General features: G+C 34.7%; 14 protein-coding genes, 7 long non-coding RNA genes, 68 other non-coding genes and 1 pseudogene across 95 annotated transcripts; 79 read left to right on the top strand and 11 right to left on the bottom strand.

Annotated features, from left to right (window-relative positions):
* Positions 1-2,045: 2,045 nt before the first annotated feature.
* On the top strand, positions 2,046-7,539 carry LOC109185908 (tobamovirus multiplication protein 3). The gene is made up of 11 exons (XM_019335887.1): positions 2,046-2,383; positions 3,104-3,194; positions 3,386-3,438; positions 3,527-3,619; positions 3,697-3,768; positions 4,652-4,724; positions 4,800-4,845; positions 5,404-5,467; positions 5,846-5,899; positions 6,716-6,793; positions 7,098-7,539. Exons 1-11 carry the CDS (start codon positions 2,222-2,224, stop codon positions 7,188-7,190), a joined length of 879 nt encoding a protein of 292 aa, XP_019191432.1. The 5' UTR covers positions 2,046-2,221; the 3' UTR covers positions 7,191-7,539.
* LOC109185909 lies at positions 5,492-5,678 on the bottom strand. The gene is made up of 2 exons (XR_002055067.1): positions 5,619-5,678; positions 5,492-5,538 (listed from the first exon to the last, which is right to left on the bottom strand). It is a non-coding gene; the product is annotated as an uncharacterized LOC109185909 (long non-coding RNA).
* Positions 7,540-29,638: 22,099 nt separating the features above from the next.
* On the top strand, positions 29,639-33,448 carry LOC109185737. 3 transcript variants are annotated; one of them, XM_019335690.1, is made up of 7 exons: positions 29,639-30,130; positions 30,709-31,264; positions 31,850-32,005; positions 32,179-32,244; positions 32,371-32,436; positions 32,525-32,563; positions 33,041-33,448. In XM_019335690.1, exons 1-7 carry the CDS (start codon positions 29,769-29,771, stop codon positions 33,221-33,223), a joined length of 1,428 nt encoding a protein of 475 aa, XP_019191235.1. In that variant the 5' UTR covers positions 29,639-29,768; the 3' UTR covers positions 33,224-33,448. The 3 variants fall into 3 exon arrangements, with proteins under 3 accessions (XP_019191235.1, XP_019191234.1, XP_019191233.1); XM_019335689.1 differs by having other exon boundaries at positions 29,640-30,130; positions 31,856-32,005; positions 32,173-32,244; XM_019335688.1 differs by having other exon boundaries at positions 29,640-30,130; positions 32,173-32,244.
* Positions 33,449-35,255: 1,807 nt separating this feature from the next.
* On the top strand, positions 35,256-35,329 carry TRNAI-AAU. Its single transcript has one exon. It is a non-coding gene; the product is annotated as a tRNA-Ile (tRNA).
* Positions 35,330-35,980: 651 nt separating this feature from the next.
* On the top strand, positions 35,981-36,054 carry TRNAI-AAU. The gene has a single exon. It is a non-coding gene; the product is annotated as a tRNA-Ile (tRNA).
* Positions 36,055-43,747: 7,693 nt separating this feature from the next.
* On the top strand, positions 43,748-43,821 carry TRNAI-AAU. Its single transcript has one exon. It is a non-coding gene; the product is annotated as a tRNA-Ile (tRNA).
* Positions 43,822-44,471: 650 nt separating this feature from the next.
* TRNAI-AAU lies at positions 44,472-44,545 on the top strand. Its single transcript has one exon. It is a non-coding gene; the product is annotated as a tRNA-Ile (tRNA).
* Positions 44,546-45,917: 1,372 nt separating this feature from the next.
* Positions 45,918-45,991, top strand: TRNAI-AAU. Its single transcript has one exon. It is a non-coding gene; the product is annotated as a tRNA-Ile (tRNA).
* Positions 45,992-46,640: 649 nt separating this feature from the next.
* TRNAI-AAU lies at positions 46,641-46,714 on the top strand. Its single transcript has one exon. It is a non-coding gene; the product is annotated as a tRNA-Ile (tRNA).
* Positions 46,715-47,365: 651 nt separating this feature from the next.
* Positions 47,366-47,439, top strand: TRNAI-AAU. The gene has a single exon. It is a non-coding gene; the product is annotated as a tRNA-Ile (tRNA).
* Positions 47,440-48,089: 650 nt separating this feature from the next.
* Positions 48,090-48,163, top strand: TRNAI-AAU. The gene has a single exon. It is a non-coding gene; the product is annotated as a tRNA-Ile (tRNA).
* Positions 48,164-48,815: 652 nt separating this feature from the next.
* On the top strand, positions 48,816-48,889 carry TRNAI-AAU. Its single transcript has one exon. It is a non-coding gene; the product is annotated as a tRNA-Ile (tRNA).
* A 651-nt stretch (positions 48,890-49,540) lies between these two features.
* TRNAI-AAU lies at positions 49,541-49,614 on the top strand. Its single transcript has one exon. It is a non-coding gene; the product is annotated as a tRNA-Ile (tRNA).
* A 650-nt stretch (positions 49,615-50,264) lies between these two features.
* On the top strand, positions 50,265-50,338 carry TRNAI-AAU. The gene has a single exon. It is a non-coding gene; the product is annotated as a tRNA-Ile (tRNA).
* Positions 50,339-50,989: 651 nt separating this feature from the next.
* TRNAI-AAU lies at positions 50,990-51,063 on the top strand. The gene has a single exon. It is a non-coding gene; the product is annotated as a tRNA-Ile (tRNA).
* A 651-nt stretch (positions 51,064-51,714) lies between these two features.
* TRNAI-AAU lies at positions 51,715-51,788 on the top strand. Its single transcript has one exon. It is a non-coding gene; the product is annotated as a tRNA-Ile (tRNA).
* Positions 51,789-52,440: 652 nt separating this feature from the next.
* Positions 52,441-52,514, top strand: TRNAI-AAU. The gene has a single exon. It is a non-coding gene; the product is annotated as a tRNA-Ile (tRNA).
* Positions 52,515-53,164: 650 nt separating this feature from the next.
* Positions 53,165-53,238, top strand: TRNAI-AAU. Its single transcript has one exon. It is a non-coding gene; the product is annotated as a tRNA-Ile (tRNA).
* Positions 53,239-53,889: 651 nt separating this feature from the next.
* Positions 53,890-53,963, top strand: TRNAI-AAU. Its single transcript has one exon. It is a non-coding gene; the product is annotated as a tRNA-Ile (tRNA).
* A 650-nt stretch (positions 53,964-54,613) lies between these two features.
* Positions 54,614-54,687, top strand: TRNAI-AAU. The gene has a single exon. It is a non-coding gene; the product is annotated as a tRNA-Ile (tRNA).
* Positions 54,688-55,338: 651 nt separating this feature from the next.
* TRNAI-AAU lies at positions 55,339-55,412 on the top strand. The gene has a single exon. It is a non-coding gene; the product is annotated as a tRNA-Ile (tRNA).
* A 649-nt stretch (positions 55,413-56,061) lies between these two features.
* On the top strand, positions 56,062-56,135 carry TRNAI-AAU. The gene has a single exon. It is a non-coding gene; the product is annotated as a tRNA-Ile (tRNA).
* A 650-nt stretch (positions 56,136-56,785) lies between these two features.
* On the top strand, positions 56,786-56,859 carry TRNAI-AAU. Its single transcript has one exon. It is a non-coding gene; the product is annotated as a tRNA-Ile (tRNA).
* A 650-nt stretch (positions 56,860-57,509) lies between these two features.
* Positions 57,510-57,583, top strand: TRNAI-AAU. The gene has a single exon. It is a non-coding gene; the product is annotated as a tRNA-Ile (tRNA).
* Positions 57,584-58,234: 651 nt separating this feature from the next.
* TRNAI-AAU lies at positions 58,235-58,308 on the top strand. Its single transcript has one exon. It is a non-coding gene; the product is annotated as a tRNA-Ile (tRNA).
* Positions 58,309-58,958: 650 nt separating this feature from the next.
* TRNAI-AAU lies at positions 58,959-59,032 on the top strand. Its single transcript has one exon. It is a non-coding gene; the product is annotated as a tRNA-Ile (tRNA).
* A 651-nt stretch (positions 59,033-59,683) lies between these two features.
* Positions 59,684-59,757, top strand: TRNAI-AAU. The gene has a single exon. It is a non-coding gene; the product is annotated as a tRNA-Ile (tRNA).
* A 651-nt stretch (positions 59,758-60,408) lies between these two features.
* Positions 60,409-60,482, top strand: TRNAI-AAU. The gene has a single exon. It is a non-coding gene; the product is annotated as a tRNA-Ile (tRNA).
* A 651-nt stretch (positions 60,483-61,133) lies between these two features.
* On the top strand, positions 61,134-61,207 carry TRNAI-AAU. Its single transcript has one exon. It is a non-coding gene; the product is annotated as a tRNA-Ile (tRNA).
* A 1,375-nt stretch (positions 61,208-62,582) lies between these two features.
* Positions 62,583-62,656, top strand: TRNAI-AAU. The gene has a single exon. It is a non-coding gene; the product is annotated as a tRNA-Ile (tRNA).
* A 650-nt stretch (positions 62,657-63,306) lies between these two features.
* Positions 63,307-63,379, top strand: TRNAI-AAU. Its single transcript has one exon. It is a non-coding gene; the product is annotated as a tRNA-Ile (tRNA).
* Positions 63,380-64,025: 646 nt separating this feature from the next.
* TRNAI-AAU lies at positions 64,026-64,099 on the top strand. Its single transcript has one exon. It is a non-coding gene; the product is annotated as a tRNA-Ile (tRNA).
* A 1,354-nt stretch (positions 64,100-65,453) lies between these two features.
* On the top strand, positions 65,454-65,527 carry TRNAI-AAU. The gene has a single exon. It is a non-coding gene; the product is annotated as a tRNA-Ile (tRNA).
* Positions 65,528-66,174: 647 nt separating this feature from the next.
* On the top strand, positions 66,175-66,248 carry TRNAI-AAU. Its single transcript has one exon. It is a non-coding gene; the product is annotated as a tRNA-Ile (tRNA).
* Positions 66,249-66,918: 670 nt separating this feature from the next.
* Positions 66,919-66,992, top strand: TRNAI-AAU. The gene has a single exon. It is a non-coding gene; the product is annotated as a tRNA-Ile (tRNA).
* A 650-nt stretch (positions 66,993-67,642) lies between these two features.
* On the top strand, positions 67,643-67,716 carry TRNAI-AAU. The gene has a single exon. It is a non-coding gene; the product is annotated as a tRNA-Ile (tRNA).
* Positions 67,717-68,363: 647 nt separating this feature from the next.
* TRNAI-AAU lies at positions 68,364-68,437 on the top strand. The gene has a single exon. It is a non-coding gene; the product is annotated as a tRNA-Ile (tRNA).
* Positions 68,438-69,345: 908 nt separating this feature from the next.
* TRNAI-AAU lies at positions 69,346-69,419 on the top strand. The gene has a single exon. It is a non-coding gene; the product is annotated as a tRNA-Ile (tRNA).
* A 649-nt stretch (positions 69,420-70,068) lies between these two features.
* On the top strand, positions 70,069-70,142 carry TRNAI-AAU. Its single transcript has one exon. It is a non-coding gene; the product is annotated as a tRNA-Ile (tRNA).
* Positions 70,143-70,792: 650 nt separating this feature from the next.
* On the top strand, positions 70,793-70,866 carry TRNAI-AAU. The gene has a single exon. It is a non-coding gene; the product is annotated as a tRNA-Ile (tRNA).
* Positions 70,867-71,515: 649 nt separating this feature from the next.
* On the top strand, positions 71,516-71,589 carry TRNAI-AAU. Its single transcript has one exon. It is a non-coding gene; the product is annotated as a tRNA-Ile (tRNA).
* Positions 71,590-72,239: 650 nt separating this feature from the next.
* Positions 72,240-72,313, top strand: TRNAI-AAU. The gene has a single exon. It is a non-coding gene; the product is annotated as a tRNA-Ile (tRNA).
* A 651-nt stretch (positions 72,314-72,964) lies between these two features.
* On the top strand, positions 72,965-73,038 carry TRNAI-AAU. The gene has a single exon. It is a non-coding gene; the product is annotated as a tRNA-Ile (tRNA).
* Positions 73,039-73,688: 650 nt separating this feature from the next.
* On the top strand, positions 73,689-73,762 carry TRNAI-AAU. The gene has a single exon. It is a non-coding gene; the product is annotated as a tRNA-Ile (tRNA).
* Positions 73,763-74,413: 651 nt separating this feature from the next.
* On the top strand, positions 74,414-74,487 carry TRNAI-AAU. The gene has a single exon. It is a non-coding gene; the product is annotated as a tRNA-Ile (tRNA).
* Positions 74,488-75,137: 650 nt separating this feature from the next.
* TRNAI-AAU lies at positions 75,138-75,211 on the top strand. The gene has a single exon. It is a non-coding gene; the product is annotated as a tRNA-Ile (tRNA).
* Positions 75,212-75,861: 650 nt separating this feature from the next.
* TRNAI-AAU lies at positions 75,862-75,935 on the top strand. Its single transcript has one exon. It is a non-coding gene; the product is annotated as a tRNA-Ile (tRNA).
* Positions 75,936-76,587: 652 nt separating this feature from the next.
* TRNAI-AAU lies at positions 76,588-76,661 on the top strand. The gene has a single exon. It is a non-coding gene; the product is annotated as a tRNA-Ile (tRNA).
* A 650-nt stretch (positions 76,662-77,311) lies between these two features.
* On the top strand, positions 77,312-77,385 carry TRNAI-AAU. Its single transcript has one exon. It is a non-coding gene; the product is annotated as a tRNA-Ile (tRNA).
* Positions 77,386-78,036: 651 nt separating this feature from the next.
* TRNAI-AAU lies at positions 78,037-78,110 on the top strand. Its single transcript has one exon. It is a non-coding gene; the product is annotated as a tRNA-Ile (tRNA).
* Positions 78,111-78,761: 651 nt separating this feature from the next.
* Positions 78,762-78,835, top strand: TRNAI-AAU. Its single transcript has one exon. It is a non-coding gene; the product is annotated as a tRNA-Ile (tRNA).
* Positions 78,836-79,485: 650 nt separating this feature from the next.
* Positions 79,486-79,559, top strand: TRNAI-AAU. The gene has a single exon. It is a non-coding gene; the product is annotated as a tRNA-Ile (tRNA).
* Positions 79,560-80,211: 652 nt separating this feature from the next.
* On the top strand, positions 80,212-80,285 carry TRNAI-AAU. The gene has a single exon. It is a non-coding gene; the product is annotated as a tRNA-Ile (tRNA).
* Positions 80,286-80,938: 653 nt separating this feature from the next.
* On the top strand, positions 80,939-81,012 carry TRNAI-AAU. The gene has a single exon. It is a non-coding gene; the product is annotated as a tRNA-Ile (tRNA).
* A 651-nt stretch (positions 81,013-81,663) lies between these two features.
* Positions 81,664-81,737, top strand: TRNAI-AAU. Its single transcript has one exon. It is a non-coding gene; the product is annotated as a tRNA-Ile (tRNA).
* Positions 81,738-82,388: 651 nt separating this feature from the next.
* Positions 82,389-82,462, top strand: TRNAI-AAU. Its single transcript has one exon. It is a non-coding gene; the product is annotated as a tRNA-Ile (tRNA).
* A 653-nt stretch (positions 82,463-83,115) lies between these two features.
* On the top strand, positions 83,116-83,189 carry TRNAI-AAU. Its single transcript has one exon. It is a non-coding gene; the product is annotated as a tRNA-Ile (tRNA).
* Positions 83,190-83,840: 651 nt separating this feature from the next.
* Positions 83,841-83,913, top strand: TRNAI-AAU. The gene has a single exon. It is a non-coding gene; the product is annotated as a tRNA-Ile (tRNA).
* A 651-nt stretch (positions 83,914-84,564) lies between these two features.
* Positions 84,565-84,638, top strand: TRNAI-AAU. Its single transcript has one exon. It is a non-coding gene; the product is annotated as a tRNA-Ile (tRNA).
* A 651-nt stretch (positions 84,639-85,289) lies between these two features.
* TRNAI-AAU lies at positions 85,290-85,363 on the top strand. Its single transcript has one exon. It is a non-coding gene; the product is annotated as a tRNA-Ile (tRNA).
* A 651-nt stretch (positions 85,364-86,014) lies between these two features.
* Positions 86,015-86,088, top strand: TRNAI-AAU. The gene has a single exon. It is a non-coding gene; the product is annotated as a tRNA-Ile (tRNA).
* A 651-nt stretch (positions 86,089-86,739) lies between these two features.
* TRNAI-AAU lies at positions 86,740-86,813 on the top strand. Its single transcript has one exon. It is a non-coding gene; the product is annotated as a tRNA-Ile (tRNA).
* A 651-nt stretch (positions 86,814-87,464) lies between these two features.
* Positions 87,465-87,538, top strand: TRNAI-AAU. Its single transcript has one exon. It is a non-coding gene; the product is annotated as a tRNA-Ile (tRNA).
* Positions 87,539-88,188: 650 nt separating this feature from the next.
* Positions 88,189-88,262, top strand: TRNAI-AAU. The gene has a single exon. It is a non-coding gene; the product is annotated as a tRNA-Ile (tRNA).
* Positions 88,263-88,912: 650 nt separating this feature from the next.
* Positions 88,913-88,986, top strand: TRNAI-AAU. Its single transcript has one exon. It is a non-coding gene; the product is annotated as a tRNA-Ile (tRNA).
* Positions 88,987-89,637: 651 nt separating this feature from the next.
* Positions 89,638-89,711, top strand: TRNAI-AAU. The gene has a single exon. It is a non-coding gene; the product is annotated as a tRNA-Ile (tRNA).
* A 1,375-nt stretch (positions 89,712-91,086) lies between these two features.
* TRNAI-AAU lies at positions 91,087-91,160 on the top strand. Its single transcript has one exon. It is a non-coding gene; the product is annotated as a tRNA-Ile (tRNA).
* Positions 91,161-91,811: 651 nt separating this feature from the next.
* Positions 91,812-91,885, top strand: TRNAI-AAU. Its single transcript has one exon. It is a non-coding gene; the product is annotated as a tRNA-Ile (tRNA).
* A 650-nt stretch (positions 91,886-92,535) lies between these two features.
* On the top strand, positions 92,536-92,609 carry TRNAI-AAU. The gene has a single exon. It is a non-coding gene; the product is annotated as a tRNA-Ile (tRNA).
* Positions 92,610-93,260: 651 nt separating this feature from the next.
* TRNAI-AAU lies at positions 93,261-93,334 on the top strand. The gene has a single exon. It is a non-coding gene; the product is annotated as a tRNA-Ile (tRNA).
* A 648-nt stretch (positions 93,335-93,982) lies between these two features.
* TRNAI-AAU lies at positions 93,983-94,056 on the top strand. The gene has a single exon. It is a non-coding gene; the product is annotated as a tRNA-Ile (tRNA).
* Positions 94,057-95,800: 1,744 nt separating this feature from the next.
* Positions 95,801-101,312, top strand: LOC109185913 (outer envelope pore protein 37, chloroplastic). The gene is made up of 6 exons (XM_019335893.1): positions 95,801-96,355; positions 96,730-96,819; positions 97,636-97,812; positions 98,247-98,341; positions 100,008-100,128; positions 100,885-101,312. The coding sequence occupies exons 1-6, from the start codon at positions 95,915-95,917 to the stop codon at positions 101,014-101,016; spliced, it is 1,056 nt and encodes a 351-aa protein (XP_019191438.1). The 5' UTR covers positions 95,801-95,914; the 3' UTR covers positions 101,017-101,312.
* Positions 101,313-106,210: 4,898 nt separating this feature from the next.
* Positions 106,211-113,604, top strand: LOC109185903 (plant UBX domain-containing protein 7). 2 transcript variants are annotated; one of them, XM_019335878.1, is made up of 11 exons: positions 106,211-106,353; positions 106,464-106,575; positions 107,005-107,129; positions 107,215-107,337; positions 108,978-109,158; positions 110,094-110,171; positions 110,586-110,654; positions 111,964-112,107; positions 112,268-112,364; positions 112,833-113,095; positions 113,288-113,604. In XM_019335878.1, the coding sequence occupies exons 2-11, from the start codon at positions 106,474-106,476 to the stop codon at positions 113,450-113,452; spliced, it is 1,347 nt and encodes a 448-aa protein (XP_019191423.1). In that variant the 5' UTR covers positions 106,211-106,353; positions 106,464-106,473; the 3' UTR covers positions 113,453-113,604. The 2 variants fall into 2 exon arrangements, with proteins under 2 accessions (XP_019191423.1, XP_019191424.1); XM_019335879.1 differs by having other exon boundaries at positions 106,212-106,353; positions 107,224-107,337.
* A 9,924-nt stretch (positions 113,605-123,528) lies between these two features.
* Positions 123,529-125,384, top strand: LOC109185756. The gene is made up of 2 exons (XR_002055037.1): positions 123,529-123,779; positions 124,976-125,384. It is a non-coding gene; the product is annotated as an uncharacterized LOC109185756 (long non-coding RNA).
* Positions 125,385-138,245: 12,861 nt separating this feature from the next.
* On the top strand, positions 138,246-141,458 carry LOC109185898 (ATP sulfurylase 1, chloroplastic-like). Its single transcript, XM_019335872.1, has 5 exons — positions 138,246-138,826; positions 139,599-140,004; positions 140,338-140,598; positions 140,687-140,773; positions 140,984-141,458. The coding sequence occupies exons 1-5, from the start codon at positions 138,321-138,323 to the stop codon at positions 141,119-141,121; spliced, it is 1,398 nt and encodes a 465-aa protein (XP_019191417.1). The 5' UTR covers positions 138,246-138,320; the 3' UTR covers positions 141,122-141,458.
* Positions 141,459-143,642: 2,184 nt separating this feature from the next.
* On the bottom strand, positions 143,643-146,747 carry LOC109185778 (putative calcium-transporting ATPase 13, plasma membrane-type). Its single transcript, XM_019335727.1, has one exon. The coding sequence runs from the start codon at positions 146,745-146,747 to the stop codon at positions 143,724-143,726; it is 3,024 nt and encodes a 1,007-aa protein (XP_019191272.1). The 3' UTR covers positions 143,643-143,723.
* A 4,053-nt stretch (positions 146,748-150,800) lies between these two features.
* LOC109185826 (calcium-transporting ATPase 12, plasma membrane-type-like) lies at positions 150,801-154,562 on the bottom strand. Its single transcript, XM_019335774.1, has 2 exons — positions 153,309-154,562; positions 150,801-152,834 (listed from the first exon to the last, which is right to left on the bottom strand). Exons 1-2 carry the CDS (start codon positions 154,476-154,478, stop codon positions 151,122-151,124), a joined length of 2,883 nt encoding a protein of 960 aa, XP_019191319.1. The 5' UTR covers positions 154,479-154,562; the 3' UTR covers positions 150,801-151,121.
* An 11-nt stretch (positions 154,563-154,573) lies between these two features.
* LOC109185834 lies at positions 154,574-155,342 on the top strand. The gene is made up of 3 exons (XR_002055044.1): positions 154,574-154,667; positions 154,815-154,952; positions 155,157-155,342. It is a non-coding gene; the product is annotated as an uncharacterized LOC109185834 (long non-coding RNA).
* An 11,254-nt stretch (positions 155,343-166,596) lies between these two features.
* LOC109185836 lies at positions 166,597-168,030 on the top strand. The gene is made up of 3 exons (XR_002055046.1): positions 166,597-166,835; positions 167,571-167,745; positions 167,782-168,030. It is a non-coding gene; the product is annotated as an uncharacterized LOC109185836 (long non-coding RNA).
* A 6,102-nt stretch (positions 168,031-174,132) lies between these two features.
* Positions 174,133-175,853, top strand: LOC109185833. Its single transcript, XR_002055043.1, has 3 exons — positions 174,133-174,707; positions 175,356-175,672; positions 175,761-175,853. It is a non-coding gene; the product is annotated as an uncharacterized LOC109185833 (long non-coding RNA).
* LOC109185825 (putative calcium-transporting ATPase 13, plasma membrane-type) lies at positions 175,154-181,640 on the bottom strand. The gene is made up of 2 exons (XM_019335772.1): positions 181,489-181,640; positions 175,154-178,404 (listed from the first exon to the last, which is right to left on the bottom strand). The coding sequence occupies exon 2, from the start codon at positions 178,402-178,404 to the stop codon at positions 175,297-175,299; it is 3,108 nt and encodes a 1,035-aa protein (XP_019191317.1). The 5' UTR covers positions 181,489-181,640; the 3' UTR covers positions 175,154-175,296.
* Positions 181,641-202,238: 20,598 nt separating this feature from the next.
* On the bottom strand, positions 202,239-203,486 carry LOC109185830 (lignin-forming anionic peroxidase-like). Its single transcript, XM_019335780.1, has one exon. The coding sequence runs from the start codon at positions 203,355-203,357 to the stop codon at positions 202,380-202,382; it is 978 nt and encodes a 325-aa protein (XP_019191325.1). The 5' UTR covers positions 203,358-203,486; the 3' UTR covers positions 202,239-202,379.
* Positions 203,487-204,911: 1,425 nt separating this feature from the next.
* LOC109185829 (lignin-forming anionic peroxidase-like) lies at positions 204,912-207,724 on the bottom strand. 2 transcript variants are annotated; one of them, XM_019335779.1, is made up of 3 exons: positions 207,365-207,724; positions 205,090-205,985; positions 204,912-204,998 (listed from the first exon to the last, which is right to left on the bottom strand). In XM_019335779.1, exons 1-3 carry the CDS (start codon positions 207,508-207,510, stop codon positions 204,955-204,957), a joined length of 1,086 nt encoding a protein of 361 aa, XP_019191324.1. In that variant the 5' UTR covers positions 207,511-207,724; the 3' UTR covers positions 204,912-204,954. The 2 variants fall into 2 exon arrangements, with proteins under 2 accessions (XP_019191324.1, XP_019191323.1); XM_019335778.1 differs by lacking the exon at positions 204,912-204,998 and having other exon boundaries at positions 205,009-205,985.
* A 7,323-nt stretch (positions 207,725-215,047) lies between these two features.
* On the bottom strand, positions 215,048-218,756 carry LOC109185824 (putative calcium-transporting ATPase 13, plasma membrane-type). Of its 2 annotated transcripts, XM_019335771.1 has the most exons (3): positions 218,591-218,756; positions 218,070-218,419; positions 215,048-218,033 (listed from the first exon to the last, which is right to left on the bottom strand). In XM_019335771.1, the coding sequence occupies exons 2-3, from the start codon at positions 218,311-218,313 to the stop codon at positions 215,191-215,193; spliced, it is 3,087 nt and encodes a 1,028-aa protein (XP_019191316.1). In that variant the 5' UTR covers positions 218,314-218,419; positions 218,591-218,756; the 3' UTR covers positions 215,048-215,190. The 2 variants fall into 2 exon arrangements, with proteins under 2 accessions (XP_019191316.1, XP_019191315.1); XM_019335770.1 differs by having other exon boundaries at positions 215,048-218,419.
* A 10,996-nt stretch (positions 218,757-229,752) lies between these two features.
* LOC109185837 lies at positions 229,753-230,815 on the bottom strand. Its single transcript, XR_002055047.1, has 2 exons — positions 230,730-230,815; positions 229,753-230,280 (listed from the first exon to the last, which is right to left on the bottom strand). It is a non-coding gene; the product is annotated as an uncharacterized LOC109185837 (long non-coding RNA).
* LOC109185828 lies at positions 229,875-232,409 on the top strand. 2 transcript variants are annotated; one of them, XM_019335777.1, is made up of 5 exons: positions 229,875-229,966; positions 230,061-230,120; positions 230,206-230,307; positions 230,403-230,594; positions 230,766-232,409. In XM_019335777.1, the coding sequence occupies exons 2-5, from the start codon at positions 230,078-230,080 to the stop codon at positions 232,136-232,138; spliced, it is 1,710 nt and encodes a 569-aa protein (XP_019191322.1). In that variant the 5' UTR covers positions 229,875-229,966; positions 230,061-230,077; the 3' UTR covers positions 232,139-232,409. The 2 variants fall into 2 exon arrangements, with proteins under 2 accessions (XP_019191322.1, XP_019191321.1); XM_019335776.1 differs by having other exon boundaries at positions 230,203-230,307.
* On the bottom strand, positions 232,154-234,234 carry LOC109185777 (annotated as a pseudogene).
* A 3,270-nt stretch (positions 234,235-237,504) lies between these two features.
* On the bottom strand, positions 237,505-240,517 carry LOC109185827. Its single transcript, XM_019335775.1, has 4 exons — positions 239,806-240,517; positions 238,873-239,513; positions 238,396-238,586; positions 237,505-238,114 (listed from the first exon to the last, which is right to left on the bottom strand). The coding sequence occupies exons 1-4, from the start codon at positions 240,338-240,340 to the stop codon at positions 237,739-237,741; spliced, it is 1,743 nt and encodes a 580-aa protein (XP_019191320.1). The 5' UTR covers positions 240,341-240,517; the 3' UTR covers positions 237,505-237,738.
* A 690-nt stretch (positions 240,518-241,207) lies between these two features.
* LOC109185832 (major allergen Pru ar 1-like) lies at positions 241,208-242,222 on the bottom strand. The gene is made up of 2 exons (XM_019335781.1): positions 241,935-242,222; positions 241,208-241,772 (listed from the first exon to the last, which is right to left on the bottom strand). The coding sequence occupies exons 1-2, from the start codon at positions 242,116-242,118 to the stop codon at positions 241,474-241,476; spliced, it is 483 nt and encodes a 160-aa protein (XP_019191326.1). The 5' UTR covers positions 242,119-242,222; the 3' UTR covers positions 241,208-241,473.
* A 2,237-nt stretch (positions 242,223-244,459) lies between these two features.
* On the top strand, positions 244,460-249,579 carry LOC109185835. The gene is made up of 8 exons (XR_002055045.1): positions 244,460-244,876; positions 245,093-245,237; positions 245,336-245,432; positions 245,810-245,915; positions 247,318-247,659; positions 247,740-247,801; positions 248,928-249,022; positions 249,105-249,579. It is a non-coding gene; the product is annotated as an uncharacterized LOC109185835 (long non-coding RNA).
* The last annotated feature ends 15,922 nt before the right edge of the window (positions 249,580-265,501 follow it).

Below are 265,501 nucleotides of genomic sequence, written 5' to 3'. Positions count from 1 at the left end.
ATTTTTTAGGTATAATTTGTAGATAAATTTTGGACAATCATTATTACATGGACCATTTGTTTTCAAAAAAAAAAAAAAAAAATTTATATGGACCATGGTCCATACGATTGTGTGGACCATAAAGAAAAAATACATCTTTAATATATAAAATACATTATTTAAGTACTAAAAGTATATAATTTTATATATATACTATTAAATAATGTACATTCAGCCTAACTCCAAATGACTATACTTCTAATGATAGTCTAACTCCAAAATGTCACCAGACAAATTCTAAAACTACCCACTAGCCCATTAGTGCATTATAACTACCCATGATTTCCCTATACACTAATAATAATAATAGCTTATTTAATAATAATAATAATAATAATAATAATAATAATAATAATAATAACTACTACAGTAACAGCCTGAGTGTATCATGTAGAGTAGGCCAATAAAGTTTCCCAATATATTGGAAATCATATGAAGAATTAAATATAATTAATTATTCAAAAAGAAATATGGTTAATTTTATTTGAGGTTTACAATTATAAAAAAAAAAAAAAGAATTTTTAGACAAGGTAACCGACTTTGCATTATCACATATTCACATGACTCCAACATGTCTTATAACACGCTTCATCTAGCTAGCTCCTATTTTCTCCCCTTTTGAGCTTCATTTTCTTTAGGAAGAAATGATTCCAAGACTCAACCGTGTACATATAACATCTCAAAAGAAATAGTAGAACCTTTTAACTTGTAACATTGAAAAAGGATTGTAGTTTTTTTTTTTTTTTTTTCCTTTATGCCATCCATGAAGGAATTCTCACATTCTTTTATTTATTTAAGATTTACCGCATATTATCTAAACAAACGAGTATTTAATCATAATATCTTGAATTGACTAAACTTGCCAATAATAAGTACTGAAACTATCATTGTTTTATTAAAAAATTGACCAAGTCTATTGCATTTAATGATATTTTGAATTAAAATTAAATATTTTTAAGAGTTAATACCCAAAAATGCAAGCTAATGATCAAAAGTAAATAATTTTAAAATCTTGATAAACTTATTTTAATTTAAAGGAAAAATGTCCAATAGGTCCCTGAACATGACTCGTCAACTAGGTTCTTAAATTTTTAAATGTTGCAATTAAGCCCTTAAACATATTATTTGAGAGCATTGGGAAACAAAAATCGACTGGTGACCTATAATTTCAGGTCACTAGGTCTCCGGCGGGTTATCCAACGAGATTCCGACCGACGAAACGGTCATCGGTATAGTTTGGTTGCCTTCTCCGACAACCCAGGCCACTCTTCTCCTTTGTCGGAGAAGGCGAACAGATCCGGCGAAAGAGAAGAGTCGCTTTCTCCTCTGTGGGAGGAGGTGACCTGGGTCGCCTTCGCCTTCTCCTTCGCCGGAGAGGACAACCAAACGACACCAGCGACCGTTTCGCTAATGTTTTTTGTCGGAATATGGTTGAAATCTCGACGAAACTCTAGTGACCTGTAATGGTTACTATCCGGTTTTTGAATTTCAATAGTCTAAAATTATATATTTAAGAGCTTAATTGTAACCTTTTGAAAATTTAATGATCTAATTAACTTCTTAAGTAATATTCGTAAGTTTATTTGATCTTTTTTCAATTTTAAATAAATTACTTGTCAAATGATTAAAAGGGAAAATTATATTATATTTGTTTATAGATATGAAACAAAAAAAAATTATTTTAAAATAGAAAATAGTGATTTGGACTTGGACTCACCAAGAAGAAAAGAATTTGATCGAACATTCTCCGTAATGTTCAATCTTAATCCAAAGAGGAGACGGGAAGCTACTCACGTGACGTAACTGAAATACAGGGATGACTCACCGCCCAGAGCTGAGAACAGGGCCCCACCTCATCCTCAGCCCACGTGTAGCATAATCCTCAGTGCACGCGCATCTTGTCCCTACATGTTATGCCAGCTGTACTTTTAGGACATTTTTACCCCTGCATCTCGGCGTACAACATCGTTTAATGCACAAACTCCAGGCAGTTGCGGTGTTCCGAGGAGCAGGGGATCATAGTTCCCTATATAGTAAACCGCCGAGCCTTAAAAACCACCAAAATTCAATACGGGCTTTCTCGCCGGCCGTTTTAAAGGGACCGAAAAAGTTGAAAAGAGGGAAGAAAAATAAGAAATAAAGAGGAAATAAATCTGATCGTGATCGGAGGTTGCAGACGGCGATGGGGCGGGCAGGAATGGCGTTGAGCCCGTCGGCGGTGGTAGCGCTCGACCTCACCGATGCCAGAAGCTGGTGGGACCACGTCAATGACTCTCCTCTCTGGCAAGACCGTATCTTCCACGTCCTCGCTATTCTCTACGGATTCGTCGCCGCCGTTGCGCTCGTATGTAATTCGTTAATCCATTTCGGTATTGTTTGGGAATCGTTTCCGGTGTAAAAAATGTTGTAATTTTTGTTAATCTCGTAGCATTTCTTTTCTTATTATATTCAGATTGGCTAGGGTTTTATATGTCTGTCATGGAATTGGATGTGTGACGTGTTGTTGAAATGTCGAAATGGATAATCCTATTGAATCCTGAAGGGGGATTGAAATTTAATAAACAATTTGGATTGCTTAAAGGTTCTGAGAAAACTAGAAAATTCAGAACAAATTCGTTACCTAATCGATGTTGACAAGAGAACATTGACGTTGTTGGCTATTTATTATTTATTATTACTACTAGTAATAGTAATGATTTCTTGGTTTATGCCTCTAAGGAAATTCTTCATTTCTTAAATTAATAATCACGTTACGGAGTTTTTTCATTTTTTTTTTATTAAATTTCATTGAATTGTTATGAAGAAAATCTATTTTTCTTTGGATTTATTGTTTTACTAGAATGCTTTTGGTTGTGAAATCATTTTGTAAATCCTGTAGTTGTGCTTTTTTATTTTTTTTATTTTTATTTATACCAATAAATGTAGTATGTGGGTAATTGTTATACATGTGCCACTAACATTGTTTGTGTCATTGTTGAATATTGACATTCTTCAACATTTTGTGTATGTGTGTGTTTCTATGCTATGAATATGCCTTCTAATACTTGTAGTTTGACAATTTTAGGTACAACTTATTCGCATTCAAATGAGAGTGCCAGAGTATGGTTGGACCACTCAGAAAGTTTTCCATTTTCTTAATTTTGTGGTGAATGGAGGTTTGTATCTCCTTTTTTCCACTGTTAATTTCATTTCACAATTGACTATTTTTAGGCAACTGACTGCACTCTTGTATTGCCAGAGGTTCTACATTGCTGTCTTACTTCACAATTATTTCATATCATTGGCTTTTGTATTGACTGAGTTCGAATGTAACTTTTGTTTGACAAGTATAAATGTACTTTTGCAGTTCGTTCTTTGGTATTTGCTTTTCGTCGGGACATCCAAAAGTTGCACCCTGAGGTTAGACATACTCAATTTGCAAAATCATTAGTTGCTAAAGATTTGAATTTTCCATGCAGTTTGTAACTTGCTTTTCCATCTTTGGTAGATTATGCAACATGTTTTGCTTGATATGCCAAGTCTTGCGTTCTTCACAACCTATGCATTGTTAGTGTTGTTCTGGGCTGAAATATACTATCAGGTTTGTTTGATATTCGTATCTTCTTTCTGGGTATTATTCTTTTCCGGAGGATATTCTGATTTGTTTCATCTTTGCAGGCACGAGCTGTATCTACTGATGGGCTCAGGCCTACTTTCTTCACAATTAATGGTGTTGTTTATGCTATCCAGGTGATGATTCTGTACCGCCACTACACATTTAGAATTTTTTTGTTGATTGTAGAAACAAATACCAGCGTCCATATCCCCAACCAAAAAAAGTAAAAAGAAAATGCATCCAGCAAAATGAAGATTCATTTTAGACTGATAACCTTATATTATTTTTGAAGTTGTAATTAGGAGTGCACTTTTTCATAAAGTGCATGAATGACACCTATGCCCTTTGATATTGATGTTGCTTTCATACCATACTGTAGGGAAATAGAAAGAAATGGGAAGTTATGGATTTAGAAATCATTGTGGAAAGGACAAACGAATAAGCATGTGCCAAAGATGGAAAATAGTGTGTAATTTTTAGGCAACAGCATAACCGTTCAGAATGGTATTCTAGATAGGATCTAACTCTGGGTGTGGTAAGATATCTACAACATATGTTCAGGCTTTTACCCTCTATCATCAGGTCTTTTATAAAAAAAAAACTGAAGATAATATATATATATATATATATATATATATATATATATATATATATATATATATTTCAAATGAGAGCCATAATTGCTAATATATTCCTAATAAAGAACTATATTGTATACCTCAATTGAACTTTATAATGAAAACCTGGCAATCTTCACTGATGATACATTGGCACAGTTCTCCTAAAGCTTTATAATAACAACTTGGCAATATTTATTGCTTTTTATATTCATTTCTTGCTTACATGGTAGTTAACAATTTAACATAAGAGAACACCTTACTTAAATAGCTTATTGGATGAAAAAATACACATTTGCGTATACTGATATACATATGTTTATTTTTATTAATTTATTCACCACTAGATACGTAACAGGTATATGTTGGCTGATGAACTCCTCTTTTCAATGTCTTGCAGATACTTTTGTGGTTGGTTTTATGGTGGAAGCCTATGCCAGTTTTGGTCATATTGTCTAAAATGTTCTTTGCAGGTTTCTATGATACCTTGTGACATAACTGTTAAGTGTAAAGCTATACTACAATGCACTAATACATCTCAATTGCAGGTGTTTCCTTATTTGCGGCCCTGGGCTTTTTACTTTATGGTGGAAGGTATAGTCCTATTCTTTTCCTGTCATTGATCTGAATTTCCAAACTTATCTGGCCCCCACCCCCAACACACACACCCAAAAAAAGAAGAAAAAAAAATGAACTTTTGTAGGTGTCCATACAATTAAACAGTAATTTACTTTTACTAACCTTGGGTTCTTGTCTTTTGTGAAAGTTACCTTTTTCAATCTTTTCTGTGTCCCAAGAAAATTTTCCGGGAGTGAAGGGTATTCCCTTTGTGAAATGAATGATGTTATCTTCCAATAGCTGTTTCCAGAAACTTTTGACTTCACCTTTTCCTGAGAACTTCCTATTTCTGTAACATGCCAAATCTTCAAAGATTATACAATGCAACTAGCATCTTAAAGTTGTGTGAAGACAAAATATCCACAAGGAAAGCAATTTTTATCTTATAAGCCTTGATTGCAAGAATTCATGATTGTCAGGCTGATGATTCAGTATGAGACATGCAACAACTAGTGTAATTTATCTTCATGTACATACATGTCCACATGTTTGCTTCCTATGCAACTCATCTTTACCAATTTTACCTTCTTCCAGGCTTTTCCTGATGCTGCAGCGGTTTCCTGTTGAATCAAAAGGAAGACAAAAGAAGCTACAGGAGGTATTATGTCCCTTCTCCTTTTTATTGTACCTTTTTGGGTATTTCATAGAAAATTACCCCATACAGTATGCCTTTGGCAAAAATTGAAGATATGGAAACCATCTCCTAGATGATGCAATGAATAACATATACCAAAGAAAGAGAAGCATACAGCATGATTTGCTTACAGATTAAGATGTTTGGTCATTCGGCATTCTGATCTTGCCACTAAACAGTTAACATTTTCATGGCTGATCAGCCTGATGCAATCCATATTTGTTAATGTACTTGCCATGTATTTACTTATGGGCTTATGGCAGCTTACTATAAATTCCCACCTCAAAGTCTCTTGATTGCAAGATTCCTTATTATTGCTTCCTTACATTTTGACTGCTACAGGTTGGCTATGTCACAACAATTTGCTTTTCGTGCTTCCTCATCAGATGCATAATGGTGAGTTTATGTTACATTAAATATTGGCTAAATCAGGACATTATACTCCTATATTTATGCATTTGCATCACCATTCTTTTCTAATATTCTGATAAAGCCAGAGTTTTTATATGAACTGTATACAAATGAGGGTATTGTTGTGCACTGTAATTAAAGCAGTTTTTATTTTTATTTTTAATGGTGTAGCATAATGTAGTTGATAATATTAATTACTAAAATGATGCTCAAGCTACTTTATACAAAGCGCTTAATCTACTTATATACAACTGATGGGTGGATAGGAGATCTTACAGTAACAGAGTGCATGCAATACCGATTTGTTACCTGCCATTGTCTAAAACTCGTAAACATTTTCTGAGCAAACCTTGCTGCAGCACCAGCAGGAAATTGTTTTGGGCTATAATTAGCACAGCTAATTGCAGATAAGAAGTCAAGAAATGAAAGTTCATTTAAATTTTTATGTTTTTTCTTTGTTGGATGCCAAACTCTTCATGAACTTGTCCCTGTACTCTCATAAATTTCGCCAGTAATCATGAGTTTGTCTTGCCATGAGAGTATGAGACAACTTCATTAGTTCTTGTCTGATGTCACTTCTCTGATTTTATCCAGTGATTGTTAATCACAATACCTAAGCTCTTGACTTTGGAATGAAAGAGAGCTCTTAATGTGTTTGTAATATAATGATGAGAGTTTAGTCTTCGAACTCAATAGTTGAGTATACTAGCTAATATATTGTTATTTAAGGTAAAATGCTGTTTATTGCTTGGAATTTTTTGTATCCCTAATTGTAGTTGTACTGTTCTATCTTTGCCACAGATGTGCTTCGATGCATTTGATGAAGCAGCGGATCTAGAGGTTTTAGAGCATCCTATTTTAAATTTAGTGTATTACTTGGTAAGTTTACTGGCGTATGACCTTTTAATTGACTTTTTCTGTTTAATGAGAATTAGAAATGAGAAATTATTGCATTCTGCATTTTGTCTATGTGAAGAGTTTTGTGTTATGGCATTAAGTTTAGTGAGTTGTCTACATTTGGTTCTTTTTTTGGCATTAAGTTTTAAGTGTCTCGCTTTCTATCTTCCCTCTTTTAAATGTCTGAAATCTTGAAGCCTGAAAACATGGGCCAATGTTGTTGTTTAAGAAGGAAATGTTACTTGTATGTTTTGTTGGGTAATGAAATCGTTGAAACTGTTTGCAGTTGGTGGAGATATTGCCGTCTTCCCTTGTCCTTTTCATATTGAGGAAGTTGCCTCCAAAGCGCGGAATCACCCAGTACCACCCTATTCGCTGACAGGTTGGACGGTGATTAACGATGAAACGGGGTGAGTGAGATAATGGACTGGAGTTGGCCTTTTATGATGCCTATCTTACTTGGAATGGATTTAAGCGCAATCGACCCAACGCGATGCTCTCTAAGCTGCTGCCAATTTGTACATCCATTTCAAGTTATGTTCATTTTTGTATGTTTGACTTGTTTAATATTCTCCCCACGTGAGAAAAAAACCCAAAAAGAAGATAAAGAAGGAAGATAATTGCTCCTGTTGCTTTAGCTGCTGTATCGTTCATTGTTCTCTGCTGTCTTTTATCTACTCAATCAAAGTTTGTATAGTGGATTTATATTCTTTTCATCAAGGATGTCACTTTCCTTATTGTGCACTTGCTATCACAGGATCATTTCCTAATTGTTTTACCTTGAATGAAGTAGACAACTTGGATTACTGACATACGGTATATTACAGTATATTGTAAGTTTTTAATTTACTCTAAAAATGAATTTGTGATGTATTAAAAATGAATATGTATATGTGACTCACCTTGTGTAACATAGAGGTATAATAATTTGGTTATGAAAACTTTAGCTTGATAATGTCTTCCACTTACGGGAATGAACAAATTCCCGTACGTCTATACTCGTTCTGTTTTATTTGGTCTCCCATCTTGTAGAATGGACGATATTTTTTTTTATTGGGTGATGTGAACATTTGAACTTATGATACTAAATTTAAACATGTGTTCTGTCTCAATTAAAAAGTTAAGTTTATAGTTGGATTCATAATTATATTTCTAGTCTAAAGACATAATAAGTCTTAATTAAGGTTATACTTCTAATTTATGTCGGTTTTTCTGTTAATTTTGTATACATTATGATATAGAAGTATTTTATATAATTTTATTTTTAACAAAAATATCTCTATTGTTATAACTTATGTAATTTTTTTTCATTATTATTACCATATATGTACATCTTTTTATACATTCTTCAATATAGTAATAATGTAGATTAACATTATATATTGAAGTAATATAAGAAATAGTTTTAATTTAATCTAGATTTTAATAAAATGTAACCATAATTATATTTATTAATTTATCATATTTAAAATTTTATTTTAATAATGTGAATTATACCATAATTATTATCCAAATTATCAACTATATTTTAAATATAATATGAATTTTATAATTATGAATTAAAATAAAATTATATACTATTATTTTTTTAAAAATTATTTAAATATAATTAACGTTGAGTGTTAATATTGTACATATAATTTTATACATCGCGCATATAAAATACTAGTGTATATTACATGCTCTAACATGATTAACATATGACAAACGGTGACAAGACGCATGTGTTATCTGCAATGGGGATTTGTCTTGAAGCAATGAAACAACAAGAATCAGATGGGATCGATCGCAACAGAAAGAAGGTTGCGTTATGCATGTTCTTAACCAAGAAATTCAATTTTCTGAAGGACAACAAGGACAATAATACTTGCATGTTCGCCCACAACGGTGCAACGTATTTTAATTTTATTTGTTTCCGTTCAGTTGGTGATAAGATAACGAGATATTTTAACAGGTTCAATAATAGACTCGTGCGTTTAACGAGACTACTCAACGGGTCTATTGAATCCGCTGGAAAGCTTGTGCTCACTAGATAATTGTGTAACCCGTTGTTGTGTGTAGGTCCGGATTTTGGGCTGTGCAAGCTGGGCTACCGCACAGGGCCCCAAATTTTAGAGGGGCCCCAAATTTTAGAAGCTCAATATTTTATTTTTACCTAGTTAGTTTAGAAATAAAAATTAAAAGTTTTTAATTAAATTTAAAAGGCTTTATAAAGAAAATGGTAGGAACATGTATTTATTGTATTTTAACTTTGAGGTCTAAGGTTCAAAACTTGTGCACACTATTATTATTATTCCATAATATGTCTATTTTTACATGTGCGTTGCACGGAAAAGATTTGTTATAATCTTTAAATTATAACAACGAATATTATATAGTACAATTGATGAAATGGGTTGTATCGATTATGTTTTTTTTTTTTTTATGTTATCCTTGCTTGAATTCGAGCAAATAATTGTCCAATTATCCGTGCAGTGCGCGTGCAATGTGCGTGCGATGCATGGATATATATATATATTTTTTGGTTATATTTTTAGATAATAAAATTACGGTATTAGTTTTAAAGATTTTAATTTTGGTAGGGCCTTAGTTATTTACCCGAATAGGGCCACAAAAATCTAAAAACCGACCCTGCCAAAACATAACATCGTCATTCATACACCTCAACTCAGAAATCACAACTTTTCAATTGATATTCATTCATTCATAATAAAAATATTCTTACAAATTCGTTTATCCTAATCTATCTTACAACAAGCCAAGAGAATACGACATATACTAATGCCAGAATACATACTAGGCTATGAATTATGGGAATCAACATCATAAGAACAAATTGACTACAAATGTACTCCATACTACGTCCTACTCTCGCCACCTCCAAAGGATATGCGCGAGCACTCCAACCATGAGGACCTCCTACTATAGCAAGAGAGACATAGCTGAGTATTATAACAAAAACTATTATTTTGTATGTATGCTTCAATATGCCGGTCTCAGCATTACCGGCAAGTCTCAAAACTATAGTCAACCCCAGCTGTAATACAAGAAATTACATATATATATATATATATATATATATATATATATATATATATATATATATATATTACAGTTTCACACGTTCTTAAATTAATTAAATATAATAAGCAACATAGAATAATATTTAAAATAATGAAAAATCTGACAAACTGACAAAGTCAGGCAAGATAGAGCGACGATCATCCTTCTCCCAAAACACGGGATAAGATAAAAAGTACAAATAATAGTAGTAACAAGTACAACTATGCCCCCTACTAGAAAAGAAAGAAATGGCAAGGAGAATGGCAGGGAGCCTGACCCTATAGATTCAAAGGAAAAGGGGATTAAGACTAGTGGCCCTAACCCTAGAAACTGGGGAAACATAGAGGAACCAATCCTATGTAGGGAGACAGACTGATGTGAGTGCATCAACACCATGAAAGGTCGATACGACTCAGTAGTGTGTCTAGCAAGCTCGGATTTTGGGCTGTGCAAGCTGGGCTACCGCACAGGGCCCCAAATTTTAGAAGCTCAATATTTTATTTTTACCTAGTTAGTTTAGAAATAAAAATTAAAAGTTTTTAATTAAATTTAAAAGGCTCTATAAAGAAATGGTAGGAACATGTATTTATTGTATTGTAATTGTAACTTTGAGGTCTAAGGTTCCAAACTTGTGCACACTATTATTATTATTCCATAATATGTTTATTTTTACACGTGCGTTACACGGAAAAGATTTGTTATAATCTTTAAATTATAACGAATATTATATATTGCAATTGATGAAATGTGTTGTATCGATTATGTTTTTTATGTTATCCTTGCTTGAATTCGAGCAAATAATTGTCCAACTATCTGTGCAGTGCGCGTGCGATGCACGGATATATATATATATATATATATATATATATATATATATATATATTTGTTATATATTTAGATAATAAAATTACGGTATTAGTTTTAAAGATTTTAATTTTGATAGGACCTTATTTATTTACCTTAACAGGGCCACAAAAATCTAAAAATCGACCCTGATTGTGTGTTGTGTGTTATGCAACGTATTTCTGGGATTAGTTGTTGGGTTCCTAATTTACTGATTTGCTCTTAGTTATTAAATTATCCGTATGCGCTTGAAATTTTGGAAATTAGTCACAAATCTGGGATCAACATCTGGCCACTGATTTTGCAAAATCTATGTTCAGATAAATATAATTTATTTGGAAGAGACTAAGTTAAAAAGAAAAATCTCACTGCGAAATGGAATAATAGAATGGTTGACTTTCACATTTTCCCCGGGGTTGGGTTCCAAAAATTATAAAATAATGAGACAAATTAAAATAGCATTGTATATTTGTATCAACAATTACTGTCTTTATTTACCAATATGACACCAGTATACCACGACACTATTTATTAAAAATCTCATACAATAAAATATTGTCCATACTTATAAGCCAATATCATTTTACTTAATTGACATTACCAGTTTATCTATACTTTGATATTAAATTAATATATTGTTGGCAAGAAAATAGGGAAGGCTACGGGAAGTTACATACCCCGGGGGTCAATAATCTCCCTAAGAAAGGATGATTGCAGGGAATCAATAAATAAGAAATAAATAGGCATGACACAAGATATTTAACGTGGAAACCAATACGGTGAAAACCATGGCCTTTTAGGCTAAGTCAAGCCGTAATCCACTAAGTTGTAGGTGTAGTACATGTACATAGGTAAGTCCATAGCCATGAAATATATGGAAGAAGAAAGAATATGTATGTAGAAGAGAGATTTTATGTTTGAGACTGGCGTGAGCTTCCTCTGTCTTCCTGAGCCTTTATATAATATCACCTTTCTGAAGTTGCAATCTCCCCTAATATTAAGGCCACGTAATGTTTCTATTTTCTTGGCCTGACTCTTTCTTCTCTGACTGCATCTTCCCTCATAAATAATTATAATTAATATAGCAATATTATATTATTCCATCAGTTGGTGTTAATATGATGTTACAATCCCAACATTCAATCGTAGGTGCAATATAACGAGATTGGGGGTGAGTTTGGCTGAGCGCTTCAGTCGATCTCTTCCTTTAGCCAATCTGGTTCAACTCGCTAATACAATCTGATCCGCTATATTCGTTAACACAATCCGCTAGCCGTAAAATGCTGATTGCCAAACAAGCCCATAAAACCATCCATTGTTTTCATTGTTGTGGTTGTAATCATCATCATTTAATTTGCTTAATATGATCAATATGTAAAATTACACTAAATCAATCAATATAGTTATAACCATTTGTGTATTAACATCAATCAAATATCAAATATGACTTAATTACAATAACTTTTAAATAAACAAAAACTAGATATAAAACAACAAAAATGAAAAAAAATAATATACTCTGATCTCAGCAAAACTCAAACTCGATCTTAAGCTGATATGTTTTACCACTATTGATTAGGAAGCTAGGCTAAGGAGGAAACTAGCCATCATATTCGAGTATAGGGACCACAAATCTTAGTGGAGCAAGACAAATGAACAACTAATTCTAATTAATTAATTATGAAATTTGACACCAATTAACATATAATAATATATATGTACTCTCCTATACAAAATGGGTACAAGTCCAATTCATTCCCACTACTAATTAACAAAGGGATCACAACACAATGACAAGATGTATTAATTCAATAATTAATTAAACAATTAATTAATAATGTTAATAAGAGGTGATTGGGGGAGATAAAACAAGCAAATACAACTTTGAGAACAACTTTCCACGGCAAACACATCATAGTATAATGACAAAGAATGGTCGTGTGGCCATTGTTTTGTCTTTACATATTTTAATGTATATGTTTATTGTTAATTATATTAATGAAAAATTAAAGCATTGATTGATTGCAGAATTTTGGACAGATGTCTGTCTGCTGATTAATCCAACTTTTCCCAAACAATTAATTTTAAAAGCCAACTATGGATACGATTAGACCTTCCACTACGTACGTTAATGGAGAGATTAAAAATTTTCATATTGGGTTTTGGGTTGTGATGATGTATGTCTAATTCAATCACCTAATTTTCACTTCATTTTTATTTTATTGAACTTAATTAATTAAACATAATTATATTCTTTAATTTCATTTCCTTTCGTGGGGTTTTATCTTGGTCTAGATAGGGCAATCTTTATGTTTGAATATATTAGAATTGATTTTTTATTTTATTTTATTTATTTTTGGTTTTGTTTTGTTTTTGATACGTCAAAACAAGAATCATGCTCTGGTCGACTGGCCATGGTAAATTATATTGTGTATTACGGGGTCTATTTTATATGTTTATATGGCGGACCATTATACGTGTTTATTTTTAATATATTATATCTTCATTTTTAGTAGATTTATTATACTTTCAACCGAAGGAGGCTGAAGCGATGGGTGTGAGAGAAATTCTAAGTTGGCTGAAGGTGATGGGTGTGGACTGTGTCGACGTTGAGATGGATGCCCATCAGGTTGTCATGGTCGTTCGAGCTGAACCTTAGAGTTCTTCATTTGTCCTTCGTGCCGCTAATATTGTTGCTCGGGAGGCCGTTTTCTTGTCAGGTTGCGGCGAGTAGCTTATCACTATGACTACATTTATTGCCGATGTCTTAAGTTCTAAGTTAATTAATTGATCAATTTTTTTACTTAAAGTAAATCTTAATACATGTTCATTTTTAATGTATTGCAAATCAAAATAATTATATATTAGCGATTTATCTTATTTTGTGAACCTTAATCCATGATATATAACTATATAAGCATTACTCAAGCTACAACACCATAAACAGCAGACAAAATAGGCTTAATGGCATGTAAAACGTGACATCATGACGGATAAAAAAACATTTATTGCCAAATGCCAAGTAGTCTACTTAGTTATTTGATTAGCTTAGCTCAATGGTTCAGTAGACAGTATTTGAGAAAAGATATTCGGTTCTCTTAAGAGTATGAGTTATGGAAATAGTATTTGAATTTGAGAGTCTGAAAGATTTTAGGAAAACAAAAGATCCTTAGCTAGCAAATATCCATGTAGAGTTGAATATTTTGTGGATAACAATTGGTTTAATTTGGTCACAAATTAGCACGCGGTTGCAACGTTTTGACTAAAAACGCGTGTCCCATTTAAAAAAAAAAATTTCAGGTTCGATTCCCGCCAATAGCATTTTTTGTGCATAATTTGAATTATATATCCACAATTTCATAACTATATATCCACAGTGAATGAAAAACACAAAATCCAGAATGAATGAACTAAATATCCATAAATTGATAACTATATATCTACAAATTCATAACTATATATCCACAATAATGCTGTTGAGGGGAATTGAAACTGAATATTTTTTTTAAATGAGACGCGCGTTTTTAGTCAAAACGACGTCGTTTTTGCAACCGTGTGCACCATGCATAGTGCACACGGTTGCACAACATAACTATTGTAATTTGGTGGTGTATATATAAATGGTAAAAGAATATATTGTAAATCTTTTCACTAATATAATAATTCGCGAGTACAATTAAAGGCTTTTTCTATTGGTATGTCAGGAAGGAATTAGGAGGGTGTTTGATAGCCAAAATATAAAAGGAATATGTTTATTATCTTTTAAATTTTTCATTTATACTGGATCTAAACTAATATTGATGGACTTAAAATAGATTTATTAAGGGAATAGTGGAGATTTATTTTATCAATATTGCAAGTCCATTAAAAAATAGTTAAGACGAAAATAGAAATTAAAGCAAACTAATTTCTAAGTAATCACTTATTAAACATATAATCATAAATCAAGATTACATATTCATTATGTCGCTATGTACTATAACTTCATCACACGATTATAGAAAAATATACTAAAAAATATATTAATATGGGTATCATTTAAAAGATCTAAATGAGATATTTCTAATAATTTATTTTGTAACAGTGATTTTATTTATTAAAAAATAGATTGAGAATATTATGTTTAAGTAATAATGACAAATTAATGTCATTTTAATGAACCTATTGTATTGTTAAAATGAATATGCACTCATATTTAATAAATCTAAATTTTTAATAAACATTCGTCAATGTTATAATAATGAATCTATCATGGTCAAAATAAATTTACATTATTATAATAATGAACCATATATATGGGCTATATTGCATCATGGGCTATATATGGTCACATGGTAAGAGAAAAAAGTTATAAAATAGTAACACATCCTCCAAAAAACAAAAGAAAACAAACAAAAAATAAAGGGAAAATGACACTTCTTCCCCTGAGTTATATACTTATAGTACTTTTCTCCCTCAATTATTTAAGTAAACACATTAGCCCCCTCAATTATTCTAAAAGTGGTGCTTTTTCCCTCTGATATATTAAATTGACATTTCTATCCTTAAAGTAAACATTTTATTTATTTTACCTCTCCAACAAATTGTTGCGTATACGTAGGGATGACCACGGTTCGGTTTGAACTGAACCGGACACTAAAGCAATCGAATTAAAAGTATCCGGTTATGATTCAAATCTAAAACCCAATATTTAGATGTCAATTTATTAAAATTATGTATAAAAAATTTGAATCTTGAACCGTAAACCGGCGATTCCGGATCGGGTTCGCGATTTTGAACTGTCTTTATTTTAAAATTTTAGTTTTTATTTTAAAATAGTCTAAATTCAACAATAAATGTATTTTATTTTTTTTTAGTTCGGAACATGAACAGTCCGTTCCGATTCACGATTTTAATAAACTCTAAATATCGGGTTTCGATTCAAAATTGTAATTGGAATATTTCGGTTTGGTTGCTATAGTGTTTGTTTGGTTTGAACCAAATTATGGTCATAATTTGTTGGAGAAAAAAAATAAATGAATTATTTATTTTAAGGGTAAATATGTCCATTTAACATTTCAGGGGGAAAAATAGCCACTTCAATAATTCAGGAAAAAAAATGCTATAGGTATATAACTCGGGGGAAAAAGTGTCATTTTCCCAAAAATCAATTCACAACGCAAACACGAGTGAATAGTGCTAGCATTTTCTATCTTATTTTTCAAATGAAAAATTATTTCAAAACTACTTTGACTAGAAAAGTTAGGAAAAAATATAATGGAAAGATGGTTTCTATTTTAATTTCCAAATGAAAAACAATCCACTCAAATATAATAATGGAGTATTTAGTAAATAGCTGTAGCTGATTGGATTAATGAGTTTAACTAGTTTGATAGCATTAGCTGATTGTAGACAGATATTTGGTAAATTAGCTGTTAGCTGATAGTTGATTATTTGCAAAATGACTTTCTAAAAAATCTGATTAAAAAAGCTATTTTGAGCAGCTTTTTGAATTTGAGTATTTTGGAGCAATAAGCTGTTACAAAAAAAACTAATTAATCAAACACTTATATTGATTGTTTAACCAAATCAAATAGTTAATAGTGGTCAAATAAGTCAAAATTGACTGATAAACTAACTATGTTACCAAACATGGTCTATATTTAATTTTAAATCTTTTAAAATTTAAAGTTTTTACATTCACTAAATATGCGCAATTGTTTTATTTTCTCATTTAAAAATATTTAATGTTGAACAAAAAAAAAAAGGTTTTTATTATTTATGTTTCTAGAAACATACTTTCAAAAAAAAAATGTTTCTAGAAAACAAGCCCTCGGTGCTTGTACTATTATTAGCAAATACTCAACGTGCATTACACCATGCCGGCAAGTTGAGTCCAGGCCTAGTGGAATTTAATTTCAACAAATGTACATTTTATGAGTGAACAATTTTACATTTTTACTAAAAGTTATTATATTTTCATTAATGCTTTTTAATGAACACATAATATTTTTATAATACTTGTTGACTCATAAATACTTTTTGTGAAAATGTATAGAGTATTACATATTTAAAATCTATTTTATGTGAGACGATTTTATACGAGTTTTTGTATTTAGGAAATACATACTTAAATTCTTTTTTATTTATGAAAATAACCATGAAACGTCTTATGAAATTTTCGTATAGTTCTTATAAGGATATCTGTCCAAAACGTAGAAACACTCTACCTTGAAAGTTTTCCCATCCAAAACTTAGAAACACTTACATGGCGTTTGGTTGAAGGGAATTTAAATTCCTTTCCCACTTAATTCCCACCTAATTCCAAAGGCCACAAAATTTCCTTGTTTGGTTGAAACTTGAAAGGAATTGTAATTCCTCCATTTTCATGGAATTAAAATCCCATGCCCCCCCTGATTTTAGGAAGAACAAAAAGATAATGATGAGTTAAAATTATCCCTTCCTTTTTTTAACCTAAAATTAATGTCTAACAACAACAATGGTCATTTTTGACTTTATACTACTTATTCCCTTTCAATTCCCATGTATACCAAACATTGGAATTGAAATTTCCAGTAATTTCTATTCCTGTAAACCAAACACTGGAATTTAACTTCCCACTTTATTCTCAGTAATTCATCTCTCATGAAATTGCAATTCCTTTCCCACGTAATTCCCCCTCTCCAACCAAATGACCTGTTAGCCTTGAAACTTAAGTTGAATGGCTTTCAAATTAGCAAATCCGAGACTCTCGGACATCAAGTAAAACCATTACTTGAGGGTGTGCAAGAGAAGTAAATTAAATCGCATTAGAAAAACCATGTATAACAGACTCAATCGAGATGATGTTGGCAGGAATCGAATTTATGACCTTTTGGTATAAGTTAGTATCATGTTCTGGCGCTTTCACCGTACCCTTTCAGGTCTTATAAAATACCATTAATACTATGGTAAAAAGTAGGATAACATATAAATTTGTAATTTACCATTACTTGAGGGTGTGCAAGAGAAGTAAATTAAATCGCATTAGAAAAACCATGTATAACAGACTCAATCGAGATGATGTTGGCAGGAATCGAATTTATGACCTTTTGGTATAAGTTAGTATCATGTTCTGGCGCTTTCACCGTACCCTTTCAGGTCTTATAAAATACCATTAATACTATGGTAAAAAGTAGGATAACATATAAATTTGTAATTTACCATTACTTGAGGGTGTGCAAGAGAAGTAAATTAAATCGCATTAGAAAAACCATGTATAACAGACTCAATCGAGATGATGTTGGCAGGAATCGAATTTATGACCTTTTGGTATAAGTTAGTATCATGTTCTGGCGCTTTCACCGTACCCTTTCAGGTCTTATAAAATACCATTAATACTATGGTAAAAAGTAGGATAACATATAAATTTGTAATTTACCATTACTTGAGGGTGTGCAAGAGAAGTAAATTAAATCGCATTAGAAAAACCATGTATAACAGACTCAATCGAGATGATGTTGGCAGGAATCGAATTTATGACCTTTTGGTATAAGTTAGTATCATGTTCTGGCGCTTTCACCGTACCCTTTCAGGTCTTATAAAATACCATTAATACTATGGTAAAAAGTAGGATAACATATAAATTTGTAATTTACCATTACTTGAGGGTGTGCAAGAGAAGTAAATTAAATCGCATTAGAAAAACCATGTATAACAGACTCAATCGAGATGATGTTGGCAGGAATCGAATTTATGACCTTTTGGTATAAGTTAGTATCATGTTCTGGCGCTTTCACCGTACCCTTTCAGGTCTTATAAAATACCATTAATACTATGGTAAAAAGTAGGATAACATATAAATTTGTTTCAAATTACATATGATACCACATAAATGTGTGGACTAAGGATAAATGGGTGTCACAATCAAGTGTATTTAAGGTTAATTGATTGGATAATGCTGTAAAAAAGTAAAAAGTAAAAAAAAAAAGAAGTTAATATTTGTGTATTGTTGTCTTCCTGCACCCTCTCATTTTGATCCAGAACAATTAAAGCAGTCCACTCACCACTTTAGTGTATTTCTTGTGGCTGCAATTCATTAGTCTATACCTAATAGATTGCGTATGAATATATTTTCCATTTTTTAAAATTATTTTCCTTCTAAAAAAGTTTTAACCATTTTGAGGGTGACACCTTTGTTTGTTAAAGACCCTAAAAGCTTTTTCTTTGTTGATACATTATAAAATTTAAGAGACGCGTTTGGTCCGTTTTAAAGTTAGGGTGTATATATTATCAACTTCAAGAATTATAAAGTTGGTTGTATGTTGTTTATTAATAAAAGATTGTTGTCAATGTCCATTGAATTGTATTTTTTAATTTTATGATAAAATACATGAACTTACCAATGAACTTAGTCCACTTTGACATGCTCCAAAAGAGTTTGATTAAATTAAAGCCACCTAACTTATCATTTTTTTTTGTTCAATATGATAAGAAATGTAATTAAATTAAGATCAGAGTTAATTCTAATTTTCGTCGTAGATTTATATGTGATCGTCCACATTTAGTCATTCTTTTTAAAGATTTTTATCTTTGGTCATAGTATTATTGTAGCATGACCATTTTTGTCATCCGTCAACAAAATTGTTGAAATGTCGTTAAATACAAAGATATTTTGTATATTTTTTTAAATACAAAATGGGTTGACCCGCTAATATATACATATATACATACATACATACATACATATATATATATATATATATATATATATATTAAAAATTTATAATTGAAGACCTAAATGCCATTGTATTTTACGAAATTTAAATGATTTCAGTAATGGAGGACAAAAAAATAGTCATACCATAATAATATTAGGACTAAAGATAGATGTTCTAAAAAAAAAAAGATTAAAAGTGTATTACCATTTACCACCCATAAATGTAGGACAAAAAATGAAATTAACTTTTAAATTAATTACAACTATAATTATTTTGGTTGATGTGATTAATAAAGTGTCAAATATAATTGCAATAATCAATAATAGTACTCATTAACAAAGAATGAAGAATAAGCCACCTTCTATAGAGATGGTAGTAAAAGATACAAATTAAAGTAATACTACATTTTGATATGAAATTATTTGACTGGTTCCATTGAGTATGTTTGATATAAGGAATGGAGCAGAGCGGGGTGGTTCGGGCCCAAGAATGTTTTTGTACATATAAATGTACATGTCATAAATATGTTATTTATATTTTAAGTGTTTGATCACCATCACAATTAATACAAGAATAACTCTGCTCGCCTGCTCGGGGAAGCTAATAACCTAATCTCACGTCGGAAGTCTCAAACTTAACAAAAGTAACAACAGCTTTCACCTAGTTGCCTAACCTATCATTGATGGCTGACTTTGTGTACATAATGGAGCATGTACAACCTTATCTTATGTTATAAGAAGTAATTAATAAACATGGAGTTACATATATATAATGTGTACGTTTGTTTGTTGTCGGGATAAAAAGCTAAAAGAGATAAAGGAATTGAATACAAAATAGTAGCCTTAGTTTAAGCAATCTGATAATACACACAAGTCACTTGCAGACCAATGATATTTTTTTTTTTTTTTTTAAAGGTCATCATAACTGCAAGTTTAATTTGCAACTTTATTGTGTTGTACATGTTATTAGGATATATAACAAGACTGCTACTTGGCAGCTACTACATAGACATGGGGTCTTTTTAATACGCTTTATTCTTTTTGTATGACTTGTGGTCCTGTGACTATTGGAGTGTTGAAAAGGGTATGAGGTAAGAGACAATGAAGAGAGAATAAGTAAAAAAGATAAATTTGCCCTCGTCATTTTAGCCATTAAAAAATTCTGACTATTTCTCGCAGGTAATTTGGCCGGAGGGACTGAAATTGAGAAAAATTGAATAATAACATTATTAAATTGACAGTTTTGAAACTCGTGGATGTAATTAACAACAACCCAATAGTCATAAGATCAAAAGTGAAATTTTCTTCTATTAATCTATTATGCAGGAATAAAGTTTACCCAATGCATACCATCAGGTAATTGCTGCAAAAAACAAAAAATTCTAACTATGCTCATATACCCATACTATGTATGAAATAGAACTATTTTATTTAGGTAATAAAAGATTCAAACATCAATTTAACCACATGATATCTAAAAATTGGTTTTAATTGTTCTAATTAGTCCTACGCAAACTATGTTGATTGTCGTTTAGTGCATAGGATTTAAAGAAAATGATGGTGGTAAAAGATGAGGATCGAAAATGATGATAGAAATGAGTTGGACAGCTACTCAACTAGTTTCCTTTTGGCATTTTAATTGTATTGACATATGAATGGAAGTCCATACCGTATGAATGTATAATGAATATTTGAGTATAATGGACTAATGTTTTAATTAAAGGTAAATACGGGATAAACCCTAATCGAATTGATCAGATAGTTAGTTTGGTAATTACAAGATTTCAATTTTGATTTTTATGAGAGTTGCTTATTGGCTTTCTTGGTTTGAGTCGGTAACTATGCGCAACTTAAGTTGATTTAACTCCTTATGGTACGGTCCTTTGTCGATTAGAATTACAAGACTGATTTCATTCAAAGTATACCTTTGGATAGCAACCGTAAATTTTACTGTAAATCAAATTAGTTAAAGGTATATAACATTAATTATGCAAATTATATTACTTTGATTATATATTTGTTCCTCTACAATGGATTCACACAAGGCCTTGAGGAGGTAGCATACCGCATGCAATGCCAGTTTCTTTGTCTTTTCAAATGCATTTTGACTTTGGGATAACCAAATTGTCCCATCTAATCGGACTATACATTTTGTAGAACGTGCAGTGAATGTACCATTTCGATCATTTCATTTGAATATTTGATTTAAATAATAGAGTATTGAAACTATTTTATTGCATTTAATTTATCATCATTTATATAATTAATTAATTAATAATTAAACCATATTGACGAAGTATTAGTAATTACTAATTAGTCTAATCTAAGTGGTCCAGTCTAATAAATATTGTTAGATCTAATTGAGTGTTCAAGATCCAAAAGTCCATCAGAGGCCACACCATGCCTCTGATCAGTCATTATTGTATTTACACTAGAGCTACATAGACTAGAAGTCACTTTAGTTTCTATTGTCTAATTTTTGTATGATATAAATAATAGTTCAATACATTATACAATAACCGAAATTTTAACATTTTAAGTTATTACTCTACCACATTACCTATATTTAATTACCTTATTATTCAATTATCTTCGATCAATATTATACATAGTATTTTCAAAGGAAAATGAGACTTTTAGTGCTTCAATTATAAGGGTATAGTACAACGGACTCAATCCTCCAAGTATAAGTTCCCATAGTTTTAGTTACCTTATATATTTACCTATATTTAATTACCTTATTATTCAGTTATCTTCGATCAATATTATACAGAGTATTTTCAAAAGAAAATGAGACTTTTACTATTTTTTTTTGTCTTAAAACCTAATTTCTCAAGGTTAAACTTGTAAGCTGATCTCAGTTATACTTCTCTTCCCATATTTTCATCATATCCAATAGACAGACTATATATTGAGATTTTTTTTTTAAAAAAACATAATTTTCTTTCGAATCAATGGTTGCAACCCAAATAACTAGAATGTATAATTTGCTGCCCTCGATGGGGAGAGAAGGGAAATATGTGTGGGGAGGGGGGGGGGGGAGGGGGGGGGGCGAAGGAGGCGAGAAGATTAAGGTGAATTTAAAAATTTAGCCATGAGAAATTATATTTTAAAATTAAAATTAATTGTCACGGTTGGTTATGTTTCAATATAGGGGGAAGAACATCACTATACTAATAATTGGAGGACTAAAATTATTAGCGCGCACTTATAGTTAATGGAGAGTTTACTATATTCCTATAATTGAGGGACGAAAATCTTATCTACATACACTAAATACTAGTACCTTGTCACATATAATATTCAATTTCATAATATCATTTTTTATGCTTGCTACTTTTCTTCTTCAATTCTTAATCACTATATCATAAACAAATTTTTCTTTATTAGCCCACTAATTGATTGTCATATGCAAATTATTCTTCAATTGGCTGCCATGCAAATTATTAAGATGATATATCTTTGTTTGTTAACTAGAATGTATAATTTGTCGCCCTCGATGTAGAGAGAAGGGAAATATGTGAGGGGGTGGGGGCGGGAGGAGAATATTAAGGTGAGGATTTACAAATTTGGCCATGAGAAATTATATTTTCAAACTAAAATTAATTGTCACTAATGTTTCAATATAGGGGGAAGAACATCATTATATTGATAATTGGGGGACTAAAATTATTAGCGAATTTAATTTCATTTTTGGTCCCATGAAATTTGAAGCCTGATCACTTTTGGTGTATAACTTTAATTTTTTTCAATTTTGGTGTCTAACTTTGTTATTTTTATCGATTTTGGTCCTTCCAGCTAAATTGACGACGAAATGTTGCCGGATTTTATATTTCAGGGGTAAAATTGTCATCCCAAGGAAAGATCTTCAATATCTAAACAAAAGAAAAACCATATTAAGAGAAAAAGAATTGTTTGTTAATCGTTGTTGCTATAAATCTCATAGATCTGTGTCTAGTTTCTACCCGTCTTAACTATTATTCTCATCGATCAAACACCTATAGATATTGTTTTACAGTGGTTTTGTTTAGATATTGAAGACATTTCCTTGAAATGATGATTTTACCCCTAAAAATATAAAATTCAGTAACATTTCGTAATCAATTTGGCGAAAGGACCAAAATTGATAAAAGTTACAAAGTTAGACACAAAAATTGAAAAATTTTAAAGTTGTACACCAAAAGTAATAGAATCTCAAAAGTCGTGAAATTAATTCAATTATTAGTGCTCACTTATAATTAATGGAGACTCGACTATATTTCTATAATTGAGGGACAAAAATCTTATCTAGATACTAAATATTAGTGCCTTGTCACATATAATATTCAATTTTATAATATCATTTTTTATGCTTTCTTAATCACTATATCATAAACACATTTTTCTTTATTAGCCATGGCTGCCATGCAAATTATTAAGATGATATCTTTGTTTGATTTTCTGAAAATTGTTTATTATTAGACCACTAATTGATTGTCATATATATATGCAAATTAATTAAAGAAAATAATTAAAATTATTTGATGAACCACCTGCAGGCCTACACTTAGTAGATCAAGCACTAACATGTATGTGATCAAATTAGGATATGTATTTTCTATGTGAGCAAGATATATAGCTCAAGTTGAAATTGGGAAACCTTATATTATAAGCAATATTGTTACAATGAAAGTATTGTTACAAGGACCACAATCATTTGGTATCTAATAGATAGAGTTAATTTCATCTTTGATCCTAGTGGCGTAATTGTTGCCCCTCAATTTTCCTCCCGTACGGTACGAGAGATGCAATATATGTACCGTTTTAAAAATTACGAGGCAACATTTACACCACTAATAATTCAAGAGTGACATTGATAATTGTCATATTATGGAAGAACATAAATTACAATTTTTCTTAAAATTTAATATTTGATCCTTGAGCCAACTCATAAATTCTCAGATAGCTATTACTTCGGCTTCTTGTGGGGAGTAGACCCCTAACAAGGAGATACATTATTTAGCAGCAATGAAGATATTGTTCTCATCTTTAGGATGCAGCCAAATCCGACCCATTCTTCTTTCATGACTGAGCGGAGTTGTCTATTTTCAGACCTTAGCTTGTAGTGCAATATAAGTTCAAGAAAATTATGAGATATTTTTCAAATTTTTTCTCCCCTAACCTTATCTTGTTGAATCTCGTTGCAATTCAAATAATTTGTTAACTTCTTGTATAGTTGTATCGTACAAGTTTATTTGAAATCCATGTTACTCATACAACATGATTAAAATCTTATAAGGAGTAAGAAAGTGTATTTATACATAGCTGAAGTTCTTGATTCTTTGTTTTCCTATTTTCCCCAACATATATGGGAGACTCCATCATACTCCCTCCGTCCCGAATTGGATGTCTCATTTACTTTTTGCACGCTTTTTAATGAATTAAAGTAAATGTTATGCACTTTCCAATTATGCCCCTCACTTTTTCACTTTTGAAAATAAAAACAATAAAGAAAGCAAAAGCTAGAAGGGTAATTTGAAAAAAGTAGAATGATGGTGATGTTCAATTTTAGAAAGTGGACAACATTTTGGGACAGACTAAAAAGGAAAGTAAGACACATAAAATGGGACAGAGGGAGTATTATATTCGGCTTACTTTGACCACTAGTATTAATGATGTAATGTTGCGGTATTTCAATTAATTATTTTGTATTCTTCTGCTGTATTAAAAAGAAGAAAAAGTAACAGTTGACATGAATGAGTTGAATGAGAGTCAGAAAATAATGATTTGAACGTGCAAATGATGAATGGAAAATCATTAATATCATCATTCATTATGTTGAAAAATACATACACATGTGTGTGTGTGTATATATATATATATATATATATATATATATATATATATATATATATATATATATATATATATATATATATATAATTAGGTTCTGGTGCGGGTAGGTTACTCAGGTGCTGTTGTGCGGTTTAATCTGGGCCATTCATCTCGCTTAAATCAACGTCTAGGATTACCAAAATTTAAAAAAAAACGTGGTGGCAATTTTGTAATTTTTGTATTTAGGTCAACATTAATGTGAGTGGTTCTGTGATTAATGTGCGTAAGTTTTGTATATAATATGCGTGAGTCTTGTGCGTAAGGTGCGTGAGTTTGTGCTTAATGTGCGTAAGGTTGTGCTTAATGTGAGTAGTTAGTAAAACTTAAAGTGTGGGCTTTTGTGTTTAAGGTGCGTGAGATTTGTTCTTAATGTGAGTGGAGTTTGAACTTAATTTGCGTAGGGTTTGTGCTTAATGTGTGTGAGGGTAGTGATTAATACCAGTAATTGTTGAAACTTAAAGTTTGTGAGTTAATACTTAAAGTGCATGGGTTTATGCTTAATGTGTGTGAGATTGTGCTTAATGTGTGTTGGATGAAGAAGCATGCAGCACGTCTAAATGACCAAAAGCGTCTACCAAAACCAAAAGCGTCTACCAAAACCAAAAGCCGTGTACCAAAAGCGCGTCTTCTTGTCCAACAATGTGCGTGGATTTTGTACTTAATGTGCGTGAGTTTGTACTTAATGTGCGTGGATTTTGTACTTAATGTGCGTGAGTTTGTGCTTAAGATCTAACACTTAAGGTGCGTGGCTTTCTTCCAAACACGCGGTTTTTTTTTTTTTTTTTTTAATTTTCATTGATTTGAGCTGTTGATTTAGATTTGGTCAACGGCTCAGATCTAACCGCACAACCGCACGGGAAGCTATATCCGCACATGAACCCTTCCATATATATATATATATATATATATATATATATATATATATATATATATATATATATATATATATATATATATATATATATATATATGGGAATGCTCAGATGAGAACTGTTATGTAAGAAAGAACTAATAATCAATCGCAGTCGTCTACGTGTCCAGATTTAACGAATCAAATATAATTTTAAAAAATGACGCAGTGACATTTTCGTAAATAAATTGAACTTTGGTGAAAGTAATTGGTGCAAGTGTGCCAGTAAAAAAAATGCAAGTAAAATCACTTAAAAGTGCAACTATTTTCACTAAATAGTGCAAGTAATTTACCATTTTAGCATTGGTGCACTTAATGATTAATTAAGTCTTTCATATTAGTGCACTTAATAGTCTTAATGATAACGTTAGGTGCACTTAATATTGATACTTAGTGTACATTATTTGTTGTACTTTTAATACATTTTACTTGCACTATATAAAACTGTTACTTGCACTTTTAACACAATTTACTTGCACTTCAAAGTGCAATTATTTATGAAAATGCCACCGCGTGATTTTTTTTTTTTTTTTTTAAACAGCGTTTCTAATTCGTTAGATCCGGACACCAGTCCCCCCACCCCACCCCTTTATATATATGTATGTATATGTATGTTATGTATATGTATACATATATAGCATGAAAAATATTATATAAAATCTATATTTATGTTGAAAATATTAATAGTTTGAATAGCTTAGTTGGTTGAACTCAAAATTGTATCTTATAAATAACTTATGTCATGGGTTCAAATCTCATTAGCAACACACGCTTTTAATTATATTCTCTATTTCATTTCTTCACAAGATAAATTAAATAATTTTAGTCTACTTTTTATGAATCATTTAATTAACAAATTAAATGATCTTTTAGTCTAGTTTTTATAAATCATTTAATTAATATAGTATACAAGTTTATAATATACTTTATTGTATTGGAATTAATTTAAAAAAATCGATCTAACTAAAAGAAATTAAAATTTAAAAGTATTTATGAATATATTGTTATTCAAATTATTTTATCTAATTGATTATGTTTCATATATTCTCAAAAATATGTTGTAATTTATAATGTATTTTGTATTTTAACCTTATTATGGTTGTTTGATATTTTGTCATTGACATTTCTAACGTCATTTAATATTCGCCCCACTCAGATGATTTTTTGGATCTGTCACTGGACACGTACGTGGACGACTGTGATTGGTTCTTAGTTCTCTCCTGGACACTTGGTTCTCACTTGATCAGTCTCATATATATATTATATATATGGATCAGTTTACGTGCGAAAACTCTCCCAAGTGAAAGATGAGGTGAAATATGAGCTGTTGATCTATAATCTAGATCAATGGCTCAAATCAAGAAAAATTATTTTTTTAAAAAAAACGTGCTTCTGCCAACATGCATGCAAATGATCAACTGTCTCAAACTAATGCAGCTTAAGATATAAAACTACGCACCTTAACTTATAAAACAACACACCTTAAGTTTAAACTGATGCACCTTAAATTAGAAAAATGACGCACCTTAAGAATTAAAGATGCACCTAAAGCTTTAGACTGATGCACCTTAAACTAGCAAAGTGACACACCTTAAATTATAAATATACGCACCATAAGAAGGAAAACGACGCACCTTAAGCTATGAAAAGACGCACCTAAAGCTTTAGACTGACGCACTTTAAAGTTTTAACGAAAAACGTACCTTAAATTCTCAACTAAAGAACTGATAGTATAGAAACCACGCACCTTAAGAAGGAGAACGATGCACCTTAAGTTTATCCAATATGCAAAAACACCAAATTGCCACCGAATTTTTTTTTAAAAGTTTTCTTCAATCTAGATTGTTGATTTCGATTAGATCAAGGGCTAAGATTAAACCTCATCTTTTACCTGAAGCCTAGCTATTACAGCATTCGATCTCTATTATATATATATATATATATATATATATATATATATATATATAGGTGTTCAACAACACCAAGGCACTAGTGCCATTTTCATGCCTCTGATAATTCATTTTCGTCTCTTGCGGAGGATTTGGGTCACATAATCCGATCCCCAACATGGAGTAATAGTAGTATGAACGGTTGGAAGTGGAGAAGTAGATCGATAATACTGCTACCTCATTGGTCATTACACCTGCAATTTGGGTTTCAACAATAATACAACTACACTCCAAATCTCCATTTTTTAAACATATACTTATAAATTAATTAAGCTAGCTAATAAAGTAGGATTTGCCCTCTAATAATTAGATGGTTGTTATAAATTTCTATTTTGTTTTCTTGACTTATAAGTTTATGTCTCTCTCTCTCTCTCGCTCTCTCTTTTTGTTTGTTTTTTTTTTGTTTGTTTTTGTTTTTTTTTTTTGTTTTTTTTTTTTTTTGTTTTTTTTTGTTTTTTTTTTACATCAAAATCTCCTAGCTAATGCTTTAATTTTCAAAGGATGATATATACATTTGGTACTATTTTTTCCTAGACCTGATCCAGATCGAGATTAGCTAAATGATTCATACACTTGTTACGTTATTTAAAAGTACATATGAATTGTCATAGGTACCGATCCGAATTGAATAGCCTTCCACCAACAATGTAATTTGTATATATATATAATCAAACAACAAAGGGGACTTTCCCTCGAGCAATTGTTTGAATATATAATTACTTTTGGTCGCGCTCTGTATCATTCTTTCTTGTTTTGCTTTTCCACAACACTAATTTGTGAATAAAATAACAAATTAAATTTTTATCTTCCTTGTTAAATATTTTGTAATCTAGTGAGATAACTAGTTTTGCAATTCGAAATAAAATGTCATAACTCAACCTCTCATCCTCTTATTAGATGTACAAAAATATTTCATCATCATGATGAGTAATTGAGTACTTTAAGTCTCCAATACAAATGAAATATATATACATTTCAATAACTATTAAACTTTCCTTTGGGTAAAATAATGTTGAAGGTAGTAAGGAAATTTTAGTGGGGAGAAGAGAAGCTAAGTGAGAATTGGAAACTTCTCTTGTGGAAGAACTTGAGCAAAAGGAATTAAACCAACCTCCAAACTCCTTTTAATCATATCATAATCACAAGTCCATCTTATAATTTCTTGCTAATAGATTTAAGTCTATCTATTGGTACATGCATATATACAACACATGTCTGCCCATGGGCAGCTCAGTTGGTCACAATGGTAAAGTTTAGGAACAATATACTGACCCGAGATCAAGTCTTATCAGTGATAGTGTCAATTTCTGAAATGCAGCCAATTGGAAATTGAAAAACCCTAATTAAACTACAGAAAACCAAACTGCTGGTAGTGGCCCAGCCCCATGTATAATAATTGCGCACAAACTCAAGTGGGAATGCTCATGTGCATTGTTTATTGTCTGCCCTAAAATTGTTCTAACCTACTATATTACGTCACAGCACAATCCTTTGTCCTTAAATTCCAACCCTCCACCACCATTTCCGAACGAAAGAAATGCAAAATCTCTAATTCAACAAACCACACATCAAATTTCCGCCATTACAGACAACTCTCGAGCTCGCTAGCTAGCTTAGCAGGCTGCAATTTGGTTAGTAATAATGGCGGCAGAATGCACTGAAACCTCTGTTGTAAACCCTAACCCTAATTCCTCCGCACAGAACTGGTGGCATGAAATCATGCACGCAAACTCCCTGTGCTCGTGGACCACCTCCGGTAACGGCGGCGGCGGCGACGGAGACGGCGGCCTTGTTGCTTCTTCCAATAACTTCCCGCCGTGGCAGCACTCCAGCAATCACTCCTCGGAGTCGTCCGGCGAGGACGACGTCTCCATTTCGAATCAGTCCGTGCTCACCGCCGAGTCCTCCCGGCAGCTGGTGGACGGCGGCGCCGGGGCCTTAGCCGGCGAGTTGATCGGCGAAACTACCTCCGATCAAAACCATCTATGGAGTCACTTTCTCTTGTAAGTTGAATATTAATTGGAAATGGAGTACAAAAGGTTTTCTTTAATTTTGCTAGTTCAAAGTTTATATTATAGTTTGATTATTGTTTTTACAAAATATTTAATTCTAACTTGTCTAAAATCTAGTCTAAGAAATTGGTAATCATGACTCACTATGATTCCGAAAATCAACACTTGATACCTTTAACATAGCGTGGATGCCGAAAATGTCATAATTAAAGGAGTCTAACCTAGCTAGCAAAAACATAGGTTCCTATTTGTAATACAGTCAATTTTGACTTATTTGATCGTTATTAGCTGATTGACTTGGTTAAACATTCAATATAAGTGTTTGATTATATAATTTTTTGTAACAACTTATTATTCCGAAATGTTAAAATTCAAAAAGCTGATCAAAGTAGTTTTTTCAATAAACTTTTTTGACAAAATATTATTTTACATGTGAGTAGTTTTTTCGATAAACTTTTTTGACAAAATATTATTTTACATGTGATCAGTTATAAGCTAATAGCCTAGTAACCCAATTACTATTGATATAATTAATTGAATCCAAATTAAAAATTGATGGCATGTATAAGTGGAGGGAGCACTAGAGGAGGCATGGAGTACAAAAGTCATCCACAACAAGTAGTAGGAGAGGGCATGCTCAACCTATCATCATCATCATCAACCAACTTGGATATTATGTCAAACTGCGATGACTACTTGAAGAAAATGGGCAGCACCGCCGCCGCCTACGAATTCAACCTCGTCAACACCACCACGGCGGCGCTCAAAGACCCCGGCGGCTTCATCAACCACCCATTTGGCGGCGGCGGCCATGAAACCCAAAGACCGCCCGCCGGGATGCTTGATCATCACCAGCCGCCGCCCATGTTCGCCGCTGGACACCCTTGCGGCCAGCAGCTGCATGATGTTTCATGCATTTGCAGTGACACCAACCATAATAATAATAATCCTTCTAGAGAGTTGAATGATTTCAGTGCATCTTTCCAGAGCTATTTAAGCAAGCCACTTTTGGATATAAATCATGAGTATAAACCCACTCTCAAAACCTTGCAATACTTGTCTTCTTCTTCTTCTGCTGGTTATGTTACTAAGAAAAACACCGCCGCCGGCCTCCGCCCTTCTCCGGTAAGCTCCCTCCCACCTACCCACCTACCTAAATAATTAAATTTGTGATATATTGAAGGTGTTTGGTAAATAACTGTTAACTTATTGGGTTCGTTGGTTTGATTAGTTAATAGCATTAGTTGATTGTAGAAATATGTTTTGACAAATTAGGGGATTAGATTCAAAATAACTTTCTTGAAAAGTTGATAAAAAAGCTACTTTGAGTAACTTTTTAATAAGCTGAAAGCCAAAATTGGTTGATAAGATCACAAGGGAGTAAACTACACAGTTTTGATCTGACTCTTATACCACTTGTTAGAATCAAGTGTTTACAACTATGCCACAAGCTATAGCTCAGAACAACTTTATTTCCTTATTTACAGTCACCCAGAGGCAGGGTATTGAACTTCAGCCTCTGCCTAATAATCCTTAGCCCCGAATTGGTTAGATTTGACCTTTTATTGATCTCCGTCCAACAAAACTTTTGATTATTAAGGCAACAGTTTGACCGACTTGGTTGGGGTGAAATCCTATTTAAAATCATAAATTTATGTTCTGATCTGATCTACTGATTTATATTATAATTAACCATAATTGTACGTTAAGGTGCAGTCTAGGGCATCAACATGCAGCACAGTGAGCAGAAGCCATGGAAGGGGCCAAGGGATTCATGGCAACGAAGGGAGGAAGAAGAAAACTGATCAAGACAACACAGAAAAAATGAACTCAAAAAGGCCCAAGAATGATAACCCGGCTTCCAAGGTACTATAATATAATCATTATTTTCACTATAAATCCCTTCGCCTAATAGCTAAGAAAAAGTGGAGTTTATTTAGTCACGGTCGATTTAGCAGTGTTTATATTATTACGTGTATATAAAACCCAGATCAGATGAGAGCTTATTTTGATTGGGATTGAATAAAATGTAGATGCAGGTGCCAAAAGTGAAGGTTGCGGATAAGATCGCGGCACTCCAACAAATTGTGTCGCCATTCGGAAAGGTGAGCACCAAAAAGAGAAAAGTGAAAAGGTGTCCGATTATTAAACAACGTTAATAATATTATAATAAGCCTGTTGTGGTGATCCATATGTTAACGATAATATTGGGATTGATTTAATGTGTGTAGACCGATACAGCGTCTGTGCTGTGGGAAGCAATAGGCCATATCAGATTCTTGCAAGAGCAAATACAGGTGACAACAACATACTCAGTTTGTTATATATAATAATGCAACTTTGTAACGTAAGTAACGTTTGTGTTGCTACTTTTTTAATTTGCAGCTTCTCACCAACGCCTATGCCAAGAGTAACGCAAGAAAGGTAACAAAATTACTAACAATTGTACGTGTTAATTCCAGCATATTTTGAAAAATTACGAAGTATATATTGATTAGGTCAGGTAACCCCAACCAAGTTAATCGGGCTTTTGGCTGGATAATCATAAGATTCCAATTTTAACTCTTTTGGTTTGAGCCGGTCAGTTATGGGTAACCTAGGCTGGTTGACCTCATTGTGGTTCTTTGCCGGCTAGGGTCATAAGCTAAGGTCGGATAATGGTTGTGAGTTTTCTTAAAAATCCGTGAACATTATTATGTCATTGATTCTGACCTTTTACAAAGTCAATTGTCCAGCCTCGTTCTGGACTTTGGAGGGTTGAGTCTAGTATCCTGCCATCAAAATGCGACGATAACTGTTCCGCAAGTATAAGGAAATTAAATAAATTAAATTGGGGCATTTGAGGTAGTGGTAAGCATTAATTGATCTAACAATTTATTATATGTTATGGATGTGATGCAGGATGTGGCATGGGGAGGGTTACTAGTGGATGGTAGAAAAGATGGAGGAGGAGATGCAAAGGTGGTTGATCTAAGGAGTAGAGGGCTATGCTTGGTTCCCATATCATACACTCCTCAAATCTATCGAGAGAGCAACGCATCTGATTACTTGATTCCTACGTACAGAGGCTGCTTGTACGGATGAGTATATTATATTGTTGTATGTATCCATTCATCCAACACAAACAAATTAAAGTAGCTTAGCTAGCTAGCTGCCTAGTGAAGCAGGAGCAGAAGAAGAAGAAGAAGCATTTCCTTTCTTTATATATACAGTGTATCAGAGTTGATTATGATATGATTATGCATATATGCATGATTAGAGTTTAAGTGTTAATTCAACATGCAATATATGGATTTGTTTACATATTAATTAATTGATATCGACAGGGACGGAGCCAGAAATTCGGTTGGGGGGGGGGCGAAAAAGTACAGACAAATTCAGAAATTTTTTCCAGTAAAAACGAAACATTAGAGCAAAAGAGATAGTTTAAAAATAAGTAAATAAATTAGATAAGACATATAGTTGTAAATATTGTTGGATATGGACGAAAATTAAAACACAACAAAACTTTATAAAAATATGAAACATATATATGTGTTAACTAAGTTGATAGTAAGATTTGAACCCTTAACCTTTACTAATACAAAACAAATGCTCTACCAATTATTCCAATTCACTTTTTGTTAATATTTAGTAATTTATTTTATACTAATACTAAAATCTGTAGTATCGACATCAATTTTGATACACTTTAAATACTCGAGTTTTGTTAATAAAAATAAGAAATAGATTATATATATAAGTTTGAAAGGACTATTATATATGATCTATATATGCGAGTGCAAGGACATAATGATACTCGTATATAAATTAGTGTGCTGCCAATAATAAAATTTGAAGGAGAGTAATCCCTCAAGTAGTAAAATAAATATAATTTTTTTAATGGGCGATTTAAATTTTCTGGATTATTTTACTTCATCTACGATGGAATAATGGTGCTTTAATTTGCCCAATTGTTTAGAAGACTCAAACAAATCTACACGTTCAAGAAGAACAACACACCAAACTGAAACTTGATCGTATAAAAGGAAGAAGTCAAACAAAGGGAAGACTCTGGACAAGCCAATCCCTCTCCTTTCTCCACAAGGCAACCACATCTATGCTTTTCTTATATATGCGTGATTCCAAAATCTCGCCACGCACCGTACGTTGTCTAGCTGCAAAAACATGTAGCTCCTCCACCCCCACCCCCACCCCCTTTTCTCCATTCTTGAGTGCCATCTCTTCTTCATGAAATTAAACGATCTCCATTAGCGGTCTCTAAGAAGGGCTCTCTCAACCACATGCTGATATGCATGTAAGATCTCAACAAAATATATAGTAAAACCATTTGACTTTACTTAGCTTAAAAAGTTTGAGATTTGTCTTTTGAGTTATATATAAGCAAGATTATGCCATTTTTTAAAAAAAATTTTGTTATATATAAGTGCGATTGCTCCGGAGGCATATTAGCTCAGTTGGTTAGATCGTCGTGCTAATAACGCGAAGGTCACATGTTTGAGACTTGTATGGACCATTTTTAAAAATTCTTAAGTGGGATTGGATCTCCTACCGCCATCACTGCCGAACCTAACTCCACCTTGTTTGTTACCAAAACACTTGCACTAACACAACCACCAACTCTAGTAGATTTTGACTTCCACACCACACCCCTCTTCTCCCGTCTTGAGTGTCATATATCTTCTTCATGAAACGACCCCTGTTAATAGTCTCTAAGAAGGGCTCTCTCAACCACTTGCATGCAGCATCACAACAGAATATATAGTAATATCATTTGGCGGCTTTACTTAGCCTAAAAAGTCTGATATTTTTGTCTTTTGAGTTATCATGAAAAAAAAGATTGCATTCTTATCATTTTATTTAAATTATTATATGCTCCTTATATGAACAAATGAGTATCAAATGCGCCTAATCATAGCACGCTTAGCCAAAAGCCTAACAAACCGTAACAAACACAATTTGATAAGTACTTCCAATTGCTTTTCAATTCCATTTTCTCTTGCCAATAAATAAATAAATAATTGTTAGTTTAAGTATTTGATCAAAGATCTTAATATAAATGGTCATATTTAACCATTATACATTATATTGCGGTTATTGAAAAATATATTGACGAGGCCTATTAGCTCAGTTGGTTAGAGCGTCGTGCTAATAACGCGAAGGTCACAGGTTCGAGACCTGTATGGGCCATTATTAAAAATTCGTTATACATAAGCAAGATTAGGCCATTTTTTAAAAAAATTTGTTACAAAATATAAGTGGGATTGGATCTCCTACCGCCATCACTGCCGAACCTAACTCCACCTTGTTTCTTATCAAAACACTTGCACTCACACAACAACCAACTCTAGCAGATTTTGATTTCCACCCCACCCCCCTCTTCTCCCTTCTTGAGTGTCATATATCTTCTTCATGAAACGACCCCCATTAATAGTCTCTAAGAAGGGCTCTCTCAACCACTTGCATGAAGCATCGCAACATAATATATAGTAATATCATTTGGCGGCTTTACTTAGCCTAAAAAGTCTGATATTTTTGTCGTTTGAGTTATCGTGAAAAAAAAGATTGCATTCTTATCATTTTATTTAAATTATTATATGCTCCTTTTATGAACAAATGAGTATCAAATGCGCCTAATCTTAGCACGCATAGCCAAAAGCCTAACAAACCGTAAGAAAAACAATTTAATAAGTACTTCCAATTGCTTTTCAATTCCATTTTCTCTTGCCAATAAATAAATAAATAATTGTGTGTTTAAGTATTTGATCAAAGATCTTAGTATAAATGGTCATATTTAACCATTATACGTTATATTGGGGTTATTGAAAAATATATTGACGAGGCCTATTAGCTTAGTTGGTTTGAGCGTCGTGTTAATAATGCGAAGGTCACAGGTTCAAGACTTGTATGGGCCATTTTTAAAAATTCGTTATATATAAGCAAGATTAGGCCATTTTTTAAAAAATTTTGTTACAAAATATAAGTGGGATTGGATCTCCTACCGCCATCACTGCCGAACCTAACTCCACCTTGTTTTTTTATCAAAACACTTGCACTCACACAACCACCAACTCTAGCAGATTTTGATTTCCACCCCACCCCCATCTTCTCCCTTCTTGAGTGTCATATATCTTCTTCATGAAACGACCCCCATTAATAGTCTCTAAGAAGGGCTCTCTCAACCACTTGCATGCAGCATCGCAGCAGAATATATAGTAATATCATTTGGCGGCTTTACTTAGCCTAAAAAGTCTGATATTTTTGTCTTTTGAGTTATCATGAAAAAAAAGATTGCATTCTTATTATTTTATTTAAATTATTATATGCTCCTTATATGAACAAATGAGTATCAAATGCGCCTAATCTTAGCACGCTGATGTTATCACATCTGTGCTTGTTTTTATAGTTATTTTGAATCATCTCAGTAATTAAGTTCTTTAATTTCGCTTATTTAATACATATTTTCCTTGCTATTATCATTTAATTATGGTTCACACTTGTTTTGAATGTTTTACGGTGTTTGTTAGTGTTTTTGAACCATTGTAGGTCAATTCTATGAGCAAGGGGAGTTTAAGGATGAGTTTGGAGCAATTTTGGACAAGTTCGGGGCCCAGAGGACTCGACGCGTCGAGCCAAAGGCTCGACACGTCGAAAATTTCCCGTAGCATCACAAAATTGAGCCAAAGAGGCTCGACGCGTCGAGAAAGACGCGAGCAAATTCCGCGCGAAACATAATGGCGCTGAAAGTTGGCATTCTCCTTTCTAAATCAAGAAGCAATAAATTGAGGCGCAAACTTCAAGTTTCCAAATCCAAAATTCAATTTCAATTTCCAAAGCTTCATCTTCCAAAATCAAATGTTAACAAATATTGAAGAATTCGGCAATTTGCTAATTAATTTAGAAGATTCCTATTTCATCTCAACTTTGTACCCACTATAAAATCCCTCCTTCCTCAACCCTAATAAGACACCGAGAGATTTTTAGAGTTCTTTGTAGACAAGAAAGAGAGAAATCAAGAGGCTCACGTTGTCTTTGGAAGCAAGGAGGAAGCCAAGGAGATTTGGGAGAATCGCTTGGTTAATTCTTGTACTCTTTTGAAGATTTGTAATCCTTTATTCATAATTGCTATGTATAATTTAGCCATGCTCGGCTAAATTCTTTAAGGATTTTTGGGTGAATTTGTTTATGAACCTATGTGCCTAGTTCGTTAATTTCTTAATATATTTATGTTTGGTTTTATGATTTGTGTTGCAATCTTGTTTTAATCTGTTGTTGTTGGTAGTTAAAGGCCTAAATTACTAGCTTCACAGTCATGTTTGTGTCACCAATGGGAGTTGGGGCATAAATTAGGGCACACACGATTGCACCTAATGGTTGGTCCTTGGGAAAGGGGAACTTATTAGGGGAAGTTTATTCTAGATTATTGCTCATCGGGAGATGGTAGTAATTAGGAATAATTGAATGCTGATCTTTGATCTTATTGGGTGTTTAAGCCATGGGAGTGGAAATTCACTAGGAATAGAGATTACGGGAGTAATTCGATTCCACTTTGCATTCCCATACAAATCTTAATTCCAAACCAAATATTACAAACGTTAATTGGCACTAGGTGATTAAACATTGTGACCCCAAGAATCCTATTTTGCTCTATTGTCTACAAAACCTTGCTACTTATTTTATTCTGCTTGTTATTTTATGCAATCAATCCACCTTCAAGTTTTGTTCGGACTAGTTTCATATGAGTAACCTAGTAGCTAGTGATTAGTACCCCACCTCTCTATGGTTCGACAACCCGAATACTCCGGGTATTATTTGTTTGCCCCAAATTACAACAATCAAATTGGCGCCGTTGCCGGGGAGGTGGCGTTACGTACTGACATTAGTGAAAGTCTTACTTTAGGAGTCTAGTCCATTTTATTTATTTATTTATTTATTTATTTATTTATTTATTTTATTTGCTAATCCATAACAAGTTCCTTGTTCTTGAGTGTGATTTTGCTTTGAATCTAAGAACTTGGCTTTTTATGCATACACGATCTCTTGGGAAAGAAGGATTATTACCTTTGAATCTTGAGATTGAGAAAAGAGCCAAGTTTCTTAGGAAACAAACTAGGATGGCACAGGTACAAGAAAACCAAGCTGAAGGGAGATCAATGTCTGACTACCTTGCTCCGGATGTTGAGGAGCATGGTAGCATCAATATTCCAAATGTGGAGGCCAATAACTTTGCGATCAATCCGGCCATACTCAGCATGGCTGCGGCAGATCGATTTGGAGGGATGCCCACGGAAGATCCCAATACTCACGCCACCAAGTTCCTACGACTTTGTGGCACTTTCAAGATAAATGGAGTCACTCAAGATGCTGTCAGACTTAGGCTTTTTCCCTTTACACTGAAGGACAGGGCTGAAGATTGGTTATCCTCACATCCAGATAACCATTTTGACACTTGGGACAAATTACATGGAGAATTTTTGAAGAAGTTCTATCCTATCTCCAAAACTCAAAGGATGAGAAGGGCAATTCAAAACTTTAAGCAACTGGCAACTGAGTCCCTCACTGAGTCTTGGGAGAGATTTAAGGAATTGAAGAGGCAATGTCCACACCATGGATTTCAAAGTTGGGATTTGATGATGTCTTTCTATGAAGGATTGCTTGATAATTCTAGGATTTTGGTGGATGCTTCTTCGGGTGGTTCGTTCACGATTCTAGAGCCAACACAAGCCGGGGAACTATTGGAGAAAATTGCTATGAATGGATCTACTTGGTACACAGAGAGGTCTCCACAAAAGCTTGTAGGAGGAATTCATGATGCGGGGCAATTAGCGGATTTGTCAACAAAGTTGGATAATGTGGTCTCCATGGTTCAAAAACTTGCCCAAATCACCATCCAAAATCACAATGTGAGTCATGTTTCTAACCCTCCTACTCTTGGTCGAGTTTTGATGTGTGAACTTTGTGGTGGTGGACACAAGTCAGGGGATTGTATCGACGAGTTAAATTCCCAAACCTCTATGGAGCAAGTAAATATGTTGGGATATAATAGGCCTCATCAACAGTCTTTCCAACCTCAAGGGACCTACCATCCTAATAATTCAAGGAACCATCCCGGCTTTTCATGGAGCAACCCAATGGGAGCTGCCAACCCTCAACACTTTGTTAATAGAGGTCCTCTGGGTTTTCAAGGTACTCAAGTTCAATCTAAATTTCCCGTTTTAGAGGCCCCACCACAATCGAATACGGAAGTATTGTTGGAAAAATTGATTAAAGGTCAGTTAGAGATTACAGAAAGGATGGATAAAATGGATGCTCGCCAAAATATGGTTGAAAAGCAATTAGCAAATCAACCTTCTATATCAAGTACTAAAGTCACAGGGAAGTTGCCAGCTATGCCTGAAAATCCAAGGGAGCATGTAAATGCAATTGTTACAAGGAGTGGCAAAGTACTTGAAGAGCCACCTTTTCCAATCAAAGTATCAATTCCTAAAAAGACAGTTGAGGAGAAAATTGAAGAGATACTTGATGGTATAGAAGATGAGCCAATTGCTGTGCAAAATAATCCACAAGTTCAAAAGGAAGTAGAGAAACCTGTGAGAAGGTATGTACCCCCATTGCCTTTTCCTCAAAATCTAGAAACAACAAAAGAAAGTAGGTGGAAAAATTTTTTGGAGATTGTTGAGAGTTTGAAAGTTTCAGTTCCCTTACTTGATTTGCTTTCACAAGTTCCCTCTTATGGAAAATTTTTGAAAGAGATTCTAGCTAAGAAAAAGAAATATGGGGAACGAGAGATGGTAGCTGTGGCACAAGAGTATCAAGCGTTGACCCCGGGAATTGGGAGGAATATACCTAAGCATAGAGATCCGGGGAAGTTCACAATTCCTTGTGTGATTGGAGGCCGACCTTTAAAGGGATCCCTTTGTGATTTAGGAGCCAGTGTGAGTGTTATGCCTCTTGCTCTTTGTCAAGGGTTAGGGTTGGGAGAACCAAAACCAATCCAATTCACCTTAGAAATGGCGGATAGATCCATCGTAAAGCCTATTGGAATTCTTGAAGATGTCCCAATTCGTGTGGACAAGTATTTTGTGCCTTGTGATTTTATTGTGATAGATGTCCGAAGGAACCTAGACGTTCCACTCATTTTGGGGAGGCCCTTCCTAGCCACTATTGGAGCAATGATTGATGCAAGGAAGGGGTCCATGATTTTTGACTTTGGGGAGGAAAAGGTGGAATTTAATGTTCTTGATGAGCCAAAAATCATTGATTGCAAGTCAATTTTGCACATCGACCCTACTCTCAAGGTGACACATGATGAGTATTTGCATTTGAAGAGTCTATGGGGTGATGAGATCAAACTCGCGGATCAACCAGGATGAGCACTTCATAACCAGGTTAGGTCGAGCTAGCGACGTTAAACTTAGCGCTTCATGGGAGGCACCCCATGTTATCTTTTATTTCTTTCATATTTATTGCTTTCTAGTTTAATTTTATTGCTTTCTAGATTCGTTTTTTGCTTTCTAAGTTCGTGATTATTTTATTGCTTTTTAGTTTTCTCTTTTCTCTTGTTCTACTTTTCTTTTATTTTGCATCAGGGATGATGCAAAGTTTTAAGTGTGAGGGGGAGGAATCATTAATTTGGGGATATTTCTAAAATTTTAAAATTTTTGCTTTTGCTTGGATGACTCATATGCTATTTTTGGTGAATAAGTTACTTGTCTTAGCATGCAGTTACAATTACTCTCTCTTGTTGGTTTGTGGTTTGTTTTAGTGGTGCTTGCTGCATCTCAATTTGTGATGGATGATTCAAGGTGTAACACATATTTGATCTATTCCCTTGCCAATAGCTTTGTTAACCACTTAATAATTGGATTAATTCTTGATCTTGTGTTTTGCATTGCTAGTGAAGGCTTATGTGAGATTCCGGTCATGGATGTTTTGCTAGAACTTGCCTCATTACTCCCTAAGTGATGTCTAAATTTTGCATGTTTTGAAGTGATTTAGGCCATTTTTGTTTAGCCATACCCTTTAAACCTGTCCATATATATATATTTTTATCCTTCGTGTCCCCATTGTGCCTTTTGTTTGTTCAAATAAGTGCTAAGCACTTATCCCCTCTTTGTGATTGTTTTTCTTTGATTTACCCCATTATTATAACCCTTAGCCCGTGGCCAAATATTTCCCTTCCACCCTTGAGAGAATGAAACTTTTATCTTTATCTTTTCCGTAAGAAGAGTTTTATGGAGTTGTGCTACGAAAAAAAAAAAAAAGCAGCTAGTGTTACAAATGTTCAAGTGTGGAGGTCATGAAAGTTTGGATTAAAATTATCTTGCTATATCCAAAAGAAGTCCAAAGACAAAGAAAAGAATGAGAAAAAAAAAAAAGAAAGAGAAAATTTGAAAGTTTTTGAGTTTGGATCCCCACTTTACCAAAAAGTTGCTAAGTTCTTAAAAGAAATTTGCTCCTTGAAATTATGATTATCTCATCTCTTCCAAATTTTGAAAAGTTTAGATAAATTGTGACATTCTCTCTTTTTGATTAATTTTTCCATACCACTTCTTTGTTAGCCATCACCCGTAGCCCCATTATAAGCTAAATAAAGTCCTATTTGATCTTAGCATGAATTCTTAGATTTGATCTAGGGGAGTATGAAGGGCAAGCCTATGGGATCTCATTCATGAGCCGTGTCTTGCATAATCTCAACTGAGTACTTGTACACACTTGATCCTCACACACTTTAAATTCTTGGTGCTCGGTTATTGGCTTGAAAATGGGTCTCTTATGTGCCAAACTAATTTGATTCTTGAAGCTTGTTGTTTTGTAGCAAGTGGGTTGGTGGTTTGAAAGGTTGTGCAAGAGAGAGCATGAGTAATTTGTATGTTTTGACTTGTGATTTTATTCCTTAGTTTTGCTTGAGGACAAGCAAAGGCTTAAGTGTGAGGGGGTGATGTTATCACATCTGTGCTTGTTTTTATAGTTATTTTGAATCATCTCAGTAATTAAGTTCTTTAATTTCGCTTATTTAATACATATATTCCTTGCTATTATCATTTAATTATGGTTCACACTTGTTTTGAATGTTTTACGGTGTTTGTTAGTGTTTTTGAACCATTGTAGGTCAATTCTATGAGCAAGGGGAGTTTAAGGATGAGTTTGGAGCAATTTTGGACAAGTTCGGGGCCCAGAGGACTCGACGCGTCGAGCCAAAGGCTCGACACGTCGAAAATTTCCAGTAGCATCACAAAACTGAGCCAAAGAGGCTCGACGCGACGCGTCGAGAAAGACGCGAGCAAATTCCGCGCGAAACATAATGGCGCTGAAAGTTGGCATTCTCCTTTCTAAATCAAGAAGCAATAAATTGAGGCGCAAACTTCAAGTTTCCAAATCCAAAATTCAATTTCAATTTCCAAAGCTTCATCTTCCAAAATCAAATGTTAACAAATATTGAAGAATTCGGCAATTTGCTAATTAATTTAGAAGATTCCTATTTCATTTCAACATTGTACCCACTATAAAATCCCTCCTTCCTCAACCCTAATAAGACACCGAGAGATTTTTAGAGTTCTTTGTAGACAAGAAAGAGAGAAATCAAGAGGCTCAAGTTGTCTTTGGAAGCAAGGAGGAAGCCGAGGAGATTTGGGAGAATCGTTTGGTTAATTCTTGTACTCTTTTGAAGATTTGTAATCCTTTATTCATATTTACTATGTATAATTTAGCCATGCTCGGCTAAATTCTTTAAGGATTTTTGGGTGAATTTGTTTATGAACCTATGTGCCTAGTTCGTTAATTTCTTAATATATTTATGTTTGGTTTTATGATTTGTGTTGCAATCTTGTTTTAATCTGTTGTTGTTGGTAGTTAAAGGCCTAAATTACTAGCTTCACAGTCATGTTTGTGTCACCAATGGGAGTTGGGGCATAAATTAGGGCACACACGATTGCACCTAATGGTTGGTCCTTTGGAAAGGGGAACTTATTAGGGGAAGTTTATTCTAGATTATTGCTCATCGGGAGATGGTAGTAATTAGGAATAATTGAATGCTGATCTTTGATCTTATTGGGTGTTTAAGCCATGGGAGTGGAAATTCACTAGGAATAGAGATTACGGGAGTAATTCGATTCCACTTTGCACTCCCATACAAATCTTAATTCCAAACCAAATATTACAAACGTTAATTGGCACTAGGTGATTAAACATTGTGACCCCAAGAATCCTATTTTGCTCTATAGTCTACAAAACCTTGCTACTTATTTTATTTTGCTTGTTATTTTATGCAATCAATCCACCTTCAAGTTTTGTTCGGACTAGTTTCATATGAGTAACCTAGTAGCTAGTGATTAGTACCTCACCTCTCTGTGGTTCGACAACCCGAATACTCCGGGTATTATTTGTTTGCCCCAATTTACAGCAATCACACGCTTAGCCAAAAGCCTAACAAACCCTAACAAAAACAATTAAATAAGTACTTCCAATTGCTTTTCAATTCCATTTTCTCTTGCCAATAAATAAATAAATAATTGTTTGTTTATAAGTATTTAATCAAAGATCTTAGTATAAATTGTCATATTTAACCATTATACGTTATATTGGGGTTATTGAAAAATATATTGATCAGGCCTATTAGCTCAGTTGGTTAGAGCGTCGTGCTAATAACGCGAAGGTCACAGGTTCGAGACTTGTATGGGCCATTTTTAAAAATTCGTTATATATAAGCAAGATTAGGCCATTTTTTAAAAATTTTGTTACAAAATATAAGTGGGATTGGATCTCCTACCGCCATCACTGCCGAACCTAACTCCACCTTGTTTCTTATCAAAACACTTGCACTCACACAACCACCAACTCTAGCAGGTTTTGATTTCCACCCCACCCCCCTCTTCTCCTTTCTTGAGTGTCATATATCTTCTTCATGAAACGACCCCCATTAATATTCTCTAAGAAGGGCTATCTCAACCACTTGCATGAAGCATCGCAACATAATATATAGTAATATCATTTGGCGGGTTTACTTAGCCTAAAAAGTTTGATATTTTTGTCTTTTGAGTTATCATGAAAAAAAAGATTGCATTCTTATCATTTTATTTAAATTATTATATGCTCCTTATATGAACAAATGAGTATCAAATGCGCCTAATCTTAGCACGCTTAGTCAAAAGCCTAACAAACCGTAACAAAAACAATTTAATAAGTATTTCCAATTGCTTTTCAATTCCATTTTCTCTTGCCAATAAATAAATAAATAATTGTTTGTTTAAGTATTTGATCAAAGATCTTAGTATAAATGGTCATATTTAACCATTATACGTTATATTGGGGTTATTGAAAAATATATTGATTAGGCCTATTAGCTCAGTTGGTTAGAGCGTCGTGCTAATAACGCAAAGGTCACAGGTTCGAGACTTGTATGGGCCATTTTTAAAAATTCGTTATATATAAGCAAGATTAGGCCATTTTTTAAAAATTTTGTTACAAAATATAAGTGGGATTGGATCTCCTACCGCCATCACTGCCGAACCTAACTCCACCTTGTTTCTTATCAAAACACTTGCACTCACACAACCACCAACTCTAGGAGGTTTTGATTTCCACCCCACCCCTCTCTTCTCCCTTCTTGAGTGTCATATATCTTCTTCATGAAACGACCCCCATTAATAGTCTCTAAGAAGGGCTCTCTCAACCACTTGCATGCAGCATCGCAACATAATATATAGTAATATTATTTGGCGGCTTTACTTAGCCTAAAAAGTTTGATATTTTTGTCTTTTGAGTTATCATGAAAAAAAAGATTGCATTCTTATCATTTTATTTAAATTATTATATGCTCCTTATATGAACAAATGAGTATCAAATGCGCCTAATCTTAGCACGCTTAGCCAAAAGCCTAACAAACCGTAACAAAAACAATTTAATAAGTATTTCCAATTGCTTTTCAATTCCATTTTCTCTTGCCAATAAATAAATAAATAATTGTTTGTGTAAGTATTTGATCAAAGATCTTAGTATAAATGGTCATATTTAACCATTATACGTTATATTGGGGTTATTGAAAAATATATTGACTAGGCCTATTAGCAGTTGGTTAGAGCGTCGTGCTAATAACGCGAAGGTCACAGGTTCGAGACCTGTACGGGCCATTTTTAAAAATTCGTTATATATAAGCAAGATTAGGGCATTTTTTAAAAAATTTTGTTACAAAATATAAGTGGGATTGGATCTCGTACCGCCATCACTGCCGAACCTAACTCCACCTTGTTTCTTATCAAAACACTTGCACTCACACAACCACCAACTCTAGCAGATTTTGATTTCCACCCCACCCCCCTCTTCTCCCTTCTTGAGTGTCATATATCTTCTTCATGAAACGACCCCCATTAATAGTCTCTAAGAAGGGCTCTCTCAACCACTTGCATGCATCATCGCAACATAATATATAGTAATATCATTTGGCGGCTTTACTTAGCCTAAAAAGTCTGATATTTTTGTCTTTTGAGTTATCATGAAAAAAAGATTGCATTCTTATCATTTTATTTAAATTATTATATGCTCCTTATATGAACAAATGAGTATCAAATGCGCCTAATCTTAGCACGCTTAGCCAAAAGCCTAACAAACCGTAACAAAAACAATTTAATAAGTACTTCCAATTGCTTTTCAATTCCATTTTCTCTTGCCAATAAATAAATAAATAATTGTTTGTGTAAGTATTTGATCAAAGATCTTAGTATAAATGGTCGTATTTAACCATTATACGTTATATTGGGGTTATTGAAAAATATATTGACGAGGCCTATTAGCTCAGTTGATTAGAGCGTCGTGCTAATAACGCGAAGGTCACAGGTTCGAGACCTGTACGGGCCATTTTTAAAAATTCGTTATATTATGCAAGATTAGGCCATTTTTTAAAAAATTTTGTTACAAAATATAAGTGGGATTGGATCTCGTACCGCCATCACTGCCGAACCTAACTCCACCTTGTTTCTTATCAAAACACATGCATTCACACAACCACCAACTCTATCAGGTTTTGATTTCCACCCCACCCCCTCTTCTCCCTTCTTGAGTGTCATATATCTTCTTCTTGAAACGACCCCCATTAATAGTCTCTAAGAAGGGCTCTCTCAACCACTTGCATGCAGCATCGCTACATAATATATAGTAATATCATTTGGCGGCTTTACTTAGCCTAAAAAGTTTGATATTTTTGTCTTTTGAGTTATCATGAAAAAAAAGATTGCATTCTTATCATTTTCTTTAAATTATTATATGCTCCTTATATGAACAAATGAGTATCAAATGCGCCTAATCTTAGCACGCTTAGTCAAAAGCCTAACAAACCGTAACAAAAACAATTTAATAAGTATTTCCAATTGCTTTTCAATTCCATTTTCTCTTGCCAATAAATATATAAATAATTGTTTGTGTAAGTATTTGATCAAAGATCTTAGTATAAATGGTCATATTTAACCATTATACGTTATATTGGGGTTATTGAAAAATATATTGACGAGGCCTATTAGCTCAGTTGGTTAGAGCGTCGTGCTAATAGCGCGAAGGTCACAGGTTCGAGACCTGTATGGGCCATTTTTAAAAATTCGTTATATATAAGCAAGATTAGGCCATTGTTTAAAAAATTTTGTTATAAAATATAAGTGGGATTGAATCTCCTACCGCCATCACTGCCGAACCTAACTCCACCTTGTTTCTTATCAAAACACTTGCACTCACACAACCACCAACTCTAGCAGATTTTGATTTCCACCCCACCCCCCTCTTCTCCCTTCTTGAGTGTCATATATCTTCTTCATGAAACGACCCCCATTAATAGTCTCTAAGAAGGGCTCTCTCAACCACTTGCATGCAGCATCGCAACATAATATATAGTAATATCATTTGGCGGCTTTACTTAGCCTAAAAAGTTTGATATTTTAGTCTTTTGAGTTATCATGAAAAAAAAGATTGCATTCTTATCATTTTATTTAAATTATTATATGCTCCTTATATGAACAAATGAGTATCAAATGCGCCTAATCTTAGCACACTTAGCCAAAAGCCTAACAAACCGTAACAAAAACAATTTAATAAGTATTTCCAATTGCTTTTTAATTCCATTTTCTCTTGCCAATAAATAAATAAATAATTGTTTGTGTAAGTATTTGATCAAAGATCTTAGTATAAATGGTCATATTTAACCATTATACGTTATATTGGGGTTATTGAAAAATATATTGACGAGGCCTATTAGCCCAGTTGGTTAGAGCGTCGTGCTAATAACGCGAAGGTCACAGGTTCGAGACCTGTACGGGCTATTTTTAAAAATTCGTTATATATAAGCAAGATTAGGGCATTTTTTAAAAAATTTTGTTACAAAATATAAGTGGGATTGGATCTCGTACCGCCATCACTGCCGAACCTAACTCCACCTTGTTTCTTATCAAAACACTTGCACTCACACAACCACCAACTCTATCAGGTTTTGATTTCCACCCCACCCTCTCTTCTCCCTTCTTGAGTGTCATATATCTTCTTCATGAAACGACCCCCATTAATAGTCTCTATGAAGGGCTCTCTCAACCACTTGCATGCAGCATCGCAACATAATATATAGTAATATCATTTGGCGGCTTTACTTAGCCTAAAAAGTCTGATATTTTTGTCTTTTGAGTTATCATGAAAAAAAAGATTGCATTCTTATCATTTTATTTAAATTATTATATGCTCCTTATATGAACAAATGAGTATCAAATGCGCCTAATCTTAGCACGCTTAGTCAAAAGCCTAACAAACCTTAACAAAAACAATTTAATAAGTACTTCCAATTGTTTTTCAATTCCATTTTCTCTTGCCAATAAATAAATAAATAATTGTTTGTTTAAGTATTTGATCAAAGATCTTAGTATAAATGGTCATATTTAACCATTATACGTTATATTGGGGTTATTGAAAAATATATTGACGAGGCCTATTAGCTCAGTTGGTTAGAGCGTCGTGCTAATAACGCGAAGGTCACAGGTTTGAGACCTGTACGGGCCATTTTTAAAAATTCGTTATATATAAGCAAGATTAGGGCATTTTTTAAAAAATTTTGTTACAAAATATAAGTGGGATTGGATCTCCTACCGCCATCACTGCCGAACCTAACTCCACCTTGTTTCTTATCAAAACACTTGCACTCACACAACCACCAACTCTATCAGGTTTTGATTTCCACCCCACCCTCTCTTCTCCCTTCTTGAGTGTCATATATCTTCTTCATGAAACGACCCCCATTAATAGTCTCTATGAAGGGCTCTCTCAACCACTTGCATACAGCATCGCAACATAATATATAGTAATATCATTTGGCGGCTTTACTTAGCCTAAAAAGTCTGATATTTTTGTCTTTTGAGTTATCATGAAAAAAAAAAGATTGCATTCTTATCATTTTATTTAAATTATTATATGCTCCTTATATGAACAAATGAGTATCAAATGCGCCTAATCTTAGCACGCTTAGCCAAAAGTCTAACAAACCGTAACAAAAACAATTTAATAAGTACTTCCAATTGCTTTTCAATTCCATTTTCTCTTGCCAATAAATAAATAAATAATTGTTTGTTTAAGTATTTGATCAAAGATCGTAGTATAAATGGTCATATTTAACCATTATACGTTATATTGGGGTTGTTGAGAAATATATTGACGAGGCCTATTAGCTCAGTTGGTTAGAGCGTCGTGCTAATAACGCGAAGGTCACAGGTTCGAGACCTGTATGGGCCATTTTTATAAATTCCTTATATATAAGCAAGATTGGGCCATTTTTAAAAAAAATTTGTTATAAAATATAAGTGGGATTGGATCTCCTACCGCCATCACTGCCGAACCTAACTCCACCTTGTTTCTTATCAAAACACTTGCACTCACACAACCACCAACTCTAGCAGATTTTGATTTCCACCCCACCCCCCTCTTCTCCCTTCTTGAGTGTCATATATCTTCTTCATGAAACGACCCCCATTAATAGTCTCTAAGAAGGGCTCTCTCAACCACTTGCATGCAGCATCGCAACATAATATATAGTAATATCATTTGGCGGCTTTACTTAGCCTAAAAAGTTTGATATTTTTGCCTTTTGAGTTATCTTGAAAAAAAAGATTGCATTCTTATCATTTTATTTAAATTATTATATGCTCCTTATATGAACAAATGAGTATCAAATGCGCCTAATCTTAGCACGCTTAGCCAAAAGCCTAACAAACCGTAACAAAAACAATTTAATAAGTACTTCCAATTGCTTTTCAATTCCATTTTCTCTTGCCAATAAATAAATAAATAATTGTTTGTTTAAGTATTTGATCAAAGATCTTAGTATAAATGGTCATATTTAACCATTATACGTTATATTGGGGTTATTGAAAAATATATTGACGAGGCCTATTAGCTCAGTTGGTTAGAGCGTCGTGCTAATAACGCGAAGGTTACAGGTTCGAGACCTGTATGGGCCATTTTTAAAAATTCGTTATATATAAGCAAGATTAGGCCATTTTTGAAAAAAATTTGTTACAAAATATAAGTGGGATTGGATCTCGTACCGCCATCACTGTCGAACCTAACTCCACCTTGTTTCTTATCAAAACACATGCACTCACACAACCACCAACTCTATCAGGTTTTGATTTCCACCCCACCCCCTCTTCTCCCTTCTTGAGTGTCATATATCTTCTTCTTGAAACGACCCCCATTAATAGTCTCTAAGAAGGGCTCTCTCAACCACTTGCATGCAGCATCGCTACATAATATATAGTAATATCATTTGGCGGCTTTACTTAGCCTAAAAAGTATGATATTTTTGTCTTTTGAGTTATCATGAAAAAAAAGATTGCATTCTTATCATTTTATTTAAATTATTATATGCTCCTTATATGAACAAATGAGTATCAAATGCGCCTAATCTTAGCACGCTTAGCCAAAAGCCTAACAAACCGTAACAAAAACAATTTAATAAGTATTTCCAATTGCTTTTCAATTCCATTTTCTCTTGCCAATAAATAAATAAATAATTGCTTGTGTAAGTATTTGATCAAAGATCTTAGTATAAATGGTCACATTTAACCATTATACGTTATATTGGGGTTATTGAAAAATATATTGACTAGGCCTATTAGCTCAGTTGGTTAGAGCGTCGTGCTAATAACGCGAAGGTCACAGGTTCGAGACCTGTACGGGCCATTTTTAAAAATTCGTTATATATAAGCAAGATTAGGGCATTTTTTAAAAAATTTTGTTACAAAATATAAGTGGGATTGGATCTCGTACCGCCATCACTGCCGAACCTAACTCCACCTTGTTTCTTATCAAAACACTTGCACTCACACAACCACCAACTCTAGCAGATTTTGATTTCCACCCCACCCCCCTCTTCTCCCTTCTTGAGTGTCATATATCTTCTTCATGAAACGACCCCCATTAATAGTCTCTAAGAAGGGCTCTCTCAACCACTTGCATGCAGCATCGCAACATAATATATAGTAATATCATTTGGCGGCTTTACTTAGCCTAAAAAGTTTGATATTTTAGTCTTTTGAGTTATCATGAAAAAAAAGATTGCATTCTTATCATTTTATTTAAATTATTATATGCTCCTTATATGAACAAATGAGTATCAAATGCGCCTAATCTTAGCACACTTAGCCAAAAGCCTAACAAACCGTAACAAAAACAATTTAATAAGTACTTCCAATTGCTTTTCAATTCCATTTTCTCTTGCCAATAAATAAATAAATAATTGTTTGTTTAAGTATTTGATCAAAGATCTTAGTATAAATGGTCATATTTAACCATTATACGTTATATTGGGGTTATTGAAAAATATATTGACGGGGCCTATTAGCTCAGTTGGTTAGAGCGTCGTGCTAATAACGCGAAGGTCACAGGTTCGAGACCTGTACGGGCTATTTTTAAAAATTCGTTATATATAAGCAAGATTAGGGCATTTTTTAAAAAATTTTGTTACAAAATATAAGTGGGATTGGATCTCGTACCGCCATCACTGCCGAACCTAACTCCACCTTGTTTCTTATCAAAACACTTGCACTCACACAACCACCAACTCTATCAGGTTTTGATTTCCACCCCACCCTCTCTTCTCCCTTCTTGAGTGTCATATATCTTCTTCATGAAACGACCCCCATTAATAGTCTCTATGAAGGGCTCTCTCAACCACTTGCATGCAGCATCGCAACATAATATATAGTAATATCATTTGGCGGCTTTACTTAGCCTAAAAAGTCTGATATTTTTGTCTTTTGAGTTATCATGAAAAAAAAAGATTGCATTCTTATCATTTTATTTAAATTATTATATGCTCCTTATATGAACAAATGAGTATCAAATGCGCCTAATCTTAGCACGCTTAGCCAAAAGTCTAACAAACCGTAACAAAAACAATTTAATAAGTACTTCCAATTGCTTTTCAATTCCATTTTCTCTTGCCAATAAATAAATAAATAATTGTTTGTTTAAGTATTTGATCAAAGATCGTAGTATAAATGGTCATATTTAACCATTATACGTTATATTGGGGTTATTGAAAAATATATTGACGAGGCCTATTAGCTCAGTTGGTTAGAGCGTCGTGCTAATAACGCGAAGGTCACAGGTTCGAGACCTGTATGGGCCATTTTTATAAATTCCTTATATATAAGCAAGATTAGGGCCATTTTTAAAAAAATTTTGTTATAAAATATAAGTGGGATTGGATCTCCTACCGCCATCACTGCCGAACCTAACTCCACCTTGTTTCTTATCAAAACACTTGCACTCACACAACCACCAACTCTAGCAGATTTTGATTTCCACCCCACCCCCCTCTTCTCCCTTCTTGAGTGTCATATATCTTCTTCATGAAACGACCCCCATTAATAGTCTCTAAGAAGGGCTCTCTCAACCACTTGCATGCAGCATCGCAACATAATATATAGTAATATCATTTGGCGGCTTTACTTAGCCTAAAAAGTTTGATATTTTTGTCTTTTGAGTTATCTTGAAAAAAAAGATTGCATTCTTATCATTTTATTTAAATTATTATATGCTCCTTATATGAACAAATGAGTATCAAATGCGCCTAATCTTAGCACGCTTAGCCAAAAGCCTAACAAACCGTAACAAAAACAATTTAATAAGTACTTCCAATTGCTTTTCAATTCCATTTTCTCTTGCCAATAAATAAATAAATAATTGTTTGTTTAAGTATTTGATCAAAGATCTTAGTATAAATGGTCATATTTAACCATTATACGTTATATTGGGGTTATTGAAAAATATATTGACGAGGCCTATTAGCTCAGTTGGTTAGAGCGTCGTGCTAATAACGCGAAGGTTACAGGTTCGAGACCTGTATGGGCCATTTTTAAAAATTCGTTATATATAAGCAAGATTAGGCCATTTTTTAAAAAATTTTGTTACAAAATATAAGTGGGATTGGATCTCGTACCGCCATCACTGCCGAACCTAACTCCACCTTGTTTCTTATCAAAACACATGCACTCACACAACCACCAACTCTATCAGGTTTTGATTTCCACCCCACCCCCTCTTCTCCCTTCTTGAGTGTCATATATCTTCTTCTTGAAACGACCCCCATTAATAGTCTCTAAGAAGGGCTCTCTCAACCACTTGCATGCAGCATCGCTACATAATATATAGTAATATCATTTGGCGGCTTTACTTAGCCTAAAAAGTATGATATTTTTGTCTTTTGAGTTATCATGAAAAAAAAGATTGCATTCTTATCATTTTATTTAAATTATTATATGCTCCTTATATGAACAAATGAGTATCAAATGCGCCTAATCTTAGCACGCTTAGCCAAAAGCCTAACAAACCTTAACAAAAACAATTTAATAAGTACTTCCAATTGCTTTTCAATTCCATTTTCTCTTGCCAATAAATAAATAAATAATTGTTTGTGTAAGTATTTGATCAAAGATCTTAGTATAAATGGTCATATTTAACCATTATACGTTATATTGGGGTTATTGAAAAATATATTGACGAGGCCTATTAGCTCAGTTGGTTAGAGCGTCGTGCTAATAACGCGAAGGTCACAGGTTCGAGACCTGTATGGGCCATTTTTAAAAATTCGTTATATATAAGCAAGATTAGGCCATTTTTTTAAAAATTTTGTTATAAAATATAAGTGGGACTGGATCTCCTACCGCCATCACTGCCGAACCTAACTCCACCTTGTTTCTTATCAAAACACTTGCACTCACACAACCACCAACTCTAGCAGATTTTGATTTCCACCCCACCCCCCTCTTCTCCCTTCTTGAGTGTCATATATCTTCTTCATGAAACGACCCCCATTAATAGTCTCTAAGAAGGGCTCTCTCAACCACTTGCATGCAGCATCGCAACATAATATATAGTAATATCATTTGGCGGCTTTACTTAGCCTAAAAAGTTTGATATTTTTGTCTTTTGAGTTATCTTGAAAAAAAAGATTGCATTCTTATCATTTTATTTAAATTATTATATGCTCCTTATATGAACAAATGAGTATCAAATGCGCCTAATCTTAGCACGCTTAGCCAAAAGCCTAACAAACCGTAACAAAAACAATTTAATAAGTACTTCCAATTGCTTTTCAATTCCATTTTCTCTTGCCAATAAATAAATAAATAATTGTTTGTTTAAGTATTTGATCAAAGATCTTAGTATAAATGGTCATATTTAACCATTATACGTTATATTGGGGTTATTGAAAAATATATTGACGAGGCCTATTAGCTCAGTTGGTTAGAGCGTCGTGCTAATAACGCGAAGGTCACAGGTTCGAGACCTGTATGGGCCATTTTTAAAAATTCGTTATATATAAGCAAGATTAGGCCATTTTTTAAAAAATTTTGTTACAAAATATAAGTGGGATTGGATCTCGTACCGCCATCACTGCCGAACCTAACTCCACCTTGTTTCTTATCAAAACACTTGCACTCACACAACCACCAACTCTATCAGGTTTTGATTTCCACCCCACCCCCTCTTCTCCCTTCTTGAGTGTCATATATCTTCTTCTTGAAACGACCCCCATTAATAGTCTCTAAGAAGGGCTCTCTCAACCACTTGCATGCAGCATCGCTACATAATATATAGTAATATCATTTGGCGGCTTTACTTAGCCTAAAAAGTATGATATTTTTGTCTTTTGAGTTATCATGAAAAAAAAGATTGCATTCTTATCATTTTATTTAAATTATTATATGCTCCTTATATGAACAAATGAGTATCAAATGCGCCTAATCTTAGCACGCTTAGCCAAAAGCCTAACAAACCGTAACAAAAACAATTTAATAAGTACTTCCAATTGCTTTTCAATTCCATTTTCTCTTGCCAATAAATAAATAAATAATTGTTTGTGTAAGTATTTGATCAAAGATCTTAGTATAAATGGTCATATTTAACCATTATACGTTATATTGGGGTTATTGAAAAATATATTGACGAGGCCTATTAGCTCAGTTGGTTAGAGCGTCGTGCTAATAACGCGAAGGTCACAGGTTCGAGACCTGTATGGGCCATTTTTAAAAATTCGTTATATATAAGCAAGATTAGGCCATTTTTTTAAAAAATTTTGTTATAAAATATAAGTGGGATTGGATCTCCTACCGCCATCACTGCCGAACCTAACTCCACCTTGTTTCTTATCAAAACACTTGCACTCACACAACCACCAACTCTAGCAGATTTTGATTTCCACCCCACCCCCTCTTCTCCCTTCTTGAGTGTCATATATCTTCTTCATGAAACGACCCCCATTAATAGTCTCTAAGAAGGGCTCTCTCAACCACTTGCATGCAGCATCGCAACATAATATATAGTAATATCATTTGGCGGCTTTACTTAGCCTAAAAAGTCTGATATTTTGTCTTTTGAGTTATCATGAAAAAAAAAGATTGCATTCTTATCATTTTATTTAAATTATTATATGCTCCTTATATGAACAAATGAGTATCAAATGCGCCTAATCTTAGCACGCTTAGCCAAAAGCCTAACAAACCGTAACAAAAACAATTTAATAAGTACTTCCAATTGCTTTTCAATTCCATTTTCTCTTGCCAATAAATAAATAAATAATTGTTTGTTTAAGTATTTGATCAAAGATCTTAGTATAAATGGTCATATTTAACCATTATACGTTATATTGGGGTTATTGAAAAATATATTGACGAGGCCTATTAGCTCAGTTGGTTAGAGCGTCGTGCTAATAACGCGAAGGTCACAGGTTCGAGACCTGTATGGGCCATTTTTAAAAATTCGTTATATATAAGCAAGATTAGGCCATTTTTTAAAAATTTTGTTATAAAATATAAGTGGGACTGGATCTCCTACCGCCATCACTGCCGAACCTAACTCCACCTTGTTTCTTATCAAAACACTTGCACTCACACAACCACCAACTCTAGCAGATTTTGATTTCCACCCCACCCCCCTCTTCTCCCTTCTTGAGTGTCATATATCTTCTTCATGAAACGACCCCCATTAATAGTCTCTAAGAAGGGCTCTCTCAACCACTTGCATGCAGCATCGCAACATAATATATAGTAATATCATTTGGCGGCTTTACTTAGCCTAAAAAGTCTGATATTTGTCTTTTGAGTTATCATGAAAAAAAAAGATTGCATTCTTATCATTTTATTTAAATTATTATATGCTCCTTATATGAACAAATGAGTATCAAATGCGCCTAATCTTAGCACGCTTAGCCAAAAGCCTAACAAACCGTAACAAAAACAATTTAATAAGTACTTCCAATTGCTTTTCAATTCCATTTTCTCTTGCCAATAAATAAATAAATAATTGTTTGTTTAAGTATTTGATCAAAGATCTTAGTATAAATGGTCATATTTAACCATTATACGTTATATTGGGGTTATTGAAAAATATATTGACGAGGCCTATTAGCTCAGTTGGTTAGAGCGTCGTGCTAATAACGCGAAGGTCACAGGTTCGAGACCTGTACGGGCCATTTTTAAAAATTCGTTATATATAAGCAAGATTAGGCATTTTTTAAAAAATTTTGTTACAAAATATAAGTGGGATTGGATCTCGTACCGCCATCACTGCCGAACCTAACTCCACCTTGTTTCTTATCAAAACACTTGCACTCACACAACCACCAACTCTATCAGGTTTTGATTTCCACCCCACCCTCTCTTCTCCCTTCTTGAGTGTCATATATCTTCTTCATGAAACGACCCCCATTAATAGTCTCTATGAAGGGCTCTCTCAACCACTTGCATGCAGCATCGCAACATAATATATAGTAATATCATTTGGCGGCTTTACTTAGCCTAAAAAGTTTGATATTTTTGTCTTTTGAGTTATCATGAAAAAAAAAGATTGCATTCTTATCATTTTATTTAAATTATTATATGCTCCTTATATGAACAAATGAGTATCAAATGCGCCTAATCTTAGCACGCTTAGCCAAAAGCCTAACAAACCGTAACAAAAACAATTTAATAAGTACTTCCAATTGCTTTTCAATTCCATTTTCTCTTGCCAATAAATAAATAAATAATTGTTTGTTTAAGTATTTGATCAAAGATCTTAGTATAAATGGTCATATTTAACCATTATACGTTATATTGGGGTTATTGAAAAATATATTGACGAGGCCTATTAGCTCAGTTGGTTAGAGCGTCGTGCTAATAACGCGAAGGTCACAGGTTCGAGACCTGTATGGGCCATTTTTAAAAATTCGTTATATATAAGCAAGATTAGGCCATTTTTAAAAAAATTTTGTTACAAAATATAAGTGGGATTGGATCTCCTACCGCCATCACTGCCGAACCTAACTCCACCTTGTTTCTTATCAAAACACTTGCACTCACACAACCACCAACTCTAGCAGATTTTGATTTCCACCCCACCCCCTCTTCTCCCTTCTTGAGTGTCATATATCTTCTTCATGAAACGACCCCCATTAATAGTCTCTAAGAAGGGCTCTCTCAACCACTTGCATGCAGCATCGCAACATAATATATAGTAATATCATTTGGCGGCTTTACTTAGCCTAAAAAGTTTGATATTTTTGTCTTTTGAGTTATCATGAAAAAAAAGATTGCATTCTTATCATTTTATTTAAATTATTATATGCTCCTTATATGAACAAATGAGTATCAAATGCGCCTAATCTTAGCACGCTTAGCCAAAAGCCTAACAAACCGTAACAAAAACAATTTAATAAGTACTTCCAATTGCTTTTCAATTCCATTTTCTCTTGCCAATAAATAAATAAATAATTGTTTGTTTAAGTATTTGATCAAAGATCTTAGTATAAATGGTCATATTTAACCATTATACGTTATATTGGGGTTATTGAAAAATATATTGACGAGGCCTATTAGCTCAGTTGGTTAGAGCGTCGTGCTAATAACGCGAAGGTCACAGGTTCGAGACCTGTATGGGCCATTTTTAAAAATTCGTTATATATAAGCAAGATTAGGCCATTTTTTAAAAAATTTTGTTACAAAATATAAGTGGGATTGGATCTCGTACCGCCATCACTGCCGAACCTAACTCCACCTTGTTTCTTATCAAAACACTTGCACTCACACAACCACCAACTCTATCAGGTTTTGATTTCCACCCCACCCCCTCTTCTCCCTTCTTGAGTGTCATATATCTTCTTCATGAAACGACCCCCATTAATAGTCTCTATGAAGGGCTCTCTCAACCACTTGCATGCAGCATCGCAACATAATATATAGTAATATCATTTGGCGGCTTTACTTAGCCTAAAAAGTCTGATATTTTTGTCTTTTGAGTTATCATGAAAAAAAAAGATTGCATTCTTATCATTTTATTTAAATTATTATATGCTCCTTATATGAACAAATGAGTATCAAATGCGCCTAATCTTAGCACGCTTAGCCAAAAGCCTAACAAACCGTAACAAAAACAATTTAATAAGTACTTCCAATTGCTTTTCAATTCCATTTTCTCTTGCCAATAAATAAATAAATAATTGTTTGTGTAAGTATTTGATCAAAGATCTTAGTATAAATGGTCATATTTAACCATTATACGTTATATTGGGGTTATTGAAAAATATATTGACGAGGCCTATTAGCTCAGTTGGTTAGAGCGTCGTGCTAATAACGCGAAGGTCACAGGTTCGAGACCTGTATGGGCCATTTTTAAAAATTCGTTATATATAAGCAAGATTAGGCCATTTTTTAAAAAATTTTGTTATAAAATATAAGTGGGATTGGATCTCCTACCGCCATCACTGCCGAACCTAACTCCACCTTGTTTCTTATCAAAACACTTGCACTCACACAACCACCAACTCTAGCAGATTTTGATTTCCACCCCACCCCCCTCTTCTCCCTTCTTGAGTGTCATATATCTTCTTCATGAAACGACCCCCATTAATAGTCTCTAAGAAGGGCTCTCTCAACCACTTGCATGCAGCATCGCAACATAATATATAGTAATATCATTTGGCGGCTTTACTTAGCCTAAAAAGTCTGATATTTGTCTTTTGAGTTATCATGAAAAAAAAAGATTGCATTCTTATCATTTTATTTAAATTATTATATGCTCCTTATATGAACAAATGAGTATCAAATGCGCCTAATCTTAGCACGCTTAGCCAAAAGCCTAACAAACCGTAACAAAAACAATTTAATAAGTACTTCCAATTGCTTTTCAATTCCATTTTCTCTTGCCAATAAATAAATAAATAATTGTTTGTTTAAGTATTTGATCAAAGATCTTAGTATAAATGGTCATATTTAACCATTATACGTTATATTGGGGTTATTGAAAAATATATTGACGAGGCCTATTAGCTCAGTTGGTTAGAGCGTCGTGCTAATAACGCGAAGGTCACAGGTTCGAGACCTGTATGGGCCATTTTTAAAAATTCGTTATATATAAGCAAGATTAGGCCATTTTTTAAAAAATTTTGTTACAAAATATAAGTGGGATTGGATCTCGTACCGCCATCACTGCCGAACCTAACTCCACCTTGTTTCTTATCAAAACACTTGCACTCACACAACCACCAACTCTATCAGGTTTTGATTTCCACCCCACCCCCTCTTCTCCCTTCTTGAGTGTCATATATCTTCTTCATGAAACGACCCCCATTAATAGTCTCTAAGAAGGGCTCTCTCAACCACTTGCATGCAGCATCGCAACATAATATATAGTAATATCATTTGGCGGCTTTACTTAGCCTAAAAAGTTTGATATTTTTGTCTTTTGAGTTATCATGAAAAAAAAAGATTGCATTCTTATCATTTTATTTAAATTATTATATGCTCCTTATATGAACAAATGAGTATCAAATGCGCCTAATCTTAGCACGCTTAGCCAAAAGCCTAACAAACCGTAACAAAAACAATTTAATAAGTACTTCCAATTGCTTTTCAATTCCATTTTCTCTTGCCAATAAATAAATAAATAATTGTTTGTTTAAGTATTTGATCAAAGATCTTAGTATAAATGGTCATATTTAACCATTATACGTTATATTGGGGTTATTGAAAAATATATTGACGAGGCCTATTAGCTCAGTTGGTTAGAGCGTCGTGCTAATAACGCGAAGGTCACAGGTTCGAGACCTGTATGGGCCATTTTTAAAAATTCGTTATATATAAGCAAGATTAGGCCATTTTTTAAAAAATTTTGTTATAAAATATAAGTGGGATTGGATCTCCTACCGCCATCACTGCCGAACCTAACTCCACCTTGTTTCTTATCAAAACACTTGCACTCACACAACCACCAACTCTAGCAGATTTTGATTTCCACCCCACCCCCCTCTTCTCCCTTCTTGAGTGTCATATATCTTCTTCATGAAACGACCCCCATTAATAGTCTCTAAGAAGGGCTCTCTCAACCACTTGCATGCAGCATCGCAACATAATATATAGTAATATCATTTGGCGGCTTTACTTAGCCTAAAAAGTCTGATATTTTTGTCTTTTGAGTTATCATGAAAAAAAAGATTGCATTCTTATCATTTTATTTAAATTATTATATGCTCCTTATATGAACAAATGAGTATCAAATGCGCCTAATCTTAGCACGCTTAGCCAAAAGCCTAACAAACCGTAACAAAAACAATTTAATAAGTACTTCCAATTGCTTTTCAATTCCATTTTCTCTTGCCAATAAATAAATAAATAATTGTTTGTTTAAGTATTTGATCAAAGATCTTAGTATAAATGGTCATATTTAACCATTATACGTTATATTGGGGTTATTGAAAAATATATTGACGAGGCCTATTAGCTCAGTTGGTTAGAGCGTCGTGCTAATAACGCGAAGGTCACAGGTTCGAGACCTGTACGGGCCATTTTTAAAAATTCGTTATATATAAGCAAGATTAGGCCATTTTTTAAAAAATTTTGTTACAAAATATAAGTGGGATTGGATCTCGTACCGCCATCACTGCCGAACCTAACTCCACCTTGTTTCTTATCAAAACACTTGCACTCACACAACCACCAACTCTATCAGGTTTTGATTTCCACCCCACCCTCTCTTCTCCCTTCTTGAGTGTCATATATCTTCTTCATGAAACGACCCCCATTAATAGTCTCTAATGAAGGGCTCTCTCAACCACTTGCATGCAGCATCGCAACATAATATATAGTAATATCATTTGGCGGCTTTACTTAGCCTAAAAAGTATGATATTTTTGTCTTTTGAGTTATCATGAAAAAAAAGATTGCATTCTTATCATTTTATTTAAATTATTATATGCTCCTTATATGAACAAATGAGTATCAAATGCGCCTAATCTTAGCACGCTTAGCCAAAAGCCTAACAAACCGTAACAAAAACAATTTAATAAGTACTTCCAATTGCTTTTCAATTCCATTTTCTCTTGCCAATAAATAAATAAATAATTGTTTGTGTAAGTATTTGATCAAAGATCTTAGTATAAATGGTCATATTTAACCATTATACGTTATATTGGGGTTATTGAAAAATATATTGACGAGGCCTATTAGCTCAGTTGGTTAGAGCGTCGTGCTAATAACGCGAAGGTCACAGGTTCGAGACCTGTATGGGCCATTTTTAAAAATTCGTTATATATAAGCAAGATTAGGCCATTTTTTAAAAAATTTTGTTATAAAATATAAGTGGGATTGGATCTCCTACCGCCATCACTGCCGAACCTAACTCCACCTTGTTTCTTATCAAAACACTTGCACTCACACAACCACCAACTCTAGCAGATTTTGATTTCCACCCCACCCCCCTCTTCTCCCTTCTTGAGTGTCATATATCTTCTTCATGAAACGACCCCCATTAATAGTCTCTAAGAAGGGCTCTCTCAACCACTTGCATGCAGCATCGCAACATAATATATAGTAATATCATTTGGCGGCTTTACTTAGCCTAAAAAGTCTGATATTTTGTCTTTTGAGTTATCATGAAAAAAAAAGATTGCATTCTTATCATTTTATTTAAATTATTATATGCTCCTTATATGAACAAATGAGTATCAAATGCGCCTAATCTTAGCACGCTTAGCCAAAAGCCTAACAAACCGTAACAAAAACAATTTAATAAGTACTTCCAATTGCTTTTCAATTCCATTTTCTCTTGCCAATAAATAAATAAATAATTGTTTGTGTAAGTATTTGATCAAAGATCTTAGTATAAATGGTCATATTTAACCATTATACGTTATATTGGGGTTATTGAAAAATATATTGACGAGGCCTATTAGCTCAGTTGGTTAGAGCGTCGTGCCTAATAACGCGAAGGTCACAGGTTCGAGACCTGTATGGGCCATTTTTAAAAATTCGTTATATATAAGCAAGATTAGGCCATTTTTTAAAAAATTTTGTTATAAAATATAAGTGGGATTGGATCTCTACCGCCATCACTGCCGAACCTAACTCCACCTTGTTTCTTATCAAAACACTTGCACTCACACAACCACCAACTCTAGCAGATTTTGATTTCCACCCCACCCCCCTCTTCTCCCTTCTTGAGTGTCATATATCTTCTTCATGAAACGACCCCCATTAATAGTCTCTAAGAAGGGCTCTCTCAACCACTTGCATGCAGCATCGCAACATAATATATAGTAATATCATTTGGCGGCTTTACTTAGCCTAAAAAGTCTGATATTTTGTCTTTTGAGTTATCATGAAAAAAAAAGATTGCATTCTTATCATTTTATTTAAATTATTATATGCTCCTTATATGAACAAATGAGTATCAAATGCGCCTAATCTTAGCACGCTTAGCCAAAAGCCTAACAAACCGTAACAAAAACAATTTAATAAGTACTTCCAATTGCTTTTCAATTCCATTTTCTCTTGCCAATAAATAAATAAATAATTGTTTGTTAAGTATTTGATCAAAGATCTTAGTATAAATGGTCATATTTAACCATTATACGTTATATTGGGGTTATTGAAAAATATATTGACGAGGCCTATTAGCTCAGTTGGTTAGAGCGTCGTGCTAATAACGCGAAGGTCACAGGTTCGAGACCTGTATGGGCCATTTTTAAAAATTCGTTATATATAAGCAAGATTAGGGCATTTTTTAAAAATTTTGTTACAAAATATAAGTGGGATTGGATCTCGTACCGCCATCACTGCCGAACCTAACTCCACCTTGTTTCTTATCAAAACACTTGCACTCACACAACCACCAACTCTAGCAGAGTTTTGATTTCCACCCCACCCTCTCTTCTCCCTTCTTGAGTGTCATATATCTTCTTCATGAAACGACCCCATTAATAGTCTCTAAGAAGGGCTCTCTCAACCACTTGCATGCAGCATCGCAACATAATATATAGTAATATCATTTGGCGGCTTTACTTAGCCTAAAAAGTTTGATATTTTGTCTTTTGAGTTATCATGAAAAAAAAAGATTGCATTCTTATCATTTTATTTAAATTATTATATGCTCCTTATATGAACAAATGAGTATCAAATGCGCCTAATCTTAGCACGCTTAGCCAAAAGCCTAACAAACCGTAACAAAAACAATTTAATAAGTACTTCCAATTGCTTTTCAATTCCATTTTCTCTTGCCAATAAATAAATAAATAATTGTTTGTTTAAGTATTTGATCAAAGATCTTAGTATAAAATGGTCATATTTAACCATTATACGTTATATTGGGGTTATTGAAAAATATATTGACGAGGCCTATTAGCTCAGTTGGTTAAGCGTCGTGCTAATAACGCGAAGGTCACAGGTTCGAGACCTGTATGGGCCATTTTTAAAAATTCGTTATATATAAGCAAGATTAGGCCATTTTTTAAAAAATTTTGTTACAAAATATAAGTGGGATTGGATCTCGTACTGCCATCACTGCCGAACCTAACTCCACCTTGTTTCTTATCAAAACACATTGCACTCACACAACCACAACTCTAGCAGTTTTGATTTCCACCCCACCCCCTCTTCTCCCTTCTTGAGTGTCATATATCTTCTTCATGAAACGACCCCACATTAATAGTCTCTAAGAAGGCTCTCTCAACCACTTGCATGCCAGCATCGCACATAATATATAGTAATATCATTGACGGCTTTACTTAGCCTAAAAAGTCTGATATTTTTGTCTTTTGAGTTATCATGAAAAAAAGATTGCATTCTTATCATTTTATTTAAATTATTATATGCTCCTTATATGAACAAATGAGTATCAAATGCGCCTAATCTTAGCACGCTTAGCCAAAAGCCTAAAAACCGTAACAAAAACAATTTAATAAGTACTTCCAATTGCTTTTCAATTCCATTTTCTCTTGCCAATAAATAAATAAATAATTGTTTGTTAAGTATTTGATCAAAGATCGTTAGTATAAATGGTCATATTTAACCATTATACGTTATATTGGGGTTATTGAAAAATATATTGACGAGGCCTATTAGCTCAGTTGGTTAGAGCGTCGTGCTAATAACGCGAAGGTCACAGGTTCGAGACCTGTACTGGCCATTTTTAAAAATTCGTTATATATAAGCAAGATTAGGCATTTTTTAAAAATTTGTTACAAAATATAAGTGGGATTGGATCTCGTACCGCATCACTGCCGAACCTAACTCCACCTTGTTTCTTATCAAAACACTTGCACTCACACAACCACCAACTCTATCAGATTTGATTTCCACCCCACCCTCTCTTCTCCCTTCTTGAGTGTCATATATCTTCTTCATGAAACGACCCCCATTAATAGTCTCTAATGAAGGGCTCTCTCAACCACTTGCATGCAGCATCGCAACATAATATATAGTAATATCATTTGCGGCTTTACTTAGCCTAAAAAAGTTGATATTTTTGTCTTTTGAGTTATCATGAAAAAAAAAGATTGCATTCTTATCATTTTATTTAAATTATTATATGCTCCTTATATGAACAAATGAGTATCAAATGCGCCTAATCTTAGCACGCTTAGCAAAGCCTAACAAACCGTAACAAAAACAATTTAATAAGTACTTCCAATTGCTTTTCAATTCCATTTTCTCTTGCCAAATAAATAAATAAAATAATTGTTTGTGTAAGTATTTGATCAAAGATCTTAGTATAAATGGTCATATTAACCATTATACGTTATATTGGGGTTATTGAAAAATATATTGACGAGGCCTATTAGCTCAGTTGTTAGAGCGTCGTCTAATAACGCGAAGGTCACAGTTCGAGACCTGTATGGGCCATTTTTAAAAATTCGTTATATATAAGCAAGATTAGGCCATTTTTAAAAAATTTGTTACAAAATATAGTGGGATGGATCTCGTACCGCATCACTGCCGAACCTAACTCCACCTTGTTTCTTATCAAAACATTGCACTCACACAACACCAACTCTAGCAGATTTTGATTTCCACCCCACCCCTCTTCTCCTTCTTGAGTGTCATATATCTCTTCATGAAACGACCCCCATTAATAGTCTCTAAGAAGGGCTCTCTCAACCACTTGCATGCAGCATCGCAACATAATATATAGTAATATCATTTGGCGGCTTTACTTAGCCTAAAAAGTTGATATTTTTGTCTTTTGAGTTATCATGAAAAAAAAGATTGCATTCTTATCATTTTATTTAAATTATTATATGCTCCTTATATGAACAAATGAGTATCAAATGCGCCTAATCTTAGCACGCTTAGCCAAAAGCCTAACAAACCGTAACAAAAACAATTTAATAAGTACTTCCAATTGCTTTTCAATTCCATTTTCTCTTGCCAATAAATAAATAAATAATTGTTTGTTAAGTATTTGATCAAAGATCTTAGTATAAATGGTCATATTTAACCATTATACGTTATATTGGGGTTATTGAAAAATATATTGACGAGGCCTATTAGCTCAGTTGGTTAGAGCGTCGTGCTAATAACGCGAAGGTCACAGGTTCGAGACCTGTATGGGCCATTTTTAAAAATTCGTTATATATAAGCAAGATTAGGCCATTTTTTAAAAAATTTTGTTACAAAATATAAGTGGGATTGGATCTCTACCGCCATCACTGCCGAACCTAACTCCACCTTGTTTCTTATCAAAACACTTGCACTCACACAACCACCAACTCTAGCAGATTTTGATTTCCACCCCCCCCCTCTTCTCCCTTCTTGAGTGTCATATATCTTCTTCATGAAACGACCCCCATTAATAGTCTCTAAGAAGGGCTCTCTCAACCACTTGCATGCAGCATCGCAACATAATATATAGTAATATCATTTGGCGGCTTTACTTAGCCTAAAAAGTTGATATTTTTGTCTTTTGAGTTATCATGAAAAAAAAGATTGCATTCTTATCATTTTATTTAAATTATTATATGCTCCTTATATGAACAAATGAGTATCAAATGCGCCTAATCTTAGCACGCTTAGCCAAAAGCCTAACAAACCGTAACAAAAACAATTTAATAAGTACTTCCAATTGCTTTTCAATTCCATTTTCTCTTGCCAATAAATAAATAAATAATTGTTTGTTTAAGTATTTGATCAAAGATCTTAGTATAAATGGTCATATTTAACCATTATACGTTATATTGGGGTTATTGAAAAATATATTGACGAGGCCTATTAGCTCAGTTGGTTAGAGCGTCGTGCTAATAACGCGAAGGTCACAGGTTCGAGACCTGTATGGGCCATTTTTAAAAATTCGTTATATATAAGCAAGATTAGGCCATTTTTTAAAAAATTTTGTTACAAAATATAAGTGGGATTGGATCTCTACCGCCATCACTGCCGAACCTAACTCCACCTTGTTTCTTATCAAAACACTTGTACATCACCGAACCTAACTCCACCTTGTTTCTTATCAAAACACTTGCAGGTTTTGATTTCCACCCCACCCCTCTTCTCCCTTCTTGAGTGTCATATATCTTCTTCATGAAACGACCCCCATTAATAGTCTCTAAGAAGGGCTCTCTCAACCACTTGCATGCAGCATCGCAACATAATATATAGTAATATCATTTGGCGGCTTTACTTAGCCTAAAAAGTCTGATATTTTTGTCTTTTGAGTTATCATGAAAAAAAAGATTGCATTCTTATCATTTTATTTAAATTATTATATGCTCCTTATATGAACAAATGAGTATCAAATGCGCCTAATCTTAGCACGCTTAGCCAAAAGCCTAACAAACCGTAACAAAAACAATTTAATAAGTACTTCCAATTGCTTTTCAATTCCATTTTCTCTTGCCAATAAATAAATAAATAATTGTTTGTTTAAGTATTTGATCAAAGATCTTAGTATAAATGGTCATATTTAACCATTATACGTTATATTGGGGTTATTGAAAAATATATTGACGAGGCCTATTAGCTCAGTTGGTTAGAGCGTCGTGCTAATAACGCGAAGGTCACAGGTTCGAGACCTGTATGGGCCATTTTTAAAAATTCGTTATATATAAGCAAGATTAGGCCATTTTTTTAAAAATTTTGTTATAAAATATAAGTGGGATTGGATCTCCTACCGCCATCACTGCCGAACCTAACTCCACCTTGTTTCTTATCAAAACACTTGCACTCACACAACCACCAACTCTAGCAGATTTTGATTTCCACCCCACCCCCCTCTTCTCCCTTCTTGAGTGTCATATATCTTCTTCATGAAACGACCCCCATTAATAGTCTCTAAGAAGGGCTCTCTCAACCACTTGCATGCAGCATCGCAACATAATATATAGTAATATCATTTGGCGGCTTTACTTAGCCTAAAAAGTTGATATTTTTGTCTTTTGAGTTATCATGAAAAAAAAGATTGCATTCTTATCATTTTATTTAAATTATTATATGCTCCTTATATGAACAAATGAGTATCAAATGCGCCTAATCTTAGCACGCTTAGCCAAAAGCCTAACAAACCGTAACAAAAACAATTTAATAAGTACTTCCAATTGCTTTTCAATTCCATTTTCTCTTGCCAATAAATAAATAAATAATTGTTTGTTTAAGTATTTGATCAAAGATCTTAGTATAAATGGTCATATTTAACCATTATACGTTATATTGGGGTTATTGAAAAATATATTGACGAGGCCTATTAGCTCAGTTGGTTAGAGCGTCGTGCTAATAACGCGAAGGTCACAGGTTCGAGACCTGTATGGGCCATTTTTAAAAATTCGTTATATATAAGCAAGATTAGGCCATTTTTTAAAAAATTTTGTTACAAAATATAAGTGGGATTGGATCTCTACCGCCATCACTGCCGAACCTAACTCCACCTTGTTTCTTATCAAAACACTTGCACTCACACAACCACCAACTCTAGCAGATTTTGATTTCCACCCCCCCCTCTTCTCCCTTCTTGAGTGTCATATATCTTCTTCATGAAACGACCCCCATTAATAGTCTCTAAGAAGGGCTCTCTCAACCACTTGCATGCAGCATCGCAACATAATATATAGTAATATCATTTGGCGGCTTTACTTAGCCTAAAAAGTCTGATATTTTTGTCTTTTGAGTTATCATGAAAAAAAAGATTGCATTCTTATCATTTTATTTAAATTATTATATGCTCCTTATATGAACAAATGAGTATCAAATGCGCCTAATCTTAGCACGCTTAGCCAAAAGCCTAACAAACCGTAACAAAAACAATTTAATAAGTACTTCCAATTGCTTTTCAATTCCATTTTCTCTTGCCAATAAATAAATAAATAATTGTTTGTTTAAGTATTTGATCAAAGATCTTAGTATAAATGGTCATATTTAACCATTATACGTTATATTGGGGTTATTGAAAAATATATTGACGAGGCCTATTAGCTCAGTTGGTTAGAGCGTCGTGCTAATAACGCGAAGGTCACAGGTTCGAGACCTGTATGGGCCAAATTCGTTATATATAAGCAAGATTAGGTAACAAAAACAATTTAGGTACTTCAATTGCTTTTCAATTCCATTTTCTCTTGCCAATAAATAAATAAATAATTGTTTGTTTAAGTATTTGATCAAAGATCTTAGTATAAATGGTCATATTTAACCATTATACGTTATATTGGGGTTATTGAAAATATATTGACGAGGCTATTAGCTCAGTTGGTTAGAGCGTCGTGCTAATAACGGAAGTCACAGTTCGAGACCTGTATGGGCCATTTTTATAATTCGTTATATATAAGCAAGATTAGGCCATTTTTAAAAATTTTGTTATTAAATATAAGTGGGACTGGATCTCCTACCGCCATCACTGCCGAACCTAACTCCACCTTGTTTCTTATCAAAACACTTGCACTCACACAACACTAACTCTAGCAGATTTTGATTTCCACCCACCCCCCGCTTCTCCCTTCTTGAGTGTCTTATATCTTCTTCATGAAATGACCCCCATTAATAGTCTCTAAGAAGGGCTCTCTCAACCACTTGCATGCAGCATCGCAACATAATATATAGTAATATCATTTGGCGGCTTTACTTAGCCTAAAATGTTTGATATTTTTGTCTTTTGAGTTATCATGAAAAAAAAGATTGCATTCTTATCATTTTATTTAAATTATTATATGCTCCTTATATGAACAAATGAGTATCAAATGCGCCTAATCTTAGCACGCTTAGCCAAAAGCCTAACAAACCGTAACAAAAACAATTTAATAAGTACTTCCAATTGCTTTTCAATTCCATTTTCTCTTGCCAATAAATAAATAAATAATTGTTTGTATAAGTATTTGATCAAAGATCGTAGTATAAATGGTCATATTTAACCATTATACGTTATATTGGGGTTATTGAAAAATATATTGACGAGGCTTATTAGATCAGTTGGTTAGAGCGTCGTGCTAATAACGCGAAGGTCACAGGTTCGAGACCTGTATGGGCCACTTTTAAAAATTCGTTATATATAAGCAAGATTAGGCCATTTTTTAAAAAATTTTGTTACAAAATATAAGTGGGATTGGATCTCCTACCGCCATCACTGCCGAACCTAACTCCACCTTGTTTCTTATCAAAACACTTGCACTCACACAACCACCAACTCTAGCAGATTTTGATTTCCACCCCACCCCCCTCTTCTCCCTTCTTGAGTGTCATATATCTTCTTCATGAAACGACCCCCATTAATAGTCTCTAAGAAGGGCTCTCTCAACCACTTGCATGCAGCATCGCAACATAATATATAGTAATATCATTTGGCGGCTTTACTTAGCCTAAAAAGTCTGATATTTGTCTTTTGAGTTATCATGAAAAAAAAGATTGCATTCTTATCATTTTATTTAAATTATTATATGCTCCTTATATGAACAAATGAGTATCAAATGCGCCTAATCTTAGCACGCTTAGCCAAAAGCCTAACAAACCGTAACAAAAACAATTTAATAAGTACTTCCAATTGCTTTTCAATTCCATTTTCTCTTGCCAATAAATAAATAAATAATTGTTTGTGTAAGTATTTGATCAAAGATCTTAGTATAAATGGTCATATTTAACCATTATACGTTATATTGGGGTTATTGAAAAATATATTGACGAGGCCTATTAGCTCAGTTGGTTAGAGCGTCGTGCTAATAACGCGAAGGTCACAGGTTCGAGACCTGTATGGGCCATTTTTATAAATTCGTTATATATAAGCAAGATTAGGCCATTTTTTAAAAATTTTGTTATAAAATATAAGTGGGATTGGATCTCCTACCGCCATCACTGCCGAACCTAACTCCACCTTGTTTCTTATCAAAACACTTGCACTCACACAACCACCAACTCTAGCAGATTTTGATTTCCACCCCACCCCCTCTTCTCCCTTCTTGAGTGTCATATATCTTCTTCATGAAACGACCCCCATTAATAGTCTCTAAGAAGGGCTCTCTCAACCACTTGCATGCAGCATCGCAACATAATATATAGTAATATCATTTGGCGGCTTTACTTAGCCTAAAAAGTTTGATATTTTTGTCTTTTGAGTTATCATGAAAAAAAAGATTGCATTCTTATCATTTTATTTAAATTATTATATGCTCCTTATATGAACAAATGAGTATCAAATGCGCCTAATCTTAGCACGCTTAGCCAAAAGCCTAACAAACCGTAACAAAAACAATTTAATAAGTACTTCCAATTGCTTTTCAATTCCATTTTCTCTTGCCAATAAATAAATAAATAATTGTTTGTATAAGTATTTGATCAAAGATCGTTAGTATAAATGGTCATATTTAACCATTATACGTTATATTGGGGTTATTGAAAAATATATTGACGAGGCCTATTAGCTCAGTTGGTTAGAGCGTCGTGCTAATAACGCGAAGGTCACAGGTTCGAGACCTGTATGGGCCATTTTTAAAAATTCGTTATATATAAGCAAGATTAGGCCATTTTTTAAAAATTTTGTTATAAATATAAGTGGGATTGGATCTCCTACCGCCATCACTGCCGAACCTAACTCCACCTTGTTTCTTATCAAAACACTTGCACTCACACAACCACCAACTCTAGCAGATTTTGATTTCCACCCCACCCCCCTCTTCTCCCTTCTTGAGTGTCATATATCTTCTTCATGAAACGACCCCCATTAATAGTCTCTAAGAAGGGCTCTCTCAACCACTTGCATGCAGCATCGCAACATAATATATAGTAATATCATTTGGCGGCTTTACTTAGCCTAAAAAGTTTGATATTTTTGTCTTTTGAGTTATCATGAAAAAAAAGATTGCATTCTTATCATTTTATTTAAATTATTATATGCTCCTTATATGAACAAATGAGTATCAAATGCGCCTAATCTTAGCACGCTTAGCCAAAAGCCTAACAAACCGTAACAAAAACAATTTAATAAGTACTTCCAATTGCTTTTCAATTCCATTTTCTCTTGCCAATAAATAAATAAATAATTGTTTGTTTAAGTATTTGATCAAAGATCTTAGTATAAATGGTCATATTTAACCATTATACGTTATATTGGGGTTATTGAAAAATATATTGACGAGGCCTATTAGCTCAGTTGGTTAGAGCGTCGTGCTAATAACGCGAAGGTCACAGGTTCGAGACCTGTATGGGCCATTTTTAAAAATTCGTTATATATAAGCAAGATTAGGCCATTTTTTAAAAAATTTTGTTACAAAATATAAGTGGGATTGGATCTCGTACCGCCATCACTGCCGAACCTAACTCCACCTTGTTTCTTATCAAAACACTTGCACTCACACAACCACCAACTCTATCAGGTTTTGATTTCCACCCCACCCCCTCTTCTCCCTTCTTGAGTGTCATATATCTTCTTCATGAAACGACCCCCATTAATAGTCTCTAAGAAGGGCTCTCTCAACCACTTGCATGCAGCATCGCTACATAATATATAGTAATATCATTTGGCGGCTTTACTTAGCCTAAAAAGTATGATATTTTTGTCTTTTGAGTTATCATGAAAAAAAAGATTGCATTCTTATCATTTTATTTAAATTATTATATGCTCCTTATATGAACAAATGAGTATCAAATGCGCCTAATCTTAGCACGCTTAGCCAAAAGCCTAACAAACCGTAACAAAAACAATTTAATAAGTACTTCCAATTGCTTTTCAATTCCATTTTCTCTTGCCAATAAATAAATAAATAATTGTTTGTTTAAGTATTTGATCAAAGATCTTAGTATAAATGGTCATATTTAACCATTATACGTTATATTGGGGTTATTGAAAAATATATTGACGAGGCCTATTAGCTCAGTTGGTTAGAGCGTCGTGCTAATAACGCGAAGGTCACAGGTTCGAGACCTGTATGGGCCATTTTTAAAATTCGTTATATATAAGCAAGATTAGGCCATTTTTTAAAAAATTTTGTTATCAAAATATAAGTGGGATTGGATCTCCTACCGCCATCACTGCCGAACCTAACTCCACCTTGTTTCTTATCAAAACACTTGCACTCACACAACCACCAACTCTAGCAGATTTTGATTTCCACCCCACCCCCCTCTTCTCCCTTCTTGAGTGTCATATATCTTCTTCATGAAACGACCCCCATTAATAGTCTCTAAGAAGGGCTCTCTCAACCACTTGCATGCAGCATCGCAACATAATATATAGTAATATCATTTGGCGGCTTTACTTAGCCTAAAAAGTCTGATATTTTTGTCTTTTGAGTTATCATGAAAAAAAAGATTGCATTCTTATCATTTTATTTAAATTATTATATGCTCCTTATATGAACAAATGAGTATCAAATGCGCCTAATCTTAGCACGCTTAGCCAAAAGCCTAACAAACCGTAACAAAAACAATTTAATAAGTACTTCCAATTGCTTTTCAATTCCATTTTCTCTTGCCAATAAATAAATAAATAATTGTTTGTTTAAGTATTTGATCAAAGATCTTAGTATAAATGGTCATATTTAACCATTATACGTTATATTGGGGTTATTGAAAAATATATTGACGAGGCCTATTAGCTCAGTTGGTTAGAGCGTCGTGCTAATAACGCGAAGGTCACAGGTTCGAGACCTGTATGGGCCATTTTTAAAAATTCGTTATATATAAGCAAGATTAGGCCATTTTTTAAAAAATTTTGTTACAAAATATAAGTGGGATTGGATCTCCTACCGCCATCACTGCCGAACCTAACTCCACCTTGTTTCTTATCAAAACACTTGCACTCACACAACCACCAACTCTAGCAGATTTTGATTTCCACCCCACCCCCTCTTCTCCCTTCTTGAGTGTCATATATCTTCTTCATGAAACGACCCCCATTAATAGTCTCTAAGAAGGGCTCTCTCAACCACTTGCATGCAGCATCGCAACATAATATATAGTAATATCATTTGGCGGCTTTACTTAGCCTAAAAAGTCTGATATTTTTGTCTTTTGAGTTATCATGAAAAAAAAGATTGCATTCTTATCATTTTATTTAAATTATTATATGCTCCTTATATGAACAAATGAGTATCAAATGCGCCTAATCTTAGCACGCTTAGCCAAAAGCCTAACAAACCGTAACAAAAACAATTTAATAAGTACTTCCAATTGCTTTTCAATTCCATTTTCTCTTGCCAATAAATAAATAAATAATTGTTTGTTTAAGTATTTGATCAAAGATCTTAGTATAAATGGTCATATTTAACCATTATACGTTATATTGGGGTTATTGAAAAATATATTGACGAGGCCTATTAGCTCAGTTGGTTAGAGCGTCGTGCTAATAACGCGAAGGTCACAGGTTCGAGACCTGTATGGGCCATTTTTATAAATTCGTTATATATAAGCAAGATTAGGCCATTTTTTAAAAAATTTTGTTATAAAATATAAGTGGGATTGGATCTCCTACCGCCATCACTGCCGAACCTAACTCCACCTTGTTTCTTATCAAAACACTTGCACTCACACAACCACCAACTCTAGCAGATTTTGATTTCCACCCCACCCCCCTCTTCTCCCTTCTTGAGTGTCATATATCTTCTTCATGAAACGACCCCCATTAATAGTCTCTAAGAAGGGCTCTCTCAACCACTTGCATGCAGCATCGCAACATAATATATAGTAATATCATTTGGCGGCTTTACTTAGCCTAAAAAGTTTGATATTTTTGTCTTTTGAGTTATCATGAAAAAAAAGATTGCATTCTTATCATTTTATTTAAATTATTATATGCTCCTTATATGAACAAATGAGTATCAAATGCGCCTAATCTTAGCACGCTTAGCCAAAAGCCTAACAAACCGTAACAAAAACAATTTAATAAGTACTTCCAATTGCTTTTCAATTCCATTTTCTCTTGCCAATAAATAAATAAATAATTGTTTGTTTAAGTATTTGATCAAAGATCTTAGTATAAATGGTCATATTTAACCATTATACGTTATATTGGGGTTATTGAAAAATATATTGACGAGGCCTATTAGCTCAGTTGGTTAGAGCGTCGTGCTAATAACGCGAAGGTCACAGGTTCGAGACCTGTATGGGCCATTTTTAAAAATTCGTTATATATAAGCAAGATTAGGCCATTTTTTAAAAAATTTTGTTATAAAATATAAGTGGGATTGGATCTCCTACCGCCATCACTGCCGAACCTAACTCCACCTTGTTTCTTATCAAAACACTTGCACTCACACAACCACCAACTCTAGCAGATTTTGATTTCCACCCCACCCCCTCTTCTCCCTTCTTGAGTGTCATATATCTTCTTCATGAAACGACCCCCATTAATAGTCTCTAAGAAGGGCTCTCTCAACCACTTGCATGCAGCATCGCAACATAATATATAGTAATATCATTTGGCGGCTTTACTTAGCCTAAAAAGTTTGATATTTTTGTCTTTTGAGTTATCATGAAAAAAAAGATTGCATTCTTATCATTTTATTTAAATTATTATATGCTCCTTATATGAACAAATGAGTATCAAATGCGCCTAATCTTAGCACGCTTAGCCAAAAGCCTAACAAACCGTAACAAAAACAATTTAATAAGTACTTCCAATTGCTTTTCAATTCCATTTTCTCTTGCCAATAAATAAATAAATAATTGTTTGTTTAAGTATTTGATCAAAGATCTTAGTATAAATGGTCATATTTAACCATTATACGTTATATTGGGGTTATTGAAAAATATATTGACGAGGCCTATTAGCTCAGTTGGTTAGAGCGTCGTGCTAATAACGCGAAGGTCACAGGTTCGAGACCTGTATGGGCCATTTTTAAAAATTCGTTATATATAAGCAAGATTAGGCCATTTTTTAAAAAATTTTGTTACAAAATATAAGTGGGATTGGATCTCGTACCGCCATCACTGCCGAACCTAACTCCACCTTGTTTCTTATCAAAACACTTGCACTCACACAACCACCAACTCTAGCAGGTTTTGATTTCCACCCCACCCCCTCTTCTCCCTTCTTGAGTGTCATATATCTTCTTCATGAAACGACCCCCATTAATAGTCTCTAAGAAGGGCTCTCTCAACCACTTGCATGCAGCATCGCAACATAATATATAGTAATATCATTTGGCGGCTTTACTTAGCCTAAAAAGTCTGATATTTTTGTCTTTTGAGTTATCATGAAAAAAAAGATTGCATTCTTATCATTTTATTTAAATTATTATATGCTCCTTATATGAACAAATGAGTATCAAATGCGCCTAATCTTAGCACGCTTAGCCAAAAGCCTAACAAACCGTAACAAAAACAATTTAATAAGTACTTCCAATTGCTTTTCAATTCCATTTTCTCTTGCCAATAAATAAATAAATAATTGTTTGTTTAAGTATTTGATCAAAGATCGTAGTATAAATGGTCATATTTAACCATTATACGTTATATTGGGGTTATTGAAAAATATATTGACGAGGCCTATTAGCTCAGTTGGTTAGAGCGTCGTGCTAATAACGCGAAGGTCACAGGTTCGAGACCTGTATGGGCCATTTTTAAAAATTCGTTATATATAAGCAAGATTAGGCCATTTTTTAAAAAATTTTGTTATAAAATATAAGTGGGATTGGATCTCCTACCGCCATCACTGCCGAACCTAACTCCACCTTGTTTCTTATCAAAACACTTGCACTCACACAACCACCAACTCTAGCAGATTTTGATTTCCACCCCACCCCCCTCTTCTCCCTTCTTGAGTGTCATATATCTTCTTCATGAAACGACCCCCATTAATAGTCTCTAAGAAGGGCTCTCTCAACCACTTGCATGCAGCATCGCAACATAATATATAGTAATATCATTTGGCGGCTTTACTTAGCCTAAAAAGTCTGATATTTTTGTCTTTTGAGTTATCATGAAAAAAAAAGATTGCATTCTTATCATTTTATTTAAATTATTATATGCTCCTTATATGAACAAATGAGTATCAAATGCGCCTAATCTTAGCACGCTTAGCCAAAAGCCTAACAAACCGTAACAAAAACAATTTAATAAGTACTTCCAATTGCTTTTCAATTCCATTTTCTCTTGCCAATAAATAAATAAATAATTGTTTGTTTAAGTATTTGATCAAAGATCTTAGTATAAATGGTCATATTTAACCATTATACGTTATATTGGGGTTATTGAAAAATATATTGACGAGGCCTATTAGCTCAGTTGGTTAGAGCGTCGTGCTAATAACGCGAAGGTCACAGGTTCGAGACCTGTATGGGCCATTTTTAAAAATTCGTTATATATAAGCAAGATTAGGCCATTTTTTAAAAAATTTTGTTACAAAATATAAGTGGGATTGGATCTCCTACCGCCATCACTGCCGAACCTAACTCCACCTTGTTTCTTATCAAAACACTTGCACTCACACAACCACCAACTCTAGCAGATTTTGATTTCCACCCCACCCCCCTCTTCTCCCTTCTTGAGTGTCATATATCTTCTTCATGAAACGACCCCCATTAATAGTCTCTAAGAAGGGCTCTCTCAACCACTTGCATGCAGCATCGCAACATAATATATAGTAATATCATTTGGCGGCTTTACTTAGCCTAAAAAGTCTGATATTTTGTCTTTTGAGTTATCATGAAAAAAAAGATTGCATTCTTATCATTTTATTTAAATTATTATATGCTCCTTATATGAACAAATGAGTATCAAATGCGCCTAATCTTAGCACGCTTAGCCAAAAGCCTAACAAACCGTAACAAAAACAATTTAATAAGTACTTCCAATTGCTTTTCAATTCCATTTTCTCTTGCCAATAAATAAATAAATAATTGTTTGTTTAAGTATTTGATCAAAGATCTTAGTATAAATGGTCATATTTAACCATTATACGTTATATTGGGGTTATTGAAAAATATATTGACGAGGCCTATTAGCTCAGTTGGTTAGAGCGTCGTGCTAATAACGCGAAGGTCACAGGTTCGAGACCTGTATGGGCCATTTTTATAAATTCGTTATATATAAGCAAGATTAGGCCATTTTTTAAAAAATTTTGTTATAAAATATAAGTGGGATTGGATCTCCTACCGCCATCACTGCCGAACCTAACTCCACCTTGTTTCTTATCAAAACACTTGCACTCACACAACCACCAACTCTAGCAGATTTTGATTTCCACCCCACCCCCCTCTTCTCCCTTCTTGAGTGTCTTATATCTTCTTCATGAAACGACCCCCATTAATAGTCTCTAAGAAGGGCTCTCTCAACCACTTGCATGCAGCATCGCAACATAATATATAGTAATATCATTTGGCGGCTTTACTTAGCCTAAAAAGTTTGATATTTTTGTCTTTTGAGTTATCATGAAAAAAAAGATTGCATTCTTATCATTTTATTTAAATTATTATATGCTCCTTATATGAACAAATGAGTATCAAATGCGCCTAATCTTAGCACGCTTAGCCAAAAGCCTAACAAACCGTAACAAAAACAATTTAATAAGTACTTCCAATTGCTTTTCAATTCCATTTTCTCTTGCCAATAAATAAATAAATAATTGTTTGTTTAAGTATTTGATCAAAGATCTTAGTATAAATGGTCATATTTAACCATTATACGTTATATTGGGGTTATTGAAAAATATATTGACGAGGCCTATTAGCTCAGTTGGTTAGAGCGTCGTGCTAATAACGCGAAGGTCACAGGTTCGAGACCTGTATGGGCCATTTTTAAAAATTCGTTATATATAAGCAAGATTAGGCCATTTTTTAAAAAATTTTGTTACAAAATATAAGTGGGATTGGATCTCCTACCGCCATCACTGCCGAACCTAACTCCACCTTGTTTCTTATCAAAACACTTGCACTCACACAACCACCAACTCTAGCAGATTTTGATTTCCACCCCACCCCCCTCTTCTCCCTTCTTGAGTGTCATATATCTTCTTCATGAAACGACCCCCATTAATAGTCTCTAAGAAGGGCTCTCTCAACCACTTGCATGCAGCATCGCAACATAATATATAGTAATATCATTTGGCGGCTTTACTTAGCCTAAAAAGTTTGATATTTTTGTCTTTTGAGTTATCATGAAAAAAAAGATTGCATTCTTATCATTTTATTTAAATTATTATATGCTCCTTATATGAACAAATGAGTATCAAATGCGCCTAATCTTAGCACGCTTAGCCAAAAGCCTAACAAACCGTAACAAAAACAATTTAATAAGTACTTCCAATTGCTTTTCAATTCCATTTTCTCTTGCCAATAAATAAATAAATAATTGTTTGTTTAAGTATTTGATCAAAGATCTTAGTATAAATGGTCATATTTAACCATTATACGTTATATTGGGGTTATTGAAAAATATATTGACGAGGCCTATTAGCTCAGTTGGTTAGAGCGTCGTGCTAATAACGCGAAGGTCACAGGTTCGAGACCTGTATGGGCCATTTTTAAAAATTCGTTATATATAAGCAAGATTAGGCCATTTTTTAAAAAATTTTGTTACAAAATATAAGTGGGATTGGATCTCGTACCGCCATCACTGCCGAACCTAACTCCACCTTGTTTCTTATCAAAACACTTGCACTCACACAACCACCAACTCTAGCAGGTTTTGATTTCCACCCCACCCCCTCTTCTCCCTTCTTGAGTGTCATATATCTTCTTCATGAAACGACCCCCATTAATAGTCTCTAAGAAGGGCTCTCTCAACCACTTGCATGCAGCATCGCAACATAATATATAGTAATATCATTTGGCGGCTTTACTTAGCCTAAAAAGTCTGATATTTTTGTCTTTTGAGTTATCATGAAAAAAAAGATTGCATTCTTATCATTTTATTTAAATTATTATATGCTCCTTATATGAACAAATGAGTATCAAATGCGCCTAATCTTAGCACGCTTAGCCAAAAGCCTAACAAACCGTAACAAAAACAATTTAATAAGTACTTCCAATTGCTTTTCAATTCCATTTTCTCTTGCCAATAAATAAATAAATAATTGTTTGTTTAAGTATTTGATCAAAGATCTTAGTATAAATGGTCATATTTAACCATTATACGTTATATTGGGGTTATTGAAAAATATATTGACGAGGCCTATTAGCTCAGTTGGTTAGAGCGTCGTGCTAATAACGCGAAGGTCACAGGTTCGAGACCTGTATGGGCCATTTTTAAAAATTCGTTATATATAAGCAAGATTAGGCCATTTTTTATAAAAATTTTGTTATAAAATATAAGTGGGATTGGATCTCCTACCGCCATCACTGCCGAACCTAACTCCACCTTGTTTCTTATCAAAACACTTGCACTCACACAACCACCAACTCTAGCAGATTTTGATTTCCACCCCACCCCCCTCTTCTCCCTTCTTGAGTGTCTTATATCTTCTTCATGAAACGACCCCCATTAATAGTCTCTAAGAAGGGCTCTCTCAACCACTTGCATGCAGCATCGCAACATAATATATAGTAATATCATTTGGCGGCTTTACTTAGCCTAAAAAGTTTGATATTTTTGTCTTTTGAGTTATCATGAAAAAAAAGATTGCATTCTTATCATTTTATTTAAATTATTATATGCTCCTTATATGAACAAATGAGTATCAAATGCGCCTAATCTTAGCACGCTTAGCCAAAAGCCTAACAAACCGTAACAAAAACAATTTAATAAGTACTTCCAATTGCTTTTCAATTCCATTTTCTCTTGCCAATAAATAAATAAATAATTGTTTGTTTAAGTATTTGATCAAAGATCTTAGTATAAATGGTCATATTTAACCATTATACGTTATATTGGGGTTATTGAAAAATATATTGACGAGGCCTATTAGCTCAGTTGGTTAGAGCGTCGTGCTAATAACGCGAAGGTCACAGGTTCGAGACCTGTATGGGCCTATTTTTAAAAATTCGTTATATATAAGCAAGATTAGGCCATTTTTTAAAAAATTTTGTTACAAAATATAAGTGGGATTGGATCTCGTACCGCCATCACTGCCGAACCTAACTCCACCTTGTTTCTTATCAAAACACTTGCACTCACACAACCACCAACTCTAGCAGATTTTGATTTCCACCCCACCCCCCTCTTCTCCCTTCTTGAGTGTCATATATCTTCTTCATGAAACGACCCCCATTAATAGTCTCTAAGAAGGGCTCTCTCAACCACTTGCATGCAGCATCGCAACATAATATATAGTAATATCATTTGGCGGCTTTACTTAGCCTAAAAAGTCTGATATTTTTGTCTTTTGAGTTATCATGAAAAAAAAAGATTGCATTCTTATCATTTTATTTAAATTATTATATGCTCCTTATATGAACAAATGAGTATCAAATGCGCCTAATCTTAGCACGCTTAGCCAAAAGCCTAACAAACCGTAACAAAAACAATTTAATAAGTACTTCCAATTGCTTTTCAATTCCATTTTCTCTTGCCAATAAATAAATAAATAATTGTTTGTTTAAGTATTTGATCAAAGATCTTAGTATAAATGGTCATATTTAACCATTATACGTTATATTGGGGTTATTGAAAAATATATTGACGAGGCCTATTAGCTCAGTTGGTTAGAGCGTCGTGCTAATAACGCGAAGGTCACAGGTTCGAGACCTGTATGGGCCATTTTTAAAAATTCGTTATATATAAGCAAGATTAGGCCATTTTTTAAAAAATTTTGTATACAAAATATAAGTGGGATTGGATCTCCTACCGCCATCACTGCCGAACCTAACTCCACCTTGTTTCTTATCAAAACACTTGCACTCACACAACCACCAACTCTAGCAGATTTTGATTTCCACCCCACCCCCCTCTTCTCCCTTCTTGAGTGTCATATATCTTCTTCATGAAACGACCCCCATTAATAGTCTCTAAGAAGGGCTCTCTCAACCACTTGCATGCAGCATCGCAACATAATATATAGTAATATCATTTGGCGGCTTTACTTAGCCTAAAAAGTCTGATATTTTGTCTTTTGAGTTATCATGAAAAAAAAGATTGCATTCTTATCATTTTATTTAAATTATTATATGCTCCTTATATGAACAAATGAGTATCAAATGCGCCTAATCTTAGCACGCTTAGCCAAAAGCCTAACAAACCGTAACAAAAACAATTTAATAAGTACTTCCAATTGCTTTTCAATTCCATTTTCTCTTGCCAATAAATAAATAAATAATTGTTTGTTTAAGTATTTGATCAAAGATCTTAGTATAAATGGTCATATTTAACCATTATACGTTATATTGGGGTTATTGAAAAATATATTGACGAGGCCTATTAGCTCAGTTGGTTAGAGCGTCGTGCTAATAACGCGAAGGTCACAGGTTCGAGACCTGTATGGGCCATTTTTAAAAATTCGTTATATATAAGCAAGATTAGGCCATTTTTTAAAAAATTTTGTTACAAAATATAAGTGGGATTGGATCTCCTACCGCCATCACTGCCGAACCTAACTCCACCTTGTTTCTTATCAAAACACTTGCACTCACACAACCACCAACTCTAGTCAGATTTTGATTTCCACCCCACCCCCTCTTCTCCCTTCTTGAGTGTCATATATCTTCTTCATGAAACGACCCCCATTAATAGTCTCTAAGAAGGGCTCTCTCAACCACTTGCATGCAGCATCGCAACATAATATATAGTAATATCATTTGGCGGCTTTACTTAGCCTAAAAAGTCTGATATTTTTGTCTTTTGAGTTATCATGAAAAAAAAGATTGCATTCTTATCATTTTATTTAAATTATTATATGCTCCTTATATGAACAAATGAGTATCAAATGCGCCTAATCTTAGCACGCTTAGCCAAAAGCCTAACAAACCGTAACAAAAACAATTTAATAAGTACTTCCAATTGCTTTTCAATTCCATTTTCTCTTGCCAATAAATAAATAAATAATTGTTTGTTTAAGTATTTGATCAAAGATCTTAGTATAAATGGTCATATTTAACCATTATACGTTATATTGGGGTTATTGAAAAATATATTGACGAGGCTTATTAGCTCAGTTGGTTAGAGCGTCGTGCTAATAACGCGAAGGTCACAGGTTCGAGACCTGTATGGGCCATTTTTAAAATTCGTTATATATAAGCAAGATTAGGCCATTTTTTAAAAAATTTTGTTATAAAATATAAGTGGGATTGGATCTCCTACCGCCATCACTGCCGAACCTAACTCCACCTTGTTTCTTATCAAAACACTTGCACTCACACAACCACCAACTCTAGCAGATTTTGATTTCCACCCCACCCCCCCTCCTTCTCCCTTCTTGAGTGTCTATATATCTTCTTCATGAAACGACCCCCATTAATAGTCTCTAAGAAGGGCTCTCTCAACCACTTGCATGCAGCATCGCAACATAATATATAGTAATATCATTTGGCGGCTTTACTTAGCCTAAAAAGTTTGATATTTTTGTCTTTTGAGTTATCATGAAAAAAAAGATTGCATTCTTATCATTTTATTTAAATTATTATATGCTCCTTATATGAACAAATGAGTATCAAATGCGCCTAATCTTAGCACGCTTAGCCAAAAGCCTAACAAACCGTAACAAAAACAATTTAATAAGTACTTCCAATTGCTTTTCAATTCCATTTTCTCTTGCCAATAAATAAGTAAATAATTGTTTGTTTAAGTATTTGATCAAAGATCTTAGTATAAATGGTCATATTTAACCATTATACGTTATATTGGGGTTATTGAAAAATATATTGACGAGGCCTATTAGCTCAGTTGGTTAGAGCGTCGTGCTAATAATGCGAAGGTCACAGGTTCGAGACCTGTATGGGCCATTTTTAAAAATTCGTTATATATAAGCAAGATTAGGCCATTTTTTATAAAATTTTGTTATAAAATATAAGTGGGATTGGATCTCCTACCGCCATCACTGCCGAACCTAACTCCACCTTGTTTCTTATCAAAACACTTGCACTCACACAACCACCAACTCTAGCAGATTTTGATTTCCACCCCACCCCCCTCTTCTCCCTTCTTGAGTGTCTTATATCTTCTTCATGAAACGACCCCCATTAATAGTCTCTAAGAAGGGCTCTCTCAACCACTTGCATGCAGCATCGCAACATAATATATAGTAATATCATTTGGCGGCTTTACTTAGCCTAAAAAGTTTGATATTTTTGTCTTTTGAGTTATCATGAAAAAAAAGATTGCATTCTTATCATTTTATTTAAATTATTATATGCTCCTTATATGAACAAATGAGTATCAAATGCGCCTAATCTTAGCACGCTTAGCCAAAAGCCTAACAAACCGTAACAAAAACTATTTAATAAGTACTTCCAATTGCTTTTCAATTCCATTTTCTCTTGCCAATAAATAAATAAATAATTGTTTGTTTAAGTATTTGATCAAAGATCTTAGTATAAATGGTCATATTTAACCATTATACGTTATATTGGGGTTATTGAAAAATATATTGACGAGGCCTATTGCTTAGTTGGTTAGAGCGTCGTGCTAATAATGCGAAGGTCACAGGTTCGAGACCTGTATGGGCTATTTTTAAAAATTCGTTATATATAAGCAAGATTAGGCCATTTTTTAAAAAATTTTGTTACAAAATATAAGTGGGATTGGATCTCGTACCGCCATCACTGCCGAACCTAACTCCACCTTGTTTCTTATCAAAACACTTGCACTCACACAACCACCAACTCTAGCAGGTTTTGATTTCCACCCCACCCCCCTCTTCTCCCTTCTTGAGTGTCATATATCTTATTCATGAAACGACCCCCATTAATAGTCTCTAAGAAGGGCTCTCTCAACCACTTGCACGCAGCATCGCAACATAATATATCGTAATATCATTTGGCGGCTTTACTTAGCCTAAAAAGTCTGATATTTTTGTCTTTTGAGTTATCATGAAAAAAAAGATTGCATTCTTATCATTTTATTTAAATTATTATATGCTCCTTATATGAACAAATGAGTATCAAATGCGCCTAATCTTAGCACGCTTAGCCAAAAGCCTAACAAACCGTAACAAAAACAATTTAATAAGTACTTCCAATTGCTTTTCAATTCCATTTTCTCTTGCCAATAAATAAATAAATAATTGTTTGTTTAAGTATTTGATCAAAGATCTTAGTATAAATGGTCATATTTAACCATTATACGTTATATTGGGGTTATTGAAAAATATATTGACGAGGCCTATTAGCTCAGTTGGTTAGAGCGTCGTGCTAATAATGCGAAGGTCACAGGTTCGAGACCTGTTTGGGCCATTTTTAAAAATTCGTTATATATAAGCAAGATTAGGCCATTTTTTATAAAATTTTGTTATAAAATATAAGTGGGATTGGATCTCCTACCGCCATCACTGCCGAACCTAACTCCACCTTGTTTCTTATCAAAACACTTGCACTCACACAACCACCAACTCTAGCAGATTTTGATTTCCACCCCACCCCCCTCTTCTCCCTTCTTGAGTGTCTTATATCTTCTTCATGAAACGACCCCCATTAATAGTCTCTAAGAAGGGCTCTCTCAACCACTTGCATGCAGCATCGCAACATAATATATAGTAATATCATTTGGTGGCTTTACTTAGCCTAAAAAGTTTGATATTTTTGTCTTTTGAGTTATCATGAAAAAAAAGATTGCATTCTTATCATTTTATTTAAATTATTATATGCTCCTTATATGAACAAATGAGTATCAAATGCGCCTAATCTTAGCACGCTTAGCCAAAAGCCTAACAAACCGTAACAAAAACTATTTAATAAGTACTTCCAATTGCTTTTCAATTCCATTTTCTCTTGCCAATAAATAAATAAATAATTGTTTGTTTAAGTATTTGATCAAAGATCTTAGTATAAATGGTCATATTTAACCATTATACGTTATATTGGGGTTATTGAAAAATATATTGACGAGGCCTATTGGCTTAGTTGGTTAGAGCGTCGTGCTAATAATGCGAAGGTCACAGGTTCGAGACCTGTATGGGCTATTTTTAAAAATTCGTTATATATAAGCAAGATTAGGCCATTTTTTAAAAAATTTTGTTACAAAATATAAGTGGGATTGGATCTCGTACCGCCATCACTGCCGAACCTAACTCCACCTTGTTTCTTATCAAAACACTTGCACTCACACAACCACCAACTCTAGCAGGTTTTGATTTCCACCCCACCCCCCTCTTCTCCCTTCTTGAGTGTCATATATCTTATTCATGAAACGACCCCCATTAATAGTCTCTAAGAAGGGCTCTCTCAACCACTTGCACGCAGCATCGCAACATAATATATCGTAATATCATTTGGCGGCTTTACTTAGCCTAAAAAGTCTGATATTTTTGTCTTTTGAGTTATCATGAAAAAAAAGATTGCATTCTTATCATTTTATTTAAATTATTATATGCTCCTTATATGAACAAATGAGTATCAAATGCGCCTAATCTTAGCACGCTTAGCCAAAAGCCTAACAAACCGTAACAAAAACAATTTAATAAGTACTTCCAATTGCTTTTCAATTCCATTTTCTCTTGCCAATAAATAAATAAATAATTGTTTGTTTAAGTATTTGATCAAAGATCTTAGTATAAATGGTCATATTTAACCATTATACGTTATATTGGGGTTATTGAAAAATATATTGACGAGGCCTATTAGCTCAGTTGGTTAGAGCGTCGTGCTAATAACGCGAAGGTCACAAGTTCGAGACCTGTATGGGCCATTTTTAAAAATTCGTTATATATAAGCAAGATTAGGCCATTTTTTAAAAAATTTTGATACAAAATATAAGTGGGATTGGATCTCCTACCGCCATCACTGCCGAACCTAACTCCACCTTGTTTCTTATCAAAACACTTGCACTCACACAACCACCAACTCTAGCAGATTTTGATTTCCATCCCACCCCCCTCTTCTCCCTTCTTGAGTGTCATATATCTTCTTCATGAAACGACCCCCATTAATAGTCTCTAAGAAGGGCTCTCTCAACCACTTGCACGCAGCATCGCAACATAATATATCGTAATATCATTTGGCGGCTTTACTTAGCCTAAAAAGTCTGATATTTTTGTCTTTTGAGTTATCATGAAAAAAAAGATTGCATTCTTATCATTTTATTTAAATTATTATATGCTCCTTATATGAACAAATGAGTATCAAATGCGCCTAATCTTAGCACGCTTAGCCAAAAGCCTAACAAACCGTAACAAAAACAATTTAATAAGTACTTCCAATTGCTTTTCAATTCCATTTTCTCTTGCCAATAAATAAATAAATAATTGTTTGTTTAAGTATTTGATCAAAGATCTTAGTATAAATGGTCATATTTAACCATTATACGTTATATTGGGGTTATTGAAAAATATATTGACGAGGCCTATTAGCTCAGTTGGTTAGAGCGTCGTGCTAATAACGCGAAGGTCACAGGTTCGAGACTTGTATGGGCCATTTTTAAAAATTCGTTATATATAAGCAAGATTAGGCCATTTTTTAAAAAATTTTGATACAAAATATAAGTGGGATTGGATCTCCTACCGCCATCACTGCCGAACCTAACTCCACCTTGTTTCTTATCAAAACACTTGCACTCACACAACCACCAACTCTAGTAGATTTTGATTTCCATCCCACCCCCCTCTTCTCCCTTCTTGAGTGTCATATATCTTCTTCATGAAACGACCCCCATTAATAGTCTCTAAGAAGGGCTCTCTCAACCACTTGCATGCAGCATCGCAACATAATATATAGTAATATCATTTGGCGGCTTTACTTAGCCTAAAAAGTCTGATACTTTTGTCTTTTGAGTTATCATGAAAAAAAAGATTGCATTCTTATCATTTTATTTAAATTATTATATGCTCCTTATATGAACAAATGAGTATCAAATGCGCCTAATCTTAGCACGCTTAGCCAAAAGCCTAACAAACCGTAACAAAAACAATTTAATAAGTACTTCCAATTGCTTTTCAATTCCATTTTCTCTTGCCAATAAATAAATAAATAATTGTTTGTTTAAGTATTTGATCAAAGATCTTAGTATAAATGGTCATATTTAACCATTATACGTTATATTGGGGTTATTGAAAAATATATTGACAAGGCTTATTAGCTCAGTTGGTTAGAGCGTCGTGCTAATAACGCGAAGGTTACAGGTTCGAGACCTGTATGCGCCACTTTTAAAAATTCGTTATATATAAGCAAGATTAGGCCATTTTTTAAAAAATTTTGATACAAAATATAAGTGGGATTGGATCTCCTACCGCCATCACTGCCGAACCTAACTCCACCTTGTTTCTTATCAAAACACTTGCACTCACACAACCACCAACTCTAGTAGATTTTGATTTCCATCCCACCCCCTCTTCTCCCTTCTTGAGTGTCATATATCTTCTTCATGAAACGACCCCCATTAATAGTCTCTAAGAAGGGCTCTCTCAACCACTTGTATGCAGCATCGCAACATAATATATAGTAATATCATTTGGCGGCTTTACTTAGCCTAAAAAGTCTGATACTTTTGTCTTTTGAGTTATCATGAAAAAAAAGATTGCATTCTTATCATTTTATTTAAATTATTATATGCTCCTTATATGAACAAATGAGTATCAAATGCGCCTAATCTTAGCACGCTTAGCCAAAAGCCTAACAAACCGTAACAAAAACAATTTAATAAGTACTTCCAATTGCTTTTCAATTCCATTTTCTCTTGCCAATAAATAAATAAATAATTGTTTGTTTAAGTATTTGATCAAAGATCTTAGTATAAATGGTCATATTTAACCATTATACGTTATATTGGGGTTATTGAAAAATATATTAACGAGGCCTATTAGCTGAGTTGGTTAGAGCGTCGTGCTAATAACGCGAAGGTCACAGGTTTGAGACTTGTATGGGCCATTTTTAAAAATTCGTTATATATAAGCAAGATTAGGCCATTTTTTAAAAAATTTTGTTACAAAATATAAGTGGGATTGGATCTCATACCGCCATCACTGCCGAACCTAACTCCACCTTGTTTCTTATCAAAACACTTGCACTCACACAACCACCAACTCTATCAGGTTTTGATTTCCACCCCACCCCCTCTTCTCCCTTCTTGAGTGTCATATATCTTCTTCTTGAAACAACCCCCATTAATAGTCTCTTTGAAGGGCTCTCTCAACCACTTGCATGCAGCATCGCAGCATAATATATAGTAATATCATTTGGCGGCTTTACTTAGCCTAAAAAGTCTGATATTTTTGTCTTTTGAGTTATCATGAAAAAAAAGAATGCATTCGTATCATTTTATTTAAATTATTATATGCTCCTTATATGCACAAATGAGTATCAAATGCGCCTAATCTTAGCACGCTTAGCCAAAAGCCTAACAAACCGTAACAAAAACAATTTAATAAGTACTTCCAATTGCTTTTCAGTTCCATTTTCTCTTGCCAATAAATAAATAAATAATTGTTTGTTTAAGTATTTGATCAAAGATCTTAGTATAAATGGTCATATTTAACCATTATACGTTATATTGGTGTTATTGAAACATATATTAACGAGGCCTATTAGCTCAGTTGGTTAGAGCGTCGTGCTAATAACGCGAAGGTCACAGGTTCGAGACCTGTATGGGCCATTTTTAAAAATTCATTATATATAAGCAAGATTAGGCCATTTTTTAAAAAATTTTGTTACAAAATATAAGTGGGATTGGATCTCCTACCGCCATCACTGCCGAACCTTACTCCACCTTGTTTCTTATCAAAACACTTGCACTCACACAACCACCAACTCTCGCAGATTTTGATTTCCACCCAACCCCCCTCTTCTCCCTTCTTGAGTGTCATATATATTCTTCTTGAAACGACCCCCATTAATAGTCTCTATGAAGGGCTCTCTCAACCACTTGCATGCAGCATCGCAACATAATATATAGTAATATCATTTGGCGGATTTACTTAGCCTAAAAAGTCTGATATTTTTGTCTTTTGAGTTATCATGAAAAAAAAGATTGCATTCTTATCATTTTATTTAAATTATTATATGCTCCTTATATGAACAAATGAGTATCAAATGCGCCTAATCTTAGCACGCTTAGCCAAAAGCCTAACAAACCGTAACAAAAACAATTTAATAAGTACTTCCAATTGCTTTTCAATTCCATTTTCTCTTGCCAATAAATAAATAAATAATTGTTTGTTTAAATATTTGATAAAAGATCTTAGTATAAATGGTCATATTTAACCGTTATACGTTATATTGGGGTTATTGAAAAATATATTGACGAGGCCTATTAGCTCAGTTGGTTAGAGCATCGTGCTAATAACGCGAAGGTCACAGGTTCGAGACCTGTATGGGCCATTTTTAAAAATTCGTTATATATAAGCAAGATTAGGCCATTTTTTAAAAAATTTTGATACAAAATATAAGTGGGATTGGATCTCCTACCGCCATCACTGCCGAACCTAACTCCACCTTGTTTCTTATCAAAACACTTGCACTCACACAACCACCAACTCTAGCAGATTTTGATTTCCATCCCACCCCCCTCTTCTCCCTTCTTGAGTGTCATATATCTTATTCATGAAACGACCCCCATTAATAGTCTCTAAGAAGGGCTCTCTCAACCACTTGCACGCAGCATCGCAACATAATATATCGTAATATCATTTGGCGGCTTTACTTAGCCTAAAAAGTCTGATATTTTTGTCTTTTGAGTTATCATGAAAAAAAAGATTGCATTCTTATCATTTTATTTAAATTATTATATGCTCCTTATATGAACAAATGAGTATCAAATGCGCCTAATCTTAGCACGCTTAGCCAAAAGCCTAACAAACCGTAACAAAAACAATTTAATAAGTACTTCCAATTGCTTTTCAATTCCATTTTCTCTTGCCAATAAATAAATAAATAATTGTTTGTTTAAGTATTTGATCAAAGATCTTAGTATAAATGGTCATATTTAACCATTATACGTTATATTGGGGTTATTGAAAAATATATTAACGAGGCCTATTAGCTGAGTTGGTTAGAGCGTCGTGCTAATAACGCGAAGGTCACAGATTTGAGACTTGTATGGGCCATTTTTTAAAATTCGTTATATATAAGCAAGATTAGGCCATTTTTTAAAAAATTTTGTTACAAAATATAAGTGGGATTGGATCTCATACCGCCATCACTGCCGAACCTAACTCCACCTTGTTTCTTATCAAAACACTTGCACTCACACAACCACCAACTCTATCAGGTTTTGATTTCCACCCCACCCCCTCTTCTCCCTTCTTGAGTGTCATATATCTTCTTCTTGAAACAACCCCCATTAATAGTCTCTTTGAAGGGCTCTCTCAACCACTTGCATGCAGCATCGCAGCATAATATATAGTAATATCATTTGGCGGCTTTACTTAGCCTAAAAAGTCTGATATTTTTGTCTTTTGAGTTATCATGAAAAAAAAGAATGCATTCGTATCATTTTATTTAAATTATTATATGCTCCTTATATGCACAAATGAGTATCAAATGCGCCTAATCTTAGCACGCTTAGCCAAAAGCCTAACAAACCGTAACAAAAACAATTTAATAAGTACTTCCAATTGCTTTTCAATTCCATTTTCTCTTGCCAATAAATAAATAAATAATTGTTTGTTTAAGTATTTGATCAAAGATCTTAGTATAAATGGTCATATTTAACCATTATACGTTATATTGGGGTTATTGAAAAATATATTGACGAGGCCTATTAGCTCAGTTGGTTAGAGCGTCGTGCTAATAATGCGAAGGTCACAGGTTCGAGACCTGTTTGGGCCATTTTTAAAAATTCGTTATATATAAGCAAGATTAGGCCATTTTTTAAAAAATTTTGATACAAAATATAAGTGGGATTGGATCTCCTACCGCCATCACTGCCGAACCTAACTCCACCTTGTTTCTTATCAAAACACTTGCACTCACACAACCACCAACTCTAGCAGATTTTGATTTCCATCCCACCCCCCTCTTCTCCCTTCTTGAGTGTCATATATCTTATTCATGAAACGACCCCCATTAATAGTCTCTAAGAAGGGCTCTCTCAACCACTTGCACGCAGCATCGCAACATAATATATCGTAATATCATTTGGCGGCTTTACTTAGCCTAAAAAGTCTGATATTTTTGTCTTTTGAGTTATCATGAAAAAAAAGATTGCATTCTTATCATTTTATTTAAATTATTATATGCTCCTTATATGAACAAATGAGTATCAAATGCGCCTAATCTTAGCACGCTTAGCCAAAAGCCTAACAAACCGTAACAAAAACAATTTAATAAGTACTTCCAATTGCTTTTCAATTCCATTTTCTCTTGCCAATAAATAAATAAATAATTGTTTGTTTAAGTATTTGATCAAAGATCTTAGTATAAATGGTCATATTTAACCATTATACGTTATATTGGGGTTATTGAAAAATATATTAACGAGGCCTATTAGCTGAGTTGGTTAGAGCGTCGTGCTAATAACGCGAAGGTCACAGGTTTGAGACTTGTATGGGCCATTTTTTAAAATTCGTTATATATAAGCAAGATTAGGCCATTTTTTAAAAAATTTTGTTACAAAATATAAGTGGGATTGGATCTCATACCGCCATCACTGCCGAACCTAACTCCACCTTGTTTCTTATCAAAACACTTGCACTCACACAACCACCAACTCTATCAGGTTTTGATTTCCACCCCACCCCCTCTTCTCCCTTCTTGAGTGTCATATATCTTCTTCTTGAAACAACCCCCATTAATAGTCTCTTTGAAGGGCTCTCTCAACCACTTGCATGCAGCATCGCAGCATAATATATAGTAATATCATTTGGCGGCTTTACTTAGCCTAAAAAGTCTGATATTTTTGTCTTTTGAGTTATCATGAAAAAAAAGAATGCATTCGTATCATTTTATTTAAATTATTATATGCTCCTTATATGCACAAATGAGTATCAAATGCGCCTAATCTTAGCACGCTTAGCCAAAAGCCTAACAAACCGTAACAAAAACAATTTAATAAGTACTTCCAATTGCTTTTCAATTCCATTTTCTCTTGCCAATAAATAAATAAATAATTGTTTGTTTAAGTATTTGATCAAAGATCTTAGTATAAATGGTCATATTTAACCATTATACGTTATATTGGTGTTATTGAAACATATATTAACGAGGCCTATTAGCTCAGTTGGTTAGAGCGTCGTGCTAATAACGCGAAGGTCACAGGTTCGAGACCTGTATGGGCCATTTTTAAAAATTCATTATATATAAGCAAGATTAGGCCATTTTTTAAAAAATTTTGTTACAAAATATAAGTGGGATTGGATCTCCTACCGCCATCACTGCCGAACCTTACTCCACCTTGTTTCTTATCAAAACACTTGCACTCACACAACCACCAACTCTCGCAGATTTTGATTTCCACCCAACCCCCCTCTTCTCCCTTCTTGAGTGTCATATATATTCTTCTTGAAACGACCCCCATTAATAGTCTCTATGAAGGGCTCTCTCAACCACTTGCATGCAGCATCGCAACATAATATATAGTAATATCATTTGGCGGATTTACTTAGCCTAAAAAGTCTGATATTTTTGTCTTTTGAGTTATCATGAAAAAAAAGATTGCATTCTTATCATTTTATTTAAATTATTATATGCTCCTTATATGAACAAATGAGTATCAAATGCGCCTAATCTTAGCACGCTTAGCCAAAAGCCTAACAAACCGTAACAAAAACAATTTAATAAGTACTTCCAATTGCTTTTCAATTCCATTTTCTCTTGCCAATAAATAAATAAATAATTGTTTGTTTAAATATTTGATAAAAGATCTTAGTATAAATGGTCATATTTAACCGTTATACGTTATATTGGGGTTATTGAAAAATATATTGACGAGGCCTATTAGCTCAGTTGGTTAGAGCATCGTGCTAATAACGCGAAGGTCACAGGTTCGAGACCTGTATGGGCCATTTTTAAAAATTCGTTATATATAAGCAAGATTAGGCCATTTTTTAAAAAATTTTGATACAAAATATAAGTGGGATTGGATCTCCTACCGCCATCACTGCCGAACCTAACTCCACCTTGTTTCTTATCAAAACACTTGCACTCACACAACCACCAACTCTAGCAGATTTTGATTTCCATCCCACCCCCCTCTTCTCCCTTCTTGAGTGTCATATATCTTCTTCATGAAACGACCCCCATTAATAGTTTCTAAGAAGGGCTCTCTCAACCACTTGCATGCAGCATCGCAACATAATATATAGTAATATCATTTGGCGGCTTTACTTAGCCTAAAAAGTCTGATATTGTCTTTTGAGTTATCATGAAAAAAAAGATTGCATTCTTATCATTTTATTTAAATTATTATATGCTCCTTATATGAACAAATGAGTATCAAATGCGCCTAATCTTAGCACGCTTAGCCAAAAGCCTAACAAACCGTAACAAAAACAATTTAATAAGTACTTCCAATTGCTTTTCAATTCCATTTTCTCTTGCCAATAAATAAATAAATAATTGTTTGTTTAAGTATTTGATCAAAGATCTTAGTATAAATGGTCATATTTAACCATTATACGTTATATTGTGGTTATTGAAAAATATATTGACGAGGCTTATTAGCATAGTTGGTTAGAGCGTCGTGCTAATAATGCGAAGGTCACAGGTTCGAGACCTGTATGGGCCACTTTTAAAAATTCGTTATATATAAGCAAGATTAGGCCATTTTTAAAAAAATTTTGTTACAAAATATAAGTGGGATTGGATCTCCTACCGCCATCACTGTCAATTCTTTCATAAATCAATAGAAGCTAAAAAAAAGCTATGCTATAAGTGGAATTGCATCTCCATCATTGATTTGAACCTTAACTCCACCTTGTTTGTTATCAGAGCATTTGCACTAACACAACCACCAACTCTAGTAGATTTTGATCTCCATCCCCGACCCTGCGATAGTAGCATAGGATGATTTGCTCCACTTATGTGTTTGCAGAGTCTCCTGAAAAAATATGCAAAATTTTAACATGATTAACCCTCAAGTTGTAAAATATATGCATTTCTAATGATGAACTTTATTATTATTATTAATTTACTTCAATTGTGATGGAATAATGATACTATACCCAATTGTTTGGAAGACCTAACCAAATTTACAAGTCCAAGAATATTGGCTCACTAGCTCAAAATTCATCTTGAAATTAAATATGAGCAATTCTCTTTATAATCTAGGAGAAAGAAGTCAAAGAAATGCAGGCTCTAGACAAAGTAACCGCTTTTCACTATGCATAACGCAACCATTTTCTCCACTTTTCGTGTGAAAGATTCCTAAATCTATCTCATATCACACTCTTTTGTATAGTTGTTAATTGTTAAAACCTATAGTTCAATTCCCCTTAATGGCATCCAAGAAGGCTTCCTCAACCATATGTATGTTGGCATCACAACAAAGCTAAATTGTGAACCTATTTAGGTTGATCTTTTAAAGTCAAAGGTTTTTTTTTCTTCCAAATGTTCATGTAAAAGTAGACCTGGCAATTTGTGTATACGGGTTCGTTAACGGGTCGATATAATAAGACTAAACACGGACACGACACATTAAGATTAATGGATTCAAATTTTTAACACGAACACGGTTTGTTAACGGGTTAAACAGGTCGACACAATAGATACGTTTTGTTAACCGGTTTCGGGTCGTGTCGACACAATATGACACGAAACTTGTTTAAACCCACTAAACCTATTAATATATTTAAAAAAAAAAACTAAAATTTTAAGTTAAGTTATATTAAAAAGAAATAAAACCTACCATTCAATCCATCAAACAAACTAAAAAAAATATTTATTTTATAACATTCATAAAATGATAAAATAACGAGTTCTTAATGGGTTTAACGGGTTAACCCGTTAACGACCGAAACACATTAAAGATAAACACTAACCCGTTATTTTTGTGTCGGATTCATATCGTATTAACGAGTGATGTCCATAATTGTCAAGTCTATGTAAAAGTTTGTGTTCTTATGATTTATTTTAAATATACGCTCATTGTCTAATGTAAGATGTGTCTAATTCTAACACTCCTTATTTAAAAACTCAACAAAATTTAATGACCAAGAGTGATTTTATTATTTTTTTAATTCAATTTTACCATGTCACTATTTTTTTAAATGGATTTTTTAAAGTACTTTGACCAAAGATCTTGGTATAAATAATCATGGTCGAACTTATGTTATATATAGTTTATCGCGTAATATATTAATAAGGCTTATTAGTTCAGTTGGTTAGAGCGTCGTGCTAATAACGCCGCGAAGGTCGCAGGTTTGAAACCCTTGTTTTATTTTATACCCCTTTTAACGTCCCTCTACGGCTCTACCTTCCAAATTCAAGAAAAACTAAAATAAAATTTGACGTCAACTCCGGAGTGTACTAAAAAATTAATCCCCATATGAAATTCCGCCTGAAGACTAATCGCCCAAAATTTCTATATAAATTTCAACTTCATTTCAATTCAATTCCTCCGAAATCGACAACCACCAAAAGGAGCTATGCCGGAAGCGGAATTGCATTCCCCGGCGCCGCCGCCGCAAAACCCTAACTCCGCCTTGTTTGTTCTCAAAGCACCGGCGCCGGCACCGCCACCAACTGCGGTCAAATCTGAGCTTCCACCTCCCAACGGCGGCGGCAGAGGAGGATTCGGTCCGCTTCTGTGGCTGCAGAGCCACCGGCCGAAGATAAGGGTGACGTCTGAGTACGACAGTGACAGCACTACTTTCCAGCACAGAATCTCGTGCAGGCTGCTGGACAGCTTGGCCAAGGTGAAGTTGTCGTTCCAGAATAACGGCAAGGGAGAGATTTCTGAGCCCCAACTGGACTTGACTTCCAAGTACTTGTCCTTACACTACGACGTCGAGGAGCAGAACGCCATTGTTAAGGCTAATTTCGATATCACTCCCGGCCTGCAACTCGAGGCAGTTCACGATGTCAAGGTCTTTTCACTTCATTTATCGTTTACTGATTGCCTCGTCATTTTTGTTTCCCTCACTTCTAGTTTGATCAATTAGGGTACTGTTATGACTCGCAAATTAGGTATAGATTATAAATCAGCTTAGGTCAATCTCAGTTAACTATTACTAATAGCATTCTGCTTTGATTGATTTTGGATTCACATTTGGTATTATGAAGTTAAATGCATACACTATTGAACTATTTGTTACCATTTTCAATAGTATGAGTGCCTGCATTATAATTTATGATAGCTTCAATAGTATGTGGTACTTAAATAGTTAAATGCATCCAGCTTCTAATACCATTCTTTCTTTTTATGAACTCATTTCCTTACCCTTATTTTGTATGATTTCAGTCTCAACAAGGACAGGTGGCAATGGTTGCAGACCTTGCTGGCCCTGCCTACAAGTTTGAATTGTCATCTAGTGTTCCAGCCATTGGCATGGTGAGACTGATTTTCATTTTAAGGTTCCTACTATGGTTATATAACATTATTGATGATTGAGAAAATTATTGGAATATGTCCTGTCAGTTTATTCATTTCAAGTGTTTAGATTCATTATCTTGATGGGAGTATATTCTAACATCTTTTTGGGGTCTTCAACATTTCACTAGACTTGGAGAGATTTGATGTGGGTACAAGTTCTTAGGCATATGCATGCCAACTACTCTTAGACACACATTATACACCATTTCTCTCTACGCACTTCCGATTTGATCAAATACTTCTGTCCCATTTTATGAATCATAAACATACATTATTTGGTCGTCAATATGTCTAGTTTTTCTTACTTAATTTTTTTATTGATAAATTCTATTTGAAAATAAGAGATTAAGAGTTACATATTTGTGAAACTACATGAAAAAATACTACTTGTCTCAAAAGTCAGAATATATAAACCTTGAATGAAAATATATTAAAATTTAGTTAAGGTTAAGTTGGGTTGATCCTATTGAAGCAAATTACTGAGAGATAAAATGAGATGAACTATTGTTTTCTCATTTGTTATGCACAAGAGTTTTAACTGAGATATCTCTGCTCACGCAAGATTTTGTCCTTGTCATTGGCATGCTTGGATCAGTAATATTCATTTGAACCTTGACTTATCTTCATTTGATCAGCACGAAAATTTTCAAATATTTTAGTTCACTAAAACTAGGTCCATTAATGAAACTTAGTTTATTAAAAGATTGATTCATTGTTATTACCTGAACCCTAGTAATAAATTTGTACTTATGGCATATCTCCTTGATTCTACAGCCAAGAGCATCCTTTAAGTTTCCCTATGGTGAAATTTCACTAGAGCAGAAAGAGGAGGAGGAAGAGGATGTAAAGAAAGTGTTTTCCATAAATGGAATCCTCAAAGGTCATATTTTGAATGGAATTTGCAGTGCTCGATTCAAGGATGAAGATTTGAATTTAAGATACTGCTTCAAGGTAATTTCTTTTTGATATTCCATTAGAAGTATGCTCTTGCTCTATTAGTTTCAGGTAAAATGGTGGGGTTTAATCAATTGCATTTAGCTTATCATTCTTCCTTCTTTTGAGTTCTGCTTTTGCTGGTTGTTGAGGATGCTAAATAAGATAATAAATGTGTTCCTTCCCTAACAGCTTGAGCATGTACTCCTTGTAGGGAGGTGGTGCTCATAATTCAATATGGTTAAGATTTTTTGTTTTATTCTTTTTCCTTTTATTTTTCTTGCATGTGCAACAGTGTTACAACTGATTTTCTTTTTCTTTTTTAAATTACATTTTCATTCCTCAAAAATGTTATGTGCCTTTTTACCTCTAAATCTGTTTAATATATTTGTGTGCCCAGGTGACAGGCTATTTTAATGTTAAAGAATGCTAATAATTCCTATTTGTTGTAGGATGAGCAAGTGGCTTTTATTCCTAGTATTTCCTTGCCTTCAAATGCAGTATCATTCGCATTCAAGCGTCGATTTGGTCCTTCGGACAAGTTGAGGTGAATCCCGTTTTACATATCCTTCTCATTACATTTAATTTAGTGTGTAACCAGTATTGATTATGACATCAATGATGTATTGAGAATTTAAAGCTAAATTCAGTTTTAGTCTCTGGACGACAATGGTATTCTACTTTTAGTACTCAACTATCAATTTGGACAAACCGGCTATTCAAAATTGGGGAAAATGGTATCCCATTAATGAAAGGACTACTTTTATCCAATTTTCATTAGTTCAGAACTATTTCTGTCCAAATTTCAAGCTTGGGGGACCATAGCTTTCCAATTTCTGTTTCAACTATTAGAAATTGGACAAAATGGTCCTTCCATTAGGCTTAATATGGAAACCTAATGGAAGGTCTTTTTTGTCCTTCTTCAGTTGTTGATGGACCATTTAATGGCCAAATTAATACTTGGGTACTAAAAGTGAAATGCTAATCTTGTTACATGAATTATTTGTCATGATCATGTGACAAGATGTGTGGTGCAGCCTATATTTTACTTTGACACGGGAAAGGAATAAGATTTTCCAAACATTCCAGTTTAAACCTTTGGAAACAACCTTGTGCTTTAAAAAGCTACTCCCTCTGGTCCAAAGTATCTCTCTTACTTCTTTGTAGTATATCCTAAGGCTTAAGGTTCACTTTATAATAATCTATTCCCTTGACTGTTGAATTCATTTTGAATAGTATAGCAGTATAGCACATGAAAATCCTTCTTAATGCACTTTTGTTCTCATAAAATTTCAAATTCTTGACAATGTTAAACACTAATTTTGGACCCTATTACTTCAAAATACCAGTCCATCTGTTATAATTTACATGACCTAATTAGTTTTATTAGGCATTTGAAGATATTTGGCACGTATGTGAAATATCTCTACTTTAAATACCTTTCATAACTTTTGGGAATTTGAACTTTATTCTGATCAGTATTATTAATACTTTCTTGCTAGTAAACTGATTGTCCAATTTGTGTCTAACTTTGTCCCAAGTACTCTAAAACAACTAAATTTATTGTGGTAAAAAAAAAAAAAAAAAAAGGGACTCATGGAAGGATTACAATGATGGCTTAGAAAAGCCATATGTAATCCCTTGTTTTGGTAAAAGTTTAAAAGGGATTGGGTCTAAATTTGAACTGTAGTATTTTCTCTCACCCTAAATATTCAGTGAGCGTCCCATTTTAAGAAGGGTTCTTTCACTTTGCTATATTGTCCCAATATTTTGATGGACCTTGGAGCTTGACATCAAATTCCAGAATTCTACATGTGAAGTATCTACAATTTATATAAATATAAATACATTCTCCCCTTATCCTGTGTATGCTGAGTGACTGCCTTACTGGGTCAGGTATTGTGATTTAAAGCAAATATGAATTTATGTAAAATATTGAAATTGATGGATTCTATAATTGTCTCTACCCTGTGAAGGAAAATACAAATTAAAAGGCACAATTGCACAAATTGCCCTAAGAATTGCATACAATATTTTTATTATCAATCACCATTGTTTGTATACAAGACCTTGTATTACAGAGTACTATTTTTGCTGTCAAATTCCCAACACCAGTCTTAGTTATGAATTCAAATGACGTTTCTTTGAATATGATATTTGTAGTGAGCTAAGCTTTAGCATGTTCTAACATAATTTTGAGTTGTTTGATTCAGTTACTGGTATAATTTTGATTCAAACTACTGGAGTGCTGTGTACAAACACACAGCTGGCAAAGACTACAAATTTAAAGCAGGTTATGATTCAGAGGTGCGACTTGGATGGGCATCTCTGTGGGTAAGTTGTCCTACTCCTTTATTTCACTTCTCAGTTCTCATGGCAAATTTAGCTCCTTTTATGGTTTTGCTGCTGTGGCTTGCTTTACTCCCCTTCTTAGAAAGGTTACAAATGCCAAGTAACGATACCTTGAGCCATGAGGTTTAGGTACTTTGCGATGCTAGGAAATTCTTTTGGTAAGTTGAGAATAATTTTTGTTTTGAACACAACAGAGCATGCATTCAAAAAAGCACATGCTAAAACACGCCATAGGTCAACTAATTAAATATCATCAATTATGTCTCTGAATTTAACTGGACTCCAAGGTCAAAGCACACATTATTTCAAGAGATCAAAGTCAGAGGTGTGAAAGGAAGGCTTTAGGATCAGCTATAGTTGGGTGGGCAGTCGGTGTTAAGAAATGGTGCATATACATGTACACGTACATGTGCACACTGAAAGGTTTTTTTTTTTTTTGGGTCAGACCACGAGGTGTCTTGAGCATGCCCTAACTGTAGGAAGCACCTTTAAGCCCGTACCATACTCAGACTAATCCCCGTTCGCACCGGCCCAGCCTAATTAAAGGGCAAAGTGCTGGCCAGATTGGTTTTTCCATATGAGAGGAGGTTTGAACTCTCTTAAGGGACGAGAGTACACGGCCACTCATGCCAACCAAGCTGGTTACACTGAAGGTTCATTTGAAATACCCATAGTAAAATGTATTGTTTTTCCCGCACACACCAAACTTTCCCATGTTGAGTACTCGTCTTTGTTTAGGTTGGAGACGAAGGCGGTGCAGCAAAGACAGCCCCAATGAAGATGAAAGTCCAATTCATGCTTCAAGTGCCGCAAGATGATATCACATCATCAGCCCTGATGTTCCGCGTGAAGAAGAGATGGGACTTATGATATGATGTTGCTGTAAGGTAAAGGCAGAAATGATGCTTTCCTATCCTTTGAAAAGTTTAATGGTAAGATGGGGCATTTCTATCAATACTTTTCCCCTTGCACAAAGCCTTAGACATTTTTCTCCCCCGCCCTCTACTCCCCTCTGTCACTATATATGTGCACATGATGCCCACCAGGACAGATTAGTTGGACATGACAATTGACATTTACTGGTGTATAAGCTGAAACATTCTCAAGATAAGTTTGAATCTTTTGTATGTTTAATCTTCTTATACTAATGAAACATTTGACACAATCTGTTTGTTGTTACCACTGAGGGGGAAAACAGATATTTACAGTGTTTGCAAGTAAAGCACAATTGTTTTAGGAAAGGAAAAAAAAAAAATGAGAACAGTGAAAATTTATTGAGCAGTAAAGTATTATTATTTTTGAAAGTAATGTTTTTGCGTTTTGAAAATAATTTTACATTGAAAATGTTTTTGGGACAGTTTTCTTATATTCAAGAAAATTAGAATAGGATACACATAATATGTGGGTATTAAATTGGATAATATGTTACAAAGGTTTGATATTGAACGCTTTTTCATCTAACATAATTGGATATCAAATTAAAGGTGTTTTTTTTTCTGCATTAAGTTTGGTGATAATTGTAAATAAAGTTATATATGTTTTTGTATTAGTTTTATTTTTTTGGTTAAATTGGTAAATAATGTTACTTTTCATTTTTTTTAATTTAAAAAAGAATTAATTTTGAATATAAAATTTTGTCTTCCATTTTCTTTATATACACACACACATCGGAATTGAAAAATAAAAAATAAAAAAATCACTACATGAAATCATGTAAAATGATAGCAAACAGCCCTAACTCCATACACAAAGAGCGACAAGCCAACAACTGGATTTTATCTAACTGATTAAGTTGGTAAGAGATCCATGAAGATGTGTCATCTAATCTATACATGTATTAGCTTCTTTATGAATATGTTTGGGTGAACACACCGCTCTTTGTATAGTCTCAAATTGTCAAATAAGATGAATTTGTGGCTACTTTTCAACACACCTCCCGTATTAACCTTTTGAACAAGAAGTAAATTACTCATCAATTCAACTTGTATATTTGTATAATTACTAAAAATATTTTTCAACTTTAATAAAAAAAAATTAGAAAATACGGAGTAATTTTTATTATTTTTCAAAAATTTTGAATACTAAACATATACTCTGTATCTCAGTTACCAACGAACTTCTATCAACCATTATTTTTACCTTTTTTTGAAAGCTACTACCTCCTATTACATTGTAGTATCTGTTCATATACTTTCTCGACCTACTAAAACACAAAGAGCTAATAACACCTCTACTGAGACTCGAACTTACAACCTTCCAAATGGAAGTCCAACCCGAGTACCATTAGACCACATAGTCCTGATAACCATTATTTTTACCTACTTGCCCCAATTGTGCAAGTTTTCACTTGTATTTTTTTTTGTTACTTATATATGGAGTACATAATAACATACCAATCGTAACTATCTTCATTACTGTCATCTATTTTTACATAAAAGTAATATTACATTGACTCTACTTTTCTTTACTATATGGCTTTCTACTTGTCCCTCTGATTACATACATGTACACCACACACGACTAAAACCATCCTCATTCCTAAAACGGAAAGGAAAATACTACATGTACTTCCATTTCTTACTTTCAACTTTTATTCCCTCTCACAAATTCTTGATGTAGACATATTCCTTGAGACCCACATGATGAAAATAACCCATCTTTGTTTGCCATGTTATGGAGTACAAGTATGGGAGTATAATTTGGAAGTACATGTAGTAGAACTCAAAGGGAAATGATGGCAATTGCCACGCTAGATTTTTTTTTTTTTTTTTTTTTTAACATTAGTTGAAAAAATTGCAACTTCAACTACTATGAAAGTATGCAACTTAGCTTTTGTTGTCTCTCTTTGACTTTTGTACTTTTTTTTTCCTTTTTAATAATAGATTTAAAAATTATTATGGTTTGAGAATGAGTTGGAATTGTATAAATGTATAATTCTCCTTAATTGAAGATTACCGGTTCAAATCTTAGTGAATGTATTAACTTTTGTTACCTTTAATATGTAAAGAAAATATATATAAATAAATACTACATTGTAACTTGAGTCAGTAGTACTCATTAATATATGGAGTAATATTTAACTTTTTTAATGAGAGAAACGGGACCCACCTTGCCAAATGACAATGCGAAGCTTAATGGTGTCAGATAAAATTTTAGCCCCACTTTGACAAAACAAATGAACAATATAATTTTTTTTAAGTAACAAATGAACAGTATAAAATATTTTATAGTACACATAGTACGTACTAATGCTTTAAACTAATTGACTAAAAATTTTTAAAAAATTGGTGGGTCACCGACCCGTTGCAACTTAAAACATCCTCAATAGTATTAAAACTTTGTCAAGTTATTAATAAATAAATAAGTTAAACGCGCTCGTTGGGTGCTGTTGGTCCGCATGTGCATGGGGTTGGGGGATTGAAAACAAAACAACCAAAAAGTGGTGTTAAACGCACTCATTGGGCACTGCTGGTCTGCTTGTGCACACAATGTGCACTAGTATTTTTTTTCCTCCCTTTGTAGGTCCTACAAAAAATTCACCGTTTTGCAATTTTTTCTCCTTCTTTCTCGCCTTATCTCTCTCTTCCAACTCAATTAAACAATTTTTTTTATGTTTAAACTCACCTAAAATGCATTATTGGTTTTGGGTTACAAGTGATATATGTAATCACTATTTGAGATTGTGCATTGAATAAATCTCACTTTTGTATAATAGTTTGTAAATCATATAGGAGTGATAAATCACACTATAAAAATCATGTGTGACGGGTTCCACTGATAATAATTTCCCTAAACAATTAAATCAAATATCTAATTTAACTCAATACACTTATAAAAGTAATAATATGCAACTCTATATGTCTAATATAAACTAACTTATAAACTTAATATTTAATAACATAATAAAATAAATAATATATCGGCCTACCATGTTTACTTACTAATATAGGTTAAGAGGTCAAGTTGGATTGTGGGTGGGCAGGGACGGAGCTACATGACAATTTGAGAAAATATAGAACAAATACTATCTTGTAAAGAGTCAGGCTCAATCGTAATTCTATATATCTATATATGCATTAATAAGCTATATATTATTTTGATTTATTCTTATGCAATGATAAGATATTTTTAAATTTACTCTCATTCATTTTTTTTTTCTTTTATGTCTAAACTTTAGTAAGGAGTAATAGAATATTCATTCACTTATTATTAGTCTTTAAGTGATTAGTATACTATATTTTCTAACATTTTAATAATAATAATAATAGGTTTATTATTATTCGGGAAAATGTTAAATAGGGCAATAAACTGTACTCAAAAAGTTAATTAAGTCTTTAAACTTTCGAAAGTTGCAATTATACTCACAAACATGTTATTTTGAAGCATTGAAACTCAATAACCTGTTGGTGACCTGTAATTGCATGTCAACTAGGATACCGACGAGCTTCCAACTAATTTTCGACGAGCAATGACAAACACCAACGACAGTCAAATGGTTATCGGTCGCGATACCAACGACAATCAAACGGTTATCGGTCGCGTTTGGAGAAGGCTACAGTTGGTAGCCTTCTTCGAAGATGAGACTAGAAAATGCGACATTCTCCAAACGTAGCCAACGGTTGCTGGTGTTTGTCATCGCTTGCTGTAAATTAGTCGGAGGCTCGTCGGAGAGTTGTCGAAGTTGGCCGAAACCCTACTTGATCTGCAATTACGTCACATACATGAAATCGTTATGCTGTGTAACCATGTGCACCATGCATGGTGCACACGGTTGCAAAACGACGTCGTTTCAATTTTTTAAAAAATAATCCCGTTCGGATTGTCGTTAACGGCGTTAGACGGTTTCCTTTCGTATTCAAACAGTAGGATATATCCATAATTTCATAACTATATATCCAGAATTACATAACTATATATTCATAATTTGACAACAATACATTCAGAAATAATAACTACACATTCATAATTTCATATCCATATATTCATAATTTCACAACTAGACATTCATAATTACATAACTCCATATTCAGAATTCTTAAAAGTGCTTGTTCACAGAGAACTACATCCATAATTGCATAACTACATACACATCCATAACTTCATAACTATATATCCATAACTTCATAACTATATATTCATAATTATAGGTTGATTGGAGTTTTTGTAAAATAATAATAATAATAATAATAATAATAATAATAATAATAATAATAATATTTGATTGGTGGAGTTAAACGGTGCCATTAGTGGCATCGTTACTCCATCATAGTAAAACAATGTCGTTTTGCAACCATGCTTGGTGCACACGGTTGCACGGCATAATTTGCAACATACATGTTATTGGGCTTCAAGGGCCTTATTAACTTGCAACGAGACTTGAACCCATCAACCTCCCACATAAGGAAGCAACTTGGTACTATTGGACCACAAGGTCCTTGGTGTTTATGGGCTTATTTGACGCTTTTTCATTATTATTATTATTGTTGTTGTTATTGTTATTGTTGTTATTATTATTATTGTTGTTGTTGTTGTTGTTGTTATTATTATTATTATTAATTTATTATTATTATTATTATTATTATTTTCATTATCAAATGCAATAAGAATAATTTTGTAAAATAAAATAAAATATACAGCTTTTAAAGTAAAATGTATACATCTATTAACACACAAAAAGGGACAAAAATCAAATAAATAACCTGGATGGGCACATATTTTATTTTAAAATAATTATAATTATAATAACTTGACATCCAAATTAGTAAAAAAGTATGAAGTGGTATCCAACTCTACAATTACCGGATACATGCAATATGAGGTAAAATGAGTTGAATTATACTTTTTTTCCTAAGTTCAAAGTTTTATTTGTGATTTTTAAAAAAATATAGGGACTTAATTATATATTTTGAACAAGTGTAATGACATATTTAACCCTACTCTCTATATGTATATTGGGTAAACGGAAGGAGAATTAAAGTAGGGAGTAAATAGTAATGAGGCAGTGATAGGGACATTTATAGAATTTCCAAAAATATAAGTGCCTGTTACGATATAATTTTCGGCACTAAAATAAAAACACAAATGCCTTATCAGAAAGAGTTTACGAGCAGGAAGAAGACGGTGAAGAAGAGTAGAAGAAGAAACACTCTGATCCGACCCAGTTAGGACTTAGGAGTAGTACCCACTACTATAAACCTCGGCTTTCAGGTTTTTCTCTACTTCTTCGTCTTTCTTCATCCTTTTGATCTAGGGTTTTCTGCAATTTTTTTTATTTTTTATTTTTTAAATTTTAATTCTTACTCGACTGAATTTCACAGCCTCCCGAGAATGGACGGCGCGTTGTCGGCGTCCGAACAGCAGACCTTGGTCGCTTCCTTCCTCGAGATCGCAGTTGGCCAGTCTGCCGATACCGCGCGTCAGTTCCTTCAGGTCTAATTCACTCTTTCTTTTCTTCAATACACGCTCTATGCGAATGCTGTAGATAATCGAACTGCCGTTTTTTATTTATCGAACTGATATTTGCACGCAAAAGTTAATTTTTTTTTTTTTTTTATTTTTAGTTTTAAAATCTGGGAAATCCACGACTTTGTGTTTGGCTTTGTATGATTGCTTTGTGAAGTAAAGAAGTGAATTTCAGTTTAATTGTTTATTATATTGAACTTCTAATTCAAAGCTTAGACCTTTAAGCATTAGGTTAGGGCTTTGGGAATTTATCTATAGTTTCTTATGCGAGCCAAACATGCCTTTGTGATTGTCTGCTTTATAATAGAAGCAATATTTGCGCTGATATTTTGGGTAATTCTATATAGCTAACCTTCTTTGCATTTGTCAATGATACATTGAAACTCATTGATGCAGGCTACAAGTTGGAAGCTTGAGGAAGCACTTCAGCTTTTTTATGTTGGAAATGATGGAGGGGTGGCAGCACCATCTTCATATTCCCCACTGGAGAACACTGCACCTCTGCCTGATCCCAGCTTGAGGTATGCAAGAAAGCCCTATAAAAAATGCTCCTGATAAATGACAATTATTTTCTTTTATATATTCATGATTTTATTTTTTGTTAAGTTCGATCAGTGGATCTATAAAAGGCTCGGGAGATGAAAGTGAAAAGCAAGGTGATAGAGATGAAGTACGGCCACCTTTGCCTGTAATAAGGGATGTTCTTTATGACACTGCAGTGATTCGTGGGTATGTCTTTGCTTTTTAGTGTTTATGAATATAAGATTCTCATTCTTTATGATGCTGGGAGTTGATTTAAGTATTCCTTTTTTATGCATATAATTTTGTTTGCTTGCCTTGTTTTTTCTATCTTCTTTCCCCCCTTCCTCATTAATTACCATTACTGTAATATATGGTTTTTTAGAATGACTCATGAAGACCCTTTATACAAAAATTACATGACATTGAATGATATTCATATTCTTATTCTTAATAGAACTCCAACACAATAGGACAAATGATCATGTTCTAGTACTCTAACACAGTTCTATTCATTCTCTAAAGGAAAGACTTCTGAAATTCTTTGGTAATCTTTTTAAAAAGCATCAAAACTTGGCTCGCTTGTTAACAGAATCAACAGAAAGAACAATGATAATGATATTACTATTCTTTGCATTGATCATTGATGTTAGTACATTAGGAAGGGAATGCAAATTTGAACCCTTATATGAAATTTTTGCAAATATCCTGGCTAGTCCTCATGTTGGAGAGAGGAGACTAGATGGCACACTCCTTAAAAGCAGCATTATATCAATGAAGTTAGTGGAAGAGTTCCACCACTTCATAATTACAAGTACCTTGACATTTGCACCACACACCTTAACCTTAAATGCCTAAGCCTTGTTAAGACATGGTAGCTACTTCTCACTGTGCCTAGGTGTGTGCATCTTGCACTTCACAAACTAAAATGTAATGTTATACTGATTTTTACTCTGTACCAAATGTCCTAATGAGTTGCATTGGTCTATACAAATCAAGAAACTACTCATGTATGCAATTCAGTGGGCTACTCTTTCTGCCCTTTCAGCTCCTAGCCTTTTCCTTGTTGGTACATAGCAAAACATAACATAGAGTGGACAAAGGTCTCTTTGAGTTGATTGAAAAAGTTATCAGTATCAGTGGAAGGAACATCTTGATCTATCTCCTTGAAGTAAAAGGAAAATGGTAGACATATCTACGCAGTGTATTTTTTTATTTACTAAGATGTGAAGTAGGTGAGCAAATTGCACATCTTAGGTTGTTTCCTCATCTCAGCTTTTCATTTGTGCTAGAAGCTACCCTCTTTATCAATTTTAAACTTAAAGATCCTCTAGCCTTAACTCAAAGGAAACCAATTAAGTTGACTTCAACCATCTGTCAATGGGGCTTAACCACTTGAGTCATATTCCATTATTCTTCCTTAAGTCTCCAAAATGGGTTGCTGGATACTGCCTAAAAAAAAAAAGAAAAAAGAAACAAATACAGAAAAGGTAAATTGCCATCTCTAAATATGGATAACACTATGCCAGTTTTAGATTTTAAAAGTTAAGTTATCTAGTCATTGATCATTTGTGAGTTCACCTTTTTCCGGCTGTGAACTGAATGCTACTTTATTAAGATTTGGAACATGATGCAAAGTTGTAACATCTTCTTTGTGTAAATGTAATGACATGTTGTACAGCTACTTTGTATTGGGAGTTCTGGCATATTTTTGTTTTTATTTTATTGTGGTAGACATTGTTCTTAAAGGAAATTTCACTCTTTATCTGTGAATATTTGCTGATGGGAGTTGGCAATTATTTGATATTGCTTTTATTCCATTTTTTGATTACTTTCATCATTGCCTTTAGACTACCCGCAATGGGAGGTTCAGCACATGAAGCACGTTCAGTGGTTCCCTTCCGCAATTTTGAGCAGGAAATGAAACACCCTGGAGTGTGGGAAACAGACAAAGCATCTAATTCTGCAGACAATCTTGCTTCTTTGTATCGCCCACCTTTTGCTTTGATGTACCATGGATCTTTTGAAAAGGTAAAGGTGGCTTTCATGTACCATGGATTTTGCATTTCATAACCACCACCCCCCCCACACACACACACACACACCACACACTCCCTTTTTTTTTTTTTTCTTAAAGTGCCAGCAGTAATTCTGGAAAAAGTCTTTATTAATTATTCTATTAGCATAACTTTAGTAAATATTTGACACTAGATATACATATAGGTGAGAAGTTCATGTAATAACTGTGACTATAAATATGAGACATTAGATATGTCTTACAGTAAAACATTTTTGGAGGTTCAAATTCTTTCTCTTATTTGTTAGGAAGAGTATTTTCATCATGGTAATTGAATTATTTTACTCCTATTGTTCTATAAAGTTACAATGTGTTATTAGGTGAATAAAAGTTGAGTGCTCTTTTCAATCTAACTACATAAACTTGAGTGTTTTATTTGACTTGATCATAAGCTTAGAACAATGAACTTCTCTAATAAACATTTCTTTCTCCCTCTTTCCCACTATTGTTTTTCTAATTTTGGATGCCCATTAATTTTTCTCCTATTAAAAGTTACTATTTTAGTATATACAGTTTCCTATTCTGACATACCACTTATATAACCACTTTAAGTATTTCAGCTATATACATGACTACACATAAAAAGCTGATTTGATCTAAAACTTCATGACAAAAGCCAAGGAGTGAAGAATTATGGGACCAACCGACCAAGGGAGTATTGTACATGATACTACTTAAGTAGCAAAATATCCTCAAATAAATTTCATCTTGAGACTGTTACCTACCGTTCTATCTCATTGGCCAAACTTCAGGGAGTGTGATGCATCACCTTAAATCAGGGATAGGATAGTTTATATTTGATTTGAACTCTGGTTTGTTGCTTTTACTTTGTTTTATTCTATATTTGAGTTTGATAATTTAGACTTCCACAAAAAATTTTGAGTTGCAGGCAAAAGATGCTGCTAGAGTTCAGAACAAGTGGCTTCTTGTAAACCTTCAGTCTACAAGGGAGTTTAGTTCACATATGGTTAGTGTTTTCTTCTTCCCAACGTACCCTAGAAACATCATGTATCCTCAGTACCTACTTACTACCTAGTTGTTATAATATTGACCCAGTGCACCAAGTGTGGAGTACCTTCTAGTTTTGTGATTAACATTTTCTACAGCTGTTGATGAATATCTACCCCCAAAACAATGAACTGTTATGGGTGAAGATTTCCTTCAAAAGCAATAAGTGTTGTAGTATTAACATTACCCACAATCATGATGAAAAGTTATTGTATGGTGCACAAAACATGGTCATTGGTGGCCTTATCCCCACTCCCTACCCTACTAAAGTACTAATGCAGAGATTGTGGTTGCATATATATGCATGCTTTCTCTAAAAGATTCTGCTTCTTTTCATGCCTTGCTGATTTATATTTTTACATTGCATTTGAAGCTTAATCGTGACACATGGGCTAATGAAGCTGTTTCTCAGACAATCAAAACCAACTTCATCTTTTGGCAGGTTCGGTTTTTTTTTTTTTTTTTTTTTTTTTGGGATTGATTCTTAGGCAGTAAATAATGTTAACGATTTAAAATGATGTTTTCAGAAGATTAAACTTTTGCTTCAAAAAAATAGCAAGTTGATTAATATCCTTAACAAAATACCATGTACTTAAATGTGATCCCTTTAAATATCCTAATTTATATTTAATAGTACCTGGTCATAGTAGTAAGTTTTTTTAAAAAGTGACCTTTTTAGATGTGCCAAAACGTTTTATGGTTTGGCATGGCCTACTAAAAAGGAACTGGAACTGAAATTAATTGAATGGATTGTATGTATCATGGACGACTGTCATGTCACTTGGTGAATGAGTCTTGGAATTTTATTTAAAGGCACTAAACTACTAACCAAATTCAGTAGAGCAACACTGAGTGACAGGTCTGGTAATTCAATTTTAAAAGTCTGTTGAGTCTTTACAATCTAGTATGCTGTTGTTTTATAGTTTATTTTCATTTTTATTATTTTTGATAGATTGAAAAGGATAATTGGCAAATACAAATGGTGTATTAAATATCTAAAAGATGTTAAGATGTATAAGCTCATTTATGGTGATGTTTTTTGGTTCTGGCTTTTAAGTTAAATAATAATGTGTAGTGGACCTTGGTGACTATTCAGTAATGAATCATGATCTGTCTTGTAAGTTATACTGGAAATCATGCCACTGATCCTGAAAACTTTCTGACTTTAGTAACTAAACTCTAAAGCAAGTCTTCATAAACTTTCTAGAAATTTCTTTACTATGGCCCGATGCCTTGAATTTGTCTGGTTTAATGAATTCAAGACCTTCTAGGGGAGGATAGCATGCCATTTCTTTCTTTGAAATGTAACAAGTACTTGTTTTATGCAAGAACCAACTTTTTAGGATATGATCTACCTAAGGTTCTTTCCATTGCTTGATATACGTGTCTAAAAATATGTATTTATGTTTTGCAAAGTTAATATTTACCAATACTGTGGCATGTCATATTGAATATGTGACTGGAAACCATGTTTTGATATGGGTGTGGCCATTGTAAAATGTAAAATATCATAATCCTTGCTTCAGTATAGGAAATAAAACAATTAGATGCTAAAAGGGAAAGGAGGACTAATCAACCTCTTGGAAAGGTGTGTTGTATGGAATCAATGATTCTAAACATAGTTCCATCTGGCTTTGGATTTTTTCCTTTTGTGGAAGTTGGAGGATCATTTAAGAGTTCACTATCTGCATTTCTGAAGAGTTTTGATCCATGGACTCTGAGTGAAGATTGCTGATTCTTCTTCAATACAGGTGTATGATGATACAGAAGAGGGCAGCAAGGTTCGCACCTATTACAAGTTAGATTCAATTCCTGTGGTTCTGGTGGTTGACCCTATAACAGGTCAGAAGATGCGATCATGGCGTGGAATGGTCCAGCCTGAAACTTTGCTGGAGGTGCACATTTTATTGATATGGTTTCTGTTGTCCTAGAAGTCACAAATATTGCCTAAATGTTTTAAGGAATTTAAAACAAGTGAAAAAAGAAAAATCTGAACTTGCAGATTTTTTATACTATTTATTCATAATACAATGAACTATTGTCATGATCCTGCAGGATCTGTTACCATTCATGGATGGTAGTCCATCAGATCATGTGAGTCTATCTCATAAACGACCTAGAGAAAGTCCTCAAGCACCTCCTCTACATAAAGGTACTTCTCTTTTAATTATATATGGATATTATGAAACACCCCCTAGATTCAAGAGAAAAATATGAAATGGGAGCAATGAAGTTTTTAGTATTGTTTTCCAGTCAATTGTTCATTTCCTTTCCAAGGATTGCTTATAAAATGTCTAATGAGTCATGGCCCTACATTTCTAGATGCTGCTTGGTGGAGACACTAGCTGTACTTTTCAAGATGTGTGTTAAATCAGACAATAATTTCTACTTTGAAAACAAAAAGAATCATATCGAATGCAAGGCTTTATGATTTGTTCAATTATTCAGAAGTTCAACTAAATTGCTATCTTTATTCTCTTGTTTTTGATGAGTTACTGATTAAACATGTTCTGTAATTATTGAATCATTGTAGACTTTAATTCATAATATCATGCATGTAAATGGCCATTTTTATTGTAATGCTTCAGATTTTGGTTGTATTGGACTCTGGTGTTTGCAGATGATGCTAAAGAAGAAGACGAGGAACTGCTACAAGCATTGGCTGCTTCCATGGAAGGAATGAAGGATACTAATGTAGACGCTTTAAAAGAATCCAGTGAGAGCGATGTTTTAGGGAAAGAAACAAATGTAGTGAAAAAGCCTGTTTATCCTCCTCTTCCTGAAGAACCCAAGGGTGATAAGAACCTCGTTTGCAGAGTTGGGATTCGCCTTCCTGATGGACGTAGACTTCAAAGAAACTTCTTACGCAGTGATCCAATTCAGGTAGAACTTCCTGTCCCTCTTCTCGTCCTTGCCATTATACTGTTGAGGATAAATATAGGACAAGAAACGATTTTTACCTCGAACATATGGAGCGTATAAGAATCGTTTGAAATTTTGTTTGTTCGGTCTTCCTTAAGATTCAATCGTAGCTCAATTGAATATTTGAATCTTTCTTTCCACTCCAATTTTCAGCTGCTATGGTCCTTCTGCTCTTCTCATCTCGAGGAAACTGATGCAAAGCCATTTCGCTTGACACAAGCAATCCCCGGGGCTACAAGTTCTTTGGACTTCGAGAGTAATTTAACCTTCGAGGAGTCAGGTCTTGCCAACTCCATGATTTCGGTAACTTGGGATTGATCGAAGATGATAACTGTTTGTTTCTCAAGCATGTAAAATGCTAGAATCTTTATCTTTGTTTCAGCTGCATCTTGTCACATTATGTGTATAATCCAAATTGTTTATGTCAAGAATCTGCTGGGCTTTTGAATGCAGCTTTTCTTGTTGCACTTTTGGCATGTGCTTGTTAGAACAACACATTATTAAATATCTGACCAAGGATAGGATGCAAGATTTGAAACATCTTTTACCTTAAATTCCCCGCATGACACAAAAATCTTGCAACCCAGATTTGACCATATTTATCCCTGCAATTCTCATTTTTTTCTACTAGATGGACTTCTAATCTTTACTTACTTTTATTCTGATGTGACAAGTAATTTAAAGTAATCTTTATCAAGTTAGAAGTAATATTTTCCTTTAAAAAAAAAAGGCCCTACTGTCATTATCATCGTTATATTTGCCTGTCAGATAGTCAATTTCATGGATAATCTTACTTTTTGACTTTTATAGATTAGAGTTTTGACTATTATTCTTGAAATATAAGAGTATAGGAAACGAGCACATATTGTCATGAAAATATATGGTTCCATTGTGTTTTTTGCCAATTGAATGAAAGGAAAAATGTATGGTTTAATTCACTCTTAGTAAAATTTTAAACGAATTGAAACAAAAACTGAAGTATTTAAAATTTTAAAAGAATTAAAGTGAAAGTAACATGTGAAATTTGTTGTTGGCATTAGACTATTAGAGTACCCCACCCTAGAGAAGGGTACTATTAATTGCCATCTTAACCTACATGAGAGTGATGCATGTTAGTGTATAAAAACCCCCCTTAAAGTTGTGTCCAGTCTCATATCAAGCAATATCACCTCCACCCCCCCCCCCCTCTCCCACCCAATATAGCATTTTTCTCAAAAAAAAAAAAGACTGAAATGTGTAAGTAAATACATGTAATTCCCAAAATATGATGTTGTTGTGAATTGGACAAATTTATGAAAAAGACGTTATAAATTTGTCTAATCCACAACAACGTCATATTTTGGGAATTGCATGTGCAAAATTTGACTAATCCACAACAACGTCATATTTTGGGAATTGCATGTGCCTACTTGCACATTTCAGCTATTTTCCCCTTCTTCTCCTCGCCAAAAGATAAAAATTTACAAATCTTTTGTTAATTCCCATTCAAAATCTAATTGCATGAGAAGAACAAAAGAGGATGAGAGGAAGTGTGATATGAATAACACTAATATACTTCATATATATGATATAACTTCTCATACTTGTAGATAGGGAGCCCTGAATAGATATTAAGGAATAAACTTAATACTATACCCTTTTTAACACACTATAACTACATTCTTGTATTCAATGTGAAGTTATCGCGCGCGATTTGAGTTATATAGGATTTTATTTTGAAAAATAAGGGGGTGGGCCCGGGCTATATATACATATATATAGTTCACATGCACATATTGATAGAAATATATAACATTTACAGTTAAGAGTGCAGGAACAGTGTCAGTTAAGTTAGGACCACTGTGCAGGTAATATATAACCATCTTCTTCTTATTTGCTTAAAATTAAAGATATCAGTCCAGCCAGCCATCCTCCATGTTATCACCTAGCTTAGCATGCTTTCTAGGACCACTACTCCTGCATGCCTTCACTCCTCAGATCATGTTCTTTCGTTTGTTGTCTAGCTAATACTTAGCTGGGTAGATACCTAGCTACCTATATATACATATATAGGTCATAGATAGTGCATGCTAGCTAGGTTTCATAGGTGACATAAAAAACATACCCCCACTATATATAATTCTCCTTTTCTTGGATCTAATCTAGTGCTTAGCAGCTCGGATAGATTACCAGTTTCAATTCATATATATATATAGAGAGAGAGAGAGTGTTGAGTTCAAATGAGGACAACTATATTATAAAGTACTATGTGGACAGGTGTAGTCGTGTGCCATAGTTGGTATGTCGTGTGCATAGGTTTATTAATTAATAGAGCCTAAGTTCGAATCCAATGTTTAAATGTATGCTTAGTGTGTCATTGTTTATCAAATTGTGTGCATGATACTAATTTGTCGTATGCACATTATTTGTCCGCACAGTCTTCTATATATTGTTGTCCTCAGGTAGATTCAATCTTTCAAAATGAAATTAAAAGTCCTTGTTGGGCATTGGCAGGATTGGCCGGCATTGTAACTTACCATAGAGGGATGTTAAATGAGCGTGTCCATTTACTTATCACCAATTGATTTTAAGTAGGATATGACAATCATATAACTAAAAGACTTTATAGTTAAACGTGCTTGAATTGATAGCACTGAGATCCATCCGTCCTCCCCCTCCCCCTCTCCACCACAACCCGGTCCCACCCACCCATGCCAGCGTTATAGAAGGGAGGTTTGGGGGGGGGGAGGTGGGTGTTAGACCAATTAAGCTTTTATAGTTTACATGACTTAAGTTTTAGCTTAATAACTAAGGGAATTTTTATTTTGCTTAGGGAGAAATTGAGTTTGTTTATGAGGTTGACAGCAAGTGATTAAAAGAGGTTTCAAGTTAAATATTGCATGTTGTTTGTTTGTCTAGCTAGCTTGCTACTTAGAACAATAGTTCCATATTAAGTTATATATTGCATGTTGTTTGTTTGCCTTGAAGAATAGTTCCATATTGTAATAATGCTGAAATTAGAAAAAAAAAAAAAGAATAATCTTTTTTCTATCATTTGTGGATTTTTTTTTTTCTTTTTAGACTCTTCCTCCGAGCCTCCGCCTTACAACATCTTCTTGTAAAAAAAAAAAGTGAAATAATCTCATCCGTCCATTTGAGTTAATCATCAACGGTTAAAAAAATCGAGAGAAAAGGAAAAAACACATACAATAATATATTCATAATTATTACAAACTTGATAATATGTGCACAAGTTTGAGAGTGCATTTGTTGATAATTGATAGCACAGAATCTAAGAATAATGCACTCAAATTTGTTACATTAATATGTCATAATTGTCATAGTTTTTCAATAATAATAAACTCGATCTAACTTTTAATCATGGATTCAAATCCAACATAAAGTAAATGTTAAGTATAGTACCCATATATTCATTAGTGTTTTAATTTTCTTGATTAGTAGTTTGAGTATGTAACTGGATATAATTAGTTATTAAAGATATTTTTATATAATAGATACTCCGTATTAATATTGTATAATTATACCATTATAATTATTATCGTTTCAACTATTTGAAAAATATATATATATATATATATATATATATATATATATCTGGTTTCAGTGATTGCCAGAGTGTTACTGGCAGAGGGATGGAGTTTAATATATGGAAGAGGAAGACTACATAAGATAAAACAAAAAGAAGGGACCAGTTTGTTGCTATGCTGAAAGCCTGAAATTAAAGTGCTAATTTGGTCCTCCATTTTAATTACCAACTGTAAATAGTTCAGCTGTTTTTATATTATTTTACAATAATTTCTAGCAGTAAAACTGTATATATATATATATAGCAGCTCATGATGAGTGCAATAATAATAATTTCTAATAGGGTTGATGATACGATCCCACATCGGCTCCACAAGATATTATGGAGTGGTACTTAAATTGGGGCCAAACCTCCACTCATGAGCTAGCTTTTGTGGTGGAGTTAGGGTCTTGGCTTGAGTACCGTATCATTTGGGGCTCTTGTTGAGAGGCCGGAGTGTGGTGGGAAAGGGCTACCCGGTGCTTGATAAGGTTCAAAGGGAACCGAGAAGAGTCCAGAGTGAAGCCGGCCTAGTGGAGGGGGCGACCTAGAAAAGGGCTACCCGGTGCTTGATAAGGTTCAAAGGGAACCGAGAAGAGTCCAGAGTGAAGCCGGCCTAGCGGAGGGGGCGACCTATAAAAGGGCTACCCGGTGCTTGATAAGGTTCAAAGGGAACCGAGAAGAGTCCAGAGTGAAGCCGGCCTAGCGGAGGGGGCGACCTAGAAAAGGGCTACCTGGTGCTTGATAAGGTCCGGAGTGTGAGCCGTCTAGAGTAAGCCGCCGCGGACGTCGGTTTCTCAACAAGAGCACCAATGATACGGTACTCAAGCCAAGACCCTAACTCCACTCATGAGCTAGCTTTTGTGGTGGAGTTAGGGTCTTGGCTTCAAGGGATGGGTAATGATACGATCCCACCACACTCCGGCCTCTCAACAAGAGCACCAATGATACGGTACTCAAGCCAAGACCCCACTCATGAGCTAGCTTTTGTGGTGGAGTTAGGGTCTTGGCTTGAGTACCGTATCAGTTGATTTCTCTGGTGTCGTTTGAAGAGTATTACACAGAAGTGCAGTTTACTCAATGTACACTTTCAGTGGTGGGAAAGGGCTACCTGGAAGAGGGCTACCCGGTGCTTGATAAGGTTCAAAGGCAACCGAGAAGAGTCCAGAGTGAAGCCTTCCACTCATCCGGTGTCGGCCTAGCGGAGGGGACGACCTAGAAAAGGGCTACCTGGTGCTTGATAAGGTCCGGAGTGAAGCCATCCAAAGGAGAAGGGCTACCTGAGTCCGGAGTGTGAGCCGTAGTCTAGAGTAAGCCGCGGCGGACGTCGGCTTCTCAACAAGAGCACCAATGATACGGTACTCAAGCCAAGACCCTAACTCCACTCATGAGCTAGCTTTTGTGGTGGAGTTAGGGTCTTGGCTTCAAGGGGTGGGTAATGATACGATCCCACGACACTCCGGCCTCTCAACAAGAGCACCAATGATACGGTAGTCAAGCCAAGACCCTAACTCCACTCATGAGCTAGCTTTTGTGGTGGAGTTAGGGTCTTGGCTTGAGTACCGTATCAGTTGATTTCTCTGGTGTCGTTTGAAGAGTATTACACAGAAGTGCAGTTTACTCAATGTACACTTTCAGATACTGAATACAGGTTTTTTTTTTGTCACTTATATATATATATATATATATATATATATATATATATATATATACACACACACACACACACATGTAGCAACTTATGAGTTCTATAACGACTTCTAATTTGGATGAAATTCGTAGCCTGTTGGCCTCGAATATTGTTAGGGTTGTGTGATCTTGTTTCTCTAGTCTTTAATTTCTTGTCTTTTCTTCTCCATTGTATTAAAAAAAAAAAAAAGACTTTAGTCTCAAGTTTAATTAATTAAATTTCATCGAATTAACCCATTAGTCATAACAATTAGTAAGTGTATTGCTAGCAATTGATCAAAATGTTAAAAGTAATCTGGAGTTTTAACACATCAGTTGTCATAGCAATTAGTAAGTGTATTGCTAATGCAATTGTAATGTCTTAAAAGTGTACTATATCAAAGAATCATAAATTAGACCTTTTACGAGTTAGAATTAAACTCAACTGACGTGATCGACTTAAACTAAATCCGAATTAATCCGTAGTTAACCCTTTACTGCTTTGCCTCTCATGTTGGGTTATAAGGAGTCAAAATTATCTTTGACTCTTTTCTTTTTTGAGAGCGGCATTAATTAAATGAATAATTTTTTTTTAAAAAAAAATAAATAGTAACCCTAAAATCTTGTATCATTTCCACATGCATGCTAGGGCACGGTAGCAAAAATGTATTATGCACATATATATAGGACAGGATGTGATGGAGTAGATTTGGGTGGCCTACTTCAATTATTTAAATTATACTTTTATTTCTTTTCCTGCCGGGGTTGGGGTTGGGGGTGGGGGAGGGGTGGTTATTCCTTGCAGGCATTTTTTTTTTTAAACCGTTGATATCATTACTTATAAATATTTTAGGGAAATTAAGGCAAGCTTTAGTTTTACGCTATATAGCATATATATATATATATATATATATATATATATATATATATATATATATATATATATTACTCTCTCCGTCTCATTTTATATATCTTAGTTATTACTATTTATTGGTCAAATTAATTTTTTCTTCTTTGTTTATTTTTTTTTAGTATTTTTACTTATTTTTAAATTTAATTTTTTTTTTTGTGTTTAATAGTATTTTTAGTGTAGTTTCTAAAAATATAAATTTTGTATACTAATAGTAACTTAATTTTATGAAAAAGAGTTAATTCTAAAAATTGACCTCCGACTATGACATTTTCTCAAATTGGTCCCTTGACTTTTAATTTTCTCAAAGTGGTCCTCCGACTTCTGAATTTTAAGCCAAAATAGTCATTCGTTAGCTTTGGCGTTAAATTTGTGTTAAAATGAAGCGTAAAACTGTAAATTTAGATTTTGCACTCCAATTTAAAGTAATCTGTATGTGATTCCTTTTAGCAATCTGCGCACATATTTCTTCAAATTAGGTTTTTACTATCCTAAATCTGCAATCAAAATGTGGGATAATCAACTAGAAGGCCAAAAAAGTTCATCTTCAACTTCATCCACAAACTTCCCAAGGCAAGTATATATGGGGCTAGTTTGCTATTAAAATAATAAACAATGAAAAGAGAACACAAGAAATTTTTGTAATGGTTTGGAATAACTTTCTTACTCCACTCGATCTTCTCCTTAATTCCAATAAGGTTCCATTAAGTATTGTTACAAATACAAAGTGATAGAAGGCTCAATTTCTTCTGAATAGTCCTTGAGACAAGGGTCACACACTAAGTTGCCTTATCGTTCACTATCTGATTAGAGCTAGCCAAGAGTCGTCCACCAAGTCACCTTGCTACGTTGATCGCACAACACTTTTCGGTAGAAGATGATTGTAAGTTGATGAGTGCTAGACTTTAGAAATTGATATGATTTCCTTTCAGCCTTGAAGTCTAAATGTAGCTTGAATGCTTGAGCAATTGCACTTGATATTTGATAACGTCTAGGCTTGGGGCCCTCCTTTTAATTTATAGATGAGGAGGGGTGAACGTCAACTTGAAATTTGAATATGCCAGTTGTCACTCAACATATGGTAGTCATCCAAAACCTGCCATAATCCCCTAAAATCTGCTTCCATTCTTTCAAATGGCTGAACCCCAACCCTAAGGGCTCCCCACACACCGGCTTGACAGAGTATTTGGGAGGATAAAATCTGCTTCCATACCCTTAACTTGTGCAGCTGGTCGGATATCCATAGGGTAATACGTGTTACCCTGTCTGTGTATAAGTGCTCCAAAGGTATATAAATAAAAAATAAAAAAAATTGTTCCTACTTATCACCAATTTGTCTTCTCCATACAAAACTCTTAGGTGTCAAACAAGTTACAATTGTTCATCGGCTCTTTTTGTCATTTTTTGAACGAACTTCTTCCGATGATGATCTTCTTTAAACGTTCTTCAATGAATTACCTACATGCTTGGAATATAGCAATGAATGCCCTTTAATTTTGACATCCATGAAGATCATGCTCCAATATCTTTTGGTTTGCTCCCCTTAGCTTCCTTCCGGAGATCTTCTTCCGAAGTCTTTCTTCCAGTTACTTCCTTCTAATAACTAGCTTTTCTTCTAGATGCTTCCTTCCAGCCAGTCAAATTGATTTTGAAGTTTATCTAAAATTACATAGATTTGAGAGAGCTGAGGTCTAAAACACTTATACAATTCACTTTACATCATCAAAATCTATTACAAGTAATTCCTAACACAAAAGTTATAACTAGTAATAAAATCACAACTTTATTCTTTTATACTTGCGTAGCAACTAGCAGTGTCACATTTCTATGCAAGTTACGTTTTTTTTTTTTTTTTTTTTTTTCTACTGGCTATAATTTTTTATACAAAGGTAATCGTTTGATTCTAATTAACACACACATATAACATACTAGAAATGTTGTTTAATTCTAGTTCAGTTTAGAAACTAATTATGATTAATTTTAATTTATATGAGAATTAATTTTGTAAGATCATAATATTGTTCTAATTAGTCTGTCAGTGGAAGTTACGATTTGAATTTTAAATTCAATTTTGAATGCCAATGAATTTTTAATGCACTATAAATACCTTGTGTTGGACCAACTTTTTTACACTCATAAAAACTAATTTTATGAACTCACTCAACTGGCTCTAAAATTCTGCCAAGACTTCCTCAAAATTCAAAGTGTTCATCTTTGCTCAAATATTTTCATTGTAATCCATTGTATCATGAGAAATCAACACTTCAATACTCATAGCACCACCAAGGAAAACGAATCGATTTTAAGAAAATTGTGTGAGACATAAGCCTTGAATTTTCGGTGTTGTTACTGTGGCTGGATTTATTGGGAATACTTTTTGGATTAAAATTCCCTACAAACCAATAGTTTTTTGACCAATAATATTGATGTGGTTAATGAATTTGAAGGTGGGGAAACTCCCAGCCAAATTGATTGGACAGTTGACTTGGTAACCCCAAGGTTTCATATTTAGGCATTCAGTTCATTTTGAAATTGTCTATTGGCCTTCTTAATTTACGTCGGTCAGCTATATATGAGTAACTTAGGTTGGTTCACTTCATTATAGTCCTTTGTTAATTGCCTGCTATGGTCATAAGACGAGCAACCTAAGCGTTATCATGTTATGTATTACGCCGTATTTCATTAATGGTAATGTACTATATACTTATTTAATTGTGAAATATATACCAAAAAAAGTAGCATATCATATGGAAATTAAAAACATACATATATTTTTAATTAATTATGGAAAACGTGAAACTATGAGGAATTTAACATCCAATTAATGGACTAAATTCCATAGAATTAAAGGGAGGATATATAGATCTCCAAATTAAAGTATAGGAAGATCTTAATTAATCATCTTTAATCTACAATTATTCCATTCATAACTTAGTGACAATAGCATTTAGCATATGCCCACATTTATTATAGTATCCGCACCAACCCTAGCTATACCTATATATATTTAATATTTATATATACATACACTCACGTATGATGATGCAACACAACCAAATAAAAGGAAACCACATTTTCTTCTAGCTGCCTATACTATAATATATGTTTTCCTAGAATAAAATGGAGGATTTCAAGAAGGAATTATAACTATTTATATTATTATATTTACATTATTGTGTTCCTATGCATGCACCAACACAAGTCATTTTCTGGTTTGTCGATCTCTATCTCTCACATATGAATTATCCAACAAATGGCAATCTGCCAATTAATCTTAATTGAGAGCAAATTAAATGACATTGACAATAATGAGCAAAGAAATATATAGATTCTACAATTTTAATTTAAGTAAAATGAACGCATATTTTGTATATATTTATAATCACTAATTAATTTATTTATTTAACCTTTTTTAAGGTGACGAATGAAATTCATAGTTACTATCCAATATGATGATATATACACCGTTAAACTCCGCTCCGGTCTAATAATCCCAAACCACGCATGAAAGTAAACATGCATGTGCGCGTAGACATGTATGTAAGTGTGTATATATACACGCATTAACAATAAGTTGTGCAACATGTTATGCATGATGCACCTCAGATCTCGTACCATTCATGCAAAATATAATAAGGTTATTAAAAAAAGTTTTTAAATCAATGCAAAGTTTCATATAGAGTAGGGACCGGGATTAGGGTAGTTGCTTTATCACGCGTCTAGCAAACGAATCTTACTTATATTATAATTACTGTCATCATCCATGTGAAGAAAAAATAAAGAATTTATAATAATTTATGTAACAGTACACATTATACGGTGGTCGATAAAAGTGTAGGATCCAAATAAATTTCGTTTATAGAATTATAAAAATTTTGAGAGGTGCATGTAAGGAAGGGTCCCCTACCTCCCAACCTTAAAAGTGAATAAATGCTCTTACAAAATATAGAAATTTTCATCAACCAGTCTGAAATCTGCATGGTGGTAGACTTGGCATGACAATATTCAATTGCATTACTAGGGACCACCCTCCCCCCCCCCCACCCACACCCCCCCCAAACAAAATTTGATTCTCTTATACAATGTTTTTTCCCCTTCACCAATTGTCTATCTTTATTATTATCCAACAAAAATTCTAAAATTTAATTTTAAAAAACACTTATTTTATTAAAATTCCTGTTTAATCCCTCCACTTCACACCCCTATTTAAATCCCATTTTGCTCTCACTTCTCTAGGCAAGCCTCTCTCTATCAGTTCAGTTTATACTTTATAGATTAGGTTTTTTTTTTTGCTAGTATGGAATTACAAGGGCATGCTTGTAATTTTGCCGTGCACCTCTAGCAGTTGAAGCTGCCAGCATGATCTAAACTTGCCTCCTTTTTTGGGTTGAGGAAAGATCAGATCATGTGGCAGCTTCACCTGTTGGTTGGTTGCACGAAAAAACCTTAATTTCTCACAAACCCTACTTGCCTAGATAATTTTGTTCCCAACCATGAAAAGGGTAATGTTTTTTTTTTGCTTTTTCCTTTACTTTCTTTATAATCAAGATCTCGGTTTTTCATGAATTCTATAGCCCTCTATTGTTCTTCTGCAATTGTGTGGATTGAATTGATGGAAACAATTAGGGTTTTGTATGTGTGTTGGTGGGAGAAGGGTAGATCTGATTCTTTAGATGTTTAGAAATCATAATTTGTATGTGTTTTGATGTTTTTTGTTATTCTGTGCATGATTTGAAGAATCCTAGAATGTTTTTGGTGACTGGTGAGCCATAACAAATTCTGAGAAAAGCCCAGATTTGTTTACATAGTTTTATGCTAATATATTTTGTATGCTCTTTGAAAAGTGGAGCAGATTCTATGTACATGACACCCCAAAGAGGAAAGTGTTATTGTTCATTTCTGGTGTTCAAAATTTCCTCCTTGATCTTATTTTCCCTTTAATTGTTAGATTTCTTATTAATAATCATTTCATTAATCTTAATTTATCCAAAATTTTCATCAATTTCATAGTCTGAAATGGGCAAAAGAAAGAGACAAAGGGAGCTCACAGTTTTCTATATCAGTTGGCCTTGGCATGACAAATTCTTATCAGATCACACTTTTTCTTCCTTGTATCTGTTGGGCTTAATGGCTTTGTCTCCTACACCCAACTGGATTAGATTGCATGATACTAAATGACAAACAACATAATAATGTTAATGACAAACAACCCATGAATCTTGTGATGTTTTCTACTATTATTACATACATATATATATATATATATATATATATATATATATATATATATATATATATATATATATATATATATGTATGTATGTTGTTGGGTGGCTCCTGCCATCGAAACGTGGTGCTGACCGCTACAGTGTTACACGAATATAAAGAAATAAAATTGCGTCTTTGCTACTAGTTAGAGCTTTGCTTTTAGCATAGTGATAAGCGTTTGATCCTAATAATATATATATTACTCCGTATATATTCTTGTGCTATTCATATATATTAGTTGTCCCAAGTTGGCATGTGATGGGTTCTTGTTTTTACCTGAGGATGAGTGGTAACCTTCATGGATTGTATCGATGAATGAGATGAAGTTTTGGTTGTGGATATATGAATGGATCCAAGTTTCTCTCTAGCTAACAGTACAATACATGCATATATTTAATGAAATAGCTGGATTATGTTGTCCTATTTGCAGATAGCAGATTCCTGTTACATATATCTTAAAACATCAGATCAGAGACAAAGATCTGATTTTTGGCACAAGTACTTGGTTGGCCTCACTTCTGTCACATGAATTTCGATTCTCAGTTTTGGGATAATGTTTTTTATTTTAATTTCTTGTAATGTCTGGGAAATTACACCAGCTTAGCTTGATGATGTAATTAATGTTGTCAAAAACTTAGCATTTATAATATATGGTTGTACAGAACAACAAATGCATAATGCATGTGAATGATGTCCCTGCAGATCAGGCAACTTCTTGTAAAGTATTAGAATAGGATTATCTGTTAGTTCTTATAGTTTGAATAATATTATGTTTTTTTTCTTTCTATTTTTTCTCTTGTGAAACAGTTCCATATAATGGTAATATCATTCTTCATCAACTCCCAATCTATTTTTTATGCACCCATTTTTCATCTTACAACGCCCGTAATACCAGCAAAAAGTACTGATAACGAAGATATTTTGTGTTTGACGTAAATTTCACTTGAGAGATTGCTAAGTCACCATGATTTATCACTCCACTTCGTGATTTATTTTACCACTCCACAATCGTGTCAGGCCGGAGCATGGGGGCGAGGGATTTCGCCCTCCTTCATGTTCTGTGTGATTTATCACTCCACATTGTAATCTGCCACCCCACAATCTTGTCAGATCGAGTGTGGGGTCCTGCCCTCGTTCGCGTTCTGTGTGATTTATCACTCCACATTATAATTTACCACTCCACAATCTTATCAGACCGGGGTGTGGGGTCCTGCCCTCCTTCGCGTTCTGTGTAATTTACCACTCCACAATCTTGTCAGACCGGGCTGTGGGGTTCTGCCTGTTTGTTCACGAGGTTGGGTTTGTAATTTTGTATATAATGAAGAAGAAGAAGAAATTCCATAAAGATTGAGTTGTGTAAGTGGTGTGTATAAATAGATTAGGTGGTTGAGAAGTGTGTGTTGTTTTTTACCTTTTTTTGTAGTTAGGAAGAGTGATATTTGGGTAAAGATTCCCCACAGCTTTCAACTCCAGTGTGGTGCAGTAGTGAAAAACAAGAAAAGCATGGTAAAACGTCGTCGTCATCGATTCTCTTCTTCAATTCAGGTTTTTGTGATGAGCGCTTTACTCACAAAGGAAACATGAAGCAAATATGAGTTTGGTCCTAGGGTTTGTTGCATTTCTATACATGGAATGGTCCCCCAAAAGGTGAAGTGACTTACAGCTGCATGGAATCATAAACCATCCATCTATATATATATATATATATATATATATATATATATATATGCATTATGCCTACACTGTTATTATTGTTTTTGAGAGCTTGGACTACTGAAAGAGACAAACTCATACAACCATTTTCTGTTGTTTCATATATACTGAATGTCAGAGTATATGCTTTCGAGTTAGAGCTCAATAATCCCAGTTGCTATGAAATTAAATTATCTCTTAGTGAACTTTACCATTCTATATATATACATGCAATGTTTTATAAATGCAATAAAATTCTGACAATTTGTAAATTGATTTCTGAATTTTAATATACAAAAGACAACCATTATTACCCAACAAAGTTGTCAATCATATACTTAATTAGCCTAAATCATTAATCTCTAACACCAATGTGTCTAGAACCCAACACTAAACAAACCCAATAATCATAGGCTAAACTATTGTTAAGATCTTGTGATTGTATGTTGGAAAAAATAGCTTAAAATGGCATGTTAAGTGGCTATTTTGTGGTACAATTATCAGTGGGGTCCACTTTCGATTTGGGTCGGGTCAAAGTGGATTCGGATTCTTCGTAGTGAGACGAAGAGATCGATATATTGTACGTTCAAAACGGATAATGGGTGAATGAGATATTGATTCTCAAAGTAGACCCATTTGAGTTGGAAAATGAAGGGAAAAAGTGGCTTTTGTCCCACATTGCTTTGGAATGAAGATTTTCCCCCCTTATATACAAGAGCTCTTTTGAAGTTTGTAGAATTGTATAGCATAGAGGCTTTCTCGCGCGGGGGGTGCAAATCAAATTCCAACTAGCAGAGATTGAAAAGGCTTGATTCAAGAGTCCGAGCTCGTGTGCCAGAACCGAACCGAGAGCACGAGAGGTGCAAGGGCCGAAACTGGATGAGGTCGAAAGTTGAGACCGAATCCTGTACGCTAACGGTCTGGAACCCGAACCGAACCGAGAGCACGAGAGGTGCAAGGGCCGAAACTGGATGAGGTCGAAAGTTGAGACCGAATCCCGAATCCTGTACGCTAACGGTCTGGAACCCGAAACTGTTGGGGGGATTGAATTCATCTGTTACGGAATTAATTGTCTACCCAGGTAGTGGCCGGCCTGCAGTTGGAAGGCAGCTTTAATGTCATTTTTAATTGCCATAATAAAGGCTATTGGCTCCAGCTTTAATGTCATTTTTAATTGCCATAATAAAGGCTATTGGCTCCTTCAACCCTATATAAGAGAGGGTAGAGGCAGTAGAGTTTTACACACAGGGAGAACAGCAAGAACACTGCACGAAACATTGTTTTTCCAGCCTCAAAATTCTGCTTCTACTCCTTTTCTTAGCCATACTGTGTTCATAACCACGTCTTGCTCGCCGGATTCTTTGTTTGAATGCTCAAACACTGAATCATAGCAAGTTTTATCCTGGGAAGCCTAGGCCACAACGCTCCTAGCATATTTGGGAGGTGGCAAATAAGGTTTTAAGGAAAGAGTGCTCACTCGACTCTTGCAAAAACCCAATACCAAACACTAGCCAAATTTCTTCAACTTTTTCTTCCCTTCTTTCCAGAAAAATAATAATCTTATTTTTTATTATTATTTGTGTTTTTCCTACCAACGGTACCAACATTGTATGGCACCAGTTTATGACTTTTTGAAAATGAGTTTTTATGCACTTGATTTTAAACCAGTTAATTCTATTTTTTGTCCTAAATTTATAGTTGACAGTTCACTTTTAGTCCTTTTTCATAATATTCTCATTTGGTCCTAATATTATTATGGCATGACTATTTTTTGTCCTCCGCCAACAAAATCGTTGAAATGTCATTAAATACAAAGACATTTTGATCTTTTCCGTATAAAGTGGATTGACCCGCCATATTTTATTTTATTTTTTTGAAAAAAAAAACATTCATAATTGAATAGTTAAATACGCTTGTATTTTACGAAATTTAAACAGTTTTGTTTATTGAGAACAAAAAATGGTCATGCCACAATAATACTAGGACTAAATATGAATCTTTTAAAAAAAAAACAAAAACAAAAACAAAAAAGACTAAAAATTGATTGTCATCTATAAATCTAGAATTTAAAATGGAATTAACTCATTTTAAAAATATTTTTCACTTTTTAGTATTTGGCTCATTCATGCTTTTAAAAATAAATAAATTATATCCCAAATAAATGCTTAATTTCTATCAATAGTACCAATCCTTATACCATGAACTAGGGGTTCACAATGCATTGTAGACTTTGGTGCATGTGTATGTATTTTATGTTGAGTTCTTTTTTTTTTTTTTTTTTTTTTTTGTACGAAATTATGTATTTTAAGGGTTTAAATTTTGTACTTGAAACAAATTAGTAATTATGTCTTATATTATGGATTTCTGTGTTTTGGGTTATGAAATTATGTGTCTATAAATACAAATTATATACCTATATCATATTTTAAAAATAAATAAATATTTAATATGTGTATGTGTTGTAATTTTTTTGTATTTTATGTTATAAAATTATGTACCTTATTAGTTTGAATTTTGTACCTCATCATTTTGATTCAGTATTCATAATATTATGTTGGAATCATTATTGTGTGGACCATGTTTTGTCTACTGTAAAATAATGTACATTCGGTACAAAAATAATGTACATTGTATTCAGGGGATGTACATTATTTTTGTTCTGAGTTTACATAATATCGTATAATGTACATTCAGTACAAAAATAATGTACATTTAATATATTAAAAATATACTTTTTATTATGATCCACATAACATTGTGTGGACCATAATTTGCTATTATGTTGACCCTGGTCCATGGCCAATAGTACCTTACGTAGTTACCTTCTCATTTGGATCATATTCATGTCATATTCGGCTCTCCTTACAATAGCCTTGAAGCCCACATGAATATATATTGATAGCATTGGTCTTCTTTACATGAAAAGCCCATTTCTGATGGAGCCATCAACTTTTCTAAAAATGATGGCAATCGCTATGATGTGCAACCGTGTGCCACTATGCATGGTGCACACAGTTGCAAAAACGAAGTTGTTTTGATTAAAAATGTGTGTCCCACTTAAAAAAAATTAGTTTCGATTCTCGTCAACAGCATTTATGTTGTGCATAATTTGTATATATATATATATATTTACTGGATATTTAGTTTATTCATTCTGGATATTTAGTTCATTCATTCTGGATATATAGTTCAAATTATGCACAACATAAGTGCTGTTGTCGGGAATCGAAATTGATTTTTTTTTTAAGTGAGACGAACGTTTTAATCAAAACGACGTTCACGGTTGCACAATATAATTATGGGTTATTAATTTCTTACGACCTTACACTCTATTGCTGTTATCTATAACACAAAAATTACTTGGAATGGCATTTCTCTTGAATATATAATTATTTATCAAAAGAAGTTGTCTAAAAACAATTTAAAGAAACATTTTAACTTTTATCGTAACTTCAACTTTTACCGAAATTGATAAGTTCTTTTATTGGCATTGATAGACATGGATTGGAAACTTCATATTTGAGAGGCATTTCCATGTTCTAGTGTTGTTAGCTGTCATTTTACTCCTTTAATTAGTAGCAATAAGCAAGTTTTTTTTTTTTTTTTTTCAGATCAAATGATTGACATGTAAAGTTTCAATAATTGATTTTGTTTCCTATTTTTTTTTTCGTGTCTAATCAATAAAGAATGCATACCCTCAATAATTTTCAATATTTTCCTTGAAAGAACAATTATACTCCGTATTAATTAATTCCATTCCACAACAAATATTGAATTGCATAATTACTACGATTTTACATTATTTGTTTTGCCATTTATAAGCACGTAAATTGCATGGTGTGCCTCAATTAGCATGTACGTTGCAGCTACTAACAAAGAAAAACTTGTTTTGCAAAAAAAAAAAACAAAGAAAAATTTATAAATTTATTTTAGATTAGTTAACCAATTGAGCTATACTCGTATGGCCCGTTTGGTTCACAGAATAGGCTGAGAATGACATAACATTCACAGTAATAGGCCTATTTCTGTGTTTGGTAACCTTTTCTATTACTGGGAATAATATTCCTAGTAATAGCCTATTACCTCAAATAAGGTAATAGCTATTACCAGGGCCCCCCTAGTATTAACCTATTCATGAGTCCTCAGGAGTAGTTTTTTCTTTTTCTTTCCAATTTTACCCTTTTTACTTAACCTATCGTTCTTTATCTACGATTCCTTCAACATCTATCCCTTTCACCATTTGCAATTCATTTCGTCATCTGTATCAATCTTTGCATTTCCTCCTGCCTTCTACATCAAATTAAAGCTTCAAACAAAAGTATTCTTCTAAATTTTATTTTTTACAAATTATATATATATATATATATATATATATATATATATATATATATATATATATATATATACTGTTGCCTGTTGAACTGGAATTAAATCAGATAGACAAGTAGCCTGGACCGAGATAAGACCAACGCCACCATCCTATTCATTGTTAGCCGCCTCCGTGGGGTACTAGTGTAGAATTCATCGCAACAAGGCAGAGGCTAGATAGATTCACTGCTTTCAATCAGTCAGCCGGAAATTTCATGTTCTGCCGGAGAACACATCTACCCAAGAAAGAATCTAGCAATCTGGGCATCTGGCAAACAGCATCCTCGGCTCAACTTCTGCGAATCGCCGGCGACAATTTCCCTTGCGCGCAGTAGACAACGACGACTATTTTTGCTTCCCCGCGATAGCCGCCGACGAGGAATCCGGTCTCTGCCCCCTATGCGACAACTGTCGGAGAGAGCTCCGGCTCCCCTACGCCTCTGGCCACGTCTCCCGTCAAATCATGGAAGTCGTCGGAAAATTCATCAATGCACCAACGAAATCCGAAAGAGATCTCACAGACTGAGAACGTGTGTGCGTGGTTCACAATGGATCCCCGAGACTGCCCCCAGAGCTCCACCTTCGACTGATGGTTGGCCACCGCCCAAATGAGATGTTGATCAGGGGTCTGATTGGCCGCGAGAATGGCATCCACCGAGACTGCTGCGTCTGATTTAGCAATCGTTATGCTGTGCATCCGTATGCACCATGCATGGTGCATACGGATGCCAAAACGACGTCGTTTTATTAAAAAACGCGCGCCTCCCCTTTAAAAAAAAATTCAGGTTCGATTCCCAACAACAACATTATATTGTTCATTCATTCTGGAATTTTAGTTCATAGATTATGGAATTATAGTTCATTGATTATGGAATTATAGTTCATCGATTATGGAATTGTAGTTCATCGATTCTAAAATTTTAGTTTATAGATTATGGAATTTTAGTTCATTCACTCTGGAATTTTTAGTTTATAGATTATATTATGAAATTATAGTTCATCGATTATGGAATTATAGTTCATCGATTATGAAATTTTAGTTCATATGTTGTTGCTGGGAATCGAACCTGATTTTTTTTTAAGGAGAGACGCGCGTTTTATTAAAACGACGCCGTTTTTGCATTCGTATGCACCATGCATGATGCATACGGATGCACAACATAATTTGCCCTGATTTAGGGGGAGGTAAATGGGTAGGGATTATTGTCTTGCAAATGGGCCGTGGGTTTAGGTTATTATTATTATTATTATTATTATTATTATTATTATTATTATTATTATTATTAAGGGCATTTATGTCTTTTAAACATATATTTAGTTTCTATTCCTTAACCAACCAAACGTTGGAATACAATTCCTAAAGTCTATTCCTTGGGCGAACCAAATAATAGAATATAATTCATATTCTATTCCTTACCTATTACATTCCTAATGGAATAGCATTCCTATTCCCTCCAAATTAATTCCGTGAACCAAACGGGCCGGTAAGGTCTTTGCTTTGGTTTTACCATTTATGCTATCATATGAAAGACACCTATAAAAAATATACATTTCTTCGAAAAAATCTTCATTGTTTTTATTAATAAATAATTGTATTAATTCCACAACATTATTTGTGCATAATTAATACAATTGTATTATAATTACTAAGCAAATTAAATTGGAGTAGGTTGCCAAGCATTTGTGCTCAGATGACATGTAGTGACTTCTCCTATGTGGGAGGTCATGAGATCAAGTGTTAGTAGAGGCGTTGTTGACTTAGCTACTAATAATCCTTTATTATTATTAAACATTTTTAAAGAAATGACAAATCCTTTATCCACACCTTTATCATTTATTATTATTATTATTATTATTATTATTATTATTATTATTTTAAGATTGATTATCTAATATATGTGATGCATAGGATGAAAATGTTATGAGATGCTAGATCGTGATTATACTAATAGTTTTATTTCAAAATGTTAAATTTTGTTGAAGACAAAATGTTAAATTTTAATATGTAAACAAACTACTTTAAATTTTTTGAAGATGTCCTTTTTAGTCTTTTTACATTTATCAACCTATCAAAAAGCTAATTTTACCAAACACTTTCAACCATAACAGATTGCTTAACAACTCTTAAGTTTTCAGCTCCTAGATTATTTAGGAGCTTATAGCTTATTTTAAGCTACTAATAAGTTATAAGCTCTGTTTGATAATGTTCTCAAAATAAGCTCCTAGCTTAAAATAAGAGTTTATTTTGGAATGCTACTTTAGGTAGCGTTTCAAAATAAGCTCATAGCTTCCTAACTTTTTTTCCATCTTTATCCTTATTATTTTAAAGAAATGACATAATTTATCCTTCCCCATTAAAACCCCTTTCTCTTATCCTTTATCCGCAACTTTCACCGCAAATATTATTATTATTATTATTATTATTATTATTATTATTATTATTATTATTATTATTATTATTATTATTATTATTAGATTTGCAACAATATTGCTACTTCATTATGAAATGCTAGATCATGATTATGCTAATAGTTTTATTTTAAAATGTTAATTTTTTTAAAATGTTAAATTTTAATATGTAAACAAACTAATTTAAATTTTATGAAGATGTTCTTTTAGTCTTTTTACATTTATAAGCTTATCAAAAAGTTAATTTTACCAAACACTTTCAATCATAACAGTTAGCTTAACAGCTCTTCAGTTTTCAGCTCTGAGCTTATAGCTTTTCAGCTTTCAGCTCCTAGCTTATAGCTTTTCAGCTAGGTTTACCAAACAGAACCTATAGCTTTTCAGCTTTCAGCTCCTAGCTTATAGCCTTTCAGCTAGGTTTGCCAAATAGAGCCTTTATACTTTATTATGTTGAGAAAGTATGTTTGAACAGATACTACAATATAATGTAATAGAGTCAGTAGCATTCAAAAAAATAAAAAAAAATTGGAGCATGTTTTTCACCTTCCAATTAACATCCCTAATTGATAAAAGGAAAACCTTTTTACGTTTATAGAGTATTCATAAATTGATCGACTTTATTATGTGTTAATAAGAAATTTACATATTTAATGATAAATTAGATAATGAAGGCGTTCGGTAAATGGATGATCATCTAAAATTTTGTCTGATAAGCTATTTTGACGTTTTGATCAAGTCAAAACGTTAAATAAGTGTTTCATTAATCAATGTTTGGGACCAATTTATTGTTCCAAAATGTTGAAATCCAAAATACTACAAAATAAAATGTATTTTAATTTTATAAAGGGTGAATCAACGATTTGGTCCCTCACTTATTCGCGACTTGTCAATGTTGCCCCTGAATCACGTATTCATCGATTTAGTCCCCGAAAATAATTGTTTTTCGTCAAATCAGTCCCTATGGCCGTATTCCGTCAAGTCTCAGGCGAGAACTCCGATTTGCCCTGGGCATTTTGGTCTTTTCACACCTTCTTCTTCATTAATTGGCATTTGGGTGGGTAGTTGGGGCCGCCATTTCTGCTCTGTTCTCTGCGAAAAGATGAAGTTCGGGAAGGAACTGGCTTCCCAGATGGTTCAAGAATGGGGGGAAGCATACATGGATTACAACTTTCTAAAGGGAGTTCTGAAAGATATCTCCAGATTCCGGCGGCGGAACGCGGCAGCGGCGCAATCATCTGTTCCGGCGGCGGCGGCGACGGGCAAGAATTCATTGAAGAGAAGGCTGTCCATGTACCGGGCTTTCAGCGGGTTGATGAATCGATTGGGCAGCCCTAGAGGCACTCCCAGGAGCAATCATGAAGATGAAGAAGTTATACTGGTGAATGCTGTGGAGCAGTCTAGGAAGGGGTTATTGGAGCGCCGCAGTACCAAACAATGTTCCCTATGTCGTTAGAAGCCGGAGGAGAATACGAGCTGGTGTTCTTCAGAAGGCTTGACGATGAATTCAATAAAGTTGTTAGGTTTTAAAGAGAAAAGGTGGAGGAAGTGAGGAAGGAGGCGGATGAGCTAAGCAAGCAAATGGATGCACTTATAGCTCTCCGGATCGTCGTAGAAAAACCTCTGGTGCCGGTGGATATCAATGGCACCCAGTCCCAGACAAGAACAGATTCTGCAGTCACTGAAACTAAGTCACATATGGATGCAATACAAGAAATTGAGATGAGTGGTGAAGAGGTTGCAGAAGATGGTGAAGCATCTGCAGGAACTGCGACAATGGCTGATTAGAACAACACAAAGATTGAAGAAGAGAAGACTAACAACTTCACAGATTTCAGGCCTGCTCCATTACACGTGTTTTACGACGTAAGAGTCAACATCCAGCCTGAAACTCCCATCTCCACTTTGAAGAACATTTTGAAGGCATCAAACTCTGAACTGACGTCGGCGACGATGGAATGTCGTCGAAGAAAGATGAATCACTACTGCGGGTGAGCTAATTTCGACGAGCAGAGAAGAGATGGAGTTTCCTCCGGCGAGCTTGAGCTTCTCCGGCGAAGCTTGGTCAGAGTTAATGAAGAAGAAGGTGTGAAAAGACCAAAATGCCCAGGGCAAATCGGAGTTCTCGCCTGAGACTTGACGGAATACGGCCATAGGGACTGATTTGACGAAAAACAATTATTTTCGGGGACTAAATCGATGAATACGTGATTCAGGGGCAACATTGACAAGTCGCGAATAAGTGAGGGACCAAATCGTTGATTCAAGCAATTAAACCTGTAATCGCGAACTAAACGATTGTGTGACCATTCTTACTGTGCTGGTTGATATACCTTTGAGAATGAATCGATCATGAAGAAGATTAGGGATGCCAATGGGTTGGATGTGGGTCGGGGAGGGCTACATCCATCACTCGACCCACCTTATATTTTCTCCACCCATCCCCACTTCCAACCCGCATCGAATAGACTTTTTCAAAACCCACTCCACCTCATCGGGTGCGGGTGCCCACTACGAGTACCCACCACTTATAATCTTATTATTTTTTTAAAAAAATTAATATTTAAATTACCTACACATATTAAAATAATAAAATTCATTAGTTATATAAAACATAAAATAATAAAAATATTTAAATATAATAACTAAATTGTTAATTTTTAAAAATAAACTTAATAGTTTAGATATTAAAAAAAAAAAGTAAAATTTTATATGAAGTTATAAAAATTTTTATAAATAAATACATGGTGGGTCGGGTGGGTTCTATGCGGGTTTTGTACATAGAATCCGAATCCAACCCGTCTCATCGCGGGTTTACTTTTTTAAGACCCACCCCGACCCACCACCCATTACCACCCAAAAATCCGGATCTATACGGAGTGGTTTTGTGTGGATATCCACAGGACGGATTGAAATTGTCATCCCTAAAGAAGATGCACTTCGATTTATCAATATTTGAAATGCTTGTTGAATCAAATAGTTTCCAACATCACTAGACATTTTGAATTGGGAGAGATTAAGAGGAAGTGCAATTTAATAAACAAAAATATTGCAAGGTAGTACAATTTTTTTAAAAAAAATATGGGAAAATAGTACTTTCCCCCCTAAGTTATATATTTATAGCACTTTTCCCCTCTAAATTATTTATGTAAGCACATTAGTCCCCTCAATTATTCAAAAAGTGGTGATTTTTCCCCCCTGATATAATAAAATGACATTTCTACCCTTAAAGTAAACATTTTATTTATTTTACTTCTCAAACAAATTATTGCATATACGTAGGGATGATCACGGTTCGGTTCGAACTGAACCGGACACTATAGCAATCGAATTAAAAGTTTTCGATTATGATTCAGATCTAGAACCCAATATTTGAATTTCAATTTATTAGAATTATGAATAAAAAAACTGGATCCTGAACCGTGAACCAGCGGTTCCGGATCCGGTTCGCGATTTTGAACTGTCATAATTTTAAATTACTTTTTTTTTTTTTTTGAAAACCAAAAACATTACCATTACTGATCCAGAAAACTGGAAATACAATCGACCACACACCCGAGTCAGTCGCTCGTGCAAGGACGTGAGCTACTCGATTCGCTGATCTCTTGACATGGCGAACAACAACGTTCCCAATGTCGTTAGCAATCATTAAACATTGCTTCACAATAGAATCTACATATGAAAAATCCAAATGGCTAGAATTAAAAGCATTGCAAAAAATTAAACAATCAGTTTCAATAATTAAACGATCGTGGCTAAGTCCACGAAGCCAAGAGAGAGCTTCCTTAACCGCACAGGCTTCTGCCATCAAATGATCCCGATTGCAGACCAATCGGCCATTCTTCGTTGCCACGAATCTACCTCCGTGGTCTCGTATTGCCGCCCCGAAGCCCACAATGTCAGCCAGAATTGCTGCGTCTACGTTGCATTTACTTTAAAATAGTCTAAATTCAACAATAAATGTATTTTATTTTTCAGTTCGGAACATGAACCGGCCGTTCCGGTTCGCGATTTTAATAAACTCTAAATATCATGTTTCGATTCTAAATTGTAATTGAAATATTTTAGTTTAGTTGCTATAGTGTCTGTTTGGTTTAAATCAAATTATGGTCATACTTTGTTGGAGAATAAAAATAAATTAAATATTTATTTTAAAGGTAAATATGTCTATTTAACATTTCAGAGGAAAAAACAGCCACTTGAATAATTCATAGGGAAAAGTTCTATAAGTATATAACTCAGAGAGAAAAAATGTCATTTTCCCAAAAATATTGGTAGAGTAGGATTGTAGAAAGAATATTGAACTTATGACCATCCAATTGGAATGATAATCGGGATGTCAATATGCCATCACACTACAAGGTAGTTGGCTTGTTGTAATTAAAAGTTAATTCTCAAAATAGTCATTCGACTATGGTCTTTCTTCAAATCGGTCCCTTGACTTGTAATTTTCTCAAAGTGGTCCTCCGATTTTTGAATTTTAAGCCAAAATATAACGGTCTCTGTTAGCTTTGGCGTTAAGTTGGTGTGAAATGAAGGGTAAAATTGGAAATTTAAGTTTTGCACTCTAATTTAAAGAAATCTGTGATTCCTTTCAACAGTCTGCGCACATATTTCTTCAAATTAGGTTTTTGCTTTCCTAAATCTATAATCAAAATGTGGGATAATCAACTAGAAGGCTAGAAAAAGTTCATCTTCAACTTAATCCACAAACTTCCCAAGTCAAAGATTTGTAGCCTTCTAGTTGATTATCCCATATTTTCATTGTAAATTTAGGAGAGCAAAAACCTAATTTGAAGAAATATGTGCGCAGATTGCTAAAAAGGAATCATAAATTGTTTTAAATTAAAGTGTAAAATCTAAATTTTCTAATTTTACCATTCATTTTAATACCAATTTAGCGCCAAAGTTAATGGAGGACTATTTTAACTTAAAATTCAAAAATCGAAAAATCACTTTAGAGAAATTAAAAATCAAGGGATCAATTTAAAAAAGTGTCATAGTTCGGAGGACCATTTTAGAAATTAACCCTTGTAATTAATATAGTTGTGGTTTAATTAATAAGTAGAGCAGAACAAAAAACGTCCAGGTTCATCCTCCCTAAATTTCAACCCAAAATCCAACAAAACATCCTAGTCAGATCACACTGGAGCTTCGGCGGTTCTTGATAAAAACTTAAACCCCTTTGAAATTCCCAAAATACCCCTCCCTCCCTCCAAATATTTTAACTCCCCTCGCCAGTTGCCAACGCATTTCTCTCTCTCTCTCTCTCTGCTTCTCTGCTAGAGAGAGAAACTCCCCTGCCTGCCATGGCGTCCACGGCTTTACAATTCGTCAAAACTCCAACTCCCCGGCAATCTTTCCCGAAACCCCACGAAACCCGATTGATCAAGCCGCTATCTTTCCCTGTCCCTTCCCGGGTCGCCGGCAGAGCCCGGGCCAGGGTCCGGATTTCGTGCGGGCTGATCGAGCCCGACGGCGGCAGCCTGGTGGAGCTCTTCGTGAAGGAGGGTGAGAGAGAGGCGGCGAGAAAACTGGCGTCGGGCCTGCCCCAAATCAAGCTATCGAAGATCGATCTTCAATGGGTTCATGTGCTCAGCGAGGGCTGGGCTAGCCCCTTGAAAGGGTTCCAAAGGGAATCCGAGTTCCTTCAAACACTTCATTTTAACTCGCTCCGGCTCGGAGACGGCTCCGTCGTCAACATGTCGGTGCCTATCGTGCTCGCCGTCGACGACTCCCAGAAGAGCCGGATTGGCGAGTCCAGCTCCGTTGCCCTCGTCGACGATAATCACCGGGCCGTTGCCATTCTGAAAGAGTAAGAAACATCCTAGTTATTTTACGTCCGTACGTTTCTAATTTCTAATAAGAACAAAATGCGTTTCCTTTGACTTTTAATAGCACTAGTTTCATTTCCTTCTTTACAAAAGGCGAAATTCCTTTGTCCCGGGCTTTATGTCTTGGCCCGACAGATAGTCCCGGGGTAAATCATGGCGAGGACCTTTGTGGGCTCCACAAGGAGCCCGACCTGACTACAGCTGCCAGGTCGATTATGTGTCCTTGCTCACAATTTATCGCCCGAGATTTAACTGAGCTACCTGTGCGGGCAACAAATATAGTACTATGCTATATAGATAGTGCTTTAAATTATCTGTATGCAATGGATCCTTCTCTATTGCATATTGCCATAAAATGCATCAACATATATTTCTGTCATTAATGGTTTATCAAAGATTTGGTAGTTATAGTTCTCACTTTCATATTAAACAATTCCTGTATTTAGTGACATTATGGTTTTTACTATCTTCATCATGTTGAAGATAGTAAGTGCCAGTGGACTAATTTAGATATGATAGTAAGTCATGTTCAATTCTCTTGATAGAAATATTCTTCTCGTACAGATATTCTAGACTTTGAAACATAACAGTGTTTGTGTTTTGTTTGATCATCTTGCAATAATTGCTCGAATCTGGAAAATTTTGTCCCAGACATCATACTTTGCTGTTTGACTAGCTTTTCTATCATTCCATGGATATACTTGTAATCTTAATAAGTTGGGAATCAATTCTGAATTTCTTCGTTAATTGCAGCATTGAAATATACAAGCATAACAAAGAAGAACGAATAGCGAGGACTTGGGGCACCACTGCCCCCGGGCTACCATACGTCGAGGAGGCTCTAACTAATGCTGGGAACTGGCTCGTTGGCGGTGATTTAGAAGTTATAGAACCGATCAAGTACAACGATGGTCTTGACAGGTTCCGGCTTTCTCCTAAAGAGCTTCGCGATGAATTCTCTCGACGCAATGCGGATGCAGTGTTTGCGTTTCAGCTCAGAAATCCGGTGCATAATGGGCATGCTTTGTTGATGACGGACACTCGTCGCAGGCTTCTTGAGATGGGGTATAAGAATCCCGTCCTTTTGCTTCATCCGCTGGGCGGTTATACAAAGGCAGATGATGTTCCACTCAACTGGCGAATGAAGCAACACGAGAAGGTTAGAATTCTCTTGGTTACTATGATAATTAAAGCATGTGCTCCATCTCAACTAAAAGCCTAAGTTGATAGTTTATGTTTATATATATTATATGCTCAACACGCATCGTGTCCGGGCCGATTACTTTTGATGGGCTCCAAGCAACACGTGGACCATAGTCTCTTTTTTTGCTCTGATACCAAATTAAAGCATGTGCTCCATCTCAACTAAAAGCCTAAGCTGATAGTTGAATTGCACATTTATGTTTATATATATTATATGCTCAACAATGATTCCATACCGTTAGTATTCAATTTTATGGACGTCGAATTTGAACGTTATATTTGATCTCAGGTTCTTGAAGAAGGTGTACTTGATCCCGAGACTACTGTGGTCTCCATCTTCCCGTCTCCTATGCACTATGCTGGCCCGACTGAGGTGCAGTGGCATGCTAAGGCTCGTATAAATGCAGGTGCCAACTTCTACATCGTTGGTCGAGACCCGGCTGGCATGGGTCATCCAATCGAGAAAAGAGATCTCTATGATGCTGACCACGGGAAGAAAGTCTTGAGCATGGCACCTGGACTCGAGCGGCTAAACATCTTGCCGTTTAAGGTATAGAACGACTATTATAATTTCACAAACAATTATATTTTTCTTAACAATTATCGTGAACCGAGCATTATATTGGGTTCTCCTGCAGGTTGCTGCATATGACAAGACTCAGAACAAAATGGCATTCTTTGATCCGTCGAGACCTCAAGATTTCGTCTTCATATCAGGCACCAAGGTACGTTTTCGATCTTCATGACTACATATCCTGAATTCAAAACGCAAATGGAATACTGGTTGTACAAATCCTTTCCGATCCGAGCTGCTTACAAACTGTGATAAAACGACATTATTTCTATTGCTTTTGTATATATATGCTTACAAGTTATGAACTCAGTATGCAAATTTCTGCGTTTTTTTTTTTTTTTTTTTTTTTTTTTTCTTTCAGATGCGAACACTGGCGAAGAACAAGGAGAGCCCACCGGATGGATTCATGTGCCCGGGTGGTTGGCAAGTGTTGGTGGAATACTACGATAGCTTGTCTCTAGCTGAGAATGGCCGAGCTCCTGAACCTGTGTCGGTTTAAGGATGTTTTAATTTGCCCATTCACAGATGTACTGTTTGGGAGAAACCTTAAAAATCTGATTCATCTCCTGTGTGTATAATCGCTTGAAACATGGTTTAGGGTCTGAATAAATGATGGGCATGGATGAGCTGAGGCAACAGTATACAGTCAAAAAAATGGTGTATTTATAGTGTGAAAAATGATGATGATGATGCCCTGGATCGGAACTGTGCATGCTTCTGTGTGTGCACAAATTGTACCATATTGTGTGGTTGTGATTCTAGGAAGTAAATGCATTATATTGCTAGTTTTCTACTCAAAATTTCTTACATATCTATGGGAGTTTCTACTGCTTGGTGAATTCAGTAAAGTTTTATTATGTACTCCTTATTATCAAGATGAGGGAGGATTATTGGTACGATTTATTTCTTTTATGTGGTTCGAAGGCTTTATTGTACAGGAGCAAAGTTAACTCAGTGCACATCTTTGGACAGTGAGCTAGTGACGGGCAATTTTTTTCATAACTTCATTACGTACATTTATAATACTGATATCACGATGAGAGCAATGCTATATACTCTTATATTTTTTTCTACAAATTTTTCATCCTGGTGACATGATGTGACATCATTTTATTAGTAACTAAATTTATTTTCTTAATTAGTGATAGGTCTGCTAATTTTTAGACACCTAATAATAAATTAAAGCTCCAAAAATTTGGAGAGAAAATATGAAAACAACATCATGAGGAAAGAGTTTAGAGAGAAAATACAAAGGGAATTTTTTCTTTTTTCTTTTTTTGAAAAGAGAATTTTTTCTTATAGTTAGTAATATATTAAATACTAGTATTAATTACTATGTTATGAACTTATGACAAACTTGGGATTTTGTTAAATTGGGTTTAAATAATTAAAACAATAAATGATATTTTTTGGGAATAACATTTTGTATCCTCAATTTTACTATCATTACTCTGTTATTATTCCTCAAATCTTTCGTTGTTTGTAAAATAATTTTCTTCGTCTATCAATTATTTTGAAATGGTTTTCTTCGTCCATTAGTTTTGCTAGTGTGGTTTTTTTTTTTTTTTTTTTTTTTTTTTTTTTAAGAATAAGAACAACTTCATTAATAAACTTTACGAGATATTACATCAGAAATACACATGGGAGGGTGCATAGCCCACTCCCTACAATCAGCTATGAATTCGGTCTCTCGAGCAATGAGATGGGTTGTCAAATTTACGGATCGCTTAACAAACGAAAAGCAAATACTAAAAAAGTCATTAGCTAACTTTCTAATATCACATTGTTAAAAAGTCACTTTGTTTATAATTGATAGACAAAAAAATTTACTTTGAAGATAATTGAAAGACGAAAAATAGTAACAATATAATTAAGACAAAGAAAAATGTTATTTCAAAAAAAAAAAAAAGACAAAGAAAAATGTTATTTTCCTGCAATTCAACTATTTAAGGACAAGGTATAATTTTTCTCTAATAATATTTTTTTTTTTGTTGGACCACGAGATATTCTAAGCAAGCCCGTACCATACTCACTAATCATCGTTCGCAACAAGCCGTCCTAAGTAAGAGATGAGAGTACACGACTGCTCTAGCCAACCAAGTTGATTTATCATTTTTCTGTAATTGAAATTACATTAACATTTCAAAATTTGTTACTAAATTATAAATTTTAAAATTTTAATTATAATTATCACAATACTAATATTTTTTTCCACAAATAAATTTACAAAATGTTTATAAATCTTCACGTTGTTCACGTTGATAAAACCATGATAGGATCAAAGTCAGTAAAGTAGTCAACTCTCAAGGATTCATGCGCAGCATGTCTCGACGACGTATCAATCGGAGGGTATATTCACTTGAACCTCGTTTTTTGGTTTTTCCTTTACTAAATTTATGTATGTTTATGTATCTAAGAGCTCAAATCTGCATTGCACACACGCACTATCGGTTCAAATTACGAAGTTTTTGTTCTCAAAAGTTAGCAACTGTGAGCATCTTATTCTTTGAAATTTTGAATGGAAAAGAAGATAGAAATAGGGTGTAGTGCCAATTTAGGCTACAGAAGAGTTGGTATTAATTGATCTTCAAGATTATCAGTTGAAATACTAAATAGCCTGCTAAAAATTGGTAATTTTCAGTTGGGAAAGAATTCAAAAATGACGCACACCACATGTTTGTTTAATGTTTTCTTAAAGTTTTGAATCTTTCTAGTTTGAGATAAAAACCATAGTGAAGGTGGAATAGCCTATAAAAAGTATAAAAGTTTTGCTCAGATGAAGATATCAGTGGGGGTATTAGTATATGTGATGATGATATTATGGAGTTGTAGCTAAATGTTGGGCTTCAATTCTTCCATGGTTGTTTCTGTAGAGTCTGTGGCTGACCTTATTTAGATTTTAGGCTGTTGGAGGATATTCTCTGGCTATTACAGCTGCCTTAGTTATTACTTTGTAACATATTGAAGATAGAGGAGTCGAAAGTATATCAAAGTTAGGATACGCTAACACATAGAGAAAGTTCATAACTTAGCAAATCAGGATTGACCAACAAATCAAGAAATCTACAAACTGTACAAGCAACTTGAACAAGATTGATATTCTAGGGACTAAGTTGATAGAATGGTAGATAATCAAATGTTTGTGCAATCATAGGAAGGGGTGTGCATTTTATGAGCCAACCTATTGGCCATGATAGGAAGGCTATCCCAATGCATGCTTTCCATTGCACCCAGCTCAGCCTCTCTGTGTTTGCAAACCTCTTCAACATTTCTATCATCATCACCTGAACAACAATTATTGTTACAACTATTCCCCAAAACGACCTGTTTTTGTGTAGCCCACTGAAGATACTTCTTTCATAGTTTCTGGCATTGAATATGCTGAATAGTTGGCAGAGAACAAAAATATTGAATATCATGGTATCCTTTTCCTTGGAGCTCAAATTGAATGTTGATTCGGCCGTGAATTGTATGGTGAGCAAAACTATGATTTGGTACGTTGCTTGACCCACTATGTTTCTCCACATGATGTTTGTTATAAATGGTTTGTTGTGGTCAACTGGGGGCTGTTGCATGAGTTTTTCTGCATGCTTATCTGCAGTGAGAGCCAGAGCAGCTAAAGTGCCCATTATCAGCTTTACCCACAGAATCTGAAGCGTTGCATATGGAACTTTACCTGCTGAAATGGCTGCCACAATGTTGATGGTTGGGGGCTCACTTGTTGATATTGTAGTCACAAAGTCTACCGCGAGAGAAGCTATGCTTGCTGTTAGCTGGAATTGGGTGAAAATCTGAATGTTATTATACATAACTCTGCTCCATCGTATAACTCTGGCCACTGAAGCAAAGTTATCATCTAAGATGAGAACATTTGTATCTGACCTCTGCTCCACTGCATCATCAGCCCCTTTAATGCCCAAAGAAAGTCTTAAATCAGCTTCCCTAAGTTCCCTTGCACCTCCCTCACTGTTTCCAGTAACAGCAACAATGTGTCCTTTCTGTTTCAAGCATTTTACCATCTCAAGCTTGTCAATTGTTGATGCTCTTGCAAGTACACGGATTTTTCCAACCTTCTCCAATCTTTCTTCTTCAGTTGAACAGTTTTGGAGCGCTGCTGCTTCCATCACCTCTTCTGAGTTCATGCCCTCGTTTTGCTTAATTATTCCACATTCAATTGCAGATGCCCGTGCAGTATGGATATCATCTTCTGTAATCATTTTGATTGTCACCCCAGCATTTTGACAATCCAGCACTGCTTGCTGCGCCTCAGGTTGACAAGTAGCTTTTAGGCCTACAAATGCTAATAAGGTCCAGCGATCTTCTTTGAGCTTAGGATGAAAGTTCCCATCATCATCAATGTGTTGCTCTGCTGGTAAATCTTTGCATGCAAATGCAACACAGTGGAAACCATTCAATCTCATGTCTTCCATTATTTTCTCCAGCTTTGCTCTTTCGTCATCACTGATGTCTTTGCTGATGCCATTTTTCTCATAGTATTGTGAACACATGGGCAATATGACCTCTGGAGCTCCTTTTTCATGGACACGAATTGGGTTTCCAGCCCTCTGAATCATAAACAGATCCTGGTGTTCTGAACTGGATATCTTAGCATAAATCTGTGCTAAATCCATCTTCATTTTTTGTTTGCCCCAGACTTCAATTGCATGTTGGATTTCTTGATTGGTGATTTCGAATGGATATGCTAATGGGATATAGGTATCCTTCAGAGCTATTCCCTCATGAAGCAAATCTAAAACTTCTGGTGCAATTGAGGAAACACCATCTTCACCAATATACGTAGAGCCTATCCAACATTGACTTACTTTTAATTCATTCATCTTAAAGATGCCTCTTTTATTTGTACATATCACTGTTGCAGAGCTAATCATTTCGCAGGCTGAAAGATTTCTCACAAGTACATTGTCATCTGCCATTCTCTTGGTTGTACAAGCTATGGTTATTGCAACAGCCAGTAGCAAACCTTCTGGAATGGCAGCTGATGCAATTGAGACTGGACTTACCAGAAGTTCAATCATGGATCTCCATGCCTTGTTTAGACTTGTTTTCCGGCTGGCGAAGTGAATGCTTCCATCATTGTCGTGCAAGCTCCCCAAGAAATAACGGATGAGCAGTACTGTCAGAACTAGGAAAGCAACTGCAAGACCAATTGCAGCTATAATCGAGGTCAGTCTGTGTAGTTTTATTTGCAAAGGCGTTCTTTCATTAGAACCCCAGCTTGTTGAACTCATGCTTGTTTGACCCCAGGATGTGTTCTTGCCAACTGCAATGACCAGCATTCGAGCATCGCCTTTGATAACTTTACTGCCACAGTGCAAGAATGGATTATTGATGCTCTGCACTTCAACAGGACTGTTGTCATCTCCGATATGTGATTCATCCACTAGCAAGGAGTGCCCGTCAATATACATGCCATCTGCAGGGACTCGATCTCCGACACCCAAGCAAAGTACGTCTCCAACAACAACATCAGAAATTGAAATACTGTGGCGCTTCCCATTTCTGATGACTGTTGTATTCATGCCGTGATCATTGGCTTTGGATAGCTTGTACAACTGTCTTTCCAGCCAATATTTACTCAAAGAACTGACAGCAATGACAAGAAACACAGCTGCATATATGATTCCTCCATCTAAACATCCATGGAGGCCATGCTTTCTCATCCCAAAACCAATGGACAATGTGGCACATAGTAATAAGACAATCATGATGGGATCTTTGAAGGTTTCCAGCAATATACGAATGGTCTTCATTGACGGCCTCTGGAATGTATTTGAACCAAAGGCATTGCGTCGTCTGCCAATGTCTTCCTCACCACCTCGGATCCCCTTCTCAGCATCAGTCTCAAGAGCAGAGATCAAGCCGTTAACTCCTCCAAGCTGATCGAGCTGTTCAACATTTTTCTCTTGTACAAGCTTGGCCAGGATGGACGAGGTGAGGCCCGAAAATTCCTTGGGTATGTCAATTAGTGAGTGTAAAACTTCACTTTGATTTTGCGATACAATCTGCTTCAGGACCCTGGTGCTGTAGAGAGTGGCAAAGGCCCGTCGCCACCTCTTCCGGGGACTTAAAAGAGGCCTTGAGTCTACTTCTAAGGCTGGAAGCATGTTTGTTGAAAGGCTATGGATGAAGAAATTGAAGCAAAAAGTGTTCAAACTGAATATTCAAGATAGAATATCAAGGTTCTGGTTTGGGTAAGCTCTGATTCTTGATATTTATACAAAAAGCTTATGCTTGTGTTATCCAGCTGGTAACTTGCCAAGCAAAACTGCTTTAAGTACTTTCTGTACTGTGGCATATTGATGTAAATGGTGATTACAGAAGGTGCAAAGAAACTGGATTTTGAGTAGCATGAAATTCTGTGAAGTTGCTTGTGTGGACTTAACATTTTGGGAAGTCAATTGGAGTCTTGGCTGGAGGATGGTATCCAACTGGAAATGACACGACACGCATCAAATAGAAACAACATTGTGAGCAAGTAAAAGTATCTGGGATTTGTCTAATAAGATTAGATTGCTGTACACATGGCTGCTGAAGGTTTGAAGTGGGAAAGAATTTGCTTGAGCCAAGTTTTGCTTTTTTGCTGGTCACTTTCCATGCAAAGAGACAATCATTTCCAAGAAAAGTACACCAACAATATAATCCAAACTAGTAGGGACCTGTTGCCACGGAATGAACACTCTTTTGTTTGTGCTTTAATTTTATTTTATTTTTAATGTTGTTCTGGGTAACCACTAACTGAGGGCAATTTATATTGTGGACCATGGTTCAATATACAGAATTTGACCTCATAATGTACAAAATTTATGTTCATAATGCATAAAATTCATGTTCATAATACACATACATATAAACACGATATAATGAAGACACATAAACACTTAACATAATGCATAGAATTCATGTTCATTATATAATGTTTATGTGTATGTGTATTATGAACATAAATTCTGTGCATTATGAACATAAATTCTGTACATTATGAAGTCAAATTATGCGTATTGGATTAGGGTTCACGATATAATGATTGCTAATTAAGAGTGTATAGTGGGTAAATCATAATAAAAATTGTGCACTTGTTTCATATTTTGTCTTTCTGGAGTGATACCACACAAAACTACACAATTATAAAAGATGTTGTAGCACGAGTGTGGGATTCTATTAAAAAGTTTTAAATTTTGTTAATTATTGTTATTAGGAATAATGCTAAAATAAAGCACTAAATTATACGTGAAAATGTAATTCCAATGGAAACCAAATTCCTTCGTTTGGTTGGAGTGAATTTCAACTCCACGGATCGAAATTGAAATTCCCTCACTTTCATGGAATTAGAATTCTGCGCCTCTCCCCCCGGCCCCCTCCCCCAGTATTTCAATTCCATGGATTTTAGGAAGAAAAAATATAACTTTGAGACAAAATTACTCATCTCTTTTTGTAACCTAAAATTGACGTTTGACGTCTCTCTTTCGATTATAATGTGTCTTCTTCTTCTACTCTCAACATAAAACGTCAATCAATAGGTTAACTTCAATCAAATATGTGTTCTCAAAACACTATTGTCTATTTTATTGCTTCGTTATACAATTTTAGAGTTTATTTATATAAAAAAAAAAATGATAAATCCCACATGTTATGAGTTATGATATTTCTTTGTCTAGTTAATCATTAATGAAAGTCTTATTACACAATACACACTACAAGATCAAAAACACATATAGAGAGAGAAAACTAGCATCTACATCTACATACATTCAACAGGAAGATACACCATTCATCACCTTTCACCTTTCAAATTCTCAGAAATTGAAATACAAATATAAATTTTTGATGAGAATTGAAGTAAAATCACTGCATTCTTTTATTATAACGATTCATAAAAAGATACTTTAAAGTCTTATTTCTCAAGCATAACTAATTCTAACGATTCTCTAATGCATGCTAACAATATACTAATTCATACTATAATGTTTCTCTAATTCACTAATACTATAATTCTTATAAATCTATGAAATTAAATTTGGTATATATTGGTAGGTGCGTATCACTATTCCATACAACAAAATGTTAACTAATGCGGGCGTGATTTTGGATCTCTATATATGTCACTCAAATCTCTTTCATTAGGAACTCCCTTCCAAAAGTTGTTAGGATCATTGTCCACCTCCTTTACTATTTGTTCAAGATTCTCAGGAATACGACCAGGAATATTAAATTTAGTCATCGAAGATGAAGAGCCACACACCGGAAGTTGCTCTAAATAAGCAAACGACGCCGTCTCCCGTTTCCATGCAGTCTCCTCCGATTTGTTTCTTGTCTTCTTTGGCACTGGAAAGGAAAGGAGATCAGGCCTACCTTGTTTGTGGGATCCAGAACTCTCACCATGGTTTTGCTTTTTAGACATTGTGAATTGAAATAGTTGTAAATTGTGAAGTTGATGATGAGCGAGCAAATTAAATTAAAGTAGTGATTGCAATTTATACAATATATGTTGGTGAACATTATGGAATTCTTCTTGCATCAATTAATTACTATTTCTCGAAAAAAGAAAGCAAATTTACCAAAAGTTGATTAAGCATACAGTAATGATTAACATTTTGGAACTTACATTCTAAAAATTTTAATGTCAACTTCTTAATATTGTTTAGGATACCAATTTTCTTAAAGACATATTTCTAAATTTGATCATCTTAATATTGTTTAGGATACCAATTTTCTTAAAGACATATTTCTAAATTTGTTTCTACTATGTTATCAATGCTATTTTATTAAATAATAAAAAATTAAAATATAATTAGCAAGAAATGAAACCGTGCTATTTATAAATAATATACTACATTTAACCATCCTACTACAATACATTTCAATAATGTCTTTTATATTTAATTTATTGAAAAACATACTAAAGAAATATGCTTTGCTACAACTCGATCTTTTAATTTGTAAATATTAATACTAATATGCTTTTTATTTTATCTACTTAAATTAAACTTTTAGAAACATAATATTATTCTAGGAACTTTACAATATAATATATTCTTGTAAAAAAAAAATTTAAGTTAATTTTATTTAATAAAACAATGTTTCCAAATGATATTATGATATATATAATATATATACATACATAATACATACATACTATCGATTCGGAAACCGGCGGCAAACCTGAATCCTACTACTCCACAAGTCCACAGAACAGACTACAAGGCGCCAACCCGTAAAGGGAAACGGGTTCGGATATAGACTCAACACTTGCTCGGGTAATCGGGTTCTTCTTCAACCATGGAAGCAGGGAACTGAAGTCTTAGGGTAAACTATCTCTTTCTTTTACTAAGACTATTCCAGTTCTGCAGGTCTTAGATCTTCAGTTTGAGTCCAATGGTTAGTTAACTTTCTTTTATAATTCTGAAATGCTATTAGTGATCTCTGTTTAATATTTCTTCCTCGTCTGCATTCTTCTATAGCTTCTGCTGCAAATGCAATCATAAATTGATACTCGCCATGGCGTTAACACTGGTTTATGATTAGATTAATAATAAATTTTAAATTGGCTACATGGTAACAGGATTCATGTTTAAATGTTTTAAGCTAAAAACTTTAATTAGGAGATTAGAGAAGCCAAATTTAGGACGTAATCATCATTTTTTGGAATAATGATCCGTGAATGTTTTCCTTTCTTCTTTATTTTGTGTGTAAATTGATTGAGGGTAAATTTGAATCTGAGAATTGCAAGATGTGTCAAGAATGGAAAGGAATTGGGAGAGGAAGAGATCATTCATTTAGGGAACATGTTTGAATGAAAACCAAAGTGTCGTTTCGATTTATTTTAATTTACTTGCAAAATCTTCAGAGGTTTTAGCCAACAGTTGGAAACTTGAGGAAATTGAAAATAAATGCAAGGTTGTGTGGTTATTTTCCTGAGGTGACACTCTCAGTATCTGTTGATGTCTTATTTCGAGTGGATTCTTAACTATATTTTATATATGAGATGAAAAGCTTTACAATTCAAGACATTTAGACCCTTGGATTCTTGATCTGCTTGCCATTAGTTTTTCTAAGTCTTTCTTCCTGCCACTAATTGAGCTTTGAAGGGCCTCCCCCCTTGATAATACTCATTTACTATTTCAGCTTTCCTTCTAAGTAGTTATAGATTCTGCAGTCTCAAAATAAAATGCTACTTTCATTTGTGTAATTCAGATTTGTTAAAAATAATAATTGGTTTTATCAGCTACATCAGACATGCAAAATGAAATTTAAGAAAGAAAATTAAGAAGTTGGTTCTGGTAAGGAAGAAATTACAACAAACAGACTAATTTTTACATTTTTTAAAATTTCTTTTTGAAAGACTTGGAGTCCTGGAAACTGGAATGGACTAACATACAAAAGCCATAATATACTTGGAAATGTTTATCACACAAAACATCAATGACATTGATAGTTTGATTGAAACCTTTATTTGCAAAGACCATTAGATTTGTGTCTGACTAATCTGTTTTGGTCTTTGATTGTAACCAAGTTAAGTTGCTGAAATATGGTTTCTCTGAGGCTGATATGCTCTTAACTAGCCAGCCAATCGGAGAAGATGCAGCAGCAATGGATATACATGTTCCCCACTGTCCCCAACTCAACTGTGCTGTGCCAGCAAACCTCTTCAAAACCTCTACCATCAACACTTGAAGGCCAATTGTCAACCCAATGACACCAGAAAACAACTTTTTCTTCATTATTTCTTCAAGTGTGTTCATTTCAAAGAGTCTTGCATTGATTATTGTGAACACTTGACAGAGAATATAAGTATTTAGGATCAACGTATCTTTCTCCTTACCATTGATATTGAAGAGAGATTGTCCTTTGAATTGTATGGTTAAGAGGATGGCTATCTGATATAATGCTTGAGTAAGTATGGTCCTGATCATAAGTGTGGTCATCAGCGGCTCATTCTGCTTCCTAGGTGGCTGGTGCATTAGCTCTTCAGATGGCTTCTTCACAACAAGGGCTGCAGCAGCTAGAATGCCTAGTAGTAGCTTAATCCACAAAAGTTGAAACACCGGATATGGGACTTTTCCAGCTGAAACTGATACCATTGCATCGAAATTGGGTGGATCACTAGCTGAAACTGCCATGAAAAAATCGAGCACCATAGAAACAAAAGTGGCAGTGAGCAAGAACTGAGTGTATACCTGGATACTCTCATAAATGCCCCGACTCCACTTCAAAATGTCAACTAGCAAAGGGAATTCCTTATTAAGCATTATTACTCCAGAGCTTGCCTTGGTTATCTCTGCACCCTGAGTCCCAAAACAGAGCCCTGCTTCAGCTTCTCTAAGTGCCTGTACATCCCCAGTTCCACGGCCTAGAAAAGCAACAACTTGTCCCTTTTGTTTCAAACACTCTACCATAAGAACCTTGTCAGATGGGATGGCTCTAGCAATGAGGCGAATGTTATTCAGTTTTTCTAATCTCTCCTCTGCTGTAAAGTTCCTGAATTCCTCCCCTTCTACCACCTCCTCAGGTTTGTGATTTGGCTCAAGTATGCCACACTGCACAGCAATAGCTTTGGCCGTTAGAATGTTGTCACCTGTGATCAATTTGAAGTTCACTCCTGCTCGCCTGCAGTCCTTTAAAGTGCTTCTTAACCCAGCTCGACGTGGACTTGTTAGACCCGCAATGCCTAATAAGATTAGCTGTTGGCGAGAAAAAGTGAAATAATCTCGTATTGATGTCTTTCTGTGTGCAAAAGCAATGCAACGCATGCCATTTTCTGCCATGCCTTCCAGTATTTGATCCAACAGCACCTTTGTGTTTTTGTTAATCACTCTGACAATACCAGTTGTATCATAATAGTGTGAGCATGTAGGTATTATATCTTCTGCTGCTCCCTTCCGGTGTACATGAATTGTATTGTCTGCATTCTTACTGATCAAAACCCCGCTTTGTCTATTCTTGGAATTGAAGGGTTCAATTTCAAGAATGGTGCAGTTCCCCTTTAGAGTTTCTACATCCATGCCTAAGTGCTTTACAGCCCATTCAAAAATTGCCTTTTCTGTTGAATTCTGAGGAGATCCACACAACAACCTTGAAGGGGGCTGAGTTGTGTTCAGGCCAATACCTTGGTGTAATAGCTCTAGAACATTTGTTGCAATCAAATTATGAGGTACTTCTTCAATAGAGTTTAGCCCAAGCCAAAACTTAGGTACCTATTGTGAAACAAGCAAGATCAAAAGAGTCAGTATATCCTTGGAATCAGTATTATAATTTCATGTTTTCATTTGAGCTGTATGGCATTTAAGATTGACATTTACCTTTTTCTGTTTGATTAATTCACCTTTGCTATGTGGTTTATATATAAATAAAGAAGAAAGGACATAATTTGCTATGCTGAACTTCCATGTTTTGTCTTTCTATTCTTTTTAGTTCCTGTGTGCCTTGTTCTTCTTCCTTTTTCATCCTTATTTTTCTCAAGAAGAGTGAGGTGTTTTTTAAAGGTTTTGTAGTAAATTTGATTGTTTTTATTAAGGAATATTTGCATATAAAAACTTACGTGTAGTGCTCCAAATCACGTTATTAATCATAGAGAGAAATGCAGTAGGTCTCTATTAATCACACAGTTATTCTATTACTCATAACAAAAGGCTATACTATTTGCAGTTATTAGGGAAAAGAGGTCTTACATCTTTGGAGTCATATGTTGCTGTTCCTGTCATGTTCATACAGATGGTTGTAACAGAAGCGACTGAATGGCATAGTGAAGGCTCCCTCACTAGAACACCAGCACGCCTGAGTCTCCTCATTGAATAAGCAAGAGTGATTTTCACAGCCAATAGCAGACCCTCTGGAGTAGCTGTCAAAGCAATCATTGCGGGTGTGGCAATAAGTCCAACTATAGCAACCAAGGCATCAAGTATCTTTGTTTCTCCTCCAAATGAAACTCTGTTTCCATGTTCATCATGTATTCCTCCAGCAAAGAATCGGGCCAGTAACACTAAAAATGTCAGTAGAGCGACTGCCTGGCCAGCTTTACCTACTACTGAGGTAAGGTGTTTTGTTTCATCGACTATTGTGCCTTTTATGCTTATTGCATGATTCTTTTTGTTCATTCCAACTGCTGTTACCAGCATCCGAGCATATCCATCAACAACTGTACTCCCAAAGAACAAGAATGGATCCTCGTGGCCATCAACTTCCACAAGCTCAATTTGCCCATCTATTTTTGTTTTCTCGACTTGCAATGAGCAGCCTTCAATGAAAAGTCCATCTGCAGGAACTTGGTCTCCAGGCTTCAGAAATACTATGTCTCCCACAACAACTCTGCATATTGACATCGGCTTCCATTTACCATCTCTCAGAACATCAACTTGGGGGAGGTAACTGCTAAAGTCAGAGAGGTCGATGCATTCACGGAGTGACCAGAGCTCCGCTCCAGCAGAAACAAGGACTACTGCCAGAATAGCACTAAGCTTGACCAGTCCTTCTTTACACCCTTCTTTTAGACCATTCTTTAAAATGCCAAAGGCAAGAGAAGAAATAGTAGTTATTAGAAGGATGATGATCAATGGTTCTTTAAGTGCTTCCAGGACTAGACAGGAGAACAACTTTCGAGGTTTACAGCCTGGACAAAAGTTTGAACCGAAGGCTTTTCGTCTAGCATCAAGGTCTGCACGGCCACCATGGATGCCGTTGTCGACATCTGTTTCAAGGGCTGAAATGATGCCTTCAATTCCTCCATTTTCACGAACCCACTTTTGATCTTTCATCCTAACAAGTTTATTGAGGCCTGAGGAGTCAATGGTGGAGAAACCAGGTGTGTCAATGTCCATTGTGGTTGCAGGTATAGGTTGCATGATTTGATGAGAAGTGAGAGGAGCTAAGGGATGACTGAAGATTGGCAGACAAAATGGTGTTCTGTCTAACAACACCTTCACCTCAAAAAGTTCATCCAAGATGTAGCCTCTCTAGTTAAGATGGAACTATAGGCGTTTTCTAATCATGAGAAGGAAAATTTCTGGACAACGAGTAAAAGTGGGTAAATGGTATGGCTTGATTTTCTATTCTTCTTGTGGTATGATTGTTAACATGATAAACAAAACTGGCTTTTGGGTAATCTAGAATAAACAAGCTTAACTTTGGACTCTAAAGTAGACTAAGTTGTGGATATACTAGCTGATTTCTCTTCTCAGAGTGGGGAAACAGGAGCTGCAAGGCAAGCTATATATGGAATGAGCATTGCACCCAGAATGAATACAAAACGCCGTAGTGGTTGGAACCTCAGGCATTTGGCCCACCTCACTTTCTCAGAAGGAGAGGCTCTAGTGCTGGTATGTTTATTTATTTTGCTGATGTAACAATACAAGAGTGTGAACCCTTTCTTTTGTTTCCTTTCTGGGTTATTGTTTCTGCATTTATTTCCTTTTCTCTTATGTGAACTTGGTTTGTTGACTTCTCTTACCATTATTTTATATTTGTGCTTCATGCTACTGAAATAATGAGATGACCTCTTGATATTATTGTTATTCTTGAAGGCTACGATATACGCAATGCCTGCATAGGTGGGAGCAAGATAGTTCAAGAATGGTCAGTCATCTCACCCTCACTCTTCTTATGAACGTTTACATATTTGGCATGTTGGTGCGAGTATTGTATAAAATTTATACGATAACTGTTCAGACGCGGTCTTGAAATGAATATGAAACTGTGGTTTTCTAACATCTGAATGGGGGCATCTACTCCATCTAGACATGGTGGGAAAAAAGAAGAAAAGTGAGGGAAATTGCAAGAAAATTTCTAGGTTGTTGAAGTGAAAGTGATCCTCTACATCAGGCGAAGACCCTGACTTCACTTACCTAGTCTTTGATGGCCTTAATTAGTGTATATATTTTCATTTATTTATTGAATTTTCAGTGAGGGTAACTGCAAGATAATTTCTTGGTTGTTGAAGTCAAAGTGATCATCCAATTACAAATGCAGCCGGTCTTGTTCCCCTTATTAAACATAAGGAGAAGACCTTGACTTCACTTCCCTAGTCTTCCATGACATTAAAGGGTGTGGAACGTTATGCCGTGAGCACGTGCCCACCTTGCAAGGTGGATACGGTTCTATATCTATAATTTTTATACTGTAGATTTATAATTTTTATATATTGTAGATCCATAATTTTTATACTGTAGATTCATAAAATTTATACTGTAGATTCATAAAATTTATACTTTAGATTCATAATTTCTAAACCGTAGATTTATAATTTAAATACAATAGATTCATAATTTCTATACTGCAGATTCATAATATATGTACTGTACATTCATAATTTCTGTACTGTAAATTCATAATTTCTAAACTGTATAGTTATCAATTATGAACATATAGTTCTCTGATTTGTGAAAACAGAGTTCAACAATTAGAATCTAAAGTATAAATTTTATGAATCTACAATATAAAAATTATGAATCTACAGTATAGAAATTATGAATCTTCAGTATAGAAATTATAGATATAGAATCGTATCCACCTTACAAGATGGGCACGTGCTTACTTGCTCACAGCATAATTTGCCAAAGGGTGTTAACCCAATGAATGGGTCCACGGAATAATTTTCCCCAACCAGTCAATTAACTATATTGCCAATTTGCCATTGTTTGGACATTGGCCCAATCCAAAAGAGATCAGCCTGCGTAAAAGACCAACTAGGCCAGTCCATGAAAGATCATCCTATATGAATCGTACTTGGCATATTATATTGTGAACTGTTAATAAATATTCATTTTTAATATATTGGATGTTGATTTTAAAATTTCTGAATGTTCATTTTTAAATAGTACTTAAAAATGATTCTTCGGTACATTAAAAATAAACCTTTGAAAAATGAATAATGTACTAAAAATGAGTAGACAACTTTTCATGGTATAATGATTGATCGGAATACAAACCTAATAAGACTTGTGACCAATTGAATAATCTTGTCACAAATGACAAATGGATTGGTTTCTTTAAACACTTAATGAATATGGCTACCCCAACCCCACCACAATTTGTAAACCACTCTCCATTCTCTAACCATCACAAATTGCCAGTTGCCACAGCCGACAAACTTTCAAAAGCATGTACCTGAAGTCAATTCAAGTGAGACTAGAGTTACAATTTTTTTTGTTGGTTTACTCAGGGTACTTGGAGATTTAATGTTGCTCCATTCTCAAAGCCAAGAATTGAACCTTGACCTTTGATTAAGGGTGAATGAGTCATTTCCACTCAACCACCCCTCCAGATTAGACTAGAGTTACAACACTAATTAATTTCACATCGGCAAAATATCAAGTACTTTCCATGCACAATATCAGTCCAAAAAAGTTAACTCAATCAACAATCAACAATTGTTATACCATGGACCAAGGTCCATCAAAATCCATTCTTAAACATAAATGTTACGGGAGTATATTATTATAAATAAATTATATCATTTGAAAGATTTCATCAAGAGGATTAAAACAAGACTAATATTGAATATAGATACCAAGACCTTGTGGTCTAATGGCACAGTGGAGGCGACATTGACTCTTTGTGCTTCAGTAGGTTGAGAAAGTAGAACAGATACATATTGTAATAGAGTTAGTAAAACTCAAATATTGAATACAGATTAATTAAAAATTAAAATAAATCAAATATAACAATATAAAAAGAGTTAATATCCAAAATTGTCCTCGACTATAGTGGTTTTTCTCAATTTCGTTTTAAACGACTTTGGTGACCTAATATAGTCCCAGACTTTTGTGTTTCGCTCAATTTTGTCCTCCGTTTGTTATTTCGTCAAATTGGTGTTAAATAAAGGGACAATTCAATAATATCAATATTGACCTTTCTTTACTTTCAACCTGCGAAGTGAGAAATCTCTCTTTCTTACACGAATTACACCCAGAGTTACTCTCAGACCTACGAATCAAATTTTATATTCGCAGCTTTCGAAGTGATTCTGGGAGTAATTCGTAAAAAAAGAGGGATTTCGCACTTCACATGTCTATGAATAAAGAGATGCCAATATTAAAATTACTGAATTGTCTATTTATTTAACAACAAATGGACGGAATAACAAATGGGGGACTAAATTGAGCAAAAACACCAAAGTCTAGGACGAAATTGAGTAAAAACACAAAACTCTGGGACTACATTAAGTCACCAAAGTCATTTAGGACAAAATTGAGAAAAACCACTATAGTTGAAGACGATTTTGGGTATTAACTCAATATAAAAATAATGTGACATGTGATGGAGATTTTTAGTGTTAAATGGGTTGGAGAATAGAGATGGTCTAACCTGCTAGCTCGAGCAACCTAGTTAATCGGAAATTCGGAATTTTGACGCAAATTATGATGTGAAACCGTGTGAACCATGTATGGTGCACACGGTTGCAAAAACGACGTCGTTTTGACTAAAAATACGCGTCCCACTTAAAAAAAAAAAAAAAAAAAAAAAACAGGTTCGATTCCCGGCAATAGCATTTTTTGTGCATAATTTGAATTATATATCCACAAATTCATAATTATATATCCACAATGAATGAATAACACAAAATCCAGAATGAATAAACTAAATATCCACAATGAATGAACTAAATATCCACAATGAATAAACTAAAAATTCACAATGAATGAACAACATAATGCTGTTGAGGGGAATCGAAACTAATTTTTTAAAATGGAACGCGCATTTTTTAGTCAAAACGATGTTGTCACGGTTGCACAGCATAACTATTGGAATTTTGATGTAGTTTTTTTTTTTTTTTTTTTTTTTTAATCGTAAGTAGCTCAATTACTTTGTTAACGATCAAATGCCTAAAATTATGATAGTGACATCACAACCATCATTTTTTATTATTTTGATTTGTCTTGTCAATTGTCAATTATATATATGTATGTTTTTCCTTGTTCTAGTATAAAACTAACAGCTATATTTTTCCATCTTACATCTCTTCTTTCCGAAAAATACTTGGTGTACTCTCAACTTTTACTCCCTCTCACATGTTCTTGATATAGACACTTTTCTGTAGACTCACGTGATGAAAATTAATCACTCGTTGTTTACCACCTTAGGGAGTACAAGCAAGGGAGTAGAATTTGAAAGTTTGTATAGTAGAACTCTTTCTTTCTTCTTCTTTACCATATCTTATTATCTTCCCTCTCAGCAGAAGCATGAAAAAAGAGAAGCCCGCATGGGCGTAGCTTAATGATTTAATATGCAGTATTTGAGAGAAGAGACTAATATTCGAGTCTAGGCGGCGGCAATGTGTGGACTATGCTTAAAGTGAGCAGATTCCTTATGCGCACCGACATTTAGCCCTATTTACTGAGTCATTGAGTCACCGTAATTTATATCCACCTAAATACTTTGTCAGGTCGGGGTGTGAGAGCCCTCAGGGTTGGGAATTCAACCTGTTGGGAGAAGAAGGAAAAGATAGAAGGTATTTATAGCCATTTATGTACTAAGCCTTGCTATTTAATAGAGGAAATGACATTTAAAAAAAAAAAAAAATCCCTATCTAGTGTTAGTTAGTAGTTACAAACTTACAATAGGAACATAGCTAGGTATTACAAAAGTGGTGTCAAGTTACACTATTGAAATTTTTTATTAATTATGTATACATTTATTTTTTAATAAAATTTTAAATTTGACACCAGTATTTTTTATAAAGTCAATATATAAATATAAAAATATTTTTTGAAAGCATATAAATATAAAAATATAATTGTTTTAAATGTGTAAAATCACAATTCACAAAAATACAAAATCTACTCTTTTTTTTTTTTCTTTCTTCTAATTGTCTAAATCTCCAAATTTCCATTCTTTCATGTGAAGACTCGAAAAAAAACAAAAATTAGGCTGCAAATTAAAATAGCAAAAATTAAGAAAGTATACAGACGTTCAAACTCTCATAGGTAATCTAGCTTTTTTCCTAAATTGTGTGCTTATGCGAAATGTTAGTTTTTTATTTTGTGATTTTATTTGTAAATAAATTATTAAATTTGTTTTAAGAGAATAAAAGTAGAACCAATGACAATACAAGTATTGAGAGAGTTTTACAGTAATAAAGGTTGTAATATGTGAAGAATAGATTGTCTAATTGAATGCGAGATTAATAATTTGATGAATATTACTTTTATTAATTGAAGTGACTTAATTATTTCATGCTCAACTCATTCATCTAGTCCAAATCTTGCTCATCAAGCAGAAAACCCATTTTCTAATCTAAGCTAATAAATTGGAGTTCAAAATCCAGAAATGTTGAATCGATGTAGTAACTAAACCTAATTTAAACAAGTATATATGTATATTTTAGTATTCTAGCTAATTTATATGTTCCAACACATGCATGACACTTAATGATTTACATGCAAAGTCAATTGTTATATTATTCCAAAGTATAATTGTGTTTAATATTACATTAAAAAAAAAAAAAAGTTACTGTCTAACTTTTATCCCACATGGCAGACAAGAAATGCATGTATTGTATATGGAGAAGAAATTAATTAAATTAAAAGGAATGGTATATATTAAAGAAAGAATAAGGTGTAGATGAGAATATGTATGTATATGTGTATGTACATCCTGAAAGTTATCACATTGTATCTCGTGGCGTTGTGCAGTGGTACATAATCATGGCCGGCCACAGCTCCAGCCGTCCTCTCCCCCACCACCACCACCTCACCTCAATGCTTCCATTCCTAAAGGATAAACCTCAACCGTACCCCTATTCTTGGCTAGTGGTCCCATTCCACACTATACATATTAAACCATTTTTCTGAGTCAAATATACTTTTAGAGTGTATTACTTTTGTCATGTAATTTGTATTAATCGAGTGAGTCATTGAGAAACCATGATCAATCAGAAGCGGTGAAGATCCCTTGTGCTCATAGTGTACGTATAAAACAGGGGTAGAATCTTGGGGACAAGAGCTTTAAGTTGATTCGACCGATCACCTAAAGTCAGTCTTGCTCCAATAGTGACAATGCAATGTGTCCCCTAGAGGGTCATTGGGAAGATTTGACCGATTAGAAGCGATGATCCCTTGTGCTTAGAGTGTACGTATAAATAGCGGTTGAACCTTGGAGAGGGGTATGGGCTCTGAATGCTTAAAATTAATCTTGGGTGAAGACTTTGACTAGGTTGGGAAGTGAACTATAAAGAATCAAATCCCCCTTTCTAAGTTGGTGGGGTGCAACATTTATAGAGGCAGAGCAAAAAACAAATGTCAAAAATCCAGAAAATGTGACCCTCAAGATAATGGCGACTGACGTGATGCTTCTATAATTGGAAATTAAACCGACCTCCGACCCAATCTTAGAGGTCATAACGTTTTTAGAGCATTCCAAAGGGATTTTTTATCCGAGCAAGTTTTTTTAGAGCCAAAAATTGAGAGGGGGTTCACTGATGGGAGGGCGGGTTTTAATTAGGGAAATTTTTTTTCTACAAATACTAATTTTTTGTGTGACCTACACATATTTATTCACAATACTCCCCATTGGACATTACTATATTATACACATGCCTCGTTACAAACTTCACTAGAAAATTTCAGTAAAAAAAACCTAGTTGAGAAAAAGGATACATGATATATATGTATACATTCATGTGTTGCACTAGCTGTCTCGTTAAAAACCTTTAATTAAGAAAATAACATCAAAACTCAATCAAAGGAAAAAGAGTACAGTTGTTAGTCTTCAAGACCCAATCTCCAGGATTGATTCAGGTAAATGACACTCCCCCTGAAGATAACAATCTTCAAATCCTATATACACATAAGACATCTTTCCAAAAATAAGTGTAGCAAGTGACTTTGTGAATAAATCTGCTGGATTGTCACTAGAGTAAATATTTTGTACAATAATCTTATGACTCTTCTGGAGCTCATGTGAGTTGAATTTTGACACTACGTCTACTTTGTAAAATATTCATAAACATACCCATTTATCATTTGTGCAACACAACCTTTATTTACTGTCCTCGAACATTAGGGGTAAAAACATAGCATAACCAGTTTGGGACTTGGCATCAAGGGACCAAACAATATATATATATATATATATATATATATATATATATATATATCAAGCCCATTAAAACTATATATTGGTTTCTCACATAAATGTCGAAATATTTGTATCTTGAAAAAATCGGAGGATATGTTAAGCACTATTGCAATATCTCATTGTAGAAGGATCACTAAATGTTGCTAGCAATCTCTTGAAGTAGATAATGAACCATTTAGACTCGAAGAGGATAATGTGAAGACCTTATAACCAAATTTTCATTATTTCATTGTCGTTGGAGCATCACTTTAATTAGGACCATATATAAATTCTATAATCGCAACATGCCCTGATACCGGCCTATCAGTATAAAACATCTTCAAGACATTTTTTAACATAGGCTAACTGGTGTGTAACATTCCTTCAAGGAGATACTGGATATACAGGTAGGTAGAGACAGGTTTCCCAAGTCTTTCATTTCAAACTCCGTCTTAAGGCATGAGCTAATACTATCAAACTCTTTATGTGTTTCAATAATATAATGGTTAAGTCATGAAAATAGACTAAGTTAACAAATAATTAAACAACTCCATTAGCCATTCTTTATGAACACGTAATGGCACACATTATTTTCATATTCCTTCTTCAGGAGGAAAAACAGTCAGTCAATTACTAACTATTTCAAGACACATAAAACCCTCATAATTTTACATTATACATGTTGCACTTTTTATTTTCTCTCATTTCGGGAATATTAAATCCATCAGAGACTTTTCAAATAAATATTAGCGTCTAATGACTTATTAATATTCGGTCATGACGTCTATCAATTGCATATTCAAATTTATTTTTATTGCCAGTGATGTTAATTAGCAGAACGTAATGTCATCTATTCTAAGAGAGTGTATTTGATTAAAAACAATTATGGGTCTCTGCGAAACTTAGTGCCATCTTTTCACCTTCTTGTCTTCCTTCGACTTACCTTGATAGGTCTTGGGCAACATTGCTGACCAAAGCTGAACTTAAATTTTACAACCGGCCTTTTGGCTTTCTTCTAAAGACAGGAAATTCTCGTTCATGTACTGAGGATATAGAGCATTCGTGCTAATAACCTGTTGTGAAACTGATCACAAGTATTCTCGATTGAACAATCAGAATATATAATAAAGTAGAGAGAGAACAAAAATACAGAGACAAATATCAAATCCTTTATTAATCATCCTTTGGTATAATATATACATTAATACATTATGCTGCAGTAGTTGGATGCCTTGGATATATTCAAGTCTGTACGAGGCCGGATATTGCTTTTGTGGTTGGAATGCTAGGGTGTTACCGGCACATTCCGGGGTTAGACCTTTGAGAGCTGTAAAGAAGGTTCTAAGGTATCTCAAAGGAACCAAAGGTTACAAGCTTGGGTTTAGGCAAACGGACAATTTAGATCTTGTCGGTTATTCAGACGTGGACTTCGCTGGCTGTGTTGATTCTCGAAAATCAACTTCAGGGTGCGTCTTCATTATGGCCGGTAAGGCTATCTCATGGATAAGTGTTAAACAGTCCTTAATAGCTATTTCTACCATGGAAGTCGAGTTCGATTCCTGTTTCAAGGCTACTTCACAAGGTGTTTGGCTAAAGAATTTTATCTCTGGGCTTAGAATTATGGATTCTATATCTAAGCCATTGAAAGTCTACTGTGACAACTCAGCTGCAGTCTTCCTAGCTAAGAACGACAAAAGTGGAAGTCGAACTAAGCACATCGACATCAAGCTCTTAGCAATTAGGGAGCGTGTCAAAAATAAAGTTGTATTTATTGAACATATTCATACTGAGTTGTATATATATACTTGATATACAGCTGCTAGAAATCAAGCAAAGAGCTATTATTTGCAAAAGCATTTCAGGACTGCGAACATCAACAAGGTATTACTGTTTGCAACCTCAAATTGCTATTGCGAACAATAGTTCGCTATTCGTAGTAGCCTATTGTTTAAGAAAAAAATTAAAATATATATATATATATATATATATATATATATATATATATATATTACAAATATAAACATAAAAAGATTAAAAATCAAAATATACAAGTATTTATATGAATATTATGGAACATATAGTAAAATTTGACGGTGATTGATGAAAAAGTAGCTTTGTTCATATATTTAGGAAGAAAAAAATCTTAAAGAAATTTTAGAAGTTATGGAGAAAAAGTTCGTAGAGAAAGTTTAGAAGTTAGGGATAAAAAGTTCGTAGAAGAAAAAAAATAAAAAATCAAAAAAAAAAAATCAAAATATACAAGCAATAATGAAAGGAAAAAAAATTATTTCAAATTTTTAGACGAAGATGGTAAAGTTTAGAAGAAAGAAAATATTGGTAGAGTTTATGTATGAAGAAAAAAATGGGATAATGAAGAAAAAAGAATTTATTGAATTTAGGTATAAGGTTTATAAAGTTTAAATATGGAGAAAAAAAAATAGAGAGAGAAAACTTTCAGAGTTGGTAGAAAGAAAATTTTGAAATCTTGGGATTGAAGGTTGGATTTCAGCTATTTATATTTGAGATGAAAAAATTTACAAAAGTCCTAAAATTAAAAAGTTTACACAAATTCATAACTTTTTGAATACTACATGACTTTTAAAGACTCTTTAAAAATTTTAATCGAATACCACTCAACTTTTAAAGACTCTTTAAAAATCTTAATTAAATACCACTTAACTTTTAAAGGCTCCATAAAAATTTAAATTAAATACTTACGAACTTTTAAAATTCTTAAAAGTTTTTAAAAATTTATAAAAATCATTATTGAATACACCCTTAGTGTACATAATTATGACTAATTAACACATCGAAAATTTCAAATATAATGAAAATACAATAATACATTTAATATGCATGATCAATAATTAATATACAATAATAATATAACTCTTCCCTTCTTTTTTTTTTTTTTTTTCATTTGGTTTACTACTACCAATGTTCACAGTACGCGGCACAGCATGCAATCTTGCAACATACACATGGTCAATCATTCATCGAAAAGCCTACTACTACTACGGCACTGACAAAGATTACTGATCTGATTCCATCACAATAATGTTTTCTTTATTTTCTTTATCCTCTATTGTATTGACGGTGGTGATAAGAATTTGAATCGCCCCATTTCCCATATTTGGCTAGCTGCGCTACTACTTTTGTATGATATATATGGTCAGATTCTCGTGGAATAATGCTTCTCAGGTAGTTATGCGGTCACGCATCATTAAGTATACATAAATGTACCACAAAATGTTTGAAAATGTACCAATATTAGATGTAGTTTATTTTTTTAGTGTGTGGTGCATTTATGCATACCTAATAGTATAATTCGCACCAATCGCACGGGAAACCTTGTCCCCCCACACAGGGTTGCGTTCAGGTGTGAACTGCCCGTCCGGGAGAGAAATGAGAATCACTCAGCGCCGTCTACGTGTCCAAATCTGACAGATGAGAAACACTAATTTAAGAAAAAAAAAACACGGTGACATTTTTGTAAATAATTGAAAATCGAAGTGCCTGTAAAATGTATTACAAGTGCAAGTAACAGTTTAATATAGTGCACTTTAGTGCATGTAAAATGTATTACAAGTGCAGGTAAAATGTATTACAGGTGCAAGTAAAATTTACACTGAACATTAAAACAAAGTGCACCTAACGTTATAACTAGGTGCACCTAAGTGCATGAATGTTAACAATGTAAAATTACATGCACTTGCAAGTGAAAGTAGGTGCACTTGTAAGTGATTTTACCTACACTCTTTACTTGCAAAGGTGCACCAGCTACTTGCACTTATAACACATTTACATGCACCAAAGTTTGAGTTATTTACGACAATGTCACTGCGTCGTTTTTTAAAAATTACATATGATTCGTTGATCTGGACACGTGAACGGCGCTAAGTGGTTCTTATTTCTCTCATAAGCGGCCGTTTGCATGAGAGTGTGCATCACACATCAAATACTTAACATTATCATAACTTATTCTAATATTATAATAATAATGATTAGGAAAAACGTTACATTAAGATGAAACATATCCTTCAATTATATATAACACCCTAACATAACGTCTTTAAAGCTTTTTTTGAACATTTGAATTCAAAATTATACATTTATTTTTATAATCGTAAACTATAAGGGGGTGTTTGGTTGGATGGAAGTCAAATTCCATGGAAAATGTTTTCCTAAAAGTGTAGGAAAATGTTATTTTATGTTGTTTGGTTGGATGGAAAATCTTTTCCATAGGAAGTTGAGTTCCTAAAGTTGAAGGAAAACAAAATCCTAGCAAGACATTGGTATTTTGTTTTTCAAAGGATTTGGAAAGAAAGTATTACAATATTGGACTATTTTACCCTCCTCGAAGTTTATTAATTACACATGTATATATTATTGTTAAGGGCATATTGATCTTTATATTCATAATTCCTTACCATTCCAAATCCAACCAAACAATAGAATTCATATTCCCAGTAATTTCTTTTTCACCAACCAAACAATGGAATCCATTTTCCTGGTAATTTGTTTTTCATGGAATTTGAATTCCATTTCCCATTAAATATTTTCTAACGAACCAAACGGGCTGTAAGTGAAATATAATACACCAAAAAAAAAAAAAAAACGATAATGAAAATCCTTAAAAATTGTGCAGGGAAGAGGAAGGGATGATGGTGAATCGGTATTGCCTTCCTACCTTAACGTCACTTCCAAAAAAAGTAAAGAGAGTTCACATGAAGGGAGCGTGCGCCATGTGCTCTACACAGTCCCCTCAACACCCACCCATTCTTTTTTTTTTTTTCTTTAATAATTTTTTAAAAAACAAAAATTAATAAAATAAAAAACATAAATATGCTCCTATATATAATGAAGTCTTCTCTTCAAATTAAGTTGAAATTAAAGGCATCTATCCCATTTGAAAAAAGCTCATCTCACGGATCTTGCCTTCCCTTTCTCCCACATCCCCATTCCCCCCTTCCACCTATTTATACCCTCTCTCCCTCTTCTTTCCCAAACAGCTGCTCAAATTATTATTTGATCAAACTAAACTCACAATCCAATGGCTTCTTGGGTTCGAACAATCACCACCCCCTTTCGGAAAGCTCGTACGTTGTTCAATCCCCAACCCCGAGACAAGAAATCCCAACAGCAAGGTAAATCATCATATCATATCCTTAGTTCTTGTTCTCTGTGTCGGCGCCCATCTTAATTACTTGTCTTGTTATTCGTGAATATAATGATTCATCCCCCCGATTGAATTGGTTAATGCCCTTTGTCTTGTATTTGGTGATCGGATAGATGTAGAAACTAACGTATTTGGATATATTGTTTGGATGGGTAGTTTTGCAATTAGATGGTGAATTATAAAGTTGTAATTTGTACTTTAGCATAGTCGGCTAGAATATAATTTGTAAAATATAAAGTACAACTTTATATAACACACCAGACATTTTAAGTTGCGAAACTCTTTCAAATTTGATGATATATATATAGAATTGAGTTTGGATTGTTGAAGTTTTACAATAACATGAGTTTTAATATTTGTGTATAAGAGTATCAAAGTGAGCTGAAATTCGTAAGTCAGGTTGAGGTGAATTAGGATTATTAAGATTACAAAAACAAAACATGGACCCTAAAAAGTGAAAACACTGGATTTATGGACGGGCCTTTTGTGGGGTAGGTCGTCTCACTTTGATATATAGTGAGATAAAGTACACGTTGTAAAGTATAAAGGATGATTTTATAAATTACATGTGAGCTAGATAGAGTATATATATGTTGTAAAGCATAACGTATAATTTTTTTTATTGTAATTGTAAAAAAATTTTCCCAAAATTTAATGTTGTTTTGGTTGTAATTAAGTTGTGGTTGGTTTGTATTGGTTTTAGGGCAATACGAGGATAATAATAGGATAGCGGATTTGCATGGGGAAGTGATGGCATGTGGATACGAGGATGTACAGGTGATGTGGTCAATTTTGGACAAGTCTAAGCCCAGGCCATGCAATATCACTTCTTCATAAGGACTGCTTTGCAAATAACACCACTCAACTGCGAATCTCCAGTTCAAATATTTTTTTTTTGTCTTAAAAAAAAAAAGAAGAAAGAAAATTGTATATATAAGTGAGTTATTATATAATATATTCTTGTTGATGAGGTGGGAAGAAGAAAGACGACGCCCAAAGACAAGATCGAAGTTGCAGCCATAGAGATAGACAAATTTTGGGCAGTAGGAAATTAATATTTAGAAATTGCCCCCTCAAGATTTGATGCTGGTGGCAACTACTTTGTACTTATTTACAAATACATCCTTTTCATCGCAAATTTTATATTTATGTCCTTATTTCAACAGCAATATAATGGATCGAGTATTATCGGATACCCTATCACTTTATACTATTTAATATTGACATATTGATTTTATTTTAATTATTTAATTATACTTAATAAAGAAAAAAATTAAAAATAAATACCTATGACTCTATGAGGTGTGGATAAGATTGTATCAATCTCTTTCAACTTACTTAAACGTCATCAGCTTCACCACCTGTACAGAAGCCATGGGAGTTGATTGAAAATTGACTAAATTAGTTTCATCACGCAAGAACTTACTAAAATTTGAATAGATTGATTTCATACTAGAACCTTTTTTTGCACGCAAGAACTTACTAAAATTTGAGTAGATTGGTTTTATGCTAGAACTTTTTTTTGCATACCGTGCTCAGATTCCCTAAATTGGTTATATATATATAAACAAATTAATTAAATGATCTATTTTCAAAAAGAAAAATTAAATAAATGATCTCTTATCTAATTTAAAAAGCACTTCATAGAAAATAATAAAATCTTTTTTTTTTTTTTTAAAGAAGAAGATATAGTTCAATGCATTCTGCATTATTAAGGCACATGTGGTGATCATTAAATTTATCAAAGCTCGATGCAAGTTGCAGCTTTTCTAATTAACAAATGTGAATAGGGAATAAAATATTACAAAAAATAAAATAATCAAAATGAGTTAGATTCCCCGTCACATTATTTATATTACTCGTATTTTTTGGGTGACAAACTCATCGTTACTATTTGAGTAATTTTTTTTTTTTTTTTTTTTTTTTGTTTACTATCGTGCAACAGGCTCAAGAATTTGTTAATAAGAATAGAATCGTGACCTTTAAACTCGAGAATGTATTTTAGGTAAATTTGGCCACTGTTTTCAGATACATTATTTATATTATTGTTCACAAGGTCGGTCATTCTCACAAGAATATTACAAATACCAACCAATTTCATGAATAGTACAATAACAATACAACTAAATGTGAATATTTCCTTTCAAAAAAAAATGTGAATATTTATATTAGGGAATCTGATTGCTCACTAACTAGCCCGAACTTCGGATTCCCATGCTAGTCGGGGTTTGTGGAATCATAGCCCACCATATTATTATGAATTGTTTTTATGATTAATAATAATTTGAGTTCTTTGGTTTTTTTTTTTTTTTTTTTTTAAACATCCAAAAAAAAATGTGAATATTTATATACTTAAGTTTATATGTGAAATTTTTTATTTGAATATGAAATCTTGGGTTTGAATGGCCGACTTTTCTATGGTGTAGCGACATGATTAAGTTGACGGATTTTAAGTTTTAACATTACTTGATAGGGAACTTGTAAGTTAAAGTACAAAGACTAATTTTTAAACGTTGTTTAAAAAATTAGTGTACCGTAAAAATAGTAATAATGGAAAAATATTTTTGAGAGAACGGTAAAATTAGAAAGGTAAAAAAAAAAAATAATAATAATAACTGGAATAATTAGAACAATTTGATTGGTCTCACAAATTTTTTACTAGTTTAATTGCAATCCTTGCGATTGTAGTTGTGTTAAATCGGAGTTGATCCAACGATCTTGGAGAGAGCTAAAAGGAACAAATTGTGGCCACTCGTCCTCTACCTTGGAGGACATTAGCCAGTACGTCTTGTACTTCTCTTTGTAGGGCACAAAAGGCAAGGGTTGAGGACCAAAGACAATGCTACTCACCAAACCAAACAAAACAGTTGAAGAAGACCAAACACAATAATTGTACTTTTGTCCTTAATCCTTAATTTCTTTTGTTTGATTTGGTTTATCGGTGATTTATCATGTTCTAGTGGACTTCAAAATTTTATCTTAATGACCGCTTGGGTGTCAATTAATTAAGAAAGATATGTTTTCTATTTCACCTGTCCTTCTAATTCAGAAAAAAAATATAATCATAAAATCAACATCCATTTATTTTTTAAAAATAAATAATTGGATTAGTGAAAATGAAGTTTTTGTAATTAATTCAAAGTAAACAACTAACTTAATTTATAATGCGAACATGTGAATTGTTGAAGTGGAGTTCAAGATTTTATATTAAAAAAAATATATGCTTACAGAAGAATTGATCATGTTCGTTTGGATGTTCCCTTCTCCTTTTGATCTGGAAAAAATATATATTCATAAAATCAACATCACTTTTATTTTACTTTATTTTGAAAAAAATAATAATAATTGAATTAGTGAAAATGAAGTTTTTGTAATTGAAAGTAGACAAGTAGACAAGTAACTGAATTAATTTATAATGTGAACATGTGAATTGTTTTTGCTTCTTGAGGTTCCCTATCCAATAATTCATTTTGGCAGCACATCTTATGGATCTGTCTCCCATGCTATATGTTATTGACCTATTCTCTATTGTTCCTGCTCTTTGCAATATTATCCTGCAGCTTTGGTAGGGTCGTTGTTCAAGTGGGAGTGCAAACAAACTTAGAATATGCTAAATGTAGTTTTATGAAATATTAATTTTGTCCATCTTTGGTAACATAGTTAGCTTATTAGTTAATTTTAGCTTATTTGACTTGGTTAAACAATTCATATGAGTGTTTGAATAATTAGTTGTAATAGTTTATTGCTTTGAAATACTAAAATTCAAAAAGTTGCTCAAAGCAGCTTTTTCGATAAGCTTTTTGAGAAAGTCATTTTGCATATAATTAACTATCAGCGAACCTACAATCAGCTAATGTTATCAATCAGTCAACCTCACTAACCCAATCACCTAACCGCTATTTACCAATCACCCGTTTTGTCAAATGTTTTTATCTTATCCGATCGCGAGGAAGAAAAAAAAAAAAGAGAAAAAAAAATATAATTTGTTAATATATTTTTTAAAGATTAATTGACCGATGACAGGTTAATAGTAAATAAGAAATGTAATAGAAAGATGGAATTGTAATGCGGAGTATTATTCAAGGAAGAGGTGAATATATGGAGTTGGGGTGGGATAAGTTGGGCCAATTGAAAGGTGGGGATTCGTTGGTTGAGATAGCAATCCAAGGAAATTTGAATTTTGATATGGTAATCAATCCAAACCAATGGCATCAAAGGTCAAGAATATCAGGTCAAAGTATATACTTTAGTCATTATATTTTTATTTTGTTTAATATAGTCTATATACTTTAAAAATGGTGCAAATAAAGATAATAGTTAATGGTGTTAATATTATAGTTAACTTAGCTTACGTGACGTTGACATCATTATTGTCAGATCATGATATTTATATTCATACTTATATATTACTTTATAAAGATTTAAAATTAATTATTTTTACCATCCACCAATATATTAAACTAGTATGTTCAAAATAAATAATTACAACCATGTTTCTAATGAGATTTGGACACTTGATGTCAGCATGCTTGTAATTATTTATTTTGGACATATTAGTGTAATATATTAGTGATAAAAATAATTAATTTTAAATATTTATAAAAAATATGAAATATAAATATCATGATGTGGCATCAATGGTGTCAACGCCATGTAAGCTAAGTTAACGGTAATATTAACACCGTTACCTATTGTCCTTAGTTTCACCACTTTTTAAAGTAGATGGACTAAATTGAACAGAATAAATGTACAATGACTAAATTGAACAAAATACTATAGTACGAGGACTTCATAGGTACTTTGACCAGAATATCGTGTAAAATTTGGCTAGCTCTATTTTACAACGCTTCTTCATTTGTGTGCCTTGTTAACAAAATATGACATTTAGATTTTAGATCTAACGGATATAAAGTAGTGAGAGAGGGTAAAGACGTGGCGACATTTTTATAAATAAGGTTTAGAAGTTTACTTTAGAGTCTAATTGATAGTTATGGTTTGTCTTTAGAGTGCCGCTAACAACAATATAAGGTACACATAGGAGTAGTATATGTGCACCTAAAGACATCATTAATTACACTTAATGTGAAAGTTCAATGCACTACTTATGGTTTGAAGTTTTAGAATTATTTATGATTTAATTTGTTTAATTTGGTTTAGGGGTTTTTTTTTTTTTTTTTTTTTTTTTTTTTTTTTTACCTTTTTAGGAGTCTAGCATTTATAATTTAGATTTGGGTTTAATTTTTTGGGTGATGAAGGACGTAGGGTGACTCGTAGTCACCTGAGAGTGTGCACTAGGTAAACTTTGCCTTGTAACCCTAGTCAACAAAGGACCACAATGAAGTAAACTAACCTAGGTTGTCATAGTTGACTTGTTCAAACTAACCAAGAAGGCTAATAAGCTTCTCCAGTTGGAAGTCAAATTTATAACCTTTTGGTTACCTAGTCAACAACCTGACTAACTTGGTTGCGGTTGTCCCTTAGGGTTTAATTTTTTTGGTTTAGTTGTATGAATTATCAATAATACACTCTGTGATTTTGTTTAATTGTACTCTATAGTGTTAGTGGTTGCACTTTATAATGTTACTAACTATTCTAATTTAAAATTTGAGTTATTTAAAAAAATGTCATTGCATTTTATTTATCTAATTTCTTTTGATCAATTAGATATTTTCAAATAGACGACTTTGATTGGTTCCATTTCTTTCATGGGGAGTGATTCTCACAGGAGTGTTAATATATATATATATATATATATATATACATACATATATATATATATATATACATACATATATATATATATATATATATATATATATATATATAGTGTAAGGTTTCCGTGCAGTTGTGCGGTTGATTAATGTGCGTGAGGTTTGTACTCAATGTGTGTGAGTATTGTGCTTAATGTGCTTGAGATTTGTACTTAATGTGCATGAGTGTGTAATGTTAATGTGCGTGAGTTTTGTACTTAAGGTGTATGTCTTGTGCCTAAGATGCGTGAGTTGTGTGCTTAATGTGCGTGAGTGTATTCTTTATCCACTGCTGTGAAAATTATGCGCATCCACTGCTGCATTTTCTTATTGTTTTTTGTTTCGAAGTGGTGGAGGAATAGATTTGTCTTGTTTTTAACATAAAATCAAAACAACTATATGTGCGTTTACATATATCCATCCATTCACACACAATCAGAACAACTTCACCCACCTTCTCTTTCTGTTTTGCTTCCTTCTAAACTCAACTCACGCACATTAAGCACAAACTTCACGCACATTAAGCACAATACTCAGGCACATTAAGTACAAAACTCACGCACATTAAGTACAAATCTCAGGCACATTAAGCACGCGACTCACGCACATTAAGTATATAACTCACGCACATTAATCTACCGTACAACCGCACGGAAAGCCACAAATGCACCTGATCCCTTCCATATATATATATATATATATATATATATATATATATGGTCCCGTTCAGTTGAGAACACCTCTTAACGTGAAAATATGCGGACTCCTTCAATAATGCATGGTAAGTTGTTCATGAATGCACAATAATTACTCCAGCTCCATGCCTACTAAATGAAGTTTTCACAATAAAACAAGAAATGGCTTGCTAGAGGCCCGATATCGGCATCATGACATGGTGGTGATGGTTGATGCGGTCTACGTATGTATTCTACTTCTCACAATAGTTTTCATGCCTTCCTTTTACGCCATAACGCTCTCTTCAAGTTCTCTGGTATCGATAATCACAATGGAACTCACAATCGTGACCTCTTATCTCAGATTGCCGATTCTTCTCATCACAGTAAGAATCATCACGTTGGCGACAATTAGTGTGGGGCGCAATCAATGCAACTTTAGAAATTAGGTTCCGTCTCTCACGATGATCATCATGATGTGACCCCGGTAATGATATATACCTAAGATCCTCGTTAGCGCAAGAAGCCCACATGTATACCAAATTTACAAGTTTAAGAAACTTAGTTAAAGTTCTTTTAAGTTAGCAACCGAATTGTGCTATTTGGTCGAGTTAGAAGTTTATTCATCCTTTTCCTATGTTATATATAATTTTTTTATTTTTTTTAGTTTTTGTAAAAGAATAATAAAAGAGAAGTAAAAGTGTAAAACTCATTTATATTCCATAAAATCAATCATTACAAACATGGAAGTGATGGATCAATAAAGCTAATCTACTCCGGCTTCGTTCATTCATTGTATATATAATCCGATAGAAAGTTCGTCTACCAATTCCAAAAAGACGGTTTGACTTGGTCAACTGGTTGGGTCATAAGTCATCACATATTTACATCACCTACTTTGAGACATAGTGTAAACGTATTCCTCGTGCTCAATTGACCGTTCGCAATGCATGGATTCATGGACATATATATTTGCGTAGATTTCTCCTTGCTGTTACCCATATTTACCAATCATGTAGCCCTACAGTGATACTCCAAGCTTCCATAAACGCTTCCAAAACCTCGCTAATCTTGGCGGCATTGGCGGATGAAGCTTTTGGAGGCAACTTAATGGTTGCGCGGTTGCGTTGTTGGTAAGTTTGAGGTTAATTAGGAGTTGCTTTCCTGTTACTGGTTATCTTGCTGGTGAGATGTTTTACAGGGCGATCTGAAAGCGGGAGAAAGGGTTCAATGGCAACGATACCGGAGGAATTTGATCGGAATTTGAGATGCTGTTACGGTAGTAGTCGTCGTTATTCTTGGAGGGTTGTCACTGGTAGTGACTCTTATTTCTTGCCTATTCGATGAAGGGAATGATGAGTGATAAAGCAATGGCGAGGAGACACGCCTGCGAGTATAACTATTTGTGCGTAATAGGTATGGTTTCAATTCAGCTAGTGTTAATGGCCTTTTGATCATTGATAATTTCGTGGTGTAGTCAAGGTGTTTGATTGTTTGCTTGAAAGAAATTAAGCATAAAACATATAATCATTTGTTGCACTGATCATCAGAGTATCATTTATTTGTTGGTTCACTTGTTCCCATTAGCTAGTCCATAAGTGTCCTATACTTCTTTTATCAATCTGTATTATTTCTTTTAGAACAATCAAAATTACAAATGCAGATTAAATAACAAAATGCAAACCCATTATTGTTTTATGTTAATTACTAATAACCCAAAAATTTGTTGCTCTGAATTTTCGTTCCCTGGTTCAGTTTATTTTTCTCATTTGCTTATGATCTCTCTGGACATGGTTCTTTGCTTCCATTGCCACTTTGAATTGATACAATTAGCCACGAGAAGCTTCTGTCAAATTCCGAAATAGGAAAAAGGAACTTTCTCATTCATATTGAAATAACATACATTACTCTAAAAGATGAGCAATAATAACAACATTGTTTGCAATCATACTGCAATTCATAAATTTAATACATGGATATGGGAAGAATACTTAAGGTAATCATATTACAAGAATTTCAAGTTCTCCAATTTGAGATAACTGAATATCGGTCTCTTTGGAACAGGGAAGCACTTGATGAGCCAGCCAATAGGCCAAGATGCAGCTGCTAGTCCAATACAGACTCCCCACTGCCCCCAATTCAGCCTCTCTGTATCAGCAAACTTTTTCAGAAACTCAACCATCACTACCTGAAGAACTACAGTTATACCAATAATCCCCACAAACAACTTGTTCTTGTGTATCCCCTGGAAGACATTCCTCTTCTCCAGCTCACGCGCATTGAACTCGTTGAACACTTGGCACAAAACAAAAGTGTTGAAGATCAAAGTGTCATTTACTTTTGAGCTCACCCTGAAAATTGACTCACCTCTAAACTGTAAGGTCAGGAGGATAGATATTTGATATAAAGCCTGAGCTAGAAGATTCCTCCACATAATGTTGGTGATTAGTGGTTCTGTTCTTCCCACAGGTGGCTTCTTCATGAGCTCCTTTGTCGGTTTCTCTGTCGCAAGTGCTAATGCTCCTAGAGTATCCATAATCAGATTGACCCATAGTAGCTGAACTGCTGTGAGGGGAACTTCTCCGGCTGAAACTGCAGCTACAAAGTTGATCACGAGGGCTGCTACATTGACTGTGAGTTGAAACTGGATGAACTTTTGGATATTGTTGTACACACATCTTCCCCATTTCAGAACTGTGGCTACAGAGGCAAAGTTATCATCCAGGATCACAATATCTGAACTCTCTTTAGCTACTTCTGTGCCCTGGATTCCCATTGAAAGCCCTATATCAGCTTCTTTTAAAGCTGCTGCATCGTTGGTACCATCACCTGTGACTGCAACTATGTGGCCTTTCTTTCTCAGACACTGCACCATTAGAAGCTTGTCAAATGGAGAGGATCTTGCCATCACACAGATTTTTTCAACTCTCTCCATCCTCTGTTCTTCTGTGAGGTTTCGAAATTCAATTCCTTCTATGACTGCTCCTTCTTCTGTTTGATTATACTGCAAAATTCCACACTCTGTTGCTATAGCCTTTGCAGTGAAGATATTGTCTCCAGTGATCATCTTGATGTTTACGCCAGCATACTGACAATCTTCCACAGCTTTCTTCACACCAGCTCTGCATGGGTCTTTGAGGCCAACAAGCCCCAAAAGGGTCAAGCCACTCTCTGGTATTTTCTCATGAATTTCACCATCTTCGGGGTTGGTTTCTGAAACCTGTTTATGAGCAAATGCAATGCATCTCAGGCTGCTAGCTGCCATACCTTGGATTAATCGATTGAATTTCTGTCTCTCATGATTGGTCATAGCTATATCTTTCCCTTCAATGTTGCAGAAGTGAGAACACATTCCAAGAATCATCTCGGCAGCTCCTTTCCAGTGAGCATGAGTTGTTCCATCAGGAATCTTCTTCATCAAAACCCCGCTTCTCTTTTTCTCTGAATTGAATGCTTCCACATGAAGAATGATATTATTCCTTTTTGTTTCCTCCATATCCATCTTGAGTTGCAGAACAGCCCATGAGAGAATTGCTTTCTCTGTAGGACTACCTGAGAATTCGAAACTCGAAGAATTAGGGGACCTGAAAACACTACCTGTTGTGTTGAGGCTAACCCCTTGGTGGAGCAAATCAAGAACTATGGCTGCAATTAAATTGTGATCCTTCCCCTCCATGGATTCTTTGCCTAACCAAAACTTGGTTACAGTCATGCAGTTCTGAGTGAGTGTTCCGGTTTTGTCTGTACAAATGGTTGTAGCAGAGCCCATTGTCTCGCAGGCAGATAGTTTCCTCACCATTGCTTTATCACTCATCATTCTCTTCATTGAATAAGCAAGAGTAAGAGTCACGGCCAAGGGCAATCCTTCTGGGATTGCAACGACTACTATTGTAACAGCAGCAGCAATGATTCCCACCACAGAGTTAATCACATCATCAGCCTTTGTCTTGCTGCCATTGAACTCTTTATTCCCATTATCATCCTTGGTATGTCCTGTAAAATATCGTACCAACAAGACAACCAGTACTAGGAAAGCGACTGCTAAGCCAACCTTACCTATGGAGGAAGTAAGCTTGTTGAGCCTCACTTGGAGGGGCGTTGGCTCACTTGAACTGCTACTGATTTTGCTCATCATCTCGCCCCAAGTTGTGTTCATTCCAACAGAGGTAACAAGCATCTGACCATATCCATCTACAACTTTTGTGCCTGAAATTAAGAATGGATTTTGGTTGTGGTTTACTTCCACATAATCGCTCTCTCCTGTCATGCTAGATTCATCGACTTGCAACGAATGCCCTTCGACAAGCAAACCATCCGCAGGGATTTGATCTCCAGTATTCAAGCAAACAAGGTCTCCAACAACAATTTCAAATATTGAAATATGTTGTCGTCTTCCATTCCTGACAACCTCAACCCGGATGTTGCTGCTGATTTTGGATAGCTTCTCAAATTGTCTACTCTGTCTGAAATCGCTTATGGCTGAAACTGATATCACAAGGAAGACAGCAAGGAAAATGCTTCCCCCATCATACCATCCTTCTTTTGCTCCATCCTCTTTCATGCCAAATGCAAGAGACAATACGGCACACACCAAGAGTATGATGATGGTTGGATCTTTGAACATATCCCAAACAAATTGGAACAAACCTTTTGTTGGTGGCCTGGGATAAGTGTTGGTTCCATACTCCTTATTTCTCCGCGAAATATCTTCTGCATCGCCACTAATTCCATTTTGTAAGTCACTGATGAGATCAGCGGCTATACCTTCAATGCCGCCAATGTTTGCAAGATTTTCAACGCTTTTCTCCCTGACCAGCTTAGCAAGACTCAACTGGTCGAGATTTGAGATGAAAAGTTTTGGTTGCTGTACTCCATCGGTGGAATGTGTATCATTATTAGACTGTATAAGAGACAGTTTGTTGATGTTTTTGGGATCTTTACCATGTCTTAGGTGATAATTTTCTTTGAAATAATAAAACAGAATGTTTGAACACTTGATTTTAACAACTGCTACATGCCATCTCTTTTTGCTGACAGACAACCTCAAGTTTGTTTTGAGGTTGACCACAACAAAGTCCATGCACATTCTGCTTCTTTGAGGTTCTGTCCACATCTGCAATACCACAAGTATTTAATTAACTCCAATAACAGGATATATATACATATACTCCGTAGTTTTTTATTTTTATTTTTATTTTTATTTTTTTTTTATTTTTATTTCAAAATGGAAGGGGAGACCCAATAAATGCAATTATACATATAGTTTATTGACTCATAAGCAGTGTATTTTGAACAATTTGTACTCAATCAAGATTGTTGCACACACAGCTTATGTGTCAATAATTTTCCTTGTGCTCAGATGACACCTCTGTGGCTCCTCTTCCGGGAACGTCATAGGATCGAACTTTGGTGGTGAGGTATTGACTCTTTGAAAGTATAGAACATATACTACTTGTAATAGAGTCAATAGTACTAAAAAAAAAAGATTGTTGAAAGTTTTAAAAGTATTTAATTTTAACTTTTAATTTTTTTTTAAAAGTTTATTAGTATTTTTAAAAAAATAATTTTTATAAACACAATAATATCGACTTTTTGTTTTCGTGTTAGCTTTACAGTACAAAATTTTCCTCCCATAAGCTCTCTATAATTTATTTTTAAATATTTTTTTTTGCCTAAACTTTACATAGTTTTCCTGATAATTTTTTTTCTCTGATCATGCAGTCTATGCATACATAATACCATGTATATATGGATGATAGGCAAAGCAGCCCTTGGTATCTCATGCCTCATGCATAAAAATAATATTTTGTTTTTTTTTTTTTAAAAACAAAAATAATATTTTGTTCATCATTATTTATGCCTTTGATTAAAGATTTGATATAAATTATTTATAATTTAATTTATTTACATTATCACTAAAATAAATTTATGAATTTATAAATTATGTAAAAAATAATATGAATCGAAATTGCATTGACACCAATATCATGTTATTAAAATGATTTGTATACAATTAGAGCTGTCAAAACGGGCCAGCCCGGCCCATATGGGTTGGCCCGTCACGGGTTCAACTAGAAACGGGACGGGACGGGCCGACCCATTTTTTCACGGGTTGGGATTTTCCCAGCCCAACCCGTGTAGGACGGGCTGACGGGCTAAACGGGCCAGCCCGTTTATTATTATTATTTTTTTTAATTTACGTGATTAAAATATTTATTGTCGTATTGCTTAAAAATTGAAGTCATGGCCTCTAAGTTAGTAACCAAGACTATTTCCAATCAACCACATTAACCATGGTTAACAAATATGTATATACACATATAACATATACACATATGACATATACACATATAAAAGTAGATTTTAGTTTTTAATATGTAATTATAATTTATTTAATTTATATTTAATACTAATATATTTTACATGTAATATTTTTTATTTGTAATTATAATATATAGTATTAAGTTATAAAGTTTATAAATATATAATTTATTACTTTATGTAGTTTATATAATAAATAAACTTTAAATTAATATTTATATAATGATACAATTAATTGTATTAATTAATATAGATATATATTTAGTATTGCTTGTGAATGATGTAAATAGATATATAATTATATTAAAATGTTCAACATGTGTTCTTAGTGTAGTTGGTTTCAATAGTAATAATTTAATAACTTAAATAAAAGATCAAGGGTTCAAGTCTTGTTAGCAACAATATTTTTAAACATTAATAAAATACCCAATTATACAACACATTTGGAAGTGGGGTAGGTGGGGATACGGGTTATACGGGCCAACCCGTATAACCCGTATCCTCCACGGGTTACACGGGACGGGCTGAAAATCCTCCAACCCAACCCGTGTAAAATACGGGTTAAACGGGCCCAACCCGACGGGTTGGGCCCGTTTTGACAGCTCTATATACAATCACCATTACACATAATATTGCTACAAAAATATTATAAACCTGTAGAACAAAATGCTTTATTTCTAAAATTTAAAAATTAAATAAATTCATTGTTGTTTAAAAATAACCTATGATATTATATAATTTTTCTATACTAGTATTATGCATACAATTTTACTCCAACCAACATGCATCTAATATATAAATGTTAATAATAATATGTAAATGACTGGTATGCTTTTATGTTAATAATAATAATAATATGTAAATGTTAATTATATCGTTATCTTACGTAGCTACATTTAAAATTATTATTAAAACTGTCAATGTAGGACAATAGAACATCGTAACACACTTGATGCACTGAAAAGATGTCAAGACTACAACAATGCTGCAATCAATTTGGCACACTTAGAATATATATATATATATATATATATATATATATATATATATATATATATATACATGCTCAGTACAAGAGTATTTTTAGTAATATATAATACAAAAGTTGTTCCCTGCAAAGGGAATAGCTCATTCACAAGAATGTTATTCTTAGGAATAAAAGACGAAGACAAACAATGGAATATGTCTATTCCCGAGAATTGTATTTCATTCCCAACCTATGAATCAAATATGTTGTTAAATCAAAATGTAATATTTAGGAGTAGAAGAGTTATTTATAAGGAAATGTGTAATACTAACTCGTGATAAATTAATTGATTTTTACCTTACAAGAGAAATTGTAATACTTATGTGGAAAAATGTGTTATTTTTTATGAAAAATGTAATATTTTTAAATCAAAATATAATATTAGGGGTTGAAGAGTCACTTATGAATTTAAAAAAAAAAAAAAAACATAAGCCATGTTTGGTAAAATAGTTAGCTTATTTGATCACTATTAATTGTTTAACTTGGTTAAAAAATCGATATAAATGTTTGGTTAATTAGCTTTTTGTAACTCTAAAATGTTAAAATTCAAAAAGTTGGAAAACAACAATTTTTCAATTAACTTTTTGAGAAAAAAAAAATTATTCCAAACAGCTATTAACTAACAGTTAATCAATTAATATTATCAACTAGTTATACATTCTAATTAACTCAATCATCCAACAATTATTTACCAAACAGGTCATAGTAATACTTATAAAGAACTCCACGGTCTCCTAAGAAATATTATCCTAAAACTTCTGTAAACTCATTAAAATAAAATAAAACAAAATATAACAATCAACAAAAAGTTTATAAATATTTATCATAAAAAACTCTTATAATAATTACCTGGACGGTAAAGATAGATTGGGAGGGGCCGACAGCAGAGACGAGTAAGTGATGGGATGTGGAAAAAATAAGGTTATTGAGGTCGAAGCAGTCTGATGTCGTAACATATGCGTTGGGAATTTGGATATTGAGCTTAGCATGCAAACCTTAGCAACTAAGGAGTATATATAATCTCGTCCGAGGCCCTGTCGTCAACTCAATTCAACTATATATGCGCGTATCGACATGCTGCGGGCCCAGAAACAGATCTAGCGCAAATTATGCTGTGCAACCGAATGCACCTTGCAAGGTGCATACGGTTGCAAAACGGCGCCGTTTTGGTTAAAAAAACGCGCGTCCCACTTAAAGAAGAAATCAGGTTCGATTCCAGGCAATAGCATTTTTATATATCCAGAAATTCATAACTATATATCCATAATTTCATAACTATATATCCACAATTTCATAACTATATATCCACAGTGAATGAATGAAGTAAAAATCCACAATGAATGAATGAATGAAGTAAAAATCCACAATGAATGAATGAATGAAGTAAAAATCCACAATGAATGAACTAAATATCCACAATATATGATTGAACTAAATATCCACAATGAATGAACTAAATATCCATAATTTCATAACTATATAACCACAATTTCATAACTATATATCCATAATTTCATAACTATATATCCACAGTGAATGAATGAAGTAAAAATCCACAATGAATGAATGAATGAGGTAAAAATCCACAATGAATGAATGAATGAAGTAAAAGTCCACAATGAATGAACTAAATATCAACAATATATGATTGAACTAAATATCCACAATGAATGAACTAAATATCCATAATTTCATAACTATATAACCACAATTTCATAACTATATATCCACAATTTCATAACTATATATCCACAATAATGCTATTACTGAGAGTCGAACCTGATTTTTTTTTTTTAAGTGGGACGCGCGTTTTTAATCAAAACGACGTCGTTTTGAACCGTATGCACCATGCGCATGGTACATTCGGTTGCACAGCATAACTATTGCAGATCTAGTGGGGCCGAACTTATTTGCTCGATTAATTTGATAATCACAATGTTTTAATTTTTAAGTTTAATTTTTTGAGAAGTTATTTATAAATTTTTTTAGGTTGAAGCGGTCAGTTAGTTATAGATAATTTAAGGGGTCACGTTTATCTCACGGGTCCTTATTTATAAGACCGTCGAATCGGTTTGACTCGGGTCAATATTTTAATGTAATACTTATACTACTAAGAGCATCCACGCTTGTGCATATTGTGGGGAGATTTCAGCATTAATTCTTTCCTACATGAGATAATAACTAGTGTGGAGGGGAGATAATTGAAAAAGAATTGTTCTGCAAATGAAGAGATAATGCAGAAATGGTGGGACCCACCACAAAAACCACCACTGCGTGGCTGTCACCAGTGCGCACAGACCGCACGCGCCCGTCAGGCTCGGCGCCTGACAGTCTGAATTTTTTTTTTTTTTAAATTTAATTTTCCTTTTTTTTCTTTTTTTTTTCTCTCCCCTCCCATCTTCTCTTTCCTAATCACTCTTACATTATCCCCATATTCTCCCCAACAAATGTGGATGCTCTAACTGTAATACTAAATCAAAAATAAATTGTTTGTTACTTATAAGGAAAAACATAATATTTTTTAGGACAAATATAATACTTTTATATTTTGATGTAAAAGTATTATTTTTTAATCAAAACTATTATATTTTGAGTTATAAGTAATGTTGTACTTATAAAGGCAAATATAATGCTTTTACATCAAAATATAAAATATTGCATTTTTTTTATATAAATAATAAACATTTTATTCTTGATTCAGTATTACATTTGATAGTATAAACATTATATTTCATATTAACCCGATCCATCTCATAAACAAAGTTCTGTGAGACAGTCACACGCAAATGTTTGCCTAAATTAAATTGATTTAATTCTTGGTGATGTTTAGTCGGTTAAGACTACCGGCAAAACTTCACCTATAAGTAATACAATGATATTAAATATTTTGGAATTGGATAATGTTTACATGTGATTAGTTTATAGCATCATGTCGGCATAACTTCTTTAGTGTGAACTCTAAGGGCTCAATTAACATATGCATGCCTTTAAGAAATATTTTGATGATTTAATATTTCGATGTACACTCAAAACTCTTTTAACTAAATGCATAATTTACTAGGGTTAAATTTTTAACCTTACAATTGAATTAGCAGTCCGCTTACTAACAACTCTAAGTAGGGGTGACCACGACCGAAATTGTGCATTGTGCAATCGAAATCGGAATCAAATCATCCGTACAGTTTCGATTTCGATTCCTAACCGGAATCAATAAAGTTCTAGTTAAGATTTGTGCAATAAAGGAACCGGAATCGCCGGTTCCGGTTCCAAACTGTACAAATAAATAAATAAAGATTAGATAGACACTTACAAACTATAATAATAATAATAATAATAATAATAATAATAATAATAATAATAATTGCCAGTTAAAACCGGCGGTTTCAATCGGAACCGGAACCTTAATATAAGGTTTCAGTTTTGGTTTGGCCATTTGCGGAACCGCGATCACCCCTAACTCTAAGTTGTCGGGTTCCTAGTTCAGACTTTAATGTTTCCACCTAGAAGCAAGCCTTTATTTTCCTTCGAGCAATGCTACAAATCCATTATTTATTTTCCTTACAAATTTCCCATCATTCTTCCAAATTTCCCATCATGAAATGTCATCATATTGTTGATAGTTAAATTTAATTATTAATTAGTGATGAGTTAGTCAATTCATTGACACCCAATGAATAAAAAACATTATAAGAAAAAATTAGGAGGAAAAAGAGAGCATTTTTTTTCTTCATCCACATAATAGAAGGAAGTTACCCAAAATCCAATACTAGGGTACGTAATTAAGACCATACATAGTAAAGGAATTACCTAACATCTATCATCATTTCTTATAAAGGGGGTTTGATACTTTGATTGGATATAGTTGGAATTCTTTTCCTACTTTATTTTATAGCAATGTAAATTACACTGTTTAGTTGGAAGAAATTACAATTCTCTAATTTTGTTGAATTACAATTCGTTGGTATACTTTATATGAATTGCAATTCAATAGTTGTGAGAAAAGAAAAAAAAATAACAAAAGTATAATTAATTATTATTATTATTAATCAATATAATTTTGCTTTAGTCTTTATACTATTCTTTTCATATTCCCAATAATTTATTTTTTATTACCAAATAATATAATTTAAATTTTTTACTTTAATTTATTCACCCCTTATTCTTTTCTAACGGTAAAGATATTTGCAATTGCCGCACATTTTCCTGGAAAGTATGGAACATGAATGTTGCTTGTCAAATAATTGTACATAAGTGCAGAATGTCATCAACTCCAAGAAATTAAAATATGACCCGGTCAACAAGTTCACATTACTCCACATGTGATTATATCCAATATCAATATGTATATATTTATCCATTCGAAAGAAAAAAGAAAAAGAATCAGAATAGTATAAAGTATGCTTTATAGAAAGAGAGTAGAAAATAAAATTGCAGTGTTATTCCCTTTCTTTTTCTTTTTCTTTTTTTTTTCTTTTAAAAAAAGTGTCTGCATTGAAGTATTGTTTCTATTTATTTAAATAGAGAGTTATTTACACTAATATTAATTTCTTTGTACAATTTGCAATTATAAATATATAGGTTATTTTTAATTAAATTAAGTAAACTTATATAAAGAATTGACTTATAAAATAATAATATTAGATGACATCATATCATAATTGTTCATGCATGGAGAGGATCCTATATAAAAGTTTACAATAATATATAATAAAATAATTTGTGAAATCAATTTAGGTAAGAGATCACAGATTTTAAATGCTATACGCATATACCTTAACAATGTGTTTGATCCACAAAGAAGGTTAAGAATTCAATGTATTTTTGAAAATATGTATAATAGTGTAAAATAGATGCGAGGCTAAGATTTAAAATTGGGTTATAAAAATAAAGACTATATTGACTGAGTTTAATTTAATTTATAAGAGGTGATCGGTCATCTGAATGGGTTAGACCAATCCAATCCATTAGGGGAGTACAGATATGAGTACACGAAGTAATATAGAGTAAAAACGAATCCTAATGAGGTATTTGGTTGGCATGAATTGAAATTCAATGCCAATGTAATTCCATAAAAGGATAAACTACATTGTTTTGTTGCAAGGAATTGCAATTTCCTCGATGAATTGCAATTCATAACCTCCCCCACCCGTCCGCCCACCCACGTAAATTGCAATTTAGCCATATAAAGGAGTGTTACGTTGTAACCATTTTCTTAGCTCCATAAGTTACCCAATTTTGTCAAGTACATTGTGCTCAGAAAACATGTAGTGGCTCTCCATTATGGGATGTCATGAGACCGAGCCTAAGTGGAGGTGTTGTTAACTCTTCGTGCTTCAACAAGTTGAGAATATTAAGTCAGCTGGTTTGTTATTAGTTTGTTATAATAAAGTAGAGTCTTTAGCTGTGTCAAGCTCCCCCACCTATTGTGGTGGGCAGCTCTACTATATAAGCCTTGTAATATTTCTTCACCGTGAATATATTCAATTCTGAGTTTTCCCTTCTCATTTGGTATCAGCCTAAAATACGGTCCAATGGCCAACCCACCCACAGTCACATCCAACCCCACTCCCGCCGACTCCTCCGAACGAGAGAACCAAGCAGTTGCGCAACCTGACCGACGTCCGGCCAGTGTATTGCAGTAGGCGCATCACTATGTTTCACTAAAGTTGAATGCCACGAACTACCTGTTCTGGAGAGCGCAGCTGGTCCCGTCCTTGAGAGGCCAAAATCTCTATGGCTTTATCGACGGAACGAGTGTGTGTCCGCCGGAGTTTTTGCCTTCCCCGACCACGCCGACGGCAACCCCGGTGGTGAATCCGCTGCACGCCGACTGGGTCCAACAGGACCAGTCCATTCTAAGCATGTTGTACTCGTCCATGGCGGAGGAGGTACTATACCTCGCAATCGGCCACAACACTGCCAGGGCGGTTTGGGTCTCGGTCGAAACAGCCTTGGGCTCGACGTCGCGTTCCCGCACCCTCAGCTTACTGACACAACTCCAGGGGCTTCAGCAAGGGAACTCGTCGACATCCGAGTATCTCGGACGTGCCAAAATTCTCGTCGAACAGCTCGCACTGGCCGGTCGGCCGATAGGACTGGACTAGCAGAACCTGCACCTATTCAGGGGTCTCAGGCCAGAATATCGGTCACTCGTTGCCTCCCTCACGACCAAAAGTGCTCCCCTGACCATATCGGAAGTAGCTGATCTCCTTAATACTCACAGCTACCTTTTTCCGAAAGAAGCTGCACCAGTCGGCCATTCTCCAGCTGTGTTGATTGCCCAGCAGGCACCATCGAACAACAGGTCCACCAACGACGGTGGACGTGGTCGCGGCCGGCATCAGAGAGGCCAGCGAGGGCGTGGACAGCGTGGCCGAGGTGGTGTGCGTTGTCAAATATGTGACATACCCGGTCACACGGCCCTGACTTGCTACCGGCGGTTCGACGACTACGGCGGCCCTCGTTCGGCTTCTACTCAACCTCAGGCGAACATGGTACACCGGCAGCAACAAAATGACCACAATACTGCTCCTTTTTCAAATGTGTGGCTGCCTGATACGGGAGCCAATGCGCATGCTACACCGGCGGTTGATAGTCTGACTGGCGTAGAACACTATTCAGGCGGTGAGGCACTGCAAGTAGGAGATGGCACAGGTCTGGTTATAAAGAATACAGGTTCCTTTACATTAAATTCCCCGTCTCGGTCTCTGTTTCTAAAACATGTGTTACATGTCCCCGAACTACGTGCGTCTCTGTTGTCTGTCCAAAAGTTTACACAAGATAATGATGTGTACTTTGAGTTTCACCCTCGTTTTTTTGTTGTGAAGGACCGTACCACCCAGCAGATTCTGCTTAGAGGTCCTAGCACAGGTGGGATGTACCAACTCAATGTTTCCAGTCCAGTTGCTTTCTTGTCTGCTAAAGCGTCCCCAAGGACATGGCATGAGCGTCTCGGTCACCCCAACTCTCAAGTTTTAAAACAAGTCTTGGCAACCTGTCCAGTTATAGGGTCTTGTAATTCTTTAAATAACGTATGTACTCCGTGTCAGATGGGCAAGTCTGCGCGCTTCCCATTGTCACGTATTGAAAAGTCTAGTGAGTCGGTTTTGGATCTTGTTTTTTCTGATATTTGGGGTCCATCTTCTGTGCCCACAGTTGATGGCCATAAATACTTTGTGTTGTTCGTCGATGACTACTCTAGGTTCATGTGGATTTATCCCATGCATCTAAAGTCGGACATTTATTCTATCTTTGGCAGGATTCGGGCATTAGTGGAGAAACAGTTCTCCCGCCCCATAAAATGTGTCCAATCCAATATGGGTGCTGAATACATGAAATTAGGTACGGTTTTTGCAACCGCAGGAATACTCCACAAAAAGTCGTGTCCTCATACACACGAACAGAATGGGCGTGTGGAACGCAGGAATCGGCATGTGGTCGAAACGGGTCTGACTTTGTTAGCCCGTGCTCAGGTTCCCCACAAGTTCTGGTTCTATGCCTTTGAAGCGGCAGTACACTTGATCAATCGCCTTCCATCTCCTGTTTCGTGTGGTAAAAGTCCGTATTCTTTACTTTACGGTCATGCTCCTAGCTATACCATACTACGTGTGTTTGGGTGTGAGTGTTTCCCGCATTTACGCCCATACAACACACACAAAATGGACTTCCGTTCCAAGGCGTGTGTTTTCCTTGGTTACCCGGACTCCTACTATGGCTACCGGTGTCTTGACATTCAGTCCGGACGTGTCTACATATCCCGGCATGTCCGCTTCAATGAGGCGGTGTTCCCATTCTCACAGGTGAAGGCATTAGCAACTGTTCCTACACAGGATGTACAACCTTGGGCGTGTGCTCAGGTTAACATTCAAGCTACTAAGATGGCCACAAACAATGATGTTCAACCAACCACAGGTGGTTCGCCACGTACATTGTTGCCCACATCCTCGTCCACGGCAGCTGCAGCATCTTCCTCCTACCAGCCGTCCACGTCAACCACGACATCAACTAGGCGTCGTAGACAACGTCCAACTGTTCGCACGCATATGATGCGACTCCGGACTACAACTGACGCTCAACGCAAGCGTCCCACTGCCTTGGTTGCGTCGGTGGACGACGACGAACCCACGTGCCATTCCCAGGCTGTTCGTCAACCCCGGTGGCGTGATGCCATGAATGTTGAATTCAATGCTTTGCTGCATAATCAAACGTGGCGCCTCGTGCCCTCACAACCAGGGATGAATGTCATCGGTTGTAAGTGGGTTTTCCGTATCAAGCGGAAGTCTGATGGTACGGTTGAACGATACAAAGCCCGCTTAGTAGCTAAGGGGTTTAATCAAATACCAGTGCAAGACTACGTAGACACTTACAGTCCGGTAGTCAAGCCCACAACTATTCGGCTGTTGTTAGCCTTTGCTGTCTCCCAGAACTGGACAATGCGTCAACTTGACGTACATAATGCCTTCTTGAATGGGCATGTCACTGAAGATATCTACATGCGCCAGCCACCGGGTTATACTAACCCAAATTATCCCGATCATGTGTGTAAGTTGCAGCGATCGTTGTATGGGCTCAAACAGGCACCACGCGCTTGGTTTACGAGGCTACACGATTTCCTGATTCATGTCGGGTTCCGCCCTTCCAAAACGGATATCTCACTTTTCATTTATGATACCGGGGACGTTCGGATATACTTGCTAGTATATGTGGACGATATACTTCTCATGGGCAACAACCCTGCTGTGATTCATGACATTCTCAACAGGCTATCCACGGTCTTCAAGATTCGGGATCTTGGCAAGCCTAGGTTCTTTCTGGGTATTGAGGCTGTTGAGGTAGACAAATCCCTAGTGTTGTCCCAGAAGAGGTACATGACTGAGTTGTTACGGAAGGCTGGTATGGATTCCTGCAAACCGTTGTGCACTCCGATGTCGGTGTCGCCTCCTGCTGAGGACTTAGAAGCGTTAGATGATCCAACCCCATACCGTCAACTGGTTGGGTCATTGATGTACTTACTGATCACCCGTCCTGACTTGGCTTTTTCTGTTAACAGGTTGTGTCAGTTCATGCACACTCCTACACATGGTCACTGGGCGGCGTTGAAACGAGTCCTTCGATATGTCAAAGGCTCGTTGGATATTGGTCTGCGCATCTCTCCATCTACTACTCCAGTTATCCATGCCTTCTCCGACTCGGACTGGGCTGGTTGCTCTATTGATAGGCGATCAACCGGAGGTTTTGCTGTTTTTCTGGGTCCTAATCTTCTGTCCTGGACTTCCAAAAAGCAGCGCACTGTCGCTCGGTCTTCTACGGAAGCTGAGTACAAAGCTTTAGCTGATGTTGCTGCCGAGGTCACATGGATTCAGTCTCTGCTGCATGAGCTTGGGTTGCTTCCTTCGACTGTTCCTGTGTTATGGTGTGATAATCTCGGAGCGACATACTTATGCTCTAATCCGGTTTTTCACGCTAGGACGAAGCACATTGAGGTGGACTATCATTTCGTCCGGGATAAGGTAGCGACTGGTGCTCTCAAGGTCAATTTTGTGTCTACTCAAGACCAGTTAGCTGACATCTTCACCAAACCACTCTCGAGTGTTCGCTTTGCTGATCTCCGTCACAAGCTTGGCGTGGTATCTTGTCCCCCGTCAGCTTGAAGGGGGGTATTAAGTCAGCTGGTTTGTTATTAGTTTGTTATAATAAAGTAGAGTCTTTAGCTGTGTCAAGCTCTGATGCGTAGTATATTTGCAAACAAATAATTCTCGGAGTACGAGTTATCGATCCACAGGGAAGTGGTTGTATCAAGCACTAGTTACTAACTTATTCATTAGAGCTAATCCTAACAATTACTTAGATGATTGATTGGCATAAAATAAATAAAATAAAACAGAGGTTCAGGATTTTGAAAACAATTAGAGAGAAGTTGAGATTCATGGGATTCAAGTATTTAATCACCTAGTGCCAATTATCGTTTGCAATATTTAGTTTGGAATTAAGATTTGTGTGGGAATGCAAAGTGGAATCGAATTACTCCCGTAATCTCTATTCCTAGTGAATTTCCACTCCCATGGCTTAAACACCCAATAAGATTGAAGATCAGCATTCAATTATTCCTAATTACTACCATCTCCCGATTGGCAACAATCTAGAATAAACTTCCCCTAATAAGTTCCCCTTTCCCAAGGACCAACCATTAGGTGCAATCGTGTGTGCCCTAATTTATGCCCCAACTCCCATTGGTGACACAAACATGGCTATGAAGCTAGTAACTATGGCCATTAATTACAAGCATCAAACAATATTATCACGATTGCAACACAAGTATTAAACCCAAATAATAATATATTAAAGAAATTGAGAGCTCAGACACATAGGTTCATAAACACTTTTACCCAAGAATCTCTAAAGAATTTAGCCAAGCATGACTAAATTATACATAGCAAATATAAATAAAGAATTACAAATCATCTAAAGAGTACAAGAATTAACCAGACGATTTTCCCAAATCTCCCTAGTCTTCTTCTTGCTTTCCAAGACAACTTGTGGCTCTTGATTTTTCTCCTTCTTGTCTCCAAGAATCTCTGAATTCTCCCGGTCTCCGTCATCCCATTAGGGTTGAGGAAGGAGGGATTTTATAGTGGGTACAAAGTTGAGATGAAATAGGAATCTTGTACCAAATTGGACTCAAATTCTAATTCCTATATTTAAATAAAGAAATTGTCGTCTTTAATGATATTTAGAATTTGGAAGATTCCTTGAATTGCTAACTTTTAATATGGAGATATGAGCCTTGAAATCCGCGCAATTGATATTAGGAAAAGAGATCTCGCGCTTGTATTGAATTTTGCCCAGCTGCGCCACTTTATGCGTCTGTTTTTTATCCGCGCCACTTTAGGCGTCTGTTTTTATCATAGAAACAGACGCATATTCGACGCGTCGAGACTTCCTGTGCGCGAATTAATTAGCTACTGGAAAATTTCGACGTGTCGAGCCCTTGGCTCGACGCGTCGAGTCCACTGGGCCCCGAACTCATCCAAAATTGCTCCAAACTCATCCTTGAACTCCCCTTGGTCATATCTTTGACCTAAAATGGTTCAAAAACACTAACAAACACCGTAAAATATTCAAAACAAGTGCGAACCATAATTAAATGATAATAGCAAGGAAAACATGTATTAAATAAGCAAAATTAAAGAACTTAGTTACTGGATGATTCAAAATAACCATAAAAACAAGCACAGATGTGATAACATCAAGCTCCCCCACCTATTGTGGTGGGCAGCTCTACTATATAAGCCTTGTAATATTTCTTCACCGTGAATATATTGAATTCTGAGTTTTCCCTTCTCATTGAGAAAGTATAAATGAACAGATAAAAGCATCAATATCAGTAGATAATTTGGTGATAATTCACAGTTTGAGAGAAATAAATGAAGAGAGAAGCAGGTGTTGTGCGCGTTTCGCGCATAGCAAAGCCACACTGGACGCGTGCAGTGCATGAACGCCTGACATCTACCTTTATATATATATATATATATATATATATATATATATATATATTATCTTTTTTTCTCTTTCCTCCCATATTCTCTGATCTTTCTTAATCACACTTACAAAAACCTTCTCAAAAATCACTAATAAACTCCACCATTGTGGATGCTCTAATAGAGTCAGTAGTATTAAAAAAAAAAAAAAAAAAAAAAAAAAAAAAAAAAAAACCAATTTTGACACCTTAATCAACAAATTGTAAACACGAGTTAGTCTCAAAAAATAGAACTCATCGTAACTTTATAAAAATATTCATAACAAAATATGAAACAAATTAATTTGATAAAATAATTTGAATAAAAAACACATTATAAATTACACATCTCATCTCATTATTTCATTATTAATATAAAAGAATGTTATGTGTGTGTATTAAATATTAAAAAACTATTAAAAACTTGATTAAACAACTGTGAAAAAGTATTGATGTCAAGATTTTAACCTATGACCTTCATTATAAATAATCACATGCTTTGCCAACTAATCTAAATCACTTCTCATTAATGTTCATCTGTTTTCTATACTAATACTAAAATTTATACTATATATATATATATATATATATATATATATATATATATATATATATATATATATAAATAAGGTGGAGGTGGGGTGGGGTAAGGGAGGCAGCTGCCCCTGCCTCCTTTTGGCTCCGTCCTTGAAGATAATCAAAAGAGGCAAAATTGATTACTGCAATGAAGTTAAGAATAAGCACAGAAAATAAACTTAAAAATAATACAAAAGTGTATAAAATATGCATTTATCACGCACGTAGATATACTATATATTCTATTTTATTTCTTATACAATTATATTTTCATGTCCTCAAAGTAACTTTCATTTCATAAATCAAACTTAGCTTGTTATAATATATTCATACTCGACCAAATAGTTTAAATATTACTCACAAAAGTAAATTAAATTATAAATAACTTTTGTACGTTGACTCTTATTAATCAAATTAAATAAGACATGTAAATTAAAATGAATTGGGGGGCCGGGAGTACAATTGTCCAAATGCTTATTGAATTGCATGTTCCAGTTTTTGAATGTCCCTTCCACGCAATTGCTCAAAACGTACTAACGTACTTTAACAATAAACATTGAACTTAGACCAGGTAAATCTTAATAAATATCGACAAAAAAATTATTTAAAAAAATTAAAGTTGTGACTTTCTGACATAAGAATCATACTTCACACATTTAATCATCCTTTTAAAAAAAAAAAAAAAAAAAAAAAAGTTATGTGCTTTTAATATTGTCGAGTATATACTTTACTACTTTTAGTTTCAAATATAATCTCATTTCTATTTTGATTTGTTTTACTCTTACAGCTCGTTTGGTTCGCTGGAAAATATTTGAAGGGAAATGGAATTGAAATTCCATGGAAAATAAATTCCAAGAAAACATATTCCATTGTTTGGTTGGTGGAAAAGAAATTACTGGGAATATGAATTCCATTGTTTGGTTGAGTTTGGAATGGTAAGAAATAATGAGTATAATGACAAATATAACCCTACACAATAATAATAATATAATAATAATAAGAGTAATTAATAAAGAATAGTGAGGGTAAAATTGTCATCTTAGTTTTTCATGGAAAAGGTTTTCTATGAAAAACAAAATACCTAGCATAAGCTAGGAATTTGTTTTCCTTGTTCTTAAGGAAAACATTTTCCAATGGAAAATGTTTTCCATCCAACCAAACACCCCTTAGTTCTTGACTTTACAAAATATCGATAATTAAAAGCGGAATAAATTATGCAAACATTATCCAATTAAAAGTAGAATTTCGAAACCTGTTTGCTTGCAATGACCATTTCCTATATATATATATAGTCATGTGAGATAGTGATTATCAAACCTGCGCAAAAGACAAATATTTTCCGAGTAATTTACATGACATAGAGTCATGTGAGATAGTGAGAGCTAACCTGTAATTGCTGGAAAATGTTGAGACATACTTACCTACTTTCTAGATCAGAACATAAATTATTGTTAGGGACCTACTGGCCGGTACACATTAGAGGACTTTCCAAACATTTTCCCAATGACTAAATAGGCTAAAGTGTCATCTCGCACCCTGAACCATTTGTGATTATTCATCCCGCACCATGAACTGTAAAAAGTGATATTTCGAACCATTAACCAAATTTTTTTTTTTTTCACCTAGCACTTTTTATAGGTTGTCCGGTAATAACGATGACATGGCACCGGTTTCAACTGCTGATGTGGCCTTTTTATCTAGTCAACGAGTTGTTAGTGTCATCCCACACCCTGAACCATTTGTGATTATTCATCCCGCACCATGAACTGTAAAAAGTGATATTTCGAGCCATCAACTAATTATTTTTTTTCACCTAGCACTTTTTATAGGTTGTCCGGTAATAACGATGACAAAGATGGAAGGTAGGCATGGGACGAATTTATATTTCAATTTTTCTATTTCTTTTGTACATTTTCCCAATTTCTCCATATTTTTCTTATTTTTGTTTCTTGATTTTTCAGTATTTTTTATTTTTCAAAGATGTTTGTAAACTGTCAATGTAATGTTTGTAAAACTGCAAGTGGTAAATTGCCAATGGTAACATGCCAATGTATTCCATTAAACATAGACATTGATAACACAGTCAAACTGCTAGTGGTAAACTGTCAATGCAGTCAAAATTGAAATATAAATTCGTCCAATGCCTACCTTCCATCTTTGTCATCGTTATTACCGGACAACCTATAAAAAGTGCTAGGTGAAAAAAAATAATTAGTTGATGGCTCGAAATATCACTTTTTACAGTTCATGGTGCGGGATGAATAATCACAAATGGTTCAGGGTGCGGGATTACACTAACAACTCGTTGACTAGATAAAAAGGCCACATCAGCAGTTGAAACCGGTGCCATGTCATCGTTATTACCGGACAACTTATAAAAAGTGTTAGGTGAAAAAAAAATTTGGTTGATGGCTCGAAATATCACTTTTTACAGTTCATGGTGCGGGATGAATAATCACAAATGGTTCAGGGTGCGGGATGACACTTTAGCCGACTAAATATTTCAAAGTTTCTTATTTTAAAGTTTCTATTTTCTAACATTGTTTGGTAATCAGGTATTACCGATTGAGCTGCTTAATCACTTTTTAGAATCACTGATAGAAACCACCAAATTAACACTGAAATTCTATGCAAGGTTACGATGGTTTCATTCGCAATAGCTCATATCTTTTGACGTTCTCAACACTATAGATCGAGATATATATGAAACCATCCAGCCTGCCAAAAGTCCTTTATCTAATATATATATATATATATATATATATATATGTGTTTGGAAGAAAATATAGATATATATGACATCATATATCTAAGATTTCGTCACCATTGGACTGAAGTAATCGTAACATCGCAACATATTAAATTCACATACATTTTTCATTTTCTGAATTTTTGTGGAAACTTTTTAGAAATAAAAGTAAAATTAGCCACTTAATTACGTGTAAGTAATTAAGTCATACATCTTTAAAAAAAAAAAAAAAAAAAAAAAGTGTAACTAACCTATTGAACAAGTCAAATTTATGCAATAAAACAAAATTCACTAGTTCTGCCTATTACTTGGCCATGTACCTTTTTTATTTTTTTAAATTTATTTATTTTTGTATTGTTTCATTCGCAGTTTTCTTCGTTCCATTTCCCAATGCCATAGACGAAGTGAATACTTTTTAAATATTTATTTTGTTTAATAAAATAGACTCATTCATCCTTAATCAAATGTCAATGACTTAATCTTTAATTTTCAATATGAATCAACCTTAAATCTCCAAATCAGCTTTCTCATCTTGGTACACTCAAAGAAATGATCATTTTCCATCTATTTAAGCATTTAAGTTAAATAAGAAAAGTAATGCGTACATTGACCGGAGTAAACCAAAGCATTAATTTTGTTTGATAATTCAAATTTTTCAACTTTGTCGAACTATATACTGGGTCTCATGAACCCGCTCTTAAGCCCATAAGAAGGTAAATAAATCGAGCTAATTTAGTCTCGAGACTCCAACCACTCCAGATCTAGTCTCGAGACTCCAACCACTCCAGATCCAAACCTCTAATATTCATGACAGGAATCAAACTCACATCAATACATCATACCGCTGAAAACAAGTATTAAGTGAAACTTATTATTCACTGGATCAATGTCTTGGAAATTAGTCGTAGCCTATCGCATTATTTTTGTTTGGGTACATATCACTAGTACTACGTTTCCAACACGGCAGAATACGTACAAAAATGTTGTATAGTATTTTCTTCCAAGTATCTTGGAAACGCTAATAAAGTAATAATGTTGTAAAGTATTTTCCAGCGTAACGTGGAAGTGAAGGTGACATGATGAGAAGATAAGATGAAAATGACGGTAGGATGGATGCAACTGTGTCGTCATCTTCAATCTATATTAAGAATAGGAATAAGGTTTAAATTGGCCACTGAACGTAACCTGAAAATGTAATTAGGTCACTGAATGAAAAAAAAAAAAAAGTACAATTAGCCCACTGAACACTCCAAATGTATGCAATTTCACCTTATAGCAGGTTACCATCAATTTTAGCAGGTTACCTGCTTACGTGACAACTGTGTTGGCATTTTTAAATAATTTGTAATAATTTTTTTAAAAAATTAATTAAAAAAAACGACGGGGTGGCTGGTCGTTTTATTTTTTTATTTTTATTTTTATTTTTTATTTAATTTTTTCAATTTTTTAAAATTTATTATTAAAATTTATTAAAAATTAATTAAAAATGCCAACTCAGCTACCACGTAAGCAGGTAACCTGCTAAAATCGATGGTAACCTACTATTCGGTGAAATTGCATACATTTGGAGTGTTCAGTGACCTAATTGCAAGTTTTTAGAGTGTTCAGTGGCCTAATTGCACTTTTTTCTCGTTCAGTGGCCTAATTGCATTTTCCGGTTATGTTCAGTGACCAATTTGAACTTTATTCCTTAAGAATATGCATCACTTGTTTCATAAAATGTATTACAGATTACTTGTTCTATAAAAAAAAAAAATAGGAATAAGGGTCAAATAGGCCATCGTACTGCACACAATAATACAATTAGGCCACTGAACTAAAAAAAACAACAATTAGGCCACTAAACTAAGCAATTTCATTCAATTATTCTAATTTACAGGTTTTGTAGGTTACTAACAGGTCACCCAAATAATTTAAAATATTTTTAAAAAAATTATTATTTAAAAATAATAAATTAAAATTAAAAAAAAAAAAAACATTAACCGTCTCCGCCGGAGACGAGTTTCTTGTCTCCGGCCATGGACGAAGAAACTCTTCGTCTCCGGCAGAGACGAGTTTTTTTTTTTAATTTATTATTTTTAAATAATAATTTTTTTAAAAATATTTTAAATTGTTTGGGTGACCTGTTAGTAACCTACAAAACCTGTAAATTAGAATAATTGAATGAAATTGCTTAGTTTAGTGGCCTAATTGTTGTTTTTTTTGGTTCAGTGGCCTAATTGCATTATTGTGTGCAGTTCAATGGCCTATTTGACCCTTATTCCAAAAAAATATTAGTAAAAATATAATTATAAGCTGGGAATAAATCACCGGCAGTCTTGTGCCTACACACATGAACAAAATGGGAGGGTAGAACGCAAAAACAGACATATCGTTGAAATAGGGCTTGCCCTGTTAGCTGAAGGCAAAGTTCCCCAACATTACTGGGACTACGCTTTCGAAACAGCAACCTGTTTAATTAACTACTTACCATCAGCAGCTATAAACTTTGAAATTCCCTACACCCGTCTCTTTAAAACACCACCGCCATATACCTTTCTTAGAGTCTTTGGATGTCGGTGTTTTCCTTATCTACGCCCCTACAACAGGCATAAGATAGAATACTGGTCCACTCCGTGTGTCTTCCTAGGTTACCCACCAACCTTTAAGGGATACAGATGCATTGATCTAACAAGTGGGAAAACCTACATCTGTCGTCATGTCCGATTTGACGAGACTGTTTTCCCCTTTTCTACAGGAAATATAACTGCTGAAACATCAACGCCCGCTTTACCATGGGCTGCTGCACCGATAGTCTCAACACTTGTCCCACAACCAGTGGCACCCAATGATGCACCTTGTTTTGCCGAGTCGGAGCCCGTACCACTAGCACGGGTCCCACCTGCACTGGCTATCACCCACACAGCACCGGCTAAAACTCGCAGGAAAAGGGTTGCACTGCAGAGTAGGGATCATGTCATGCGCCTATGTCATATGACTAAGGGCACAGATGAGACTTTTCAAGCCTTAACTGTCACCACCGACCCTACGTGCTATTCTCAAGCCGTAGGTCACTCACATTGGCGAGAGGCAATGGATCAAGAGTTTAATGCTCTACTCCATAATCACACGTGGCGACTTGTTGCTCCCGAGTCCCACATGAATATCATTGGGTGCAAGTGGGTGTTCCGCACCAAACGCAAGTCCGATTGCACGGTGGACCGTTACAAAGCGCGTCTCGTAGCCAAAGGGTTTAATCAAGTAGCTGGGGAGGATTTTTTCGACACCTTCAGTCCGGTGGTTAAACCCACCACTGTCCGAATGTTGTTCTCTCTTGCGGTGTCAAATAAGTGGACGCTACGTCAACTTGACGTTCACAATGCTTTTTTGAACGGTCACCTAGCAGAGACCGTATACATGAAGCAACCTCCGGGATATGAGGATCCCACCAATCCCGGGCATGTGTGCCTTTTACAGCGCTCGCTTTATGGCTTGAAACAGGCCCCACGCGCCTGGTTCAAGCGCCTTCATGATTTTCTATTATCTGCAGGTTTCAAATCCTCCAAAACCGATGTTTCTTTGTTCTACTACACGGCTGGGGATTCCCGGGTTTTCTTACTTGTTTATGTCGACGACATAATCATGATGGGAAATGATGCGGCCTTGGTTGCCTCCTTACTCCAACGACTGGCATCTACTTTCAAAATTCGGGATCTTGGTACTCCGCACTTCTTCTTGGGCATAGAGACTAATTCAGATGGTGATGATATTATTCTTTCTCAGCGTCGATACATGACTGATCTCCTAAGCCGGGCTGGAATGGTTGACTGCAAGCCACTTGCTACACCAGCAGCCGTTACGAAGTCAGTCACACCGTCTGAAGAGCCGTTTGACAATCCGACTCAATACCGGCGTGTGGTCGGTGCTCTACAATACCTAACCATCACACGACCCGACCTTGCCTACTCGGTCAATCGGTTATGCCAGTTCATGCACTCACCTACAACCGAACACTGGGGGCTCGTCAAACGTGTCCTACGTTACATAAAGGGGACTATCTCGTTAGGGTTACGGTTCTCACCCTCGTCGACTACCCACATACAGGCCTACTCGGACTCCGATTGGGCAGGGTGTCCCATTGATCGCAAGAGTACAAGTGGTTTCGCGGTCTATCTAGGCTCTAATCTCATCTCCTGGTTATCGAAGAAGCAACGCACCGTGGCTCGGTCCTCCACAGAGGCTGAATATAAAGCCCTAGCCGATGTATCTGCTGAAGTTACTTGGGTTGTTTCCTTACTCCGAGAATTAGGGCTACACTCCGGCGAACCTGCTTCTTTATGGTGCGACAATCTAGGTGCGACGTATCTTTGTGCCAACCCGGTCTTCCATGCACACACCAAGCACGTCGAGATTGATTACCACTTTGTTCGAGACAAGGTGGCGTCCGGGGAATTCGTGGTTAACTACATCTCCACTACTGATCAACTAGCTGACATCTTCACCAAACCTCTTCCAGCTCCACGCTATGCTACTCTACGGGACAAGCTCAATATTGTGCTTCACCAACCTTGAGCTTGAGGGGGTGTGTTAGCATTATAATAATTATTATTATTATTTTATATTATGGTTGTAATATGGTGTTAGTTATATTTGACTTAGTATAACCTAGTTGTCAGGAGTAGTTTTAGATTGGTTACAGATATACTTTGTAATTTCAATTCTATCGCAACAGAATCAATTGATTTCTCTAATCTTGTTAACTTATACAAAATTAAAAAAAAAAAAAAAAAAAAAAAAGAGTAAATTTTTTTAAAAAAATATTACTATATCTTCAGATGAAATGATGTTACACAAGACTAATCATTATATTAATACTATATATTAGAGCAACTTGTTAATGATCATTGATTAGCTTTATCATCTTCTTAAGTTAGGTGTGAATTAAATGATTGCATGTGGAAGCATGATCCTATTTATACATTATTTAATTTTTCAGGAAAAATGAATGTCTTAGAGCTTTCTTGCAGTTCCCCCAATTGTAGGCAATTAAATCCAAAGATCTAAGCTAAGTAATGCTTCCTATGCAAAACCAATTTACCTAAGAACACTCGGTGCGGGCATCTTCTTATTAGAATGCTTCATTCATGGCTTCTTGTGTTTGGCATGCTTTATTATATTACAGCCATAACCATTTTGATGGATCCACGATTTAAATGATAAGTCATATAATATTATTACGGTTAGATATATAAATTAGCAATAACAATATTCTTCTTTACGATAACAAAGATTAATAAAAAATTCTTAATCAGTTTGGCTGGTTATTTTTACTGTTATAATATTTAATGAAGTGTCGCGTATTAATTATGTAAGTTAAACAAGTTAACAAGCATGGCATGGAGCATGCTGAAGTCATGACTTATTTTATTTTATGTTATGTTTTAATGCTATTATTTTATTTTATTTTATGTTTTAATGCTATTATGTTTGCATTGTGATGATATACTTATGTAGTTATATTAGTTTTTGTATTAGACTATTAGGTATATTACTTAAATTATTTTGAGGATAAAAACTTAATGCATTAAACCTTGAGCAAGACAACTTACAAGGAAAATAAGGGGTATATCAAACCACTCCACACAACCTGACTCAGAAAAGAAACAGTGTGGGCGGGGCAATTCGCAGATTGCTTGACACAACAGAACTTGACATCACCTATGACTGATGCCAATTCTTTAATATCATCAACTAATAATCCAAAGCTAGAAGTAAAAGAACATGAATGGATTGCATGAAAAACAACTTGGGAATCTAACTCTACTTCAACATTACCCATACCAGTATTCTTTAACCAACTCAAAGCCTCTCTTGGCTCATTGCTTCAGCTTCCTTAACACTAAACGTTCCCGGCATATGCATATTCTTTGCTGCCAAGAACCCGCCATCATCACCTCGCAGAACCCATCCAAAGCCCATCGCATTGTTCGTCAGATTTAAAGAAACTCATCCAAAGATCCCATCATGATTGTCTTATTACTATGTGCCACATTGTCCATTGGTATTGGTATTGGGATGAGAAAGCATGGCCTCCATGGATGTTTAGATGGAGGAATCATATATGCAGCTGTGTTTCTTGTCATTGCTGTCAGTTCTTTGAGTAAATATTGGCCAGAAAGACAGTTGCACAAGCTATCCAAAGCCAATAACAGTCATCAGAAATGTGTTCACAGAACTACCAAAAAAATGGCATCAGCAAATACATGAGTGATGATGAAAGAGCAAAGCTGGAGAAAACAATTGAAGACATAAGGAATTACAAAATTCTTAACACTAAATGCACCATGAAAAATGTAACGAATGAAAATAGTTTTTCACAACAGAAACTTTGGCAGTTTTCAAGTGGCAGATCTACACATATAACTTGTACTGAAACAATCCGCTAACTGCTAATTACAATCAATACCCACAGAATTCTCTGTGACCAAACTGTATGAAACCTGTAGTAATATATATAAGATGAGCATAAAAAAATAACAATCAATAAAGAACCAAAAACATTTTAAAAAGCACAATAACAAAATGATGGCATAATTGTTTAGAAAACAACCAACATCAGGGCCCTGTAAAGTAAATGGTAACATTTTAGGCCTAATATTATATGTAATTTGAGTGGATCAGTGCATGCTTTTAACTTTGTTGACAATAAAGTAACCTTCAATTAGTTGGAATAATATAATGTTCAATAAAAGAAATAGTGCAGGTTGCGTTGTAGATATATAATGAAAAGTACAAAAAATTATTATTGGCATTTTCCTAAAATACAAATCAATGCATGAGTGCATGCAGTTATGAAGAAAAGAATTGAAATACAATTAATTAAATTGATGGGAGAGGAAAAACTAATTTGAAGAAATGAAGCTAGTTCACAGCACTGCAGACCTTCCTAATGATACCATGGCCATCTATGAGTGGCTGAATTTCAGACAATTTAATCATAGCTGATACGAAATCTGTGTTGAACGCCTCTGGGCTCTTTGCATACTCTGAAACTATGCTGTCCGTAACTCCACCATTGAATAGATTTTGATCCGATTGAAGCAGACCTTTCTTTTGCATTAGGTTCTTGTAGTAATTGTTATCGAAGACATATGGGGTCACTAAATCAAGCGGTGACAAATTTTTATCTCCGATCTGTTGTTCAGGACATTGGCGTTTTCTAGTGTTGGCAAAATCGGGATCAACGTCAGTATGGTTATAAATTCTATAGCGAAATAGGAAGCATTGTGTTTGGCCGAGGGTGTGTGCACCAGACAAGGCAACCAGGTCTCTTTTACTAAGGCCTTTCTTTGCAAAGGCTGTTATAAGTGTATCCAAATCGGAGTAAGGGCTGGGGAGATCGGTTCCCGCTTTGGCATGATAAGCCATGGTTGAATCTCTTCTCCCCAGATTCACCGCCCAAGACGGACCTCCCGCCGAAACGACGGCATCACGTGCAGCCACCGTCAATATATCAGCACAAGATACAACACCGGGACAAGATTTCTCGATCTCGCGCTTGGCGGCCTCTATCACGTCGTAACCCCTGGCGGAGGCGTTGTTGGGCAACGCATCCTTTTCACCCTCAATGACGGGTGTGCTGTCCAATAAGATGGAAGCGTCGCAACCCTGGACAAAGCAGTCATGGAAATGGAGACGAACCAACGAGGCGGCCATGCGGCGGTCTCGAGAAATCGCCTGGTTTACGGTGGTGCGAATGATTTTTAGAGCGTTAGGGCATGTCTTGTTGTAAAATGTAGGGGACATCTGCGCTTGGCATTGCGAGAATGAGGAGAGCAGCAAAAGAAAACATGATAAAGATGCAATAATGCATGGCGTTGTATATATATGAGAAGCCATATATTCTTCCCAGATTGAGATCTAGATGGGGCAAGGACGAATTGAAGGCGGTAGCTATACTGTGTAAAAGATCGGGAAGATTATTTTTTTTTGAAAGGCATCGGGGAAGATTATTATTTTTTTTTTTGAAAGGGATCGGGAAGATTATTGATATTGAATAATTGGGTTATGCAAAGTAATATTTATAGGGATAAAAATAGTAGGAATTAGAATATTAAGGGAATTTACCTAACAACACTCGTGCGACCAGGCATCTCCTTATCAAAATGCTTCATTCGTGGCTGGCATGCTTTATTGCAGCCATGACCATTTTGATGGATCCACGATTTAAATGTTAAGTCATACAATATTATTATGGTTGGAAATGTAAATTAGCAATAATAATATCCTTCTTTACGATAACAAAGATTAATTAGAAATTCGATCTTAATCAGTTTGAGTGTTTGGTTGATTTAGGCAGATATTGAGCATCCCTGAAACACCAAATTTTTTTTTTAAAAAAAAAAGCGACAAACATCCTAGAAGCATAAGGAATTATAAAATTCTAAACACTAAATGCACACATGAAAAATGTAATGAACGAAAATAGTTTTTCACAACAGAAACTTTAACAATTTTCAAGTGATAGATCCACACATATAACTTGTACTAAAACAATCCACTAACGGCTAATGGTAGACTACAAACTTCGTACATGCTGAATAGTAACATTTTCTTCTAGTATAGTAAAACTAAATTATTTGAATTTGAGGCAAACACAGAAATAATTAATGTTATTGACTAATTCTTTCTAACACTATTATCAAAAAAAAAAAAAAAAAAAAAAAAAAAAAAAAAAAGAGCCAATACAAAATTCTAATAATACAAATTCAAACTTCAATAGGGAACCATAAAATTCATAAAACACATTATAAGTGCATAATTAATAAACTAATACCATCATAATCACAGAGCCCAGCAGACAAAAATTAAAATTCATTCAATTTTAATACAAATCGATATATGATCAATATATTCCATTCATATGATCATATCCATCATTTCAAACCAGATGCATGAAGAAAGACAAAGTATTATGGATCAGAAATCAATATTTACCAGAAAATCAAACAGGTCAACCAAATTCTATTTGAAGAAATTAAATATAAACAACTAAAGCTGCAATTTTTCCCTTCCAAAATTATTCTTTGTGTCAGTATGATCAGAACATCGATTTCATATATTTGGAAAACAAATCGAGTCGTTTGCTGGTTGTTATATTATAAATATGGAAAAGAAAGCCTATGCCTTCCTGAATTTGCTGGTTGTTATATTATAAATTTATAATCCATATCAACCTGCAATTTGATGCAGAAACCTCTGCTGTCAGACAACTTATGCAAAAAAAAAAAAAAAAAAAAAAAAAAAAAAAAAAAAAAAAAAACAATAACTGCACTTATGAGGAAATCTTACATTTCATTAATAATGAAAAGAAATAAAGCCGAGGAAATCTTACATTTCATATATAATAAAAAATTAGTACAACAAATTATTACATGCATTTTGAGCCCCACAGACCTTCCTAACGATCAAAGCACAACAAATTGAAGAAATGAAGCTAGTTCAAAGCACCGCAGACCTTCCTAATGATACCATTTTGACCTGTGACCTTCCTAACGATCAAAGCACAACAAATTGAAGAAATGAAGCTAGTTCAAAGCACCGCTGACCTTCCTAATGATACCATTTTGACCTGTGAGTGGCTGAATTTCAGACATTTTAATCATAGCTGATGCGAAATCTGCTTGGAATGCCTGTGGGCTCCTTGCATACTCTGAAACTATGCTGTCTGTAGCTCCACCACTGAATAGAACTTGATCCGATTGAAGCAAACCTTTCTTTTGCAATAGGTTCTTGTAGTAGTTGTTATCGAAGGAATTTGGGGTCACTACATCAAGCGGTGCCAAATTTCCATTTCCAGTGTCTTTAGGACATCGGCGTCGTCTAGTGTTAGCAAAACCGGCATCAATGTCAGTACGGTTGCCATAAATTCTATCGCGAAATAGGAAGCATTGAGCTTGACCGAGAGTGTGTGCACCAGACAAGGCAACCATGTCTCTTGTATTAAGGCCTTTGCTTGCAAAGCTGGATATAAGTGTATCCAAATTGGCAAAAGGGCTGGGGAGATCGGTTCCAGCTATGGTACGACTAGCTGTGGTTGAATCTCTTCTCCCCAGCTTCACTGTCCAAGACAGACCTCCCACAGCAGCAGTGGCATCACGTGCAGCCACCGTCAATACATCAGCACAAGATACAATACCGGGGCAAGCTTTCTCCAACTCGAGCTTGACAGACTCTATCACGTCGTAACCCCTGGCAGAGGCAAGGTTTGGCAACGCCGTCTTTTCGCTCTCAATGGTTGGTGACTCGTCCAGTAAGATGGAAGCGTCGCAACCCTGGACAAAGCAGTCGTGAAAATGGAGACGAAGCAAGGAGGCAGCCATGCGGCGCTCACGAGAAACTGCTTGCCTTATGGCAGTGCGAATTATGTTTAGAGCGTTAGGGCATGTCTTATCGTAAAATGTAGGGGACAACTGCGCTTGGCAGTGTGAGAATGAGGAGAGCAGCAGAAGCAAACATGATAAAGCTGCCATTGCAATGCATGGCGTAGTATATATATGAGAAGCCATATATATATATTATAAATAGATAGAGAAATAGGACGAAAGCACTGTCTAAAAGATTGGGAAGATTATTGATATTGAATAGTTTAGGTTGGTTATGCAAAGTAGTATTTATAGGGATCCTGACTAGTCCTAATTAGATAAGGAATGATAAAAAGAATATTCACAATAATATAGAGGGAGGGAAAACAAATTCCTAATCAGATAAGGAATGAGAAAAGAAATATTCACAATACTATAGGGAGGGAAAATAAATTCTAATGTGAATATGATTAATAATACTAATAATAATAATATTAATAATATTATTATTATATTATTATTAGTTTATAAAGTTTATAATATAATAATAATAATATAATAATAATAATATAATAATAATAATAATGTTAATCCTTCATAAATCTTTTTTCATTTAAATTTTTAGCTATTACACTGTATTTTAATTAAACGACAAAAATAGGCACAAATGTGATACTCACGAGTCATTAATATGAGTTAATACCCAAAATAGTCCCTCGACTATGTCGTAATTACCAATTTGGTCCCCGACTATCATTCTTACCCAATTAAGTCCTCAACTATACAATTTTTACCCAATTTAGTCCTTTGTCAATTTGACTGTTTGTTGACTGTCAAAAGTGGAAATAAAGTTGTAATTTTACAAGTTTTCTCCTTCCTCCTCATTTAGCAGCGCCAAACCATGTAGCAATAAACTCCGACTGGGTTCTAAACCTGTCAGTATCGAAGTAGTGGTTATGCATCGGATAGCCCATGAATTTGATTTCCAACGATTTTTTGACGATCGAAATCTGATCGGAGTGTATTGCTGCATGGTTTGGCGCTGCTAAATGGAGAGGAAGGAGAAATCTTGTAAATAATACCGACTTTTGACAGTCAACAAACAGTCAAATTAATACAGAGGACTAAATTGGGTAAGAATTGTATAGTTGAGGACTAAATTGGGTAAGAATTGTATAGTTGAGGACTTAATTGAGTAAAAGTTACATAGTTGAGGACTTAATTGGGTAAGAATAGTAGTTGAAGACCAAATTGGTAATTATGACATAGTCGAAGGACCATTTTGGGTATTAACTCCATTAATATTATAGTACAAAATAAAAAATTAAATATTGAAGTAATGAAAACCTTTTCTGAAGAAATTAACAACTTCAACAATTATTGAAAAAAGGGGAATTGAACAAACATAACAACTATAAAAGTATGAAATTAGTGAAAAGATATATATGAACAGATTTAAAAAAAAAAAAAAAAATCTGTAATCAAAGTACCTGCTAGTAATAATTACATTCTTGCGTGGTGTTGTGGAATCAAGATTCCCTTCCATTGAAGGGACCAGATTGGCTGCCTTCAAAAGATACTCCCTCGATAGTTTGGTCGCCGGAAGGATTAACCGCCGCCGATGTCTGTTCGCCGGAAAAACCGAAGATCGCCGGCGGAGGATGGAGCTCCATCGCTGCTTCGTGCATGCAGTGGGATCGGAGAAGAAATCGTCACGATTTAGAAGAGAGAGATCAGATCGGCGGCATATATGCAGCACCGCTCGCCATCATCGCCGGAGATTCCAGCATCGGATCGGAAACCATAGATAAGTCCCCTTCCTCGATATTCTTCTTCCCCATTATATTTACTTGAACAAATTTGGTGCAGAGCAAAGAGGGCGAGAATGGCCAGAAGGTGGAGTGAAAAAAACGAGAAAGTGGAAGCTTTGTTGTCTGCACCTTTTCTGCAAATGACATCATGCATTAAATATTATAAATATATATTATTATGTGCATTGTCTTATATTATGTGTGCTTGGGGTGTACAAATAATAATAACTCCATCACTCAACATTAATTCTGTTATAAACTACTGTGTACAACTATATATAATACATTTCCAGTGGCCTATATGCTAAATTTCTGCATTTATTTTCTGCATAATACTCAAAAATATTGGTGTGTGATAACATGTCTATGCTCAATGAATGCGTTTTGTTTCGGGCGCTAACTCAAAATTATTTTATATTTATATTTTTAATTAAAATCAGACGAAATTGTTAATTTATGCAAATGAACTGTTTTTTTTTTTTTTTTTCATTTTCTCTTATTTAATTTTGTTATTTAATCTTATAAATGTTTTTCAATGTAATTCTTTTAAGTAATATGTAATTTTAATAACATATTATAATAATTAAAGTTTTATAATTATCAATTTGTTTAAATTTTGACATATTTAATTTAAACTTGTCAAGTTAATTAAAATAAATTTTAGAATTGACAAGCTATCATAACACATGCATGTACGCATGTATAATTATTCTTTTATTGTTATAAAATTTATGATCTTGCCACCAAGTATACAACCACTAAACGCCACAAAATTAAATTTCGTAGTACATATATAGCACCATTATGTTAATTTTTTCTTTCGTTTTGATTTTAGACAATTGTTATATTCTGAATATATATATATCAACACTACCAGGTCACAAAAAATACTTTTAAAGTATATTATTTTTAACTTACAACGTCGGTTATATTGCATAGTAGATCTTGTTGTAGTAATAAAAAAAATGATATGACGTCGATTTTCTGAAATAGATGTCGTATGTCATTTTTAAAAAATTTGATCATAACATTTATGAAATTTATAAAAGAGATATGAAGTCAGTTTTTATCTTTTTATTTTTATTTAAAAAAATTATATACAGCACCGCTTTTTAGGAAAAACTAAAGTCGAATTTCTTTATTAAAAAATAAAATAAGATGTGATGTAAATTTTTATTAAAAAACAATATCATATCTCTATAAAAATTATAAAATACTATACGACGTTGATTTTTTTAAAAAATCGACTTCGTATCTTATTTTTAAACAATTTTTTAACAATGATACCACGTCGATTTTTTCTCAAACCAAAAAAAAATAAAAAAATCAACATGGTATTTCCCTAATTTTTTTGAATATAAATTTTAATGTATAATTTCTTTTTCCAGATAAGTTCTAAAGAAAAATAATAGTAAACGTCTCTAAAACTCAATCAATTGTATCATGAAACACGAATATAATACAATTTGTATGACATTTGAACTAATCGAATTATGGCACAATAAGAATATCAAGATATAGTCGCTCGTAAATGCAATGAAAAAAGTTCGTTCATTTGGGTAATATGACAGAATGATAAAACACAAAACGAAAAGAATGATAGAAAACAAGAATAACATTGAGACTTCAAGCATGTTGTGAAGTTAGAAGATCAAAGAAACTACTAACAACCTTTCTTATTTCATCCAAAAGGTTGTAGACATGAGTATTATGAGAGACATATTCGTTGTGACTGAGATCTGTAGGAGGAATTTTATTAAAAGGGAAGAAATTCAACTCATTATTAGGTCTAAGCAAAGGAGGAGGGGGAGAAGATGACAATGGCGGTGAGGAGGAGAAAAGAAGAAGAAGAAGAAGAAGAAGAAGAAGAAGAAGAAGAAGAAGAAGAAGAAGAAGAAGAAGAAAACAACGGTCAAATCTTAAAAAAAAAAAAAAACAATTGTTGTATCAAACGATGTCACGTCAGTAACGGTGGGGTGTTTTAGGATTAATAAGTTCCTGAACTCCTTAAATTTATCATTGAACTCTAAAATCTCTCCATTCTGTCTAAAGGCACTAAATTAAAATCCTCCATTACAACACCACTGTCTTCTCCAAACCTTCTACATACTGCATGCCTCTGCAAACTGAGACCATTGGAAGGGTCATTCCAATTCAGTTAAGTATTCTGTATTCCTCAAACCATATACCCACCCTCCCAGTCAAACTCACATAGAACACATGCATTACTTCTGATGGAATTAATTAAACCGGGGGTCCGGATTAATTAACCCGCATGAATAAATAATTGTAACAAATATGAGATTAAAATGATAATAGGGGTATATTGTAGGGAATCAATAAACAAGTACACAAGGATTTAACGTGGAAACCAAAGCGATAAAAACCACGAGCCTTTTTGGGCTAAGCCAAGCCGAAAGTCTTTTATTATATTTGTGGCAAGTGTGGTACATGTACATAGATAGCCATGGCCAGCCATGGTCATGGAATGAATGACGAAAAGAGCATGTATGTAGAAGAGAGAGAGAGAAAGCCCCTTTGTCTGATCCCAAAGCCTTTATATAAGGTCCTTCCTCTAGTTGCAATCTTCCCTAATATTAAGGCCAATAACATTCCTATTTTCTTGCCATGCATGACTTCTTCTTCTTTGACTAACATTATTATTATTATAGATAATAATAATAATAATAATAATAATAATAATAATAATAATAATAATAATAATAATAATATGGCACGCATATTATATTATTCCATCATGAGTCCCCCACTTTCTTAATCCCAAGTATTTGTCGGTATAATAAGAAAGTAGAAAACTGATGTTCACCGCATAAAAATGATAACGCTGGAGTGCATCCTTAACGAAGAGCATAGTCTGGACTACATGTTTGTGCGCGGAGCACCAAAGTATGTTTGTGCACGAAACACCAACGTATTCGTTCGCATGTCGTGTTAGCCATTAGGTCAAAGTGTTTTTGCCTTGGACCCGTAGCTTCCGTTCGGCGATAGGCGAGGTCGGACCTTGTATCGCCCCTAGGGCATCAAGGTTGTGTTACGTCCGTTCAGCGATAGGCGAGGTCGGACCTCGTAACGCCCTTAGGACGTTTTAGCGATTCTTGGGTTGGAGTCTTCTGACTCGCATCCCAAATCCTTCCGTTCGGCGATAGGCGAGGCCGGACCTCGTACCGCCCCTAGGGTGTCAAGATTGCGTTACGCCCGTTCGGCGATAGGCGAGGTCGGACCCCGTACCACCCTTAGGACGTTTTAGCGATTCCTGGGTTAGAGTCTTTTGACTCGCATCCCGAATCCTTCCGTTCGACGGTAGGCGAGGTCGGACCTCGCACCACCCCTAGGGGTGTGACGACTATGGGTTGAGTCCCCCGACTCGCACCCATAAGCTCCTCCGTTCGGCGATGTGCGAGGTTGGACCTCGTATCGCCCCTAGGTGTGATGAGTCTAAGCTAGCTATCGCGGTTGCCCGCGAGCGTGGCCGCCTTCCCGGGGGGCCAACATATATGTAATAAACCAAAAATAGGCTCTTCTTTATCCAGGTAGTGAACAAGGACGGGCCTCGTATCACCGTTAAGGTATACCAAAGTCGGGGCTGGCGCGCACAACCACGACCATGGATCAACCCTTATACTTTACTTTGATGTAATAAATAATTCAGTGTCCCATTTTGCTTAGTGGTCCACTTATTAATATCATTATATTCTATTATTTAAGAAACATATAATATATATATATATATATATATATATATATATATATATGCGTACGCATATTGTGGAAATGCATGCATGCCTTTTCCAAACTATGGCCATTGTAAATTCGCAACGATCAGTGGTAGGAAAACACCAAAAGCGATCAACCGAACTGGCCAACCAACCAGAAACCAGCGACTCCGATCTGCGCCTAGGTGGTGGCTTTGCCTGTTATGGCGCCTGAGACGACACCAGTCCAGACCTTCCTCCCGCTTGTGCATGCCCGTCGTTTCCAGTGGATCAGAGAACGAGATGACGGGCTCGCAGCGGCAGAACAAGGGTTCTAATGGGGAGCAAATTAATCTTGCAGGACAGAGCACACAGATCACCTTCGGCGCTGCGAACTTCAACCATACGAGGGAGCAGACGATCGGCACGAGGTTCGGATGTAGCTTTAGAAAAACAGACCAACCAATTGATATAGATTTATCCAAGCATTCGTATGTGCATTGAACCATAGATCGCCATGGATCCCTTTATAATACACAGTGACATCGCATTTACAACATCACCATGCTCTTGCTTCTAGCAATGATAGCTCCATGGACCACAACATCAATTTCATTAGTGGGCACACCAAGTTGAATTATGCGAGTAGCTGCATCTAAAACTTCCCTTGCTATACGGTAAACTATGGCATGCGATCACGTTCGTCGTTTCGCCCATCCTTCTTCTCTACCTCTCTCAGGGTTGACTCCACAGGAAAATGTGTCGAACAGAGCATCTGTGTCTTCTAGTGTCCAGTCTTTGGTTTAAGGGAGTAAGGTGAAGAAGTATAGTTGAGCGATGGAATTCAAAGCATCAATAAGTTCAAGAACCTGACCACTTCGCAACTTGGACGTAACTTTTAAAAGACATGTAGTTCCTTGGACATCTGGCGATCAGACTTGGGAGATGTTGGGAGGTACGCCGAGAACGTTAGCAGATGCCATGGGTCCAGTGCCGCTAATGAACGAGGAGGGCAATCCAAAACCATTCCGTTCACGATCATCCAAGGGCATGTACTTCGGATCCCCTGGTTTTTGCGATCAGAGAACGTGCAGCTGAGGAGACGGCGAGCAGGAAGAAAGCTAGCACCATAGATTGTAAATGGTTCGACTTGTAAACTCATGTTACGTTGCAGACCTAGATCAGGATCATTCGCGCCATTGGGATTTGCAATTCTGCTACAGTAGGCGACTGCATCCGCGACGATACATCAGCAGAGATCGAAGAAATGCATGTGTCGAAATTCCATGCCGCCGTGATCAGCACTGGTTTTATGGTTACGGGAATGAAGATCGGTAGATAAAGTTGGGTTGCAAGAAATAATGGTGACATCCGATCCATGCCATCTCCGATCGGCAACTTTCGGCGATTACACAATAAATATATAGTAATTATGGTAATGTATGTGTGCATTACAAGATTTGAGCAGGAAAACCTTCAGCACGTATAGTATTATCCTATGCACAGTGGCATTCAGATCGGATTCTAATTTGTCTGTGCCGCGTTATTTGGACGTGCGATCCGTAGTTATCGAGACATGTTCCACGTCCACTCGACGCAGCAGTCTTATCGGGAATACGATATCATCGGCACGTCGGGCTTCATCTTTAGGGACAGTGCGATCGTGTTCGAGAGACCCGGCGGAGCAGAGCCTTAGGTGATGGCGTTTGGAGACTCCACTGCGTCCTACGTCGGGCGTCCATGGAACTTTTATTCTGGCATGGTTGTCATATAATTGTACGCTCGAAGGGCTATTGAAATGGGATTTGATCTTGCCATTGTTGAAGTGTTGGTTTCATAAGAAACGTTGATTAAGGAGAGCACGCTCAAGCTTGTACAGCCGATCTCAACAAGAGCACCAATGATGGAATTAATTAAACCAGGGGTCTGGATTAATTAACCCGCATGAATAAATAATTGTAACAAATATGAAATTAAAATGATAATAGGGGTATATTGTCGGGAATCAATAAACAAGTACACAAGGATTTAACGTGGAAACCAAAGCGGTAAAAATCACGAGCCTTTTTGGGCTAAGCCAAGCCGAAAGTCTTTTATTATATTTGTGGCAAGTGTGGTACATGTACATAGATAGCCATGGCCAGCCATGGCCATGGAATGAATGACGAAAAGAGCATGTATGTAGAAGAGAGAGAGAGCCCCTTTGTCTGATCCCAAAGCCTTTATATAAGGTCCTTCCTCTAGTTGCAATCTTCCCTAATATTAAGGCCAATAACATTCCTATTTTCTTGCCATGCATGACTTCTTCTTCTTTGACTAACATTATTATTATTATAGATAATAATAATAATAATAATAATAATAATAATAATAATAATAATAATATGGCACGCATATTATATTATTCCATCAACTTCCATTCTAGGAATATGGGCCATTAACAGAAATCTCTCACATCTACTAATCCACAATCTAGGTTGAGCATAATCGAAGGGGGAAAATCATACCGGTATCTCATTAATGGTGAATCCATCCCCTGTCTAGGGAGAGCTAGCATCTAGTTCCTCCAAGCCCAATCCGTGCCCAGTTCATCCGACTCCACCTCACTGCCAGATTCAACATCGCCGCCTACTTCCTCCTCCAATCTGGTGGTTTGGCCTTGCATCGCCGGCGCCTCTCCCGGGGTTCTCGTCTGAGGAGTTTGGCCTTGCGGGATGCTAGGTGGGGGCTCAAGCCTTGCCCCATTTACTGAGGATGCTCCAGGGCCGTATCTATTATAAGTGGCTGAGGTCGATTGAGTCGTATATTTTCTACAATCTCAGCCATTCTTCCAATCATTCATTATGTTCTCCATTTGAGTTACTAGGCGCTCCATCAAGTCAGTCGTCGTCCTCTTCTTTGCTTCCATTTGGCTGCTCAGATCAGCCACTACTATTTCTAACGGGTTCATACGTGCTTCTATTGAGGGCTCTGATACCATATGTAACGGGTCTACTAGGGTTTGGGAGTTGAGAGTTGTGAGGGAGAGAAGAAGAAGAAGAAGGAGGGTTGAGAGTAGAAGAAATTGAGAAAAGGAAATTGGATTTGCATAAATGTTAGAATATCCATACATCACCCCAGCTTTTTTTTTTTTTTTTTTTTTTTTGAAAACTCACCTCTGCTTATTTAAATGCAATTACAGTTGCTATCAGATTCAACTAACTTCCTAGAGCTAAAACGTTGTCGTTGGACTGCTATTAAACTGCGACCAACTGCTTCCTTCAAACGACTGCGATTGCTCATCTCATAACAGCCTTCAACCGTCTCAGGTCATGCGACGTAGTTTGCTGCTTCTTCTTCTTGGTTATTTCCTGGGATCATTACACATACCAATGATCTTAAACCGGAAATAAAGAGTTCAATATATAATGGCACTGGCAGCGATACTTAGGAATTTGATCGGAATTGTTGAGATGCTGTTACGGTAGTAATCGGTCGCGCCTGCGAATCAGTCGGCTCCGATACAACTATTCGTACGTAATAGGTATGAGTTTCAATTGAGCTAGTGTTAATGATCTTTTCATATAAGTAATCTCGTGGTGCAGCCAAAGTGTTTGATTGTTTGCTTGAAAGAAATTAAGCATCAAACATATCATCAGTTGTCTAAGGGATTTCTGTTTGCACTGATCCTTAATTCCTTATGTTCATTGTAATATCGGAAATAGGAAAAAGGAACCTTCTTATTCACGTTGAAACAACATACATTATTCTAAAAGATAAGCAATAATAACAATACAGTTTTTCAATCATACTGCAATTCTTAAATTTAATACATGCATCAAAGACTAACTAAATGGTAATCATATTACAAGAATTTCAAGTTCTTCAATTTGAGATAACTAAATATTGGTCTTTCTGGAACAGGGAAGCACTTGATGAGCCAGCCAATAGGCCAAGATGCAGCTGCTAGTCCTATGCAGACTCCCCACTGCCCCCAATTCAACCTCTCTGTATCAGCAAACTTTTTAAGAAACTCCACCATCATTACCTGAAGAACAATAGTTATGCCAATAATCCCCACAAACAACTTGTTCTTGTGTATCCCCTGGAAGACATTCCTCTTCTCCAGCTCACGCGCATTGAACTCATTAAACACTTGGCAGAAAACGAAAGTGTTGAAGATTAAAGTATCATTTACCTTTGAACTCACCCCGAAAATTGACTCACCTCTAAACTGTAAGATCAGGAGGATAGATATCTGATATAAAGCCTGAGCTAGAAGATTCCTCCACATAATGTTGGTGATTAGTGGTTCTGTTCTTCCCACAGGTGGCTTCTTCATGAGCTCCTTTGTTGGTTTTTCTGTCGCAAGTGCTAATGCTCCTAGAGTATCCATAATCAGATTGACCCATAGTAGCTGAACTGCTGTGAGGGGAACTTCTCCGGCTGAAACTGCAGCTACAAAGTTGATCACGAGGGCTGCTACATTGACTGTGAGTTGAAACTGAATGAACTTTTGGATATTGTTGTACACGCATCTTCCCCATTTCAGAACAGTGGCTACTGAGGCAAAGTTATCGTCCAGGATCACGATATCTGAACTCTCTTTAGCTACTTCTGTGCCCTGGATTCCCATTGAAAGCCCTATATCAGCTTCTTTTAAAGCTGGTGCATCGTTGGTACCATCACCTGTGACTGCAACTATGTGGCCTTTCTTTCTCAGACACTGCACCATTAGAAGCTTGTCAAGTGGAGAGGATCTTGCCATGACACAGATTTTTTCAACTCTCTCCATCCGCTGTTCTTCTGTGAGGTTTCGAAATTCGCTTCCTTCTATGACTGCTCCTTCTTCTACTGCTTGATTGTACTGCAAAATTCCACACTCTGTTGCTATAGCCTTTGCAGTGAAGATATTGTCTCCAGTGATCATCTTGATGTTTACGCCAGCATACTGACAATCTTCCACAGCTTTCTTCACACCAGTTCTGCATGGGTCTTTGAGGCCAACAAACCCCAAAAGGGTCAACTCACTCTCTGGTATTTTCTCATGTATTTCACCATCTTCAGGGTTGGTTTCTAAAACCTGTTTATGGGCAAATGCAATGCATCTCAGACTGCTAGCTGCCATACCTTGGATTATTTGGTTGAATTTCTCTCTCTCGTGATTTGTTATAGCTTTATGATTCCCTTCATTGTCGCAGAAGTGAGAACACATTCCAAGAATCATCTCGGGAGCTCCTTTCCAGTGAGCATGAGTTGTTCCATCAGGAATCTTCTTCATCAAAACCCCGCTTCTCTTTTTCTCTGAATTGAATGCTTCCACATGAAGAATGGTATTATTCCTTTTTGTTTCCTCCATATCCATCTTGAGTTGCAGAACAGCCCATGAGAGAATTGCTTTCTCTGTAGGACTACCTGAGAATTCGAAACACGAAGTATTAGGGGACCTGAAAACACTACCTGTTGTGTTGAGGCTAACCCCTTGGTGAAGCAAATCAAGAACTCTGGCTGCAATTAAATTATGATCCTTCCCCTCCATGGATTCTTTGCCTAACCAAAACTTGGTTACAGCCATGCAGTTCTGAGTGAGTGTTCCGGTTTTGTCTGTACAAATGGTTGTAGCAGAACCCATTGTCTCGCAGGCAGAGAGTTTCCTCACCATTGCTTTATCACTCATCATTCTCTTCATTGAATAAGCAAGAGTAAGAGTCACGGCCAAGGGCAATCCTTCTGGGATTGCGACGACTACTATTGTAACAGCAGCAGCAATGATTCCCACCACAGAGTTAATCACATCATCAGCCTTTGTCTTGCTGCCATTGAACTCTTTATTCCCATTATCGTCCTTGGTATGTCCTGTAAAATATCGTACCAACAAGACAACCAGTACTAGGAAAGCAACTGCTAAACCGACCTTACCAATGGAGGTAGTAAGCTTGTTGAGCCTCGCCTGGAGGGGTGTTTCCTCACTAGAACTGCTACTGATTTTGCTCATCATCTCGCCCCAAGCCGTGTTCATTCCAACTGAGGTAACAAGCATCTTACCATATCCATCTACAACTTTTGTGCCTGAAATTAAGAATGGATTTTGGTTGTGGTTCACCTCCACATAATCGCTCTCCCCTGTCATGCTAGATTCATCAACCTGCAAGGAATGCCCTTCGACAAGCAAACCATCCGCAGGGATCTGATCTCCGGTCTTCAACCAAACAAGGTCTCCAACCACAACTTCAAATATTGAAATATGTTTTCGTCGCCCATTCCTGACAACCTCAACCTGGATGTTGCTGCTTATTTTGGATAATTTCTCGAATTGTCTACTCTGCCTGAAATCGCTTATGGATGAAACGGATATTACAAGAAAGACAGCAAGAAAAATACTCCCCCCATCATACCATCCTTCTTTTGCTCCATCCTCTTTCATGCCAAATGCAAGAGACAATGCAGCACACACCAATAGTATAATGATGGTGGGATCTTTGAACATATCCCAAACAAATTGGAACAAACTCTTTGTTGGTGGCCTCGGGTAAGTGTTCCTTCCATACACTTCATTTCTACGCGAAACATCTTCTGTATCGCCATTAACTCCATTCTCTAAATTACTTCCAATAGAAGTAGCTATAGTTTCAATGCCGCCAATATTATCAAGATTTTTAAGGCTTTTCTCCCCAACTAGCTTAGCAAGACTCGACTGATCAAGATTAGAGGATAAATGGTTTTCTTGTTGTACTTTATAATCAGTGATAAGTTTTTCATTACCAGACTGTATAAGAGACACTTTGCTAATGTTTTTGGAATCTTTATTATTTCTTAAGTCATAAATTTCCTTAAAATAACAAAGCAGTACCTTACAACACTTGATTTTAACCATTGCCCTATGCCATTTCTTTTTGCTAACAGACAACCTCAAGTTTGCACTGAGGTTGATCACAACAAAGTCCATGCACGTTGAGTTTGTTTGAGGTTTCGTCATCATCATATCCATTTGATTTTAAATTAGGACAAATACTTAACTGGAACAACAGATAATATATGTGTGTATAGTGTATTGACCGAGCTCGTAAGTCGTCTTGTATCCTGGACAATTCAGTCTGTTAAGAGATGTTGAAACAAGTATACATCATTGTAACAGAGTTAGTAGTACTCATAAAAAAAAGTGTGTGTGTGTATATATATATATATATATATATATATATATATATATATATATATATATTTATATATATGGACAAACAACTAAACATGTTTAGTAATATAATTACCTTTATGATAAACTGGAAGGGGCGAACTGCAGCACCAAGAAACCCAAGAAATAGGTCACGAATATATACACTATACAAGTGATAATGAAAAAGATTTTTATTTTTTTATTTTTTGGTGAAATATGTAACGAGTGAAGGGGGGAATTGGTGTGTGATTCTTGGGGCAAACCAACATAATATATATAAGCATATGCAGCGTGGTCCTTAAGATTGCGTTAAATTAAGTTTCATTTTTGTGAAAAATTACCGCTACATTTACATTTGTCTATTTCGTTTTAATTAGTTGACTTTAGTCGACGAAAATACTGTTTTTTTTTTTGGGGGTGGGGTGGATTCGGGGGCGGTATAAGCATATATTATGTAGTGGAAAGATGTTTGTAGTTGCATGGAAATTTCTTGGAAATTAAGGGTGCATTTATTACTCGACAATATTTGTCATACACTCATACTGCTGATGAATGCTTTTATCTTTTTCCTCCTTTTTATAGAAAAGGGTGTGGAGAGTCGACATATTTACGTGTTCCCTAGTATGTATGCGATTCAAAATGAATATATACCTTTATGAAAGAAATATAATACTTACAATGAAAAATATAATATTAATTAAAAATAAATTAATTATTGTTTATGAGAAAAAATGTTATATTTTTATGAAAAATGTAATATTTTTAAATTAAAATATTATATTTAAAGGTCATAGAGTTATCTATAAGAAAAATTATAATACTAATTAAGCATAAATTAATTGATTATTACTTATGTGAAACATATGGAATAATATTTATGAGGAAATTTGTAATATTAATCATGGATAAATTGATTATTAATTATAAATGAAAGTGCAATACTTATTAGAAAAAAATATGATACTTTTGAAAAAAATGTACTATTTTTAGGGTCTGTTTGGAAACCTGAGAAATATTTTCGAAAAATGATTTCTAAAAAATTACTTATTTTTTGAAAAATATTTTAATATTTTAATTTTTTGGTGTTTATTGGTTGAATGTCATAAATTTATCTTTTTTTGTTTGACTGAAAGTTAAGAAATTGTATTTTTTCTGTTTGGTTCATTTTCTTGAAAATGAACATATTATTTGTAATAATAATAATAATAATAATAATAATAATAATAATATGTGGTGATGGTGATGGTGGTGGTGGTGTGGTAGTGGTGGTGCGGTGGTGGTGGTGTCATAGTGGTGGTGATAATGTGATTGTGTTGTGGTATGGTGGTTTGGTGGTTGTGGTAATAATAATAATAATAACCTGTAAACTAACTTTAAAAAGAAGAGATGGGAAATTAAAAAAAAAATCTGGAAAATGTCTTTCGACTACAAAATTAGGAAGACATTTTCCTCCAAATTAGGCCTTTTTTCGTTCACAAAAATAAATATTTTTCTTTGACTTTATTTTCCTTGAGTACCCAAACACTGGAAAATGACTTTCGAAAATTATTTTTTCGTGTTTCCAAACGAACCCTTAAATCAAAATGTAATATTTAGGGATTAAAGAGTTACTTATAATATAAAATGTAATATTTATGAAGAAAAGTGTAATACTTATGAAAAACTCGACTCATCTCATGAATAATGATCCATGAGACGATCGCATACTCTCATAGGTGAAACGTGCGGATTAATTACAGTCTTTGATCTTGCCAAAATCAACAGTCCAGAATGAAGAACAATTTTTTAAAAAAATGCGGTGGCATTATGGTCATTTTGCATAAGGTGAGAGCTTAAGGTGCGTAAGTTTAAAGTTTAAAGTGCGTAAGTTTATAGCGCTAGGTGCCTAAGTTTAATGTTTAAGGTGCTTAAGTCTAAAACTTAACGTGCGTAACTTTATTGTTTAAGGAGCGTAAGTTTATAGTTTAAAGTTCGTATGTTTAAATCTTAAGGTGCGTAACTTTATTGCTTAAGGTGCGTAAGTTTATAGCTTAAGGTTTATATGTTTAAATCTTAAGATGCATCACTTTCTAATTTAAAATGTATCAGTTTAACTCTTAAGGTGCATATCTGTAAAGCTTAAGGTGCATTATTTTCTAGCTTAAGGTCATGCGTACGTTTATAGCTTTAGGTGCCTAAGTTTATAGCTTTAAGTACCTAAGTTTAAAGCTTAAGGTGCTTCAGTTTAAAGCTTAAGATGTCTAAGTTTATAGTTTAAGGTGCGTATATTTAAAGCTTATGGAGCATTATTTTCAGCTTACGGTGCATACGCTCGAAGCTTAAGGTGTCTCAGTTCGAGACACTTGATCATTTGCATCCAGGAAGCGCGTTTATTTTTTTTTATATTTTCCTTCCGTTTGAGCTGTTGATCTAGATTAGATCAAAGTCTCAGCTCTCACATCATTTTTCACTTAGGAAAAACTTCGCACGTGAACCATCACACACATACACACACAAATACTACATACTAAACCAGTAAATTAAGCTTGTGCTGACAATATAATCTTCTCAAAAACTAGCTGTACGTTTAGCCGTTGGAGTCGAGTTTTTTTTTTTTTTTTTTTCTACTATTTGTCTCTCACCTCCATCATATCATTTGAATTATTGCTCCAAAAACCCAGAATGGGGCTGTACATGCTTTTGTCACCAAAACAATTTCCAAGTAATTTACATGGCATGCATGAATCATGTGATTGCTGCAATTGTCAGCTTTGTAGCCAGTAGCTGATTCAGGATTTTTTATCAATGGGAGCAAAACATTACAACGAAAAAATATTTTGAAAAAAAAATAATGAAACACTTAAAAAATATAATCATAAATATTTTTAGATATGAGTAAAAAATAAAACATATCAAAACTTTATAAACATATTCTTATATTCATAATAAAATATGAAACATAATTAATTTGATAAAATAATTAGAATATAAAATGCATTATAAATTACACATCTCGATTATATAAGCTAACTATTAATAATAATAAAAAGTCATAAAATCAATATTTGTGCACTACAGAATTTGAACACTTGACTTTACCAAAAGCCTAATACGTACCCTACTAACTGAACCAAATCAATACTTACTAACATTTTTGTGTTTTATTATACTTATACTTAAAACATGTTCTATATATACATATATACATATATACAAGGATAATATATGGGTGAGGTGGGGGGAGTGGGGGCAGTTGCCCCCACTGTCCCCATGCTGAGTCCACCCTGTTTGTAGGTCACTAATTATGATCCACCATTTTCCAAACATTTTCCCCTAATTCAATAATGTGTTATGTATTGTATTTTGATTGTTTAATAAAAGGAAGTAATAATTTTTTTATTCATTTTTCTTCATCTAAATTTGAACATTTGATAAAACGAAGTTATGCTTCATATACAACTACAATTTTTCTTCTAAATCCATAACTTTCTTTAAAAAGTTTTAATTTTAGATTTAGTACTCTAACTATCACTCATTTTATCTTTTTACAAACAATCTTTAACACAAGGATAAACATTCAAATGTTTAGCACTCAGTATAAACATTTGTATCATTTGACAAATATATTCAATTAAAAAATAATTCTATTCTCCTTATTTATATATTAATTGGTGGCTATATTTGACTAGAAATCACTATTTAGTATTTATATAGTTAGAATGTTGCTTCGAAATGTTTAATTTGAAATTTTTAGTTTTATGAAGTAGACATTTTCTCACCAATAAACCTAAATTAGAACTATTTGATTAAAAAACCTTTGTTATCTAATATCTGTTTGGGAGAAGTAGACATTTGACGTTTCGTCACGATCTATCAGAATTTTTTTGAATGCTATCAACTCTATTACAATCAGCTATCAGAATTTAGGTGCCGAAAACTTTATTAACAGGGATTTGTTGTTTTTTGAGTTTTTTTTTTAATTATTATTTTTAGACTATGAAAATTTCTAAGTCTTCGTTTTCAAAACATAAGTCTTTTACGTAACTCTTATTACTAAAATAGACATTTTTTAGTCCATTCAATCTCTTACAAAATATTCAAAAACGTTGCAATTAAGTTGCAGAAAATTGGCATGCGAAACTGATAGAGTATTTTGAGTAGAATTTACTCCCAATTTGAGCAAGTCAAATTAGATTTAAGTTCTCTCGTTGAAGTGATGATTTTCTTATATTTATACGCTCAAAATATATAATGGGTAAATATATAATTTTTAAAATCTACATATAAATACTGTTGGAAATTATAGAATTTTTGACCACATGAAAGTGATCTTAAATCAAGTCGAAAGGCATATTCCGACAATTTTTGGTATCTGAAAAAACCTTTGTTGCTATTTCCGACCACTTTTTACTTTCGCCTTTATTTAAGATCATTTTCAGGTGGTCGGAAATTTCGTAATTTCCAACAGTGAAAGTTGAATTTGGCTTGACATATGGTCCTATCCCTTGTGTATGTTTACCAAACACTCTCTCGTGAATTTTAAGGTAACTATATTCTCATGACTTAAACTCAAGACTTTTGATTAAATTAGACGATGAAACTCGTCACATCAGATTATGTTGGAAAAAATCCATACCATCTTATTCTCATCTTATCCATAGGCATGTCATCCTCCCTTAGTGATATGATGTAAGGTTTGGAAAAGCTTATGTGTCACAACTTAATTGGTTAGTTGGTTATTATTATTTACATATTAATAGTAACTATTAAATATTAAACTATTTAATATATAATATATGATGGGATAAGGACCCCGGCCCAAGAGATAGGGGCTCAAAGGAAATGGTTCAAGTCGGGAGAAGTACAGTGGGCCAGCGTCTGAGGAGCCCGAAGAGCAAGTGGGCCGAGTCCTGGAGTCGGTCCAGGCCCAGGCACGGGGCCCGGGTCAGAACTGCTAAAGAGGAGCCCAGTGGGAGCTTAGGCTGAGACGAGGAGTCGACCAAGGCCCAAGCCCAGGGAAAGACTCGGTTCAAGGAGCCGTTGAGAGCATTGAAGAGACTCGTTTAAAAGGGAGCCGTTAGGACATTGAAAGCAGGACCCGGTCAGGCTGTTACAAGCCTAGAAGAGCCGTTGGTCGGCCGAGTAATGGCGTCCAACGGCTCCATATCTTGATTAGTCTTGAAGTCAGCCATTAAGGGCCTTCAAGTCGGTAGAAAAGGAGCCGCTATTTAAAGGCTCCTCCACTCTTGTAAAAGGACAGACGATTGAATATCCGGAGAGGGAAAAATACGAAAGAGATTCCGAGTGCTAACATTATTTCCAGTATAGGCATACATTTTTACTGAAAGGTGTATCCTCCAGCCGAAGGTTGTGTTGGACCTCCTTGGGCCTGAAAACCCAAAAACCATCAATATAGTTTTTTTTTTTTTTTTTTTTTTTTTTTAAAAAAAAAAAAAAAAAAAGAGAGATTTCAAGTCTAAGTATCAGTGTATGACATTTCTATTAATCAATAAAATACTTGATTATTACCTAAGATTAATATTAAATATTAAATATTACAGTAAATATTAATTTATTTATAGATAACATAGTTATATAGTTATTAAAAAAAAAAAAAGTCTATTTAATGTTGTCACATTTTTAATGGTTAATTGTCATTTAATTTATTATTTATTTAGTCTTTGTTTTTCTTTAAACAAATAAATATTTTCTCTAATTATAAAAACCTAGTTTTCAATCTAAATAACTTCAATCTAAACGCTACCTTGCAGATTGGAGAAATGTGGTGGGGAATGCTGATGCGATTTCATCGTCCAGATTCAAGCCGGAACAAAAATGGGAAAAGCCCCACCCAGGATACTTCAAGCTGAACACAGATGCTGCGGTGGACTCTCATCATAATCGGGTGGGCTATTGTTGGGTGCTCAGAGATGATACTGGTCAGTTTCTTGCTGCTGCATGCATCCCCGGAAATGGTCTCTTCACCCCAAAAGAAGCCGAAGCTATGGCTCTCAGGGAGGCGCTCATGTGGACCAAAACGCATGGTGTTAGCAGAATCCAAGTGGAATCAGACGCACTTCAGATTGTTCAAAGCTTAAAACACTGTGCCAATGATTCATCATTCGATCTTGTAGTTTTGGATATCAAAGATATGCTACGTTCACTACCTCACGTACATATCTCTCATGTTAGTCGTACTGCGAATATGGTTGCCCATAGTCTTGCTAGGGAAGCTTGTTCTATGTCTGTACGACAGGAGTGGAACTCTACCCCTCCTTCGTTTATTGTCAACTATCTGTATTTTGATTTGAATTAATGAAGTTTCTTTTTCTCAAAAAAAAAACTTAAATCAGATCAGGAAAGTAAGACATATATATCTAATCCATTGACCTGAGTCAACCAAATTAAATTAAAGCAGGAATTTTGTTCAGGCCTGTAGATATGGACGTCTCCAACACGGCAATAGTACATTGCATCTTCAATTCCCTGTGGATCGAGAGAGAATGTTAGAAAATGTTTTATATATTTTGTTCCAATTGGAATTATATTGGAAGTGTTATTAATGAAAGTACAGATTCTCCAGCTTAACGTGGAAGGCAAGTGAAGTGATGTGAAGGTGACATCCATGAGTAGAGAATACGGGAATAATGAAGTTACGATGGATAGATGCAACGTAACGTAACGTAACTGCATGCCCTCATCTTCAATCCATATATTTTCTCCATCTCCCATTTTAATCACTTTTGATATCACAATATCAAAACTCATTATACCAAACCAAAATAAATAAATAAATAAACTTTTAATACAAAAAATATAACATAATTAATTAATTAATTACAATCATTCAATTCAATAAACACACTAAATAAATAAAGAATTCCTCAATTGTTATACCGTTGTTCACTGTGGACCCTAGTCCTGTATGATGTCGTTTTTGAATTCTAATTTTGATTGTAACCGTTTGTTTCTCAGTTCATGTCATATGCGGGTTTTTTTTTTTTTTTTTTTAATTGTAACGCATGTGTGTTTATTTGTGTCTTGTGTTGTAAGTTTTTGTGTCTTGTGTTATGAAATTATGAATTTTGTACCTAAAATAGATTAATAGTTGTGTAATATACACACAACATATTGTGCCTTATGTTATGAATTTATGTCTTGTATTGTGAAATTATGTGCCTATAGAACATAAAGTCTTTACCTAAATCAAATTTAAAAATAAGTAAATATATAACATGTGTATGTGTCTTGTGTTATGAATTTTTTGCCTTCTATTATGAAATTCTATACCTTGAGAGTGAATTTTGTAGATGAAATATATTAGTATTTGTGTAGAAACATAAAAAACATGAAACTGCAGAATCTGTTAAAATTTAAATATCAGAACAACGTCATATTCATATCGTGGACCAGGACAATTCATGTTCATAATGTACAGAATTTATGTTCATAATACACATATACATAAATACGATATAATGAAGACACATAAACACTTAACATAATACACAGAATTCATATTCATGATGTAAAGAATTCATGTTCATCATACACATAATTCATGTTCATTATATCATGTTTATATGTATGTGTATTATGAATATAAATTCTGTGCATTATCAACATGAATTCTGTATATTATGAAGCTAAATTATGTGTACTGAACCAAAGTCCACAATGCACTATATACCTTAGTCTACGATATAACGATTGTAGAATTAGCCACTTGAAGGGATAGTTATGCTGTGCATCCGTATGCACCATGCATGGTGCATACGGATGCCAAAACGACGTCGTTTTATTAAAAAACGCGCATCTCCCCTTTTAAAAAAATCCAGGCTCGATTCCCAGCAACAACATTATATTGTTCATTCATTCTAGAATTTTAGTTCATAGATTATGGAATTATAGTTCATTGATTATGGAATTATAGTTCATCGATTATGGAATTGTAGTTTATCGATTCTGAAATTTTAGTTTATAGATTATGAAATTTTAGTTCATTCATTCTGGAATTTTTAGTTCATAGATTAGATTATGGAATTATAGTTCATCGATTATGGAATTATAGTTCATCGATTATAGAATTTTAATTCATATGTTATTGCTGGGAATCGAACCGGATTTTTTTTTTTTTTGAGGGAAGACGCACGTTTTATTAAAACGACGTCATTTTTGCATCCGTATGCACCATGCACAGCATAATTTGCCCACTTGAGGGGTTTCATTATGATGTTAAAGGCCCATACATGTTGTTAGGGTTACAAGATGGAAGTCCAAAGGCCCATATCGTCTCGTCATCTTTGCAGTTTTTCAAGGTAATATGGGCATATGGCCTAGCCCTGAATCAATCAATAGTTATGCTTTGCAACCGAATGCATCATGCGCATGGTGCATATGATGTAAAACGATGTTGTTTTGACTAAAAAAGTGCGTTTCACTTTAAAAAAATAAAATAAAATAAAGGTTCGATTCTCAGCAATAGCATTATTGTGGATATATAGTTATGAATTTCTGGATATATAGTTATGAATTTATGGATATTTAGTTCATTCATTGTGGATATTTAGTTCATTCATTGTAGATATTTACTTCATTCATTCACTGTGGATATATAGTTATGAATTTATGGATATATAGTTATGAATTTCTGGATATATAGTTATGAATTTATGAATATTTAGTTCATTCATTGTGGATTTGTGGATATTTAGTTCAATCATTGTGGATATTTAGTTCATTCATTGTGGATTTTTACTTCATTCATTCACTGTGGATATATAGTTGTGGAATTTTACTTCATTCATTCACTGTGGATATATAGTTATAAATTTGTGGATATATAGTTATGAATTTATGGACATATAGTTATGAATTTATGGATATATAAAAATGCTATTACCGGGAATCGAACCTGATTTCTTCTTTAAGTGGGACGCGCATTTTTTAACCAAAACGACGTCGTTTTGCATCGAATGCACCATGCGCATGGTGCATTCGGTTGCACAACATAATTTGCGTGAATCACTGGGTTGTTATACAATGAACTATGGTCCATAATGCTACGTGGACCATGGTTGTCAAATAAAATTGTAGTATAAAATTAAAATGATATTTTAGTGTTGCTAAACTGAAACTATTGTTTGTGAGAAAATAAAACTAGAAGACAGAGCTCATTCAATAATGTATTGTCACCGGAGACGATGGTGGGGTGGCCGGCGTATTGTATTTTATTTTATTTATAAGTTTTTTTAATTTAAAAATTATTAAAATAATTTTTAAAATAAAAATTAAATAAATTAGCCGGTCACCAGAAAGTTTAACGGTACGACCAAACGTGATACTAATTGAATAGTCATGCACTTAATTTGAAAATGTTAATAGTCAAGGACCAAATGTGATATCAATTGAATAATCATGTACCTAATTTGAAATTTTTAATAATCAAGAACTAAAATTGATACATGTATTATAGTCAAGGGACTAAAAATGATATTTTTTCACATTAGTATTTGAACATTTTTTGTTGGTTAGTACTGTAGAACCCATATACGTGATGAGCTCTTCAAATTTTGATACTTTTTAAATTTTGACTTGATCAATTTTTTATTTTTCAAATACTACCTACTCTGTTACAATACAATATTAATTACTTTCTTAACTTCTTGAAATAAAAAGAGTCAATATCACCTCTACTCAAATCTACATACTATTGTGTAGATAGAAATACAAACAAGGGGAAGCGGCTTGTTTGCTTCAACTGAAATACTGAGTTGCCACTAGTTTTACTGCAAAGTTGGTGGCCTATCATCAACTTTCTTTATTAAGTTGAAACATAAATTGCCCGCATGAACTTAACTCATTAATTTGATAGGTAGTGTAGAAATTATGTTTAAAGTGAGTACATCTCGCACTGTCGTGGTGTTGTTTTAATGTATATTAAAAAAGAAAAAAAAACATTTCTCAATGGCGGTGGTGAAATGAATATTATCATTGAGACATTCCATATTCTTCTGCAATTTGGTCTAATCATTTCATTAACTAACTTATACAGTGAACCCCACCAACCCTTCATTGTTTAACATTCCCATTTCTTTGATTGACAAAAATAAAAAGGCAAAAAGGGTCCATCTTACTCACTAAACTACAATAAAACAAGCCATAAATTTCTCAAGAAAATGACTCAAATGATGAGTCTGCCACCATCAAAGCTCAATCCCACCAACTCTTTCATTGGAATAATAAGCCTTTAACACCAAGAAATGTTGATCAATAGACCCACCTCTTAACAAAAGCATATTGTGAACCGCAAAGCTAGACCAATTGATTCGATCGATCATCTTAAAGTCTTGCTCCGGTAACAGTGTGAGAGTTTAAATCCCACTAAAAACCCGAGGGTCATAGAAAGACCTTAACCGATCAGAGCTAGGCCAATTGATTCGACTGATCATCTTAAAGTCTTACTCCAATGGCGGTGTGAGAGTTTGAATCCCACTGAAAACCTGAGGGTCACGGAAAGACCTTAACCGATCAAAGCTAGGCCAATTGATTTGATCGACCATCTTAAAGTCTTGCTCCAGTTGCAGTGTGAGAGTTTGAATCCCACTGAAAACCTGAGGGTCATGGAAAAACCTTAACCGAACAGATCAATAGACCTGGGGATTGATGAGGCAACTCGTGATTTATCTCCTATAAGGGCTATGGGGGCTTAGGCCGGGTAAGCAGTGATACCTAATGTATTTTAAAAAAAAAAAAAAAAAAAAAAAAAAAAAAAAAAAAAAAAAAAAAGCATATTGCAACTATGATTGTCTAGCCAAGTACCAATTGATCTGTGCTGGCTTGATTGGCTATTATATGCACAAAAACCTTTTTGTAAAGCCAAAAATGTAGAGCCAAACAAATCATTTATGTCATATATTCATGGAACTCATATTCCTCCCAACTTGATTTCATAATTAGCACCAATGGTTCTTTGGTGTATGTGAGCCATAGCTGCTGGTGGGCGCCTTTTGCGCCTCATCTCCTCGCGCAGATGAACAAGGATTTCGCACCACACTGAATTGATTAACCATTGTTTCATCATGGCACTGACTTCCTTAATTCCCAAAACATGGCATCAGAACCTGTGACAGATACCCTTTTGTTCCCAAAAACAACAACAGCAAGCCGCGGAGGGCCATTTGTGTAGCAGACAGACAACATTAAACTATTCTGAGGTTCAGTAGTGGTTGGCCTAAAAGGAATCATGGCTGGCTGCTACACTGGCAAAAAGTAATGAAAAACCAGCAAAACATACATTATCATATAAGCATTGTTTAGTTGAGTATATATTGGCATACCTTTTGGGTGTTATGCCCGAAGAGTTACTATTGAATTGCCCGTACCAATCGAATATTAACCCCTCTGCAAATCTCCCCCTAAATTCAAGCTGCCTTCTACAGTGTTAGTTTGTGGTGATTAGCATGTGAACATGACTATAATCATCATAATGGTATGATTTCGATTCCCATTTATATAGAGGTGCATCGGAGTGTGATTGGAGTCCCAGTGTTGATCATTACCCACTCTACTTTTTTCTGTTGCAGGATTTGGATAGTTGAAGATGAGAACAGAGATGGGGAACACAAACACATCAGGAATCCAAGGTACGAAAAAAGTTTCGTGTTTTTCTCAGAAACTTTCTGCAGATTGCAGCTTTTAACACTTTGCTGATTCTTGATGGTTCAGAAGAAGAGGGGGGTGATTATACTAAAGCTCCAAACCAGGCTGAAGAATCTGCAGAATTATCTCTGAATAACCCGCCTTCTGCAAATGATCATAACGTAGAAAATGGTTAGCATATTTCTCCATTTCATGAAAATAATAATAATAACTATCGTATCACTCTCAGTTAATCGCACAATTCTAATCTGACTCGTGTCTGATAGAGCAAGACGGGGTGGATAAGGAACGCGTTTCTCAGTTTTCTGAAGTTCAGTTAGAAGCAAAGGATTTGGGTATAAAATCCAGTGATATCCAGACAGTTGATTCGATCGAAGAAGTGGGGAGGGATGAAGAATCAGTGGAACCAAAATATGGAGAAAACAGTGGAAGTAGTGATCAGTTCTTTACTTACTCAGGTTAGCATCTCCCACAGCTCTAATTATACTCCTAAGTTCATCTTAGTTTAATCTCATATGCATCAGTATCCAGAATAGTTTCCGGTTCTTGAAGTTCATACAAGATAATAAGTATATATGCACAAAAGATCTCACCTTGGGTTCTGCTTAATGTGCTAAAAATCACGACAGGGGAGGTGGAAAACGTTGATGCAAATCTCGACTCTAATGGTCCTGTCCAGCCTCTAGACCCCGCCTTCAATCGACCACCAAGCAACAGAGAGAATTTTGCAGAAATGGATGATTCTTGTAGTGATGATGATACGAATCACTGCAAGAAGACAGAAATCGAACGTACTAGTGCTATAGATGCTTCTGGTGTTGATGTTGAGGATGTGGACGAGGAAAATAATGAGTTGATGATGGAAGAAACGGCTTCTCAACCAGACAGAGCGATCAAGGAAGAAGTGAGCTCGAGGGATAAGGTTGAAAACGGTTTGGCAAATGAAGGTGATAAAGAGGGCAATCTTGAGGTGAATTTGGATAATCTAGAAGATGTTGCCAAGATGAATACATTAGACTGTTCTGATCCAGCCTCGAAACCAAACGAAGAACGTATGGTTCTTCCTCAGGAAACTGGAAATGGAAAGAACAGCTTTCCAGTGCCTGAAGAACAGGAAGTGAATGAATTCATGATAGAGTCTCATAACCAGGAAAAGGAAGAGGAGAATTCCATTTCTTGTTTGGGAACTGAATCCATAGAACAGCAGGATCTGGTGTCTAACAAATCTCGACCCGACATTGATGCTAAAGAAGCTACTGACATAGTCTCGGGAGAAGAGATCTCCATTGTCCATAACCATGAAGAAGAGGAGGACAACACAATCAAGCAAATTTTCGTCACAAATGAGGTACGAGAGAAAGAACAACCTCAGAATGTTAATGCAACTCCCGGGACAATATCAGAACACGAGATACCATCAGACCTATCCGATGAGCAATGTGCAAACGGGATCATTTCTCCACTTCCAGTCATTCATTCTAAAACGGTGGAAACCACGAGGAGGTACAGTGTGGACTACACCTCAGAACAACCTGCAGGCAATCAGATCGAAACCAGAAGGTTCCCAAGCTTTGATTTTGGCATTCCTTTCGATGCAAGGTCTTCTGAATCTGATCAAACGCCCCTTCTCCGCCCTGACAAGCCCCCTACCAGACGCTTATCAATCGACTTCCAAAACACAGCTCTGCAAGCCACATACGCCCGAGACTCACTGGACTACGATACAATGGGAGTGGAAGAGAAAACCATTAGAGTGGAGAGAAGTGATCCTGATGCCGGCCCATTCTTGATCACGCTAAAGAAAGACGAAAATGGTAGCCTCACAGACAAAACATCAAACAGTTTGCTTGCAGATATGAAGGAAGGGAACATGATGTTCAAGAACATCCCTCCAGCAAATGATCAACTCGCATTAGCTTCACCCAAAAGCGGAAATGGGAAGCGAAAGCCTCTCCCTTCGTTCTTCAGCACATGCATCTGTTGCACAGCTACCATCAACTGAAAAACCTTTCATCAACACACTCATCATCATTTACTGTTTTTCTTCTCTTTTTTTTCTTGATTTTACATGATTGATCTTTTTCTGACTTGTCAGCAGAGTGTTTATTGTGAAAAAAAACATGAGAGTGATGCTACTCTACACATTACTAGAATTGAACTTTTTTGTGTTTTTTTTTCTTGGTTTATGTTTGAGGAAATCCAATGAGGTTTGGACTTTGGAGGGATGAAAAACTGCCTTTGATTGTAACCCAATGTATATGTCTATTGATTTATGGTTTTCAGTTTATAATTTCATGATTTGATCATCCATGAAAGTAAGCATCGCTGTTTCATTTTCCACTCTCTCAGATGGGCTGGCCTTTGGGAACAATTTGATCTTTAAGCCACATATAGATCGGAACAAGCACGAAATAAGTTGCTGCAATTGTACCAAGGATGAACCGCAAGAGAAAAACCAGCGGGTTCGCTGGCTTGCTCACGTCCTCAGCCTTCGGGCCAAGCTGTGATTGGAAAACACAAGTTTCAAACTCGAGACAGATATATGTTTGGCAAGAAAGTTGCGGGGAATTTGTATAAAGGAGCTATAGAAAAATAACTTTCCTACCTGCAGGGGAGAGTCACCGGAATATGGCTTCACGCCTGTGACAGAGCAACCCATAATCAAGCCATGGCGACGAACACCTCTATACCATTTTGGGCCAATCCTCTTAAGTTTAACTTGAGAGAAACCGGCCTTTTTGAACCAATCAATGTACTCTTCTTCTTTCGGGAAGAGCATCCACAAGTCAGCAAAGAAACGAGACAGCCAAAAGGTTGGATAAACCGGACCAATAATGCAGGCTACTCCCCCGATACTCAACACCCTATATGCTTCCTTGATGCCACGTTGTGGATCTGGCCAATACTCAATGCTGGAGAAAACAACCATACGATTAATGTAAGCTGCTGGACCTCACAGTTATCAGACATATGCCAATAACCTAACCTAAAATTCTCATCGTACATCCTTTTATATTCAAAGTAATAAAAAGTTGTCAACCAAACGCTAACTATGATTTTGATTCCCATTCCTAGTGTGTAAACCCATGAACCAAACACACTGCTCAGTAACTTTTGCCTATTGGTTTTCTATAATATATGAAGTGCAATGAATCACCTTACCCCATCCTACCCACTACTACTCTACATTGTTTCAATTGTTTTAATGATGATAAGAGAAGGGCATTTAGCACATAGACAAACTTAAGCAACACTCTCCCCTAAAAGTTGACTTTTTATCTTTTTTGAGTGTTGATGGAAACTCAGAGCCACTATCCGAGGGTATGCCTGGCTAAACTCTGCCTTGTGACCTTAGCTGACAAAGAACCACAAGCTATCTGAGGGTATGCCTGGATAAACTCTGCCTTATGACCCTAGCTGACAAAAGACCACAAGGAGGTAAACTAGCCGGTGACATTAAAAGTTTACTTTAATGATAGGAAAACATGGCCTATGCTATATACATGACATGGTTATGCAGAGTAACAAGTTTGACCACATTTCACTATATGGGTTAGATTGATTGTTTTCTCTATGTTCAACTCCTCTTATCACTATAGTAGCTGCAAAACCAGGGAAAGCAATATAATATTCCCAAAAACCCAATGAATAAACAGAACCACTTGAAATTTGGCAATCCTAATCAAGAACATGCCAATATGGCACACTCCTAAAATCTGAAAGTAAAGTTAGCAACTTTACCTTCCAGCAGAGATGTATCTATCAAAAGAATCATTGGGAAAGGGGAGATCCTCAGCATCCCCTTCAAGGATCTTACACTCCTTGGTGGGGTGACTGATCAATAATGGTCACATTCTTGGGATCAACATGCTTAACAATCCCAAGAGTGGTGAACCCAGTTCCACCCCCCACATCCACCACATTCAAATACCTACTGCTCAGCTCTGCAGGCTCAAGAGCCTCATCCCTCATGTCCTCAGTCCAATGCCCAGGGTTTATCACATGATCATACACAATTGAGAGGAATCTGTAGAACCAGAATGCCTCTTTCTTGTGCTGTATGAACCTGGGTTGAGAAACCGGCGTTGAAGAGAGGTTTTGCAATCAGTTTCTTGAAATTAGAAAGAAGAAGACGACGAATAATTGAGTGGAGTTTGTGTAAGATGAAGACATATATGAGCAGTGGCTGGGCGGGAATGGGGTTGAAGCCTGAAGGGAGTAACAGTTGCAGCTTTACTTGTCTGCTGCCACATGTTGAGATTACGATGGAAATTGGTGGGGGGACAGAGGCCACAAGCTCTAATTAGTGATTATTTGTTTTATGGAATAAGGTTCAAATTGGCCACTGAATGTAACCTGAAAATGCAATTAGGTCACTGAACGAAAAAAAAGTGCAATTAGGTCATTGAACACTCAAAAAATGTGCAATTAGGCCACTGAACTCTCCAAACGTATGCAATTTTATCGGATAGCAGGTTACCATCAATTTTAGCAGGTTACCTGCTTACGTGGCAGCTTAGTTGGCATTTTTAATAATTTTTAAATAATTTTTAATAATTAATTTTAATAATAAATTTTATAAAAAATTGGAAAAAATTAAATAAAAAATAAAATAAAGTCGTTTTTATTTTTTTAAAAAAATTTTAATAAAAAGTTATTATTAAAATTTATTAAAAATTAATTAAAATTTATTAAAAATGCCAACTCAGCTGCCACGTAAGCAGATAACCTGCTAAAATTGAGGGTAACCTGCTATCAGGTGAAATTGCACATTTTTGGAATGTTCAGTGGCCTAATTGCACTTTTTTTTCGTTCAGTGGCCTAATTGCATTTTCAGGTTACGTTCAGTGACCAATTTGAACCTTATTCCTTGTTTTATTTAGGTGACAAGAAAACCACGACTATGTGGTTTGATGGTACCCGAGTTGGACCTCAGTGAAAGCGTTATTAGTTCTTTGTAAATAGATATTACGTTGTAATAGAGCCAGTAGCATTCAAAAAAGGTGACAAGAAAACCCATCATCACACTCTGTGACAGATAAATTATATTTTTGTGCACTAAATCACAAATCACATTAGAGAGGGGAGATCAAATGCATCAGAAAAAGTATGTACAACAAATTCAATCGAATTAGTGTTAACAAGGTGATTATTTCTTTTATTAAGAAGATTAGGGATGACAATTTCACTTTACTTCGACCAAAAATTCCCCATTGAGATAGAAATAGGAAAAAAATATTTCTCCCTATAAAGACAAGGATGAAAAATGGGGCGAAATTTTGAGAACGGAAAGTATACTTCTTATTATGTCAGTCCTATTGGCATCCCTAGAGAAAGCAAATGGAAGTGGGTAGTGGAGACGTGGAGTGTTTGTTTGCTCTAATATCAAATTGAAAATGATACTGAAATTACATATATACATGTTTAATTATATATATATATATATATATATATATATATATATATATATACTCAATAACCTCTTAGTTTGAGTGAAAAATGACTTGCATAAGTAAGAAGGGAAAATGACACTTTTCCCCTTTGAATTATAGGCTTAGAGTTTTTTTTTTTTTTTTCTGAAGTTATTCATGTATTCACATTTGTCCGCTCAATTATTTTAAAAGTGACGATTTTTCCCCTTTAATGTTAAATGGATATTTTTACCTTTAAAATAATTATTTCATTTATTTTTCTTTTCTAACCAATTATTACTTATATGTAGGGATAATCACAGTTCGATTTGAACCAAATCGGACACTGTACCAACCGAACTGAAATAATAGAGACAATTCTTGTTACGATTCATAATTGGAAAAAAAATTGTTGAATTTAAACTATTTTAAAATAGAAAATAGAAAATAGAATTTACAAAAAGAAATAAATAAATTTTGAACCTGCGATTCAAACCGAAACTGGAATCAGAATAAATGCAAATCGGAACCAAACAGATTTATCATTTACAAATGGTGTTTACAATCTGTCAGATTTATCATTTACAAATGGTGTTTACAAATCTGTTTGGTTCTAGTTTGTATTTTTTTATTTTTAATTTTGAAGGCGACAATTTAATGCATTAAATCCGAAAAGAAGACAAGCAAGAAGATAATGAGGAGGGTTATCAAACCACTCCCCGCAACAGAAACGGCTTCCCGAGCAACAGTGTAGGCAGCACGATTCGCAGATCGCTTAGCAAAGCAGAAGATTACACCACTTATAGTGGATGCAACTTCTTTAACATCATCAATAAAAAATCCAAAAGCATAATTAAAAGAAACAGAACGTAAAGCAAAATAAACAACTTGAGAGTCAATTTCAACATCAACATCCCCCATGCCGGTCCCCTTTAGCCAACTGAGGGTAGTTTGCAGATTCCAGTTTCAATTTGAACCTTCAGTTCAAAATTTATTTATTTATTTATTTTTGTAAATTCTGTTTTTTATTTTTAAAATAGTCTAAATTCAACAATTATTGTATCTTATTTATTTTCGGTTCTGAATTATAACAAGAATCATCCCAACTATTTCAGTTCAGTTGCTATAATGTTCCGTTCAATTCAAATCGAATAGTAGTCATCCGTACATATAAGTAATGATTTGCTGGAGAAGAAATAAATGAAATAATTATTTTAAGAGTAAAAATGTTCATAAAAATTGCCACTCTTAAATGGATAAATGTGGATACACGAATAACTCAGGGAAAAAAGTGATATAAGTCTATAATTCAAGAGAAAAAGTGTCATTTTTCCTAAGTGAAAATTAAGTTAATTTATTTTAAACTCAAAAGTATTACAATACTCTCTTGACTCTTGTACCAAAAATGTTGTAATGTACATGGTGTTCTAGAGAAAGAGAATAGGACAAGAGATAGAAATTGACATGTGACTACTGTAAATGCATAGTGAATGTATAATCCACGTGAAGATCTGCCAAAATCACTTTAAATCATACCAAAATAAAGCACAATAACAGAAGTCTATGATTCAAGCACTTTAAAAGTAAAAAAAAAAAAAAAACAAAAAAAAAAAAAAAAAAAAAACTTGTTGTTTTATTAGGTTGCATAGATATAGACAGCATTCTCAAAAAAAAAAAAAAAATATATATATATATATATATATATATATATATATATATATATAGACAGCATTTTAAACCGTACTAAAGCAATATAAAAATCTTTTTGAATCTTATAGAGGGCAAAAAACTTAACTCGATTTATATTAGTAATTGATCTTATAGTTAAAGATTTGATTTTTTGTATATTAATTAGGCAGATTTCTTACCCTTTATCTCTGGTTTGAGGCTTTGAGCAATTCAAATGGTGGAGGTAAACCTTAATATTTTGATTTACGGGAAAGCCTGCAGCCAGTATCAAAGGTTATAAGCATTAATATTATGAGGCATAAATTATGAAAGTGCAACAGAATGGTTTGAACACCATTTCAAGGTCAGATTACAGTGAGAAAAGTAACATTTTTATACCAACTATGCCTTCTATATAATCTAAAAGACCTGCAAATCTGCAAGGCCACAATTATAACTTCTGAAGCAACAACACCATAAAGTGTGCATTAGAACTGACAAAAAGAAGCACAGAACACACTTCTCATGGCCATTCTGATGGTCTCTTAACTTCTTTGAGTTGCACAGAGTTCTCAAAGCAATGATAGAAGCCATAATGTGGGAATCTCTCATACCATGTTTCTTCCTCAGCATGAGTGTCCCAGTGCTCCCCGCTGCTGCTCTTGCCGTACTTGTGCACCCATCCCGACCCGTTGTGCCCCTCGCCCCACGTGCGGTTCCATCTATCGCCACTTTTGCCTTCCCACCACGTCTCCCCTTGTTTCACCCCGTTAGCGTTTAAATCAAAGCTCTCGTCCCATTTGTCGCCCCATTTCGACCACCCATCACCTTCGCACCGCTCAGCCCATTTGTCCGTGTACTTCGTCGCACCTCCATGCCCATCATATTTCTCGCCCCACCTGCCAAGAAATGTCGGCATTTTTAGTTTTCTTTCCTAAATCTTCAGTCACTTTCTATTACATTGTAGTATCTGTTCATCTATACTTTCTCAACCTGTTGAAGCACAAAGACTCAACACCACCTCCACTGAGGCTCAATCTCATGACCTCCCATATGGGAGAGTCACTACATGCTATCTGAGCACAAGGTGCTTGGCAACATAGATTATAGTTTAATCAATATAAAAGCGAGAATATAGTTTCAAGAACGAAGGCACAATATGACCAATAAATTACGGTACCTTTCATGCCACACGTGAGCGTGGCCAGCATCAAGAGGCGTGTTAGGATCAATGCTGCACCACTTATGTGCCCATTTCTCCGCTTGGCCAGAAGCATCGTAATGTTCCCACCATTGCTCCTGCCATTCTTCACCTATCCCGTTCTTTGCCCACTTATCCGCAGTTTTCTCCATGTGGGCAAGCCCAGAGCTCTGAAAAAAACATAAAACATCATCAGACCAAATAGGCAGGTGTTCTCCAAATTCTCGACTCGTAAACTCCAACTTCCAATAGATGAGCATAAACTTGGGTAGCTATAAGTGACCCTATGCTTCTTGAAAACCATTACCCACTAGGTAAATCCCGCAAACCACACAGGAGAGGTAAACTGCACTAGGAAGACCCCGTGCAATTTGGAATGTCAAAGAATGGAAGGAGATGTTAAATTGGCTTCTTGGTAAGAATGAAAAGAATAAAGATTCAAGCCCAAAGCCTAACCTGCCCCATCGATTCTCTCCAATATTCACGCCACACATTCCCTACAGCATCTCGTCCTGATTTCTCAGAACCCAATTCCTTGTACCCAAACTCATCGGCAGCTTCCCAATACTTATTCTCCCACTCGATAGTTTTATCTGCACTAACGCCCCTAATCACCGTCCACTTGCAGATGACCCCATCCGGTCTTCGTTCAGTTCCCGTCTCCCTCCACCACCTCGATCCATCAGCATTGACTCCGTCCGAAGAAGCCTCCTCGACCTGATCCAGTGCAAGAGCAGCTTCAGCCGCGTGCGTTGAAAACTGAACACCGAGTTCATGCTCCTCCTCTTGATGAGGCATATCTAACGTAGCGCTAGAAGTGCCCAAATCCTCAACCTCCACGAGTGACTGAAGCGGGGGAAGAGGAGGACCGATTTTACTCCCCAAAACAGCAGTCTCGAACGGGATTGTCAGAAAATCTGCAGAGCGTTCTTTCTCCATTACAGGACTGCTCAGATTTGAAATCGGAGAAGCTTTGGTGTCTGATTTCACCAGATTGTCATCATCATCAGGAGGTGCCCATGCCCAGAAGTTCGGCCCAGGCGTTGAATTAGTGATGCTTATTGATTGTGGCACAGATAAGCTGCCATTTTCCAACCCTGATCAAGAATCTTAACATCTGAGCAATAAAGTTACAATTTTTTTTGATACATTAAGTTTCACAGCTTAGCTTAGGTTAAAGTGAGAATTTTGTGAGCTTACAAATGAAAGAGTAATTAAGTAGAGAAATGAAGCAAAAACACAAATAAAAGGATGAGTAAATCATAGATTTGGGGATATGGGAAAGAAAGGGTATATTATCTTCTACAAAATATAAAATTGAATTTAAGAAACACAGCCATAATGGCATAATAAATAAATAAATTATATGAATTTTACAGGAAAATTTACCTCCTTGTTGATTCTCCTCATTTTCTTCACTCTGAAATTCCATTTCGCCGGAAACCTCCAGCTGAGGCCGGGGATTCTCCTTCAGCAGTGCCCTAGCCGCCGCGATCGCCGCCGAGGCACGATCAATGACTTGCATTCTCTGAATTCTATCTCTTTCCTCGGGCGAGAACTCGAGAATCTTCTGGAACTCGTTGCTCTTCCTCTCCATCGCTTCCGGGCTGTCCTCCTCGTCGGCGCCGTCGTCGTCTTCATCGTCGCTGGATTTTCTACTGTTCTCCACGATCTTCTGGAAATCCAGAGACTTCCTCTCGCGATCCATCGCCGTCTTCCACATGTCCAAATACGACAATTCCTCTCCTCCTCCATCCGAGACTCTGATTCTTGAGCTCTTCCTGCTACACACGAGGCTATTCCAGGCCGGCGGAGATTCTTTAGTAGAAAAGGAAAATGGGTATTCTAGGTGGTGCTTTTGGGTTGCCGGGACGGCGGCGCGTGAGGCGACAGTCGGGTAAATAGTGTGGAAATGGCTCGCCATTGGGAAGTGTTTTGCCGGTGCCGAGAAGGAGGTGGAGATCTCTGGGCGGTGTGTATTTATATAGGGAGTGTAAATTTGAGGTGGATTTTTTTTTTCAATTTTATAATTTTTTTTTCTGAGAATATTTTGTATCCACTGATCTTTGTAAAAGAAAAGGATTTTCTTGAAATTTAAGGAAGGTTGAGATGCTGTCTCCTTTGAGTTGGCAATGAGTAAAGGTGCCAGATTTAACGGATTTAACTGTTCCTTTAATGACAGATGGCATAAAGTGAGTGGCCCAGATGTCATTATTTATATAACGTTCGTTTGGGCAATATGCTTAAGCCTTCATGGATCACAATATGCTTAGAACTATATTTTCCTTTATAATCTTCTTCTTTTAAAAAAAATAAAAAATAAATTCACATCACTATTTGAATATACAATTCAGGTAAAACCTATCTTAGGATCCTAACCAATAAAGAACTACAAGAGCGTAAACTAATCTAAATTATGAATCTCTCAAATTGAAAAATAGCTTATTGTGATTATCAAATCAACTATCCAATGTACTTGGATAGTTTTATACATTTCTTACTTAAATTAAATTGTGGTTGAACAGCCGCTCCAAGCAATAGTATGTGTTTCATCTCAACTAAAAACCTAAGTTGATAATTGAATTGCACATTTATTATTTATATGTATTATATACTCAACACACCAAACCATACCTAATGAGATAGATTCCAATCTCAATTGTCATCTACAAACTACAACACACAATCAGAATAACCCTAGACCACACTCAACAATCACAAAATTCCAATCACCAAACCCCTAAATTAAATCATAATGTTCTTTCACTATTGAAGGACACATCATAAAAAATTTGAAACGCAATAAATATTTTATTGATATAAATTTAGGAGTATCATACCCTTATTACAAACACAATATGACTGAACAATACATTATTAAAACCACACTTGGAATTGAAGGACACACATCATGAGATTAATTGGGAAATGGAATTGGGAAAGAACCAAATTAAACATGACTGATGACACCAACAAAAGGAATATGCCCGCACGAACTTAGCTCACTGTTGATTCATTAGACAGTATTTGGGAGAAGACCAGATCGAGGAACATATCCTAAGCATAAGCCTGAGGGTTCTGAATAAGATAGGCCTCCACAGCTTTGTACATTGCAATCACCCTCTCTTTCCCAGCCTTGATTTCTTCTTCCTTCATCTTGAAATCCCCAACAGTGTAGTACTTGCTTGTCACCTTAGAAATGGAGCCACCCTCCGCCGTCTTCTCAAACTTCACCTCGTACGTTATCTTCTCGAGCTGATCTAACAGGGCGTCGCCTTCGACCAACGTGTACTTGTACGTCAATGTCTCCTCGTTCAGCTCGTCGATGTAATATTTTATCGACTTCAAACTACTACCTGCACGGAACACAAACTTCACCATTATTCTCAAAATGTAAGCTTGTGTTTGAACATATAACCATTAATGTGCAATCCAACTATTAGCTTAAGTTTTTAGTTGAGATGGAGCACATGCTTCAATTTGATATCAAAGCCAGACTAAAAGTTTAAACTGATGACCTTCGGGGAAGTTGATTTGCTTAATGCTGCCAGTGCCCCCGGTGCCTTGGACGATGTCAATGCTCTTGATGGCTTGTGGCATTAGCTTTGGGATCAAGTTGTGGGAGTCGACAATTGAGGCCTTGAAAATCCTCGAAGGGGCGACCGGAGAAGTCTGCTCGTCGGTGTAGGTGGAGACGCCCATTTTTGTTTTCTTTTCCTTTCTATAGAGAAAAGTGAAAATCAGAGCAGAAATGGATTCAAGAATTGGAGAAGATCGATGAGAGAAGTTGTTGGGTGCAGAGAAATGGAATGGCTATGGTATTTATAGGCTAGCTTGTTTTGTTGTCTGGTAGAATGTAGTTGACAGACAGTCAGAAAAGTTGCTGTTTTTCTGAAATTTCAAGGTGGGGAACAGAACAATTTAAGGAATATGCAATTTGTTAAGGATATAAAATATTATTGAAGGTGAAATATGCTGACTTTTGTCGTGTGTAACAACAATCTTTCTGTCACCCAACTTCCATTCTTTTGAACAAACAGATGTCTTCTCTTGTTATTCTAAACGAGCGCATGGCTCAACAAAAGAAATTGGGAAAAATTGTTGAATTAGCCTCTTTAAGTCCAATGAATAATCCAATTAGATGTCTTAATAGAAAAAAGTTCCAATAGCCAAACACAAAAGAACCTGGAAGCAAGAAAAAACACATAGAAAAAGTAAGTATAGCACGAGCCACACTTTTTAAACTTATTGCGATAAGAGTTTCTTATTCCAGGCATCAATCATTTGCTTGATCTTATTCTAGATATATGAAAGAGTAAATACCCAAAATGGTCTCTCGACTATAGCTAAATTCACAAATTGGTCCTCAACTTTCAATTTCAACCAATTAAGTCCTTAACTTTGTAATTTTGACACGATTTGGTCCTCTATCTATTTGACCGTTTGTTGACCGTGATCGACGATCTCCAGAAGAACCTTCAGCTCTCGTCGGAGCACGTGGAGGCCTCCAGGATGACGTTGCACTGGTTCAGAAACACGTCGTCTTCTTCACTCTGGTACGAACTCAACTACATTGAATCCAAAGGGAGGATGAAGAAAGACGACCGGATTTGGTAGATTGCTTTCGGCAGTGGATTCAAATGTAACAGTGCGGTCTGAAAATGCAACCAGAACCTTAAAAAATCGACGATGGACCATGAAATTACATATATATCCTCAAAAATCACAATCAACAAACGGTCAAATAGACAGAGGACCAAATTGTGTTAAAATTACAAAGTTAAGGACTTAATTGGTTGAAATTGAAAGTCGAGGACTAATTTGTAAATTTAGCTATAGTCGAGAGACCGTTTTGGGTATTTACTCTATATGAAGAATAGCTCTCTTATTCCTGCCCACAAAGGAAGGTAAACCCAAATATTTTTCAAAATTGGGAGCTTGGGAAACCCTCAAAATCAACACCACTTCCTCTGCATCAGTTGTATTCATGCTAAAACACGCACTAGATTTATGAAAGTTAACCGTTTGACCATACATATCCTCATAACAACGAAGTCCATGTTTAATAACACTCGTCTCCTGCACATATGCCTTGAAAAATAACAAACTATCATCAACAAAAAACAAATGGAAAATGGGTGGAGCACCTTCTGATCTGGCCACCCTACAGCCATGAATAGAACCCAAAGCCTGAACCTGCCTGGGTCCCCTTAAAGAGATAACCGTCCGCTGTTGATTCCATTAATCATAAAATTGTAAGAAACCATAGTAATACAATTCATAATTAAATTCACCCAGCCATCAGCAAAGCTTAGCGCCAACAACATCCTTTGTTAGAATGGGGATTAGTCAGAGTATATATCTTTACTTCACCTCATTACGTGGCATATATGATTAAATATTTTTTTAAAAGTCAAATAGACTGTTGAAAGGGGATTAGTATGAGTATGATACGGGCTTAAAGGTGCCTCTTACAATTATGGCTTACTCAGGACCCCTCATGGTCTGTCAAAAAAAAAAAAAAAAAAAAAAAAGACTGTTAAATTTTATACAAAAAAATTATTAGGCTCAACTTTAAAAAGTACAATTAAACACATTTACTTATCATTTTTGTACATTTCAGCTCAATAGTCGATTATTCACTAGTAGATACAAATTATTAAGTCTATATGCACAAAATAACAAGTTAATGTATTTAGTTACAATTTTTTTAAATTTTAACGACTTAATTGTTTTATTATATAAATTTCAAGGAATTATTATTATTATTTGTATTTGATTAATAAACATATTTACTTCTTTTTTTTAACATAATTACGGTAGATGAACGTTGGAAGGTAAAATATCATCATTTCATATCATTATATTGTATCCATAATCTAGAACAGACGCACCTTGTTTTAAAAAGTTCAAATATAACGGCTATTTTCATTTTCACCTCTGCTCTCTTCCTATTGCACTTCACATTCTCTCGTTTTCTTCTCCCAATTCTCTCGTTTTCTTCTCTCGCCTCTTGGCGATTTCCGGCGGTGGAGCTCTCTCCGTCGCCGACATTCTAGGCGGCCAGTCTCCAACGACTTCTCCTCGTGGGTTCTACGGCGACTCTCCGGTGAATCTCGTCCAGACTCTCAGGCGCAGAAACCCTACGGTGGTTTTCGTTTCTTTATCAGGTTTTCTCCTTCCCTATTGTTTATTAAGCCTTTCTTTTTTCCGATTTATTTCTCTGCTTAGTGCTCTCTGGGTTTCAATTCTCTCGGATCTAGACGTACCGTGGAGATCCCGACTCCCTTCTCGGCGGCAATTCCAGTCAAGGGTTTTGTTTCCTCATCGGCGGCGTCTCTGAGGTGAGACCGGTTGGCGTCCAGGCTGGGATAGAGTCTCCGGTTGCACCTCGTGGCCGGCGCGTGGCAGTCCGTGACGGTGAACTAGACTCTGGAGACGAACTCTCTGTCACTATTTTGTGAGTTAATTTGTCCTTTCCTTATTTTGCGCCGCATTCCAGTTTTCCTAGATGGACCTTTTTCAAAGATTTCTATACTATTGGTAATGTTTATTGCCTTTCTTGGATCCTCCGACTCTGAAATATAAATTTTTTTATATAGACAAGTATAATTTTTATTTTTATTTTGGATTTTTGTTTTAGTATCTAAGTAGATTTTGGTGATGATGTTTGCAGATGAATGACTTGGTAAGAAAGTTTATAATAAATGGCATCAGTGGGTGTACCACCTGCTTCTGGTATGAGAGAATCCAGTGGTCACACTGTTGGTGTTGATAGTTTGCCTGGGGAGATGAATGACATGAAAATCAGTGATGATAAGGTCTGCTTATGCCATCATTTTTTTTTTCCCCAGATCTTGTGATTATTATTTTTCATATATTACCACTTGTTGCTTTAATAAATTTGTTTTGTTTATAGGATATGGAAGCAGCAGTTGTTGATGGTAATGGGACTGAGGCAGGTCACATAATAATGACAACTATTAATTGGTGGTCACAATGGTCTACCAAAACAGGTAAGTTTGTTAGTCTCTTTTGGTATCTGATTGCTTGTTAAAAGGCTCATGGTTTTGTTAAATAAAGCAATACTCCTATTATAGGAGGCTAAAGTAAAACTTTAAGGCTCATGGTTTTCTATTGTGATGGATTTAGTAACTTAAAAAATATTCATATGTGATGTATACAATGCTCACAGCCTTCTCTCCTTTGGAAGGTAAAAAACATGTAGAATAAAATAGAAGTCAAATATCTCTATGTGATTGTGCACATTCAAGTCTAATCATTAGTTCTATTATATCTTTATGTCAAGATTATTACTTGTATCATGTGATGCTTTAACTGCTTTATATGTTTTTACTTGTCAGACATGGGTGCTTCTTTTATCGTATGACAGTTCTAGTTTTGAGAAATGGCCTCTTCCTTTACTGGCATGATACTTCATATTTTCCTCTGGGTCCTATGCTTGCAGACTATAAGGATCATTTGGTGTAATATTTCAGGTATGATTATGTTATCTTTATGTTGACCACTGCATGCCTGTGGACTGTCTTTCTTGACCCCCTTTCCCTGCCTCTCCTCTAAGAGCAATCTTCTGTGTATACATATGCTGCTCTCTTGTACTAATCAGGCTAAATGCTTAGAAACTGGTGAAATTATGATGATCTAAATGAATACTTCTGGTAACTCTGCTCATAATTAAAGTTTGGTCCTATTCTCTAATAAATTTCCAATTGTTAATTTACTTTTCTCCAATTGTTGGGCCCTTTCATCAGGTCTGATAATAGCCTTGAGAATAGCTGAACTAATTTCTAGTTTAAAATTTTGTTTTTGGTACTTATGTATAAGATGTTTGCAGATCTTTATTCCCTCTTGTGAGCTACTAACAGAAATTAAAGAAGATCAAGTTTAGTTGAATCAGAAAAAAAATCAGGGGAATAAAGACTGAAGATAGGTAAATCTAATAAGTGTAGACAAGCAAGAAATAAAACCTTTCCATATGTGACAACCTATGGCAGCTTAGGATTTTTAGTAATCCACCGGTGCCGTTTTGAGTTGTCACGTGGCCTTTCTTTAATATGAGACACCATTCTTTCGCTTTCCGGAGCATATATTTATATTTTTAAATTTTTTCTCTCTTTTCTTTTGTGTACATCTGTTGCGGGTTCAGGGGTGGGGGGGTTGAACTCCTAACCTTGAGGTTTCTCTTTGACTACTTGAGCTAAGGGTCATAGGTTGTTTTAGGAACAATATTTAATTTCAATTCAAATTTCTATTTGTTGTTTGAAGACCACCAACTGTCCTAGAGGAATGTTTACCTGGCTTTGTTACTTGGCCTCTTAACTAAAAAACACTTAATAACACTGGAAAAGAATGAACCTACAACCAAAGAGCAAATGTTTACTGAAATGGATAGCAAAGCCTGGATATTGAATCATCTGCAAGACTGAGACAAGTAAAAAGTACTACAAGCATCTAATTTGTTTTTGATAAGTGACTCAAAGCTTGTTCCCCAATTATCTATAGTAGGAATTTTCTTTTATACCTCAGTTCCAAATAATGATGTCAGATCTAAAGAATATCCTCCCCAGTTAGGCTATTCCAATGTATTTTTCTCTTTAATAGCAAGCTGCTTTCCTAAACTATATACAGGGAAGGACATGAAGGATCAGTGGAATAGAAACTGTGAAACTCAAGAAAAAATTAATTGAGCACTTCGTAACTGTCTTATTTCCCCTATCTCCTCAATATCTTCTCCCTCATTCCTCCTACTCCACTTCCAATAATTAAAAATACATAATGCTAAAACAAATTTAATCTCTCCTTTAAGCATCATGTTTCATGTACTGTCAATAATTTTTTCTCCCTTTATTTTTGGGTTTACATTCTTGTTAACATTTGCAGCTATTTTGGACATAATCCTTAGCCTTAATGCCTGGAGGAGCTTGAGAATACTTGGACATAATCCTTTCCCAGATTACCTAATGAAATTTGTGGTTGCAGCATTCTGCGTTGGTGTTATGCCTATATATTACTTATTCTAAATCTATCCAGAATCCTACAGGGTGAGATTTTTCAATAATTTGGGAAGGAAATATACCAAACCAATCACTATACTACTATTGTGTTGCAATCTAGTTGATACCAAACATATTGGCTGCATTCCTATTTCTCTTTCATGTTGTGCGTAAATCCCTGGAAAAATCAAACTGGCACATTGTTGGGCTTCTTATGTGGTGGTCTCAGGTCAGTAACATCTTTCTTTTGCTACTTGTAAATATAGGACTTTCACACAATTATTCTAATACTGGCTCTTTAAGTTCCAGCCAAAGTTGTATGTTGGAAGAGGGATATGAAATATGAATGAAGACATGTTCTCTCTTTTCAAGTAAGAAGCAATTCTTTTGTTTGTAGATACACCTAGAGATGCATATAAATTTCTAGCTTTCAAATTTTCCTTTCTTACATACTGTTGAAGGTATTATATTGTGTTTAATAGTTTGGATTATATAAATGTTGTGTTGGACAATTGAATTTTCTGTTGGACATGGTAATTTATTTATTATACAGGGAACTAAAAAATATATTTTTTTTTAAAAAAAATTAGACAATAGTTGGTAAAGATGCCTAATGTCTAAATTTTTTTTAAAATATGACAATAGGCATCTATAATTAGTTAGTAAAGACACCTATTGTCCAACTCAAATGAAAGGGACTCATTCCATATGATAAAAATCTGACATTCTATGATAATATGATTGCTATTTGCTTTTAGTACTGGATATTAAATGTCTTGTTGTAAGATTGGACCCTGCATATAGAATCATATATAGGAAGTGGAATGCTACAAATGTTTGAACCTTCCCATTCTATAGATTATAGTGCAAGCAAAGATCCCCCTTCACTTGTTGTTGAAAGTTCCCAAAATCTGCCTGGGAGAGGTGTCTTTGCAACGTTATCTAGCATAGAGGTATTGCATTATAGTAGCATATTATTTAAATTTTCATTTGTCACAACTAAATTACTATTATTGTGAGAAAAAGAAAGTTACTTAAATGAGTTAGAAATTGTTGAGTAAAATTCTCGGAAATGGACCAAGGCCCTCTGCTATTCCTAGAAGGCTCCAAAATTCATCTTTTCTTTGTAACCATGAAATTCAGAAGCATGAAATTTGATTTTCTATCTGTAGCTTCTATCTTGCTGTTGTGGTTCTTCTATCTATATGCCTACTCCAATAATTTCTACTATGTCCTTGTCTACATAAATTATATACTCATATCTTTGGGCATGAATGCATTTGGTTTTACAATGCATGTCTGGATATAGTTGTCCATTCACTGTAGATCTTAACTATTCTTTTTTCTCATCAAAATTGCAACGAATACTAATTTTAGATACTGTTGAATATGCTTTGAGTACATGGTACAGTTAATTGTTGCTATTAGTTCTGCGAGATCCATTTTTTCCCAATAGAAGGCACATTTGAATTATGCCTTTTTTTCTTTTTGTTATAGGCAGGAACTGGAGGTGGCAAACCATTTAAAGCCTCACTTGGTTTACTTTATGAGTCTGAAGATGAATTAACAAAGACAAAGGACTTCTATAATAGGTAGTATTTTGATATGCCATAAATAATAACTTTTTTTTTTAACCCTAAAACCTAAAAAGAGCTCTGTTCTGCATATGGAAAGTTAATCTGCAGGTTGTGTTGGCTGGAGGCATAAGGAGGTAGCTGGCAAGGGGAAGATCCCATTCTAGGATGGAGGGAAAAGGAGGTCCACCAAACTTGGTGGACTCCTAAAGCATTTAATGTAGAGGGATGTTGTTGGCAAGAGAATGATCCCACTGTGGGAAATGAATCCTCTTGTATTCTGGGCAGTATTTGGTTGGGTGCTTATGGCTTGCATTATCTATGGAATGGTGTGTGAACAGAGTTGAGTGGAAGAAATCTGAAGAAGGGAGGCAGTGCAAATTTCCCATTGGAATGGAGAGTAGTCCACCAAGCTTGGTGGATCCATGGTGGTCTCTGGTTTTGATTCTCAGACCTGGGTCTGACTTAATTGTGGCTGAAGCAAGCTTGAAATGAATCATCTGGGTATGGTTTATGAAGCCTTTGGGGCTGAGTTTAATTCCAGGATTGGGCCGTTGAGATTAACAACAAATATTATTTGGGGTGATTTAATTGTCCCAGGAATTAATTCATCTTGGCTTGATAAAGCCGTGGATGAAATTAATGCATCTGGGCTGCGGTATATGGGCACTCTCAAATGGCTATGGGGATGGGCAATGAGAATTTGCTGGGTTGATGTAATTGTCCCAGGAATTAATTCTCCTGGGCTTGATGAAGGGGCCGAATGGGCCAGTTGCTGCTGGGCTGGTTTTAATTAATTGGCCTGGTGAGCATTTTGTTTTGGCAGCTTAAGGAGGCCGTGTGGGCCTCATGGGTTACCAAAAAAAAAATTCTTAAAACCCTACACCCTAACCCAAACACTAAGCACCAAATCCTATACCCTAAAATCATAAACCTTAAACTCAAAAACCCTAAAACTCTAAACCCTAAACCCTAAACCTTAAATCCCAAAACCTAAACCCTAAAACTCTAAAACTTAAACCTTAAATCCCAAAACCTAAACCCTAAACCTTTTCCTAACCTTAGGCATTGCCTCTCAAGAAAGCTACTTCCATTTATCATATTTGTTTCAATCTTGATGCATAATTTTGAAGAAAAAAAAAACCCTAATCCAAACTTTAAACACTAAACCCTACCCCTTTAAGCTTTAAAACCTTAAACCCTAAACCTTAAACCCTTACCTTAAACACTATACCCTTATCTTAACCCTAACCCTTAAACCCTAAAAACCTTACCTTAAACACTATACCCTAAACCCTAACCCTTAAACCCTAAAAACCTTACCTTAAACACTATACCCTAAACCCTAACCCTTAAACCCCTAAACCCTAAACCCTAAACCCTAACCCTAAACCCTTAATCTTAACCTCTAAACCCCTAACCCTAAACCCTAAAACTATAAACCTTAAACCCTATACCCTAAACCCAAAAAAAAAAAAAAAAAAAAAAAAAAAAAAAAAAAAAACCCTAACCCCTAAACCTTCCCTTAAAATTGAAGCATGTGTTCTATCTCAATTAAAAGTCTAAGTTGGTAGTTGAATTGCACATTAATGGTTATATGCTCAACATGCACACTCACGTGTGCGATTCGATTACTTTTTGGGCTCTAAGCAACACGTGGATCATAGTCTTTTTTTATTGGGTGACGCGGAGATTCAAAGTCATGATTTTTGGCATGGCCCTGATACCAAATTGAAGCATGTGCTCCATCTTAACTAAAAATCTAAAACTATGATCCATAAATTATAAACCATAAACCCCTAAACCCTAACCCAAACCTTAAACCCTAAAATCGTAACCTAACTTTAAACCCTAAGTGTTAAACCTTAAAACCCTAAACTCTAAACCCTTAAATCGTAACCACTAAACCCTAACTTTAACCCTAAAAACCCTAATCCCAAACCTTAAACAATAACCCTAAACCTTAAAATCGTAAACTTTAAACCCTAAACCCTAAACCCTAAAGCCTTAAACTTTAAACCCCTAGATCAAACCCTAAAATTATAAACCTTAAACCCAAAATACTAAAACCCTAACCCTAAACCTAAAATACTAAAACACTAAACCTAAAATACTAAAACCCTAACCTTAAACTTGAAACCCTAAACCCTAAACCTTTTCTTAATATGGCTTGCCTCTTTGTTGACTTAACCCTAACCTACCCCTAAACCTTAAAACTGAAACCTTAAACCCAATACCCTTACCCCAAACCTTAACCCCTAAACCTTAACCCTTAAACCCTAAAATGTTAAACTCTAACCCCAAAAATTGAAGCATGTTTCATCTCCACTAAAAGCCTAAGTTGATAGTTGGATTGCACATTATGCTCAACATACACCCTCACGTGTGCGAATCGATTACTTTTTGGGCCCCAAGAAACACGTGGGCATGTACCAAATTAGGGTTTAGGGTTTAGGATTTAGGGTTTAAGGTTTAGGGTTTAGGTTTAGGGTCTAGGGTCTAGGGTCTAGGGCAAGGTCGTCAGGGGTCTGGGGTCTAAGGTCCAGGGTTTAGGGGTCTGGGGTTTAGGGTCAGGGGTAGGGTGAGGGGTCTAAGGTCAGGGATTTAGGGTCAGGGGTCTAAGGTTTAGGGTTTAGGGTTTGTCTAGGGTCTAGGGTTTAGGGTTTGTCTGGGGTCTAGGGCAAGGTCGTCAGGGGTCTGGGGTCAGGGGTCTAGGTCGTCAGGGGTCTGGGGTCAGGGGTCTGGGTTTAGGGTTTAGGGTCGGTCTTGGGTCTAGGGTCTGGGGGTCTAGGGCCAAGGTCGTCAGGGGTCTAAGGTCTGGGGTCTAAGGTCTAGGGTTTAGGGGTCTAGGGTCTGGGGTTTAGGGTCAGGGGTCTAGGGTGAGGGGTCTAGGTTTAGGGTAGGGTTTGTTTAGGGTCTAGGGGTCTAGGGTCTAGGGCAAGGTCGTCAGGGGTCTAGGGTAAGGTCGTCAGGGGTCTGCGGTATGGGTCTGCGGTATGGGTTTAGGGTTTAGGGTTTAAGTCGGTCTGGGGTAAGGTCGTCAGGGGTCTGGGGTCTAAGGTCCAGGGTTTAGGGGTCTAGGGTGGGTTTAGGGTCAGCAGGGGTCTAGGGCAGAGGGTCATCAGGGGTCTAGGGGGTCTAGGGTCAGGGGTCAGGTGTTTAGGGTCAGGGATCTGGGGTCACCCAGGGTCTGGGTCCAGGGGTCAGAGGTCAGAGGTCAGGGGTCAGGGGTCAGTCAGGGGTTTGGGTCCAGGGTCTAGGGTCTGGGGTCGTTAGGGTCTGGGGTCGTTTAGGGCGGTCTAGGGTCAGGGGTCTAGGGTCTAGGGTTTCTAGGGGTCTGGGGGCACCCAGGGTTAGGGTCCACAGGGGTCAGGGTCCGGGTCGGGTTAGGGTCCACAAGGGTCAGGGTCCGGGTCGGGTCAGGGTTCACAGGGGTCAAGGTCCGGGTTAGGGGTCTAGGGTTTAGGTCTGGGGTCAGGGTCCAGGGTTTAGGGTTTAGGGTCAGGGGTCTAGGGGGTCTGGGGGCACCCAGGATCAGGCTCCACAGGAGTCTGGGGTCAGGGTCCAGAGTCTAGGGTCAGGGGTCTAGGGTTTAGGGTTTGGTCTAGGGTCTGGGGTCTATGGGGTCAGGGTCCAGGGTCTGGGGTCTAGGGGATGGATATAGGGTTTAAGGTAGGATTTAGGGGTTAAGATTTAGAAGTTGGGTGTTAAGGTTTTAGGGGTAGGGTATAGGGTATTATAGGGTTTAGGGTTTTAAAGTTTAGGATTTTTTTGGGGTTTAGGTTTAAGGTTTAAAGCTTGGGTTAGGTTTAGGGTTCAGGGTTTAGGTTTTAAGTTTTAAGAGTTAGTGTTTAGGGGTTTAAGGTATATAGTTTAGGTTTAGGGGTTTAAGGTATAAAGTAAAATCATACTTTATTAATAAAGTATATAGTTTAGGGTTTAAGGGTTTGGGTTTAGGGTTTATGATTTATAGTTTTAAGTGATGAGGATATAAACTATCAGCTTAAGTTAGGTGAAGCACATGCTTCAATTTTGGTATCAGAACCATGCCAAAGGTCATTAGTTCGAATCTCCGTGCCAACCGAAAGACTTTAGTCCACGTGTTGCTTGGAACTCGAAAAGTAATCGGCCCGCACACGTGATGGTGCCTGTTGAGCATCATTAATGTACAATCCAACTATCAGTTTAGACTTTTAGTTGAGGTGGAGCACATGCTTCAATTTTAGGGATTAAGGTTTAAGATTTGGTTAGGGTTTAAGGTTTTATGGTTTGGGTTAGGGTATAAGGTTTTATGGTTTGGGTTAGGGTATAAGGTTTGGTATAGGGTTTAAGGTAAGGTTTAGGAAGTTTAGGGTTAGGGTTTAGGGATTTTTAAAATCGAAGCTTTTGTTTGAATGAGTTTAAGGTTTAGGGTTAGCATTTTAGGATTTAGAGTTTTAGGGTTTTTGAGTTTAAGGTTTAGGGTTTATGATTTTAGGGTATAGGATTAGTGCTTAGAGTTTGGGTTAGGGTGTAGGGTTTTAAGATTTAGGTTCAGGGTTTTAGGGTGTAGGCTTTTGTGTTTAGGGTTTCAAGTTTATTATTTAGGGTTAGGGTTTTTTTTTTTTTTTTTTTTTTTTTTTTTTTTTTTTAAGCAAAGTAGCCCCAATAATCCATTTCAGCGTACTTGGAATAGAACAGCCTAGCCGGGCATGTCCAGAAATCAAGGCCCAATACGGCCCACTCCATTACCAATCAGCCTCCAAAGGCCCCAGCCTAAAATGGAAAATAATTCCCACATTAAATCAGGCCCATTTGGCCCAGCAGCTTAATAGGCCAATAAAACTCGGCCAACATAGACCATCCAACCTAGATTATTTCCCAGCTTCTACATTATTATTCCAGTCCCTTCTTCATTGCCAATATCATTCATAAATCTGCCCAGAATCACCATTTCCTCCATTATTATCCATTAATTCCAGCTTCATTTTGCCCAGAATACAGGTCATCCAACACAGACTCATCATTTTCAATGTTGTCATCATCAGAACAGCATCAAGTATTCAGCAGATGAGAAGCCATTAGCAGAACTCCTGCTGCATACATCACTGAAGCTTCATTCTCATCTAAGAGCAACTCAACATCATCTTCCTGCAAGGAATCAGCTCCAAGAACATAACAAACAGCCCTCCACAAAAGTCTAAGCTGCTGTGTCAATGGACACCTCATCTTAACAGCTTGATTTTATTTCCAAAGACCCTGTAGATTCAGACAAACCAGCCACTTCTAATCTGTTCAGAACTAGCTGCTCCACCAAGATAAGTAAACATTTGCTCTTTGGTTGTAGGTTCATTCTTTTCCAGTGTTTTTTTAGTTAAATATTCCTCTAGGACAGTTGGTGGTCTTCAAACAACAAATAGAAATTAAATATTAAATATTGTCCCTAAAAGGCTCACTTCTCCAGTTTGGGATCCAACAGTCCTCCACAATTAATGCTTTAGACTGTTGTTGCAGTGCTAACCCCCATCAACAAACAAAGATTGATGCCTCTTCTCACACTTCATCCTTGTACAATATCAAGCTCAAACCAGGTCTGCAAATCAACCCCTTAAACCAGACTGAATGAGATCAACCCCATGGTGGCCACAACTCTCCACTTCCAAGCTTCAAGTTGCAGCTGCAGATAACATTAACCATCTCAGAGCTTAACAAAATAATTCCCTCTCTAGTACACTCAGTAGAATCTCCTTTAGACTCTGCAGATCAGCAAACCAGAGTTCTGGCCCTATTCCAATTCATCAATCACCATTGGTCCACCATCCTTCATAGACCACCTCATAAATTCCAGAGATCAAGTTCTGCCCAGATCAGCAATCCAATCAGCAGCACAGCAGCATGTCATTCTTTCCAAATATTTAAATCCAAACCAACAACATGAGGGGCCTCATCTTCCAATGTGGAATCAACCCCATGGCACAACAGCCCTCCACTCTAATAGCTTATGGCTGTTGTAGCAAAGCTAGAACCTGCAGATTCCTTCTCAGCAGAATAAAACTGCAGCAGCCCTCCTCCCTCTAGATTTTAGGCTGCTGCTTATCAAGAAATCCCAGGAATTCAGAGCTGCTACTGTGTGTCAACATACTTCTCACAGTCAAGATTTCATATGAAAGAGGCTTCATCTCCACAGATACCTGCTTCAATAGCTTCATAGCACCATCAGATCTGCATTTTTGTCCCAGCATTAAGACTGCATTCCCAGACTTCAGCAACCTAGACCACCATCTGAGGTGGTCCTCCTTATTCCTCCCAAAATAGCAAACTCAGTCTCCCTTCTTATTGTTTCTTGGCTCACTCAAAGAGCTTCTTTTAACTGCTGCAAACAACAATTACCATACCAGAAGCTTTCCTCCTTCAGAGTTTCTGCATCAAATTTTCCAGAAATTCCATACTTTCAAGCCTTCGAGAGTCCACCAAGGTAGGTGGACCTCCTTATGCCTCCAAATCTACAATATCATGAGTATCTCAACTCTGCAAATTCCAGCTACCAAACTCACTCAGAAAACCATCTTTGCTGCACAAAAACCCATCTCTATTCTGTTAACTAGCCTTTTGCAGACCATTTTTCAGAAACCTTCTTAAATTCTAGAGTCCACCAATCTTGATGGACCTCCTTATTCCTCCAAATCTCCACTAGAAAATTAACCTGCAAGCCAAGTAAAGATTTCAAAGGGTGAGGCTTCATCTTCACAGATCACAGCCTGTGAATCAGCCAAAGATACCTCTTTTTTCGCATTCACAGTACAGAGCCTGATAGCAGCAATCCTCCCCTTATAGAAGGCTTAGATTGCTGCATTTCTGCTTCTCAGCTACAAAAGAGGTCCACCAAGCTAGGTGGACCCTCCTCCTTATACCTCCTAATATTTCTTCATATGCTATTTCAGCAGCAACAGCAAATCAGATAGCAACTCCAGCAGCTTCACAGTCAATTCCACCAAGCAGTTTCTGTTCTGATCAGTCTTCAGCTGCAGGGTTTCCAGAGACCACAATCTCAGGTAGATCAAATTTCCAGTGTTCTTATCTCTAACACCAGCAGCACATAATGTCTCATTTCCCATTGTGAGATCAACATTATTGCAGCAACACCCCTCCACCTTAAGAAGCCTTGGGATGTTGCTTACATGCTGCAACCTCAGAAAAACTCCCCTTCATCTCAGAAATTCACACCAACAACTCAGCTTATATACAGTTATCAGTAATCAGAGAATTCAGAGGTCCACCTTAATTCCTCCATTTCAAACCATCCTTAATTCAGAAATCCCAGATCAGCAAGCCTTAGTGCTCTCCTTCATGATCCAAGCATGGGGTTTCATTTTTCAGTGAGAAATCCACCCCGTGGCAGTCATAGTCCTCCACACAAAGTTTTTACAGCTGCAGACCATATAACAAATAGCCTGTTGGAAAAATTAAGGGCCCCCTTATTCCACCACAAAGCCACATTCCAGAATAAGCGTCGAGACCTGTCTCCAATCCGGTGACCAACGAGAGAACCAGATTGTCGCTCCAGCCACAAGCGCTCAATTTTTTGCCATCACCATTCTATAATCCTCCTCAGAATCAAGTTGAATCAGTATTGTGCTTGCATTCAGTGATGCAATCCGAGTTTCGCCCAGTAGATGAAGGCTTGTTCGCTGCTCAGCCCTAATCAAATCAATCGCAGGGTTAGGGTTTAGATTTTAAGGTTTTAGGGTTAAAAAAAAAGTTATTATTTATGGCATATCAAAATACTACCTATTATAAGCCTTACGAAAACTGGTTAAATTGAAGTGCAACACGAACAAAATCTATTCTATATATAGAAGTCCTTATAGCCTCCTTTGTCTTTGTTAATTCATCTTCAGACTCATAAAGTAAACCAAGTGAGGCTTTAAATGGTTTGCCGCCTCCAGTTCCTGCCTATAACAAAAAGAAAAAAAAGGCATAATTCAAATGTGCTTCAAACAACAAATAGAAATTTGAATAGAAATTAAATATTAAATATTGTTCCTAAAAGGCTCACTTCCCCAGTTAGTAGCACCTATGACCCTTAGCTCAAGTAGTCAAAGAGAAACCTCAAGGTTAGGAGTTCAACACCCCCACCCCTGAACCCGCAACAGATTTACACAAAAGAAAAGAGAGAAAAATTTAAAAATATAAATATATGCTCCGGAAAGCGAAAGAATGGTGTCTCATATTAAAGAAAGGCCATGTGCCAACTCAAAATGGCACCAGCGGATTACTAAAAATCCTAAGCTGCCAGAGGTTGTCACATATAGAAAGGTTTTATTTCTCACTTGTCTACACTTATTAGATTTATCTATCTTCAGTCTTTATTCCCCTGATTTTTTTCTGATTCAACTAAACTTGATCTTCTTTAATTTCTATTAGTAGCTCACAAGAGGGAATAAAGATCTGCAAACATCTTATACATAAATACCAAAAACAAAATTTTAAACTAGAAATTAGTTCAGCTATTCCCAAGACACCTGAAGAGCCAATACAAAGAAAGAAAGAATATCCACATGTGGTCAAAACTCCTATACAGGTGCCAAAATGTACGAATTTCAACAAAGTTTGTCTTAGGCTTCCTATTTCCTGTAGCAACATGGTTTTGCCCCTGGAGAGTCAAGGCTGTTAAGTAACAATTTTTTATAAAAGGATAAACTGTTGCCAATAACATAAATCATTAAAAGAAAAATTGGTAAACTTTTGTCAAATACAACTAGTAACTAATTGTAGTACATACATGGAAATCTAGACCAAACTTTATTAGAGAATAGGACCAAACTTTAATTATGAGCAGAGTTACCAGAAGTATTCATTTAGATCATCATAATTTCACCAGTTTCTAAGCATTTAGCCTGATTAGTACAGGAGAGCAGCATATGTATACACAGAAGATTGCTCTTAGAGGAGAGGCAGGGAAAGGGGGTCAAGAAAGACAGTCCACAGGCATGCAGTGGTCAACATAAAGATAACATAACCATACCTGATATATTACACCAAATGATCCTTATAGTCTGCAAGTAAAATATGAAGTATCATGCCAATAAAGAAAGAGGCCATTTCTCAAAATTGGAATGTCATACGATAAAAGAAGCACCCATGTCTGGCATCCTTCATAAAAGAAGCACCCATGTCTGACATGTAAATACATATAAAGCAGTTAAAGCATCACATGATACAAGTAATAATCTTGACATAAAGATATAATAGAACTAATGATTAGACTTGAATGTGCACAATCACATAGAGATATTTTACTTCTATTTTATTCTACATGTTTTTTACCTTCCAAAGGAGTGAAGGCTGTGAGCATTGTATACATCACATATGAATATTTTTTAAGTTACTAAATCCATCACAATAGAAAACCATGAGCCTTATAGTTTTCACTTTAGCCTCCTATAATAGGAGTATTGCTTTATTTAACAAAACCATGAGCCTTTTAACAACCAATCAGATACCAAAAGAGACTAACAAACTTACCTGTTTTGGTAGACCATTGTGACCACCAATTAATAGTTGTCATTATTATGTGACCTGCCTCAGTCCCATTACCATCAACAACTGCTGCTTCCATATCCTATAAACAAAACAAATTTATTAAAGCAACAAGTGGTAATATATGAAAAATAATAATCACAAGAACGGAAAAAAAAAAAAAAAAAAACAAAAGATGGCATAAGCAGACCTTTATCATCCCTGATTTTCGTGTCATTCATCTCCTCAGGCAAACTATCAACACCAACAGTGTGACCACTGGATTCTCTCATACCAGAAGCAGGTGGTACACCCACTGATGCCATTTATTAGAAACTTTCTCACCAAGTCATTCATCTGCAAACATCATCACCAAAATCTACTTCTACTTAGATACTAAAACAAAAATCCAAAAAAAAAAGAACAATTTATACTTGTCTATACAACAAATTTATATTTCAGAGTCGGAGGATCCAAGAAAGGCAATAAACATTACCAATAGTATAGAAATCTTTGAAAAAGGTCCATCTAGGAAAATTGGAATGCGGTCCAAAATAAGGAAAGGACAAATTAACTCACAAAATAGTGACAGAGAGTTCGTCTCCAGAGTCTAGTTCACCGTCACGGACTGCCACGCGCCGCCACGAGGTGCAACCGGAGACTCTATCCCAGCCTGGACGCCAACCGGTCTCACCTCAGAGACGCCGCCGAGGAGGAAACAAAACCCTTGACTGGAATTGCCGCCGAGAAGGGAGTCGGGATCTCCGCGGTACGTCTAGATCCGAGAGAATCGAAACCCAGAAAGCACTAAGCAGAGAAATAAATCGGAAAAAAGAAAGGCTTAATAAACAATAGGGAAGGAGAAAACCTGATAAAGAAACGAAAACCACCGTAGGGTTTCTGCGCCTGAGAGCCTGGACGAGATTCACCGGAGAGTCGCCGTAGAATCCACGAGGAGAAGTCGTCGGAGACTGGCCGCCTAGAATGTCGGCGACGGAGAGAGCTCCACCGCCGGAAATCGCCAAGAGGCGAGAGAAGTAAACGAGAGAATGTGAAGTGCAATATGAAGAGAGCAGAGGTGAAAATGAAAATAGCCGTTATATTTGAATATTTTAAAACAAGGTGCGTCTGTTCTAGATTATGGATACAATATAATGATATGAAATGATGATATTTTACCTTCCAATGTTCATCTATCGTAATTTATAAAAATATATATGTTTATTAATCTAATACAAATAATAATAATAATAATAAGTCTTTGAAATTTATATAATAAAACAATTAGATCGTTAAAATTTAAAAAATTATAATTAAATACATCATCTTGTCATTTTTGTGCATCTGAACTTAATAATTTGTCATCTACCAGTAATAATTGGTAATTAGGATTTTGGTGACCATTTTTCGATTGTCGAAATCCTAATTACCAGTAAATAATCGACTATTGAGCTTAAATGCACGAAAATGATAAGTTAATGTGTTTAATTGTAAATATTTTTCAAGTTTAAGGGCCTAATTTTATTTTTTTATAAAATTCAAGAGTCTATTTTCTTTTTGGACAAACCATGAGATATCCTAGGTAGGCCATAACTGTAGAAGACACATTTCACCCCGTACCATACTCAGACTAATCCCCTTTCAACCGTCTATTTTTTTTATATCTAAATGGGAGGGGAGACCCAAACAGAACAAGAATACAAATCAACTAGCTACAGCTTGGCGCCATGCCGGAACACCGTCTATTTGACTCTTTAAAAAATATTTAATCATATATGCCACGTAATGAGGTGAAGTAAAGATATATAACTCTTAATAATATGCCACGTATGTAAAATCTAATTAATGATATGCTGTAATTTAGCAATTTTCTCAATTGTCTTTTATTATGATATATATATATATATATCTCTTAATTAAAAAAATACAATAAAAAGATGATATCTTAATTAATTAGTTGCATCAATTAGATTGTGACAAGAAAAAAGTGCATCCGTTTTTTTTTTTTTTTGGCAAAAAAAACATTATACTCCATAGTAAATTGTTCCCATGGTTTGCCAAAAAAAGGATAACATTAGGGGAAAAAAAAAAACTTCCATAATATTTATTCAATATAAGAATCACTGAGACTCACTTTGCAGCGTTTGATTTGACTGAGCCCTTTGTGGATGATTTTGCTTGTTAGTTGAATAGTTTGTTGTGATTTTGCGATGGATGGATAAGAGAGATGTTGGAATTGAAGGATGTATGTAGAGAATGATTTTAATTTGAAGGAGCAACATTATAAGTGCAAGTATAAATAGCTTTGTCATAAAAAATAATAATAATAAAAAACACAATCATACAACGCTGCTAAATTTGAAAAACTCTTGGCTAAAATTTCATAACCAATATAATAATCTTCAAAGCTATCATGTTCAATTTAAGTATTAAAGAGCACAAATTAAATTATTAAAAAAATTATTCTCAAACATATGCAACACTGTTAAGATAATATTTAGAATAGGGAATAGAGAATAGAGACATGACGAGGAAATGATGATAGTCTCTTCATTTATCATCTTCATCTACAACAAGCTAAGTATAGAGAATACAACGAGCTTAATATTCTTTAATTAAAATATAATACTTTTTATGAATTTATTGAAAGTATTATATTTTATTATAAACATATTATACATCTCAAGTATCATTGTCTCACACCAAATCTATATCTATATATATATAAAAGTAAAATCCTCCTACCAAGTTTTCCCCCCAAAATTTAGTGGCATTTTTGTAATAATAATAATAATAATAATAATAATAATAATAATAATAATGTTATTACCTCAACATTACCTTAAATAAATAAATTATTATTCTTTCCTTTTGAATTAGTATTTTCTACCTATAAATACAAACTTATAATTCTTCTAATCTCTAGCCTCCCCCATCAATCAAAGAATCTCAGACTTATTTTTCTGCTTTCTTTTCGTATGATTTTTTTTTATTATATTTTTCTAACTATATTCTCCAGTACTTCAATAGGCTTTGCAGGTTATATCGTCTGGTATGAGATTGAAGATACGTAAGGATGCTCTGCTTCAACAAAAGAAAATTGAGGAGGAAGAACCTTGGTAATAGAACCCTAATGGTTTAGTTTTTATGAAAGATTGTAGAGATACGATCGAGAATAATAACGACGGTAAAATCAGATCTTCAACTTCACAATGATATATATATTTTAAGAGTCTACATTAAAAATATATAAGAGAGAACATACATGTTTATTAGATGTGTGAAAACTCTAATATTGTGAGTTGATATGATTGTAGGTATTTGGAGTGGTGATGAAGCAAAGAAGAAGAATGATTTGCCATGCAAGACAAATAAGGATTGTGTAGCTCCCTATCCTTTGAGTGCTTGCTATTGTGACCATCTTGATATTTTCTTTTTCTTTTTTAATTTAGTACACGACTGATGTATGATGTCATGCTATAGTTTGTTAAATACAAAGAATGCAGTCATCTCAAACCTATTTCGTTTCCCCCACATTGTACTATGTCGTATATCATGGTTGGATGATTAGAGTAAAATTATTGGTACAAGTTTTTTTTTTTTTAAGGTTTCCTAGAATAAATAAAAAATAAAAAATAAAAGCAAGGTGATTGACAGTTAGCAGCCACCCAATGCTTTCGGAGTTGTCCTTTTTAACTTTTAAGAAAGGATTTGTACTATATAGACTCACGGCTTTTAGTACAATATTATTAGTAATTAATGTATAATATTATTAGTACAAAATCAATTTTACCTGCCTTAATAATTAATTATTAATATTATTGCCTAATAATTATGTATTGTCACCTTTTTTGGTGTAATTATTATGGTAATTTACATACATATATATTTTTATACTTAATATATAATATGATTCGCACAAAATAGATTATACTTACCATAATATATTAATTATTTTTTAATATAATTTCCTAATTTTTATTAAGGGTAATTATTCTCATAATTTTTCTTTCATTATTTTGTGTAATTATTATGGTAACTTTATGGTAATCTATTTAAATATATAGGGTGATTTAATTTAAATAATTTAATTTAAAATACTATACTATAATAACGAATTATTATTACTATAATAATTACTATAATAATAATAATAATAATAATAATAATAATAATAATATTACCAGTAGAAAAAAAAAAAATGAAAACGGGATTCAGTTAATAATAATAATAATAATAATAATAATAATAATAATAATAATAGTAATAATAAGGTTAATTAGCAGTAAAAAATGAAAATATAAAAGGAGAGTAATACTAATAATTTGTTAGGAGTAAAAGTAGGAAAAATAGAAAAGGAAATGAAACTAAAATAAATGTACAATAATTTTGGATATAAATTATTAGCTTAAAAAGAAAAATATAAAAGGAGATTAATACTAATAATTTGTTAACCGTAAAAAACATAGAAAAGGAAACCAAATTAACTAAAAAGGAAAATGATACCAAAAATTCACTAATTAATAATAATTTAAATTTCTATAATTTCTATAATCAATACGGAACTAATTATATGGAGAGGATAAATAATTATTGAGTAAGTAATTATTTAGATAAGTGCTGACATATTTTATTTTATGGAAATATATTTTTTTCATTATTTAGCCAGCATAATATAAGTTAAATATAAATAGTAATTATATGGAAAGGATTGCCACTAATTATGGAGAGGATTACCAGCCAGAATAATATGAGTCAAATAAAAATTGGAGCGTAATCAATAGGTAAATAATGACATATTAATTGGATTGCCAGCCACCACAATAGGGTAATGAATAATAATAATAATAATAATAATAATAATAATAAATGATATTACAAAAATGTCCCTACGTTTTGGGGAAAAAATTTGTGTCAACCATTTTGCTTTAATATATATAGAGATAGAGATAGAGATATAGAGATAATGATATACCTCTGATTAGAGTTTATATTTATTCATACAAAATTTAGAATTTACATTTTTATTGATTTTTAAGTACAATTCTCTTAATTATTATTATTCATATTTTTTAGAATTATAATATATATGAAATACAATTTGGAATAAATCAATTTAATTTTATAAATTTTTTCTATAAATTTATCTAAATATGTACATGATTAGAGATTATATTAACCATACAATATTTAAAATTTAATTTTGTATGTTATGAAAATAGGTACTTGACCAAATATATAAAAATCCAACTATATTATTATATTGTACATTTTAATATCTTTTTATTTTTTTTTATTTTAATTTTAAATTCATAACAACAAAAAATTTTCCCGGTAAAACGCTATATTTTACAAAATACAATTTGATAAATATCATAAATTAATTAGTACAATATTATTTATGTTTATAATAATTAAGGAAAAAAAATAATTCAAATATGGGAACCAATGATTTGAAAATGAAATTAATATATAGTTACAAATAAATATAGCATGATTACAATTACTTTAATTAGTTTTAATTACCTTAATGATATGACTTTTCTTTATCAGTTTTTTTATGGAGACTAAGGGAGTGTTTGAGTTGGTGATTTTTTTTTAAATACTTACTAATAAAAAATAATTTTAAAATATTTTTTTAATCCCTCATAACATGTGTAAATCTTATATTTTTTTAAAAAATACAATTTGATAAAATATCATAAATTAATTAGTACAATATTATTTCTGTTTATAAATTATAATAATTAAAAACATATTGAAATATGTGAACCAATGATTTCAAAATGAAATTAATATACAGTTACAAATAAATATAGCATGATTAGATTTACTTTAATTAGTTTTAATTTTCTTAATGAAATGACTTTTCTTTATTAATTTTTTATGGGAGGCTAAGGAAGTGTTTGGATTAGTGCAAAATATTTTAAAATAAAATGCATACTAATAAAAATAATTTAAAATATTTTTTAACCCCTCATAACATGTGTAAATGTTATATTTTTTAAAAAAATACAATTTGATAAATATCATAATTTTTGTTTATAATAGTTAAAGAAAAAAAATAATTCAAATATGTGAACCAAATATTTCAAAATAAACTTAATATAGAGTTACAAATAAATGTAGCATGATTAGATTTATTTTAATTAGTTTTAATTTTCTTAATGAAATGACTTTTCTTTATCCGTTCTTGATGAGACGCTAAGGGAGTGTTTGGATTGCTGGAAAATATTTTAAAATAAAAATGCACACTAATAAAAAATAATTTAAAATATTTTTTAATCCCTCATAACATGTGTAAATGTTTTTTTTTTTAAATACAATTTGATAAGTATCATAATTTTTGTTTATAATAGTTGAAAAAAAAAATAATTCAAAGATATTAACCACTGATTTCAAAATGAAATTAATATACAGTTACAAATAAATATAGCATGATTAGATTTACTTTAATTAGTTTTAATTTTCTTAATGAAATAACTTTATTTTATTTTTCATTTTTTTTATTATAGACTAATGGAGTGTTTGGGTTGCTGAAAAATATTTTAAAAATAAAATTACTTACTAATAAAAATAATTCTAAAATATTTTTTAATCCCTAAACATGAGAAAATTTTATATTTTAAAAAAAAAATACAACTTGCTAAATATCATAAATTAATTATTGCAATATCATTTATGTTTACAACGAGAATAATTAAAGAAAAAATAAATAAATCAAATATGTGAACTAATGATCATAAATAAATTAATTATTGCAATATCACTTATGCTTTGGCCTGGAGATTTAAAGTTGCTCACCTTTGGTTAATAAGGATGGATGTGTCCCTTCCACTCAACCACAAGCTCCAGGTTCTTAGTGAAATGACTTTAATAAAAGTAAAATCCTCATTTACAACATTTCAGCCCAAATTAACATGAATATTAATTAATTAGTAAAAAAATAATAAAGCTTAATTGGTAACAAAATTTTATATAAAAATTAACTAATATCTA

Source organism: Ipomoea nil, unplaced genomic scaffold (assembly GCF_001879475.1).
Source record: "Ipomoea nil cultivar Tokyo-kokei standard unplaced genomic scaffold, Asagao_1.1 scaffold1361, whole genome shotgun sequence".
NCBI classification, from domain to species: domain Eukaryota; kingdom Viridiplantae; phylum Streptophyta; class Magnoliopsida; order Solanales; family Convolvulaceae; genus Ipomoea; species Ipomoea nil.
The sequence above is the reverse complement of the archived record's forward strand: the minus strand, read 5'-3'. Positions and strand labels throughout refer to the sequence as shown.

Excerpts from the sequence above, each read along its gene's own strand:
- LOC109185908 (XM_019335887.1), top strand. The coding sequence starts at position 2,222 with ATGGGGCGGGCAGGAATGGCGTTGAGCCCGTCGGCGGTGGTAGCGCTC. Across the intron at positions 3,620-3,696 it reads GGGCTGAAATATACTATCAG|GCACGAGCTGTATCTACTGA; the intron begins GTTTGTTTGATA and ends TCATCTTTGCAG. Across the intron at positions 4,846-5,403 it reads TTTTTACTTTATGGTGGAAG|GCTTTTCCTGATGCTGCAGC; the intron begins GTATAGTCCTAT and ends ACCTTCTTCCAG.
- LOC109185737 (XM_019335688.1), top strand. The coding sequence starts at position 29,769 with ATGGCGGCAGAATGCACTGAAACCTCTGTTGTAAACCCTAACCCTAAT. Across the intron at positions 32,245-32,370 it reads TTGTGTCGCCATTCGGAAAG|ACCGATACAGCGTCTGTGCT; the intron begins GTGAGCACCAAA and ends TAATGTGTGTAG. Across the intron at positions 32,437-32,524 it reads TCTTGCAAGAGCAAATACAG|CTTCTCACCAACGCCTATGC; the intron begins GTGACAACAACA and ends TTTAATTTGCAG.
- LOC109185913 (XM_019335893.1), top strand. The coding sequence starts at position 95,915 with ATGCCGGAAGCGGAATTGCATTCCCCGGCGCCGCCGCCGCAAAACCCT. Across the intron at positions 97,813-98,246 it reads ATTTAAGATACTGCTTCAAG|GATGAGCAAGTGGCTTTTAT; the intron begins GTAATTTCTTTT and ends TATTTGTTGTAG. Across the intron at positions 98,342-100,007 it reads GGTCCTTCGGACAAGTTGAG|TTACTGGTATAATTTTGATT; the intron begins GTGAATCCCGTT and ends TGTTTGATTCAG.
- LOC109185903 (XM_019335878.1), top strand. The coding sequence starts at position 106,474 with ATGGACGGCGCGTTGTCGGCGTCCGAACAGCAGACCTTGGTCGCTTCC. Across the intron at positions 110,172-110,585 it reads GGGAGTTTAGTTCACATATG|CTTAATCGTGACACATGGGC; the intron begins GTTAGTGTTTTC and ends TTGCATTTGAAG. Across the intron at positions 112,108-112,267 it reads AGCCTGAAACTTTGCTGGAG|GATCTGTTACCATTCATGGA; the intron begins GTGCACATTTTA and ends ATGATCCTGCAG.
- LOC109185898 (XM_019335872.1), top strand. The coding sequence starts at position 138,321 with ATGGCGTCCACGGCTTTACAATTCGTCAAAACTCCAACTCCCCGGCAA. Across the intron at positions 140,005-140,337 it reads GAATGAAGCAACACGAGAAG|GTTCTTGAAGAAGGTGTACT; the intron begins GTTAGAATTCTC and ends ATTTGATCTCAG. Across the intron at positions 140,774-140,983 it reads TCTTCATATCAGGCACCAAG|ATGCGAACACTGGCGAAGAA; the intron begins GTACGTTTTCGA and ends TTTTTCTTTCAG.
- LOC109185778 (XM_019335727.1), bottom strand. The coding sequence starts at position 146,747 with ATGCTTCCAGCCTTAGAAGTAGACTCAAGGCCTCTTTTAAGTCCCCGG.
- LOC109185826 (XM_019335774.1), bottom strand. The coding sequence starts at position 154,478 with ATGCAACCTATACCTGCAACCACAATGGACATTGACACACCTGGTTTC. Across the intron at positions 152,835-153,308 it reads CAACATATGACTCCAAAGAT|GTACCTAAGTTTTGGCTTGG; the intron begins GTAAGACCTCTT and ends GTTTCACAATAG.
- LOC109185825 (XM_019335772.1), bottom strand. The coding sequence starts at position 178,404 with ATGTGGACAGAACCTCAAAGAAGCAGAATGTGCATGGACTTTGTTGTG.
- LOC109185830 (XM_019335780.1), bottom strand. The coding sequence starts at position 203,357 with ATGGCTTCTCATATATATACAACGCCATGCATTATTGCATCTTTATCA.
- LOC109185829 (XM_019335779.1), bottom strand. The coding sequence starts at position 207,510 with ATGCACGAAGCAGCGATGGAGCTCCATCCTCCGCCGGCGATCTTCGGT. Across the intron at positions 205,986-207,364 it reads CAATCTGGTCCCTTCAATGG|AGCTTTATCATGTTTGCTTC; the intron begins AAGGGAATCTTG and ends CATTGCAATGGC. Across the intron at positions 204,999-205,089 it reads TGAAATTCAGCCACTCACAG|GTCAAAATGGTATCATTAGG; the intron begins GTCAAAATGGTA and ends GGAAGGTCACAG.
- LOC109185824 (XM_019335770.1), bottom strand. The coding sequence starts at position 218,313 with ATGGATATGATGATGACGAAACCTCAAACAAACTCAACGTGCATGGAC.
- LOC109185828 (XM_019335776.1), top strand. The coding sequence starts at position 230,078 with ATGAGAACAGAGATGGGGAACACAAACACATCAGGAATCCAAG. Across the intron at positions 230,308-230,402 it reads TGATCATAACGTAGAAAATG|AGCAAGACGGGGTGGATAAG; the intron begins GTTAGCATATTT and ends CGTGTCTGATAG. Across the intron at positions 230,595-230,765 it reads TCAGTTCTTTACTTACTCAG|GGGAGGTGGAAAACGTTGAT; the intron begins GTTAGCATCTCC and ends AAATCACGACAG.
- LOC109185827 (XM_019335775.1), bottom strand. The coding sequence starts at position 240,340 with ATGGCGAGCCATTTCCACACTATTTACCCGACTGTCGCCTCACGCGCC. Across the intron at positions 239,514-239,805 it reads TGAGGAGAATCAACAAGGAG|GGTTGGAAAATGGCAGCTTA; the intron begins GTAAATTTTCCT and ends ATTCTTGATCAG. Across the intron at positions 238,587-238,872 it reads GGAGAGAATCGATGGGGCAG|AGCTCTGGGCTTGCCCACAT; the intron begins GTTAGGCTTTGG and ends TGTTTTTTTCAG.
- LOC109185832 (XM_019335781.1), bottom strand. The coding sequence starts at position 242,118 with ATGGGCGTCTCCACCTACACCGACGAGCAGACTTCTCCGGTCGCCCCT. Across the intron at positions 241,773-241,934 it reads GCAAATCAACTTCCCCGAAG|GTAGTAGTTTGAAGTCGATA; the intron begins GTCATCAGTTTA and ends TGTTCCGTGCAG.